This window comes from Spermophilus citellus (genome assembly GCF_964194105.1).
Source record: "Spermophilus citellus genome assembly, chromosome: 7".
Lineage (NCBI taxonomy): Eukaryota > Metazoa > Chordata > Mammalia > Rodentia > Sciuridae > Spermophilus > Spermophilus citellus.
The window spans coordinates 39,498,011-39,786,368 of record NC_138188.1 but is presented as its reverse complement, the minus strand read 5'-3'; the positions used below and the strand labels follow the sequence as shown (position 1 = coordinate 39,786,368).

The window sequence follows — 288,358 nt, the reverse complement described above, 5'->3', positions numbered from 1 at the left end:
TTTATGGATTGAGAGTCCATTTACATTAAGAAGTTTATGGAATATTCAAAAAGCAATGACAAGGGCTAGAGTTGTGGATCAGTGGTAGAGTACTTGCCTGGCATGTGTGAGGTCCTGAGTTTGATCCTCAGCACCACATAATAAATAAATTAATTAATTAAAGATCCATTGACAACTAGTTTATGAGGCCTTCTCCCTAATCTTCTGAGAATCTAAGAAAGAATTTTTGGGCTGGGATATGGCCCAGTGGTAGAGGACTTGCCTAGCATGTGTAAGGCCTTGGGTTCAATTCCAGCACTGCAACAAAAAAGAAAAAGGAAAGAATTTTCTGTGCCTCCAGTGCTAAGCAACAGTAACTAGGAATTTGGAATTTGGGCTTACCACCATGGTTTTCCTCTGTTGGTGTGGTAGAGTGTGCACCTTCACTTCCTGCCCCCACCGTCTTTGTGTTGTGACCTTGCACTTCTCTTTCCTCAGTGAGTCCTTTAGCATTGGGTTTAGCCATGTAACTTGCTTTGACCATCAGCACAAGAGAGGAGGACAGATGTGCCAGTTCTGGGCCCAGGCTACAGAAGTCTTGATGCTCAACCCCAAGTTGCTGGAAGACAATGATCTGTTGTCATGCACCCGAGATCTCGTGGATGCTTATTCATTAAAAAAAAAAAATTAACTGATACCACCATCTTATTTTAAAATTACTTGAATTAGTTCTTATGGGGATGAATTTATTTAACTTAAGAAATAACAATTGGAAGATCATCAAGATGTCAGAATGTTGACAGGCAGTCTACTGTTATCTCATTGTAGGATCATCAATTTTGACAGCTACCCATGAACAAGGGCACCACAAAGAGATATGTTAACACATGTTAGGATGGGGCTATACTTTGGATGTGGAATGACCCCAAGGCCCGTGGGCTAAAGGCTAAGTCCCCAGCTTGGCTCTAATGAGAGGTGGGGGAGACTTGAAGTGGCAGGTCCTGTGGGAGGTCTTTGGTCACTGGAGTGCCTTGAAGGCAATGGTGGGAAACAGAACGGAAGCTCCTCAAGAAATTAAAAATAGACTTATCATGTGATCTAGCTATCCCTCTTTTGGGTATAAATTCAAAGGCAGCAAAACCAGTATCTCAAAGGGATATCTATCCTCTGTTGTCCATCACGGAATTATTTGCATAGCCAATATATGGAAACAACCAAAGCATCCTCTCTCAGATGAAAGGATAAATGAAATTTGATAAATACACCACACACACACACACACACACACACACACAGAGAGAGAGAGAGAGAGAGAGAGAGAGAGAGGAATATTATTCAACCTGTAAAAAGAAGGAAATATTGCTATTTTTGACAACATGAATAAACGTGGAATATGTTATGCCAAGTGAAATAAACCAGACACAGAAAGACAAATCCTGCATAACCACACTTCCAAATAGAATTAAAAGAACAGAATTCATAGAAACAGAGTAGAAAAGTGGCTATTAAGGGTCAATGGGTGGGGAAAAGAGGGAGATGTTAATCAAATTTCTGATTAAAAGATGAATGAGCTGGGCACAGTGGTGCACACCCGTAATCTTGCAACTCCAGAGGCTGAGGCAGGAAGATTGATCATAAGTTTAAGGCCAGCCTCAGTAACTTAGTGAGGCCCTAAGCAACTTAGCAAGATTATGTCTCAAAATGAAAAATTAAAACCACCAGGGATGTGGCTTAGTGGTAAAACACCCCTGGGCTCAATCCCTGGTACAAAAAAACAAAAACAAAAGATTTATAGTGACCCAATGTTCAATATAGTTACAGTTAACAGTAATATATAATATACTTGAAATTTTCCAAGAGAGTAGGTACTAGTGTTCTCATCACACATAAGGGAATGAATATGTTAATTCTTTTGATTACTCTTCTTGATGCATACATATATCAAAGTATCACACCAAAAATATACATGATTTTGTCAATTATACTTCAATAAAGCTGGAGGCAAGTGAAGGCAAAATAAAGATATTCTCATAAATAAGTAAGTAAATAAATAAATGATATTGCTCACAAAAATCAAGACTCCAGATCCTGAGATTCTAGACTCTCCAGAGCCAGTTTTTAGGCTTGTGACTCATCTTTCTGCAATATAATTAAATAAAAAGTTATTACATGTTTTCTGTCCCAGAATCCCCAAAAAACAAAGCAACAGCAAAAACAAAAAATCATTGAGAACCCCAAAGAGCCTTTTTTTTGGTAGATTACATCTGTTGATATTCACAATATTAGAAATTAAAACAAATTGAAAAATATTCTTTTATCAATTCATTTAAACTAGTCATATACCTATTACAGTTAGTATAAACAACACATATTTTAAGAAAAATAACTACATTTTCTAGAACAAAATAATATGTAATAAGAAGGCAGCACTGTCATACATTTTTATAAATTTCCTTAATGTCTGGTCCAGTAAAACACAGATGAACTCATACATTTGCTTATAGCTTAAATTTTCTGCAATGTATTTTCTTAGTTGAAGCATATGAAAAACATCTGGAAAAGTAGGAAAATAGAAGAGTACTAAAGTGGGCTTTTTGAGTAATTGAAGAAATTCTCTGGTGATACAACGCCTAAATTTCACAAGTGATAGTTTCTTAAAAGATTAGTTGCAAGCCTATAATCCCAGGGGCTGGGAAGGCTGAGGATCACAAGTTCAAAGCCAGCCTCAGCAAAAGTGAGGCGCGAAGCCACTCAGTGAGACCCTGTCTCTAAATAAAATACAAAAAAGATGTGATTCAGTGGTCAAGTGTCCCTGAGTTCAATCCCTAGTACCAAAAAATAAAAATAAAAAAATAGTTGCAATACAGAAGCTAAAAACATACTGGTTGCCATTTGTAACTATTACATTAAAATCCATTTATCTGCACTGTGAACAGATCTTTTGTGTATGCATGATTATGACCCCATGAGCCCCCTGAAAGGATCTTGGGCACTCCCAGAGACCTCTAGAGCACACTTTTGAGAAATGCTGGTGTAAAGTATCAAATAAGCTTTGTCTATATTCTCCTGTATCAGGCAATTGTGTCTTTCACATCTGGGCCACTACCCATGAGGCACAAAGAACATTACCCACAGTGTCACTTATTACATCCACAAAAGCTGAACTGATTTTTTTCTAATCCTTAAGTAAAGAAAACCAAGGAACACAATGAGTTGTGTTTCTGTAGAAAACATGGCTGTTTCTTACATCACTCTTAACCAATGTGCTCTGGCACAAGATGGAAGTTTAGGACAAAGATACATAAGACAAACAAGGTCCTTGCTCATGGGGCATTTACAACCTTACAACAAGGGAGACCCACAAGAAATAAGCAAATGCACAAATACAGATGCTCATTTCAGGTAGTGAATAGCATTCTCAAGACTATAAGCACCCCCACAAAACCCAGCCCTGATGTTGCCTCAGAAGGAGGATAAAGTTCACAAATCTGCAGAACAATGCAAATCTAGGTCAAAACCACAAAAAAGACTCTCTGGGGAGAGAGAGGGGGTGGCTATGACCTCTGTGGGCAAATGATAGGCAAAGCAGAGGAAGTCACTGTTGGGTCATGGCAGGACAGAGTTGCAAGCTGTTTTCTGTCTCCGACCCCTGGGTCATTGGCAGATCATTGCCTGGTATCACCTTGAGGCAAAATATCTGCTAGAGAGAGATGGCAGGATACTGTGAAGGTAGTGCCTGGGCAGGGTGAGGAATGGCTAGCAACGGGGGTATTTGGATCCAAGCAATTCCATTTCCATCCCTTCCATCTGGAATGCTAGGGATTGCTGACTAGGTAAAAGGCAGGACTGGGTAGGGCTCCCTGAGGGACATGCAGGGGTGGGACAGGGGTAGGAATCCCAGGATGTGGCACTGTAAGCTCTTCTCATACTCACCAGGAGGTACTCACCTGCAAGTTGAAAGCCCGCCTCTGCCACTTACTAAAGACATTGGGCAAGTCATTAACCCACTCCGTGTCTCAGTTTCTCCACCTGTATGTAAAATTAGGACAATAATAGCACCTACCTTGTAGGTTATTTGAGAACACGGAACTCATATATGTAAAGCACTTAGACCATATATGTCTATAGATGTAGCCAATTACCATCCAAATCCATTCTCACAGGTCCATAAAGACACAACATGAAGGATACTCACTGCAGAGCTGGGGAATTTGGGCATTGAATGCATTCCAAGGGCAGGGAAAATGAATGCACACTACAGAATACCAGCGATCAATTAGAAGCAATGGACCAAATGTACATACACAGCAAATGTAGCAGATCTTTAAGGCTCACCGTGGAATGTAGCACCTAATAACGAGAATAAGGGCCACTTAGGAAAACCTAAAACATTCAACAAACAAAACACCACCTTACGTTGAAATTACATGTGTGTAAGGATTAATAGCTATACCTTATGGTGGATGGATATGCAAAGGGAAATACAAATGAAAACCAGGAATGAATGGGGAAAGTATCTGTGGGGGAAAAAAAGGTAATAATTGTATACCATGACCCGAGGCATGTGATTGGCTTATAGTACTTTTTATGTGAGGTATAAGAAAATAGAGGAAGAATGGAAGGGGAACGGGAAGGGATGGCCACTTACTAGATAGGTGGGTGAAGAACATTAAATGGGGTTTAAATGGGCAGCCCCTCTGAAGAGGTAACACACAGGCCGAAGTGCTAACAATATGTACCCAGCCACATGAGGTATAAGGAACAGCATGTGCTAAGACTCTAAACCAAAACATGGCATATTGAAGGAACAAGAAAAATAGAGGTGTGTTTGGAGCATTGTATGCATGGAGATGAACTTTAATTTAAAATAATAATAATAATAATCTGGGGAAGCCTTCCCTCATGTGCTAAGGCCACACATACAGTTTAGGCTCACTGGTTTCAGGGAGTTGACAGTTTCCAAGGAGAGGAGAAGTCCTCTCTGGTCTGATGGTGACCTGGCTGGTGACACAGAAGTGAGGTGTGAGCTCCAGGCAACCCGACAACGGCAGACCTAAACTTGGCTCCCACAGGGTTGAGGGAGCCAATTCCCAGTCCTGGGGAGGCAGCGACTTCAGCGTGTCCAGGCTGGGGACACTGGGTCCTCCCTGCAGGAGGCTGGACAGCAGTGGGAGACCACCGAGCAGAGCTTCAGATGCCCACGGTGCATGCTGTGGTCCTGCTGAGCGCTGGGGTCTTCGCTGGGACCCCTTTCCACCTGTACCCTCTGGCGTCTGGAACTGCTTTCCTTCTGCTTCCCCCTTCCCCAACAATCCAGAGACCCAGCCAGTTCTTGGTTTCCCTCAAAAGAGCACTTGGTACATTAAAGGTACAAACCCCAGGTTTTCACTCTGTCCTGAGGTGTTATCTTCTCTGTATTGCGAAGCAGAGAAGGGCTCCTTCTGAAACAGAAAACCATCGAAAAGCAACAACTGTTTTTCGTGAGCAGAAAATCCTTGAGGCGAGGGATCTAGTCTATCTTGATTTCCATCTTGTTCTCAGGCCCAGAAAAATGTCAGATCTAAGATGCCACATAGAATGGGTGGAATTAGGGTGTGCTTGCACACACACACACATGCATGCACATACACATCTGCACAATAACACGCCTAAACTAACAGAAAAAAAATGGAATTTTCTTTTTTATGGCAAAAGCTCCAACTAGAATGCATCTTTCCCAAAATAGCATGCATAAATGTAGCTTTTTTCAGCATCAATTTTTGCTCACAAAGAATTGATTTTCCTCACTGGGACTATTATATAATAATGTTTATCGAGCACCATGTGCCAGACACTGAATTATCTCATTTAAACTCCACAACAAGCCTATGACTTATGCATGATTTTATCCTCATCTAAAACAAGAGAAAACTGAAGCTAAAGAGGTTCAGAAACTTTTAAATGATGGGTTTTCACCTGACCCCAGAACGCTTGAACTTCTGAAAGTATCAAGTTTTACAAAATAAAGGGTATTAAAGTTTGACCTGAAACAACTACTGCTCTTCCGAATATTGTTTTCCTTTTTTCTTTTCCCAACTAATCCATATGCAGTCATGTAGCGCATATTGATTTATCAGTCAATGGAGGACCACATAGGCCACAATGATTCCGTAAGATTATACAGGGCTGGGGTTGCTTGTAGCTCAGGAGTAGAGCACTTGCCTAACATATGTGAGACACTGGGTTGGATCCTCTGCACTGCATATAAATAAATAAAATAAAGATTCATGGACAACTAAAAAATATATTTAAAAAAAAGATTACACAGGGCTGAAGCATTCTACCACGTGATGAACAAACATCATTTCCCATGTATTCATGGTGACACTGGTGTGACCAAACCTACTGTGCTGTCAGTCACATAAAAGCATAGTATACACAATTATGTACAGCACATAATACTTGATAATGGGAATAAATACTATATTATTTCTTTGTGCATTTCTATGCTACACTTTTCATTGTATTTATTTATTTATTTATTTATGAGGCTGGAGATCATGCTAGGGACTTGTGCATGATAGGCATGCTCTTCACTACTGAGTTATAGCCCCACCCCGTTATCATTATTTTAGTATTCTGCTAGGAGCCACAAGCAAATATACAATGTATGGCACCTTTGGTTGTAAAGTGACGCCAGCTAGCCACTGAGATGATTATGTTAAGATTTACATTCATATGGAAATTGGACTCCCGCTGTTCACCTTGGCCTGCTACCGGATTCATGTTACGGGACTCATGGAGAGTTCCCATTGGTTGGGGAAGGATAGTAGGAGGGAATTCCGGGGGAGGTCCGGGGGACCCCCGGTTCCGGGGACGCGGGGTTCCGGTGGAGGCCCGCGTGGGAGGACCGGGTTTGGCTTGCCAGCGCCTACAGAGTATTGGCGGCTTTTTCAAAATAAAGTCTTGTTCCTGCTTGAGTGGCTCATGATTCTGTGCCCAGCCAAGACTGCGGCAGTATTCTTCTTCTACTTACCAAAAAAAAAATAGTTCAAGGCCAGCAGCATCCTCACACATCACGCATCTCATGTTACCATGACTTGATTGCGTCAAGGGGCCACATTGAGTGACTGGCCTATACCACCAAGGTGTGCATCAGGACACTGTGATGTTCACACAATGAAATCTGCTAACAATGCATTTCCCAGACCATGTCCCCATCACTGAGCAATGCAGGGCTGCACTGAAACCTTTTTGTAAGGAGCTCAAAGCTTTTCACAGTATTGTAGCCATTTAAAATATGTTTACCAACCAATTTGCAAATGAGCAGTAAAAGTGAAGCCTTTGAGGTCATGGTCTGTCTTGGCACTGATTCTATGTTTGTTGTAATTCTAGTTTCCAGCTTTGCCCTTGTTTTTTTCCTCTAGTTTTTCTTTCTCTTTGCACTAATGGTCTAATTGCTTCTTGTGACTATAAAACAACATCTGAGCATTCTGAAAATTTTGCTGCAGTAAACATTCTTTATCTGAGTCTGGGTTCCCTGGAAATTATAGTCTGAGGCAGAACTTACAATCGAAAGCTCTCCTGGAAGAGTGCAAAATCAAGGCTGCAAGGGGGTAATGAGGACAATGAGGGTAACATAGGTGATATAGGCCAGGCACTCAAAGTGGCTCCTTGACACAATCAAGTCGTGGTAACATGAGGTGTGTGATGCATGAGGATGCTGCTGGCCTTGAACTTTTTTTTTTTTTTTTGTAAGTAGAAAAAGACTAAAATAATGATAAGGGGTGGGGCTATGACTCAGTACTGAAGAGCATGCTTATCATGTATAAGTCCCTAGCATGATCTCCAGCCTCATAAATAAATAAATAAATAAATAAATACAATGAAAAGTGTAGTATAGAAATGCAAAGAGAAGGTGCTTTAATACTGGCCTCTGCTTCACTAGAAAGCACCATTGGTTACTGGATCATGTAGAATTTCCAGAAAAGCTACATGAAACATTTCTCAGAAGAGTCCTTTGGGGGAAGGAAGAATTTATCCATGGGTTCTCTCTCACCTTCTGCCTCTCCATCAGTAAAGTCTGCTTCACTGGAGATTAGCTTCTGAAATTCTGGCTTTGTCGCTTGACCCCACTGGGCAGCCACCAGGGAAACGGCAGTTGCATCTGCCCATGGTGAACCTCAGAACACATGGTGAGTGTGCAGGCACAAGCCGGGGACATTCCCTTTCTGCTTGCAGCCTGCAACTCCTAGGCCCTAGCAAGCCAGGGTGCCCCCAGCAGTCTCACTGTGTCAAGTACCTGGTGACAGAGAAGGCCCAGGGAGGGATGGAAGAGGCTAGCAGTGTGAGGCATGAGGCAGTGTGACCTTGAGCTGTGCCAGGAGCAGCTGGCAATGGGCCCAGCTGCCTGAGCCTGGAGAACATTGCAACAGCAAGGGTTCTGTAGTGATGGCGTCCCAAGAGCTTCTCTACAGCAACGACCAAAACCACATGTCCTCTTCTTAGAAGAAGGTGATCTTCCTGCAGGGTCATCATAGCCTTGAATAGAGAGCCATGGCTGAGGACCAAAAGCTCAAACTGTCAGAACATACTCACGTGGGTCTCCTAGTGCACACACAGCCTTCTCACTGTGCGGACCCTAGAAGTGCATGCAATGGCAGGGTCGTAGGAAGGTCCCTCTTCAACTTTACCAAATATTGTCAGATTGCAGTCCTAAATAGCAGCTTTAAAGTCAGGTGTGGTGGCATGTGCCTGTAGACCCAGCTACTTGGGAGGCTTAGGCAGGAGGATCACCTGAGCCTAGCAGAGACCCTGCCTCAGAAAATAATAAATAAATAAACTTCCAAGAGTCACTTGTTAATTACTTGGTCTGATTCTTTCCTTTTCATATAAGATATGTCTAAAACTCATCTATGGATCCATAAATTTTCAGAGAAACAATTCACCAAATATCCCTATCATAATTCTCTTCTTATTAAATTGGAATAGACATCTCTTGCTAAACTCACAGGAAAACCAAAAGTAAGCATTAAAAACTACCTATGAGGTATTGGAATTTGAAAAGAGAAGCTATTTGAATCCACATTCATTTATTTTTTTAATAACTTTTAATTCTATTTATTTATTTATTTATTTATTTTTATTGGTTGTTCACAACATTACAAAGCTCTTGACATATCATATTTCATACATTAGATTGAAGTGGGTTATGAACTCCCAATTTTACCCCAAATGCAGATTGCAGAATCACGTCGGTTACACATCCACATTTTTACATACTGCCATATTAGTGACTGTTGTATTCTGCTACCTTTCCTATCCCCTACTATCCCTCCTCCCCTTCCCTCACATCTTCTCTCTCTACCCCATCTACTGTAATTCATTTCTCTCCTTGTTAATTTTCCCATTCCCCTCACAACCTCTTATATGTAATTTTGTATAGCAATGAGGGTCTCCCTTCATTTCCATGCAATTTCCCTTTTCTCTCTCTTTCCCTCCCATCTCATGTCTCTGTTTAAAGTTAATCTTTTCTTCCTGATCTTCCTCCCTACTCTGTTCATAGTTGCTCTCATTATATCAAAGAAGACATTTGGTATTTGTTTTTTAGGGATTGGCTAGCTTCACTAAGCATAATATGCTCTAGTGCCATCCATTTCCCTGCAAATTCTATGATTTTGTCATTTTTTATTGCTGCATAGTACTCCATTGTGTATAGATGCCACATTTTTTTTACCCATTCATCTATTGAAGGGCATCTGGGTTGGTTCCACAGTCTAGCTATTGTGAATTGTGCTGCTATGAACATTGATGTGGCAGTATCCCTGTAGCATGCTCTTTTAAGGTCTTCAGGGAATAGTCCGAGAAGGGCAATAGCAGGGTCAAATGGTGGTTCCATTCCCAGCTTTCCCAGGAATCTCCATACTGCTTTCCAAATTGGCCGCACCAATTTGCAGTCCCGCCAACAATGTACAAGTGTACCCTTTTCTCCACATCCTCGCCAGCACTTGTTGTTGTTTGACTTCATAGTGGCTGCCAATCTTACTGGAGTGAGATGGTATCTTAGGGTGGTTTTGATTTGCATTTCTCTGACTGCTAGAGATGGTGAGCATTTTTTCATGTACTTGTTGATTGATTGTATGTCCTCCTCTGAGAAGTGTCTGTTCAGGTCCTTGGCCCATTTGTTGATTGGGTTATTTGTTATCTTATTGTCTAATTTTTTGAGTTCTTTGTATACTCTGGATATTAGGACTCTATCTGAAGTATGAGGAGTAAAAATTTGTTCCCAGGATGTAGGCTCCCTATTTACCTCTCTTATTGTTTCTCTTGCTGAGAAAAAACTTTTCAGTTTAAGAAAGTCCCATTTGTTGATTCTTGTTATTAACTCTTGTGCTATGGGTGTCCTATTAAGGAATTTGGAGCCCGACGCCACAATATGTACATCGGAGCCAACTTTTTATTCTATCAGACGCAGAGTCTCTGATTTAATATCCAGCTCCTTGATCCATTTTGAGTTAATTTTTGTGCATGGCGAGAGAAAGGGATTCAGTTTCATTTTGTTGCATATGAATTTCCAGTTTTCTAAACACCATTTGTTGAAGATGCTATCCTTCCTCCATTGCATGCTTTTAGCCCCTTTATCAAATATAAGATAGTTGTAACTTTGTGGATTAGTCTCTGTGTCCTCTATTCTATACCATTGGTCCACCCGCCTGTTTTGGTACCAGTACCATGCTGTTTTTGTCACTATTGCTCTGTAATATAGTTTGAAATCTGGTATCGCTATACCACCTGATTCACACTTCCTGCTTAGAATTGCTTTTGCTATTCTGGGTCTTTTATTTTTCCATATGAATTTCATGATTGCTTTATCTATTTCTACAAGAAATACTGTTGGGATTTTGATTGGTATCCCATTAAACCTATAGAGAACTTTTGGTAATATCGCCATTTTGATAATGTTAGTTCTGCCTATCCATGAACGGGGTATATTTTTCCATCTTCTAAGATCTTCTTCTACTTCTCTTTTTAGGGTTCTGTAGTTTTCATTGTATAAGTCTTTCACCTCTTTTGTTAGGTTGATTCCCAAGTATTTTATTTTTTTTTTGAGGATATTGTGAATGGAGTGTTTTTCCTCATTTCCGTTTCAGAAGTTTTGTCGCTGATATACAGAAATGCCTTTGATTTATGCATGTTGATTTTATATCCTGCCACTTTGCTGAATTCATTTATTAGTTCTAGTAGTTTCTTTGTAGATCCTTTTGTGTCTTCTAGGTATAGGATCATGTCGTCCGCAAATAGTGATAATTTAAGTTCTTCTTTTCCTATTTTTATGCCTTTAATTTCTTTTGTCTGTCTAATTGCTCTGGCTAGTATTTCAAGGACTAAATTAAATAGAAGTGGTGAGAGAGGGCATCCCTGTCTTGTTCCAGATTTTAGAGGGAATGCCTTCAACTTTTGTCTGTTCAGAATGATGCTAGCCTGAGGCTTAGCATAGATAGCTTTTACAATGTCAAGGTAAGTTCCTGTTATCCCTAGTTTTTCTAATGTTTTGAACATAAAGGGATGCTGTACTTTGTCAAATGCTTTCTCTGCGTCTATCGAGATGATCATATGGTTCTTATCTTTAAGTCTATTGATGTGGTGAATAACATTTATTGATTTCCGTATATTCAACCATCCTTGCATCCCAGGGATGAATCCTACTTGATCATGGTGCACAATTTTTTTGATGTGTCTTTGTATCCGATTCGCCAGAATTTTATTGAGGATTTTTGCATCTAGGTTCATCAGAGATATTGGTCTGTAGTTTTCTTTCTTTGAGGTGTCTTTGTCTGGTTTCGGAATCAGGGTGATGTTGGCCTCATAGAATGAATTTGGCAGAGCTCCCTCTTTTTCTATTTCCTGAAATAACTTGAAAAGTATTGGTATTAATTCTTCTTTAAAGGTTTTGTAAAACTCCGCTGTATACCCATCCGGTCCTGGGCTTTTCTTGGTTGGTAGTCTTTTGATTGCTTCTTCAATTTCATCCATTGATATTGGTCTGTTCAAATTGTGTGTATCCTCCTGACTCAGTCTGGGCAAATCATATGACTTAAGAAATTTATAAATGACTTCACTATATTCTATTTTATTGGAATATAGGTTTTCAAAATAATTTCTAATTGTCTTCTGTATTTCTGTAGCATCTGTTGTGATATTGCCTTTTTCATCCCGTATGTTAGTAATTTGAATTGTCTCTCTTCTTCTCTTCGTTAGTATGGCTAGGGGTCTGTCGATCTTATTTATTTTTTCAAAGAACCAACTTTTAGTTTTGTTAATTTTTTCAATAGTTTCTTTTGTTTCAATTTCATTGATTTCCGCTCTGATTTTAATTATTTCTTGCCTTCTGCTACATTTGCTGTTGTTTTGCTCTTCCTTTTCTAGGGCTTTGAGATGAAGTGTGAGCTCATTTATTTGTTGGTTTTTTCTTTTTTTGAGGAATGACCACCAGGCGATGAATTTCCCTCTTAAAACTGCTTTCATTGTGTCCCATAGATTCCGACATGTTGTGTCTGTATTTTCATTTATCTCTAAGAATTTTTTGATTTCCTCCTTTATGTCTTCTATAACCCATTGATCATTCAGTAACATATTGTTCATTTTCCATGTGATGTAGGATTTTTCCTTCCTTCTTGTATCATTGATTTCCAGTTTCATTCCATTATGATCAGATAAAATGCATGGTATTATCTCCACCCCTTTATATTTACTGAGGGTTGCCCTATGGCATAATATATGGTCTATTTTTGAGAAGGATCCATGCCATGTGCTGCTGAGAAAAAAGTATATCCACTTGATGATGGTTGATATATTCTATATATGTCAGTTAAGTCTAGATTATTGATTGTGGTATTGAGTTCTATAGTTTCTTTATTCAACTTTTGTTTGGAGGATCTGTCCAATGGTGAGAGAGGTGTGTTGAAGTCACCCATGATTATTGTGTTGTGGTCTATTTGATTCTTGAACTTGAGGAGAATTTGTTTTATGAATGTTGCAGCACCATTATTTGGTGCATAAATATTGATAATTGTTATGTCTTGTTGGTGAATGGTTCCTTTTAACAGTATATAATGTCCTTCCTTATCCCTTTTCATTAACTGAGTCTTGAAGTCGATTTTATTTGATATGAGGATGGCCACCCCTGCTTGCTTACGAGGACTGTGTGTGTGGTATATTTTTTCCCATCCTTTCACCTTCAGCCTGTGTATGTCTTTTCCAATCAGATGTGTCTCCTGGAGGCAGCATATTGTTGGATTTGTTTTTTTAATCCATGATACCAGCCTATGTAGCTTTATTGGAGAGTTTAAGCCATTAACATTCAGAGTTACTATTGATATATGGTTTGTACTTCCAGCCATGTTTGATTATTTATCCTTTTTTAAAAAAATTTAGTTTGTTTTTCCATGATTATCTTTCCCCTCACCCTCTGTCTTTACCGAGGCACTTCCCACTGATGGTTTTGGTTATTGTTTTTCATTTCTTCCTCGTGTAGTGTTTTGCTCAAAATGCTTTGCAATGCTGGTTTTCTGGCTGCAAATTCTTTAACTTTTGTTTATCATGAAAGATTTTTATTTCGTTGTCATACCTGAAGCTTAATTTTGCTGGGTACAGAATTCTGGGTTGGCATCCATTGTCTTTCAGTGTTTGAAATACGTTGTTCCAGGATCTTCTCACTTTCAGCGTCTGTGATGAAAAATCCATTGTTAACCTTATTGGTTTACCCCTGAATGTAATCTGCCTCCTTTCTCTTGTAGCTTTTAATATTTTCTCTTTATTCTGTATATTGGATATCTTCATAACAATGTGTCTTGGCGTTGGTCTACTGTGATTTTGTGTGCTCGGTGTCCTGTATGCATCTTCAATTTGTATATCTGTTTCCTTTTTTATTTCTGGAAAGTTTTCTGTAATTATTTCATTCAGCAGGTTACTCATTCCCTTGGTTTGAATCTCTGTACCTTCTTCTATCCCGATGACTCGTAAGTTGGTTTTTTTATGTTATCCCATAACTCTTGGATGTTTTTCTTGTGATTTTTTACCAGCCTTTCTGAGTTGGGTAGACTCTTTTCAAGATGATATATTTTGTCTTCATTATCTGATGTTCTGGCTTCTACTTGCTCCACTCTGTTAGTGATACTCTCAATTGAGTTTTTAATTTGGTTTATAGTTTCCTTCTTTTCTAGAATTATTGTTTGATTATTTTTTATAATCTCTATCTCCTGATAAAGATGCTTAACTTCTTCTTTTATCTGTTTATGTAATTAATTCTCAATGTGTTCTTTTGCTGCTTGAATTCACTGTCTCGTATCCTCTTTAAGGTTCCATTCCATCTGTCTAAGGTGTTCCTTGAGTTCTTTATATGACCATTTTTCTGATGACTCTAGGTCCTCCTGAATATTTAGGCTGTCCTGCATTGTTTGTACTCCTTTTCTTCCTTGCTTTCTCAAGTTGCTCATGTTACTTCTTGTTCTGTTTGACTGCTGAGTTACTGTTTACTCCTATAAATTAATTTGATGCTTGGGAGGAAAGTTATTAGAAGGGAAGGGAAGAAGTCACTAAAGAGAATGAGAGTAAGCAGGTAGAATTCAAGGAAGGGGGAATAAGAAAATTGAAAATAAATGAAAAGACAAAAGAAGAAAAAATAATAGGAAATAAAAAAAGAAAAAAAATTTAAAAAAAAATTGAAAAAAAATAATAAAATTAACATTAATATTAGAAGAAAAAAATTTTTAAAAATTGTAAAAAAAAATTTTTCAAAATTGTAAAAAAAAATTTAAAAAACAACAAGAAAAATGAAAATGAAAGAAAAAACCCAAATCAAAAAAAAGAGAAAAAAAAACTAATAAATGCAGTCTTAGAGTTTGATTAACTTCTCTTCCAGTAGGTGGCGCTGTACCCACCAGGCCAAGTTTCTCCTGTCAATACGCGGGAACCAATCACTGTGCAGCAGCTCCTCCTCCCAGACTGGGCGAGTCTCCAATCCTGAGTGCCTAGGGCCTCCTCTTGTGTCTAGTCACTTCCCCACTTTTCCTCTAGCCAGGCCCCTCTCACAGGTGCCGCTCACCACAATACTGGCTACACACCAGGTCTGCTGCTCCCGGGAGCCCTGTTTTCATGGACGACTGGACACACTCTCCCTGTTTGCCATTCCCTCAGACCCTAAGTTTTTAGAGCTTGGGGCTGAGAATCCTCAGCGAATTTTACTTGCCCTCCGGTAGCCACGCCCCCAGTAACTGGTACAAGAGACCTCAGTTGTCAGCACTGGTGAGAGCAGTAGCCGGGAGTTCCGAGCCACGGTCTCGCACCACGTCTGATTCCCTCGGTCTGGCTATCGCGCTCACAGGAGAGCTGGGAGGGGCCCTTAAGGTTTCCCCGATGTGTGGAGAGGGAAGGCTAGGGAATTACACACCTGTAACCGCAGGTTTCAATGAAGTTATCTCCTCCACCACAGTCTGATGACGTCAGTTCTCTGCCATGGTGGTATCTCTTGCAAATGGCGACAGTTCGTTTCCCTTTGCCGGGTGACCAATGCAATGGGTGGGTCCTTACTGTCTCTCCCAAGCCCCGTTTCAAACCTGTGGCCACTACCTATGAAGGCTCGGTTGGCATTTACCTCCGTAGGAACAGAAGGGCCGAACAGTTGTTTCAGCCGGATGGATTAGTGCTGAGTCACAGCTGTTTGTCTGCGGGAAGCAGGCGAACAGGAGCTTGAATTCAGCCGATCCGGGCTCAGTGTGTGTTCTGAAAGGCCCAGACTGATCGCCCCAGATCCACGTCAGTTCAGCATTGCCTAGTGGTCCTGAGCAAACAGAATTTAGATTTTTTACGACTCCCTATGCCCGCACAGCTGAAGAGGTCAGAGACTTGATCTCTCTGCGCCCGCCGCCATGTTGCAATCTTGCCTTAAAGTTCCTATTTATTTATTTTTATGTGGTGTTGAAGATTGAACCCAGTGCCTCACACATAGTAGGCAAGCGCTCTACGGCTGAGCCCCAGCCCCAGCCCCACGTGATCTATTCTTAATGCTCTTTGCAGTTCTCCCCCACACTCACCCCAGGCACACACGGGCGCATGTGCATCACAGCGCTTATTTTGCATTCATCCACTAGACAAATGGCTTTTGCTGTTGTTTCAGAATCCATGCAAAGCAGCATTGGGCAGACTCTTTACCATGCTGCAAGACCCAGAGTGTCCCTTGGGGCTTCCTAAGGTTCCCATGCAAAGCTGTGACTACCAGGGCTAAACACACATGGCTTCAAGTTAGTTCCAATGTGATTTTCCCTCCTTTTCTGTGGTATCGGTATATACCAAGAGTAGTGATAAGCACGGTCCCAGGGCATAGGGAAACACGATGTCTGTAGAGATTTTTAAGACAACAATAAAACAGACTAAAAGTTTGTCTGATTTTGCTATATTTATACTATATGCAATTCTGTGTAATGCCAAATACTGTTCTCCTCCCAATTTTTTTTTTTTTGGCCTAAGCTCTAAAAAATGTCTGTGGTTACTATTTAATTTTGTAACAAATACAATTAACATATCATACTGCTTATCCTTTAATAAACATTATTCTCTACATGCAAGTTAATTCAGAGAAACCCTAACATAACCAGATTTAATTACATGCCTTATTTAAGAGCTAAGTTCCTAATGGTCCAAAATCACTCAAATTTGAGCTCGCTTTGGGTGTGCTTCACCTCTTCAACCCCGCAGAACCCTCTGCTTGTGCATTGAAGTACTACGTTTGACAGAAATAGTGGAGTACAGTGGTTGTGGCAGAACTTGAGCAAGTTCAATCCTTTCTCTTTCAATTTAATTTTCTCATAAAAGCACACTTGGATTTTTTATTATTAAAATTTAAAATAGTGAAAGTTCCTAATAGGCCCTGGGTTCAGTCCCTAGCACTGCATAATAATAATAATAAAGTACAAGGTGTAATATTTTTGTTAAATAAGTGCAAATTTTAATTCATGCAAGAAATATTTTGCTGCATTTAAATACTATCTTTAGGAACTGAACTGACTTCTTTTAATTACTTTTTCTCTCTTAAAAATAACATTAAACTGTAGTGTTATTATTCATTTCTGTAGCAGATTAATATGAAGGTATATGATTTTTCTTTCTTTTGAACAGCTGTAATGTAATTAAGAAGTACTGATCCATCACTTTCACCTCTTTTTGATAGTGTATTAATTTATTTTATGGGCATGATTGTATATACAAATTTCAGTTAAAAATCTCACCATGTTTCTTTTCAGTCCATTATTATGATCCCTTTCATTCCATGATTAATTAAAAATAATGTAAGGAGGTGGTGTTAAAATTGACTTGCTGGGTTGGGGTTGTAACTCAGTGGTAGAGCATTTGCCTTGCACATGTGAGGCTCTGGGTTTGATCCTCAACACAAGAATAAATAAATAAAATAAATGTTAAAAAAATCGATCTGCTCCATGTGCAGATACGCAGGGTACACCCTGCAGCCTAGACCCCTCAGGCTGCACTGCAGACTCACCCTGGAGAGCTCCTTGCCTGGAGACACTGCCCCCTGCTGCTGGATATGAATTTGCTCACAGGACTGATGGATTAACACTCTCCCTAAATCCTATTCTTTTATTCTGAGACACATATTTAACTAAAATGTCAGCTCCACAAGGATTAGAACTTTGTCCTGTTCACACAGATCCCCAGGAAGAGAGTGGGTAATTGACACGTTTTGTTGAATGGAAGAAGGAATGTGGGTGTTCAACCATACATTTTGGAGAATATGTGTTAATATTTCTGCATGTTTTGTGCATATGTTCACAGCACAAAATAAGAGTCTTACCAAGAGCAGATCATAGATCTTAAATTTTTTTTTTTCATTCTCCCCACCACTGATCTCCCCAATGTCAGAGACTACGGTTACAGATTGACAAACAAATTGATTTACAAGATCAGATCTCAAAACACTATTTTGAAGTATTAGAATGGCCAAGGAGTTAAAATTTTATAAAAAGCATTTAAAATTTTTTTCCTATCATCTTAGTTTTGTTTTTTTAAGAGGATAGTGGGACAGAGAGCGGTTACTTAAAATGCTTAGACGGGGGATGCAATTCAGTGGTAGAGCATTTGCCTAGCAAGTGTAAGGCCAAAATTTGATCCCTAGCACTAGAAAACAAAATCTTAACTTATTAAAAAGATACTAATTAAAAATATACTGATATCAACCTTCACCAAATTTTAATAATTTTCTTTCCATTCAATATAACTGATGCCTAGGAATGCATCTAATATGTTTCAGAATTTCCAAACACCAAAGTCACCATTACACTCGAGGTAAGAAAGGAGGGAAAATGTAACTGTTAGAGCTTTGGGGCTGCTCACATAAGATATTCTTTCAAAGATAGGTAGAATAGATTGTTAAAGATCCTAAAAATTACACAGTCCAGCCTCAATTTTTTTTATATTATTGATTTTATTTTTTTAAACACACGACAGTGGAATGCATTACACATATAGAGTACAATCTTTCATATTTTTGTATATTCAGTATGTTCATGCCAATTCATCTCAGTTTGTAAATAAAGAAGCCAGAACCCAGAAAGCATAAGACTTTTGTCCAAGGTCTCATAGTATAAGGGTACCACAAGGATCAGAAGCCTGCAATCCTGGTTTCCACCTCCACATTCGTCCTAAAGAACAGATTATTCAACCAAACTCTTGAAGCTGAGAGTTCTCTGGAATAAAAGGATTTATGGAGCCATAAATGCCAGCCAGAAAAAAAAAAACAGGTTGTGGGACAAGTTCCCACTTACGAGAACTTGGGGCAGCAAGGCTAGATGGTAGCTGGAAGCATGTCTGCCATATCCAAGGGCCAAAAGCATTTTTGTAGTTAAAATTTGGAGAAGGAAAACATAACTAGTTTACATTGCATGGATGTCGTGGTCCACACCTGTAATCCCAGAAACTTGGAAGTCTGAGGCAGGTGGATCGTAAGTTCAAGACCAGCCTGGGCAAGTTAACAAGACTCTATCTCAAAATAAAGTAAAACGGGCTAGGGCTGTAGCTCAGTGGTGGAGCGCTTGCCTGGCCTCTGCAAGGCCCTAGTTCCATCCCCACCACCACAACAGAAATAAACATTATTAGTTAACACTGAACTCTCATTGGCTATAAGACAAAAGGGGTTGAGATAATGCAAAGCAGTGAAATTTAAATTGAAGAACAATCTATAAGAAGTACTTGTTGCTTCTGGATTGGTTGGGCGTGAACAGTCCGGAAAGCATCTCTATAAACAGGATGCAGTGGCACCTGGTGGTCACTGTGACGGAATTTAAGTCAAAATTTCAACCTACAATCAGAATGTGAAACAGTCTTATTGGTTGGATTTTAGCTGTTAGATGATTAATCTATCCTCCCCTCTATCTTCTCTTGTAATTAAATTTAAGGCATCTCAGATAAGAATTTTGTTCTTATCACAATGTACAAGAAAATGACTCTATATGTGCTTATCATATCAAATTGCTGAAAGTATGTAAGAGCTTCAGAGCCACATCTGTTTATTAATGGCCATTGGCTAAACAATGGGAAAGAATATTATAAAGATATCATTACATAGGCAGATAACAATATACCAATTAATAACACCTTGAGGAAAACTTGAAGAATTACTTATTACAACATATCTATGCATAAGAAAATTAATAAGGGCTGGGGTTGTGGCTCAGCAGTAGAGTGCTCGCCTAGCACCTGTGAGGCCCAGGGTTCGATCCTCAGCACCACACAAAAAAATAAATAAATAAATAAACGTATTGTATCCAACTACAACTAAAAAATAAATCTTAAAAAAAAACTAATAATAAAGATGGCGGCGGGAAGTGAGTAAGCCGCTCCGTGCTCCGCGCTGCCGCACCCGCAGAGTATGTTGCCGCATCTTAAAAGATGAAGTAAAGATCATTAAAGGAGATCTGTCGACAAAGACTCAGCATCGTGTCAAGAAAGGGGCCTAGGTGGAGTGAGTCCATCACGACTTCAGCGCAAGCAATAAGGCTGTAGCCCGAGCTGCCCGGCTCCCTCGGCCCCTTCTCCTTCTCCTCTCCGCCTTTCCGCTTTGCTTCTCCCCCGCTGTCTCTCCTCCCACGCTCAGTCCCTAAATCTAGATCTCAATTTCTTTCCCCCACCCCGCCCACTCTCTCGCGTGTCCGGTACCCGGCCCGCATGGCCCCGAGACGCTGCCTCCCCTCCCCCAACCTGCACCCCCTCCCCGGGGGTCCCGAAGGCCACAGCTGGGCCGCCACCACGCCGCCGCCGCCGCCGCCGCCGCTGCTTCCCGCAGAGCACCATGGAGCAGACTCTTCACCGCGCGAGTGAGCTGCCGAGCAAAATGGAACAGCTGATAAGATGAGTGACAATTTAAAATCTAAGTGATCCAACATGGCGGTGGACGCGGAGAGATCAAGTCTCTAACCCCTTCAGCTGTGCGAGCATAGGGAGAAGTAAACTGTCAAAATACTGTTCGCTCAGGACCACTAGGCACTGTTGAGCTGAAGGGGACCCCGGGCGAACAGTCTGCCCCTCTCAGAACACACCGAGCCCGGATTGGGCTGCATTCTAGTTCTGGTTCGCCTGCTTCTCGTGACTCAGCACTAATGATCCCGCTGAAATAACTAGTCGGCCCACCTGAACTCACAGAGGTAAAAGCCAACTGAGCACGATAGTCAGACCCAGGGTATCCCTCTGCTGACAACAGAGGTCCCTTGCACCAGTTACCAGGGGAGTTGCTACCTGAGGGCAAACAAATTCGCTGGGGGTCTTCAGCCCCAAGCCCTACAAACTTAGGGTCTGAGGGAGGCAAACAGAAAGGGTGTGCCCAGGCATCCATGGAAACAGGGCTCCCAGGAGCAGCAGACCCGGCGTGTAGCCAGTATTGTGGCGAGCTTCACAGGTGAGCAGTGCCACAGTCTTGGCTGGGCACAGAATCACGAGCCACCACACAGCTTTGTAGATTCAAACAGCAATTCTTTATTCCCGAACTCACACCGGTCTCCACACACGCTTTGGGGCAATCCCGTTCTGCCGCCGCCCAATTCACCTACTCCACGAGGCTTTTATCCAAAATCCCATTTGAATCTCATGAGAACTCAACGGGAACAAGCAGCAGGAACACCCTAATCCCAGCAGCAATAATCTTCAACCTCCAACTTCCCTAAAACCCCTATTGTATTAAACCGGGAACGCCTTAAACCCAAGGACCCGGATACTTCCTCAAACCTGATCAGCTCTAAACCCGGATCCGCCTTGGTCCTTGAGCAAGGTCACCTTACATGCAATGTCAACAGTGAAATCCATTTAACATGGGGTACGCTGGCAAGGAAATTTCGATGCATCATTCCTACTTGGCAATGGCCCTCAGCAGAGCGGGGCCTGGCTTGAGGAACCACAAGAGAAGGCCCTAGGCACTCAGGATTGGAGACCCGCACAGTCTGGGAAGAAGAGCTGAGGAACAGTGATTGGTTCCCACCCATCAAGAAGAGAAGCCTGGCCCAGTTCCCACCTACAGGAAGAGAAGTTAATTGAGCTCTATGACTGCATTTATTATTATTATTATTATTATTATTATTATTATTATTATTATTATTTTTAATGATTATTATTGGTATTTTTTAAAATTTTATTTTCACGTTTTGTTGTTGATGTTGTTGTTGCTCTTCAACTTTCTTATTAATGGTTTCAATTTTTTAATTCTTTTTATTCTATTATTATTACTATTATTTTTTAAACTTTAATTTCCATTTGTTTATTATCATTATAATTTTTTTGGTTTTAAATATTTATTTTTTCATTTTTTCTTTCTTTCTTTCCACTTTTTTTCTTTTGTCTTTTCATTTCGTTTCAATTTTCTTATTCCCCCTTTCTTTAATTCTACCTGCCTACACTCACTCTCTTTAGTGACTTCTTCCCTTCCCTTCTAATACCTCTCCTCCCAAGCATCAAATAAATTTATAAGAGTAGACAGTAACTCAGCAGTCAAACAGAACAAGAAGTATCATGAGCATAAAAGAGCAAGGAAGAAAAGGAGTACAAACAATGAAGGACAGCCTAAATATTCAGGAGGACCTGGAGTCATCAGAAAAATGGCCATATAAAGAACTCAAGGAATACCTTAGACAGATGGAATGGAACCTTAAAGATCACATTGAAAATGAACTACATAAACAGATAAAAGAAGAAGTTAAGCATCTTTATCAGGAGATAGAGATTATAAAAAATAATCAAACAATAATTCTAGAAATGAAGGAAACGATAAACCAAATTAAAAACTCAATGAGAGTATCACTAACAGAGTGGAACAAGTAGAAGCCAGAACATCAGATAATGAAGACAAAATATATCATCTTGAAAAGAGTCTACCCAACTCAGATAGGCTGGTAAAAAATCACGAGAAAAACATCCAAGAGATTTGGGATAACATAAAAAAACCAAACTTACGAGTCATTGGGATAGAGGAAGGCACAGAGATTCATGCCAAGGGAATGAGTAACTTGCTGAATGAAATAATTACAGAAAACTTTCCAGAAATAAAAAAGGAAACAGATATACAAATTGAAGATGCATACAGGACACCGAGCACACAAAATCACAGTAGACCAACGCCAAGACACATTGTTATGAAGATATACAATATACAGAACAAAGAGAAAATATTAAAAGCTACAAGAGAAAGGAGACAGATTACATTCAGGGGTAAACCAATAAGGTTAACAACGGATTTTTCATCACAGAAACTGAAAGCAAGAAGATCCTGGAACAACGTATTTCAAACACTGAAAGACAATGGATGCCAACCAAGAATTCTGTATCCAGCAAAATTAAGCTTCAGATACGACAACGAAATAAAAATCTTTCATGATAAACAAAAGCTAAAAGAATTTGTAGCCAGAAAACCAGCGATGCAAAGCGTCTTGAGCAAAACTCTACACGAGGAAGAAATGAAAAACAATAACCAAAACCATCAGTGGGAAGTGCCTCGGTAAAGACAGAGGACGGGGGGAAAGATAATCATGGAGAAACAAACTAAATTAGAAAAAAAAAAGAGATAAATAATCAAACATGGCAGGAAGTACAAACCATATATCAATAGTAACTCTAAACGTTAATGGCTTAAACTCTCCAATAAAGCGACATAGGCTGGTAACATGGATTAAAAAAACAAATCCAACAATATTCTGCCTCCAGGAGACACATCTGATTGGAAAACACATACACAGGCTCAAGGTAAAAGGTTGGGAAAAAATATACCACGCACACGGTACTCGTAAGCAAGCAGGGGTGGCCATTCTCATATCGAATAAAATCGACTTCAAGACTAAGTTAATCAAAAGGTATAAGGAAGGACATTATATACTGTTAAAAGGAACCATTCACCAACAAGACATAACAATTATCAATATTTATGCACCAAATAATGGCGCTGCGATGTTCATAAAACAAACTCTCCTCAAGTTCAAGAATCAAATAGACCACAACACAATAATCATGGGTGACTTCAACACACCTCTCTCACCATTGGACAGATCCTCCAAACAAAAGTTGAATAAAGAAACTATTGACCTCAATATCACAATCAATAATCTAGACTTAACTGACATATATAGAATATATCAACCATCATCAAGTGGATATACTTTTTTCTCAGCAGCACATGGATCCTTCTCAAAAATAGACCATATATTATGCCATATGGCAACCCTCAGTAAATATAAAGGGGTGGAGATAATACCATGCATTTTATCTGATCATAATGGAATGAAACTGGAAATAAATGATAAAAGAAGGAAGGAAAAATCCTACATCACATGGAAAATGAACAATACGTTACTGAATGATCAATGGGTTATAGAAGACATAAAGGAGGAAATCAAAAAATTCTTAGAGATAAATTAAAATACAGACACAACATATCAGAATCTATGGGACACAATGAAAGCAGTTTTAAGAGGGAAATTCATCGCCTGGAGGTAATTCCTCAAAAAAAGGAAAAACCAAGAAATAAATGAGCTCACACTTCATCTCAAAGTCCTAGAAAAGGAAGAGCAAAACAACAGCAAATGTAGCAGAAGGCAAGAATTAATTAAAATCAGAGCAGAAATCAATGAAATTGAAACAAAAGAAACTATTGAAAAAATTAACAAAACAAAACGTTGGTTCTTTGAAAAAATAAATAAGATCGACAGACCCCTAGCCATACTAACGAAGAGAAGAAGAGAGAGAACTCAAATTACTAACATACAGGATGAAAAAGGCAATATTACAACAGACGCTTCAGAAATACCGAAGACAATTAGAAATTATTTTGAAAACCTATATTCCAATAAAATAGAAGATAGTGAAGACATCGATAAATTCCTTAAGTCATATGATTTGCCCAGACTGAGTCAGGAGGATACTCACAACTTAAACAGACCAATATCAATAGATGAAATTGAAGAAGCAATCAAAAGACTTCCAACCAAGAAAAGCCCAGGACCGGATGGGTATAAAGCGGAGTTTTACAAAACCTTTAAAGAAGAATTAATACCAATACTTTTCAAGTTATTTCAGGAAACAGAAAAAGAGGGAGCTCTGCCAAATTCATTCTATGAGGCCAACATCACCCTGATTCCGAAACCAGACAAAGACACCTCAAAGAAAGAAAACTACAGACCAATATCTCTGATGAACCTAGATGCAAAAATCCTCAATAAAATTCTGGTGAATCGAATACAAAAACACATCAAAAAAAATTGTGCACCATGATCAAGTAGGATTCATCCCTGGGATGCAAGGATGGTTCAATATACGGAAATCAATAAATGTTATTCACCACATCAATAGACTTAAAGATAAGAACCATATGATCATCTCGATAGACACAGAGAAAGCATTTGAGAAAGTACAGCATCCCTTTATGTTCAAAACATTAGAAAAACTAGGGATAACAGGAACTTACCTTGACATTGTAAAAGCTGTCTATGCTAAGCCTCAGGCTAGCATCATTCTGAATGGACAAAAATTGAAGGCATTCCCTCTAAAATCTGGAACAAGACAGGGATGCCCCCTATCACCACTTCTATTCAATATAGTTCTCGAAACACTGGCCAGAGCAATTAGACAGACGAAAGAAATTAAAGGCATAAAAATAGGAAAAGAAGAACTTAAATTATCACTATTTGTGGATGACATGATTCTATACCTAGAAGACACAAAAGGGTCTACAAAGAAACTACTAGAACTAATAAATGAATTCAGCAAAGTGGCAGGATATAAAATCAACACACATAAATCAAAGGCATTTCTGTATATCAGCGACAAAACTTCTGAAACGGAAATGAGGAAAAACACTCCATTCACAATATCCTCAAAAAAAAAATAAAATACTTGGGAATCAACCTAACAAAAGAGGTGAAAGACCTATACAATGAAAACTACAGAACCCTAAAGAGAGAAATAGAAGAGGATCTTAGAAGATGGAAAAATATACCTTGTTCATGGATAGGCAGAACTAACATCATCAAAATGGCGATATTACCAAAAGTTCTCTATAGGTTTAATGCAATGCCAATCAAAATCCCAATGGCATTTCTTGTAGAAATAGATAAAGCAATCATGAAATTCATATGGAAAAATAAAAGACCCAGAATAGCAAAAACAATTCTAAGCAGGAAGTGTGAATCAGGTGGTATAGCGATACCAGATTTCAAACTATATTACAGAGCAATAGTGACAAAAACAGCATGGTACTGGTACCGGAACAGGCGGGTGGACCAATGGTACAGAATAGAGGACACAGAGACTAATCCACAAAGCTACAACTATCTTATATTTGATAAAGGAGCTAAAAACATGCAATGGATAAAGGATAGCTTCTTCAACAAATGGTGTTGGGAAAACTGGAAATCCATATGCAACAAAATGAAACTGAATCCCCTCCACTCGCCATGCACAAAAGTCAACTCAAAGTGGATCAAGGAGCTAGATATCAAATTAGAGACTCTGTGTCTGATAGAAGAAAAAGTTGGCTCCGATCTACAGATTGTGGGGTCGGGCTCAAAATTCCTTAATAGGACACCCATAGCACAAGAGTTAATAACAAGAATCAACAAATGGGACTTTCTTAAACTGAAAAGTTTTTTCTCAGCAAGAGAAACAATAAGAGAGGTAAATAGGGAGTCTACATCCTGGGAACAAATTTTTACTCCTCACACTTCAGATAGAGCCCTAATATCCAGACTATACAAAGAACTCAAAAAATTAGACAATAAGACAACAAATAACCCAATCAACAAATGGGCCAAGGACATGAACAAACACTTCACAGAGGAGGATATACAATCAATCAACAAGTACATGAAAAAATGCTCACCATCTCTAGCAGTCAAGGAAATGCAAATCAAAACCACCCTAAGATACCACCTCACCCCAGTAAGATTGGCAGCCATGATGAAGTCAAACAACAATGAGTGCTGGCAAGGATGTGGGGAAAAGGGTACTCTTGTACACTGCTGGTGGGACTGCAAACGGGTGCGGCCAATTTGGAAAGCAGTATGGAGATTCCTGGGAAAGCTGGGAATGGAACCACCATTTGACCCAGCTATTGCCCTTCTCGGACTATTTCCTGAAGACCTACAGGGATACTGCCACATCGATGTTCATAGCAGCACAATTCACAATTGCTAGACTGTGGAATCAACCCAGATGCCCTTCAATAGATGAATGGATAAAAAAAATGTGGCATTTATACACCATGGAGTATTACGCAGCACTAAAAAATGACAAAATCACGGAATTTGCAGGGAAATGGATGGCACTGGAGCATATTATGCTTAGTGAAGCTAGCCAATCCCTAAAAAACAAATACAAAATGTCTTCTTTGATATAATGAGAGCAACCAAGAACAGAACAGGGAGGAAGAGCAGGAAGAAAAGATTAACATTAAACAGAGACATGAGGTGGGAGGGAAAGGGGGAAAAAAAGGGAAATCACATGGAAATGGAGGGAGACCCTCATTGTTATATAAAATTACATATAAGAGGTTATGAGGGGAATGGGATAACAAACATGGAGGGAAATGAATTACAGTAGATGGGGTAGAGAGAGAAGATGGGCGGGGAGGGGAGGGGGGATAGTAGAGGATAGGAAAGGTAGCAGAATACAACAGTCACTAATATGGCAGTATGTAAAAATGTGATGTGTAACCGATGTGATTCTGCAATCTGTATTTGGGGTAAAAATGGGAGTTCACAACCCACTTGATTCTAATGTATGAAATATGATATGTCAAGAGCTTTGTAATGTTGTGAACAACCAATAAAAAAAACTAATAAATATTTTCTAAGAATCTACCAGGCACATAGTTATTCCCCTCAGAAACCATTGAGTGAATTAATAATAGCACATACTTTCCATAATGCTCACCATACACCATACTCTGTTCTAAGTGCTTTATATTCATCAACACGTGTAACCTTCAAGACAACCCAATGAATGAATATCGCTCTTACCATCATCCCCATTTTACAGTTAAGGAAGTTGTGGACTTACCCCAGGCCAGGCAGGTAAGTAGAACTCTACCAACCTGCCCATCCATGTGGCTCTGTAGGCTGTGCCAACTGGAATCTACTTTTCATCTTAAGGAACATACATTAGAAAAGGTGCATAGCAGTGAAGATTTAAGTCACAACTAAGAAAAACCAGAATGTCCTCGAGGCAATGTACAAGCTCCAAGTGATTGGTAAATCAGTGCCAGAAACTAAATTTGAAATAGCTGAAGTTATTTTAATAAGCTATTTGCTGCCCCCTTACAGAAAATGTTATGGGTTGAATTGTGCCCCACTTCCCTGCTCTGATGAATTTATCTGTTGTTCTACTCCCCAACACCTCAGAATATGAGTATATTTGGAGACAGGGCATTTAAAGAAGTCATTAAGGTAAACAAGTCATCAGGGGGGCCCTGGTCCAATCTGACTGGTGTCTTGATTAGGAGGTGGGTTAGGACCCAGGCACAAACCAGGGAAGGCCTTGGTTGACAGAGAGACAGCCAGGGAGAGGCCTCAGAGTGGAACCAAAGCTACCCACTGGGACCTCACTCAGCCTCCCAGCCCCCAACACCATGAGGAAGTAGATGGCTATCTACACCACCCAGACTGAGAAGGCTAAGGCGGAAGGAGACTGGAGAGTTCACAGAGTTAACGGAAACGTTAGCCATTTGCAGAACCAGAGCCAGGAACTTGAAGGAGGACCTGGGCCTCAACACCCCCAGGACATACAACTGATCTCTCCCCTCTCCTCTCTCCTCTCTCCTCTTAGGGTTCACTTCATTGTTATTTGAGAGGGACTTTCTTTACAATGGAGGAGAAAGCATGGGATCTGTGAAAGGACAAAAGTACAGCAATTTAGCTTCACAATCTTAATTACTTTATTTTCAGTTCCAGAATCAGGCAACACTTCATTCTATAGGTGGAGTTAAATGGCAGCTTCACATCAGCAAGATGGCGACTCTGGGCAGGCCACCTAGTGAGGGAGGCCCTTCAGAGCTGATGAGGAGCAGGCCAGGAAACAGACCACGCTGGGAATTCCAGTATAGGGTCTTAAGATTTAACATCTGAGCAGCCATCTTAAACCTTAACAGGCTGGGGCTGGGGCTCAGTGGCAGAGCGCTTGCCTCATATGTGTGAGGCACTGGGTTCGATCCTCAGCACCACATTAAAAAAAAAAAAAGTACATCAACAATTAAATTTTAACTGCCATCTTATGAGATAAATTTCCCTTTCCTGAACTTCCTCTTACCCCAACACCTCCCACCCCCATTAGTGACCTACCCCATGGTAACCCTAAGCCAATACCAGAAGGACATGACCCCTTGACTCGGGAAAGCCCCATGGTACCATTAACCTAAGCCAAAACCATGCTATTCCCACCCGCCTAGCTCTGACACAAGCACCCCCAGTCTAGCCCAAAGCATCACAGCTACAACTCCAAACCCCTGCCTCGCTAAAGCTGAACACCCGAACATTTGGGGTCCTCTCTCCTCTCTATAGAGAGATGGCCTTTATTTGTCAGCTCTGACAAATAAACTCTCGTGTGTATCTCTGCCTGGCCTCTGTCTTTCATTTCTTACTTACCCGTCTCTCATTCCTTCCTTTCCCTTCATCCAGAGGCTGCAGGAGATTCTGCTGTGACAGTATTTACAATGAAATGCAGAAGGAAAAAATAAGGAAAGTAATTCTAAATTGCTTTTAGGAAAAGACTGGAAGCCCAAGTATATTTACAATGGAGATCAGAAAAAGGGAATGAGAAGGAAGAATGGAAAATAAAATACAGAGGGAAGGAGAAATGGAAAGGGGAGAATTTCATGATCGAGAGGCATTTGTGACATCTTATTTAGAAAGAGAGTTGCTGCACATCAGATGTAGCCAAGTGGAAAGAGCTCGGTGAATGTGAGAGGCATCTACTAAATCAAGCAGTTGGGGAAGAGGAAGTACTAACTGCAGCTTTTGCGAAGCTAGGTGTGGGATAAGGGGCAAGAAATCAAGAGATTAATCCAATGAAGTGAATTCAGAGAACAGAAATGCATCATCCAAACCGGTGGAAGGAGGAGGAAAACCCGATGTAGACAGTGACCATGATGTTATGAGCAGCGAGGATGATGAGACAGGAGAAAATAAAATGAAATGCAGAAGAGAGAAGGTCACAGAGACCTCTAAGAATTACCCCAGGCATCACAGGAATTAAGCTCATTCATGGTCATCTAGTGAAGAAAGAGGACATGGTACCAAAAACCACACCAAAAGTTCCAAGTCAAGAGGACATAGAAAAGGGCAAATCCATGCCGAGAGAAGCAATCTGTAGGCCAGGGAAATTATTATTATTGGTAGTAGTAGTAGCAGCAGTAATAATAATAGTAGTAGTAGTATTTTGGTACCAGGGATTGAACCCAGGGGCACTTACGCACTGAGCCACATCCCCAGCGTTTTTTTTTCTATTTTATTAGAAACAGGGTCTCCCTGAGTTGCTTAGGGCCTGGCTAAGTGGCTAAGGTTGGATTTGAACTCGCCTCAGGCTCCCCAACCACTAGAATTACAGGTCTGCTCACCTGTAGTAGGCCTAGCCAAGTACCTATTGCTCCTGGTTAACCAGGAGAATTATTCCATTAACTGTGACCACCAAATAGAAAAGGATTCTCTCTGGCCTAGAGAGGCCAGTCATAGAGATTCCCATGGGAAGAGGCATGAACAAGAAGATATATTGAAGAGAAGAGGGCAGAGAGAAAGAAGCAACAGAGAATGGAAAGGGGAGAAAGACTGGGAGGAATATTCCTCTGGAGAACAAGAAAGAGGTAGGCAATCTAATGGTACCTTGAGAAAGAAGAGAAAAGCAAAACAAAAAAGAATACATAAAAGTGAGGAAGATACAGAAATGATAAGTACAGAGATAAGGAAAAAGAAGAAATAAGCCCTCCATCTTCAGAAAGAAATCAAGACAGGAAGGAAGGCAGCCCAAATTCTAGGACAAGAAATGAGTTTCTTGACCAGGAAAGATCCAGCAAAACAAGAAACATGGAAGAGGATAAAAAAAGAAACCAGGAGAAATCCTCTAACCCTAAAACATCACTGGGGACATAATACAGACTCACAGAGGAAAAGCAAGGGCAAGGCCAAGAACAAGGGAGACCACCGAGGCAGTGAGCAAGTTTGCAAGCAGAACAGTGAGGAAACTGTGGTATCAGCTAGAGAGAGGTACTTGGCCAGGCCAATGGCTGGGTTCATGCAAAGACTTGTGTTAAGAAAGACGGTGATGAATGTCTGTCCCAATAGGCAGATCTATGGAAGCACAGAGCACTGGGACTTGCTTTTGTGAAAGCATAAAGAAATGTGTTCATAATGGCTGGAAGGGATTTCAAAATATATTTTCAACATTTATTTTTTGTTTAGGTTTAAATCAAAAGTCAGTCCTTTTATCTTGAATGTTTAGTGGGATTTATCTATAACATTTCTTTATCAATCCCACATTCTTGGTTGTCTGCAAAAACCATAAAAGTGTGCTAAATTCCTCCCTATAACTACTTAATGAGGAAAATTGACTTCACTAAAACCATTTAAAAAAAAAAGCTCTCCTAATAATGTTGCTTTTGTTGCAAGATCTGTTTTGTTTCATAGATATATTTCAAATAAAAATGTGAATTTGAAAAGCAAAATAGAGAACATGGTTATACTCTGTGTCCTAAAGTTTGTATTAAAGTGTAAAGTATTGCTTATGTATCTTGTCTAAACTTCTTTATAAGTTTTTTTCCACAGTTTTTATTGGTGCATTATAGTTGTATATAATGATGGGATTTGTTGCTACATATTCATACATGCACTTGTCTAAATAATTTTTTAACCAACAACATAGTTGGCCTAAATGAAAAGTAAAATAGTGATATGAAAAAGAAAAAAAAATATATAGTGTTCCAATGAGCCCTGCAGAAGATGTCTGTTTTGTTATCAGAGAGGCTGAAAAAAGCGGATTGGTCATTTCAATTTACTTTTCTTGTAAGATGAGGACAGAAGACAGAACAAAAAGAAAATAATTGATTAGCTAATAGTAGATTATTTCAGGTCACTTCTTTGGGGTAAGGATTAAGGAAGAGGGGATTTCATTATCCTGCCAACTGAAACTGATCTATTTCAGAAACTTAGTTATTATCTCTCTAATCCTCTCTCCTAAGGTCAGATAAACTTGGTGACAGGAACTTCAGCTTACATGACTCCATTTTGATTATTAGCTTGGTCCTTTGGTGCAGCACTTTAAGCCAATCAAAAAGTTAATTCTCCTCTTCCAGTGGGGTGTCCCCACCACCCTTGGCTGGCCTGTGTGCCTGAGTCTGCCTCTTGTGATTTCCTTTATCTAGAGACAACCTGGCTTCTACTGGGACCAGAGAGAGGTCTCTGAGAAATGAGGAAGGAATCCGGGTCCAACTACTTCTTCACAAGGCTTTCCATAAACCTCTCATTTCCAGCCCTGCCTCTCGCCTTCCCTTTCAGAATAATCTGGTGCCTCTCCAGGATGCTGTGCCATGAACCAGCTCCCTGGCTGCAGATGCTCGGGTGGGTGTCCACCTCCTCAGTTTTGCTGGGTTAGTCCCCACTCATCCAGCCCCTGTCTATTCTATCTTCCAAAAAATGAGATGAATGGACTCCTTACCCATCCATCCTCTTTGTCCTGTGGACTTAAGCCTTCTGGCTTCTGTGCTGTTATTTTAGTGTACTTTGAGAGAGACCAAAGGAAAATACATGTTTTTAAGCTGCAGGGTTTAACCAGAAGTCTATTTTGGGGATTTTCAAATAATCCTGTGAGACGCCACAGTGGTTGGCCTTGAAGCTTGGGAGTGTGGAGTGGTGCAGAAGACAGGGAGGAGAACGGCCAAGAGAAGGGTGGGCAGGCTCTGGCCCCACCCCTAAGTAAGGCAGGACATCTCTGCTTTTTTTTTCTGTTTTATATTTTAGGCATCTAAGATTTCACTGAAAGAAAGAGCCTTTATCTAAAAATAGGAAATCCTAAATCCACTGTGTGACACCAAGCTGCATCCTACAGATTTCTTGGAGTTGTAATCACGTCGTACATTTCCTACCCTGTTTTTAGTTCCCTTTTGTCATTATATTACGTTATAAACATGTTCCTATACTTCTGTAGCTTTTTCTTTCTTTTTTAATATTTTTTTCGTTGTTGATAGACTTTTATTTTATTTCTTTATATACAGTGCCGAGAATCAAACCCAGTGTCTCACACATGTCAGGCAAGTGCGCTACCACTGAGCCACAGGCCCAGCCCATAGCTTTTTTATAATTAGTTTATTAACCCAATCCATGGTGCTGGTAGGTCCTTGGTAAATAGAGATTGAGCTGATTGTTACATGATTTGACAGTTGTTCCTAATTTATTTATAACTACAGGTTATGTGAATAGTTAGCCTGTTTCGTTCATTCATTCACTCACCCAATACATCGTTGTTGAACACTTACCGTATGCTGAGAACTGGTGCATGTGAATGTAGCAATGAATAAGATAGACTGTTCTTCCACACAGAGCTAACCATCGAAAGGGGAAGTCACAAGTAAAGTGGCAGTCACAATATAGATGGATCAGAGCTATGGGAAACAAAAGGGATTATGGGAGCACAGCAAGGACATTATTGGATTCAATAACATCATCGATCAACCAGATACAATGGACATGTAGGGAGTACTTCATCTAACAACAGTGGAATACAATCTTCTCAAGCTCCCATGGAGCAAACTCCAAGATAGACCACATTCCTGGCCATTAAACACACCATAACAAATTTAAAAGAATAGGTATCATCCAGTGTAGGCTTTCAGATCACAATGGAATTAACCTAAGAATCAAGAACAGAAAAAGGTCTATAAAATCTCAAAATAGTTGCAAATTAAACAATATACTTCTAAATAACACATGGATCAAAGAAGACATACTATGAGCATTTAAAAATGTTTTGAACTAAATGAAAACATCACAATTCTCGGGATGTTGCAAATGTATTGCTTACAGGGAAATTCATAGCACCCAATGCATATTGTGTTAGCTTTATATCACTATGACAAAATACCTGAAAAAAAATCAACTTACGAGGAGGAAAGATTTGTTTTGGATCATGGTTTCAGAGGTTTCACTATATGATCACATGGCCCTATGGCCTTGGGCCTGTGGTAGCACCGTACATCACAGAATGAGCATGAGGAAGAGCAGAGCTGTTCACCTTATGGTGGCTGGGAAGCAGAGATAGAAAGGTAAGGGGCTAGGATCCCAATATCCCCTTCAAGGACACACCCCCAATGACCTAACTTCCTTGTATTAGGCTCCACCTCCCAAAGTTGCCACCTCATATTAAGAGCACCATCAGCTGGGGACAAAGTTCTCAACACATGAGACTTTGGGGGACATTAAAGATCCAAATCAGGAGAGACTCAAGATGGCGGATAAGAAGAAGGCTGGCTGCATTTCCATTCGCTCTTTGGCTTGGGATTTAAGCAGTAGGAGTACTGCTTCTCAGTCATAAGGAAAAAAATGAAATCATGTCATTTGCAGGAAAATGTATGGAATTAAAGAGCATTATATTAAGCAAAATAAGCCAATCTCAGAAAGTCAAGGGTCATGTTTTCTCATATATGCAAAAGCTAGAGAAGAAAAAGGGTGGGGGGGGGACGGGGCGGGAAGGTGTGTATGTGTAGAATCTCATGAAAATTGAAGAAAGAGGATCAGTAGAGTAGAGGAAAGGGACCAGATACAAGGAGGAGAAAAGGGAAAGGGGAAATACTGAAGAACTATGTATATGCATACAACTATATTGCTATGTTGTATGCATATATGTAAAAGTGAACCCCTCATTACGTACAACTATAATGCACTAAAAAAAATTGTGGAAAGAAATAACAGAAAAGATCCAAACCATAACATGTATGTTAGAAAATATGAAAGATTTAAAAATCAATCAACTAGGACTGGGGCTATAGCTCAGTGGTAAAAGTGCTTGTCTTGTATGTGTGAGGCACTGAGTTCAATCCTCAGCACCACATAAAAATAAATAAAGATACTGTGTGTTCATCTACAACTAAAAAATTTAAAAATCAATCAACTAAATTTCTATTTTAGAAACTAGAAAAAAGAATAGCAAATTAAATCCAAAGTAAGCAGAAGAAGAAAAAAAATCAAAGAAGAAATCAATGAAATTGAAAACAGGAAATCAGTAAGGAAAAAAATCAATAAAATCAAAAGCCCGTTCTCTGAAAAGATAAAAAAAAATTGATGAGCCTCTAGCCAGGCTAAGATAAAAAGAGAGAGAGCACAAATTACTAATATCAGAAATGAAAGGAGGAAAATGACTAGAGGTCCCACAGGCATTAAAAAGACAATAAAAAATACTATGAACCACTTTATACTCACAAATTTGATAACATTGATGAAACAGAACAATTCTCTTACAAATTCACTCTGTAAAAACTCAATAGGTACAGAAAAAGCACTTAACAAAACCCACAGGAAGAAATAAAGGATGCAAATAGGCTCATAGACATTAAGAAGTTGATTAAAAAATTGAATCAACAATTAACCTTTCAAAACAGAAAGCAGTAAGCCCAGATGAGTTCACCAACTCTGCAAACATTTAAAGAACAATTCATACCGATTCTCTGCAATCTCCTTCAGAATAGGTCAGCAGAGGAAATATTCCTAAACTCATTCCATGTAGCTAGCATTACCCTAATACCAAAACAGACAAAGATGGTATAGGAAAAGAAAAGCACAGACCAATATCTCTCATGAACATAGATGCAAAATCCTAAATATGAAGCTCAGTGGTAGAGCACTTGACTAGCATTTGTGAGGCACTGGGTTCAATCCTCAGGATGACATTGAAATAAAAAATAAAAGTATTGTGTCCATCTACAACTAAAAATATTTTAAAAAAACATTAGCAAATCAAATCCAACAAGGGATAAAAAGAATTTCATACCACAATCAAATGGGATTTATCTCAGGTATGCCAGGCTGATCCACATTTAAAAATCAATTACTGTTGGATAACAATTAATTGAATATTTCAAAATAATGTCGAGAGGATTTTGCATTTTCCCAACACAAAGAAATGATATATGTCTGAAGTGGACCTGCCAGTTACCCTGATAGGATCACTACACATTGTATGCATGCATTGAAATGTCAAATTGCATCCTATAATATGTAAAATTACTATATATCAAATAAAATATTTTTAAATAATGATTTTAAAAAGCAAATCAATGTGATTCATCATACTAATAAGCCAGAAAAGAAAAAAAAATTACTCAGTAATGTCAATAGGTACAGAAAAAGCACTTAACAAAACCCATCACCCATTCATGATAAAAACTCTGAGGAAACCAGGGTTATCGAAGGAACTTCCTCAACTTGATAAATAATATCTACAAAAATACACAGCAACCATACTTAATGGTCAGAAACTCAGTACTTCCCCACTACAATCAGGAAAAGGCAGGTATGTCCCTCTTTACCACTGCTTCTGACATTGCACCAGAAGTACTAACTAATGTCATAATAGGAAAAAAGATTCAAAAGAAATACAGATTGGGAAGGAGACATAAAACCATGTTTATTGGCAGAATACATGATAATCTTAAGTAGAAAAAAATTTTGAAAAATTAACAAAAGAACAAAACAATAACACAAACCTCTTAGGTTTCAGAATAATGGGGTTAATCTATGAAATCAATCATTTTCCTATATAACAGCAATGAATAAGTGGAATTTGAAAGTAGAAACAAAATACCACTTATATTAATGTTCCCAAATATAAAATACTTAGGTATAAATCTAACGATATATATAGAGAGTCTATTTTACGAATAGATAAATAGGTCGATGGAGCAGAATGGAGAGCAGAAATAGATCCCCATCAATACAGTCATCTGACTTCTGACAAAGAACAAAGGCAGTACAATGGAGGAAAGACAGCCTTTTTAGAAAAACAAATATTGCCGAAACAACTGCACATCCACATGGGAAAAATAAAATGGCTTTAGACCTTGACTTTATACCTTTCACAAAAAAAAAAAAAAAACATCTTAAAATGGATCTCAGACTTAAATGTAAAATGCAAAGCTATAAAAAGTCCTAGAAGATAAGAGAAAATCTAGATGTCTTTGGGTTTGGCAATGACTTTTTAAATATGCCACAAAGGCTATGAACCATGAAAGAAACAACAGATAAACTAAATTTAATTAAAATAAAAATTTTCTGCTTTGCAAAGCACACTGTCACGAGAATGAGAAGACAAGTGACACAATAGGAGCAGATATCTGCAAAGGACATATCTGATGAAGGTCTGTAACCCAAATTACATGAAGAGCTCTTAAAAACTCAACAAAAAGAAAACTTTAAACCCAACTTAAAAATGGGCCAAAGACACACACTTCACCAAAGAAGACATGCAGGTAAAAAATTAGCATATCCCCATTATGTCATCAGAGAGATGCAAATTAAAACAAGATACATCTATATACACTTTAGAGTGGCCAAAATTCAGAACACTAAGGATAGCAAATACTATCAGGGATGTGGAGCAATGGGAATTCTCATTCCTTGTTGGTGGGAATGCGAAATGGTACAGCCACATTGGAAGACCAGTTGGCAGCTTCTTACAAAACCAGACTGTTCAATCCAGAACTCACACTCCTTGGTATTTACTGAAAGGAGTTGAAAACTTATTGTCTCCCAAAAACTTGTATGCAAATATTTTTAGAAATGTTATGCATAATTGCTAAAACTTGGAAGCTATCAAGATTTCCTTCAGTGGGTGAATGGACCAAGAAATTAAATAAATGTCATCAGAGAGATACAAATGGGCCATTCAGAAAATGAAACATGGTTTAGCACCAAAAAGAAATAGCTATCAAGCCACAAAGAGATATGGGCAAACCTTAAATACATATTGCTAAGTGAAAGGAACCAATCTGAAAAGGCTATATATTGTGATATTGTGTGGTTCCAACTGTATGACATTCTAGAAAAAGCAAAGCTATGGAAACAGTAAAAAGATCAGAGGTTGCCAAGGGTATCAGGGGGATAGAGAAAGAAGGAATGAATATGCAGAGCACAGAGGAGTTTTAGGGCAGTGAAATTGCTCAGCATGATGCTCTAATGATAGATACCTGTCATCGTAAGTCTACATAAACCCACAGAACGTAGAGCACTAAGAGTGAGCCTAACATACACTTCAGCATCGGGGTGACAGTGAACTAGGTTCATCAGTTGTCAGTTATATAACAAGTACCACTCTTGTGTAGAGATGTTGTTAACTAGGGAGGCTATGCCTGTGTGTGGTCAGGGATACACGGGATGTCTCTATACCCTCTGCTCTAGTTTTCTGTGAACCTAACACTGCCCTAAAATGATTTTTAAGTCTAGTGAAAAATGAAAAATAAATACGACATGCTGAGTGCAGATGGGAAAACAAATAGTACATGTAGAGGAAGCAGGAGGTGCAAATGGACTGGGGACAGAGGAGGCAGTGTGCTTCCCAGGACCTGGAAGAGATTCAGGATGCCTGGAAGTCAAAGTGCACATGGGTGAGGAGTGAGCACCTTGGGTTGAGTTGGATGATGAAGAGTCTTGTGGGCCCTAGACTTGGCTCTGTCATGGAGACAGGGGAAGCCATGAAACAATCTTGGAAGTGTTAAGGGACACAAGGTGGAAGAGCATCCATGACATCCTGGGGAGAGATGAGAAGTGAGGAATGCCACCCGATCCCTGGGACATGCTGACAGGGATGGACAGAGGAGAGGAGCCTGCAAAGGAGATGAGAAGGAACAGCCCGAGATATTGGGTGAAAGAAGCCGAGAAGACAGTGTGATGGAGATTCCAAAGTGGTAATGAGAATGTCACTGGGATGCTTGATAAGGTGGTTCCAAGTAAGATGGCCAAACAGGAACCTGGCCGCAGTGAGTTAAGAAGTATCTGAATTCCAACATAACTCGGCAAGATGCTCAGGAGTCATGGCTGAAAGAGAGAAGAGAAAGATAGGGCCCAACTGAAAGGGTAAAAGAAAGCAAGAGATTGGAGCCCATTTGAATGCTACAGTGGCTCCCTAGTACCACCAATTTAAAAACAAAATACAGGGGCTGGGGATGTGGCTCAAGCGGTAGCGCGCTCGCCTGGCATGCGTGCGGCCCGGGTTCGATCCTCAGCACCACATACCAACAAAGATGTTGTGTCCGCCAAGAACTAAAAAATAAATATTAAAAAGAAATTCTCTCTCTCTCTCTCTCCCCCCTCTTTAAAAAAAATAAATTAAAAAAAATACAACCAAAAAAATTCTCCTGTCTATTACTATTTGGGCTCCTCCAAAGCTTGGCTCCAACCACCTTTATCTCTACTATGGTCTGAATGTTTGTGTCTCTGACATACGTATGTTGAAATCTTTACCACCAAGATGATGGTAGGAGGAGGTGGGGACTTTGGGAAGTCATTAGGTCAAGAGAGTGGAACCCTCATCAAGGGGATTAGTGCCCTTATGAAAGAAAACACAGAGAGACACCTTGCCTTTCCGCCGCAGTCTCGGCTGGGCACAGAATCACGAGCCACCACACAGCTTTGTAGATTCAAACAGCAATTCTTTATTCCCGAACTCACACCGGCCTCCACACACGTTCTCGGGCAATCCCAGTTCTGCTGCCACCCAATTCACCTACTCCACGAGGCTTTCTTTCCCAAAATGCTCTCTGAATCTCACGAGAGCTCAATGGGAGCTCAGGCAGCAGGAATGCCCTAATTCCAGCAGCAATAATCCTCAACATCGAACTTCCCTAAAATCCAAGGTCTTAAACTGGGAACGCCCTTAACCCAAGGAGCGGGATACTATACTTCCTCAAACTGCAGGACACACCCTAATCCTGGATCCACCCTGGTCGTTGAGCAGGGTCACCTTTCTCAAACACACATGCAAGGTCAACAGCGAAATTAACATGGGGTACGCTGGCAAGGCAATTTCGATGCGTCATTTCTACTTGGTAATGGCCCTCAGCATCTTTCCACTATGTGAGGACACAGCAAAAAGATAGCTGTGTCCCAATAAGTGAGCCCTCACCAGACACCAAGTCTGCCAATGTCTTGAACTTAGACATCCTCGCCTCTAGAACCATAGGGATAAAATTCTGATATTTATGATATTTTGTTACATCAGCAAAAAAGAACTAAGACAATTTCCCACTCTTCTCCACTGCCACACTGTGCTTCAAACAGGTGAGTCGTTGTCCTCCAAATAAGCTCCGTAGTTCACCAACCTTGTTTCCTAGTCTATGTGGTTTCCAGTAGCTGAAATGCCTTGCCACGTACCTCTGGTACAGCATTGGTATCACCTGCACTGGCCACCTTCAGCTTTTCGGAACCCCACAACCCTTCATACTGAGAATCTCCAGAGCTCATGGTATGTCCCCAATCTCTGACCCTGCTTATCTTGAGTATCTATAAATTATATAGATGTCACTTAGGATACCCCTACTTCACTGGAAATTCCTTGAGGGCATGGGTTGTAGCTTGCTTAACATTTTGTAAGCTCTTCTTCTGCGCTAAGATTTCAATTAAAATGCATGAAGAGATGAGTGAACAAAATATCTATGAAAAATTAATATGATAAAATTTATTTTTTAAAAGAAGTTGAACATACGGAAATAGAGAATAAAACAGCAATTACTAGAAGCTGGGGGTGAAGAAAGCAGGAAATGGGGAGTCGTAGGTCAAAAGATGTGAAGTAGCAGATACGTGGATAAGCAAATCTAGAGATCTTAATATACACCATGAGGAGAGTAGTAATGTTGTGTTGAGTTTGGGATTTTTGCTGAAAGAGTGGATTTTAGGTGATCTTGCCACACACAAAAAAATGGATAACTCTGTTAATCTGCTTGACTATAATAACAATTTCACTATGTACATGTATATTAAAACATCATGTTGGAATGAAATACAAAGCTTTGTTGTTTTTGGATCCACGGAGTTGGTCAGCTGATCTGCTGTTACTTTGTCAGGAGTCAAGGGCAAGGCTTTCACTGCAAGAACCCCAACCTGGGCTGAACTTGGGCCCCGGGACATTGTCTCTGACATCTCAAAGGAGCCATCTCAGTTCTAAAGCACAGGACCATGCCTGTTAGATTGCCTGCAGAAGATCCTGCAAGACCAACCAGTCTGTCAATCAACCACTTCTCCTTCAAGACTACCAGCCCCTGACACCCAAGACCGAGACCTAGGACTCATTGTCAAATCCTCCGACTCCTGAGACTCTGCCCCCACCTAAAACCTTCCCTGACTCCCTTTACAAGAATAAGACTCTTTGCCCCTAACCAGCAGGAAAAAGCTACAGAAGAAAGACCATCGTCCTCACCCCCAGTATCTATAAAAACAAAAAGGGAGGGATATTGGCATCAGACCTGCCATTTTATCTAGGAACTCCTAAGTTTTGATTCTGAGGCAAATGCTGCTCAGCTTCCCGTAAAACATGTAACTGCTAAAAGGTCAACCCCATCCCAGCCCATGTCTCGACTCCTAAGCATGCATGTGAAATTCCTCCAGCAGGCTATAAAGCCCTCTGTGAGTGCCACACGCTGCTGCTCTCCTCGGAGGGACAGCCTTGTCAGTTTGCTCCATGCTACTGACAACAAATCTCTTGTGTGAGATGCCAGCGTGTGGTGTGGTCTGTGGGTTTTGCTAATGTCCTTTCAACTAAATTCCCCACTTTGCCAAATTTTTAAGAATAAAATTCTTGGACTTTTGTTGCCGAAAGCTCAGTCCTTGTCCAGGGTGCCAATCCAATGATGAGGACACAGTTTTGAGAAAAAGGAAAAGATTACTTTGCTAGCAAAGGAGAAACCCTCTTGTCCCAGAGGCTGTGATTCTGCCAGGCATCAGGAATGGGGCTTTTAAAGAGGTCCAAAACAGAAGTACAAGCCATTGAGGCTGGGATGCTTGGATGCTGGCATTTCAACTGATTAACTGACAACACCAACTACTCTACAGTTAGGATAGGAAAGTGCCTCTATCTCACATGCCCTGTATCTGTATCTGCCCTGCCCCAGGAGTTAACAGCCGTGAGACTGTGCTATGGTAGCAGGACAATGCGGCAGCTGCTTCATGTACCCCTTTCACTTAATTTTCTCAACTGAGGTAGGTACTGTTCTCCCATTTTACAGATGGAAAAATGGGTTAGGTGGGAACTTGTCAAATGAGTGACTCTGAACAAAGCACCTCGCATTTGTAACTGTGGCTGTGTAACTAACAAGATCCCTTGAGATTTGATGTTCCACTAAAACAGTTAAAAAAACATTTAAAGAGATTGTGCCAGTTTTGTGGGGGAAAGGGCCACAAAAGAGCTGTTGAAAATATAAGCTCTGAATAGTATTCAATTGCATTAAACCTAGTTTCCAACAAAGGCAGCATATGTCATCATGTTAGGTGTTTCTGATGGTACATACCATGATGAAGTACAAAAGGGGATTTAAGCTGGGCATGGTGGTACACATTTGTAATCCTGGTGGCTCGGAGGCTGAGGCAGGAGGATCACAAGTTCAAAGCCAGCCTCAGCAAAATCGAGGCACTAAGCAACTCAGTGAGACCCTGTCTCTAAAGAAAATAGAAAATAGGGCTGGGGATGTAGATCAGTAGTAGAGTATCCCTGAGTTCAATCCCCAGTACCCCCCCCCAAAGGGGCGGGGATTTAAAGGACACAATGGTACTAAATCACTAGAATATATAAACATTAGATGGCAATGGGGAAAGTTTTCTTATGGGAGGAAATGTGATGGTCTGCAAAGATGCATGCTGCCCACTATATTACCAGAACAAGTTCATTCCTAGTAACCAGTTTACTTGTCTAGCAGTTGATTTTTTTTCTTTACGAGCCTGAATGCCAGTTTACAAATGAGCTGTTTTCCAGAAACTTTAAATAAAGGTATTTAATATTTAAAAAAAATACAAGCCTTTGTTAAAAGAGTACTAAAGAACATGGAAGTGTTTCATTAGAGTACACAGTTGATGCCCTGGCAAGAGGCAACCCTTACCTCCATCCTTTTCTGGGGCCCTACGTTCTCATTAAATAGCAACTCTCCCAGAACACACACACACACACACACACACACACACACACACACTGTGTTCCAAGTAAATAATCTGATTCACTCTTCCATCATGTGATATGGCAACTATCATCACTCCATTTTATAGATGAGTAAACTAAGGCAGAGAGGACAGGTAACCTTCCCAAGGTCACATAGCTAGTGAATGGCTAACCCAAGACTCCAAACAGAGGTCTATTGGCTCTTGCAGCCCATGATCTTACCTAGTACACCATACTGCTATTGCTGGCTTCTTTCTGCTTTTGTTATTGATTTTAAGAGTGGAGAAGAAAATATTTTAGAAAATACTCTAATAGTAGGGTCAGGAGGTAGAGCTCAGAACTAAAGTGCTTGCCTATCATATGCAAGGCCCTGGGTTCCATCCCCAGCAATGTAAAAATTAAAAATATTCTAACAGTAAGTACTCTCAGTAATATTGATGCAAGAGATTATGAAATGTACACTTTAGGAAGCTCTCAGATTGGTAGAAAGACCAGTGGATTCTGGTTTTTTCTTCTTTAAAATTCAGTAAAAAGTAAACAACATAAATAATAGGAAACTCGGGGAAATAGGCAGGAAGCATTCAGTCAATAAAAAAGAAACATGTTGGGATACTAGAAAGAAGAGAAGCATTTAGATAAGAGAAAGATTCACTTTTCCTGGTGTTTTAGTCAGCTGTGCATTGCTATGACCAATAGACCTGACAAGAACAACTTAAAGGAGAAAAAGTTTATTTTGAGTCATGGTTTCAGAAGTTCAGTCCATGGTCAGCCCACTCCAACGCTCTGGGCCAGAGGTGAGGTAGAACATCATGGTGGAAGGGTGTGGTGGAGGAAAGCAGTTCAGGACAAGGCAAACAGGAAGCAGAATGAGAACTGCATTCCCCAGGGACAAAATATAAACCCCAATGACATGCCCTGCCATGACCTACTCCCCCCAGCCACACCCTACACTTCCTACCTGCAGTTACCTCACAGTTAATCCATATCAGTGGATTAACCCACTGATTAGGTACAACTCTCATAATCTAATAATGTCATCTCTGAACATTCTGGCATTGACTCACATATGAGTTTTTGGGGGACATCTCATATCTAAACTATAACACTTGGCTTTTATTGGGCGACATCTGATATTTTTTAAAAAACCTGAGTGTTCAAGCACCTGGCATGATTCCAAGAATTGATTTCTTGTAAAATTTTTATTTGCCAGTGTTTTTTTTCCCCCTAGGAACATTCTTTCTTGATGACACAAAAATTAGGTAGCCTTAGTTCTTCAAATTTATAAAAATGACTTTTTTGCTTACATGATTTTGGTTTTCCTCCTAAAGAGAAACATCAAGAATAGCAACTTATAACACCCTGGAACGAGAACCCTGCCCTCATTCCTAGGTAATGATCTGGGAATTGGGCAGGATATTTTCTGTTTTCACAAACATGTTGTGGTAGGCCTTTCTCCATTCATCGGATGACATTACTCATTGTTTCTTGACAGTGATTATTTAGTAACTCACTTGTTTTTCTGTGAGATACCATTTCTAATTAGATATCCATGACAATAAAATCAAAATATAGCTCAATTTCTGCTAAAGGACGGTGGTATATTCTTCAAATCAGGAAAAAAAATTTTATCTCTATGGTATTATAAAGAAATTAAGTTCCAGGAAAATTCTGAACAAAGTCAGAAACATCCAGTTATAGTCCCTACTTTGGCTGGCTTCCCAGTAATATCATCGTGCCTCTTCCCCAAATAGTCTATTAGAATGGGGGCTTCTCATTTTGAAAAAGATGAACAGTCCATTCTTGTTGGATGGGGAAAAGTCTCTCTTGACCTGACTCCTTTTCTTCTCTTTGACCACCTGCCTTCCATCATAAAGCCCTCCATGAAACTTCTTAAAAATAAAAGTGACATGAAAATAGCTGTGTTCTGAGGTTTTTCCCCTCTCAGAATTTTGGGTCAGCCCTAGATAATTAGTTTCTGTGAAGATACTTTTATACCCCTTAGTGAATCTTTTTAGATTCATGAGAATCTGAGACTTTTATAACCGATTTATGACTTATTCTTTTTACTTTAAGAGAAAAATTCAGAAGTTGGCCTGAATGATTTTCTCAGAGGGAGGCTCTGAGAGAAGACCCTAAAATTCAGAGGCACTCAGAGTCACATTTTCAACTGGCCGCAGCTGGCCCTAGGGTGGTGGGTGAGACAGGGTGAGGCTGGGGCAGGCATGAAAGGGGAGAGGGCCCAGCAGTGGGAGCAACCTGGTTCATCTGAACTCCGTTACCCAGTATTAAAGACACCAGTTGTGACATCAGGCAGACCTGAATGCAAACCTCAAACACCCAGCTACCAGCTCTGTGACAATGCAGCGCTCCCGAACCAACATGAGTGTCTGTTTTCTCATTTATAAATTGGAAAAACAATGCTGTATCTATCAGGGTCCCATCAGGAGACAGACTGTACCAGTTATCTGATCAGTGAGAATTAAATATAAAAAAAAAAAACCCTGCTAACTAGGTATAGAGTGAACTAGGTAACTAGTGAGGTCAAAAGGGAATACTTTGGAATCACAGCAGTAGCAACTGCAGCCTGCATCTCTAGAAGTGAGGAAAGGGGAAGAAGTCAGAGGGAGAGTGAGGCCCTCCAAGGATGGGGCAGCAGAGGGCTGGCACTGTCTCTGAGGGGGTGCAGAGGAGGCTGGTCCTTCACTTGAAGGGAGAGCTGCAAATTGGAGTCCACTGTGGCCCCAGCGAGAGATGAATAAGTATGGTTGATGGGATGCTCATGGGAATAGGAAGAAGACCCAAGCCTGCAGGGGAAGCATAAGATTGCTTTCCTTCCTCCAGCCTGGCAGTCACCTTTGGATTTCCCCATGGCAAAGCCCAACAGGGAGCTGGTGAGGAGAAATGTGTTCTGCAGAGACCCAGCCCCAGGGTCACAGAGCAGAGTTCAGCATGGTGAGTTTGGAACTGAGAGACAGAAACCTAGTTCCTGACACAAATGGCCTTTACTGAGTACGCACTCCCTGCCAGGCACAATACCAAGAATTGTACATGCATTACTTTATTTAAAAATTAATGAAGTGTGCCTGTTTTTATAAATGACTAAGAAAGAAAGCAGGGTTTACCTGACTTCCCAACCCCTCTGCTGAAAATAACAAGATGCTGTCTCTGTGAGTAGATATTATGTCTTCCCCTACCAACATTCCTCCCCTGCTCCAACATGTTCAATCTGTAGTGCTCAGTGGTTTCTGGGGAAATGCAAAAGGAATGGGGAGTGAGGCATGTATATGGAGGAAGTGGACCACCTTGTGGCTCAGAAGTAAACACAATGTGGCCCTGATCACAGGCAGATGGGGAGAAAGAATAAGAGATCTGTAAGGGAATTCACCTTGCAGGAAGAAGACTAACTAATGGCTGAGGAGCCATTCAGAGAAGCAGCATAAGACTGAGCATAAACGGTGTAATCTAATTTTAGTTTCCGTCCACTTAATCCTCATTACAGATATGAGATGTAAGTAGGGGTGATGGCTTTATCGTCCCAATGAAGAGGTGATGAAATTTCACCCTTGTTTCATTGAAAGACTTACCCAAGGTTTTCCAGCTAACAGGTGACAGAGCTTGGAGTTGGCTACCTTCAGCAAGGCCAACCTATTGAACATGATGCTTAGCCAGGATTATTACCTGGGATTGTCTTGAGAATGATTTTAGAAAGTAATTTGGTGCTTCAAATGTTCTTTTTATATCTATTAATGGAATTTGATTCTGCTATTGATCATATTAACAACCCCATACAGCTTCTCATATCAATGGAGAGGAAAAATTCCTGTAAGAAAATTCAATTGGTCAATAAGAATTTTTGAAAATCCTGAGAACTGCTCCATCCTCTCCCACTTCATTTCCTCAGCTATGTGGCTCTGGTTCTCCAGAGCTGCCCTACGAGTACCCTACCTCAGAGAGTACAGTTTGGCAATAGTCGCTACAAAAATCAATGCTGAGTGCAGGTAGCATTTAAACTGCCCTGGGGCTGCTCCTGTGTCTGAGTCACTCTGTTGGTCTGGAAGTCTCAGTGTTGAATGATGCCCAAGGACATTTAGACAGACAGACGACTGACTGATAGATTAATTCCTTCCATTCCTTCCACATTCTCCATTGCCTCACTCTGTCTACCTGCTGAGATGCAAATATCTGTAGTTGGGGACAGACTCTGGCCTCATTCATTCATGCAACAAATGCTTATCATGAGCCTAGACTCATGTCAGACATTGGCCTAGACTCAAAGGATAAAAAAAAAACCCTCAAATACTCAGCTCCTGCCCTCGGCTGATTTATGAACTTCTAGAGAAAGACTCACACCCATAAGAACAGGGGCTGTAAAGCAGGGCGTGCTGTGATGAACCTGTGTATGGAGCACAGAGCAGGAGAACAAAGGAGAGGCCTGCTCTCCCTGAGGCGGGGGTCAGAGAAAGATCATAGATGACCAGTGCTTAGGGTGAACCTTAAAAGACACCATGCTTTGTTACATACATTACTGTGTTTATTGCAGGACTCCCCACTATAGCCAGGGTCTGGAATCAACCTAGAGATAAAGAGACAAAGAAAATCTGGTTCTGGGTCAGGGCTGTAGCTCAGTGATAGAGCACTTGCCTAGCATGTGTAAGGCACTGGGTTTGATTCTCGGCACCACATAAAAATAAATAAAATAAAGGTCCATTGATAACTACATATATATATTTTAAAAGGAAGAAAATATGGTGTCTATACATAAGTGAATACTGTTTGCCACTAAGAGCATGAAATGCTGTCATTTGAGAAATCGGATGGATATAGAAGATACTCTGTTAAGTGAAATAAGTGAAGAAAGACAAATGCTACATGATCTCACTCATAAGAGGGATTTTCTTCCTTCCTTCCTTCCTTCCTTCCTTCCTTCCTTCCTTCCTTCCTTCCTTCCTTTCTTTGAGATGGGTCTTCTGCACCCCAGGCAGACACTGATCTTCTGGGCTCCAGTGATCTGGCTGCGATCACAGGTATGAACCACCATGCCCACTTATAAGTGGAATGTAAAAATGATTTTATAGAAGTTGAGAGCAGAATAGTGGTGACCAGGCACTGGAAAAAAACAGGAGGGAGGGGCGAGGAGAGGGAGTCAGTCAATAGTACATTGTCATTGCTCAATAGGAGGAAGAGGTTCTGACGCCCTATACCACAGTCAGGCGAATGTCATTAACCAAGATGCACTGTACACCTCAAAATAGATAGAAGAGAGGAATTTGAATGTTTCACCATAAAGAAATAATACAAGTAAGAGGTGATAGATATGCTGATTAACCCGGATTGATCACTACCCAATGTACATGTGAGTGAAAAAACACATTTTATGTTATAAATATGTATAAATATTATATTTGAATCCATCAAAATTTTAAAATTTAAAATGAAAAAGATGGTAAGATTGGTCATATGTTAAAAGCTTAGTCCCAGAATAGCGCTGTTAGAGGTGGCAGAAGCTTTAAGCTGCAGAGTCTAGTGGCAGGTCTTCAGGTCACTGGGGGTGTGCACTTGAAGACGACTGTGGTACCCCAGCCTGTCAGTCTCCTCTGCTTCCTGGCACATGATATAAGCAGTTTGCTCTACCATATGTTCCCACCGTGATGAGCTGTCCTGGCCAGAGGCCGCAAAGCAATCAATACCACCTGATCTTGGACTAGAACCTCCAGATCTGTGAGCTACATAAGCCTTTTTTTTCTTTATAAGTTAATTGCCTCAGGTATTTTGTTGTAGTACTGTGATTTGGATTAAGAGAAAAAATTTGCTAGTGGGTGAAAGTATGGTTAGATAGGGGAACTGCAAGCGGAGGAAACCGCACAAGCTTGTCACTGTGGCTTGCATGTGACAGAAAACCTGATCCCAGCTGAATTAAGTAGAAAGCGAATTTGTTGCAGAACTAAGTGAGAAAAAAAAAATGTACAGGTATAAGCATATAACAATGTACATTGTTAGGCATGGATAGATTCAGAACCCAAGAGCTGTCTTCCGGGCAGATGAAACGGCTCTGATGGTAACAAGATAGTGACAACAGATCCAATCTTACTTCCTCTCAGCTTTGGACTCTGGAGGAAACAGCACTACCACATGACACTCTTCTCAGAAAACGCCAGTGGCCCCTAGTGGCTCTGGGTAGGCAGCAATCAGATGAAGAAGTCACCAGGGCTAGCAGGGTGAAGCTCTGATTGTGTCCCGGGACACTGCGGTGGAACTGTCCTCACAGGACAACCTGGGCTCAGGGTCTGGAAGGACAATCTGCACACTGTTCTTACCAAAAGGAGGGTTGACCACGAACCTCCGTTTCAGCACTGGAACTGCTGTGACCAGAAATCTGGAGTTCACACCACATAGCTGCAGTGAGGAGCAGCCCATCGGTTTCTCCAGAAGCACCAATTTCTGCCCCTCCTGCCTGGAACAGCCAGTTTCCCCAGAGCCCTCCCACAGGGGAGCACCAGACTCTGGAGGGAGCCTGGGGACACCTGTGGTCTAAGGGGCTCCATGGCCCCTGGGGAGCCCTGGCCTAACCATGTGTGGTCCCTCCCTTATCTCCTCTCCTCTTCTCCCTCCAGCTCCTCCTGCTCTGTCCCTGGGTCCACCAAGGCCAGCCCACAGGTACACCACTGCAGTTTCTAACTTTTGTAATACATTATTGGAATCTCATCGTGGAAGCAGCTACAGGCTGCATCTCCCAGGAGCCAAGCTTTGGCTTGTTCAGCGGGCCACTCCTGCACTCAGGGACCCTCTTTATACCTGAGGATGTCACCCTCAAAACCAAGACGTGTTCTGATACAGGTTCTTCTTTTTCAAGAACTCTCTGACTTATCCACTGTTACTATATCTTCGCAGCCTTTGCTGTACAGATAAGAGGCAGGGATATATATATATATATATATATATATATATATATATATATATATAAATACACAAATCATAAATATGTATATATGTTTTGTTTCAATGTGTTTATGAACTATTAGTATTTAAATAACAAATGTATATGTTTTTAAACGTTTCAATAAAAGCTACAAAGCCGTGTCACAATTTAAAAGTCACTCTCCTAAGGTAACCATTGACAGGAGGATTTATATTTCCTTCTTTACATTTTTCTATAGTTTGCAGAATTGATTAGCTAATTATATTTAAAAGTAATTAATTCCATTTAATTAATTTATTTTCTCTAATGAACAGGTCTTGTTTTATAATAGAAAATAAGGCCAATAAAGCACAATTTCAATGAAGAACCAAACTTTCCTTCATTTTCTGCTACTTATAATAGAAAAATCTAAATTCTTTGGCTGAGGCCCCAAACTGCAGATAATGAATATTTTAAATTGTCCCTATTGAGATATAAATTACATACAGTAAAATGTAAGTATTTTAGGTGCATAGTTCAAAGGGCTTTGGCCAAAGCGTAAACCCAGGTAGCCACCACTGCAGAGAAGATTCAGAACATTTCCATTGTTCCAAAGCCCCTGTGCCTCATACATGCTAGGCAAGCGCTCTGCCACTGAGCCTCAACCTTGGCCTCAATAATTAATACAAATTTAATTTAAATTAAATAGTCATCTGTCTAGTGGCTACTGTATTGGGCAGCACAGATCTAGACAAATAGCTAAATTACACCCAATGTTCTAATTTACTATTTTTCAGTCTAATATCAAAGTAATCATAGTTACACTTCAAAGGTAATGACATCATGGAGCTAATATTTTGAAGGGGCAGAGATCCAACCTCAGGAAAATTAGAGAAGCAGTGACAACTAAAGAGGCCTTGAGCACCTTCTTGGCTACTCACTGTGGCTCCTGTTCTCATGTGTTCTTTTCTGGAAGCCAAGTAGAAAGGTTCTCCTATTTCTCTAGTTGCCTTCATTTTGGGATCTGCTAAAGCTCTTTGACGAGCTGGCAACCCAGAGAAGGGTTCAATCAAATGCAGCTGGGTTTTATCATTATTTTGGAGATAATGACATGACTTTGTAGTTTTTTCTTTTCAAATGTGTTTTTAGTACTCCGTGTTTTGGTCTAAATAATTTATATCTACTCAAAATTCATATATGACAGGGCCTCAGGAGGCTAAGGCAGAAGCATTGCAAATTCTAAGTCAGCCTCAGCCATTTAGCAAGGCCCTAAGCAACTTAGCAAGATCCTGTCTCAAAATAAAAAATTGGGAGGTGGCTCAGTGGTTAAGTGCCCCTGGGTTCATTCCCAGGTGCCAAAAACGGCTGCCATGAGAGTGCATCATGTAGGTCTCCCTCCAGGAGAAAACTGGTAATAAAGTCAGTCATGGCAGCCTCCGTTGGCTGCACATTTGGGACCAAAATGCACAATTCAAACATGCCAACGCTGCACTCTATCCTGGTTGCTTTCAGCCAAACACAGACAAGGCAGGGGACCAGAGCCAGTCTGTCGCTACCCAACAGTCTCTTCTATCAGGCCTTCCTCTGGAGCTCCTCATTGCCTTCGCCAAGGTTTTGTTCAGGGCTGCGCTACAGTCTGAAGCTCTTCCAGCCCTCTCTCCTCTTTCCCTAACTCCTCTCCCAGGCATCGACCTGCTTCAGTAGCTCCCACCTACTCATGGTTGCTCTGCCCTTGACTCTCCTTGGCATTCCTCCTGATGTATCCCTTGCATGTCTAAGTCTGCATCAGTATCTGCCTCTCAGAGGACTCAAACCCACCTGACACAAAAATGAAGAGACTAATTATTTGAAGAAATAACTTTAAAGGACATTCTCTACACAGAGGACTGGAAACAGGTCTGTTCCACCCAGCACTGTACCTCCAGGGCCTAGTGCAGCACTTGGTATAGAGTAGGGTCTCCATAACCTGTGGAAGAAAGGAGGGTTGAAAGGAGAGGAGCAAGGGATTGGATTAGCTGGGATAGAAAATCTTATTAGCCTTAGTGAATTAAAAAAGAAAAAGAAAAAAGCTATAGAATTGGAATTTCAAAAAGGGAGCGCCAAAGTGTAAAAATTTGTTAACATGTCTTACGGTTTGGATATGAGGTGTCCCCCAAAAGCACCTGTGTTAATACAGGGATGTTCGGAGGTGAAATGATTGAATTATGAGAGCTGTAATCTAATCAGTTTATCCTACTGTGAATGGACCGACTGGGTAGTAACTGCAGGCAGTTGGGGCATGGCTGGAGCAGGTGGGTCCCTGGAGATGTGTCAGGAAGGGTGCATCTGCCCTGCAGTCTTTTTTGCTTCTTGCTCTACTTCCTGGCCAGCCATGCATGAAGCACCACTCCTCTGCTATACCCTTCCAACCATGATGTTCTGCCTCCTCTTGGGCCCAGATGAACTGGGCCTACCATGGACTGAGCCTCTGAAACTGTGAACCAAAATAAATTTCTTGTCTTCTAAGTGGAGAGACGAGAAGCTGCCTAACACAACATGTCTCCAGCATCTTCTTGCACGCATATTCCATACATGTGTCCATATCTACATATGCACAAATGATAAAAGGCAGGAAATCATGTGCATATTTTACACATATTTTTATGCCTAGCATTTTTCTCAGAATACCCAATATCTACAAACATAAATAAATATAATACAAAAATAAAAGGGAAATGAAACAACCAAAAAAATTCTCTAAATACTGCCAATGGAAATATTAGCAGTTGAGAAAACAGAGACAATTGGCAGCTCCAGGCCCATGACGGTGCTTCTGTTGCTAAGACTTCCCATTTGCACAATTAGTCCTACACAGCGGGCCAGAATGCTCCTGTCATTAGTGTCTGGCCAATATCCCCCAGTAAAAAAGCATCAGTTGCAGTGTCCCTAAGAAAAGGCTCTGGATTCAATCAAGAGCTGTAATCCTATTAAATTCAATCCAACAGCAGTAAGTCTCATGCTGATTTTTTAAATTAATAACCATTTAATACCCATAATAAATATATGTTGATGCTCAGGCATTTTGGCTTTATTTAGAATTTACAGAGAATGATGCTTTCCCACATGAAGATACTTTCGCAGTGATCTTGGCAGGAAAAAAAAAAAAGTATAGACAGAATTCCGCTTGTTCCTTAGGAAAAATAAAGTTTTTGTTGAGATTATTTCAAAAGCTTTTCTAGTACTGTAAAATGCTTTCCGTGTCTGAGAGCAAAAAATTCAGGCCACATGCTTTAAACTTGTTTTACTACTATTATGGAGTAATATTATGGATTTATGACTGCGTTCATAACCACAATTTCATATATGTATAAATATGTGTGTACATATATTTGTAAAATTTGTAGTTCTGTTTTAAACTCAGAATTCCATAGGATCTCTTAATGGCTGTGTCTCAAAGTTCTAATCCTTCTGTTTGCATGTAACACTTATTTGCATAATTCCTTTTAGGTAGTTCTTACTTTTTCGTAGACAAAAACCCTTTAAGCGATCAAATAACACATAACAAATCAGACTCAAATGGGAAATTAAATGCTTACTCCAGAAGTTTAATGAGCAATGAATATTAATCTTTTCCTTGAGTAACAAATACAGAGAGATGTGAATTGAGGCAGATTATTCACTGTGCCCTAGAAGACAGATAGGTAAACAGGAAGTTACTTGTGAATGGTATTAAAATAGAAAAAGATTCAGTATTCTTCCTCGTGTGTGTGTGTGTGTGTGTGTGTGTGTGTGTGTGTGATCATCATCTTAAGTCAGTATCTTATTACAGTGATGTGGACACTAAAATCATGGTCTTTGATCTTCTTTATTGGTAACTTTTCCAAAAGCAAAGAACCAGAAAGACTTGGAATGAAAACAAACTCTTCAAATCCCTAGATAAAATTTTCTCCTAGAAGAGACATTGGAAAGGAAGGGAGCTAACTAACGTGGGACCACTGTTGTCTTTAAGTGGTAAAGTTAAGGGTGATTTTCTTTTCTTTTTTAATATTTTCCAGACTTTATGTAATGAGCACCCATTTCCTTTATACTCTGGAACATTTCTGCTTTTAAAACAAATCAATCTGTAGTTACTGAAGATGGAAGCCCACACGTCTTAAAGGAGAGTCTCTGTTTTCAGCCCTTGGTGTGGATAGGGTTCAGGGGCTGACACCAAGCTCTTGCCCCATGTTTCTAGGATGGGTGAGTGAAGAGGGCACAGGGACCCCAAAGTCATCAGAGGGGAAAGGCATCTGGATGGATGGCCCTCAGGTAGCTGTTTCTTGCTCCAGACTCTCATAACCAGTCAGTCTTGGTGGCCCATCCTTGGGGTCTTGGCCCTTCTCTCAGGTGGCCATGTGGCACTGCTTTCTTGGCAGACAATCGCTAGCTTGGCATGTCTCATGATGATGAGTAACAGTGAATCCTGGTGAGACAGCCGCATGAGTTAGCTACAGAACACTCAGCTGGCTTAATATGTCAATCTACCGAATAAAGTCACTTAAAGGTGGTGAGTATCTCTATCAAATAAAAAGATATTTATTACTTACAAATGATGCTGATCACTTTTATAGGCAAAGGTGCGTCCCTCTAAGTCAACAGAATGGAACAATTCTGAGGCATTTTTGTTTGCTTTGGTGTTGTTAATTATACTTCTTACTTCATGATCTTCATTACCATCAGTGACCCACTTTCTGAGCTTTTGAGGTTTTTTTTTTTTAGAATCAAGATAGTTTTTTTGTTGACACTTGTCTTTATATCTTAAATCTAAGCCTTATTTCTATTGCATGGTAGAATTCTGAATTTTCAACAAAGTCTTTTGGAAATTCTTAGAGCTCCACCTCCATTTGGAAGGTGGGCAGCTATTGTTCTGGAACATTCACCTCAGGCTGTGTCCGCCTTTCCTGAGAAAATATCTGCTTACCTGTGTTAGCATATAATGACCAAACTGGGTGCAAGCTTCACGGATCAGCAGAGCCTTTATTCAGCAGTGGAGTGATTCGTCTGGTGGACCCACTTTCCTGTTGAAAAACGAGCCACTGGCCAAATGAGAAATCTGTGCTTACATATGTTACATTGAGAGGTGACTTAATTCTTGACAGAGCATGTCAGTTTGGACACTCAGGAAATAGGTTGTGAGAATTTGAAATTTTTTTTTTTTTTTTTTTTTTTTTTTTTTTTTTTTTTACTGGGCAATGTTTTCACATGGAGAAGAATGGAAGGTCTGGGTACAGTGCTTATCTCTGTCCCTTCAGGGTCCCATTGTACTGTCACTGGGAAAGGATGTATTGGGAAAGGATCAATGTTATCAAAGTGTCGCCTTTGTCCTCACTCCTTCTTCCCAGGCCACACTGTTTTGGGGTTTGTCCTTTTCAATATCTCACAACCTGGTGCTTCTAGAGAAAGAAAGAGGGGGGATCTCTTTCCTAAGGAAAATCTCTGGAGACTTCTGAGTCAGTTCTTGGTCACATCTTCCACCAGGAGGCTTGAGGAACAGTGAATGGAATCAGTGTCCACAGAAGCACAAAGCACAAAGGATGGTGGTTTCCCAAGGAGGGGATTCTGGATAGACAAGCAGCACATGCCAGTCCACGACACCGACCATCTCCATGTGCTTTGAGCATTTGTGTGTCCCAAGAGAGGATCTGATGGATTGGTATGCAGTATTGATTAAGAGTTGAGTTTCCCAGTCAGGGTAGATTCAAATCCCAGGTTTTTGTTTCCACGTGGAAGGTTCTGAATTAATGGATAACTTCTAGAAACGTCGGAATCTTCACCTGTAAAATGATAATAAGCATTCTTACCTCACAGGGTTCATAAGAGAATTAAATGAAATATTATTGAACAGCACTTAGCACTATGTTCCTGGGACATAGTAAGTGCTCAGAGTCAGAGATAATGTCAGCAGCGACCGCAATGATGACAGTGATGGTACATTCATGGAGAGGTGGTTTTATTGCAAAGCAGCAAGAAGCAGCCAACTCCTGCATGTTCGGACTGGCCAGCTTTCATGAGGTTGCTTTGACCCAGAGGAAACCCTGACTCAGTCCATTGGGTCCAGGAGAGTGGAACTGGTTTCACTAGACACATTATTACCTTCATGTACAAAGACCTCCTTTCCGGTTTTTCTTCAGCAAAGGGGTGCAAGGAGACAGGCGAACTGAAATGGGTAGATCCCTATTGTGAACATCAGTCATGTTTGTGCCTTCATATTATTTTTTGAGAAGGCTTTTAATACTTGGGGACATTTCTACATTATGTGATCCTCATCCCTCAGACTCCCTTGCGGCTGAGATGACATGTAGCATGCACAGTACTAATCAGATGCATCTGCATAAGACTTTGATCAAAAGAGATCAACGTGGACACAGGGGGATCTGTGATAAGCTTTCATTCTGTGAGGGCAGGAGGGGCGACTGGCCTTTGGGGCAGGAATGTTGCAAGGGTTAGGAATGCCCTGAGGTGCACATTGAAGTGTCTACTGCAGGAGTTTCCAGGATCTGCATTTAGTGCTCAGTCTTGGTGGCAGCAATGACAATAGATTTCTCACTGGGCCTCTTCTGAGGCAGGGTTTTGGCCATTGTTCCAGGGAAATTAGCTTTGAGACTGGTTCCCCAATTGTCTTAATGGTAACAGGACCTATTGCTGTTTTTAAATGCAACACTAAGTGGACTTGTTTGTTTGTTACTAAGAAGCCTAACCAATTCATTTCCTCTCTAGCATTGTCTTTTTTTGATGGGGGCAGTGGTGGGAGGGGATGAAGGGAAACTAGTTTTCTTCCTAATGTATGTTCACAAATATAAAAAATATTGAACTAATTTTTAATTCTAAAATTTAAAGGACACAAGTATGTCTACTAATTGGGTCTGTGCACAGAACTCAAAGATTACAGAGAGTTTCTAAATGTTGATAGTATTTAACATGCTGAATTCAGGGATTGAGGATGTAGCTTAGTGGGAGACTGCTTGTCCAGCAAGTACAAGGCCCTCAGCACCAAAATGGATTTAGGAAAGGCACTTACATCACTATAGTATTAATATTATAACTCTGCACTATCATAGTTTCCTAGATAAAAGAACATGAAAAAAAATCCCATTTGATAATTTTGAAAAACCACAGATATTATGGAAGCATCAGGAACATGTATCATCACTAACTTGGGCTGCACAAAAGAATTTCCACACGAATTGCTTTTCAGATACTTTTCATTTCTTCTATAGATTTGCAGCACTTACAAATCTAGAGCCCCACATGGTTTGGATGGAGCAATGTCACCTTCAAGGAAGCACAAGACACACTTGTGCTCCGGATGTGACTCAGGATAGTGGAAAGGGAGATCCAGCCACTCCCCATTTTCTCCCCTCCACCCTCTTCCCCTCAGAAAGAGGGTTCCTAGACTGGGTGCTCAGGCACCTTTCAAGATAATTGGGGATTCTCCATATCAGAGGGCAATTGTACATGAAAAGTCCACTTATTTTCATAAAATAGGTACCAAGCTTTTATGGTAGGTATTGAAAAGTTGCTTAGGATTTTATCTTTAAAATGAAACTGAAAATTAAAAAGTTAAATTTATTTTGTGTTCATCAAATTTCAGTTATATTTGAAACTATGTGCTAATTCTCTTCATGAACAAAGAATGAATCAAGGTGAACTTTGTAGACAGTTTTCCTGACAAAACTACAGAGCAAATACAAACATCTCCTCTTTTACCTCTGACTCTCACAGTGCAGTGTATAGGAGATCACTGCTACAGTTCTAATGTTCCCCCAAGGCCCATCTGTTAAAGGCTTCCACCTCAGCTGGTGGTGCAATTGGGAAATAGAAGAACATTTAAGAGGCGGGGCCTAGTGGGAGGTCTTCAGGTCATTGGGGGTGTGGCTTCAGAGGGGAGGTAGGGCCTCCAGCCTCTTCCTTTTTCTTTTTCTTTACCTGCCAGCAAGAAGTGAGTGGTTTCACTCTACTTTGCACTCCCTCACTGATGTGCCATCTACAGGCCCAAAGCTATGGTGCCAACCAGTTATTGACTGAAAGCTCTGAAACTGTGAGCCCCAACCAACCTTTTCTCTTTCTAATGTGATTAGCTCAGGTATATTTTATAGAAACAGAAAGCTAGCACAGTCACTTTTGGAAAAATATTGTGGGGGCTCCTGCATTTTTCTCACAGGTTTGTCTTTGATGCCTTGTTATTAAAAATCATTCATTTTGGGGCTGGGGTTATGGTTCAGTGTTAGAGTGCTCGCCTCTCCCTGGGTTCGATCCTGAGCACCACATAAAAATAAATAAATAAAATAAAGATATTGTGTCCATCTACAACTAAAAAATAAATATTAAAAAAATCATTCATTTGGGGGCTAGGGGTATAGCTCCATGATTGAGCACGGGCTTGGCATAAGTTGAGTTCCTGCACTCACACACACACACACATACACACACACACACACATACATACACACAAAGTCATTCTTTTTTGAAGGGGTTTTTTGGCTGGGAAACTTCTTCAGTTTCTTTCGTTCTGTTTTGTTACTGAAGCAACTCATCCAGGTCTTCATTTCTCCAAAAAAGCTCATTATTCTCCCCTTTATTTTAACATAGCTTGCATTCATTTTATGAAACTCTGGATCTTTTACAAAATCAATACTGCATTGTGATATAAATGTGCATTAGATTTACATTGCATTTTCAGATATTTATAGGGTTGGTGAACTAATCAGAGGCCAATCAGCTAGACATACTAGACACAGCTAAATGCTTATACTATGCAGCAAGGAAAGCTTGAGTGGGGTCTAATTTACAAGTGGTCAGTTCATTGGTGAATATTTCCATATTCCCATGACTTTGATTCTGCGCCTGCTAACTGCAGAGACTGGATAGTACACATTCGGGATAACAAGGATCACTTTACATTTTGAGAATCTACCCTATAGCTTTCGTCATCGTCACCTCTCCCCTTTCCCACTGCCTGGAGCTCTGTGGCTCCCTGGCCATTATACTACTTTTGCATTGCAGAAATCTAGAACCTGGTCTCAGAGAGATGAACCATATACACACATCTTCAGAGTCCCCTTGGGTCTGCCTCAAATTTAACACATTAAACTTCTTAGGACAAGTAAGGTTTATAATTTTGGTTAGAACTGTAGTTCCAAGTCAAATATGTGTTTTTAAAAGCAAATAATATGAGTCTTAATAAACTTTTAAAATCACATGGTGAGATCAATGTCTTTCTTATGAGTCTCAACACAACATAATGATCAGTGTTAGAAACCCAACTCTTCAGCAAGGATAGGAACTCATTCTCATGCTATAAATCAGGAAAAGAAAACACCACTGCATATTTTTGTTCAAATCGTTTTCTATCTATTTAGGCATGCTTAATATTTTGTGCTTTTTATTTTGAATTTCAAAAACTTAGTTTAGTCCTAAGAATGAAGTATTTTCTGGCTATGAGGACTCCAAACCATTACCCAAACTGAATTGCACAATATTTTCACTTTGTAATTTCAAACTATGAACTTTTTAATAAACTATCATCTAAAACACTTATGCTATTGGGTAGCTTATTCTTGAAATGTGTGCAAAATAAACAATCGCTTATTTTCCTCTTTGTCGTTCTAAAGACATTTTTTATTGAGTTGAGGGTGTAAGTTTCAGGATATAATGCAGCTTGCCAAATTCTGTAATCCCTTGTTTAAAAAAATGTAATACAGGGTGTGGTGCCTTTAGGGAACTCTTCAAAAGTTGTAGTTTATGTGTTATTTTTTTCCTTCACTTTTTAAAAATGCTAAGATAATCTGAAAGTTGCAGGGAAGTTCTGATTACTAGTATAGACTCTTGGGTTTTCCATTACTAAAAAGTCAGGTTACTTTCTGTAACCAGTTTTACCTATTTCTTTGTCCCAAGTGTTTATATTCTTAACATTACAAGCACATCACTAGAAATGAATTCTTGACAAGTTTTACTTTAATGCTTATATTTTTTCTTAAAAAGGTGAAAATATTTAGAGGGAACAGCAGAAATCAGGCATGAAATTAAGTTGTAGCTCCCATGGGTAGTATGGGTATTGAAAATCTCAATTCATCCATTCTATTTTTGTTATTTTTTTTATTAATCCCTGTTATTGGAAAGAATTTACCAAATATAAAGGTTTAAAATTATTTTCATGTAATCAAATAAAGGAAAGACTCGATTCCACAAGGCTAGAATTGTTCTTCTTGGAAAAACAACTTCTCTGTACAGCTTAACTCATCAATACTAAAGAAAGAAATTGGAAAGCTTCTTTCCCAGCTGTTGGATAAACTCTTCTAAAAACAGAGAAATGCCAGCAGAGAAACACCATTTCCAGAACATAACATGGGCTGGTGAGATTAGGTGATTCGGCTTCCGCCCTGATTATTTGACATTTAATGAGAATTCACTCAAAAATCGCTGGCTTGAGATGGTTGATTTGAATCCCCCCACAAAAAGTATCTCCCTCCTTATTTTCAAGAACAGGAAAAACAGAAGAATGTACTGAGATTGTGTATGTCTAAGGTAAAAGAATAAGACCCGGAGTTAAAATATGATAGAATGTCTTTGCTTTCCTCTTGGATCTGGATGTTCGAAGGTGACAAAACAGGGAACCCCAGGTTTTGCAGCAATCAGCTAAGTATAAAAATGATACTTTGTAAAGCAACTACGGGGGGGGGGCACTCTCCAAAGCAAACCAAGACGCTCACCATGGATGATCCATGGATGGCGGAGCCAAGCCCGCCTGGGTACCACTCGGTCCCCATCCTTCTCCCCGTAGTCCCCGCGGTGGGTCCCGGGGCGCACGGAGGAGACGCCCGCCCGCCCCAGGGGAGGAGGCGGCTCTGGTCTGGGAGCCGCCCCTCCTGCCGCCGGAGAACAAACGGGATATTCAGCAGTGGCCTGTGGCTGCCAGAGCAACTCCTCAGGGGAAATGGAGCGTCGTCAGACGGCACCGTGATCGCCTATAAAAGCGCCCCCGCCCCGCCGGCCGCTGCGCACTCGGGGTACCTGGCTGCCCGCGGCGGCGAGCGAGCGAGCGCGGAGAGTGAGGGCTCCCGGGCCGCAGCGAAGCCGGGGAGCGCGCCAGGGTCGATGCCAGCGGGGGTGTGAGCCCCGGCGGGTGCAAAGCGGGGTGCGCGCCGGCGGGGTGGAGCCCGCGCGTCCACACCGGCCATGAGGGGCGCCGGCGCCTGGGCCCCGCTCTGCCTGCTGCTGGCCGCCGCTCGGCCGTCCCGGCTGCAGCCCCCGGAGAGGTAACACGACCCCCGCCCTCCCGCTCCCCTGCAGCCTCGCGTGTCGCCCCTCTCCACGCGCTTCGGAGCGCCCGGACCGCCCTGCGCTCGCCCCTATGCCGAGTGGGCTCCGCGTGGACCCGCGCCCGGGCTCAGCAGCTGGCCCGGCCACCACGTGGCGGGGTTAACTGACCTGCCTCTCCTCTCCCGGAGTATTTAAGGGAGCAGAGGGAAGTACCAGGGCCCACATCTGTGGCCTCTGCTTTGATTGCTGTTTTTGCTCCAGAGGCTTTGCCCAGGGATGAAAACCCAGGGGAACCCAGAGAGCTGCTCCAAAAAGTTAACTCTTTGCCACCCTTTGGACGGCTCCAGGATCTGGGCTGAGAGAACCAACCCAGGGCCAGTCTTGGCACCTCCTCTTCCAGTACCTCCATCAACATCAGCCTTCCTTTTCAATGGGAGGCGCCACCAATGGCCAAGGATTTTCAGAAGAGGGGAGGAGACCTAGGCATGGCTCCAAATCTGGGAACTTCAAAACTTTAATATTAACTAATTGCTGGCTATCCTTAAAACCTTGAGCCTCACTCAGCCTGGCTCTCACCACTTCACCCCCTCTCTCCAGTTAAGCTGATCCACTAACCATTTTTTCCTACAAACTTGAATGTACCCTGGAGGACCAGGTTTTATAAATGTATATATATTCCTAGGTAAATGTATTCCTAGGCGATTATGATGGAGACAGATGACATCTGGTCTGAGCGCTTGATCAGGCTGTAATTTAAATATTCTGAGAGCTAGCAGCTTTCAGATCCATGATCTGGTGCAAGCAAGTATTAAACCGTATTAACTCTCATCCATTTCAGTACATCTTTCTGAGGGTGACATTAGATTGTTAAACCATGTTTCAAATTAAGTATTCTTTCCTCTTTTATTTTCACAGACCTGTTTTCACATGTGGTGGCATTCTTACTGGAGAGTCTGGATTTATTGGCAGTGAAGGTTTTCCTGGAGTGTACCCTCCAAATAGCAAATGTACTTGGAAAATCACAGTAAGCATTTTTTAAAAAGGTATCCTCTTGAAAGTGGGCATTGGAAGCAGAGTAAGGCAGTTGCTTTTTCTCTCTGGTGTGAGGATTTGGGTTAGAGGCAAATGCCTGAATAAATGAAATGTTGGATTTACTTCAACTATTTGGGAGATTTTTATTAAGAGATCTAGTGGTGTCCTGCATTAGCGATTAGAAAGGGCTCAAGATAATGCTTGAAGGAATAAATTCTTAAAGCAGATGTGTTTCTGAGAACCTAGCCTGACTCAGTTGAATTTTATGGATGCCTGATGAAGGCTATTTTCAGTCAAAGGTCTGTCTAATGACCTCTGGAAGTTAGTTATTCCTCATGGCTGCATAAATTCCCGGTGGGAAATAAAAGATCAAAGATATTGCTATGACAACTTCATACCCACTAGGAAAATAAAATAGAGAGAGGAGGCAAACACACACACACACACACACACACACACAACACTTTATGTCCCTGGATGGAAGCCACCACTAAAAGCAATCTAAGAATAGAGAATAATAATAATTGGGGCAGGGGACTGGATAACAATACTAGATTATGCTGAGTCAAGATCAGAAGCTGGATCTTGAAACAACTAGTGTTTTAAAAAAGGGTATTTAGAGTCAGCTGGATTGTGTTATCTTTGTAGTCAGCGATTGCTATCTTTATTTTTGTTGTTGTTGGGAAGTTGTTTGGTAATTGAAAACATTGGTTCCCTGAGAGCTTCCTTTAGTCAGGCAGCGCCACCCACAGATTGCCAGGTGTTTTGCAGGACAGTGTTGGTGTGGCCTGAAACATTGACTGGGGACTGGGGAGGGGGATGTCCAGGCAAGATTTTCCTTGACAAAGGAGGGATTTGCCTCTGGAGAGGCCTGTGGCCTCATTCTTCTGTGTGGAGACAAAGGAGGTGTATGTTGCTTCATTTGAATGCAATGCCGAGGTGAAAGCTATGAGCCTGTTCCTGGAGTCCCAGAGGTCTGACCCTGGGGATCCCAACAAACCAGATACAGCCACAAGCCACCTGGAGAGTTCAACTGGAGAGATAAGTGATGGTAAAGTAGGAAAGGAATGTAGTCAGTGTGGCCATAGGGGAGGAAAGGGGAAGGGAGGGAACATGCCTTGTAAAACAGATTGGTCAGACTGTGGCCTGGTGGATCCTTATCTCAGGTCTGGTTCTTTGAGGTTCTGTGGCACCAGGGAAATCTTTATTGCTTGAGGGAGCAATTTTGTTCCATCAGAGGTGGTCTGCCTATGAGGCTGGCTCTTATTGGAACCTGGGCTAAGCCAAGGAGAAAAGATTCAGAAAGAACAGGCCACAGAGCAAAGTGGAGTCGGTCAGGACTCTCCGAAGGGCCCAACTTTAAAGGAAGCTGTGTTACAACCTCAGCAGACCTCTCTGATTTCAAATTCTCCTCCCAACCCTCCCAGGATGGATCTTTAAATCTCAGGTTTATTGTAAAGACAAAATCATTTTTTTGGTGGGGGGGCGGGTACTGGGGATTGAACTCAGGGGCACTCAACCACTAAGCCACATCCCAGTCCTTATTTTTGTATTTTATTTAGAGACAGGGTCTCACTGAGTTGCTTAGCACCTCCCTTTTTGCTGAGGCTGGCTTTGAATCGGGATCCTCCTGCCTCAGCCTCCCAGGCCACTGGGATTACAGGCTGGGTATGTAAAGACAAAATGAGATAGTGCATCTAAATCCCTGAAACTCAGAACCTGAGGGGGAAGAAGTTTGATTTACCCCAGGAACATGTGGAGGAGGTGGTCAGTTGGAACAGAACAAAGAAGGGGAACAATGGGATGAGAAGAAGCAAAAAAAAAAAAAAAAAAAGGAAGTAGAGCCTTGGAGGCCAGAGTGAGGAGTTTGGATTTTGTTTTGGGTAAGAACCAAGGGAGGATTTTAAGCAGAGGAATGAGTCTGATTTTAAAAGATCATTCTGGCTGCTGTGTGGAGGTTGGATTACAAGGGGTTAAGAATAGAGAGAGATGGATTAGGAAGGTGACCAGGTATCCAGGAGGAGATGGTGGAGGAAATAGGAGGGCAACAGAGAAAATGAAGAAATGTGGAGACCTTTGCCTCAGTGTTTTCTCAGCAGATCGGAGTGCTGTCAGAGTGTCCAGGCACCCGCTGAGGGCAGATGCACTGGTCCTGGCCCCTAGTATGGCTGCTGTTCTGGACAGGGCTAGGCTCTGCTGGGGCCTTCTCCAATCCAGTCTCTAAAGTCTTCCTGAAGCTTGTTGGTCCAGTCCATTTTCCCAAACCTCAGTCAGTAAACCAAGAATAGGGTCCCCACTGTGTGATTCAATATCACTTTTGTCAAAACATCACAGCCACCTTTTTCTCTGACACATTTCTAAGATGTTTTTTTCCATCACAAAGATGGGAAAATCTCGAAGTGGCCTTTGAACTTTGTGGCATGCAGTGGTGCACACCTGTAATCCCAGCTACTGAGGAGGCTGGGGCAGAAGGATTGAGAGTTCAAGCCCAGCCTGGGCAATAGCAAGACTCTGTCTCAAAAAGTAGAAGGGCTGCAGATAGCTTGGTGGTAGAGTGCCCCTGGGTTCAATCCCTGGTACCGGAAAAAAACACACACACACACACACACACACACATAATCAAAACTTCATTTCCCTGAAGAGGGAAAGACATATGCTTTTTAAACTCATCTGCGTCCTATTTCATTCTTCTGAACTGGACATGTGTTCCAGCAAGGTGGCCTTCACCACCAAGTGGCTTTCGTTAAACTAAGCTATCAGTGGAGAATGTGGACAGTCTGGTTTTAGTGTCTATACTTTGAGAAAGGTGAATACTAGTTGTCACAGCCAGACTTTCTAGCCACTCGTGTAGGACTTTCTGGTATGGAAGTTTAGCCTGCAGATTAGAAATTTAGATTTGCTCTTATTTTTACTTTGCCCACTACTGGGGATTGAACCCAGGGCCTTACACCTGCAAAGCACATGCTGTCAGTGCGGTGCATTTCCAGCCCCTAGAATAGGACTTTGACATTTTTATAGCAATTTCTTGGACGGTTGCACTACCAACATTGGGTGTTTAATTACATAAAAGTTCATCTCCTCAATCAGACTCACCACACTTCAAGTGCTCAACAGCCACATGTGGATAGTGGCCGCCATACTGGACAGTATGTGAGTATTTCCATTATCACTAGAAGTCCCTTAGGACAGTTCAAGAGGATTTTGAGGTTAATTTTACTCACATAAACATGTTGAGCATGAAGTTGCTCCATGCCAGTCAGTTGCACTTCTGCTTTTCAAATGGGGAAGCTGATATTTGCCCTTTGTGCTTGTTGACGTTGTGATTGTAACTTAAACCTGTTGACTCAGCTATCTTTCTGGTAATAAACTCTCAATGGCCTCAGTTACCCTAAAGTTTTACTAATTAATTTTGCTGACTGTGTTCTTAAAAACGCACCACTTGACATTAAATCAGAAAATTTAAGAGTTAAGAAATAGCTAAGCATTTTGTAATCCATCATGAGAGTGACATTTTCTTAGTTTCCTGTAGGAGCTGTCTTTGGGGATTGTAATCCAAGGGGCATTTCATACATTTGTCCTTTATATATGAGGGAGTGGGCAGGAAAGGAGGGTGAATTGACAGCCAAGGTCCTGTGGAACTTGAGGATCCAGCCTTCTAAGAAAGCTTGGAAAAGTCACCCTAACTGACTTAAGGATAAGACCGGCCTGTGCCAAGTCCTGCAGCAAGACAGGGAACTCCAAACATGAACGACTACCACCGGGACCTCCTGCGGCAGTGTTCTCCTGCAGGCCAGGATTGTGTGCAGAGGGCAGTAAGAGATCTCTAGACCCTTAAAGGAATTGGGCCACCATCAGTCAGAACATGGCTGGTGCCTTTGGGCTCACTGCAACGTGGGCAAGAATGCTTTTCAGGAGTTGCCAGACACAGTGCCGGAGACACACAGGTGACTGTACAGGCAGTGTGAGATGGGGTGCTGCCTGCTAGAGGGGGAGCCAGACGGAGTGGGCAGTGAGACAAAATCCAGCAGGCACCTTGCATTCCCAGCTCCATAGCCCTGGGTGTGAAGACCACCAGTTCATATAGACTCATTATGGATTCACAGCACCCTTGGCAACTAACCACGCCTCTGTTTCTTGGTATTTTCGCCTATGACTTCTTCATTTTATAATCCCCATAGTAGAGTCAGAGATACATATTAATGATTTGATCCAAACCAAATATGTTCTTTTAGGGAAAAATAGACATTAACACTAAAATATCTTGCAAAAGCAACTCTATTCCGAGTCTGACTTGAGCTCTATTTGGTATGGATGTTTAAGTGGGATTGACCAAACTTTTATTTACAGCAACTGCAAATTCAGAGGAAATTTAAAGCCCAGAGCTTTCTAAGAACTCTCCTTAATCTGAATCTGGTGTATAGGAATTGTTCTTTAAAATTGGTTTCTGAACTTAAAACCAAATAGAACAGTAAATGTGCAAGGCAGTAGCTGTTATTATCTCACCAAAGCAGCAGTTGGCATATAGAGATTGGTGTAAATAATTTCGTTCTTAGATTTAAAACTGAGCATATTTTAAAAATCAGTTTTTAAAATGAGGTAAGCCATGTATATAGTCCTGTTGTCTTAAATCATTATTGAAATTACAAGGTTTATATTTGTTATTTATAATCCCTCCCATATTTCCAAAAATATCTTAAAAGTACTGAAGTTAGCCAGTTAATTAAGATTTTAATTATTATTTTTAGCATAAATCTGACTTGAGAAAAATCAGCAAATACTTGAGCAATTTCAAATTTAGTCTTCAGGCCCCACCTAGAAAACAACCTTTCATCCCTTTGACTCTGAAGTAAATAATGTGGGAGGATCAGAAAATCTTATTAGTCAGAGTTAAGAAGAAAATTTGGCAATACAGTCTGTCCTGTTTAGGCCAAAAGTATGTGAATTTCTCCTCATTTAGCTACTTCAGGCAGAAGATGAAAAGCATAAACTGGAATAGAAAGAACTTCAAATTTCCTACCTAATGCATATAGTATAATTTGATAACTACTTGTTTTTCTATCCTGCCAGAATTTAACATACTTGTTTATATAGATCAGAGTACTAAAATAATAATGTATGTTTTTGAGTTCAATTAATGTTGAATCATTTAATTTCATTTGCAGGCAATTATCTGAGGTTGTATGGAAGATAAGCATTAATGTGCCCATGTCACATTTAGGGAAACTGAGGCCTAATGATTTTGTATCTTGCATAATATCATCATGTTTGTAAATGGTATGAAAAGACTTAGCACAATATATTCTGACTCAGTAATACAATTACGCTCATACACTTATTTATCAAATAAATAAACATTCACCAAAATTTATTGAGTGCCAGCTATGGAATAGGCATTGTGATGGGCCCTGGGAGCAAAAAGACAGGGCGTAGTTTCTGCCCTCAGTGAGCCTGTAATCAGTGTTCTAGGGAGTAGACAAGAGAACCAGTAACAGTTGTGTGTGTGAGTTATGTTGGTGCTCACCGTAAGTAGTTTTATGTGTTGACAATTTGGAGTAGACCTTTGTAAAAGCTTTATTTGACTTCACACAGGTCTTGATATTTCTGAGTATACCTAATAAACAATTATATAAGCCAGGCGGGGTGGTTCACACCTGTGATACCAGCAGCTTGGTTAAGAGGATGACAAGTTCAGCACCAGCCTCAGCAATTTACCGAGGCCCTGAGCAGCTATCTCAGAATGAAAAGGGGTGGGATGTGGCTCATTGGTTAAGTGCCCCTGGGTTCAATCCCCAGTACCAAAACCAAAACACAACAAAAAACAACACCCCCCCCCAAAAAAAAGCAATTATATAAAAGTATTTCTGTACCCTTGCCCTGAGGGTAATTTTGTGACTTTGTTGTGTTAAAGTCATCATAGGAATCCATCCCCCAGAAGGCTGATTACATTTAAACTGGCTGATTAAACTTAAACAGCATTCACATTTAATGGAAAGAACTCATAAATTAAAAATATGAGTGGGATTTATGTCTTTGCAATAACTTGAATGGCTTCGTGAGAAGAAAGCTAGCAGGGGTGGGCATGGGTTTGTGTCAAAATTCAAACATAGAGCGATGCTCTGGTCAGTCAGTGCCAGGTATATAATTTGAGAAAACAAATAGTGAATTGAGGCAGGAACTCAACGTTTAAGTCACTTAATTATACCTGAGGGTGCAGCAAAGGGTTCTAAAATTACTGTAACTATGATTTGTCTGGTGTAACCACAGCAGGATAGATAGGGGAATGGAATTTTGGCCTTAAACACATATTTCCTGGCTTTAAACTATACATAGGATTTAGAATTATATAGAGATTGAAATTCCAATCTTAACTGTTTTTTTTAATGAACGTATATATCTGTTTTACTAAGCATAGTTATTTCAACTGCCTGAATAGTAATTTAAGATGCTGTGTTAATTCATTGACACTTAAGGAAAGTGACAATGAATATAATTAACAGAAAATGTTTGCATATCAAAGCTTGAGAACTGTATGAATGGGAGTAGAGCCTACAGCTGTTTTTTTGTTGTTGTTGTTGTTGTTGTTGTTGTTTGTTTGTTTTTATCAAAAGTGCTTATCTGGAAACTTATGACCCTTAGGACACATCAGTAACCCAGTTAGGCTTTGGTGGAGAAGACACTGGAAGCTGGAAGTGTCCCTGCCACCCTGACTCCTCTGGGAGGCAGGGCCAGATGCAGCCTCTATCAGTGATCCAGCAGGTGACATTTTCCCACTGGGGCCTCTGTCCCCCTTTTACTGATTGTTTACTCTTCTGCTTGCTTTTGAGGCCTCTGGTCCTTGTTTCCATTTTGTTCTCCTCTTGATTCTTCACATGGAAACCAAGTATGTTTTTATTGATTGAAAACCTGATGCTCTGTAAATATGTTTATTTGTACTGCTTATATTTTTAGTGCTGCATTCAGGCAGAGGAAACTAATAGAGAAGAAAACATAAAAATGGAGTCTTCCATTGGGTTTTTTCTTTCTACAAGAGATTCTCTTTGACAATTATTCAGAAGCAAAAACCCTCTCCTTCCTGAAACACCACTGTCAATTTAAAAATGTGTCAAGGAGACACATTTTTAAAAGGCAGTTTAAGTGGAGAAGGCAACCATAGAGGTAAAGCACTAGAACGAAATTTTTTGATATTTTATGAATATATATTTTACGAATGTATTTATGATATTTTATGAATATATAATATTTATGAATACCATTCCTTGCCTCCCTCCAGAGTTCAATTCACTGAGCAAATTTGAATTGTTCCATACATTTGCAAATTTCTTACAAATGTTCAGTTTAAAAAGATGGTGTCCTCACTTGTCGGTTGCTTTTTGTTGAAGACCAGAGAAGTATTTAGAGGGGTCCTAGTTCCAAGGCTAGGTTTTGTGGGGTTTTTTCCCCCCACATTGTCCTGCTTAGTTAGGAAGGTGCACTGTGGACAGCTGCTGTCCCGGGTTCCTTGCACAGAGAAGTGTTTTATGTGTGAGTTATTGTCCTTTGATCCCATGGAAAGGGGAATCATTACCCTCTCCTCACACAGTTGTAGCTTTATCAATAGTGGCCGTAGTGCTTTGGGGTCCCCTTGAATTTCTAACTCTAGGAACTTGGGAGAAAAGAAGGGTTTTCTTCAAATACATTATTTGTTAGCTCATGAGAGTCGGTGTGGCAGGTCCTGGAGAACCAGAATAAACATCCAAAAATAAATGGAACACCCGCAGAGAGGTGGGGAGCCGGAATGAAAACTGCTCAGAGCACTAGCCCTGCCTTGCTTTCACCGCCTCCCCGCAAGGCACTCCCGGGCACTGCACATAATCAAACAGTGTTTTCCAAAAACGTGAAGGGAGGGGAGATCAGTTAGGCAGAGATGGGACGGTGGAAGCCAGTGGCCGTTTTACTGCTGAGTGCTCCTAGCCATGGTTGATAGGGGTTTGATTGCTAGACACTGACCTAAAACCCCTGGGTTACTGTCAACTTCCTCTGAAGAAATCATAATTTATTAATTCACTAAAACTGGAAAGTACCTACCTAAGATCAGGTGCTGGATTGAACCCAGAAATAGCAGTGATTGGAAACATCACAGCCCCGAATGAATGGGGGCGGTGAGGAAGGAGGCACTCAGTAGTCAGAAATGACTAACAGTGGCCACACGGTGACAGGGATCTTGGTGGAGGGTCATATGCGTGGCATTCCTCAGTGCTTAGCAGAATGGGCTTTGGAGAGTCACAGTAACAGAGGTTTTAATCTCTGGCCGCTTACTTACTAAGTGATGAAGTTTCTGGAACTTTCTGAAGTTGGTATCCTGGATATCATGGTCCAACCTGCCCTGTGAGGTTGATGTGAGGATTGAAGTAAGTAGGAGACAAGGCCTCTGCACAGCGCTTGGTGGAGTCAGGCGCTCAATAAATGGTGGTGGTGGTGATTATTTTTTTAAACCTCTTTTCCAGAGCTGTAATGAGGAATGAAAGTGTGGCATTTGTGTAGGACTTGTCTACAGGCCAGATTTTTCAAGCCGGATGGTAATCCCTTTGGGGCATGGCGAATTCCCATTGAAAATACCTGCTGCTGATCACTGTGCCCTTTCTTCATTTAAACATGAGCTTTCATAAAACTGTGCCCGCAAAAGAGCTTCCAAACCCTCCCTGTTTTGCCCAGCCTCCTCTACCCCAGCACCTACAGCGGGTGCCTCTTGGCTTTTGGAACCAGGGAGTTTGGAAGCGGAGAAAAGATTGTCAGTTAAAAATTACAAATTAGGCTGGGGGTGTAGCTCAGAGCACTCAGGAGGACATGGGTTCAATCCTCAGCATAGAAAAAGTAAGAAAAGAAATAAACATTGCAAATAACCTTGTATCTTTAGAGATGGAGATTTTAATTCACCTTTGGAGTCCCAAATTACCAGAATGGTCCCCTCTAGAAACACAAACTAAAGACTTTATTCATTCATTCCTGGTAGAGACATGTGGCGTGGTGGTTAAGCGTGAGTTCAGTTTCTGGAATTGTCCTGCCTAGATCCAAATGCCAGCTCCACTGTGGTGGTGGTGAGTCTCCAAAGATGACACTTGAGGTGCCACACCTGCTGGTTTTCTAGCGTCCCCCATCGTTGAATCTGGGATGGCCTGTGAAACAGACAGAATAAAGCAAAAATGACAATGCTTGACTTCTGGGGCTAGGGCATAAGAAGGCTTTCAGCTTCTGTCTTTGTTTCTCTTTTCTCTCTCTCTCTCTCTCTCTCTCTCTCTCTCTCTCTTTTTTTTTTTTTTTTGCACTGCTGGGGATCAAATCCAGGTCCTTGTACTACACCTCCAGCCCCTGCCTTAGTTTCTTCAAATTACACTCGGGAGGAAGCCAGCTGCCTTAGAAGGACCACCATTCTGTGATGAAGCTCAAGCTTCATGGAGAGAGATACCCAGGCAGCCCCCATCAGTTTTAATCTTCTCAGCTGACTTGCAGCCCCATGAGGGAGGGAGTCATTGGAGTTCTCTTGTGGTTAGGCCTTCAGATGACAATATCCTAGCTGCTAACTTGAGAATTGTTGCATGAGAAGTCAAGAACTCTCCAGCTGAAGCCAGTGAACCCACAGAACCATAAAAAAATAAGAGCACATCATTGTTTGAAGCCTCTTGTATTGAGGTGTTATGTTATGCAACAGATTACCAAATCAGTTCCTGCCTAGCAGTATTACCTTGGACTTTTTACTTAACTTCTTGGTTCCTCAGTTTTCTCATCTATGAAATGTGGGTAAGTCTACTCCCTACCTTCTAGGATTGTGTTAGGTGTTATATTCGTTATCACATAAATGGTATTAAGATCAGTAAATACTCAAAAAATCATTATTATCTGGTCATGAAATATTCATGAAATACTTACTGAACATTTTTTATGCATCAGGCCCTGTTTTATATTCTGGGCATATAGTTGTCTAGGTCCCTCTAACAGTGACATGTGAAAGCAGAACTGCATTCAGATTTAGTATTGGTGTCTGGATGTTCACTTTCTAGTGTATAGAGGTGAACATTCCGGAACATCCTGAGGTGAAATGCTTATATGCTTTCCATGTTTACATCCTGTTACTCAGTTGAGCTATAACTGTATATTATACTCCTAGTCTGTGCAAGAGTACTGTGAAGCAGTATTAATGTTGACTTTGAAGCATGTTGGTTTTATGTATAAAACCATCTGGGGTTGAGCTTGCAAGCAGTTAAACAGTGAAGTAAATTAACAGTTAACATGAACCAAAAGAATATATTCTGTTTAGCTAGTTAACTTTAGGAAAAATGTGATTTTTCCTTTAGAGTTAACAAAGGCTAATGAAAATGCTGCTGAATGATAGATCATATCATAATTTTGACATTTGCAGAATTGTTGAGCTAGCATATATCACTCAGCCACCTTTAGTATTGCATTTGTTTTAGATATTTCATTCCATGTGGGTCATAAAACTTTTTGGGGAAAGTATTTTTATGAGGAGAATTTTTTACATCTTGTGAAGATGAATTAACAATAACATTCGTCATCCTGTTGATGATGATAGTGGGCTCTGATTTGTGATTTTTCCACATTTGCCCAAGATTTCAGTGATCATGGGGTGAAAGTGAAGGAGATGGATGTGGTTGTTTTGGGTTGTGGAGCCCTGCATCAAGAGGCAAGATTTTTTTTTCCTACTTTGGGGTTCTTTTGTAAGCTATGGGTAGGAAGAGGGTACCACATTTATTGTGGATGCACCGAAAGAACGTTGGCATGGAGACTGATAGAACTTGGAGATGATGCAGTATTTACCAAGCACAGCTCTTCTGGGCACATAGAATACATCAGGGATCCCGGCTGTCTCTTACCCTGGACGGGCTGCACGTACCTGGCTTGTACTCTGAACAACAAAGAGGAGCCAACAAGGGGAAGGTAGGAGAAGCGGAGGCCATTGAGGGAAGAGTCAGGCAGATCTTGTAGGGCCTTGTGGGCCATTTTGAGTGCAATAGGAAGTCTATCCGTCGGAGCCCCAGTAGGAAACAGCACACTCAAAATACAGTGATTCAAGGGGTTAATCTGCAGAGGAACTCTCTGACAGGGCAGGAGGCCACAAATGATTATGTGGTGACATGGGACTAATTGCAGCCAAGCTGTCAGCACTTCTGGCTCCCAAGGGAGATGAGGGAGCTGTTACTAGAACCCAGGAGTCAGCACAAGATGACCTCATAGGGAAAGAGCCTTGGCCTGACTCTCTGTTTTCAATGTCCTACTGGTGCTTTCAAGGCCAGAAGCAACCAGAAGACAGATGTTGATGTGTGTGTTTATTCCTGGAGGTCAATCCCGGGAAGGCAGTAGGATGGAGATGGGGAGAGAGGGGTCCAGAGGGACAAATGGAATGTAGAGGGCACAAGGAGGTTGTATCAGCGTTCTCCAGAGAAGTAGAATCAATAGTAGATACATACACATGTGTATATATCACACATTTATAAATACGCACACGCACGCATATTTAATATGCACACATATGTACATATATAAAGACCTTTATTTAAAGAAATTAGTTTATGTGATTGTGGTATTGTGGAGGCTGGGATCTGAAATGCATGGGGCAGGCAGGGGACACTCAGTGAGAAGTGATGCTGCTTTCTTCCTCAGGGAAACCTCAGGTTTGTTCCACTTGTCCCTCTGAATTCCCTTCCAACTGATTGGACGAGGCCCACCCACATTATTGAGGATGATCTCCTTTATTTAAGGTCAACTGATTGCTGGGTACAGTGGCACATGCCTGTGGTCGCAGGAACTTGGGAAGCTGAGACAGGAGGATCTTAGATTCAAGTCCAGCCTCAGCAACTTGGCATGACCCTGTCTCAAAATTAAGAATAAAAAGGACTGGGGATGTAGCTCAGTGGTAAAGCACCCCTGGGTTCAATCACTAGTTCCAAAAATAAAATAGAGTCAGCTGACTATAGATGTCAAACACCTCCACAATATACCTTCACAACAGAACTTAGATTAGTGATTGATTAACTAGGAACCACAGTCCAGCCACGTTCACACTTCAAACTAACCTTCGCAAAGCAGGGTTTTAAGCAGAGGGGTGACATAATGTGGCTTATGTTTTAAAAGGATCACCCTGGATGCTGTGTTGAGAATAGATCATGGGGTGTTAGGAGGCTGTTGCTGTCACTTAAGAGGTGGTAGCTGGACCATTGTGGGAGCCATGAAAGTGAGGGACGGCCAGTTGCTGGATATATATTTTAAATAGAGCCAATAAAAATTTTTGATGAGCAAAATGTGAAGTGGGAGAATCGAGGTGTCAGGGCAGAGCTTGGGCCTGAGCTGACTGGAAGGATGGTCCTGCCTGTCGTCGGCTGTGCCAGGGGAGGTCAGGGGTCTGGTTTTGATTGTTAACCTGAGCTGTGCATTGGCCCCTAAGTGGTGATGTCGCTGCAGAATGTCATGTAAATGCTTATATAGAGGAAAGAGGCCGCAGGTAATAGTTTGCTTCCTTTTCTTGAACCAGCGCTTTAGGAAATCATATGAAAATTAGAAAGGTGACCCATTGGCAGTTGGGGAGTCCCTGTCCCTAAAGTATGCAGTTCAAGATCTGAGTGGCTGTACTCCACTGTGCTAGGTCTGCTGGCTGCTAAACAGAAAGGTTCTCACAAGCTTTGAAGTGGAGAATGGTAGATTGTGGGAAAAAAATTGCTCCGTGCACAGGTTATGTTAATGAAGATGTTTCTTCTGCTTCAAATGCCTGTGGAGTGTGTCACAGCAGGAAATGCCATATCTTGCCCAGCCTGGTTCAGAGCCCAGATGTCACTACTTTACTTTGAAAACAAGGTCTTGGGTTTTTTGGAGGTGGGACTGTGGCAGAAAGGGCTTGGTGTGGGGAGTTTGGAGTGTTTCCAGCACTTGATGTTTTCCTTCACTCTCCAGAGAATTCAGTCGATAACATGATGGGGCATATCTTCACACCACACCCAGATGTTGCAGCAAAATGTGAAAAATGCTTCCTAGAGATAAATCGTATCGGAGACAGAATCAGGAATCCAAATGCTGTTCTTGCCCAAGTTGAAACTCACCTTTTAAGATCTCAAGCGTGATTCTGTCCACCAACCTGACATTTTACAGAAGGTTGAGTTCATGAGGAAAAAATGACCCATCACTTGCGGGTCCTTATTTGATTTGACTCTCCAGAACCGTCTAAGGAAGCTGGCAAACACTGCTTCCATTCTTTTTGATTTGTTTTGTTTTTAGTTTTCTTTTTGTAGTTGTAAATGAACAGCATGCCTTTATTCTATTTAGTTTTTAAAATAATTTTTAAAAAAATTTTGATAGATTTTTATTTTATTCATTTATATGCAGTGCTGAAATTGAACCCAGTGTCACATATGCTAGGCAAGTAGTGCCACTGAGCCCCAGCCCCAGCCCACTGCTGTCATTCTCGACTTCTTATTACTGTGGGTTAGAATTTTCTAGTTTGTAGAGGAAGAGAGTAAAAGATAAAACTGATTGCCTTTTTTTTTTTTTTTTTGGTACTGGGAATTGAACTCAGGGACACTCAACCACTGAGCCACATCCCCAGCCCTATTTTGTATTTTATTTAGAGACAGGGTCTCACTGAGTTGTTTGGTGCCTTGCTGTTGCTGAAGCTGGCTTTAAACTCGAGATCCTCCTGCCTTAGCCTCGCAAGCCCCTGGGATTATAGGCATGTGCCACTGTGCCCTGCTTGATCACCTTTGAGACTATTACCAAATGGATTAACCTATGTTAGAAGTACTCCTCTTGCTCATGTGACCGTAGTACTGTGTTAATTTTAAGACAGTGGTATGAATTTGATGAGGTTTTAAAAACGGAGCCTAACACTGATGGACTGTGTATATATCAATATCCACTAAGTGGTCCTTGGAGGCCGAAAGTTTCAGAAACACCATCTTAGATGATGGTGTTGTAAAGGGAAGAAGCCCTACTCAGCCTTTGTCCTTTCCTTAGAGCCCAGCATGTGACCTGACACATAGTGGATACAGTACTTAATAAATATTTTATTATCTTATGGAAAAAAACTGGATAGCCTTCATGGGAGAAATGAGAGACTACCATCTTCTCTTCTGTCCCCTGCCCTCCCCTCAAGGGACTCACATTCCTTTGAGAAGAGTTTACAGCCAGCTGTTTTATTACTCAATTTTATTATTTTTAAAATATTTATCTTTTAGTTGGACACAATACCTTTATTTTATTTATTTATTTTTATGTGGTGCCGAGGATTGAACCCAGGGCCTTGCACATGCTAGGCGCACACTCTACTGTTGAGCCACAACCCCAGCGCCCATTTCTCAATTTTAAATCCTTCAGTTTTCTCAGACATCTCAGGTACTTTTCTTTTTTTCTTTTTTGAGGTACTAGGACTGAACCCAGAGGCTCTACCACTGAGCTACATCTCCAGTCCTTCCTATTTTATGTTGAGACAGGCTCTTGCTAAGTTGCAGAGGCTTCTCTCAAACTTGCTATCCTCTTACCTCAGCCTCCCTAATAGCTGAAATTTGGGGTGTGCACCACCACATCGAGTACTTTTCTCAGATGAAAACAAGAACCACAAGTTGGGCTAGAGCTATAGTTCAATGATGCAGTCCATGTTTATCTACACAGGCCCAGAGTTCCCCAGCACTGCACACATAAAACGTCACAATCCTCTATGACAGTTCTGCTTTTGATCCTTTGTGAAACTGTTGGATTAACTATTGGTCAATTCTTCCTTCTTTCTTCCTTCCCTCCTTCCCACCTTCTTTTCTTTCTTCCTTCCCACCTACCTACCTTCTTTTCTTCCTTCCCACCTACCTACCTTCTTTCCTTCCTTCCTTCCTTCCCTCCCTCCTTCCTCCTTTCATTTGTTGATGGGGATCACACCCAGGGTCTTGTACATGCTAGGCAAGTCCTCTACACTGAGCTATATCCCCAGCCCAACCACATGAGTTATTTATACATGGAGTGGCTGTTGATTATGGATGCAGTTGGTAAAATTAATAAAACAGGATACATTAGATGTGGCATGTAATAAATAACTGGGTTCTTATGATAGATAACAGGATGAAAGGATATAACTAGAATTTTTTACAATTTGTTATGCAGATGCATATCATTTTCAAACTTCTGACAGGTTTCAAGTTTGCAGTCGTGAATGGCACTTAAGTGGTAGCTTTGCTGTGATAGATAATAATAATTTTAACCAACAGTCACTGAGCATTAATTAAGTGGCCAGCATTGCTCTGAACTCAGTGGATTGCTAGCTGTATGTTCGCACCTCCTGCCCGGCACTGTTGTTTCTCTGTTTTATTTTAGGCATATCTTACATACAGTGACATGCACAGACCTAAATTTGCAATTCCCTGAGACTGATGAATGCATGCACCTGTGTAACCCCAACCATGGCAAGCATTTCCAGAGCAGAAGAATTCTTTTTGTTCCTTCCCAGCCCATTCATCCCTTCCCGCGAGGGGCAGACAGCATAGATTAATTTTTCCTGTTCTAGAACTTCATAAAATTGAGGTACTCCAGAAAAGTATGTGCTTCTTTATTTCTTGATCATTTTTATGCACTAGAATGCTTTTTTTGGTTTATCTGTGTGGTTGCAGGTGCCAGTGATTTGCTTCTTCTGTTGCTGAGTATGATTCCATGGTATGGCTGTGCCACAGCTGGTTTGTGCTTTCTCCTATTGATAGGCATTTGTGTTTTCTCCAGATTTGGGCTGCTATGAACATTTTTTTTTTCAAAATGTATTTTTATTCATTCGTGCTTCTTTTTCTCTAGGAGTTTCTGAGTCATGGGATTAGTACGTTTTAACTTTTTGAGAAACTGCTCCTCCGGATTCCAAATGGGTTGCCCATTTTACACCCCCACCAGTAATGTGTGGAATTTCTATTTGCTCCACATTCTGGACATTTTTGTTTGTTCCCAGTGGTGGGGATGGAACCTAGGACCTTGTGCATACTAGGCAAGCCTTCTACCACTGCATAGCTCCCCTGACCTTAATCATCAGGCTTTTAAATTTTAGCTGTTCTAATGGGTGTTGGTAATATTGAATTGTGATCTTAGTTTGCATTTCCCTGATGTTAGAGATTTTCACTCTTTGTGAAGTGTTTGTTCTTTTGCCCTTGTTTTTATTGGATTATTTGTCCTTTATCATCAAATTGTAATTCATTTATTCTGAATACAAGTTCCTTGTCAGAAACATGTATAGCAAATATTTTCTTCCCATGAGTGGTTTAGCTATTCGTTTCTCCATCATGTCTTTTGATTAGCAAAAATTGAAAAAAAAAAGGGGGGGGGATTGAACCCTGGGTCACTTTACCACTGAGGTACATCCCCAGTTCTTTACATTTTTTTTATTTTTATTTTGAGACAAGGTCTCACTATATTGCCCAGGCTGATCTTGAACTTGCGATGCTCCTGCCTCAGCTTCTCAGTCTAGTCACTGTGATTACAGGTGTGCACCACCATTCCCAGTGAAATTTAAAAAATTTCAACATCAAATTTACCAGTTTTTACTTTTGCAATTAGTGCTTTCTTGCCATCCAGGATTGCAAAGATATTCTTCTATGATCCTTTTCTAAAATATTTATAATTTCAGCTTTTACATTATGTCTGTGACCCATCCCACATTGATTTTTGTATGGTATGAGGTAGAGCATCACAATTCATATTTTTCTATGGGGGTTTCCAGTTTTTTTTTAACACTTTTTGGAAGATTGTCCTTTCACCTATTGTCGTAATAGGAGATTTTATTTATTAATGGATTGATTGATCATGGGACCTGGCTCACACAATTGTGTAGGCTGAGAAGTCCCATCATTTGCTGTCTGCAAGCTGGAAAACCTTGTGGCATAAGTCGGTCTGAGCCTCAGGCCTGAGAACCAAGGGGCTGTTGGTATAAGGTCCGGAGTCCCAGTAGAGGGCCAGGGGCTCCAGTGTCTGAGTGCAGGAGAAAATGAATGTCTGTGCCCTTCTTGCTCCTTTCTGTTCTGTTTGTGTCCTTGCTGGGGTGGTGGATGCCAGCCTTCGTGGGTGAGGGTGGATCTTCTGAACTCCTTCTACTGACTCAAATGCTCATCTTTTCCAGAACTGCCCTAACAGTCACACCCCAAAATAATGTTTTTCCAGCCCATGTGGGAATCCCTCAGCACCATCAAGCTGACACATAAACTGAACCATCAGACTCATCGAAGTGCTTTGATACTTTAGCCAAAAATTAATTGACCATATCAGTGTGGGCCTGCGTTTGGACTATTATATTCCATTGATCTAATCGCTTATCCTGACTGTTTTTCTGTTGCTTGCAGGGAGTCTTTTGGACATCGTTATTATAATGATACCGATGAACAAATTAAGTGAATCATATTCTTTAAAAGGGAAAAATTAAGCTGTAGATTAAAAGGCCTGAGTGTATCTACATTTCCTTTCTTCCTACCCAGTCACATCAATTATTCAAAGCTCTCTGTACTTACTTTGATTTTGCTGGTATATTTATACAAGTTAACATATTGACTACATAATATCTGTTTTTGCAGTTATTTCTACAACTTCCCCATATATTTTTGTTGTTGGTGGTGGTTTGTTCAGTTTTGTTTTTTCACAGGGGAGATTGAACCCAGGGCCTCATGCATTCTAAATATATACTCGACCACTGGGCTACACCTCCATGTAGTTTAATTTTTTGCTTTTTCATGTTGTCCTCTGAAAAGCAGTGAGAAGCCCTCTCTCCTTATCAGGGTGTTGCTTTTTTTTAAAATCTCTGTAGAAATTATGATTGATCCGAAAATTGACAAATCAATTATGATTGTCCCTGGCTAGTGCAATCTCCAGGAGATGCTGTCAGGAGCATCTGTTGTTAGATGTAGGGCAGCGTCACTGCACTGTTTGGGGTGCCTGGCCTCTTGTTCTTGGGCATAATATGGCTGCCTAAAACCAGATTTGCAGTGCAGCTCAGATGCTCATCTTTATCACAAGCTAAGTTTTGATGCTTTTCGATTTGTATTGGAAAAGTTTTTACAGGATTAACCCCAACATAAAAATGTCTCAAGATTTGAATAGACATTTCACCAAAATGATAGGTGAGTGGGGAGTAAGTGCATAAAGAGATGTCTAGCATCGTTAGTCCTTAAGAGAAACACAAACAAAAACCACCGTTTGGTACCATTTCACACCCACTAGAATGACTATAATCAGAAGATAGATAATAGCAAGTGTTGGTTGTTAACTATGTGGAGAAATCGAAATTCTTGTACACTGCTCGTAGGAATGTAAAATGGTGCAGACACGTTGGAAAAGTTTCTTTTAAAGTTAAACATTTACCATAAGAACCAACAGTTGCCCGTGAGGTTAAGAACTGGAGTTATGTTTGAATGCCTTTGTAGGAACAGACACCCTCCCAGGGTCCCTCCTCTACCCCGGCCAGCAAGGAAGAGCCTCCCTCTCACTTCCCCTCTCTTCTCCCTCTGTCATAAAAGGTTATGCTTTTACTCTGGGAATCAGAGGGCTCTGGACTTGGCAACTGCCAAGTGTACCGGAAGAGGCCAGGCCAAGGTGCAGCACTAACGTCTGTGTACTGGAGGGTGAGAGACGTATTCCCCTTTCTCTCTGTCTCCCCTTGAAAGCTGAAGGAAGGTCTTTACCCTGCAGACAAAGCATCAAAAGATCTTAGAGAAGATGATCCACCCCAGAGAAAGGGCCTCCATCCAGGTACCGACATTTGGGAGGCCTTTTGTCTCCATCACACTGGGGACAAACCCTGCCCCAAGATTCCATTATCCTTCTCTCACTTCTGAATAGGAACAGGCAGTTGACAATTCCTAAACCTTCAAGGAAAGCCTGTTACATGAAAAGCAGAGACCTGAACAGACAGAAAAATTCCAAAGAGACACCGTACAGAGCAGAAGAAAATGTCAAACAACTGTCCTTCTTATCCTCAGGGATATTTTTAAAAGGTCCGATGCATATAAAGTAGAACCAGGATGCTGAAGAGAGAAGCAGCAACGTAGTACACACTCGTGGAAATTCATGACTTGACAGTAGCAACAAGAAGTCAATAGAAGGACTAGAAGGTAAACTTGGAAAGGATAGAAAGTAGAAAAAAGAAGAGGTAGAATACTGAAGAGAAAGGGTAAGAAAATTAGAGGATCTATCTAGGAAATCCCAACTAAATAATGAGAAAAAAATGCAAGAAATGTCACAGTTCAGCTCAACAGTGAATAATATTTATGTGGTTATAGTAAGGGAAGTTCTAAATATTGATTTAACTAGACCTTTAATGGAGGAAAAGGGGGAATAATAGGAAAGATAAAGATAAAAGTTAAAAAGGATAAATCAAGAAACAGCAGCGCAGCTTATTATTAAGAAACAAAAAAATTATTTAGAAAGAAAAAAACGCTGAAGAGTTAAATTGGTTGTCTTTGAGGAGTGGATATTGGGGGTGGAAAGAGGGCAAGGCCAGTTATTTCCTAGTAAGGCCTTGTGGTGCTATTTTAGATCATAAACTGTGGACATTAACTTTTTATATATAAATTGGATTTTGAAGCAGATTTAGTTCTCTCTTGTGGCAACCAGATGCTGCTGTGTAAGTCCTTCCTCTCTGTTCAAGAGGACCTCTGGGCTCCCATGTGCCTCTGTTCTGTTATATATGTGTTTATTACCTGACTGATTTCTCTCATCCCAGAAGGGACAGGCTTCTTGTTTCATTCTTAGTAAAATATCAGTATAGTTTTGTGCTCCCGATTCATTACAGATTTATCTTGATGAAATTCCAGATTACAGAAATCTTTTCTTAAGAATGCCAATTTTAGTTTTTTTTTTTTTTCTTTAAGCCATTGAACAGAAATCAGCTGTATCTTATTTAAAAAAAAGTTTTTGGAAAAAAAACTAGACACGTCATTAAGAAGACACAAGTGCTGCACGTGACAAAATGGCTCTCACTAGCACAGGGCTCCTCTGGCTGTTATATCTGTTGCCCTTAAGATCGCTGTCAGACAACAGGGACTAGTAGTTGAGGGTGGGGACACTTTTTCCTCTGGAAATCTCTACAAGTCATGTTTATCCTGTTTTGGATTAACTCATGTTGACAACTTTTGGAGAATTGAAAGAATGTCCTAAAGTGACTTAAGGACTTTGTTCCATTTTTTTTTTGGAAGATGTGGAGAAATTGACTAATTTTGATTTTTATGACCTATCTGCAGTCATGAAACGCAACTAAAAGAAATTAGTATCCTTACTTTAAAAAAATTATAATCCTGGGCTGGGGTTGTGGCTCAGTGGCAGAGCACTCACCTAGCACATGTAAGGCCCTGGGTTCGATCCTCAGTACAACATATAAATAAATAAAATAAAGGTATTGTGCCCACCTACAACTTAAAAAAATAAGTATGATCCTGTATACATGGATTGAGGGACTGGCATATGAGCAAGCATTTTTTTTTTTTTTTTTTTTTGGTACCAGGGATGCTTAACCACTGAGCCACATCCCCAGCCCTTTTTATTTTTTATTTTGAGACAGAGTCTCGCTAAGTTGCTTAGGTCAACTCAACCACTGAGCCACATCCCCAGCCCTATTTTGTATTTTATTTAGGGACAGGATCTCACTGAGTTGCTTAGCACCTCACTTTTGCTGAGGCTGGCTTTGAACTTGTGATCCTCCTGCCTTAGCCCCCTGAGCCGCTGAGATTATAGGTGTGTGCCACTGCGCCCAGGAGAAACATTACTCTTTAATACTTGATTTAGAATAATCCAGGATGCATTTGGTAGAGCTTCATCTTGTACTTCTGTCTTCTGTGGTGGTCTCGTGTAGACGTGTCAGGCACAGATGCGCAGTGCTGAGTGCTCTTTCCAACGTGGGGTTAAATGCAAAAGATAAGCAAGCATGGAGTCTCTCCCCACCCTTTCCTGACATCCTAGGCTTAGCTGCAAGGGGCAGCCAGTCTTGGGTAGCAGAGGGACTGTAATTAATGCTGCTGCTCCTGTCTGCCACTTGAGGTACCAGTGCCACGGTGGGAGTCATGGTTGGTGAAACACATGAAGCCACCAGGGTATGCTTGGCTGGTTTGGTGGGAATCTTGGGACAGCACAGCTTTGGTGTAGATGCAGTGCATGCTGGGAAAAGGAGGCTGTCCTGCCGGAGAACAGAGAACCTGAAAGCTCTCGCTGGAGCGTTTTTTTTTTTTTTTTTTAATTGATTGCTCGTTATAAATCTACAGCTCTTTGTTTGATTCTTTGGTCATGCTTTTATTTTGCAGGAAACCTTTGCAGGAGCAAACAGCTAAAAATAAAGATCACGTTTAACGGTTTAGACAGTGAATTTCCAGTTCTCAAGAAAGTGCATGATGAGTGCTCAACTTACTCAAAGCTATCACTTATATCCACCCTGGGGTCCTAGTGACAGTGACAAGAGAAGCCCCTGTGAAAAGGAATGCCCCTTATTTAATGCTCCAGAACCTAAGCTGTAGTCCCTTCCATGGTTGCCCATGTCCCCATCCTACCTGTCGGCACTTAGAGTTCCTGTTACTCTGGTTCTGCTTTGCTCCTCTATTTCTCTTGGCAAACTTGAGTTTAGTCGGCCTTGCAGCCCCATAAGGCAGGACCACTGCTATTATCTCCTCCAGGACATTTTTTTCCCTTCACCCTTGGAAAGCATTTGTAGCAGAGGCGTTATATGAAGCCTATCTCTGTTGATTTCACAGCCAAGTCAAGACCCATCTCTCTTCTCAGTTTAAGAAGCACTATGGCTACTGGGTACCTCTCGGCCAGCTCACCAGGCTCAGATAGCAGAGTCACGGGTGGTCATGGTGATGGCATAGGGATGAATGTCTTGGCAGGGACATTGAAAGTACACCATGTATGTTAGAGTTTGGATCTTGAATGTCTCCCAAAGGCCCATGTGCTGAAGGCTTGGACCCCAGCCCATGTCACCACTGGAGGTCTTGGAACCTCTAGGAAATGGGGCCTATTGAAGTTAGGTCATTGGGAATGTGCCCTTGAAGGGGATGTCGAGACCCTACCCCCTTCCTCTATCTTTTGTGTCCTGGTTGCCTTGAGGTGTCCAGCTTTGCTCTGCCGCGTGCTGTCCACCATGATGTAATGTGTCATCACAGGTCCCAAAGCAGTAGAGCCAACCAACAATGGACTGAAACCTCTGAAAACAAGAGCCCAAATAACCTTTCCTCCTTTATTAGTGAACTGTCTCAGGTACTTTGTCACAGTGATGGGAAAACTGACAAACACCATGTATCTTGATGATTCTGAAATTTTCTCACTTTTGTGATTGCTCCAAATTGTCCCGGTCCACTCCAAAGATAGGTGCCTTGAACTGAATTCATCTTGCCAAGTGTACTCCAAGCTGTCAACAGTCAGGCAAAGTTGTCACCTCCATGACTGATGTGATGGTATATCACACTGATTCATATAGAACTTGTAGCACCAAAAACAACAAAGACGACAGCTGTCTGTCTCAGAGACACTGTGTAAGAATAACGGGGGAATGTCACTGTCTGGGTAATTAACAGAGTGCAAAGCTTCTCGAACAGACAAGCCCCTAAATCTCAGGGGCCAGGACAGTGAATGCCTATTTCTTCACAGTCCTGTGCAATTTCGGGCTGTCCTTCAATCATAAACTCCTTCCCTGTGTGGAGTCTGCAGTTTCCTGGACCCTCCTGCTCCTCAACCAGCTCCTCTCCTTAGAGCAAGAAAGACCTCCAGAGGATGTTCAGGGTGTTCCTTGGGCTGTGCCTGGAGCTGGGACATCACTCCCTTCTACATTCCACTGGCCAGAACCCAGTCACCTGGCCTCAGCCTAACTGCAAAGGAGGCCAGGAAATGCTGGCTTCTGTGTGGCCAGGAGATGAAATGAGGTTTGGGAGCATTTCCTTGGGCTCAGCCAGAGCCAGGTCACAGAAAACACAGGCAGGTGCAAGTCCTGATCTCTGCCACTAACTCACTGGGTGGCTGTGGGCAAATCATTGTGGCTGCTCTGAGCCGTTTCTTCTTCCTAGAAGGGTGCTGATGATGCTTGTCCTGCCCATTTGATTTTACATTCTTATATAAATGTATGTGCTAGCAGCAGGTGGTGTGGCCTGTACCACTTTTTTTTTTAAGATTATAAGGATCCAGTCAATGAATATTTTTTGAGCATCTGTAACAGTCTAGCACTGGACCAGATGTGGAAAAACTCTGCTCTCTGCAGCTTACATTCCAGTGATGAGATGAATGATAAATAATCAGAAAGAAATGTCTCGGCTATGTGATGTGTGTGATAAGTGAGTGGCTCAGAATAGGCACCTTTGAAGAGGTAACCCTTGAGCTGAGATTTCAACAGTGAGGTGGAGTCAGACACTTGAATATGAGGGAGAAGGGAGTATCAAGCATAGGGACCAGACTGTATGAAGGGGAAAGATGAGAGATAGGGATCATGTCATGCAGGGTCTTTACCTCTCTGTACCTCAGTTTCTGGGCGGATAATAATATCACTTGCATAAGATTGCTGAAATGGGTTATATGAAGTATTATGTGTCCAATACTTAGAAAAATACCTGGCATCTGAGACACATCTTGCCAAGTGTAAGCATTATAATTAAGATGGGAATCTTGTTCCAAGTGTAGTGGGAGAGTCTTGGGTGGTTTTCAGCAGGGCAGTGACTGAATCTTCACGGTGGCATGTGGCCTGAACTTGATGTGGATGGGGTTCCCTTCCTCCTTCTTGACATCAAGCTAGTAAAAAAATTTTTGGGTGAAATTCCTGACAACCAAAGAAAATGCTTATAACATCATTTTTTTTTTTCATTTTTCTTTTTTGGTGCTGGGGATTGAACCCAGGGGCAGTTTACCACTGAGGTACCTTCCCAGATCTATCTATCTATCTATGAATGACAGGGTCTTGCTAAGTTGCTGAGGCTGGCCCGAACTTGAAATCCTCCTGTCTCAGCCTTCCAAGTTGCTGGGATTACAGGTGTGCACCCCCACACCTGGCTCATAATATCACGTGTTATTTCCACTAATTACATGTTTTGTTTTCTAAACATGTACAGACTTTCTCTTAAAAAGGGTAGTATTGAAATGCCCACATAAATAAGGCCTTGTAAGCTTCTGAGTTATCCTCCTCTTGGAAGAGAGCCAAATATTTATACATAATTTTCACATAAATTTTTCTGGCTTACCTTTGGGGCGATGTGTGCAAGGTGACCCTGAGCTTGGGTGCCTCTTGGGCTTTTTGCAAATAAACTAAAATGTTCTGCATTTTAGAACATCAGTTAGCAAAGGTCTGTTTGTAGAAAAGGTAGATCTTAGAAGATAAAAACAATGATTTTAAAAAAATGAGATATGCTGCAAAAACAGATCTTTTTGCTCAAAGTAGTAACTAACACATTGGGGAGAAGAAAAGCTACAGATACATGGAACCCTCTCATTTCTGCAGCAATGGACTCCTCCACAAAATGAAGCTAGACTCATACTTGCATTTAGCTCTTAGTGTCCTGGAAATGCAAACCATCAGCTTAAAATGCAGTTCCCGCATTTGCTGGCAGGAACCCCAGCATGGACAGACTTGGCACCTTCGCCTGTGACCGAAAGGACGTCCCAGGAGCTGCAGGTGAGCTGAGGTCATGGCTGCAGCCCTAGGCTTTAGCCTACATGAGCCAGCTGCTGATAGGAAAAAGCACAGGACAGAGGGTTGTTTTCCTACAGGCAGATAATGAATCCCCTGGTCAATACAAACTCCCTAAATAGTAGCTTCATCTAATTGCCATCAAAAAAGCGTGCTCACTGAGTTTTTGTGTTGAGTGTTAGCAGTTACAGAAGATTTGAAATATAAAGTTTCAAAAAAGATAGGTGTCTTGGTTTTGTGAAGACTGACTTAGAAAGGAGAGTGGTCTCCTGGCGCTGTGCCACAGGCAGGGCAGGAAATGTAAAGAGGGAGCAGGGAGTTGTTGGGGAGGGACCTGTCTATGATTTGTACAAAGAAGCTATGTTTCACTTAGTACCTGGTGGAGTCATTTGTTTAACAAGTGCTTCTGATGTTGAATCTTCTTGGGACCATGAGCTCTGCTAGGGCTGGGGCTGTCACATTGAGTGAGGCAGGAGAGGTCTTTGCCTCCTGGGGCTCCATCTTCACAGTGAGTAAGTGGGCTGAGCCTTCCCAGGCTCAGAGGCCTGGCGGATGGGCTGCCAACTGGGCAGAGCCCATCCTTGGGGGGCATGTGGGAATGTCTCCAGGAAGGCATGATCCTGGACCTGAGACCCTAAGCATGAGTGAGAGAAGGGCAGAAGTAGGCACATGTTCCTGGTCAAAGGAAGAGCTTGTGAAAGTCCTGTGTCTTTTAAGTTTGATTTTTATCTTTCCCCTTTTCTCTTCTTTCTCATCCAGAAAATTCAAAGATGCTCAGGTTGTAGAACACTGTGGACAGCTATTTTCATTAATTTTTAAAACATTGAAAAACACAACTGTATATTTTGCATCTACACATATCCATGTGTATCGGATGTTTTGAATGGCAGGGAAGGACACCCAGTGAGTTGGGGACAGTGGTTGCTCTGAGAAAGGAGGAAGAAATGAGGCCTGGGATGAGGACACGTCATTTTTATCCTAAATGTTTTATTTATTTTTATTAAAGGAGATGAAAAATGAGTTGACAAAAATTTAACAGAAGTCAATTCTGGATGGTTGGTATTTGGGTACTTGTGAACATTATTTAATGTATCTTCCTGTATTTTAAAAATATCCTTATCAAAAAAAAATCAAGAATATAGATTAACTTTGTCAAGTGGAAGGTTTGTCTTCAAGAACAAGCTTTCCAGAGTCCTTTCAAATGGCAATCAGGAACTCTCATCAAAGTTTGCCAACAGGATTTGAGATGCAGTTTGATGCTTCTATAAAAATGAACCTTCACTGCTCATATAGAAAATGAAGAGCAGACATTGTATTATATTGAAAAGGTTCACAGCAGCATGTCTTTCCATTTATAATAAAATTTCTCTTTGGCCTTCAATCCACGATGACATCTCTGGTTACTATAGACCCATAGTGGTGCGGATCACTGAGGCTGTTACAGAGGAACGTTTGTCAGGATTGTTGGGATCAACAGGTGCACAGAATTGCAGTGAGGTAACCCATTTTCTATTGCTGAACATATCTGTGCCTCATTTCTAGAGAAACCTCAACTCTTCATTGAAATGAGAGCACATAAAGAACTTTGGGAATGAGTAATTCATCCTGTTGGAAGAAAGGCCTGTTGTCCTTTTCAGCACCTGACCACAAGACAGAATGAGCAGTGTTCCCAGATGTTATGATTTAGATATGAGGTGTGCCCCAAAAGTTCATGAGTGGGTCAATGCAAGAACATTAAAAAGTGAAAGGATTATAAGAGCTATCACCTAATCGGTGGGTTAATCCACTAATATGGATTAATTGGATGGTAACTGTAGACAGTGTGTTGCTGGAGGAGGTGGGTCACTGGGGGTGTGCCTTTGGGGTTTGGTGAGTGGAGCTCTCTCCCTCTCTTCCGGGCTATCATCTTCTCTGCCGTGTCCTTCTGTCATGATGTTCTGCCCCACCTGAACCCAGAGCAACTAACCCAACTGACCATGGACTGAGTCTCTGAAACTGTGAGCCCCAAATAAACTTTTCCTCCAGTACATTGTTGGTCACAGCGAAGCAAAAGCTGACTAAAACACCTGAGCACCATGTAAAAATGGAGAACTTACCAGTGGAACAGACCCTTCGGTGCCCTTCTAAAGGCCCAGGGACAGTCCTCCTCATTCTTGCCAACGTCAGCTCCTGGTTTACAGTCACTGCCTTCCACACTCTTCCTTTTGTAGTTGGTTGTGATTTCAGTGTCTGTGGGTGATCCTCTTGGGTCCCCCTCCCTCCGTCTCTCCTCAGCCTCCCACTTACACTGCCATTTTATCCTCACCTCCCAACAGTCTAGGTTCTTTTCTGCGCCTAACAGATTCCACAGTCTGCTTTGATGGTCACTCCTTGGCTACATCCACTACCCTCCTGCCCCTCCCTTCTTTCCCTCTCCCCTCTCCCTTCCCTCCCCTCCCCCTCTCCCTTCTTTCTCCCCTTTCTCCTCCCCTTCCCCCTCCTCCTCCTCTTCCTTTTTTTTTTTTTTTTTATGTACCAGGGATTGAACTCAGGGGCACTTAACCACTGAGCCACATCCCAGCCCGTTTTTATTTTATTTTTGCTGCCTTTCTTTCCCATGCCTTCTCCTCTGGTCCCAAACTCCCGCAGGCTGTCTGCCATCTGTACTTGCTGCTGATGACCTTATTTTCCTTTTCACCAAGAAAACAAAAGCAGTCAGGAAAAAAAAATAAAAAACAAAAACCATATGCTCTCGCCCTGTCACCCACCACCCTGCCTGCCTGCTTCCCCGTCCAGGCCTGGGGGCCCAGCCGACCCTGCTTCTGCCCCTGCCACTCCTCCCGTCCTGAGCCTGCTCCAGAGTCTCCCAGCGTCCTCCCCTCTGGCTTCTGAGTTCCTCTCACTCCCATCATCGTGCCAATGAGCTTTCCTGAGCTCGTCCCACTGCAGGTCCCCGTGAACCTGTCCCACCTCTCCTTCCCCCTTCCCTCCTGTCTCTGTGTTCTTCGAGACAGCAAAACCCCTTGAAAGGTTGTCCATCTTCATCATCGCAGATCCCCCCACCCTGCCCTTCTCTCAGTCCTTCTCTTATCAGGCTTCATCCCTTCCATGACACCCAAGCAGCCTCTGAGAGTCAGCAGCCACCTCTGGTTGCTAACCCCCCGGGGCACTGAGCCCTCTGGTCTTCCTGGGTGTTCACCTTCCTCCCCACTCAGCCCAGCCTCAGGCCACCCTTTCTGCCTCCCGAGCTGGGCGGGCATTTCTGCAGCGCAGGTAGCACCCTCTGGGGCTCAGTCTCTGATGTGGCTCTGCCTCATCTCACAGAGCTGAGGACTCTACAGTGTCCCCAGGCTCTACCTATTCCTTGCCCTCTTCCCTTTCCTATGTCCATTCACTGGGGAGATTTCTCCATGCTCCCTAGCTGCCAGCTGCCCTCCCTACATCTACACCACTACTCTTATTCATGCAACAATGAAACAGATTGGAATTTTTTTTTCATGGCTGGGATTTTTTTTTTCAGTGATGCCTAGGGAACTTTCTGATATTTAAGCTTTTAGATGTGGCATCACCTTTTGATAGATTTCTGGTCACCGGGTAGAGGTTACACGCAAAACAACAGCAACAGCAAACTAGGACCTGCAGCAGGGAGCTCTGTATACAAATCAGGTGCTTTTCTGCTGTCAGCTTCTAGGTGGTAGCTTTGGAGCTTCTGATATTTGCATCATTAAGATAAGCTTTTAGCTATTAAAATAAATCATGGCAAAGCATTTTATTACTCAGATACAGTTTGCACCATGGTGTGTGTGTGTTTGTGTGTATGTGTATGTGTAAGTGTGTGTGAGAGAAAGAGAGAAAGCAAATAGTGCTGGAAACACTTCCTGTTATTTAGAAAAAAACAAATTCCTGGCACTGAACTCGGGGACATAAGGAAGCTGTGCTAATGTTAACAGTATCTCTTTACCCTTAAGTCTCAGTTACTTTAGATGAATATAAATCAATCAGTTTGGGTTTTGTGTGTGTGTGTGTGTGTGTTTAGCTGCTGCTCTTTGTTGTGTCATAAGGAAGTTTCTACAGAACCAAAATCTTAACACTATCCAGTGGAGACGTCATCTAATTGAAAGGGTCAAACAAATGTGATCAAGACTTTATAATTGAGCAAGGGGAAGGAAGACATTACAAAATGGTGTGATCTGGGAAGGGATGGGACTTCCATAACTTGAGAATCCTACCAAATGCTTCTGTAGCTATTTATTTTGGTATGTATTTATTTATTTATAGCTTTTTTTTTTAGAGAGAGAGAGAGAATTTTTTAATATTTATTTTTTAGTTTTGGGTGAACACAACATCTTTATTTTATTTTTAGGCGGTGCTGAGGATCGAACCCAGCGCCCCACGCATGCCAGGCCAGCGTGCTGCCGCTTGAGCCACATCCCCAGCCCCTATTTATAGTCTTTTTGTAGTCTTCTTTTTCTACTTAGAGAATGAAGAAGGATGTATCACAAGAATTTTGTGGGGGTCATTATAGTGAAGAAAAGCTGATGAGAAAGTGAGAGGTTATCTTTTTAGTCACTAGTGCATTGTATTTTAAGTCTGCCTTGTGTGTAAAATTTTCACCTGGAAAATAAATAAAATTTCATAAAACTCACTTGAAGAAGGGATGATTCTGTTATTACTCAGTTAATTCAATCTGTACAAATGTTGGTCCAGATTTTGAGATTATCCCTTTGTCATATTTGTAAGAAGTGCTGTTTCAGATGCTTCTTTGCCAAGCAGACTGTCTGGGTGCCATGGTATTCTAGAATATTTCAGTACCTACTGGGGTCCATTAGAAGGAATATTCTTTGTAAGCAATGACTTATCAATAAGACTGAGCCAGTAATTTGCAGCTTTGTGGAAACAAATTGTTAAAAGTATAAGATTGTACACCCTGGTAAATATTGAAATTGCCAAAAAATAAAGTACTCATGTTTTATTAAGAATGCTGTATGCTAGAAAATTTTCCCTGGCTTACTTCAGATTTGAGAGAAGAAAAAGCATCTTCTTGGGGACTTCAGTGGGCATGCAGGGCAGGTACCCTGCCACTGTGTGGCATCGCAGCCTGGAATTATGCTGCTATCTGTCCACTCTGGGCTTGGGTACTTGCCAAGGCCTCAGACTCTTTTTTCATGACAGTTTTCCATTTGGCCCTTCTTCTCCGCAGGTTCCAGAGGGAAAAGTCGTCGTCCTTAATTTCCGATTCATAGACCTCGAGAGTGACAACCTGTGCCGCTATGACTTCGTGGACGTGTACAATGGCCACGCCAACGGCCAGCGCATCGGGCGCTTCTGCGGCACCTTCCGACCTGGAGCCCTGGTGTCCAGCGGCAACAAGATGATGGTGCAGATGATCTCTGATGCCAACACCGCCGGCAATGGCTTCATGGCCATGTTCTCTGCTGCTGAACCAAATGAAAGAGGTACGGTTTCTACTCCGTGGCCATGACGACAGTAAGGGCAGCTCACCTTGACTGCATGCTGCGTGGGCCAGGCGCCGTTCTTGGCACTTCATAAATGTTTATTCTTTATCTAAAGCTTAAGAGCAGCTCAAACAAGAGAGCTAGGGAATGCCACTAAACCATCAAGATGGCATTTTTAAAAAATCTTCTTAAAAGTCTGAATACATTCTTGTAAAAATTCCAGTATAGAAATTCGTGGAGTAAAACATGAAGCTGACCTCTCTGTTCACATACAGAGGCACAAACACACTCCTTGACCCCCACGTAGCCCCTTCTAGAAGGAGCCCTGCCAGTGGTTTCTATCTCTTTCCATGTGTTTATGTTTGTGTCCTTTTACAACAGCCTTTAAGAATATAGGGAGATCATCTATTCGTATTATTTTACTTAATTTTGTGTCTTGGGATATTTTCATGTCAGTACGTGTGGAATTTCCAAGGGTAAAATCCTGAAGGTACCTGTGGCAGGTAAGCTTTAATAAATTTTCAGCCTTTCACTTGAGGGCACTCCTGGGTCTGCTCTAAGTTTGAACTGCAGTGCGACAGCATGGACTTGAGTGTCAGAGGGTCAGATCAAGGGCTCACAGCAGTCAGAACTCCGGGGAGGAGATCCTAAAAGGGTGCCGCAGGAGATACAAAATATATGTGTAAAATCCACCCAAATAATTGACAGCTCAGCTCTCCCATGTAGGAGAGAACCTGGTTGGCCTTGCACGGAAGTGGAAGACAAGAGCTGAACAGAGATCACTGCTGCCTTCTGCTGTCAGGAAGACAGACCTGAGTTTGTCTCCAGCCAAGTTAAATACTTGCTGCAGCAAAAACTGCTTTTCATAGAAACAGCACAGAATCTTGATTGTAATATATCATTGATAATGTCCAGCACCTAATCATGTAATGAATTAAGAAAAGTGTGTGCAGTTTCAGGGAAAAAAAGATCAGTCAATAAAAGGACCCAAGATGACTCAGATAAGCACTTGAAAGAGCTATTATAAATTTGTTTCAGGACTTAAAGGGAAACATATGTAGAATAAATAAACAGAAACAGAAATTATAAAAAAAAAAGAATAAAGTGATAACTCTAGAGCTAGAAGATACAGAATCTGTCATTCTAAATTTTACCTGATGGGCCAACAAGTAGGTTAGAAATGGCAGAAAAAGAGTCAGTGAGTTTAAATGAAGATATCTATGCTGAGGCACCAGGAGGAAAAAGATAGAAGAAAAAGTCTCAAAGACCATATCAAGTGTCCAAAATATCTGTTATTTTTGTCCCAGGAGAAGTGATCATACTGCAGAAAAAAGCTGAAGAAATAATGATTTCTTTCTAACTAAATTTAGCAAAGAACAACAATTTATAGAGCCAAGAAGGTCAACAAAGCCTAAATGGCATGGGATCAATGAAAATGAAGCCACACCTAGTCACATCATATTTAAATTGCAGAAATCTAAATATAAAATCTCAATCATAGAAAGCCAAAAGATATACAAAAACAACTGTGCAAATGGTGGCTCTCTTTCTTCTGAGGCCCAGCCTTGCTAAATTGCCCAGGGTGGCTTTGAACTTGTGGACCTCCTGCCTTAGCCTCCTAAATCTCTGGGATTACAGGTGTGTGCTGCTGCACCTAGGCTTTCTCCTAGTCAGAAACAAAGGAGTCCAGAAAGCAGTGTCACCACATTCCTGAAGGGCTGGAATAAAACTGTCAACCCAGATTCAATGGCTCGTCTTCAACAATGAAAGTGAAACAGAAGCGTTTGTAGATAAACACGATAAATATCTGAAAGACATTTCATACTCATGTCATGAGAAATAGTGAAGGGAGTTCTCCAGGTTAGAGAAATGACCCCACAGAGTAACCTGAAGGTAATGGAAGGCATGAAGGTCCTTGGAAATGATTCATTTAAAAGGCTGTGCATTCTTTTCTTTTCATTTCTTCATGTGTATGTGTTCAAAACAAAAAAAAATTAATACTGTATTATGGAATATATAACATATAATGTTATATGTTTGCAACTAAAGGATGGAGAGAAAAACAGAGCTATGCTTATATACTCACACACACAGTACATGAAGAAGTACAGTACTATTATTATTGTTGTAAATTAAATATGCATATCGTAATCTCTAGGATGCCCATTAAAGATGCAAGAGTTATAGCTAAAAGCCAAAAGATTAAAATAGAATACTAAAGTTATTATAACTTAAATAAATCTGAAGGAAGAACAGTTGGAATGAAAGAGGGTGAGACAAATAGGAAGTGGCACGCTTAATCCAAGCACAATGATCAGGACATTAAATATAAAGGATTAAATACTCTAGTTAGAAGACAGCCAGTTGTTAGAATGGTTTCAAAAGCAAGACCCAACTCTATGTTGTCTATGAGAAAGCACTTAAAATACAAAACCCAAATAGATTGAAAGTAAAGGGATGAAAAGATATTATGCAAGCTTCATTAAAATTAAAATTAGGCTGGTTGCAGTGGCACACGCCTGTAATCCCAGTGGCTTGGGAGGTGGAGGCAGGATGATCACTAGTTCAAAGCCAACCTCGAAATTTACCAAGGCACTAAGCAACTCAGTGAGACCCTGTCTATTATAAAATACAAAATAGTGCTAGGGATGGTCAAGGCCTCTGAATTCAATCCCTGGTACCCCCCCCCCCAAATTAAACATAATCTTCTATAGAAAGACAGTTACAAATGTGAATAGACATTCTACAGAATAATATAAAGAACTCATACAACTCAATAATAAAAAGGATAAAGATCTCAAATATAAAAGTGGGTAAAACACTTGGACATACATTTCACAAAAGGAAGTAGAAATGGCCCATAGGTACCTGAAAAATTGCTTTGTATCATTAGTCATCAGGAAAATGCAAATTAGAGAGATACCATCACCTACCTGTCCTGTGGGTGAAACAATCAGAGTGTTTCACCTGAAGAGGTGTAAAGTGATATAGACCCCTGGGGGAAGGGTTGGTAGTTTTTTATGAAGCTAAACATCTATATTTATTCCTGGCCCAGCAGCTGCATTGCTAGGTATTTATGCAAGACAAATGAAAATACATGTCCACAAAGATAATCTTAGTGGCCTCATTTATAGTAGCCTAACTGGAAGTAACCCAAATGAGCATCAACAGAAAAATGGGTGAACAAATTGTCGTGTTTCCATTACAATGGAGTACACTCAAGAATGTAAAGGAACAAACCACTAATGTAGCATCGAGCAGTGAATTATGATAAGCAGGAGAAGGCCGGCTGGAAGAGCGCACCCTACCTGACTCCATGAATATGGGGCTCTGATAAAATTAAGGTAAAAATTTTCAGTAAAGTGTTGTGAGGAATTGACAGGTTGGGAGGGGATACCAAACTTTTGTGAGAAATGAATTCTATATTATCGTAGGAGTGTGGCTTACAAAAATACATCTATTTTCCAAACATGTATAACTAAGATTCCTACATTTCAAAGTATGTGAATTTACCTCCCCAAACTTGTGAAGTGACAGTAATAGAGACAGGGAAGCAGGTGGTGGAGATTGGGTATCAATACAGATGGAACAGTGGAAGAATGACAGTTGTTGAATTTAGGTGACGGATGTGTGGGAGCTCATTACATTAACTATTCATTTTGTATATGCTTAAAATTTCCCAGTAATTAAAAGCCTTAGGAATCATTCCAAACTGAATTTTATAATATGTTTTCTTAAATTTAGATATTTGTTTTAAGAATGCGTATCTGTGTTGTGTCAGGTTGGAGACAGAGCTCGCTGGAAGAGCATGTGCCAAAACATGTGCAAGGACCTAGATTTAATCCTCAATCCCACCAAGGAAAAAAAAAAAGAATGATTATATGTGTCAAAAAAATTTTATTAAAGTATGTAAATTCTTTTAGATTCAATTCAGTTTTAATGTGCTAATTAAATTCAAGTGAAATTAAATTTAAATTTTGTATTGAAATAACTTTCTAAAATTGTTTCTGCCAACCTATCTGTACATGTACATTACATATATCAGATGTTTGAAATAATGATTGTGAGTAATAATTGTGGTTAGTTCAGGTGGTAGGATTTGGGGTAATTTTTTACTTTCTCTGCATTGCTGAGTGTTTATATTTTTTTATTTTACAAATAAAAACTATTCTTAAAGATTATTAAAGATATATATGTATACACACATATGGCACATATAGTTTTCTAGTAATGATAGTTGTGTATATCAACTAATTAAAATTTTGTCCATGGGCATTTAATAAATAACCCATACCTTGAAGGTTCTTAGAATTCAGGAGAGTTTTTGAGCTAGAAGCTTTCTTTATTTCTTTTTAATATTTTTAATTGTATATGGACACAATACCTTTATTTTATTTATTTTTTATGTGGTGCTGAGGATCAAATCCATTGCCTCCTGTGTGCTAGGCAAGTGCCTACCACTGAGCCCCAGCCCCAGACCAGAGCTAGAAGCTTTCTGAATGAGTACACATGCCCAAATGTTTTCTCTTCATTCATCCAAAAAAAAAAAAAAAAAAAACCAAATGCTTCCATCCCTTCCCCGTCTCGTGCTGATCTGTCAGGTCACAAATTATTCAGCTCGTGTGTCTGTGTGTGCAGCAGATCATCTCTGTAACCTTTTTCTTCAAGAGAAAGTTGTAGAGCTTCTGCCATTGCCTTGGTTACTGTATTGTCACCTGATACCCCACATTCCTCATCTCCTCTTGGCTGTATTGCTGTAATCTACCATAGAATATAAACTTGTGTTTTGCTTTTTTTTTTCCATGTTTAATAACTTCAGGAGACCAATACTGTGGAGGACGGCTTGAAAGACCTTCTGGCTCTTTTAAAACCCCTAACTGGCCAGACCGAGATTACCCTGCAGGAGTCACCTGTGTGTGGCACATCATAGCCCCAAAGAACCAGGTGAGGCTCTTTGAAGATGTGAAGAAAGTGTGCATTTTTGAGCTGCCCAGGTGATGTGAGGAGCCCACCCAAGAGCCTCTGATTTGGAGCTAAGGATAAGTACTGTTGGCCCGGTACTTCTTTCTGTGGAGAGGGAGGTTAAAATTCTTCTTTGCACTATTTCACTTGCAAAGTCATGGTTTTAATTTCTGTAGTTATGATTTCCAAAACAGTTTTTAAAATGCAAATGCCGGACCATCCCCACTTGAAGTTGTTTAAACCTGCAGCAGATGTTCTGAGCATGGTGGTGTGAGCAGCAGGGGTAGCAAGAAGGAGAAAACCCCAGAACATGTGCTCTCGGAGCTCTGGTCACTCACACGGCAAACCCTGCTGATGGCCCTCCTACTAAGCAAGCCAGACGGTCTGGTCCGTGAGCTTCACAGAAAGCCAGGCATCTCATCTCTTCACAGAACCATATGCCACCATGGAAGACTGGTCTGCTTTAAGCTGTTTTGGGTGTTATTTAAAATAAAATGTGTGCAAGTTCCGCACAAAAATGGTATTGCTTTAAAACAATCAATAGAGAAGGTGTGGTTTTCCAGTAGTTACTAGTTCATGGTAATGTGAATTTTTGTCCTTTTTGGGAACCACTTTCAGATATTAATTATAGGGCAGAACCTGGCACAGGAATAGATGAAAATTTGTAAAATTTTAAAACTAACTTGGTAAAGATTATTATTATTATAAACACTATCATAGGGCTGGGTGGTAGAGTTGGTATTATAGTAGCTCAGTGGTAGAGTGCTTGCCTAGCATGTGTGAGGCACTGGGTTCAATTCTCAGCACCACATATAAATAAATGAATAAAATAAAGGTCCATCAACAACTTAAAAAAAAAAAACAAGCATTATTATAGCCTCTAATCCAGGCACAATGATCTCAGCATTGTGATTTTTTTTTTAAAAAAATAACTTTTCTAAACTGATCTTTCATGTAACTTGTATACATATTATTTGCCATATATTTATTTTTAAAATGGACAACTATTCAGGCCAGTATACCATTGCAAGTCATTGATTTCAGCACACACACACAAATACACACATAAACATACACATACACATTTTAATCATAATCCCCAAACTCAGTTTTATTTTTTAGAAGAAAAACACAGTCATTTATTTGATAATGGAAGAGTCTCAAAGTCCATCTGAAATGTTTTACAGTTTAAAATAACATTTAAAATTACATTTCTGAAACATTTAAACCATTATGTAATTCTTGAAATTACATTGGTCACTCTTTTCTCTGTGACATTTGTAAATCTGACCAAATATTTCAACTTAATTAACTTGAAGATTACAATTCAGCATCTCTCTTCCATGATGATTTAACGTCTGAGTTTGAGTTTTGTTAATGTGACTTTTGGCTTCAGCTGGTGAGTTTTCCATCATCATTGTAGCATTTGAAACCACTGGCAGCTCTGTCCAAAAGACAAAAATATAGTGGGAAAATTAAATCCTAAAAAATTTCTATGCAAGTTTGTGGAATTTTTCTACTGCAAAAAAAATTCTGCCTCCACCTTTTCTCATAGCTTGTCTCCCTTATGTTCTTACTTATTTACTTATTTTAAATCTTCTGTCCATAAGTTTTTATATGACTAATTTCTAAGTAAAGAAACTGAGCTAATTTTTAAATGGAAAAGCATAGTTGCTGGTGAGAAATTACTTGACCCCTAGGAAATATCATAATACAATTAAAATAAACCATTATTCTCCCACCATGGATGAATACTTCTTTACAGGTAGGTAAATTTGTAGGTGCATGGCAATTATATTCCAAGCTAAAATTTACCTTTGTGTGCATTTGTGATATTATCATCTTCACTCGTCGTCTTTATCAAATAGGAATTATTGCCCATTAATAGGAATTAATTTCCACTATCTTCCCAGAGGTTGATGGACAGGGTTGCTATCCACCTGCTGCTCAGCAAAAGTGGACACTGCTGTCTGAGGTCCATGGTGTCAGTGAATTCCATGAGATTTCCTGGGATTCACACGTTGGAGGTGCTCTTAAAGAATCTGCTTGTCAGGGGAATGATTGATTACCTAATGGAAATTTCCCATCCACTTGAATAATTTAACACTATTCTTGGTGCTAGAGCAAAATAACCAAGAAACATTTTAGAATCCTAATGACTCTGTGCATCGATGCTTTTATGCAACCTCTTCAGACCATGCTCTGATGCAGGTGACATATACCAGATAATACTTCTGATTTTTGTTGGTTTTCTTTCAGAGAAGAATGAATTCAATTAGAATATAGTCTCCTTTCCCACTCTGACACACACCCAATTATCCAGTCTTTATTTTTCTCAGTTTTCTCTCCCCACCCCCAGATTTATTGAGGTATAGTTGATGAATAAAAGATGTGTATATTTACTGTATAAAGCATAATGTTTTGATAAATGTGTGCATTGTGAAATGGTTACCACATGAGGCTAATTAACATACCTATCATCTCACATAGTTATCCTTGCGGGCGTGCACATGTGTTTGTGGGTATGTGGTGAGAACATTTAAGATCCACTCTTGAAATTTTCAGATATACCACACATTGTTAACTGTAGTTATTGTGCTATAGAATACATCTCCAGAAGCAACTGTAGCTTTGTGTCGTTGGAGTTAATGTGGCAGACTTCTGTAGCTGTAGGTAAACAGAGCTCCTGAGACCAGGGTTGATCAGGGTTTGAGATTATCATTTATTATGATTAACAATGAAAGCAAAAAAAAAATGCCATAGTTTTGTTGACTCAATAACAAACATTGGGACAAGAATTATCAGTATTCAAAAAAAATTTATTAGTTGTCGATGGACCTTTATTTTATTTATTTATATGTGGTGCTGAGAATCAAACCCAGTGCCTCACACATGCTAAGCAAATGCTCTACCATTGAGCTAAAACCAACCCTATCCTGATACAAGAATTATTGAAACAGAATCAATGCTTTTTTTTTTTTTTTAAACAAAAATCATGGTATTCTACAGATCTGGGAAATGGGAAATTTTCACTTGAGATTATTCAACAGTGCTATTTTTGACACTCCTAATGTTGTGCTTTCTCTAAAGCTTATAGAATTAAAGTTTGAAAAGTTTGATGTGGAGCGAGATAACTACTGCCGATATGATTATGTGGCTGTGTTTAATGGTGGAGAAGTCAATGATGCCAAAAGGATTGGAAAGTATTGTGGCGACAGTCCCCCTGCGTAAGTGGCCCCCATTTGTGACATTACTGTTTCACTAACTCTGAGTTTGTTTTTGTTTTGTTTTTTGGTACTGGAGATTGAACCCAGGGTTGCTGAACCACCGAGGCACATTCCCAGCCCTTTTTTTTAATATTTTGTTAGAGACAGAGTCTTGCTGAGTTGCTAAAAGCCTCACTAAATTGCTGAGACTGGTTTTGAACTTGCAATCCTCCTGCCTCAGTCTCCTGAGCCACTGGGATTACAGGTATGCACCAGTGCACCTGGCCTGAAGTTGTTTTTTTTTTTTTTTAAATAAATTTCCTAATCACATTTATTTTCTGAAAGATTTTATCCTGATTTTTCTTGGGTTTCATAATTCTTGGAGTCCCATCTGGCACCACTAAGAGAAAATAGCCACCCAGGCCTGAGGCCACAGCAGGGAGAGCATGGTGAGGCCTAGATGGTCACGTTAGTGATGCACGAGGGTCAGATGCTGAGCCAGACACCTGGGGGTATCAGTGCCCTGCAAAGGTGAGCTCAGGCATCAGGGTGGAATGGGAAATCCTGAGAAGCAGACAATGGCTAAGTATTGGGGATCCAGGCAAGAAGACCTGGAAGTTGGTAACAAAAATGGGTGACTGTAGTTGATCAGGATCTGTCCTGGACAAGCTCCGCCCAGTGGACAAATGGAGAAGACTGCAACCAACAGTTAGAGAAAATATATTCTTTTCAAGCAAAAATGGATACTAGAGAAACAGAAACCATAACTACCAAATTATTAAAGATAGTTGATGAGCAGATAGGTTTTCCTACCCAAGCCGTAAAAACCGTGGCTTTTATCCATGAGTTCTAACACACATTTGAGAAACAGGAATTTTCAACACTACACAGATTCTTCTAGAGAAAAATAAGCATTGTTCCACAATTGATTTTATAAATTTAGTATAAACTTGACATCAAAGGGTAGGGATAATATAAGGAAAGAATATTAGAGACCAGTCTCATTTATGAATATGATGAAAAATGAATTCTAGAAGAAAAATATTAGCAAGATAAATACAGCAATGTATGAAAAAATACTCTATGACTAGGAATTCAAGGTTGGTTTGAATCTAGAAAATCTTTTAAATTTATTTATGCATTACCAAATTAAAGTGTGACTTGTGGATTTAATTTTTATTTGTTGAAAACATTTTATTGAAAATACCTTTTCTTAATAGCTCGAATAAAAAATTTTGTATTAAAGAAATACTTTAAAAGCAACAAAAAATATTAAGAACCCAAGAATAAACATTTAAAAAAAATACCTTGCAAAGGCCTTAATAGAGAAAATTACAAATCTTTACTAAGAGATATTTTCAAAGACTGAAATAAATGGAAGTATAGACAGTATTTCAATACCCAATGTTATGCAGAGTTATTAGACCTCTCATATATTTTAGATGGCAGCGTAGTGGTAAACACAAACAGAGAAAAGAAACAAAACAAACAAAAAATAAAAATAAAAAATAAAAAAGGAAGTATATTTATATTTATATATAAATAGAAAAACTCTATCATTTACAACATATGCCTGGCAGTCTGATTCTAAAACTGACTCAAGTGTCAAGGGTGATGCAGTACACAGCATCAAGGGTGTAGGTTGGACAAGATTAAGTTCTGAAGGAGAAAAGCCTGTGAAGAGGACTTGCCACAGGCATATCAGAAAGCTGTTGTAATTAAGACAGCGCAACTTAAGCGAGATGAGGCAAACTGGCTAAAGAAACAACAAAGGGAGGCCAGACACGTATCCACATGGATCTACAGATCGTGTGCATCACAGAGAACCACAGGCCAGCAGGAGAAGGGGGGCCCCCCCGCTGAAAAATAGGAGGAGCCAGGTGGGTAGTGCATGCCTGTAATCCCAGTGGCCTGGGAGGCTGAGGCAGGAGGATTGTGAGTTCAAAGCCAGCCTCAGCAACTTAATGAGGCCCCAAGCAACTCAAGGAGAGCCTGATCTAAATAAAATATGTATAAATAAAAGGGCTAGGGATGTGACTCAGTGGTTAAGCATCCCTGGGTTCAATCCCAGGGACCAAAAAAGGAAAAATAGGGTAGAAATAATTTATTCATGTGAAACATGAAATGAAATTATACTCACATTATCTATAAAACATAAAAATCAACAACAGGTGAATTGACAATGTAAAAAGAAACTTAAATGAGAATTTCAGTTCATCAAAATACACTATAAAGGGGGAGAGGAGAAAGCACAAATAGACTCTAATTCTCGTTTTTAGTTATTGATGGAACTTTTTATTTTATTTGTTTATATGTGGTGCTGAGAATCGAACCCAGTGCCTTACTCATGCTAGGCAAGTGCTCTACCACTGAGCCACAACACCAGCCCTGGACTCAAAGTTTTGGAACACGCATTTGACAGAGTCCTGGGTTCCAGAACATACCGAAAGAATTTTAAAATAAGGAAAACATAACTCAACAGAAAAAGTGGGCAAAAGATATTTGAAAAGGTATTCCCAAGAGAAGAAAGCTACACAGTGCATAAACCTTTGAACAGTGTAAATTGGTGTAATCTCTTTGAAAATCTGCTTGGCGTTATGTGATGAAGTTGAAGTTCATCAGATAACCATGTATCTGTGACCTAGCATATGACAGATACCTGCCCTCCTGGTGTACTAGTTACAGAGAATTTGCCCGTGTGCACCACGAGACATATACAAGGATGTTCTCAGCAATGTTGTTTATAATGTTCCTGGGTGGGGACCGACAGTCCAGTGTTATCAAGAGAAGGTTTAAACTGTGTTCTAGGACACAGCATCAAAAGCAGTGCAAAAACCTCACAGTTACAATGATGAGGTTGGAAAAAAGCCCAGAAAAATAAAACACCACACTCCTTCTTTTATATGAAGTGGTAAAACATGCAGATCTATACAATATACCGTTTAGTGATGCATATGTATGTGATGAACAGAGGGAAAGAAGGCAGTAATAAACACGAAAATTCAGGTGAGTGGCTCTTCTTTGAGGGTGCGTGGGGAGGCCAGGGAGGCCGTCACTGAGCCTCATTCATTCCTGAGGAATGTGACAGGCACAGCCTACCAACTAGCTCTCTGTTCAGAAGACTATTTTCCCGTAGTCAGAATACTTCTAGGTAGGGCAGAAAATGAGAAAACTTGTTTCTGGAGCTTTTCTCACGTTAAAAATATGACTAGGAGGAGCACTGGCTTAGGTGGGCGTCACCTTACCATACTTAGGTCTGGCTCAGTGCACTATGGGTGCCATTGAATTAATTCAAAGACATTTATATATATTATACCCTTGCTGTGTGCTGGGTGCCATGTTAGGTACCAGAATACAGAGATGAGGAGCAGGAAGGAACAAAAACCAAGCAGATAGGTAAATCGGCAAGGGAATGTCCTGGATGGAGTCTTTTGGCCCAGTCTGGGCATGTGACCAGAGGAAGCTCTTTGGAGGAGATAGTGCCTCTTGAAGGAAGAAGGCATTGCGCTCAATCAGAGCAGAGGGGAGGACAGCCTCACTCCAAGCAGAAGGAACTCCGTCAAGAAAGATATGCATGAGAGATAGACGCTATTTCTGGAAACTAAACCTTGAGTTGGGGCTTGAGGACGAGGCAGAGGGGTGCATTGTTCCTTGTCCCGCAGAGGTGGGAGTGCATTTAGACAGGGTTGACATGCCCAGGAGCTCTAGACTCCCATCCTAGACAAGGTGAGAGGAGAGGCTCCTTCGGAGGTTGTTGCTAGGGTCCAGGTGAAGCAGAGCAGGTAGAGATGAAGGGGAGGGATGAATCAAGAAATATTTAGGAGGTAAAGTTAGCAGGATGTGGTGGTTGGCTGGCTGTAGTGATTGAAGGAGGGAAAGACTGGAATGACAAGCTGGAGACAGCTGACACAGCTGGCCGCATGCCACATGAGACCAGGGAAGAGCTCTGCGAGATCTCGCCTTGCCTTCCTAGCCGTTTGCAACACAAATTAGCAGATGCAACACTTGGCCCTGGGTATATTATGGCACTGTGATTCTGTCACATTTAGACAAAGCTCAGTGGAAAAAAGCTGTCTTTGTTACTGAAAGACTCCTCCTTGAGAAAATTCAATTTCCAATACAATGCCTCCAAGAATATCACAGAAACGCAGCAGATGATGACTGTAATTAAAGCATCACGAGGAGAAGGCAGACCTGAGTGGGTCTCGAGACTTCTTTGCTGCTCATAATAAGTGCTTTTTGTAATCCTTTAAACACGATTAACCTGTTCTTAACTTGTAATTGTATGTAGGTGAGAATCGTGTTTAGTGCACTGTTTTTATTTACTTAATGGAATGCGATTTCCAAAAGCAGGTTAGCATATTTCTGTTGAAGGCTTGAATCCCAGAAGCATTATTTAAATTACTTTCGTGACTTTGGGGACTAGAAATATAAATGTAGGCCATGAAATTCAGTTTTATGTTTGTCCCATCCCTTGGCTCAGGTTATTATTCAAGATGGAAAATATTCTGCAGTTTTTCTAACTGGTTGGTTCAAGTTCAGATCTACCCACTCGGAGCAGCTGGGCGGGGAGGGTGGTGTGGGGAGAATTGCTTCATTACTTTTTGCCTAAGAAGTGACTTGACTGATGGCACCTCCAAAAAGAACTTGAGTCAGATCCCTGACTAATTCAATTCAATAACTTGTCCAATCTTTTTCTGCTTCTGGATTCGTTTTTACATAGAAGCAACCGAACAGCATTTTCATTCTTATTTAAAAGAACAATAGCAAACCTTAAATGAAAGCGCTGTATTGTATAATATAACGATCCCCTAAGATTTCAGACTTTTTCGACTTCAGTTATCATCTGTACCAGGTTTTTAGTACCTACTCGCCAGCAAGCTCCTCCAATTAGAGTTCTGAGTGGTGTGGTTGGTGACTGCCAAAAGAGAGTGATCACTTTCTCTTTTTCCTTAAGAGCATTTCCTAATGGGCATTATAAATAGCACTCTCTCCATTGTGGGCATGCATTAGAACTCCCATTAAAAATGAGATGGAAGTGCCTTTAAACCCTGCATGACTTTCTTTTTTTTATCCCAGGGTGAGCAGCCCACTGAGATAATCTCTCTGGCTGTATCTTTATAGAGAGTGGGAATTTGTATATCAGATTTGTCCATCGGATTCTCTGTGGCCAGCATCTGGTTCCCCAAGCTGGCTCGAACCCACAGTGTTCATTCAAAAAACTGCCCTCTTCCCGAGTAGGCAAACCCGGAGGTGGCTGTGAAAACCAAACACGGCATCTGCGTTCACCCTGGTCCCAATGTCTACCACGGTTGCTGTAGATCACATCCCGATTTCCACATAATTGCCACCGGACCTTGGGCCAGTCACTTGAACTCTCTGAACTTCAGCTGACTATTCCATAAGAAGGGGATAATAACGGTGGTTGCGGAGATAGGTTGGGAGGCACACGGTGTTGAGCTGAGCTAACACTGGGAGATGTTGAGCTACTGTGTTAACATTTAGCAAATTGAGACTTGACCTTTTTAATGTCTTAGCTTTTAGGTGTAAATAAATGGCTAATGTATTTTTAAAAATCAATAGACAGCTAGAAAATTTTACATTTTCAGAGAGGTACCACTTAAACCTTAACATATATATGTAAACATGTTTTCTTCTTTTAGACCAATTGTATCTGAGAAAAATGAACTTCTTATTCAGTTTTTATCAGACTTAAGTTTAACTGCAGATGGATTTATTGGTCACTACAAATTCAGGCCCAAAAAATTACCCACAACGACAGCAGTACCTGTTACCACCACGTTCCCTGTAACTGTAGGTAAGTTTTTCTGTTTGGAAGTTTTGTGCAAAAACCTTAGGAGTATGAAAATGATTTTTTTGAAGTAGAAAAAAATAAGAAAAAGATACCAGAAACTAAAATACTTAACTAAAGTGAAAACTTGTGTAAGAAAATAACACAACACTATTAATGAAAGAGGGATAGGGTAACAATGCTTACAAACTAATAGCTTTAAAACCTTATCTAAGAAAATGATGAACACTTAATAGTTACTAAGGAAGCCTATTGTATGCCCAACTTCCCTTTTTTGGCACTTACAAAAGTGTGGTTTTTCTTTCTTTTTTTATTCAAAACATTTTAACACATAATTATGCATATTCGTACAGTACAGTGTGATACTTGCTATGTGTATATAATGTGCAATGGTCAATTAGGGTGATCAGCACTTCTAGCTCCTTAAACAAATATCATTTCATTGTGTTGGAAAACTTTGAATGCCTCTCTTCTAGTTCCTTATAAAATACATAATAAATTGTTGTGAACTATAATCACCCTACTGTGCTGTAGGATGCTAGAACTTATTCCCATCTCACTGTAATTTGTATCCCTAGCTGACCTTCTTTTCTATCCCCCCTCTCTCCTATCCTTCTGTGTTGTTTATATATATATATATATATATAATTGTGGTATGTTAGGTTAAAGTTCTTTCTGTTCCTGCCAGTTTTCACATCTGCAAATTTTTAAAAATATTTTTATAGTAGATGGACACAGTACCTTTGTTTTAATTTTTTCTGGTGCTGAGGATCAAACCCAGTGCCTCACACGTGCTAGGTGAGTGCTCTACCAATTGAGCTATAGCCCCAGCCCAACATCTGCAAATTTTGATTGGGGATTTTTTGCTTCTAAGCAAAATGTCATATAAGATACATTACTTTTTTTTCAAATTGAAGTAAATCAAACAAAAATATTTAAAATATTTCAGAAGTTGGTTGGGAAAACTGGTCTGGGGCATGGTGTAAGGACTAGAGAGGCAGGAGTAGGTCTCTATATGCTATCTGCTCCATCCACCGGGATCTCAGGATCAGATTAAAAATAGTTAAGTCTAGGACAGAGGAAAAAGAGGGGAAGCCTTAGGATCTGAAATAGGCTGGAATAAGCCAGCTTTGTTGCCCGCCATATTGTGCACTCACCCCGGATAGGGCTGACCTGAGCACAGGCTGGCACTTCCAGGTCTGGTTTTTCTGGGCACTCTTTAAGTGAGCCACCTTGTGGCCTGAATGTGCATTGGCTCGCGTCTGTAGTCCTTTCTCTAGTTCATCTCAGCAGGCCTGGTGTTCTTACTCTGTCCATTGTTAACTGTCTGGTTACATCCCTGGTGCTGATGGTTCTCTGGCTTTTATCTCAATCCTAAACTTTCTCTGAAATTTCAAACATGGATTTATAATTATCTCCAAGACATTTTGAGACTGCTGGCCAAATAAATGAAAGCATATCAAATTCATTTTTATCACTGTTTTCTGCCTCAAAAATACTTCTTCACCCGTTTCCCCAAACATATGCACATCTCCAGTAGACACATTGTCTTCCTTTATCTTACTTTCTGACAGTAACCCTGCCCGTCCACAGGCCATGTCATTGTGCCATTAAATTTACTTTCCCCAGCTGTGCTATCCTATATGGCAGCCATGACTGAGCACTTGAAATGTGGCTAGTGATAGTAGAAACTAAAGTTTGCATTTGATTTTAATTAATTTAAACTTGAAAGCCTCTCAAGGCTAATGACAACCATACTGGGCAGCCCAGGAGCCCAAACATTTTTGGTGACGGATATAACCCTTTACTCTTTGCTCCTCTTTAGAGCTTCGTTTTCAGGCCCTGTCACCTCTCTGTATGCTCTGAGTGTTTTGGGTTTAATCCAAGCGTGGGGGAAAGCTGTGGGTAGGTTTAAGCCAAGTTCAAGATTAGATTTGCATGTTATGAAGATCACTCTGCCCACTGTGAGGTGAATGGATTGTAGGAATTAAAACACTGAGTAGGCCAGGCGCGCTGGCGCACTCCTGTAATCCCAGCAGTTCCAGAAGCTGAGGCAGGAGGATTGCGAGTTCAAAGCCAGCCTCAGCAAACAGCGAGGTGCTAAACAACTGAGTGAGACCCTGTCTCTAAATAAAATACAAATAAGGGCAGGTGATGTGGCTCAGTGGTCAAGTGCCCCCGAGTTCAATTCCCAGTACCCCCCCCCCACCAACGGGGGGGGGGGGGGAGGATGAGCAGGTTCTGGTTGTCCAGGTGAACTGTGCTATGACAAAAACAAATAGTCAAGAGATGAATGGGAGACGGTGACAGGTCATGGTGGCAGGAGGTGTCAAAATGCCACCCGAGCTTCTGGTTTGTACAGATGGGGCATAATGCTATTATTCACTGAGGCAGAGAATGGGGTTTGGAGGGGGATAGATCGACAAATTAAGCTATGCTCTGGTTGGGTTTGAAGTGTCCGTGAGACATTCAGGTGAAGATGACATGCACTCAGACTTATGGACCTGTAGATGAGGAGAACTTGAAGGGGAAGAGGCTGTACTGGATGGTAGGATACCTAAATTTGAGACATTGGCAATGAGTAATTTTAGCACAAAGACTTGTGCATCTGGGACTGAATGAGATAGAGATGGATCGGGGGAAGGTGCTTGTTGAGGATGAGGACAGGGGACTGAGGGATCATCTGTAGGGAGGGTGAACCTACCAGGAGGGTTGTAGGAAGGGACACATGGAGAGAAGGCTAAAAACCGGGGTCCTGTGAGAGGACGGTGGTAGATGACAGTAAGATGAGGTGGGGAGGGGTGACAGCCTGTGACTTAAAGGCCAGAGAAGCTGGGATCCACCAAAGGGTGACAAGGAGCAGTTCAGGAGACCCACCCAGCTCCCAGGTGTTCTGAGGCTAAGGAGCCTGTTTCCCATGGATGTTCTCTTTCACTGATAATGCTAATTATTAGTGGGAGTACAAATAGAGAGTGAATAAATAATAAACTCACAGAGGAGTCAGAAGAACATATTAGAAGGCCAACATTACATTTGTGGATGTTTACCCAACAAGCACAGTTCTGTTGTTTTTTGCAATTCTGTTTTCTTCATAGCATCTTGTCACACATAAAAACAATCATCAGCAGACATTTTAAAAACATTTTAAAGATGAAAATGGGGATTACATACTTGCATTTGGTCAACCCAGGGTTTCTCAATCTTGTCACTACTTACATTCTGGACCAGATAATTACTTGTGTGTGGGGTCCCATTCATTGGAGGGTGTTTAGCAGCATCCCTGACACCTACTCACTAGATGCCATTAGCACCCCCAAGTCATAACAACCAGAATGTCTCCAGATATTGACATATGATACCTACAGGGCAAAATTACCTCCAGAGGAGAGCCACTGTATTTATCTATTTAGTTTTATTTTTAAATTTGTCTACTTCTCAGTTTTTAAAATCTTAATAGTCAATGCCAGGCTCAAAATAAATATTTAATGAGTTGTCACATCTTATTACAGATGTAACACTTTACACATGAGCAGCATTTCCAAAACCCTGTACCACTCACATTTAGGCAATTGCATTTGAAGTGCACCAAGAAAGCTCCTTCCCTTCTCAGGGGAACACCATAGGATTCCTTTTGTGAAGTGAAGGATTAAGCTGTATTTTATGAGTTCAGATTTGTTTGCCAGGTTTTTCTAAGCAGGGCACACACAGAGTGTATCTATTTTGGGTTGTAGTGTTAGAATTATATCAAGGGAGAAGAGAACAGAGCTAAATTTGGATTATCTTTGATCTCAGGTTTAAAATTCAGTACAGGGTATAGAGTTGCCCTGAGGAAATTAGAGTAGCATGAAGAATTTCTTCTGCATGGTTTATAATTATTTCATTGCAATGGTAGATTGGTGGCTCAGGGAAAGTAGTGGTAGTCTTAAAAGGGGATTCAGATATAAAACTCCAATGATACTTGAGTTCATTTTCCTGAGTCTCATGTCTTTCTTCTTTGAATTAAGGTTTAAAACCCACTGTGGCCCTGTGTCAACAGAAGTGTAAACGGACAGGGACTCTGGAGAGCAATTATTGTTCAAGCAACTTTGGTAAGAAATTAAAAAAACAAAAACAACAACAAAAAAAAAACCCACCTTTTCCCTTTAATCAGAAACTGGAGACTCCCTGCTTACCCTTAAAGGAATTCCCACAAGGCCACGGACATTGTTCGTCTACCCAAGAAAATGATTTCCTGTATGCAAGCATGTGTTGACTTGTGTTACTCAAATTGTTAGATTTTACAGCTGAGAAAAATAAGCATTCAGAAAATGCGCTTTTTCTACAGAAGTGTGATAACTGGACTCTTGGTTCATTTCATTGCTGTTCTCTGTATTCTGGCTGAGTATTCCTGAAAAGACCAGTGTACTTTTCTTCCTTCACATACTTTGCATGATCCAGGTTTTTTTTTCACACATCTGGAATTCAAGTTAAGTGCATCAGAAACACAGCTAAGCTGACATTCATCAGCTGGCCTCTCTCAGAAGAAATTCAAGTATTTCCTCTGTAGTGCACTTCCAAAGTACTAAATTATGATGTGGAAATCTGAAGTCCATTTGGAAATTCTTATAGAACCTGAGGAGATAGTACTTAATGACTTGGAATTTCTTAAGAGTTTTTTTTTTTTCTAATTAAAAAATGGTACCATCTGTGAAAACTACTTAAAAGCAGTAGATACTAAATTTGGTTATTTTAAAAAGCAGCTTAAACGAAACATTTAGGAAGTTTTACCAAGAAAAGAAAGTTGCTACAGCCCCAATAGGTCACCCAAAATAAAGGGTCTCCCCAGACTTTACTTGCCTTTATTGGTGCCTTAAAGTGGTAACTGTCTGTAGCCCAAGTGATCTTTATGGTAAAGAAGGTATAAAGACATTGAAGAGGGACTCAGTCGTAGAGTGCTCGCTTTGCATGCATGAAACACTGGGTTTGACCCTCAGCACTGCATAAATGTAAAATAAAGATATTGTGTTCACCTGAACTAAAAATAAATATTTTAAAAAAGGACATTGAAGTGCCTGGGGCCCTAAATCTGATTGCAGTTTGCCTACTGAAATTCAAATAACTGACATTAAAATGAAAACAAGTAGCCGCAGGTGTCATTTCTATCACATCTAGGCTAGTCACCTGTAGGAGGTGGTTCAGGAAATTGTCCTCCCTGTGCCTTGGAAACCACCTGATCACACTTGGTTACAGATTGCCATTTTGCAGTGACCACTCATCACCAGGAATAAGGAAGGCATGATAAGAATCCCGGTTGTGGTGCTTGGTGCACTGCATAAGCAGCAAGGAGTGCTCACTTTGTCCCCAAGGGGTCAAGCTTGACTTATGCCATTGATTGTGATCATATGGCACCGTTACCAAATACTATGACCAGTGGCCCAGGTGTTCTCAGCCAGAGCTGGTAACATTCCCTGGGGCAGTTGTTAGTTGTCACAAGAGCTGGGGAGTGCTACTATTTTGTTTTGTTTTTTCTCTGGGCAGTGGACAGCTGGTAAAAACATCACTGGCTACAAGCCCTACACCTCAAGGAATTGTCCCCTTAACTCCTAAAATGCCAACTGCATCCCCTCAAGAAAGTCAGCATCTTTGTATGGCTCATAAGAGAGACTTTCCACTTGAATCACAATGGAAAAATGGAGTTCTACATAATGAAAAGCAACTGACTTTTGCTAGATTTTTGTTGTTGTTATTTTGACTTTATTTTTGTTTTGTTTTTCTAAAATATATTTATTTTTTAGTTGTAATTGAACACAATGCCTTTATTTTATTTATTTTTATGTGGTGCTGAGGATCGAACCCAGGGCCTCAAACTTGCTAGGCGAGCGCTCTACCACTGAGCCACAACCCCAGTCCCTTGTTTCATTTTTAAAGCAAGAAAAAAGTTATCCTTCAGTTCTATACTTTGACCATTAACTGAGATAAACAGGGTGAATAAGAAAGAAAATATGAAAGACCCAGATAAAAACAGATTTACTGATTAGTTTGAGGACAGAGGACAGTTGTGGGGAGGCATGGTAGATGTCACCCACAGACACATCCTACCCCAACCTCCTAGTATGGTGTCCTCTAAACAGTCAGGGTCTTGTTGAGCATTCACAGGCAGAAGCTGTGAGCCTGTCCTTTATTTGGAAATTGATCTACATGTTGGAAGGAATATTTTAAAGAGTCCCCATCTCATCAATAGACTGCTGTGTGGCAAGTGTTTGGGTTTCTCTCCTAGCTGCCAACATCTAACAACCAGGGTAGCATTACGTGACCCTTTTTTACCACCTAAACTTTGGTGGCAAATACACAGAATCCAGTTTGAGAGTTCAGCGAGGGCCCATTCTTTTAACATTAAAATGTCACATTTCTGAACCTTAGAAGAATGCAAAACTACTTTTAGTTCTGCTTGCTTTTGCCTTCAGTGTCGTGTTTCCTTCCGCAGTATTAGCCGGCACCGTCATCACCACCGTCACTCGAGGTGGGAGTTTGCATGCCACAGTCTCAATCATCAACATCTACAAAGAGGGAAGTCTGGCAATCCAGCAGGCCGGCAAGAACATGAGCGCCAAGGTCATCGTGGTCTGCAAGCAGTGCCCGCTGCTCAGAAGAGGTGAGAAGAGAGAGAAGCGCTAGGCTTCCATCCAGGGCGCTCAGAGGCAGAGAAGGAAAGGAGAGAGCCTCTCTGAGCAAGTCATGGATCTTTCCAGCCCTGGCTGGTGGAGGGAAGTAAAATCAGGGCTAATATATGCCCACATCTGGTAGAAAAGGAAGCCTGTGGAGTCAAGGCAGAATTGGACTATAATCCTAGTCCTTACAACTTGGGGGAGAAGAATAGGTGATGGAAATAAGGAGTGAGTCCCAGAAGCATCTGAATTTGATTGAACAAAGAACAGATATGAAGGCAGTAGTTCAGGAGAGAGAGATTAATTTAGACTTTTGCACTTCAGGTGCCAATACTACATTAAGAGGGAAAAGTCTAGCCAGCCATAGGAAATGCAGAATTGAACTTCAGAAGAGACAAGTATATTTGGGCTAGAATAAAGATCTGGGAATCATTTGCATAGATAGGACCATTAAATGCACGGAGAGGAATGAATTTGTTGAGAGAGATTATGGAAAAGGAAAAGTTACACCAGAGGCAGAGGCACATGACTTTAAAGACTTTAAACCAACTTAAATACTAGTTCTTTAATTTATAAATAATATGTTTCACAGTTTAGAATTTTAAAAAAATAAATAGGGGTATAAGATAAAAAGTGAGACCCCTCCCTTTTCCCCAGAGGTACTATAAAAATTTCCTCACAGAAAGCTTTATCCATATAAAGCATGGGCCCCCATGCTTAGATGAATGACATCCTATGTACATTTTCTACTGCAGCTTTTCCCCACAGAAAGTGAATGGCCTTAGTCTAGACCTGTATTAGCCAGCCACACCAATGTATAAAAAAAAAAATAGTATAACAAATAGTACTTCCTTAAGTACTTTTTAATATCTATTTTTTGCAAGCTAAGTCCTTTCTTCAGTCTTGTCACATACTTTTACCACAATTAAACCACCCCTCAGTGCTGTGCCCCCCCCCCCCACAATATTCACTTCAGGTAAGCCTCATTCTGTGTTCAGATTGTTCAGAAGAGGCAGGAGGCTGGCAGCCCCGTGTTGAGTTGACATCTGCAGAAAAAACAGCAAAGGCTCTGTAAAGAATATTTCTTGCCAGAACTGCCTAATGCACAAGTAATGTGCAGATAATGCACAATAGCTTCTTTATGGTCTCCTAATGCTGCTGGCAGTCTAGCCTTGAGGTGGCATCCACCTGCCCAGCCTACCAAGTTATATATTTCTCTTTTTTCTTTTTCTTTCTCTCTTTTTCTTTTTTCTTTTTTTCTTTTTTTTTTTTTGTACCAGGAATTGAACTCAGGGGCACTGGACCACTGAGCCACATCCCCAGCCCCATTTTGTATTTTATTTAAAGACAGAGTCTCACTGAGTTGCATAGCATCTCACTGAAGCTGGCTTTGAACTTGAAATCCTCCTGCCTCAGCCTTATATTTCTCTTTTGATATATAGGGGACAAGAGTGGAATAAAAGAAGGAGGGAATCGGCCCCTCCTGATGACACTTTTCCATAGCACTATAAATCGTTAAGAGTTCAGCTGAAGCACCTCAGCTGAGCCCCCAGTCTCCACTTAACTGAGCCAAACTCATCAATGTATTAAAGAATAGGATCACAAATAATAGCACTTTTTAGTACCTATTTTTTTGCCAGGCACTGTCTGAATGCAAGAAGCATGTGAATCATCTGTGCTCTCAAGAAGTTGACATGGCAGATTCATGTTTGACCCCAACAGAAGAGAGTGGGTCACTAGTTGCCAGTTGCCAGAGAAATCCAGACAGACACATTATGGGACTATGAGAGGCCACCTGAAGAAGACCCATCAAGAAACATGGGAAAATTAACAAGGAGAGAAATGAATTACAGTAGATGGGGTAGAGAGAGAAGATGGGAGGGGAGGGGAGGGGGGATAGTAGGGGATAGGAAAGGTAGCAGAATACAACAATTACTAATAGGGCATTATGTAAAAATGTGGATGTGTAACCGACGTGATTCTGCAATCTGCATTTGGGGTAAAATTGGGGGTTCATAACCCACTTCAATCTAATGTATGAAATATGATATGTCAAGAGCTTTGTAATGTTGTGAGCAACCAATAAAAAAAAAAAGAAACATTCGAGGCCCTTGAGAAAGAGGAAGCTTTCATGTTAATAGTATATCATTCATAGTGGGTATCAGGGAACTAACCAGGCCTGCAGCTCCACAGGGTGGAAGATGACTGGGTCTCACTGTTTCATACAGGGTCCTTGTGTTAGCAGAGCTGGAAGATATTACTATTGAATCTAGACTTTTGCTAATGAGAGTATTAAGCCAGATTTTATCCTAGAAGGTAATAAAGGTGTATCATGTACAGGAAAGAACTTTATCCAGAGGTAAGTTTTAGTCTAAATTTAGACTAAGAACACAGATAAGGAAAACTATTTATTTGTATATTTTTTTTCTTTAGGTCTAAATTACATTATTATGGGCCAAGTGGGTGAAGATGGGCGAGGCAAAATCATGCCAAACAGCTTTATCATGATGTTCAAGACCAAGAATCAGAAGCTTCTGAATGCCTTAAAAAACAAGCAATGTTAACAGTGAACTGCATCTACTTAAACTGCACTCTGTCGTTGCCTTTGAAAGATCTGTTTTCCCTAAGTAGCAAACACACACACACACAGCCATACATTTAATCGAGCATTCTGAAAGATTGGACTGACTGACTCTTCACATGACGTAGGTGTGAGGCCTCCGAAGCTGCTGCTGGGAGTTCAGAGCCTGCACTAGGAAGCAGAGATCTGAGAACCTGCCAACTTGGTGCGGTGACAGGAAGCTACGGGCATCAAGCATTGACAGCTTGGAGCAGTTTGTTTATGCATCTCTGTAAAAGGATATTTGAGAATTGAGTTGTGTGAGGATACAAAAAAGATTTTATAAGTGCAATATTTATAGTGATATTTGTTTTATCTTCAAGCATTTGCTGAAGTGTTACATTCTTCTCTTGCATTTTTAAATCAAAGCTTAATAAAACATGTAAAAATGATTACACAGCAGCCATTAAAGTTGTTCTTAAAAAAGTGGGACACCATTAAAAGTATACCCTCTTCTAGCAGTAAGAATATTCTTTACATATAAGGTTGTCTTTGTGTCATTTTGTTAAAATATTTAAGCATTCCAAAAATTTCAGGGACTCGATGGACAAATAATGTCGGTAGACTCTAATTTCTCTCTGCAGAAGCAGAAAATATTAGATAGAGCTAGAATGGTGTCCCTCAGAGCTAGTCCAAACTCTTTCATCCTGTAATTGAAACAGAAGCTCAGGTGAAGCTCGTGACTTGCCCAGAGGGTACATCTCCTGAGAGACACCGCAATCATCTTGGAGTCTGAATTTCAGACCCAGTGCCCTCACTGTCACTGGAAGAGGCTCTCCCTACACAGCAGAAAGCCCCTTTGCCCTGATTTGAAGAATTAGGTAAAAAATTCTAGTACTTAGGCTAGTATTTGCTAGCATAAATAATTGGCCTTTTACAGAGCTTGAACTTAGAAATAAACCTGATGCTCCTTACCTGTTCATCCCAGTTAGCTGGATCAGGCTGTACCAGCTAAGATACATTCTGCCATCACTTTTTAAAAAATTTTTCTTAGTTGTTGATGGATGTTTATTTTATTTATTTATATGTGGTGCTGAGAATTGAACCCAGTGCCTCTCACATACTAGCCAAGCGCTCTACCACTGAGCCACAACCCCAGCCTCTGCTATTGCTTTTTAATAAAAATCTATTTTCACTCAGCAGGGGAGAACTGGGAAGGGCCTCCCATAAATCACACAGATGCTTAAAGTGTAGCCTTACCTGTAGTGGGTGTGACAACCAGCCTTCCAGGAAGGGTGCTGGTCAGGGTATGGAGGTGGGGACAGTCATGTCTTATCCAAGAGAGTAGAAAGAGCATTGGGCATGAACAAAGACTTGGGTCACAAAGTCTCCCATGGTAGAAACAAAGTTTTAGAAATAAGGAAAAATATTATTTTGGGTGAAAAACAATTCCCAGCCCTGGGGTAAAGGACATTTAAATGATAGCAAAATATAAGTTAAAAAGAAGAATCCCTGTTTTAGCAGAGGAGTGAGCAGAAGTAAGTAATAACTATGAACTGGCTGGCAGGGTTGGAAATCATTCCTAAGCTCTCACACTGAGGTGCCCATCTATTCCTGACTCACCAGCCAAGGAAATGGATGAACTAGAGGACCCAGCGGTTGCGAGGGCCACCTTCTAGAAAGGCACCTCATCCAGCCAGGATGTAACATGAACTCCAATGGATTCCAGCCTTCCTTTTGAGAATACCTGTTAGTTCCTTTCAGAATACTTGCTAGAGGACTTCGGAGTAATTACTTAAGATTCTGTATTCTCTTCCATCTTCACAGGATCTTTGCACTGATGCATCACAGGATCTGCTTCCTACATCACCAGTGAGACTGCCTTAGGTTTCTGATTGGGACTGGAGGTGTAGTAGGGTAAAAACTTAGAAAAGTCATCCAAACTTTATTCCCTTGACATCTTTGACACAGACTTAGAACTGCTTAGGGAGTCGTGACAAATAGTATGGCCCTGGTATTATTGTGTTAGCTTTTTATCTCTGTGACCAAAATACCTGACAAGAACAACTTAGAGGAGGAAAGTTTATTTTGGCTCCCAGTTTCAGAGGTTTAGTCCATGGTCTGCTGAGTCCATTGCTCTGGGCCTGATGTGAGGTAGAACATCATGGCAGGAGGGCATGGTGGAGGAAACCTGCTCAGCTCATGGCAGACAGAAGACAGGGTGAGCAAGGAGCCAGGGACAAAATATGAATTCCCAAGAGCATGCCTCCAGTGACAGACCTTCTCCAGCCACACCTGTCCATGGTTAGCATCCAGTATAGTAGTCCTTTTGTTAATCCATCAGACGAATTAACCTGATTATGTTATAGTTCTCATATCCAATCATTTCACCTCTGAACAATGTCTCTCACCCTTATAGACAAACCTTGACACTTGTCTTTTGATGCAATTACTCAAAACAGAGATCATCAAGCTGAATAGTCAAGTTGTTTTCTGATCCAACATCCATTCTATAACTTTTGTTATGAAATCATTTATTTTGTCTGCACTTCAATTTCCTTAGTTTTAAATTGAGGAAATGAAACTGGTATGAATGTGAAATGATAAATTCTGGTATTTTCTTTAAGGAATTCATTTTAATTTTTTATTTGTGTGTTATAATTACACATAATAGTGCGATCCATTGTGATATATCTGTATATGCACATACCATAATTGGTCAATACAATTCCTCAAGCATCTCCTCTTTCCCTCTCATCTTTCTCCCCAGTCTTCTTCCTCTTCTGGTCTCCCTTATTTTTTTAATATTTATTTTTTAGTTGTAGTTGGAAACAATATATTTTATTTATTTTTATGTGGTGCTGAGGATCGAACCCAGGGCCTTGCATATGCTAGGCAAGTGTTCTACTGCTAAGCCACAATCCCAGCCCCTCCCTTCTATTTTTATGAGATCCTTTTTCTCTCTAGTTTCCACATATGGGAGAAAACATATGACTTTTGACTTTCTAAATCTGACTTATTTCACTTAACATTTATGTACTCCAATTCCAAAAACATGGGTCATTTCACAAATTTGCATATCAACCTTGCACAGGAGCCATGCTAATCTTCTCTGTATTGTTCCAATTTTAGTATATTTATATAAATACCTACATATAAAGAATGAATAGGTGACCATACTGATTTTATCACAAAACATTTCAGATTTATAAATAATACTAATGTGTTTTAAAAGGGTCTTGATAGCTCCATTTTCATCCTTTTGCATCAATTTGATTCCTAATATAAGGATCCAGCAAATTCCCCAAGTCTTTCAACATTAGTTGAAAAGTTTACCTTTTCCCCCCTTCATGTAGGGCAGTGCTACCAATATCCAGTGAGACTTTCTGGACTACTGAAATGATGTAAACTAATGATAAAAATCTTTTTTAAAGAAACGTGTAAGTAAAAGTTATTAATCAGAAAGCTCTCATGTGACTTAAGTAACATTAATTAGAAACTACTTTTGCTTGAATTCATGGGTTTATTTATGCAAGTGCAAAAAAATCTGTGATAAAGTAAATCAGATTAGCAAACATTAAAATTTATTTTGCCTAAGTGTTCTAAATCCCTTATATAGAGAGAGAGAAGGAGAAAAATATTAATTTAGAACTTTGATAACTTAAATATTTACATTAACATATTTAGGATAATCAGAAAAGATTATAGAGTATTGAATTTTAAAACTAGTAGAAGGAAAAAAAAGAAAACCTTAATGAAAGTGAAATAAGGAAAACTGCAAGAAAACATGATGGTAGCAATACAAATGTATCAGTAATTTTAATAAAAATAGTTAAACACAAAAGTAAAAAGTCAAAGGCAGACTAGATTAGGGAGGGAAAAGTCCAACAATAACCTATTTGAAGGAGACTTCTAAAACAAAAACTGAGAGGAAAAGGATAGAAAAAAACTTTATGAGGAAAACATTAATACTAGAAAACAATAGATTTAAAGGCATTATTAAAGACGGTTATAAAGAGACACAACAATTCTAAACCCGAATGTAGCTAATAACATCCTTTAAAACATCTGATATTATATAAATGGAAAATATCAAGTTCATCAACATAGTGGAGGATTTTAACATTTCTCTCAGTAATTGACAGGTTTAAGAGAAAAACAGTAAGGATATAGAAGTTTGGTTTGGAGCCAGAGTTATGCATAAAATGACAGATTTACTTAGCAAACATAAAGAATAATACCAAAAGCACATTACACTTCAGAACATATGGAACAATTTCAAAACTTGCCCATCTGCTGTATCATGAAACAAATCCCAACAAATTTCAAAGGTCTAGTATCATGAAGATAACTTTCAACAACACTGAAGAATTAGAATCAACCCAAAGTAAACAATAATAACAGAAAACCCAAGAAAAACTCTTTACTAGACATTCATAAATGTGCTTTTATTTTTTAAAATATTTTTATTAGTTATTGATGGACCTTTATTTATTTAATTGCTTATATGTGGCGCTGAGAATTGAACTCAGTGCCTCATGCATGCTAGGCAAGTGCTCTACCAATGAGCCACAACTCCAGCCCATAAATGTGTTTTTACATAACCCATGTGAAAAAGAAAACAAAATGTAAAATAAATTACTAAAGACTGAACAGTAACAGAAATACTGCATTTTAAAAATATGTGGAATGCAGCTTAAAGAGCCCTTTAAATTTATCAGGAAGTTAGTAAATGAACAACAGAATAAAATTATTTTTCTATTGTAGTGTTGGGGATTGAACCCAGGCAGGCTAAACCCAGCCTACAATGAACCTATAAACAGTAGAGAGAAATAAACATAGATCATAGACTAGTATTATTATTCAGTGGAGTGTCTGGAAACCTTCTGTTTGCTCCTCTGTAAAATAAGAAAGATGAATTGGATCTTTCTGAGATCCCTTAGGGTCTCAACATACATCCATGTCCTTTGTATCCCAGATTATACAGGTTAAAAAGTAGTGTAGAAATAAAACTAACTAGTGGGCTGGGGATATAGCTCAGTTGGTAAAGTGCTTGCCTAGCATGCCCAAGACCCTGGGTTCAATCTCTAGCACCAAATAAAATAAAATAAAATTAACCATTCTCTCTATTTTGAGCACTTTGGTCCCTCCTTAGACTGGCTCATTATTTTCTGAAGCTAACTCCTCCTTTCCTGTTTATTTACTATCTCACTGTTCATCTTCTCTCGCTCACCCATCTTGGTGGTCTGTTTGTTTTTTGTAGATGGACACAATACCTTTGTTACTTATTTATTTAGTGGCTTAGTTAGTTATTTATTTTAATTGGTGCTGAGGGTGAAATCCAGTGCCTCACACTCGATAGGTAAGCACTCTATCACTGAACCCCAGCCCCAGCCCCATCTTGGTGGTTTCTTGATCCTTGTCATAAAATTAAGTCTTTAATAAACTAGTGTTTTAGAAAAGCAGGGTCTAGACAACTTGTAAGTTTAATTTTCCAACCCAGATGAACTTAAAAATTAATTCAAAATAGCAACGCTTTCAGATACATTTTACCCAACCAAGTAAAATGAGTTCAGGATCTCAAGTCAGTCATTATATAACCTTGAACAAATTATTTAAAATGCCAATTTACCCATCTATTAAATTAGTAGAAGTAGATGATCTAAATTTTCTTCCAGTCTAATTTGAGGACCATTAGTGCACACAATTTTAAGTATATTACCCCTAGAATATTTACACATATAAATAATACATACATAAATAATGCCTCAATTTTCTTTCAACCACTCTGTGCCTTCCAACATTAACATGCTACAGAAGCTGAGCATACTGGAGAGAATAAGAGAATGTTCTTTCCATGCTTAGTTTACCTTTACAGCTTTAAGAAGAAAAAAGAAAAATCTGCAATAAAACAAATATTATAGAAAATATGGTGATTTTTTGCAATTTCCACTGAAATATTTAATGGGGAAAATGAGTTTTAAAATATGGAGCTGAATTACCTCGCAGAATTTGTTCAATTTCTGAATGAGTTACCGAGGCAACCTGTGCATATTTCTCAAAATTCTTTTGAAATAGCTTTTGAAAGTTTTAATATTTTCCAATGAGAATAATTTTGCCCAAAATTAAAGGATGGATTAAATAAAAAATTTTAATGGAAAAACGGGGAGAGAGAGATATCCAGATTCTTGGTAACCAGATGAAGAAAATGGAGCTTACCTGTAATTTATTTGATTGGCTGGGATGGTTCTTTTTTAAATTTACATTTACCTCCCCCACAAACCTGCTGTTTTACCTCTTGTGTTACTGTAATTTAATTGGCATTAGAAATATCTCTTTCTTAAAGATGGTTATTTTTAAAACATGTAACTTAGCACATAAAATATTTCCTAATTTTTGTGTGGTATATCTGAAATGTTTATTTCAAAATGCAGGTAGGAGGAGCAGGAGGGGAAAAGACAATATCAAGCTATCAAATGAAAGAGAAATACTTTACGGGAAATTCTTCTAAGTATATCTTCCAGAAATAGTATGTTTATGAAAGGGGCAGTAATGCCTGAAAGCTAACAAATTAACTCACAAAGGAAAAATTCAGAGCAGCCATTATTCCTGACGATATTAATATTTCCTTAGTGTGATTCTGAATAATTAGACCCAGTTGGTTTACTCCCCAGGGCCTAGCACCTCAGTCTATTTGGTAGTTCACAAATATATTTTTTTGAGAAAAATAATTTAAAACAGTCTAAGGAATCAAAAAAAGCTTCCTTTATCACTAAGATATTTTATTTATTAGTAATGAGATAAAGGACATTTCCAGTTTTATCATTTTTCTAGAAAGACCAACAATGATCAGTAGTTGGTTATGTGTGTCCCTCAACCAATTAATAATAACCTCTAGTTGCTTCTAGGAATAATGTTAATATGAATGAAATGAAATCTGAAAACATTACTATCTGATCAAACATACTGGTCTTCATTGGGGGTAGCATAGGAGGTAGAATCTCAATCTGTTCTTTCAGTTATTAACATATAATAAGATTGCTGAGAGAAACTATAAAATCTATAAAACACTGCTGAGAGAAACTAAGGAAGGCCTAAATAAAGAGAGATGTATCATGTTCATGAACTAGAGAACAACATTGTTAAAATGTCAATTCTTCCCAAAGTGAGTAGATTCAATACAATCCAGTCAGAATACTGACAGGAATATACATACACATATATATGTATATATGTGTAGCGATTGAGAAATTCCTTTTTTTTGTTCTTAAAAATCAGAGACCCTAGATACAAAAATAATTTTTAAAATGTACTGCATGTGACCATTTATTATTGTAGTTTGTCCCTTGGTGTTGCTAGTGATGGGTACTGACTTATATATTCAGTTTTCTTTTGGAGTAGTGATGAATTATAAGATTCCACAGTATTTTCTTATCTCTTGAATATGTTGTAGCGCTATATTTTATATTTTCTCATCAGATTTATTGCATACAATCTTCTTTCCACCAGACCTTGGTAGCCAAGGTTTTATCTTTTATAGTATGTACTGTTGCAGAATTACACAGTATGTAACCTTTGTAACTGGTTTCCTTCACTTACTTTTAAAATTCATGCATGTTATTACATGTCAGTAGTTTGTCCCTGTGGTGGCACTATAATGTATTAACCTACCTAGGCCTAATTATGTTTCCCAGAATTCACTTCCTTATATGCTTCTAGTTAGGGTGGGCCACAAGAGACATCTTAGTGTGACATCTGCACAGCAGAGGTAAAGCAGTACCTATTCTGTTCTTTATGTGGACACTTCTATAACTCAGACATGTGGTACCCTCCCTGCTAGCTTACCTCACTGATGTGGGCAGCAGCCAGGCTTACCAATGTTCCATTTTTCCTTGGATCCTACTTCATCTCTACTTCCTGAACCAATTGTGTTTTAGCAACACACTTCCAAAGGCAGGGAGCAAAGGGCAACAGTTCTCTTATGGGATACCACTTCATAAGGCTAGAGACAAGAGTACTGCCATGGCGTGTCAATCCACCTTCATGGGTACCAGCTTGTCATCACTCCCTCATTTATATCTGTCTATCCTTCCTACCTGCCAACCCCATGAACTTCCAGCTCCAGCATTAGATGCAAAACACAGCCTCACCAAGACTGCTTATCAACTCCAAATAAACAGACCACTACACAAACATGCCTGCAAGTATCCTAGAAGTTCTGCTTCTCTGACTGAGACGATTCCTTTTCACTGTTGAGTAAATTTCCATTGTGTGTACATACAATTTTTAAAATTCATTCATGGTTGATGAACATCTAGTTGTTTTCCATTTGGGCAATAGAAGCTTTGAATAAAGCTTCTATGAACATTCACATACAGGTCCTTCTGTGGACATATGGTATTCATCAATATAAGAGGAAACAGCTAACAGAATCAAATGTGATTACCACTAGAGACGGGAAGGGGTACAAGGAACATCTAAGGTTGATATTTTTGCATTTGAGTACTTTGTTACAATGACTTTTAAAAACCAACATTACTGAATTGTACATTCTAAAAAGATAAATCTTATGGTATGGGAATTATATATCAATTTTAAAAAGTATATAATAGAATAGACAGACTCTGTCAATTTGTGATTTAATGTCAAGTTTTATTCACCATTTTTCTTATAATATACTCATTCAAAATATACCTCATAAGTAACTCATGCATGCAGTAGGCACTCTATAAATATTTTAATTTAATAATTAGATGTTTTTTAGAATGACTAAAAATCCTGATGTAAAATCCCAATTGGGAAGTGCATAATCCCATCATAGACAAAATATAACTTTACAATAAACATTTTTATAAGAATTTGCCCCAAAGAGGGAACACTTAAAATTTGGAAAAAAATAAAAATTAAAAAGTAAAGGAAACATAACACTGACATATTTAGACAATGATCCCTGGATCGGTGGTGCTTATAGACCAAGAGCTACCTGCACCCTGTGGCCTTAAGACCATCTGACATTCAGTTAAGCAGAGAATTATATACCTTATACCTTCTTAACTGGAAATGCTGCAAGAATATATAAGCTATAGCCTATGAAAAAATTCTACCTACGTCCCTCATGTGAACACAGAAAATATAATATACATTTTATAATGTATATTATAAAATTAAATATACATTTTATTCTTAAATTAAAAAAAAACAAGGCTTTTCATCTTAAGCAGCAAGAATGATCCACAAATAAGCATGAAGTCACTTTAATAGAAGCTGTGTTAAATTCTGTGGAAAATACTTTGGGAGATAAGCTCAAGAATCTTAATTCAAATATAAAACAAATCCTTTCATTAAAGGGTCATCCACTGTTTTACAAAACCAAAAGGCTATGACTACACATGATAAAGATGTATCTTTATTTTATGATTATTTACTCTGGCTTGGAAAAAATTATAGCACTATCATGGTAAAGAAAAATTAAAAGCACCCAAATGACCAGGGAAGTAACTATGCAAACTTATAAATACCCTATGGCTAAAAAATAAAAATGTCTATTTTTCAAAAATGACATAATTCTATAAAAATCTGAATAGACTACACAATACATGGAAATATATATGTATATGATACTATTAAGTGAAAAAAATAAAATTAAAAATATAAAATGATTATAACCATGTAAAAGTAAATATATTACAATAACAAAAACTGAAGTGAATTTAAATTGACAGACATAAATAGATTTAAATATTCATTATGGTTTTTTCTTCGTTGCTTAAGATTATAATAAAATAAAAAAAATAGACTATTATTTTAGATAAAATTCTATTGCTAAACAATAAATACCGGACTATATTTGTGAACTAAAACAGAGGTTTTAAAAACCATAATGTTTATATTTCAAGTGTATCTTATGGTAGGAGATAAATAAGCTCACATTTGCTGACCTTTACTTTTTACAAAACCTTCTGAGCAATGTGTATATTTATACTCCTCTTACTCATAAAAAGAATGACATTTTAAAGCACTGTCCAATTAAGAAAACCAAATAGCATGCTAATTAAAATCTATCTACTCAATGTGTTTTGCTCCTGCAAAAAGCCACTGACAGGTTTTAAAAAACTAATTCTATATACATATATTACATAACACATATTTATGCTATAAATATTTTAAAGGATGGCTTTTACATAATTATTTCAATATATATCTTATTAATTTAATTGCAAGTTATGTAAATACAGTCTTTCAAATTCGTTATTGAAAATTATTCTCTACAAGATTTAGAAAATGGTTAATTTCTTGGATAAAACATAGCATATTTAGAAGTCCGAAAGCCAAGCAAATCTCTTATTTCATTTCGGAATTTTGACAGATCTTGGCGCAGTTCATTTAGATTTTCCACAGTTGCCTGATCTGTACTTTGCATCTTCTGTCTCATGGAAGTCAAGTAACGATGTACTAAGCAGCACATCACTTTTTGATAGTTTTCATCTCTCTTTTGTTTCAAATTTCTCCATTCCTTCAAAACATAAAATAATACGATAACCAATGATATGCAGGAAAAATATATATATAACTATTTACAGTGATGGGGATGGAACACAGAGCTTTGTACATGTTAGGCAAGCACTCTACAACTGAAGTGTACCCCCAGTTCCAGAAACAATGTTTAAATGAGATAAATTTTTAAAAAATGGTACACAGAGCTTTTAATGTTTAAAAGATGACAGTTTTGCCATAAAGTGGTACAAAATAATGTTCAACACTTGTTTAAAACAAATATAGACTGCATTTCTGTTTTATTTACTCATCACTATGCAAACTTGGTTTAAAAAATGGCATTAGGAATATTAAATTTAGAGCAGAATTTAGTGAACTATGACCCAAAGTCCAAAATGTGGCCTCATTCCTGTTTTTTATAGTATGTGACCTAAGAATGGTTTGTACAAATGAACATTTGCAATTAATTTTATGATAGGCAGCTCTCTAATCTTGAACTTTAAGTAGAATTTTATCCTTACCAAAAGGAATCACATTCTTAGTACTCATGTATTACAAAGATTATTACTCAATTATTGTCATATTTTGTATTTCACCAATAAAGATTGATGGGAATTTTTTTCTCTCTTGTCATATTACTACTTACATAATATCTTTAATTTTGTTTTGGCTTGCAAATGTGAAATATTTACTCTCTAGCTTTTTACTGGAAAATTCGGCAACATCCTGGTTTATAAGAAACATGTACTATATTATTGATGTATTGAATAACTTTCAAGAAGAATCAAATAGCAACATAGAAGTTTGAGCAATTGTCAATCTCAGATGTTTCTTTTTTAAAAATATTTATTTTTTAGGTGTAGACGGACAGAACATAATGTCTTTATTTTTATGTGGTGCTGAGGATCAAACCCGGGTCCCACCTGTGCTAGGTGAGTGCTCTGCTGCTGAGCCACAATCCCAGTCCTGTTTCTTTTTTAAAAAAATATTTTTTTAGTTTTTGACAGACCATTATTTTATTTATATGCAGTGCTGAGAATCGAACCCAGTGCCTCATACATGCCAGGCAAGTGCACTACCACTGAGCCACAGTGTCAGCCCTATCAGATGTTTCTTAAAGAATGAATATGCAAGTCAATACATGAGCTGCCTCTATTAGTCATTTTTTATCTACGGTGAAAGAATAAGTATTCTGAATTATTTTCCATATTTTCAAACTGTAAGATGAGATTTCACATGCTGGGAAAATTTGAAAACTAAAGAAATCTTGCTTCTATCTCTCACTCTCAAATATTTACTAAATCCTTCCTTCATGTTAGATACTATATTGTGCATTAGGGATACAATAGTGGATAAAACAAACTAGTCATAGGCCCTCAGGAACTCACATATTTAGGTTTTAATGCATGGATGGTGGAAGGAGACCCTCATTGTTATATGAAATACATATATGAAGATGTGAGAAAAAAAAAGAATAGCGCTACCTTAGATTAGGTAGAGAGAAGTGATGGGAGGGGAAGGGAGGGGTTGGGGAGATAGGAAGGATAATAGAATGAAACAGACATTATTATTACTGTGTGTATATATGTGACTGCATGACCAATGTGATTCTGCAACCTGTATACTCAGAAAAATGAGATATTGTATCCCATGTGATTCAAATGTATGATATGTCAAGGTCATTATACTGTCATGAGTAACTAATTAAAACAAATTTAAAAAATACTCAAAAAAAAGAAACATCCAATATTAGGGATTGCTACAACTTCTTTGCTGCAAATCAAACTTCTAATTTCTTACCTTTAAACTGTTTTGCCGTTTGACCTTGCCTTTTGATGTATGAGAGCAAATCCACTTACTGAGGCTACTAATCAGATAACAAATAGTCTTTGGAGAAGGAATGATGTTGAAAGGTGGTGGTAATGTACACTTGTCATCAAAGTAGCTAAGCCACAACTTTGCTCGAGCAAATTTCCATTCTTTGTCTTCATGATTCTATAGGAAGAAAATGAAAAGCAATATAGAGTGTGTGCATGCGTGCGCGCGCACACACACTCACACACACACACACACAGAGGCAGGCAGGAGAGGGTGAGGGACACATTCTTTAAAACTGTCTAAATGTTTCCACATCATGTAGACAAAAAATTGGTCTAAGGTTTGCAACTGTTATAAATTACATTTTAAATTTCTATATTTAATTTTTTAATGATACTATTTCTTAATTCTTATAATTTTTGTTTACTTTATTGCACACATTTAGTATGATCTGAAGAGAATATAAAGTTTTAAAAGAAAGAACACTTACTGCTATCAATTGAAAGCTTTTATGAAGCATTGCTACCAGCAGTTTCGTAAGCACAATCACAACTACAACATTGTATGTACCAACAATAACGGCTCCAACAAAGGACTGCAACTCTTCTCCATAGCTAAATCTTGTGACAAAGATTGCCACATGTGCTAAGGAAAAAATATACCAGAACAAAGCAAAGCAAGTGCCAATGAACCTGTAAAGACAATTACATTTCTGTTTAAAAGGAAATTAAACAAATTGGCAAAAATGAATAACAAAAGTATACAAAACATACATTAATAATCCTTGCATAACACTTTATAGTTATAAAGTTATAACACTAAATGAGGTTGATTTCCATAGTACAGGTATGTCTTATTTTTTAAATTTATTTTTAGTTGTAGATAATAGCTTTATTTTATTTATTTATTTTTATGTGGTTCTGAGGATCGAACCCAGTACCTCACACGAGTGAGGCAAGCATTCCACCACTGAGCTACACCCCCAGTCCCAGGTATGTCTTATTTTAAACAAGGACATGGACTTAAAGGAAGATAAATGATTCCTCCTTGTTTAATCATTTGCAGCCTGTCTAGTCTCCACACAGCAGCCTATTTGATACTTAGTCAGATTTTGCTAGCATTCTGCTAAAACCTTCAACTGTTGTTCACTCTCAATACTCGAATCCTAACAAGGGCCAACAAGGTCCCTCCCACCTTGTCCCTATTACTTTGAGATCTCATTACCAGCAACTCTCCCACGGAGGCACCACATTCCATCCACACTGACCATGCCAGCCCTGCTTCAATTGCTAGGCATTTCCTTTGCTGTTCCCTCTGTCTGCGAATGCTCTTCTGCCAGACTACTCCATGGCATCTTTACCAACTTTATTTCTGTACTTGATTATCATCTCTTCTGGGGTACTTTGTAGCCCCTATCAAATCTCTCTTACGTGCGTATATACGTATATACTAGCATATAGTATGTACTCAATGAACACATATTCATTAATCATGTTCTTTAAATAAGAGGACACCCAATGTAACAAATTGTTGTTATGTAACAGGAATACACAAATGTGGAATACTATACCTTTTCTTTATTATTTTATTTAAGAAATAAGGTAAGAGCTGGGCATGGTAGTTGCACGCCTATACTTGCCAACGGCTTGGGAGGCTGAGGCAGAAGGATGGAGAGTTCAAAGCCAGCCTCAGCAACTTAGCAAGGCCCTAGGCAACTTGGTGAGACCCTATCTCTAAAATATAAAAAAAGGGCTGGGAATGTGGCTCAGTTGTTAAGCAACCCTCAGTTCAATCCCAGTACCAAAAATAAAAAATAAAAAAAAGAGGGGGGCAAGGTATTCTGTCTACCTCATGGCTGGTTGTTTCACTCCTTATGATTCATTAGAGTTGAAGAAAACCTTGTTCATAAGTTCCAATGATTCACAATTCTAACGACCTCTTAAGAAGTGTTGAAAAAGTGAGAGAGTATATATGGTTGTAACAATGATTGGGGATTGCAATTGACATTGAATCCTTGGAGAATAGAGATGCTGACCACCTTGCACATATGGCTGACAAAGAACTGCCCCCAAATGCTAAGAATGTACAAAATGCCAAGAGCTGCTGTGTTAGGTAGGGTGCAGTACAGAAGATAGGTGTAGCAACTTGGATCTACTAATTAGATTCTCTATGTAAAATGACTACAAATGATTCATGAAAAATGAGAATGTGTTAAAGTTTATAAAAAGGAATTTCGTAAAGAAAAATTTAAGCCTTATTTTTATAGCCTCTAATTCACATTGAACACAACAGAGAGAAATATATTTACTAAAAATTCCAAAATACACTCACGAATGGAAGGTATCATTGCTTTGCTGTTCACAGAAGATGCCCACACAGTCTTTCTGCTCTTTTGGAGTATAGCCTTTATCATAGAGCTGTGTCAGTCCAATTGTGAAAGAAAACAAAACAAGAAGGAACATTCCGAGAAATTTTCCAAAATCTTGTAACATCTGTCCCATTGAAATCTGTGGAATGTATTACATAGATGTTTATTAAAATTACCAGAGAAACTAGATATTAAATATTGAATTACCCAGCAATAATAACAAGAAGACAAACACATGATCCTCAAGCCATCTCTTTTATTTCATCTGGTTGAGATATTCCAGCAATTTGAAAACATAAAAAATCCAGCTGTCTAACAAAAAGCCATTCTAATCATGACAACACCGCAAGTGTTGGATGATACAGTCCCTGAATCTGGAACAGGTCTGCAGAGGGCGCTGTTTCTATGGAGGTAGGGGTACAGGCAAGGAAAGTTTTTAAAGGCCTAATTTGAAGGGATATAAGGAATGTGCCCTAATGAAATCCAAAAGGAAATAAGCACTTCTATTTATAGGGCTTCTTAAAGTTTGCAAATATAAAATCATTAGGACACAAAGTATTTCATCTGATTTTTGCAACCAATTCTAATCCAATTCCTAAAGAATCTTCCTCCCTCAGGTCTGCAGTGATCTCTTTTTGCTGAAGGGATCAACTTACTTTACTTTGGTTCCGTTTTAAGAAAGCATGTGTGTAAGCCAAATGGGAGTGTCCACCATTAATAATGAATATTAAATAAATATCTTTTGTAATTAACACACATATAGGGCATCTGGAAGGTTTTTTTTTCCTTTTAATTGTAGTTGTAGATGGACAGCATACCTTTATTATATTTGTTTTATTTTTAAGTGGTACTAAGGATCGAACCTAGTGCCTCACACATGCTAGGCAGGCCCTCTGCCACTGAGCTACAGCCCCAGCCCCATCTGGAAGTTTTAATCAAGCCTAATTTCATTGTCCTTCAACGTATGGGGATAAGGTACTTTCAATAAATCTTAGTGTCTAAATTGAAATTACAAATTTCAGAAAGCAATTTTAGTTTTTTCTTTTTTTGGTACTGGGAATTGAATCCAGGGGCACTCAACTACTAAGCCACTCCCCAGCCCTATTTTGTATTTTATTTAGAGACAGGGTTTCACTGAGTTGCTTGGGGCCTCTTTGTTGCTGAGGCTGGCTTTGAATTTGTGGTCCTCCCGCCTCAGCCTCCAAAGCTGATGGGATTACAGGCATGCGCCACTGTACCCAGCTGATGGTAATTTTTTGACCCAGCAATTCTACCCCTAGGAAAGTAGCCAATAGGAAGTAAAAAAGATGCATGTACACACAATGACTTTCAATGCAGTATTGTTAGAGGTAGCATTAGAATTAGAACATTCCAAATATTGCTTTTAAGAGAAGGAAGAACAACATGTGCTGGCATAAAAAGTTACCTATAAAACACTAATTCAAAAAATATAGTTTATTAACATTTTGTAGATACATAAACAAAAGTCCCACTACTATCTTTTTAAAGGACATATAAGGCTATGGTTTAATATGCACAGGAAATTTCTGGAAGTTTACCCAACACATTGTTAACAATGTCCATGAAAGGTAGGACTACAGGTATAGAAAAAAGGCAGACTCTCACTTTATATTCCTTTGAGTTTTCTTTACTATATGCTTTTGTTACCTTTAAGACAAAAACACTAGTGTTTAAGTATAACCTTTCATAAAATTTAAGTAAATGTATTTAATAAACCAGATCTAGCTTCAAATAAAATTTCTAATCAACCCAAACCTGTCAACATAGCACATGCCCCCTTGCCAATGATACAAAATGGCTGCCACAGACAAGTGGCCAAGCTCTTCCAGTCTACTAAAATGAGCAAACTAAGCAGAATTTTTAGGCTCACCACAAGCTAGTAATCCAGATTCCGCAACAGTGACTACGTCATGTGTTGCTTTTCAAAGCACGCTTCCTTCACTTGGCTCCCTTGCAAAATTCTGACAGAAGTAGGGATTGTTTAGAATTGTAATATCAGCTCAAAAGTTTTGAGAAAGAGAAGAAATATATTTTCCTCTTAAATGTACTAATTAATGACAGCTTTATTGAGTCACCTTGAAAAAGAAAAACATTCATCCAGATTGTGAGTGCTCAGAATAAATCCATACCATACTGATAGAGACCTTAGTAACTTTTAAAACTATATACATACATTTAAAATATTTTTAAAAAAATATCTTTATTTTTATGTGGTGCTGAGAATCAAACCCAGTGCCTCACGCTTGCCAAGCAAGTGCGCTACCACTTGAGCCACATCCCAGCCCCGAGACTTTAGTAACTTATGCCAGTAAGAATACAGTAACTGCTTTTGATAACTATAGAAAAGAGTACCCTTGAAGAAACTTTAGACACTGTAAGCTTATAGGTAAATAGGGTTTTCCAAGAGCAATCATATATGATGATATAATTTTAATTTTTAAAACAGGGAAAAGAAGTTTCAATTTAACATAACAAAGTTTTAAAGAATAAGTGTAATCAATTTCATTATAAAGGTGAACAATACTGAATGAGAATTCCATAGATTTCATGACTTTTAAAAAGCATATTAGTTCTTGTATACCAAAGTAGTACAGTGGATATCACCTAGGTGAATATTGGCTTGAAGACACTAAACAACCATGTGAGAGGCAAACATAAAAAACAGGAAATGTATTTTAGACTGAGAAAGATTACAAGGGTTATGCATTTGTAAATGTGATAATCATGCTTTTACAATATTTCCTTATTTAAAAACTACTTGACACTTTTGAGGAATATAAAATTTTTAAAACAAAAAAGGAAAGATAATTACAACTTCAATACTAAAATAAAAGGAGTTAATACTAGTATATATAGGAGACTGAGGAAGGAGGATCACTTGAGTTCAGGAGTTCAAGGGCAGCCTGAGACCCCATCTCAAAACAAATAAAAACAAAAAGAATTTTATGAAAATTAGAGCAAACTACTGAGTTAATGTAACTTTAGATAGCATCAAATGCTACTCAAGTGATGAAACCCTGTATTTTTATATTGATTGTGCACCATAAGACAAACACCACATGTGAAAAAAGAAAGAAATACTGAAGTATTATAAGGATCACATCTTTTGATCTTTTAACACTATTTCTGGAGACTTATCCATAGGAAATAATTTAATGGAGGCAAAAAACTTCATATATACAGCATTATGTAGAACTACAAAAATGAGCTAAATTCCTTGAATTATAAAGGTTGATATCATTAGGGTTCACATAAAAAATATATCATTAGTTCATTAAATTATAAAAGTAGCTGACAAAGGGAAGCAATAATAATGACAACTTCTAGTCATTCTCCTTCCAGTTTTTCCAGAATAAAGCCATAATTATCTGTCTAAAATTTCTATCTACTCAATCTACCCATGTTCAAAATTCTTTGTGTAAGTAATAATATTTAAAATTCCTGACACAGAGATCCTCAGAATCCAGCCCAGTCTCTCTTTTTCAGCTTCAGCTCCATAACTCCACAGGTCTACGCATGATGGACATTCTGTACATGTACACCACACCTGATGCCTCCACACTTCTGCACAGTACTCTCCTCTTCTTTGCCAGGGAAGCTTTCTATCCCTTCAAGGCTAATATTGAAGGCCACATCCTCTCCAGAGCCTTTCTGATTCCCTTCAGATCCTTTCTCAGTCATGCTCCCAAAGGAACTCTGTTATTTCTAACACAGTGTTTTTTACTTTATACTAACATTTGTGTGTGTGTCTCCTTCACCAGTGTTTAGGGGCAAGCACCAAATAAGCTCCAGAGCCTGGCATATTAATTAAAATGTTGAACACATAACTATCTTTCATATGCCTTTTATTTAACTCTTTATAGTTTTTCAAGAGCTATCACGTATTTCTCAAGGTGAGAAACACAGAATTATCTCTACTGTTCCAAATGACAAAACTAAAGCTCAGAGAGATTGACTCAATTGCTCAGGGAAATACAACTAACAGATGGCAGAATGGGTTCTTGCTTCTAACTCCTTGCAAGCACTTTTCTAAAACATTACTTTGTGGATTTATCTTAGCTCTCCCATTACAAGTTTGGGGTTAGGTACAATTGGGAAGGATTTAGTTCTCACATAATAGTTCCCGCACACCAAGAATTGTTGAATTAATATGTGAATGAATATCCAACAAAGATGTAATTGTTAGTTAATTTGGTTAATTAACACCAAGTTCTTCTAACACTGTATACTTGCCTTAGTTCCTGATCTAGAAATAGGATACAAGGGGTCGCCAAAGGTTGCATCAGACTCACCTATTTAATCAGTATCTCTAAGGGCAAGGCCTGAGAACCCAGGTTCAACACACTCCCCAGGTGGTTCTGCAACCTGCCAGTTTAAGAGCCTCTGGACTGACTACATGAGCTCCATCTCTGACATTTTATGCTTCTTAAAAGAATATTCACCTCCAAGTATAACCTCAAAAGCAAAGCACCTGAAATAGCTCTTAATTCATTAGAAACAGCAATTTATATTATATAAACTATTAAATTAAATCTGATAATTATCCAGTAAGTCCAAATAACTCACTAGGAATAAATATGCATACACAATATTAACCTTCCAAAATTCTTGGATTATTTCTCAAGCCTTCCATAGTCATCTACTATAAAAGGAATAGAAGAATGGATCAGTCATTTATGGAAAGCCAACAATGTGTCAGGTACTCTGCTGTACATGCTATATACACCAACCCATTTAATCCTCACAATAAAACACATATAGGAACTGAGGCTCACCGAGATTAGGCAACAGTGGATCATGGAGCAAGACTGTGAATTAAACCGTCAGAATCCAAGGGGTATTCACCTACTTTAATATTAGTAACCCCAATAATTAGACCAAACAGAAAAGCAAAACTTTAGGTGAAAGCACTTTGTTGAAGCCCAAGGAAGCACGCACAAACCTTTAAGGGCCTCTCTCCTTCAGTTTCATTTGCGAATCACTACCACCTTAGAACTGCTCCTTGCCTGAATCCACTGCATTGGGGACCCTCCTCAGAGCATGCTAATCAACAAATGAGGGCATTTAGTTGAACTGTCTGTGACTGCATGATATGGGAGACATTCCTAGGAAAGAAATATTTCTATTTTGGGGAAAGAAATGGTCCTCTTTATCCTTGAAGAAGTTGAAAAGGAAGTTTGAGAAGGAAAGGGATTAATACTTGAGAAAGTTTATAAATAACCCCCCCCCTTAGTTTTTCTAGATGTGAGGCCTGCAGGAGTGAGATCAAGGCAGCCTGGAAAAGAAGCTGGAGGGGAAGATGTGTTGCTTTTGTAAGGGTTGGTTGTCACAGCACTGAGGACAAGGAGATGACATTTTAATGGGAAGGGGAGAAAAGGAAGAGGAAGGGAAAGAAGACCAGCTGACCTTATGACTGTCAATTAACTACCCAATCTTATCAAGTTGGATGATAAAGGATCAAAGTAGCAGGTTTCTCTTTGGATAGATCATGAACTCTATCAAGAGCTCCTTGAACAGCAGGAATAAAACTCATAAGGGACTGCTTTCTCTGAAAGTCTTGCTTCTCTCTCTTATCCTTCTGGACCACATTCCACCCTACCTCCTGCCAAATTCTGTTAGAACCTTCTCACTACTTGGCACCTGCAGCTGTCTTCAAAATAATTATATAGAAAATGATTGCAGCAGAGAGATTTATGAATCTAAGTACACTCATTTCAGGATTTTTATCTTTCTGGGACTACATGTAATATTAAAATACATCCACTTTCAGTGAATTTATTTGCAAAGAAAATTTTAGTTTGCTATAGGATTAAATTTCTATTTTAAAGACTACTACAGCAGCTGCTAAACTCACTGTAGCTACTATTTCTTGAGCATTTGGTGTAGGCCAAGTACTGTTTGCACAGATGGTGTTTCCTCCCCCCTCCATCTATTTAAAATAATGAAAAGAGAAAGAAAGGGAGAATGAAAAATAAGAACGGAACCAATGCCACCATAATGTTGACATTTTGGGAGGGGGTACCAGGGATTAAACCACTGAGCCACATTCCCAGCCCTTTTTGTATTTTATTTAGAGACAGGTTCTTACTAAACATACAAAACAAAGATGTTGTGTCCACCGAGAACTAAAAAATAAATATTAAAAAAAAGCGATTCATTTGAAACATGTAGATAAACTAGGAAAGACTTTTGAAAAAAATATATAATAATGCATGGTTACAGATGTTACTACACAATAAAATTTAAGGACTATTATTCTGTAGTACTGAAAACACTGTGAGGCAATTTAGCAAGTGGTTAAGAACATTGGCTTCAGGGCTGGGGATCCAGCTCTGTTTAGCATGTGTAAGGCCTTGGGTTCAGTTTCCTGGGTTAAAAACAAAAAATCATTGGTTCTGAAGTCAAATCAGCTGGGCTGGAATTCCAGTTCTGTTCCTTACCAGCTCTGTGTGACCTTCTACAAGTATTTAATGTCTCTATGCCTCAGTTTCTTCCTTTGTAAAATGAAAATAAAAGAGTCTGCCTGAGAATTGTTGTGAGAATGAAATGAAGTAATAAATGTAAATAAGGATCTTAGATCTGTTTCTGGCACACAAGGGCTCAATAAATATTTGCTGCTATTATTACTATTATCATAATTATTTACAGATTCTACCTTCATGTTTTTTTTTCTTAAAAACGTAAATATTACTGAGTTATGTCCAAATGTGGTTCTTATATCTGCTAAAATGTAGTAGTAGTATCCTTCATAAAAACAGTAGAGTCAACTCCAGGTTGGCCTCTGGTCAGAGAGATCCAGTTCAAGTCTTTTGACTCTACCGCTTACTAATTGTGTAAACAATCTGGAAGATGAAGAGTGAACCTAGAGAATGGGAGAAAATCTCTGATAGCTACTCTTCTAACAGAAGATTAATATCTAAAATGTATAAAGAACTCAAAAACACTTAACACCAAAAAAATAAATAACTTAATTCCTCTAGACCTTAGGTTCTCCAAATGTTAAATGTAAATACAATAACAAGAATAACATGGATTGTGATGAGCCTTAATTAGGTGAAAAACACTTTGCACAGTGCCTGGCCCACAAAACATAAATGGGCAAAGGAACTGAACAGGCACTTCACAGAAGAAATAGGAATGGCCATCATATATATTAAAAATGTTCAACATCAATAGCAATAAGGGAAATGAAAATCAAAACTACACTGAGCTGGGTGCCGAGGCACATGCCTGTAATCTCAGCAACTCTGGAGGCTGAGGTAGGAGTATCCAAGTTCAAAGCCAGCCTGAGCAAAGTAAGGCACTAAGCAACCCAATGAGATCCTGTCTCTAAAATACAAAAAAGGGGTGGGGATGTGGCTTAGTGGTTGAGTGCCTCTGAGTCAATCCCTGGTACCAAAAACAAACACACACACAAAAACAACACTGAGATTTCATCTCACACCAGGCAGAACAGCAGTCATTAAGAATATAAACAACAAGGGGCCAGGGATGTGGCTCAGTGGTAGAGTGCTTCCCTGGCATGTATAAGGCCTTAGGTTTATTTCCAGCACTGCAAAACAACTGCGCCTGGCTGGCCCTTCCTCGGCGCCTCTACGCAGGGGGTATGACCAGTCAGGCAGTCCCCTCTCCTAAACTTTTGGGGTTTGTAGAAGACTGAAGAAGCCCAGATTTAAAGACCCCCTCAGCCCTCTCTGAGCCCAGGGTAATGCTCCAGGCAGCGGGTAAGTCCATAACCTTCCTTGTGGACACGGAGGCTACCTTTTCTGTCTTGCCTGCTCATTCTAGGCCTCTGTTTCCTTCCCAGGTGTCAGTTATGGGGATTGATAACAAACCCTTCTCCCCAAACAGAACTGTAAAGCTGGCCTGTGCCCTGGAGGGACACCCATTCACTCACTATTCTGGTCATTCCATCCTGTCAGTTCCTCTCCTAGGCAGAGATGTTCTCCAATTATTAGGAGCCACCCTCCAATTACACCCCAAGAATACTACCACCCATTTTCTTTGGCCTTTAACTCTTACCCTCTCTAATGACCTGACAGTACCTACTGTGCCATTGCCCCCTGATCCCTAGGTCTGAGACATATTCATGCTGGTTATTGCCTCCCACCACAAGCCAGTCCATACCCAGCTGAAACACCAAACTAAATTTCCTTGTGTTCCCAATTTCCTATCTCCAAAACCCATAGGGAGGGATTTAAGCCCATTATACACCGGTTGCTGGCCCAGGGACTCCCAATCCTTACTGACTCCCCCTGTAATACTCCTATATTTCTGGTACGCAAACTCTCAGGGGCCTATCACTTAGTCCAGGAACTCCGCCTAACTAATGAGGCAGTTATTCCCATCCACTCGGTTTCCAGCCCTCATGATTTTCTTTCTCATATCCCCCTTTGACCATTCACTTTACTGTCCTGGATCTTAAAGCTGGCTTCTTTACAGTGCCTCTGCAACATAACTCTTATTACCTCTTTGCCTTCACATGGGAAGACCTTACATTCTTTAGGTTTCAACAGCTGACATGGACAGGCCTACCCCAAGGCTTCAGGGACAGGCCCTACCACTTTGGTCAGGCCTTGACACAGGATTTAACTGTTTGTAATTTGGGGATAGCACTCTCTTACAGTTGGATAGAAGCCTTCCCTACCTCCAGGAAAACTGCTGACACCATCGGAAACTGCTGACACTGTCGCCTCCATCCTCATTGAGCAGATCATTCCTAGGTTCGAACTTCCTGCCTCCATCCAGTCAGACAACAGTCCAGCCTTCACTTCTCAGATTGTTTAACTAGTTTCCAAAGGCCTTAACAGCACCTGGAGGCCCCACATCCCCCACTGACCCTAATCCTCGGGTAAGGTTGAGAGGCCTAATGGCATTCTCAAGGATCATCTCACTAAACTTGCTATTGAATGCAGACTCTCCTGGCCCAATCTTTTGCCATTGGCCCTAACCCAAATTCGGGCAACCCCTAGAGCCCCCTCAGGCCTTAGCCCCTTTGAGCTGTTCTATGGATGCCTTTCTTAATCAACTAAAACTTTCCTGTCACTCCTCCTCCCCTTGTGTCCTACCTGCCCTATCTCATGCTTCTATACAAACTCCTAAGAGAACACGCAGACCGGTGTCTTCCTGCACTATCTGTTACTTCTGTTCCAGCACAATCGGGAATTAAATTGGACCCTCTTCTACCGGGTGATGCAGTCTTACTTCGAGAGCTACATCCTCAGTCGTTGAAACCTCACCGGACAGGACCCCATACAGTCATATTTCCACCATGCTGGGGCCCACCAAACTCAAAGTTTCTTGCCAACCCTCTCCTATTACTAATCATTAATCTCTCTCTAGCTTCTATCCCAACCCACAGATGGCGCTTCTACATCCAAGCAACACGGCAACAGGATGGCACCATCTGCTCTCAGTCTATGGGCCAAGGTGATTGGCCTTTCACTGACTGTAATAGGGCCCTTAATGTTACTGGATTCAACTGGGCCACCTCATCCCACTTATGTTCAGCAATGCTATGCTTCATAGCAGATCAAACTGAGGAATCCTGTTGAAGCATATGACCAGGAGGCCGCCCCACCTGCTGATGACAAGACTACCCCAGAGGAACTTCAAGAGTCACCTCCTAGACCTCCCCTTTACTCCTGCTCTCCACATCCTAACTATCCTCTAAAGCTTCGCCTGTCTCGTGTAACCGCCCATACTCCACCATGATACTTGGAGATTCAAAGTCAGAGAGACATATGTCCTCGTTACACTCGCCTAGTTTCTTCAGTCGATTGCACCCCTACGGGATGTAATGCATCTATCTTCCTTCCCCTCTCCTCCCAGAATTCTGAACTTTTAAAAATAGCCACTAGGCCTTACCTTTGCTTCTTATATGATCAGACAGAGGATTACTGCAAATGGTGGCCCGAAGCCTATGGGGGATGCCCCTACTGGTCATGTAACGTTCATAACCCACATGCATGCATCGGGGATTCCTGCGTTGTAAATTTCAGATTGATCTCGGCGGGGGCTATCAATTGGCTATCACTGACCCTAACCATCCACGCTGGACTTCTAGGGTAAATGCTTCCTTCTACTGTGACATATCCTCTCCCACCCCCTGTGGCTCCATCTCCATCTCCCGAGAGCTTCAACCCTCCCAGCCCTCAGTAGCTATAATCTCTACTGACATAAAGCATTCCCAACAGCAGTTGTTAGACTCCATAAGGATCCATATGAGCCTAATGTCGGGAATCCACCACAGTATTCATGGCTATGACTACTTACTGAAACTGTAACCTTCTTAAATCTAACCCTCCCTGCCATCACACCAACTGATTGCTACTTATGCGCCTCTCTGATTCGACCTTTGCTTGCAGCAGTTCCCTTGAACTTCTACGCTTCTGACCTCTCAAATATCTCCACTCCATCTGCCCGCCGTTCTTTCCAAACCCTTTCACCCGATGCTCCATTATGGGAGCCCAAGGAGTCTAAACATAGTGTGATTCCCCGGCGCTGCCTCCTGGGCTTGGGTGTCTCCCAGTCAAAGTTTTGACACTCTAACATCACCTTTAACTTCACCCTCTATGCACCACCTGGCTCATTCTTCTGGTGTAATGGTTCTCTCATCACTATCTTATTCACCAACACCTCTACCCCATGTATACTGGTGACGCTTGTCCCACAGTTGACTCTCTATACCCCAGCTGAAGTGCAGGCCCTCTTGTCTCCCGCAGTGCAGAATAAGCAGGCTGCTTTCCTTCCAATACTGGTGGGTCTCTCACTGGCTGTATCTGCAGTGGGAGCTGGAATTTCTGGTGGAGCTCTAGGACACTCCTTATGGGCTGTACAGGACTTAAGTTCTAAACTTGAACAAGTGCTCACTTCTACGGCAGAATCTCTAGCATTTTTACAAAGGCAGGTCACATCCTTGGCTCAAGGTACTCTTCAAAATCGACGAGCTATAGACTTACTCACAGCCGAAAAAAGTGAAACCTGTCTTTTCTTGAGGGAAGAATGCTGTTACTACATCAACAAATCAGGCCTTGTGGAAACTAATGTAGTCAAGCTCACCGACTTGGCTGCCTCTTTGAAAAATCCACCAAACCAAAACCGATTTGCCACCTTCTTTTTAGCCCACTTCCAATCATGGCTGTTGCCTCTTTTAGGGCCCATATGTCTTCTTTTCCTGATGTGTCTGTTCCTGCCCTGTCTGCTTCGCTTCCTACAGGGCCAATTACAGAAGATCTCTAACCAAACTTTCAACCAGCTTCTGCGTAGGTACTACCAGACTCTGACCAATGAACCCCCAACATCTTCAAGAGAACAGCTCACTCATTGCTGAAGCTCACTACCAGGCACGATGCAATGCAATGGACATCGGACAGTGGGAGACAACGAGCCCGGAGAACCTCTTAATCTGCCATCCTGGATTCTTGAGCCTTTATGTCCTTTTAAGCCTCCTCATGGCCCTTGGCCTCTTCTCTGTCAGTCCCCTGTTATGGAACTTCTGCCAAAAACTGACATTTGCTTTAATTTTTATCTTCATCCTGTTTTTGATTGCTCTGATCTTCTTCAGGTGCTGGTGATGCCATGTCAAGGCAACGCTTCCAATATTTCCTAGAGTCTCTGTTACAGGACCAGTCGCTGATACCAACTATTTCCTCCATCCAGGACTGGATCAACGCCATCGATGACTTGTGGTTTCAGGGAACTTTCATAGACTGCACCCCTATGGAAATAGCTGTCTATAGCCACTGGGTTTTATTTCTGGTTGCCATGATATCCCCAGACCTGCCCCCCTGAACATTCCTCCACTTCCCCTTCTAGGCCCTACGCCACCCCTGCACAGCCAGAAGCAGCCAGATCTGACTAATGCTGCCCCAATTCCTAAGAAAACAAAAAGGGAGGAATGTTGGGAAAACATGTAATGGCAGCAGCACCCCAGAGAAAAACCCCAGCATGGCATCTAACGACCCTCTTCTCCTCTTTGTTTCTTTCACTGGCGCGAAACGTTCCAGCCGGCGCCAATGTTCAAACCCTGCTGGTGGGAAGCCTTAGCCCCAATAAGAATTAACTTCTTGGGTTCCGGAACTGACATATGGAAGAGCTTGCCAATAAACGGGCGACCTGTTATCTACCTCAGCCCTGCGACCTCTCCTTAGACCTATATAAACACACAGCCTTTGGTAATAAAGCAGAAACCTCTTTGGTGATCTGTGTTGTGTGGTGCGCGTCTTCCAGTCTTACAGGTAAATACTAGAGTGTCTTACTGCAATAAAACTTCTTTTAAAAAAAGAATAGTGCCTAGAGGAGAAGATGGTGACGGGAAGGGAGTGAGCCGCCCCGTGCCCCGCGCCGCCACGCCCGCAGCGTGTGTTGCCGCTTGTTAAAAGAAAAAAGTAGAGATCATTAAAGGAGATCTGTCGACAAAGACTAAGCACCGTGTCAAGAAAGGGGCCTAGATGGAGATCACTAGGCAATGCTGAGCTGACGTGGATCTGGGGCGAACAGTCTGGGCCTCTCGGAACACACCGAGCCCGGATCGGCTGCATTCAGGCTCCGGTTCGCCTGCTTCTCGTGACTCAGTACTAACGATCCCGCTGAAATAACTGGTCGGCCCTCCTGAACTTACAGAGGTAAAAGCCAACCGAGCCTTCATAGGCAGTGGCCACAGGATTGAAACGGACCTTGGGAGAGACAGTCAAGACCCACCCGTTGCATTGGTCACCCAGCAAAGAGAACGAACAGTCACCATTTGCATGGGATACCACCATGGCAGAGAACTGATGTCACGGGCAGAGGAGATAACTTCATTGAAACCAGCGGCTACAGGTGTGCAATCCCCTAGCCATCCCTCTCCACACAGTGGGGAAACCTTAAGGGCCCCTCCCAGCTCTCCCGTGAGCGCGATAGCCAGACCGAGGGAATCAGGAGTGGCGCGGGACTAGCAGCGCGGAACTCCCGGCTACCGCTCCCACCAGTGCTGACAACTGAGGTCCCTTGCACCAGCTACCAGAGGGCAAGCAAATTCGCTGGGGATTCTCAGCCCCAAGCTCTACAAACTTAGGGTCTCAGGGAGGCAAACAGGGAGAGTATGCCCAGACGTTCATGAAAACAGGGCTCCCAGGAGCACCAAACCTGGCGTGTAGCCAGTATTGTGGTGAGTGTCACAGGTGAGCGGGGCCTGGCTTGAGGAAACACAAGAGAAGGCCCTAGGCACTCAGGATTGGAGACCCGCATAGTCTGGGAGGAAGAGCTGCTGCACAGTGACTGGTTCCCACCTATTGAGAAGAGAAGCTTGGCCCAGTGGGCACAGCTCCACCTACTGGAAGAGAAGTTAATCGAGCTTTATGACTGCATTTATTATTATTTTTTTTTCTTTCATTTTCATTTTTTTGTTGTTTTTGTTCTTTAACTTTTTAAAAATGTTTTCAATTTTTTTTAAATTTTTTAAAATTTTATTATTATTATTATTTTTTTAAAAAAACTTTAATTTCCATTTTTTATTATAATTATTTTTTTGTTTTAAACTTTTTTTTCTTTTTTCTTCTTTATTTCTTTCTTTATTTTCTATTTTTTTCTTATTTTGTCTTTTCATTTCTTTTCAATTTTCTTATTCCCCCTCCTTGAACTCTACCTGCTTACTCTCATTCTTTTTAGTGACTTCTTCCCTTCCCTTCTAATATCTTTCCTCCCAAGCATCAAATAAATTTATAGGAGTAAACAGTAACTCAGCAGTCAAACAGAACAAGAAGTAACATGAGCAGCTTGAAAAATCAAGGAAGAAAAGGAGTACAAACAATGCAGGACAGCCTAAATATTCAGGAGGACCTAGACCCATCAGAAAAATGGTCATATAAAGAACTCAAGGAACACCTTAGACAGATGGAATGGAACCTTAAAGAGGATACGAGACAGCAAATTCAAGCAGCGAAAGAACACATTGAGAATGAATTACATAAACAGATAAAAGAAGAAGTTAAGCATCTTTATCAGGAGATAGAGATTATAAAAAAAATCAAACAATAATTCTAGAAATGAAGGAAACGATAAACCAAAGTAAAAACTCAATTGAGAGTATCACTAACAGAGTGGAGCAAGTAGAAGCCAGAACGTCAGATAATGAAGACAAAATATATCATCTTGAAAAGAGTCTAGCCAACTCAGAAAGGCTGGTAAAAGATCACGAGAAAAACATCCAAGAGATATGGGATAACATAAAAAAACCAAACTTACGAGTCATCGGGATAGAGGAAGGCATAGAGATTCAAACCAAGGGAATGAGTAACCTGCTGAATGAAATAATTACAGAAAACTTCCCAGAAATAAAAAAGGAAACAGATATACAAATTGTAGATGCATACAGGACACCGAGCACACAAAATCACAGTAGACCAATGCCAAGACACATTGTTATGAAGATATCCGATATACAGAAAAAGAGAAAATATTAAAAGCTACAAGAGAAAGGAGACAGATTACATTCAGGGGTAAACCAATAAGGTTAACAACGGATTTTTCATCACAGATGCTGAAAGTGAGAAGATCCTGGAACAACGTATTTCAAACACTGAAAGACAATGGATGCCAACCAAGAATTCTGTATCCAGCAAAATTAAGCTTCAGGTATGACAACGAAATAAAAATCTTTCATGATAAACAAAAGTTAAAAGAATTTGCAGCCAGAAAACCAGCATTGCAAAGCGTCTTGAGCAGAACACTACACGAGGAAGTAATGAAAAACAACAACCAAAACCATCAGTGGGAAGTGCCTCGGTAATGACAGAGGGCAGGGGGAAAGCTAATCATGGAGAAACAAACAAAATTTTTAAAAAAACGATAAATAATCAAACATGGCTGGCAGTACAAACCATATATCAATAGTAACTCTAAACGTTAATGGCTTAAACTCTCCAATAAAGTGACATAGGCTGGTAACATGGATTAAAAAAACAAATCCAACAATATGTTGCCTCCAGAAGACACATCTGATTGGAAAAGACATACACAGGCTGAAGGTGAAAGGATGGGAAAAAATATACCACGCACACGGTCCTCGTAAGGAAGCAGGGGTGGCCATGCTCATATCGAATAAAATCGACTTCAAGACTAAATTAATCAAAAGGGATAAAGAAGGACATTATATACTGTTAAAAGGAACCATTCACCAACAAGACATAACAATTATCAATATTTATGCACCAAATAATGGTGCTGCGACATTCATAAAACAAATTCTCCTCAAGTTCAAGAATCAAATAGACCACAACACAATAATTATGGGTGACTTCAACACACCTCTCTCACCATTAGACAGATCCTCCAAACAAAAGTTGAATAAAGAAACTATAGAACTCAATACCACAATCAATAACCTAGACTTAACTGACATATATAGAATATATCAACCATCATCAAGTGGATATACTTTTTTCTCAGCAGCACATGGGTCCTTCTCAAAAATAGACCATATATTATGCCATAGGGCAACCCTCAGTAACTATAAAGGGGTGGAGATAATACCATGCATTTTATCCGATCATAATGGAATGAAACTGGAAATCAATGATAAAAGAAGGAAGGAAAAATCCTACATCACATGGAAAATGAACAATATGTTACTGAATGATCAATGGGTTACAGAAGACATAAAGGAGGAAATCAAAAAATTCTTAGAGATAAATGAAAATACAGACACAACATATCGGAATCTATGGGACACAATGAAAGCAGTTTTAAGAGGGAAATTCATCGCCTGGAGGTCATTCCTCAAAAAAAGGAAAAACCAACAAATAAATGAGCTCACACTTCATCTCAAAACCCTAGAAAAGGAAGAGCAAAACAACAGCAAATGTAGCAGAAGGCAAGAAATAATTAAAATCAGAGAGGAAATCAATGAAATTGAAACAAAAGAAACTATTGAAAAAAATCAACAAAACTAAAAGTTGGTTCTTCGAAAAAATAAATAAGATCGACAGACCCTTAGCCATGCTAATGAAGAGAAGGAGAGAGAGAACTCAAATTACTAACATACAGGATGAAAAAGGCAATATCACAACAGATGCTACAGAAATACAGAAGACAATTAGAAATTATTTTGAAAACCTATATTCCAATAAAATAGAAGATAGTGAAGACATCGATAAATTTCTTAGGTCATATGATTTGCCCAGACTGAGTCAGGAGGATACACACAATTTAAACAGACCAATATCAATGGATGAAATAGAAGAAGCAATCAAAAGACTACCAACCAAGAAAAGCCCAGGACCGGATGGGTATACAGCGGAGTTTTACAAAACCTTTAAAGAAGAATTAATACGAATACTTTTCAAGTTATTTCAGGAAATAGAAAAAGACGGAGCTCTTCCAAATTCATTCTATGATGCCAACATCACCCTGATTCCGAAACCAGACAAAGACACCTCAAAGAAAGAAAACTACAGACCAATATCTCTGATGAACCTAGATGCAAAAATCCTCAATAAAATTCTGGCGAATCGAATACAAAAACACATAAAAAAAATTGTGCACCATGATCAAGTAGGATTCATCCCTGGGATGCAAGGATGGTTCAATATACGGAAATCAATAAATGTTATTCACCACATCAATAGACTTAAAGATAAGAACCATATGATCATCTCGATAGACGCAGAGAAAGCATTTGACAAAGTACAGCATCCCTTTATGTTCAAAACATTAGAAAAACTAGGGATAACAGGAACTAACCTCGACATTGTAAAAGCTATCTATGCTAAGCCTCAGGCTAGCATCATTCTGAATGGAGAAAAATTGAAGGCATTCCCTCTAAAATCTGGAACAAAACAGGGATGCCCTCTATCACCACTTCTATTCAATATAGTTCTCGAAACACTGGCCAGAGCAATTAGACAGACGAAAGAAATTAAAGGCATAAAAATAGGAAAAGAAGAACTTAAATTATCACTATTTGCAGATGACATGATTCTATACCTAGAAGACCCAAAAGGGTCTACAAAAAAACTATTAGAACTAATAAATGAATTCAGCAAAGTGGCAGGATATAAAATCAACACGCATAAATCAAAGGCATTTCTGTATATCAGCGACAAAACTTCTGAAACGGAAATGAGGAAAAACACTCCATTCACAATATCCTCAAAAAAAATAAAATACTTGGGAAACAACCTAACAAAAGACGTGAAAGACTTATACAATGAAAACTACAGAACCCTAAAGAGAGAAATAGAAGAAGATCTTAGAAGATGGAAAAATATACCCTGTTCATGGATAGGCAGAACTAACATCATCAAAATGGCGATATTACCAAAAGTTCTCTATAGGTTTAATGCAATGCCAATCAAAATCCCAATGGCATTTCTTGTAGAAATAGATAAAGCAATCATGAAATTCATATGGAAAAATAAAAGACCCAGAATAGCAAAAGCAATTCTAAGCAGGAAGTGTGAATCAGGCGGTACAGCGATACCAGATTTCAAACTATATTACAGAGCAATAGTAACAAAAACAGCGTGGTACTGGTACCAAAACAGGTGGGTGGACCAATGGTACAGAATAGAGGACACAGAGACTAATCCACAAAGCTACAACTATCTTATATTTGATAAAGGAGCTAAAAGCATGCAATGGAGGAAGGATAGCATCTTCAACAAATGGTGTTGGGAAAACTGGAAATCCATATGCAACAAAATGAAACTGAATCCCCTTCTCTCGCCATGCACAAAAGTTAACTAAAAGTGGATCAAGGAGCTAGATATCAAATCAGAGACTCTGTGTCTGATAGAAGAAAAAGTTGGCTCCGATCTACAGATTGTGGGGTCGGGCTCAAAATTCCTTAATAGGACACCCATAGCACAAGAGTTAATAACAAGAATCAACAAATGGGACTTACTTAAACTGAAAAGTTTTTTCTCAACAAGAGAAACAATAAGAGAGGTAAATAGGGAGCCTACATCATGGGAATAAATTTTTACTTCTCACACTTCAGATAGAGCCCTAATATCCAGAGTATACAAAGAACTCAAAAAATTAGACAATAAGATAACAAATAACCCAATCAACAAATGGGCCAAGGACCTGAACAGACACTTCTCAGAGGAGGACATACAATCAATCAACAAGTACATGAAAAAATGCTCACCATCTCTAGCAGTTAGAGAAAGGCAAGGATGTGGGGAAAAGGGTACTCTTGTACATTGCTGGTGGGACTGCAAACTGGTGCAGCCAATTTGGAAAGCAGTATGGAGATTCCTGGGAAAGCTGGGAATAGAACCACCATTTGACCCTGCTATTGCCCTTCTTGGACTATTCCCTGAAGACCTTAAAAGAGCGTACTACAGGGATGCTGCCACATCAATGTTCATAGCAGCACAATTCACAATTGCTAGACTGTGGAACCAACCCAGATGCCCTTCAATAGATGAATGGATAAAAAAATGTGGCATTTATATACCATGGAGTATTACACAGCACTAAAAAATGACAAAATCATGGAATTTGCAGGGAAATGGATGGCACTAGAGCAGATTATGCTTAGTGAAGCTAGCCAATCCCTAAAAAACAAATACCAAATGTCTTCTTTGATATAATGAGAGCAACTAAGAACAGAGCAGGGAGAAAGAACAGGAAGATTAACATTAAATAGAGACATGAGGTGGGAGGGGAAGGGAGAGAAAAGGGAAATTGCATGGAAATGGAGGGAGACCCTCAGTGTTATACAAAATTACATATAAGAGGTTGTGAGGGGAATGGGATAATAAACAAGGAGGGAAATGAATTACAGTAGATGGGGCAGAGAGAGAGGATGAGAGGGGAGGGGAGGGGGGATAGTAGAGGATAGGAAAGGTAGCAGAATACAACAGTTACTAATAGGGCATTATGTAAAAATGTGGATGTGTAACCGATGTAGTTCTGCAATCTGTATTTGGGGTAAAAATGGGAGTTCATAACCCACTTGAATCTAATGTATGAAATATGATATGTCAAGAGCTTTGTAATGTTTTGAACAACCAATTTAAAAAAAGGAAATAAAAAAAGAATAGTTCTTGGGCCAGGGATGTGGCTCAAGTGGTAGCACGCTCACCTGGCATGCGCGGGGTGCTGGTTTCGATCCTCAGCACCACATAAAAATAAAATAAAAGATGTTGTATCCACCAAAAACTAAAAAAAATAAACATTAAAAAAGATTTGTTCTTTAGTAAAAGGCCAAAACATATGACTCTTACCAATATCTATTTTTCCTTTTTCTGACTAATTCAAATCTTGAATTTTTGAAGGCAATAAGCTCAACTAAAAGTACTCAACATTCTCAGACTTTCTTCTAGCTTCAAATAGCCATGTTCCCCAATTCTGGTTAATGCAATATAAGTAGAAGTATTTGACATAGCTCCAGGGAAAGCAATTGATTACTGATAAGAAGGGAAAGAGAGATGGCTCCAAGTTCTCTGCCTGTTTGTTTTTGTTGTTGTTGTTGTTGTTGTTGTTGTTGTTCTTTTTAGATACACATGACAGTAGGGTGTATTTTCACATATTATACACACATGGAGTATAGTTTATACTAATTAGGATCCCATTCTTGTGGTTGTACACAATGTGGAGTTTCTCTGGTGGTACATTCATATATAAAGACAGGAAAATTATGTCAGATTATTTCCACTGTCTTTCCTATTCCTATCCCCTTTCCCTTCCCTTCATTCCCCTTTGTCTAATACACTGAACTTCTATTCTTCCCTCCCTCCTTGTTGTATGTTAGTTTCTGCATATCAAATAGAACATTCAACCTTTGGTTTTTTGGGATTGACATTTCACTTAGTATGACAGTCTCCAGATCCATCCATTTACCAACAGATGCCATAATTTTATTGTTCTTTATGGCTGAGTAATATCCCATTGTGTATGTATACCAGTTTCTTTATCCATTCATCTCATCTGTTGAAGGGCATCGAGGTTGATTCCATAGCTCAACTATTGTGAATTGAGCTGCTATAAAACATTCATGTGGCTATGTCACTGTAGTATGCTGATTTTAAGTCCTTTGCGTATATACCATGGAATGGGATAATGGGTCAAATGGTGATTCCATTGCAAGTTTTCTAAGGAATTTTCTTACTGCTCTCCAGAGGGGTTGCACCAATTTGAAGTCCCACCAGTGATATATGAGTATACATTTCCCCCCTACATCCTTGCCAACATTTATTGTTACTGCTATTCTTGATAATTGCCATTCTGACTGGAGTGAGATGGAATCTCATTGTAGTTTTAATTTTCATTTCTCTAATTGCTGGAAATTCTGAACATTTTTTCATATATTTGTTGATCATTTGTTATTTCTTCCTCTGTGAAGGGCCTATTCAGTTCTTTTGCCCATTTACTGATTGGATTATCTGGTCTTTTGGCATTCGGTTTTTTGAGTTTCTTTATATATCCTGGAGATTAATGCTCTGGGATGCAGGTGGAAAAGGTCTTCTCCCATTCTATAGGCTCTCTCTTCATGCTCTTGATTGTTTCCTTTGCTATAAAGAAGCTTTTTAGTTTGATACCATCCCATTTATTGATCCTTGATTTTACTTCTTGCACTTTAGGAGTCTTGTTGAGGAAGTTAGTACCTAAGGCAACATGATGTAAGTTGGGCCTTATTTTCTTCTAGTAAGCACAGGGTCTCTGGTCCAATGCCTAAGTCCTTTGATCTACTTTGAGTTGAGTTTTGTGCAGGGTGAGAGGCAGGGGTTAAATTTCATTCTGCTACGCCGCAGTCTGGCTGGGCACAAATCACAAGCCACTCAAGCAGGTACAAACTTTATTTCCGAACTCCACCAACACACTCCACACACGCTCCCTGGGAACACTCTCACCCTCCATGGGTTCCAGGTGCACTCTCTCGGAACCCGCAAGAACTCAAGGGGAACTCCAAAGTAGCAGCAAAAGCCTCCCTATTGCCAGACAGTAAAGGTCTATATACAACTGAATACACAGCTTAACATAACCATCATCATCTCAATGGCTCGCTGGCATCACCTTTCAACCATTCCCTCTGGCAAAATGCCAGGCATCATTCTGACTGGCTGTGGCCCTCAACACTGCTACATATGGATTTCCAGTTTTTCCAGCACTATTTGTTGAAGAGGATACCTTTTCTCCAATGTATGTTTACGGTGCCTTTGTTTAGTATGAGATAACTGTATTTATGTGGGTTTGTCTCTGTGTCTTCTGTTCTGTTACATTGGTTTTCATGTTGTTACCAATACCATGTTGTTTTTGTTACTATAGCTCTGTAGTATCTTTTAAGATCTCATATTGTGATGCTTCCTGCTTTACTTTCCTCACTAAGGTTTGCTTTGACTATTCTGGGTCTCTTATTTTTCCAAATAAATTGCATGATTGCCTTTTCTATTTTTATGAAAAACATCATTGGAAATTGAATAGGAAATCCATTAAATCTGTATAGCGCTTTTGGTTCTCTGCCTGTTTTAAGCAGATTTTCTGCTGCTCTAACCAAAAGCCCTAACATATGAAAATTCGTGGAAGAAATTATTTTGAGGTCACGGTTTCAGAGTTATCTGTCCATTCATGGCCAAATCCACTGCTCTGACCATTAGGGGAGGTAGAACATCATAGCTAAAGAATGTGGTGAAAGTGGTTCAGGACATGAAACCAGGAAGCAGAGACAGCTTACCTTACCACAGACAAAATATAGACCCCAAAGGCATGCCTGCAGCAAACCATTTCCTCCAATCATACCCTAGCAGCCTACAGCTGCCACTCAGTTAATCCCTATCAGGGGATTAATGCACTGATTAAGTTAAAACTCTCATAACCCCATCATTTTACCTCTAAACTTTCTAGCATTGTTTCATATATGAGCTTTTGAGGGACATTTCTTTCTTTCTTTTTTAAAAAATATTTTTTAGTTGTAGATGGACACAATACCTTTATTTATTTATCTTTTTGTTGTGCTGAGGATCGAACTCAGTGCCTTACACATGCTAGGCAAGTGCACTACTACTGAGCCACAATCCCAGCCCTGGGACATTTCTTATCTAAACCATAACACTGCCTTTGACTTTGTAGTTTTTCCTTCTTCATGCTAGATGCTTTGAATTGGTCATTTGCTTTATAAATACTGCTGACTGGCTTAATTTTATGATATACATTGCATTTGTTTGTGCTTATTTGTAAAGAAATTGACATAAATATAATAATAAAAACAATCTACAAAAAACTCAAAAATTGACTCGCTTTCTTCTTTAGCCCCCAAAATAAACAAAAAACAATCAGCTTCAGGAAGCAGACTTGACATACCATAAATCACACATATTTAAAGTGTAAAATTTGATAAGTTTTGACCTATGGATATAATAAATTGTCACCATAATCACTAGAATAGGCATATTCATCAATGAGTTTCCTCATACCCTCTTTATATTTATGCATTTCTTAATAATTTAACATATGTGTTATTCCAGCCCTATCTTTGGCATATACATCAGTGATGAAGTTTTTGAGCATTGTCTCACCAAACTCATTTTTCCATAATCCTTGTGGCTTTTATTGGACCATTTGCTTAGTATGGTAATATTTAGGAACACATGAATTGCATTACAGCAGAATTTTTTTAAAATTTTATTTATTTATTTTAGTTATTGATGGACCTTTAGTTTTTATTTATATGTGGTGCTGAGAATTGAACCCAGTGCCTCACATATTTGAGGCAAGTGCTCTAGCAATGAGTCACAACTCCAGTGCACAGAAGAATTTTTTATAATCTGGTTACATCACATTAGTATTATATTAATCCTTATCAGATACATACTTTGTAAAATTTGCCTCCCAGCTTATGGCTTGTTCTTTTATTCCCTTAGTTTAATTTTATTCCTTTATTGCCTTAATAGTGTTGTTGTTGTTGTTGTTGTTTTAAAGTGTCTTACAATGTTGCCTACTTTGGCCACAAACTCCTGAGCTCAAGTGATCATTGATTTTCTCTACCAGCCTCCCAAGTACCTGAGACTACAAGGATGTACTGTGCCCAATTTTTAGTAGTGTCTTTTGAAGAGAAGCTTCTGGTTTTTCTATTTTGTTATGGTGGTACTGGGGACTGAACCTTTGGCCTTGCACATGCTAGTCAAGTGCTCTACCACTGAATTATATTCTCAGTTTCACTAGGTTTCCCAGGCTAGAATCAAACTTGTGATCCTCCTACCGAAGTCTCCTCCCAAGTAGCTGGGATTAAAAGCAAGGACCACCAGGAACTTCTAATTTTGACAAAGTGAAATGTGTCAATTTTTCTTTAATTAATCATGCTTTTGGTATTGTATTTATAAAATATTTGCCTCATCCAATTTTACCCATGGTTTCTTCTAGCAGTTTTATGGGTATGGGCTTGACTAAAAATAGAGTTAATTTTTAAATATGGTAAGAGGGTCAATGTCCCCTGCCTCTCTGCTTAACACTGGGTATCCAATTTTTTTCAGTATTATTTGTTGAAAGACTATAATTTTTTCCATTTAATTGCCTGGACCTTTGTCAAAAATCTGTTCTCCATAGTATGGAGGTTCCAAAAAAAAAAAAAATCAAAAGCAGAACTATCATATGATCCAACAATCCCACTGGTGGGTATCTAGACAAAGGAAATGAAATTAGTATATTGAAGAGATGATCTGTACTCCTACATTTATTGCAGGACTACTCATAATAGCCAAGAAAGGGAAACAACCCAAGTGTCTATTAATTGATGAGTGAATAAAGAAAAAATGTGGCATATATACCTAACACAATATTACTCCACCACAAAAAGTATGAAATCCTATTACTTTCTACAAGATCATTGGAGATCATTATATTAAGAGACATATTCTCTTAGGTTTTGTTTGAGAATGTCTTATCTCTCCTCCATTTCTAAAAGACAGCTTTGCTGAGTATAGCATTCTTGGTTGGCAGTTTTTTCCCTTCACAACTGTGAAAATTTCATACTACTCTCTCCTGGCCTGTGAGATTTCTGCTGAGGAGTGTTATTCTTTTTTTTTTTTTTTTTTTAACAGTTATTTAGGTCTAAGGTTTATTTTCCTGTGATTTTTTTGGTCATATTTTGTTATCAAGTTAATGCTAGGCATATAGCAGAACACAATTAAAAGTTTTCTCTCCTCTAGGAGAGTTTGTGTAGAGTTTTTCTTTTTTCTTCTTCTTCTTCTTCTTCTTCTTTTTTTTTTTTTTTTTGTGCCAGGAATTGAATCCAGGGATGCTTAACCACTGAGCCACAGCCTCATTCTTCCCTGCCACTTTTCTTTCTTTTTTTGAGACAGGGGCCCGCTAAGTTGCTTAGGGCCTCACTAAATTGCTGAAGCTGGCTTTAAGCTTGTGATTCTCCTGCCTCAGCTTCCCAAGCCTCTGGGGTTATAGGCTTATGCCAGTGTGCTCAGCTAGAGTTTTGCTTTTTTTTTTTTTTATCAAAATCCTTTGCATTTTCATATGAGTTTTAGGATCTATTTGTTAACTTCTATAAGAGTCAGCTGAAATTTTGACAGAAACTGTGTTACAACTATAGACTAATTTGAACAGAAATAACTTCATTTAGAGTCTTCCAATCCATGAACAAGGTATACCTCCATTTATTTACATCTTCTTTAAGTTCTCTTAGCAGCATTTTTAAATTTCAAGCATACATGTCTTGTATCTTTTTGTCAGATTTATTTCAATGCATATGATCTTTTTGATGCTAATGTAAATGGCACACTTATTTTTATTTCAATTTGATTGTTCATTTAGTATAAGAAATACCAATAATTTCTGTGTAATGATCTATATCCCAAACATTATAAAGTCACTTAGTTTCAGTAACCATTTCATAGACTTCACCAGATATTCTATACAAGTGACCTTGTTGTCTACAAAATAAATATAATTTAGTTTCTTCCTTTCCAATCTGAACACTTTTTATTTCTTGCCTTATAATATTGGCTAGAACCTCCAGTACAATGTTGAATAGAAATATAAACATCCTCATCTTGTTTCTGTCTTGGGGTAAAGGCTTTCATTAATAACGATGATGCTAAGTGTAGGGGTTTTTTGTAGATGCCCCTTACCAAGGAGTAGCAGTTATTTTATATTCCTAGATGTCTAACTGAGAGACATCTTTTTTGGTTTTCTTTCCTTTTGTGATTCTGGGAATGGAACCCACACCTTTGTACATGCCAGTTAAGCACTCTATCACCTAGCTACACTTTAAGCCACTGTTGAGAGCATTTAATTAGGTTGAACACTATATTTTTTAATCCTTTAATCCTCTTTTCTATCTAGTGACATGACCATATAGCATTTAAATCAACTCAGTGAATGACAATAATTGGTTTTCTAATGTTAAGTCAGTTTTGCATGCCTGATCATCATGTATCATCCCATTTATTCTTTTATTTTTAGGTACTATTGGGTTTCATTTGTTGGCATTTTGTTCTGAATTTCTGCAACTATGTGTATTATGAGGGATATTTGGTCTGTAATTTCCTTGTTGTTTGATCTAGTTTTGCTATCAAAACACACTAGAACACACTAGAAGTTTTTTCTACACTTAATTCTCTGGAAGAGCTTGTGTAGAATTTATTTTGTGTCTTCCATAAACACATGGCAGAATTACCCAGTAAAATCATGTGGGTCTGAACTTTTAAGAGACATAAAGCTATTCAGGTTATCTCTTTCTTCCTAAGGGAGCTTGGTAGCTTGTGTCCCTGTTGCCAAATATACTGTCATGAAATAATTTATAATATTTCAATTCTACTTTTGCCATATCTGTAGAATTTTCAGAAATATCACCTCCACCATTCTAGATATTGTACCTTTTCTTTTTCTCTTGATTGGACAGAAGTTTAACAATTGCATTGATTTTCTCTACCAATCAGTTTTTGCCTTTATTGGCTTTTTAGTATTTTTTTCTAGTTCATTCACCTAATGCCAAACTTTATTATTTCCTTTCCTCAGCTTACTTTGATTATAATTTCTTCTTGTTTTTCTAGTTTTATACGGTGGAATCTGCGGTAACTGATTTTTAGAGCTTTCTCTTTATAGTAGTTATTCAGGGCTATATATTTCCCCCTAAATACTACCTTACTGGCATCCCATGATTTTGAAATCCTGGGTTGTCATTACATTTTAATTCAATTAAGGATATTTTCTTATTTTCCCTCTAAGTATATTCTTTGGCTCACAGGCTATTTAGAAGGATGTCACTTAATTTCTATGTACTTGGGATTTTTCAGAAAAAAAATATTTTTTAAATATCTTTTTTAGTTGTAGATGGACACAATATCTTTATTTATTTATTTTTATGTAGTGCCGAGGATCAAACCCAGTGCGTCACATGTGTGAGGCTGGTGCTCTACCATTGAGAGACAGTCCCAGACCCAGAAATTTTTGTTATTCATTTCTAATTTAATAACCATTTTGGTGTGTTTTATAGCCCCAATTTTGGTCAGTCTTAAACAATGTTCTGTGTGCACTTAAAAAATGTGCTTCTATTGTTGTTGAATGAAATGATCTATCAATTGGGCTAGATTGGGAAAGTGTTATTCAGGTATTCTGTATAGTATTGTTTTGTTGTTGATTGCTTTTATTATAGAGAGAGGAGTATTAAATTTCTGACAATAATTGTGGATTTATATATTTCTCCTTACAGGTCTACCAACTTTTACTTTGTGTATTTTGAAATTGTTATTGGGTATGTAAGTACTTAGAATTATGTTCTCTTAATTAATTGAAATTTTATCATGAAATGACCTGTTTTCTGGCTTTTGCTCTGATATCTACTGGGTCTACTATTAAAAGAGTAGCCTAATTTTTCCTCTTGATTAATGTAATCACAGTACATTTCTTGTCCTTTTCTTTTTAATGCCTTTGTGTTTCTCTTGTAAGCAGCATATTATTGGGTCTGCTTTTGTTTATCCAATGTATCAATCTCTGCCTTTTGATTGGGTGGCTAGACCATTTATACTTAATGTGATAAACTGATTCAAGTTCATGATGTTATGTTTTATCCTCTTTATCCCATCTATTCTTTGTCTCTTTTTCCTGTTTTTCTATCTTTTTAAAAAATACCTTTATTTATTTTTATGTGGTACTGAGGATCGAACCCAGTGCCTCACGATTGTGAGGCAGGCGCTCTACCACTGAGCCCCAGCCCCAGCCCCTCTTTCTTGGTTTTAATGATTCATTTTATGTCCTTAGTTGGTTTATTAACTATAACTCTGTTTTACTGCACAGGTCTAATCAAATCAGGGTTTCCTACATATTTTATTTTTCACATGCCTGTTTAGAGAAAGTAATTATGCCTTGTTATACCTTCTCTAAAAATATAAAAAGCAATCTAAATTATTAGCTTTTTTTTTTCCAGTGCTGGAGATTGAACCCAGGACCTTGTGCATGCTAGGAAAGCATTCTACCAACTGTGCTGTATCCCCAGCCCACTATTAGCAAATTTTAACTATGGAAAATGAACATCATTCAGATTTTCAGAATTATAAGTTAGCAGATTTGGACGACAATAATCAATTACTACACTCTGTGGGGTAAATTAAACCAATTGTGAGTCCTTTCTTTGATGTAAAGAGACAGAATTTAGCCTTGGATTCTCACACATAACAATCATTTGGTTAGACAAATCACATACCATATCAAAACCTCAATTTCTTCAACAATCCAATACTATCAAGTACAAAGATGGACTACATAATCAATGAATTTTTAAGCTCTAAATATAATATTTTTTAGCTTATTACATTTACTATTTATGAAACAAAAGTTTTAAAATATTTTAAAAGAGAGCTGACATATTTTCAAAATCATTATTATGGTTATTTGTTTTCACTGGACCTCTCTTAATAAACTAAAACACTTCCTACTTTAAATGTGAGATTCATTTTGATAAAAAGCAGTTTTTATGTTACTCTACTGTTGTCTGAAATAGAACTATATTTTAAACACATCTGTATCTATGGAGTGAAGGGAGGCAGCTGATGAACCATAGCTTAATAAGGTCTGAATTCCTGAAAGTAAAGGATTATTTTTGTGCCAGAAGCAAAGTAGATAAACATGCTGTATTCTTCTAATTACTAATTATTTTCAAAAGCGAAGTTTAGTTTTAACATTATGAGACAACAATGCTCCAGTGGATACACAGAAAGATATAATAATAAAATCTAACAAGTGTTCTTCAAGAAATTTAATTTACCTGTAATGGACCCAAGATAGAGCTGGTTGTATACATAAAAAAGAGCCGTAGATAACTCAGAACATTTGCAAATGCAAAAAGCCCTTCTGCCACAAGCGTAGGATGGAATGCATCCCAGTCCTTCCGATCAGCAAAATCATGAAACTAGCGTTAGGAAAAAAAGTCAAAGGTGAATAGCACTCTCAATTTAGGAAAGTAAAAACAAATATTCAGAAATTTCTGAAAGAAAACTATTTAAAATATGTCTCCTTGTGGGGAATCTCCATTTATGCTTTATACTTTTTCTTTTTTAATAGAAATAATGTTTTAATAAAAGATTTCCATGTATGTAAGGGAATATCAGTTATGTCATTTAAAGAGATATTCCCAGAAATTTTTAGGTTTTAAAAAATTAAACAATTTGTCATTAAACTTTTTTATGCAATGAAACATTTAGTTTTCTTAAAGTTTACAACATAAAGTTTTAAACATAAATGCCGTCAATTAATTAGTTATATTGAATTAACCTTGTCCTTTCACTTAAGATTCTAGAATAAAACATAGAAGTCCCCTGCTGTTTTTAATTTAAAAAGAAGAAAGTGCATTACTATACCTAGATAATGTCCACATGTCCCAGCTGCATGGAACACTCTGAGATTTTATGTCTGACTTCCTGGCATAATTATTAATAGAGCATCTTATCATTTTTAAAATGTTCTTTTTGAACAATAAATTATAGGACTAAAGAGATAAGTATGAAAAAGTAATGCCATTCAATCTCTTTATCTTATCTTACACAGATAAATCAAACCATTTATCTGTGTAAGACCAATTTTTATTTTCTTAGTAACTTTACACTGCGGTCACTGAATATACCTCATCAATGTGTTGCACACTGTTGGTTATTTAAAGGAATGGAATATTTTAATAAAGTAAATTGATATAAGAAAGTCACTTTACTTTTTCTATAATCAATAAATTGGTCAAAAGGCAGAGAATACTATTATTTTAGTTGCTTAAATATGCTATCCCAGAAAGAATTCTAAACTCAAGGTTTAAATAAAGATAGTTAACATATAATCTATTACCTTTTCTGGCCTTGGGAGAGTGTAAATCTTGATGGAAAGTAAAATTTTAAGATGTCTACAAACTTAGATTTTTGTCTAATTCTGAATGAAAATATATTGTCATCAGAAAAATTATTACATTTATACCATTTTTAAGCTGCAAAAGATGACAGGCATGATTTGGAATGTGTAAAATACTATATGATAAATTCCACTAAGATACTTTCACATTGATATAAAGATATAAAATACTTGTCATTTAAAATTACTTTGTGGTCTCATTTTAAGTATATACATGTTAATGAGCTAAAAGAACCTAGTTCAGACATATATATGAAAAAAAATCCTGTCATTTGTAAGAAAGAAAATCCCTATATGGACCTGGATTTAAATCCAATCATAGTTTCTTTTTGTGTGGACTTAGATATGCTATTTAATATCTCTGAGCTTCATTTTTCTTATTTGTAAAATGGGGCTAAGGACTTCTGTCTCATAGAATCCCTATGAGATAAAATAAGACAAAGTATATCAAATATCACAATATATCAAACTGTGGTACCTACCATATAGAAGGTAACATCCTTTAAACTACTAAAAAAAAGGAAATTATATATAAATAGTTTTAAAATGAAAACATACTAAAGATATATCCTTATGAAACTCTGAGTTACATGGCTATATATCTTAGGTGTTTTTGAATTAAATTTCAATTGAAATAGTAAATGGTCACCTTATTGTGAGCAACCACTTTGAGAGCAAAGGTTGCCAAATAAAGAGAATTCATGACAAAACTGAGTTGATTACGAGATTCTTCTAAAAAGTCTTCCAACCCTTCATACCAAAGTCTTTTAATGTCGGACCAAATCATCCCTAAAAAAAGAAGAAAAAAATCAGATAACATTTTCTTAATTTAATAGTAAGCTAAATAATACTTTGAGTCAAAATATTAAATAAATGACCCTTGGCTACCTATATCCTTATTCAGAAGAAAAAAAGAAAAGAAAAAAAAAAGAAATTTTAGTGAAAAGTTCCTCAAATTGGAAAGAAAATTAACTTAGGTTTCATATGATTTGAAAAAAATAACCTAAGTTATTAAGTCTTTACCAGGGAGGGATGCTAAGTGATGTGAAGCAAACTAAGAATAAATTGATATTAAGCACATACACACGTGTGCTTGCCCCACCCCCACACCAGTACATGGGTTCAGTCCCTGATCTTTTTCACTTTTGACAAACTCAATTTATGATATCATCCACTCTACTGGCTTTAAATACCATCTATATGGCAAAGACTCTAAATTTTTTATATTTACACTGAACTAATATTTATATAATAATTTATATCTCTCATAACTTATATAGGCACTTGGCTACTCTACATCTCCAATGGTAGATGTGTCTAAACTTAACTCCTACTCTCTCTCCTAAAATTCGCTGCACTTGCAGATTTTTCCATCTCAGTTAATGGTAACTCCATCCTAGTTGCTCAATCCAAATGTCCTTGAACCATCCCTGATTCCTGTATTTCTTTCCTTCTTTTTTCTTTCTCTCTTTCTTTCTCACTTTTTCTTTTTTCTTTTTTCTTTTTTTGTAGTTATAGATGGCCTTTATTTATTTACTTTTTATGTGGTGCTAAGGATCAAACCATTGCTAGGCAAGTGCTCTGCCACTGAGCCTCAGCCCTCCTGTATTCCTTTTAAGCTCCATATTCAATGCAAAAGCAAATCCTGTTTACTTTCAAAATATATTACTTTCAAAATATATTTGGATCTAACTCTTCTCACAACCACTTCAACTTCAAGCCACCATCCTCTATTCTATTCTCACTACAGCAACCAGAATGATTATTTTAAAATGCAGGTATTGCTTTGTTTCTCAAAACTTTTTCAGAAGCTCCCAGAAGAGAAAGGATCAATAGAATATCCAAACTCTTTCTCCATGGGAACATAACCTCAGGTTACCTTCCAATAAAGTGATTCCCTTGGAAATACACTATATTGAGAAAAATATGGAAGGTCAGCTTTGTTCAACACCATTACAAAAACTAGCATTGATTAGGCAATTGCATTTGGACTGGGAGAACCAGGGTGGACTCATAGACCCTGAAGATATACATGGCCAGGACTCTATGATATCTCTCAACTCAGAGTGTGCCTATATTGGAAGCTATACTCTTGGACTTTATAAGGTACAGTTTCTATTGAATTTAAAGTTTTCCTAGTTGGATAACCCACACCCCCAACGTGGCCTTATCCCATACAACAACAGCCTGAGTCTATTATAAACACTTCCACACCAGAGGCTAGTAATATGGCCCAGGATAATTTTATGGTATATTTCTTCATCAAGACATCCTAAAGGAGACTATAAAGTAACAGAAAAATAGAGTAGTATAGAAACATACATGGGTGGAGATCAAATTAAGGCAATTAAAATCATCCTCTGGCTAAACAGCAGGCAGAATAATTTCCTTGAGAAATGCATGAAACATCCTTAAAAACATCTGTTCATAACATCTTAATTAGTAGTACTGATTTTATGTAGAAACATTTAACATAGTTACCAATCTGATAGAAAAAAACCTTTAAAATTCCACTACTCAAAATGAGTAGGTAAAAACTAACAATGTTAAAAGAAGTAGTCTGACAGGTGACTTTTTATTAATTCAAACATTGTTTTCTTTTATCTGGGGAAGGAGTAGGAGATGAAAGTTTCTGGAGAATCAATCATGTTCAACATTTACCCAGGACTAGGAGTTATGAAGCAAAAAAAAAAAAAATTAAATAAAAAACTCTCTATGTCTATACTTTCTTAAAGAGCTCAAATTATTGTCTAATCCTAGCTCCTGACATACAATAGTATATAAAACTTTATTTATTTATAAGTCATTTTCATACAAAATACTTATATTTAAACTTTAGACATATTTTTCTTAATGTTAAAACACTAAGCCAAGAAAGATGCTTACAGAAATACTTATTTCTACAAAATGCAGTATTATACCTAAATGAAACTCTTGACAATAAGGTACAACATGATTTGGAGAAGACATTTGATCAGAAAAGACAAGTATATGAAAGACTAATGAGGAGCCCATCAGGTAGCTCTCCTGTGCAACACTCCCCACCATAATAAAGCTGATATACTTGATACATTCCATTTTTCTAAGTTGGACTGAAAAGAGCCAAATAACTATAAACTATTATAAGCAATGCAATCACTGCACAATCAATGCTCTATATGTTGGAGGCCCATTTTGCTTTTATATTTTAGAATTAGTAAATAGTATTAATAAGCAGCAATCCCAGTCGTCTTGGGATTTCTCATGGCTTGATCTTAGGTCCTCTCATATTTTCTTTCTATGCTTTTTCCTGAAGTGTCTATTCATGCTCACAATTTCATACAATTCCTATATGCAGATATTCACACATTTATAACTCAAGCTTGAACTTCCTCTTGAGCTCCATACTATGATATCGTATTGTCTGCCTTGAAATCTCTCTTGGTTATATCAAAGGCTTTTCAAATACAACATATCCAAAACTATGCTGAATATCTACCCTTTCACAAATCATCAAACCTAGTCTTCTTCTAAAATACCTTGATCTCCTTTCCTTTATACCTCTTACATACTAATGTAATCAATTAGTTGTACACACCACTGCATTCGGACCAGCCATATCTCTTATACACTATGTGTTCCCATGTTCTATTGGCTTTACTTTGTACATATCTCTCACTCTGTTGTCTTCTCTCTTTTTTCTATCACAATCATCCTAATTCCTGGGAACTATCAGCTCCCATCTGGATTACTCCAACAACTTCCTTATTAGTATCCATTCATCTACTCTTGCTATAGCCTATCTTCCTAACCCACATCATTCTTCACATTATAGTCAGAATGGTCTTTTCAAAAATCAAAACTGATCGTGTTGGGCTGGGGTTGTGGCTCAGGGGTACAGCATGTGTGAGGCACTGGGTTTGATCCTCAGCATTACATTAAAAAAAATAAAAATAAAGGTATTGTATCCATTTATAACAAAAATATATATTTTTTAAAAACTGATCATGTCACTTGCCTACTTAAAACCTTTCATGGTCTTTCATCATTTTTAAGTTGAAATTACTTAACCTGCCCTACAATGCTATGCATGGTCTTGTATAACATGTTTTTCCATCTTCATCTTGAATCATGCTTCCCTTATTCAGTGTTCTAGGAATGTTATCTTTTAGTCAGTCCCTTCTTTGTATCATACTCTCTTGCCACTGTACTTCTGAATATGCTTTCATCTTAGACTAGAATACTTTTCTCCTCCAATTCTCCTACATGACTCATCTTTTTTTTTACTTAGATCTTAGCTCCTTTCTTAACTTCCTTAAAATAGCTTTTACAACCTCCCTGACTAGGTGAAATGCCCCTGTAATATGCTTGCTCTCCTAGCATCATGACTTTTTCTTAATAACAAGAAACTCATTTGTGATTTTTCATTTTTCTGCATGATTCTCAACTTAATGTTATTGTTGTGGCCAAAGGTGCTACTCTTCGCCTTGTGAGTAAGCTTGATGAGTACAGGAGCCACACCTACTTCTGCCTATGCTTGAACAAATGAGTACAAAAAAAATTTTAAATACATTTTTATAATAGCTATTCTGTTATGTTTAAAAGTAAAAAATTAAGGAAAAGAATATTATCAGCATTCTGTGATACATTAATAAATTGTTTCTTTTTTCTCTATCTTGCTTTTTATAATTTAACCCTACCTTTTTTTTTAAGACCTAAGGAATAGAAACAGGAAACAAATACATAAAAATTGATCATCATGAGTAAGAAGTTACAATACTTGTTATTTGAAATAATAAAACAAACCAAAGAGTGACTTTAGATAATTAGGCAAACTATTCCTACACATTCACTTAGCACAGGTTTGGAACTATATATTTAAGGAAGCCCAAAGTGATCAAATAATATAACAAAATGACATCCCTTACAAGTTTTACTGAGATCTAATTGTTTCAAAGAAGAAGCTTTTTGCTGAAAAAAGTAAAACATTTTCAGGAGTTTTACTGGTTTAATATAAAGTTCTCCTTTAGTGAGGCAGAACTGGTTAGAAAATGAATCACATGTGTGTGGAGGGGAATGCATATGTGTACACATAAAATGTTATTGAAAACAGGACTTAAAAGGAAATAGCTATAATGTTACCATCATTATGAAAATAAGCAGCTGCAGTAATATTATGCTATCTGAAGAGCAGTATAAGTCTGAGTTCAGTTAGTTTTTATTCAATGTAAAGATAAACTGATTTGATTCTTATACAGACTTGATTAAACTGAATCTTAACTTATAAAACCCCAAATTTCTTTCTTACTACTACTTAAGCAAAAGTTGATAGGTGGATGATATAAAATTTCATTTCTTTAAGGCTAAGGAATATATAATAATTTTTTAGAATTAACTTAACAGAAGGAAAGAGTTTCTTAGATGCCTTGTGACCTATTTTTTTTACTTTAATATATAAACAAAATTTACATTGAAAAGATATACACAATTCAATATAGAATCATACATATGGTAAAGAATAAATTATTTCCTAAATTAAAACATTATTTTTTAAGAAAATGCCAAAAATATAGGAAATAGGAAAATGCTAATGAAAAGGAATTATTTAATTCTCTTTAACCTAAAGTTTAGATTTGCACCATTTTTACTTTACCTACTCAATTTTAAATTTTAACACATCACAGCCTGAATACCACTAAAAGTAAAATTGCCTGAAATCAAGTTACTTGAAATTCACTGATTTTCAAATTAAAACCTTAATACATTAAAATCATTTTTAGAGCTGAAGGAGAACTAAAAGTGGATATTGTTAAATAGTTTCTCAAATTATTTAATTCATACTAACTAAAAAGGCATATTCAATAATTGAAACTTGAATCAAGAATGCAGTAATCAAAAAATAAATGTAATCAGTACTTTCAGCTATAGAAAAAACTCAATTTTAATATCCTTTTACTCTATAGCAAATAGTAGGTCAGGTGGGAAATTCTGGAATTAAAAACTAGATTAAACATACTAAAGAAATAAAGAAAATGTCTTTAAAAGACCACTATCTGTTTAAGTAATGTGGTTCTACCTCAACTCCCCACCCTTCCACAAAAACAAAGAAAGAAAGAAAGGGCAAGGGGAGTAAATGACCTGCACAAGATCATTTAAGATACTTACTATGTAATACTTATAAATATTTTTCAGAAAGTAAAAATGTCTTATTATTTTAAACCTGTAATTTCTAAACAGATCTGATTTTCATTACAAAGAACTGATTTCTTGAATGAGTCAGACCCCTTTGAATCTAAATTTAAATAATATTTATATAATAGAGATAAAATAAAATGTAAGTACAATAGTGCACAAGTTTTTTTAAATAACTTTATTTTATTGATTTATTTTTATGTGGTGCTAAGGATTGAATGAACCCTGTGCCTCACATGTGCCAGGCAAGTGTTCTGCCACTGAGCTATAATCCCAGCTCAAAAGTGCACAAGTTTTTAATGACAAAACTAATGATATTTAGTTTAGAAACAGAAAATTTATAAAAAGTGTAAAATATAAAATATGTTGTTTTAAAATACCCAAGGAAAATACATACTGTAATACAAAATAACATTCATTAATTTAAAAAAGGTTTTCTATATTAACAATTAGGAACAATGTCACAGTCTGAGAATAATGAATTTTTAACTTCCACATATTAAATAATATTAAATTATATCATCAAGTTCATTAACATTTATCTTAAAAGAGGTATTAGTTAAATCTTCAATGATTATGGAAATGTTCAAATTCTTGCTGCATGAACTGTGTAAAATTATAAACTGAATTCAATGTTCATAGTGCCATCAAACAAGGAAGAATTAATGTGCTAAACAAGGCAAAGTCTTTTGAACTAACTTGATACTCACCAATAATCCACAGTATAAGAAGATAGTCTATTCTTTCAAGGGCTGGCCCCATTGTGTTTTTCTTATCCTCATTGTAGACGAGAGAGTACAGATTCAATAACAGCAAGAATGTGAAATATGATGCTCCATGAATAATAAATTTCATAAAAGGTGTATGAATGATTCTGCCAAATTGAGATTTGGGAGCTATCAAATAACACAGTGACAAAACTGGCCAAAATATGCCAACTGTCAAAACAGTCATTATCTTCTTACAGGTGGGTTTACGTCGATAACCTGACATCTGTCCAAACCAAACAGTGTTCAGGAACTGTTGGCAGTTAGACTGGGAGACAAACTGAAAAGGACATACACAGACATAAAAAAAAAAAAAATGCAAAACAAAACCTTTAAATACTAACTGATTAATTGATATTCAAAATTCAAAGTCTTAATACTAGTTTAAAAATCAACACTATACAATAAACATAGGATTTTTTTTCTTTTCTTCTTACAACTAATCAAAGAGTGCACAGGTTAAGAGCATAGACTCTGGAGCCAGATTACTTAGACTCATATCCAGGCTCTGCCACTTACTAAGTGCCCTTGAGCAAGTTTTTAAACCTCTCTAAGCCTCAAATTTCTCATCTCTAATGTTCAGATAATAATAGCTACTCATAAATTTGTGAAGATTCAATATAAAGCTCTTATGAATAGTGCTTTGTTCTTAGCATGCAGTATTGCATTATTATTAGCCTACCGAGCTATTCTGTCACACCTAAAGACTCTTTTAAGAGTATTAGCTTTTATAAATCTTTATAAAGACTCATAATTTATAAAATGTCAAAGTTAACATGCACAATCCATAGAAAGAGATACTACTAACTAATCTTTGAATGTCTTCATTCTAGAAAACCTGCTAATTTTAGTTGCAAGAAATCAATATGTTGGGGCTGGGGCTGTGGCTCAGGAGTAGAGCGCTCACCTAGCATGCATGGGGCCCTGGATTCGAGCCTCAGCACCACATAAAAATAAAAATGAATGGAATAAAGGTACTGTGTCCAACCAAAAATAAAAAATAAAAATAAAAAAGTAAAGAAATCAATGTCAAGATAACAAAAGAATCTACATACTAGATCTACTCACGTTCCATGAAAACACAGAGAATGTGTTAAAATGTATTAAAGATACCCTAACACTGCTTAAAACTGAATTGCATGTGAGAAGAAAAGGGAAAATATTCCCAAATAAGGAAATTTTAGTTCAAGTACAGAAATTTACCAAACTTTATAAACTTTTCTAGTCTACAAATTTCATTCACTGTATTTTTCCAATATAATGCTCATGTTGTAAAGTATAACTTAAGTGTCCTAATAACTCTGGATCTAAATTTGATCAGGTTTGAGATTATCAAAAAAAATTTTGTAAAGCACAAATAGATGATCATATTATTATTTGGGTAATGTAAAATAATATTTGATTAATCTTCTGTCTTAAAAAGATTTATCCTGAGATAGAATATAACTTGTAGAATATAACACTGTAATGAAAAAAATGAATTGGACAGTTATGTGATTGTTTATTGTGCTTATGAAAAATTTTTCTAATACACTATTCTTATTTTTAGCAATTCGGACTTACTTTGTTCTGCTCACATTCTAGTGTTCCTAGAAATCTTAATTTGTTCCTCAGGGTGAAATACATGGGAAACAAGATTTTCTTCCCATTAACTACCTTGTGTCATAACACCCCAATGGTTTTGCCTCTCCCCCAAATGTCAAAGCAAACTCAGGACTGATTACTATTCTTACCATTCCTTTATATAATTAGCAGTGATGTTAAATAATATCTGGAAGAACAACATTTCAATTACAAATGTTCTAAGGCTACGGTGGTTTTGAAACAGATTCTCCGAAACTCTTGTCATTAAGAGGTGTTGGGCAGAGAAAAGAATCACTGTTCCCTATCCTTCAATTTGATAAGCTCGTTGATTGCTCTAACACCAGATTCTAGTAGAAGTGATGCTATGTGACAAACGTGTTTAAAGGCCATGTTTCTTTCAGATTGTATGCTAGAAAACTTGCTCTTGGAGTCATAAACTGCTCTGTAAAAAGTCCTATTGCAGGGCTGGGGTTGTGGCTCAGCGATAGAGTGCTTGCCTAGCATGTGCAAGGCGCTGGGTTCAATCCTCAGCACCACATAAAATAAATAAATAAAATAAAGATATTGTGTTCAACTACAACTAAAAAATAAATATTAAAAAAAGTCCTATTTTGCACTGAATTCACCACCCTGTGAAGTCCAAGCTACATACTGCAGGAAGGCATTCCAATTAGCAGTCAGATGTTTTTTGGACCACCTAATCACAACCTGCCCTCTGTATGGCAATGCTACTTCAAAGTTCCAGTTTAAATTCTCAGGTGCTCTATGCTCTGTAGACTCAACCACCTGAGTATCCAGCCTACTTAGACCTTGATATTCTAAGTCTTTGACTGCTGATTGGAACAGACATGTGAGTGAAGAAGCCTACAGCACCCATTTGTACTAGGAACTCAATAGCACTGACTTTCCTTTTCAAGCAGCATGAGTGCACTGTTGATGGGTAAAATTAAATCTATACTGACTTAGATATTTATACTTACTTTTTTTTCCCATTAAATGTTCCCACCTTGAGCAAGAAACTTGGGAGTAGTATGAAAAGTACAGGATTTTAAGTCAAAGTTCTAGAGAAGCAATACATTATCTAGGTAATCTTGAAGTAAACATTGTTAAATTCTCATATCTATTTCCTAAGTCCACAAGCTATTGTTTTAAACTGCACATCAGGTACAACTGCACGAATGGGGTCGTAATTAGAATAAGTTATACTCTGTGTACATATAATATGTCAAAATATACTCTACTGTCATATACACCTAAAACAAACAAATACTAAAAAATTTAAAAATAAAACTATTGTTTTTATCTTTTTAACTTCTTTTTTTTTTTTTCTTATAGGTGGTACTGGGGATTGAACCCAGGGCCTCCCAACTCCAGGTCTTTCTTTTTTTTTTTTTTTTTTGTACCAAGAATTGAACCAGGGGCATTTTACCATTGAGCCACACCCCTAGCTCTTTTTATTTTTTTAATTTTGAGATAGGGTCTTACTAAGTTGCTTAGGGCCTCTCACTAAGTTGCTGAGGCTTTGAACTTGTGATCCTACTGCTTCATCCTCCCAAGAGGCTGGCATTACAGGCATGAACCACTGCACCTAGCTGTCGAAAAGCTATTGTGAGAATCAAATTTCAACCACAACAATAAAAAATTCTGATCTTAGTACCAAAGGTCCTAACTTTTGCCTTTAGCCATCATCTAATTTAGGATCCAGTTTTGTAATAATATAAATTTCATAAGCAAGTTTTATTCCAAATCTCTATGTTGACAATGAAAATGAGTCTTAGAAGTGACACCTTAAAAAAGTATCATTTATCAACATCCCGTACTATCAACTAGATATCACTATCTACATATAAATACCATTGTTTAGTGAATACCTCAAAAAATAAAATTTAAAATGCATACCTCCATTCTTCAAGTTCCTGAATCATGTGTATGTGTGTGTATGGGGAGTAGAAATGGGTATTTCCCTTAATAGGAAGGGATGATGCCAGAAGAGTCAGATTCAACTTAGTTATATCATGCGCCTCTCCACCTTTAGGTTTCACAATGAATTACAAATAAAAAGAATCAGGAAACATAATATCTGATACTTTATTTTTAAATAGAAATTACTATTTACTATAGAAAGGGCTACTTATAACCAGTTCAATAAGACAAACCTGTAACAGACAAAAACACAGGTAGAAACTTCACTGTAAAAGTTTACCTGTGTAGCTACTAGTTAGCAAAACATTAAAATCAGCAACCATATTATTTTAACTAATATAAATTATTAAAAGTAATAGTAACTACCATTTATTACTTGCTAAATACTAGTACTTGCCATGCTAAAACCTTTAAATACATATTTTTAATTAATTATTAAAACTAAAGCTCAGACAGATTCAATAACTTTCCCAAGGACACACAATTACATGAAGCAGAAGTAGGATCTTAACCCAGATATGTTGCTCCAAAGCCTCTGCTCTGAGCCACTACACAATGGTGGAGAAAATAATTTAAATATATCACAGAAATCCTCATACCTCCTTTTGGTTATATTTGATTGCAAGTTTTAGACGACTTAAATTCATTCTTTCTTCCAGTAGTCCCCGTTTGTCAAGAGGTTCATCACTAGAAGTATGGTTTAGGATAACTTCCAACTCACGTGAATTCCGGGCTTGTGCAAGCAAATCTTTAGCAAACATTTTGCACTGACGGGCTAGTTCCTCATAATCATTCCTGGGGGGGAGGGGAAAGCATTAGTCTATTAGAAATGTCACTTCCATTTTCTAATTACACTATATTCACTAGAAAAAATCTGAAGTCTTTCTTTTTCTGCTGACAGTTGAATGACCTTACTGTTACACAAATTCTCCAGGGCTTTGGGGAAAACTGTAACACAATGATGTTCCCTGTGTTCATACTGATAATCTCAGATGAGCACTATGTTTCCTTATATAGATTGATATTCCTGGAAATTCTAATAATATTCATCCATCAGTGTCCATTTAACTCATTTGTTTTATTCTCTGTAAGTTTGGCTACGATTTCCTATTTTATTAATAATATAAATACAAATAGCATTTTAATGTCATCTGATTAGTATTATTAAATAATTTTAACCAGAGGACTTTTCAATAGCCTACATTTATGTTAATTCTAACATTAAAAATTATTTTGATTTGTATTTAAAGTGCTTACTTGAATGAAATTCAAGAGATACTAAAATTTACTTACTAAAGAACTTACTTTCAGAATAACTATTGCTTAAACCTTACTTCTTTTTGAATTGCTTATTAAAGGCAGATCTAACCTACTTTGTAAGAAACAAAGTTTTAGTACATAATTCATTTAAAAAATATCAGTTACGGGCTGGGGTTGTGGCTCAGTGGCAGAGCACTTGCCTAGGATGTGTGAGGCACTGGGTTCAATTCTCAGCACCACGTATCAATAAATAAAATAAAGGTCCATTGACAATTAAAATTTTTTTTAAATCAGTTATATTAAACTTATATTTAAGTTTAATAACAATTTAAGATTTGAGAATGAGGTTAGAAATAAATAATTATGAGCCAGTAACATGAGGGTGAACTTCATTAAGTAATATTTATTCAGTTTTTTCTCCCAGGAGAAAGGAAGGGAAAATAAGACTTTCTATTTTTTTAGTCTTCCTTTACAATGGAATTTTCCATGAACTGGCTGCATGAAATTATAACTCAAAGAATAAAAACTTCTTTTTCTTAGAAGCTAACAGTTCTCTCACTCTTTGTATTTACTATATAACCTGAGAACAGGCAATTGGATTTCTTTAATACATGAGTTATTACCTGCTTCTTGGTTTAAGAACCTAATTGCAAATGGGAACATTCATCAGAAATGTATATTATCACAAAGCTATCTGATCATTACATAAACATTTTGATAGAACACTAGATTTAAAGGTGAATTAATACATTTTGTTAATCTAATTTGCTTAATCTCTAGATTATTAAAAGAAAAGTAAGTGGCTATACAGTTTAGATGGACATATGGTAAACTAGCAGCAAGAAGTCCTATGTTCTAGTTATAACTTTGCTTCTACTTTTAAATGTTAATATTAATAAACCATCTAGTCTGTATACATCTCTTTGTCTGTAAAAACACTGGATAGGGGTGGGGTTGTAGCTCAATGAGAGAGAGCATTTGCCTAGCATATGTGAGGCCCTGAGTTTGATCCCCAGCACCACATAAAAACTAAATAAACAAAATAAAGTGTTGTGTCTACCTACAACTAAAAATATTTTAAAAATAAAACACTGGATAATGTAAATAAGTTCTATGACCACTTCCAAATCTAACTTTATTATTCTGATCATAGCATAATCACAGTAGTTGTTTCAAATACTTCTTGGAATGAACTGAATAAATTCTATTTCATATGGTGACTCAGAACTCAAAATATGAGACTGCAACAGAAAATTTTTCATATTTAAGCAAAATTATTTATTAGTAGTGTTGTATACTGATACTTTAAAAGTAGCAAAAATTTAATTTTAACCATGACTTGAGTTAATCAAAGTACTACTCTGTCCTATCAAATTTAAATAAAATTTAATGTATCCAAATTAAGTAAAAAGTTTAAACTTATAAACAGGTATTTTTATTCAGTATGTGAAAGTTTGAACTTTCCCACTTGGGTCAGATTGCTGGAGGAGGGACTCCAATAGGAGCTGGACATAAAAGAAAAGATGGGTTTAAGCATAAATCCCTGCAAAACCCTTGCAATACGAGCTGGTTCAATTTCTCCTTTTTCAGAGGGTACTAAGGATACTCTGACATAAAGGAAAATCTCAAAGCTTTCCCTGGGGGAATAAGGGTGGTTAAAGAGTATAAGAGGGAAGATGGGGAAGGAATAACTTAAATAAAACAGCACCAGGATCTGTTCCTTTGAGGGAAAAGGAAAATTCCCAAGTAAGAGGTATCAAGGTTTGGTCATCTAGAATCAAATGTAAATAAATTGTAAGTAAATATAAATTATAATTTGTTCTATCAAGAACTTCAAGCTGAATATTCTGCCACAAAAGGTATTATGCAATTTAAAATTTCCATTCATTCCCACCTAAATTCCACCTCCACAAGGCTTAGTTCTTTTAAATCAGCACTAAGTTCAAATGCTCTTAGGATTGGATCCTCTTCTGTTAACATTATTAGAGCTGGACTGGCTAAGCATCGATATATATCAAGACGAAACCTGTGAAAACATACAATTCCATAATGTAAAAAAATTTATTACACACATATGATTAGATAGTCTATAGTTGCTTTAAATTTATGAAATACCATAAAATTAATAGAAAATAACTATAAATATATTTATTACAAGATAACATCCATAAAAGAAAAAAGACTTGGTGCTGGGGTTGGGGCTCAGTGGTAGAGTGCTCGCCTAGCATGCATGAGGTACTAGGTTCGATCCTCAGCACCACACAAAAACAAAATAATGTGTATCCACCTAAAACTAAAAAAACACATAAATAAATAAATATTAAAAAAAGAAAAAAGACTTTAAAATAAAATATTTTGATATGCAAATACTGAAAAACCTTCTATTGCTTTTATAGAAATTGTTTTACTATCTGTTTCCACAGACTCAAAGCTTTTTATTGTTCAAACCAATTTAATTAAAGTAACTTTCTAGCCAGGTGTTATGGTGCACACATGCAGTCCCAGCAGCTTAGGAGGCTGAGGTAGGAGGATAACAAAGCCATTCTCAACAACTTTGGAAGAGCCTATACAACTTACTGAGACCCTGTCTCCAAATAAAAAATAAAAAAGGCTGGGGATGTGGTTCTGTGGTTAAGCATCCCTTTGTTCAATCCCCAGTTCCAACAACAACAACAACAAAATTTTTATTCTTGAACCCAACATAATTTTACATGAAATATACTAATAATGAATATTTGCTATGATGTGGATTTTATGACTATTAAATCAGTAAAAAAAAACAACTTTTTCAATGTGCTAGATATACGTAACCTTCTCTTTAAGCCAGATTATGATTTTGAAATATGTTTCAAATCTTAAAATTAAAATTATTTTTTTGTACATAATTTCCAGCTGATAGAAAGCATTATCTTAACCTCTGTAAATTAATAAATCTTCAATTTAAATCCTTAAATAGAAAATAAACTAGAAAAAATTCACTGTAATTCATGTATAAGTACATGTTCCTAATTAATAAATTTGGAAGATGTTATGTAATGCATATTTTCCTTTTAAATAAAAAATACAAATTTAATACATAACTGTGGTTTTAAAAAGTAAGCAATTTAGAAATGACACTCCCCAATCTTCCTCCTTCCACTAACTATATTTCAAAGATACTTTACAGAGAAGTATATTATCCTTCCCAATATACTCTATTTATACACAAATATAATGATACATAATATATAAAGAAACAACCAACCTGCCTTTTAAAAAGATATCATCTCTTTTTACAACTGGGTGATTTTCCATTTGATGGAAGGCCACTGAATTTTGTTATAGTTTGGACCTGGAATATCCCAGAGGCTCATGTGTTGAAGGCTTGGTTCCCAGGTGGTGATGCTATTTTAGGAGGTAGGGTCTAGCTGGAAGTAGTGACTCCCTGGGGAGGTGCCTTTGAAGGGTATATTTTGTCCCTGGTCCTTTTCTTTCTCATAGCTTTCCAGCCACTATAAGGTGAGCAGCTTTACTCTATAACATGATGTTCTGCTTTACCAAGGAACACAAACAACAGAACCAAGTGAAATGAATTGAAACCTCTGAAACATAGTGAGCCAAAACAAGTCCTTCCTCTATTAAACTGATTTTCTCAGGTATTTTGTTCCAGCAATAGAAAACTAAAACAGGTTTCCATTAATGAACATTTATGTTGCTTTTAACTTTTTTCTACTATAAAAATTCAGCAATTAATAATATTTACATTAGTTCCTACACACTTTAAATTGCTGGGCAAAATGGCATGTGTATTTTAAATTCCAATAGATGCTTCCAAAGTAATAATGATGAGAGCTCACTTACCCCCACATTTTCATTAATACTAGATATTATCGATATTTTAAATCTTTGCCAACTTAATAGAAAATAGAATTTTATACTTGGTTTAAACTGAATTTCTTTAGAAGAGTTTTCTTTTATGTTTAACATCAGTTTATGTTCCTTCTTCTGAAAACTACCTGTTCATATTCTTTGGCCTTTTTCTCTGATGATTGTTCATCTTTTTAAAAAAAATTATTTATCTTTTTTTTCTAAAATAGACTTTTGTATAAACTTAATTCAAAATGTCACGATAAGGATTAATGAGAAAATGCACTTCCAATGGTGGAATAAAGGTACTGGCAACCAATTAGAGTTATAATGAAGCACTACTGAGTGGAAATCATTTTGATGTGATCTCACAAATAGTGAAGCTGCTTTACTCTATAAACGCTATCAAAAGTTTATAAAATCTACCATCTACTTTATAAAATCTATCATTTTTCATTTGGTATTCAAAACACCACCCAAAGTAATATAGTATAAAGAGGTCAGTGATTTCCCTACTCACACAGAGGTACAAAATGAAAAAATTGTCCCTCAAAAACCAACCATTTCAGATCAGGAATGGTGGTAGGTAGGAGACTATCACAGAGTTGCTATAATATATTATCTAAAATGTCCCGTGTCCAACAAAATATTACGAGATGTATAAAGAAAAAAGAAATTATAGTTCACAGTGTGGGGTGGGGGTGGGGGGAAGCAGGCAAAAGAAACTGAGTGTGAGAGTGAACTGATGCTGGATTTAACAGAAAAAGACTTCACAGTAGCCACTGTAAGTACGTTCACAGTACTAAAGGAAAGCTTAATTACAGAACTAAAGGAAGATAAAAGATAGTGTGGCATCAAACTGATATCAATAAGGAAATTATGAAAAATAACAAAATGGAAATTATGTAATTGAAAAGTATAATAATTGAAATAGAAATTCAATAGAGGGGCTTGTTATGGGTTGAATTATATTACTCCAAAATTCATATGTTGATGCCCTATCCACCAGTACTTTAAAATGTGCCTTTATTTGAAGATAGAATTTTAAAAGAGAAAATCAAGGTAAAATGGAGACATTATGATATGCCTACATCCAATCTGACTAGTGTCTGAAACACAGAATACATTATGTGAACAGTAAGATAGCCATCTACGGGCAAAGAAGAAAGATCCAGAACATATTCTTCCTCCATACCCTTCATAAGGAACCAGCCTTGACAATAACTTCATTTCTGGCTTCTAAGTAAGCCAAAGGGTTGTGAAACAATAAATTTCAGTTGTACCTTGTTATGACAGTCCTAAAAAATTAAAACAGAGCTCAACAACAGTTGTATACTGGCAGAAAAATTTTCAAACTTGAAGATACACAGGTACAGATTATGTAGGCTAAAATATGGGACGAAGACTTGGTAAAAATGAACACTGTCTTAGAGAGATGTAGAACAACACTAAGCCCACCAATACAGTCATAGTGGAAGTAGAGAAAGAAGAAAAGAAAAAGGAGAAGGAAAAATATTTGACTCAATAGAAGATAAAAACATTCTAAAGTTTCTTAAAAAATATTAACCAATATATCTATGAATCTCAACAAACTGCAAGTAGAATAAATGCAGAGACATTCAACAGAAGCATCATAGTAGAAATGCTGAAAGTCCAAGACAAGGAGAAAATCTTGAAAATAATAAGAGAAAACAGTACATCACTTAGAAAATGTATCCAAATAATATTAACAGCTGGCATCTCAATAGAAACTATGGAGTCCAAAAGTCAATGAGAAAACATTTTCTAACAGGTGCTCAAAGAAAAATAACTGTCAGCCAGAAATCCTATAGCCAGAAAAGCTAATGTTCAATAATAAAAGATAAATTAAAACTTTACCAGCTAAACAGAATGTGTTGCTAGCAGATCTACCTTTCAAGAAATCTAAAAAGTTGTTCTTCAAAAGGAAAGCAAATAGTTCTAGACAGTAATTGAAATCCACATGAACACTATAAATTCATATTTTCTTCTTTTGTCCCTTAACTGATTCTAAAAGGAATTATATAAAATAATATAAATGTAACCAAGTATAATGTTTGGCTCATAACATACAGAAATATAATCTAGGTATAATATCTTTGCCAATAACAACACAAAGTAGGAGTGGTGCTGAAGCTGTAATGACTAAAAGTGATAAGATAAAAATTATTGCAATGCATTATTGAGTGTTTAACATAAGTAGAAATAAAATATATAACTATCACTATAAGAGAAGAAATAAAATAGAAATATATAGGGATAATAGTTCTATATATTACTAGAATCAAGCTAGTATAAATCTGAAACTGATTTTGACAAATTAAGATATATATAATAAGTCTTAAAAAAAATCGGTTAAAAAAAGAGGAGACTGGGAATAGAACTCAGTGGTAAGGGACATGTTTAGCATATGTGACCCTTAGTTGCATTCCCAGCACAAAACAAACACCAACCTAACCAAAAAAAAAAAAAAAAAAAAAAAAGAAGAAGAAGAAGAAGAAGAAGAAAAGAAAAGAAAAAAATACTCAAAAATAATTTAAAAAATTGATCATTAATAAAAGTGAAGTGTTACATTGAAAATATACTTGAGGAACTTCTGAAGAAAAATAACATGAGACATAAAGACCAAAAAGGAGATAAAAAAAAACATTGGAAATGAAAAAGGTACACTAAATTTTTTTGAACACAAACACAGGAGAGGAACCAAAAGGACTGAGAAATACAGAAAATAAATGGAAAATTGAAAACATAAGTTAATCATATAAAAAATTACATTATATGTGAGTGAACTAAACATTTCAAAAGCAAAGACTTCAGAGAGGACAAAAAAAAGACTCAACACTGTCCAAAAACCATGCACTTTAAATAAAAGGACACAAACAAGTTGAAAGCAAAGGGCTGGAAGGATGTATCATGCAGTCAGTAACCACAGCGAATGAGAATGGATAACAATATTAAACAGGAAATATAGCAACAACAAATGTATATGCTCCCATCAGCAAAGCCTCCAAGTATACAAAACAAAAACAGAATTGAAAGCAGAAAGATAATTCAGCAATTACAGTTGGAGATTTTAATACTTTTTTCCCAGAAACTCATAGAACAACTAGAGAGAAGACACATAGGAATAAGGAATATTGGATCAGTATTGAAACAATGTGATTGAATTGGAATTTTTTGGGGAGAGGTACCAGGGATTAAACCCAGGGACACTTAACCACTGAGCCACATCCCGAACCCATGTTTTATTTTGAGACAGGGCCTTGTTAAGTTGCTAAGGATGGTTTAAATTTACAATCCTCCTGCCTCAGCCTTCTGAGCCACTGGGATTACAGGCATCCATCACTGCACTGGGCTTCAATTGGAATTTATAGAACACTTACCCCAAAAAGCAAAATACATATTAGCTCAAGAGTACATAGGACATTTTCTATGTTAAATCACATACTGGACCAAAAAACTAGTCTTACTATATTAAAAAGGAATGAAAGCATAATTCTCTAAATTAAGCAATGATTTCATATCTATGCCATCAAAAGCACAAGTAACCACAAAAGGTGTGTGTGGGTGGGGAGGGGAAGAACAACTGAACTCCATCCAAATTTAAAACTTTTCTTAAAAACTCATCGGAAAAGTGAAAATGACATACACAGAATGTTAGAAAATATTTGCAAATTATATATCTTATGAGGCAATACTTATATCTGAAGTATATAAAGAATCCTTGCAACTCAGCAAGATAAAGGCAGATAAACAACTAAAAATTGGGAAAAGTAACTGTTTCCAGTGAAGAAGTACATATAATCAATAAGCCATTGAAAGATGCTATTTAGATAAAATATCCAGAACAGACACATTCATAAGGTTAAAGAGTAAATTTTATGACTTCCAAGGGCTGAGAGAGTCATCACTAATAGATATGGAGTTTCATTTTGAAATGATAAAATATACTGGAATTAATATAATTTTAGGATACTTATAAGTATTCCCCAAATAGAACTGTACACTTTAAAAGGGTGAACTTTATGGTTTATGAATTATATCTCTGTGTGTGCCATTGAGAATTAAACCAAGGGGCCTCATGCACTGAGCTAAATCCCCAACCCTTTCTTATATTTTATTTTGAGACAGGGTCTCATTAAGTTTTGCAAGCTGGTCTAGAACTTGTGATATTCCTGTCTCAACCTCCTGAGTAATTGGAATTATATGCCTCCATCACAATGCTCAGCCTCAACAAAGATGTTATTTTAAAAAATAAACTGTACTCTTCAACCACAACAGAATTAAAGAAGTTACCAGGAGAAAGAAATCTGGGAAACATTCAACTTTATAAAAGTAAAAAGTAATTTTTTTTCTTGTGGCACTGGGGATTTAACCCAATGGCACTCTACCACTGAACTACATATCCAAAAATTGTATTTATTTTTATTTTTTTATGTTAGGGTACCAATAAATTGCCAAGGCTGGCCTTAGCAGCTGGAATAACAAGCAGGCTGCTACCCCCAGTAAACAGGATATTTTAAAATAACCCACTGATCAAAAGAATGAGAAGACAAGTTGCAGACTCAGAGAAAAAACAGAATTCCCACTTTATCCACAGACTATAAGTTCCAACATCCATGTAGACACCTGAAAACACCCAGAGTACTAAAACCTAAACAGATGGTCCTCAACTTACAATAGTTTAATTTATAATTTTTTGAATTGACAATGGTGAGACACTGTTATGCCTTCAGAATAAAACATTTTCAATTGTTAATTTTTATTTTTCTCAGGCTAGCAATATTAGTGTGAGACTGTCCCACTTTACTGGGCAGCAGTTGGAAGCTGCAGCTCCCAGTCAGCCATATGATCATATGGTTTTCTATACAAAATAGGCTTTGTGTTAGATTATCTTACCCTTCTAAGCTAATGTAAGTATTGGGCTAGGCTAAAGTATGATGTTTGGTAAGTTAGGTATATTAAAAGCTACTTGTAATATACAATATTTTCAATTTACAATGGGTTCACTGGGACCTAACCCCATCATAAATGGAGGAATATGTATATGTACTGTTTTTTCCTACATATAAACACCAATAATAAAGTTTAATTTTAAGTTAGGCATAGTAAAGAGATTAGTAATAATAATTAAATAGAAGTTATAACAATACAGTATAATAAAAGTTATTTAAAACTTATGAATTATTTCTTTCTGCAGTTTTCCATTTAATATTTTCAGATCATGGTTGACTGCAGGTAACTGAAACCATGGAAAGCAAAAATACAGATAGGGGAGACCACTGTACTTTCAAACAACATATCTCATAAAGGATTCTTATCTAAAGTACATATAGAACTTTAAAAACTCAACAAGAAAATTAAAAACTCAATTTAAAAACAGAAAAAAGATCTAAACAGACACCTCACTAAAAATATAATTATACAGATGGCCAAAAAACACATGAAAAATGCACAACATCACACATTGCAAGAAAACTGCAAATTAAACTAACAATAAGCTACTACTATACAACCTGTTAAAATGGTTAGAATTTATAACATTGAGATACTGAATGCGGGTGCAGATGTGTAGCAATATGAACCCTCATTCATCACTGGTTGGAATGGTAAATAATAATGCAGCCACTATGGAAAAAGTTTGACAGTTTGGCAGTTTCTTACAAAACTGAACAGCAATTAACCATGTAATCCAATAATCATGCTTCTAGATATCTACCTAAATGAGTTAGAAACTTACATTGACATGAAAACCTGTACATGAATACATGTGGTTTTGATCAAAATTGTCAAATTTTAAAACCCATCAGGATATCCCTTAATAGGTGAGTGGATAAATGGTGGTATACCCAAACAATAGAACATCATTTAGCACTAGTAAGAAATGTGTTAAGCCATGAAAAGATGTTAAGAAAATTTAAATGTATATTACTAAGTGAAAGATGTAAATGATGGATACTGCTTGATGTCAATTATATGACATTTTGGAAAAAGTTAAGATGGGAGACAGTAAAAGGATCAGTAGTGGTAGCTGGGTGCAGTGGTACACACCTGTAATCCCAGCTTCAGGAGGCTGAGGGGCGGATTGCGAGTTCAAAGCCATCCTCAGCAAAAGCGAGGCACTAAGCAACTCAGTGAGACCCTGTCTGTAAATAAAATACAAAATAGGGCTGGGGATGTGGTTCAGTGGTCCAGTGCCCCTGAGTTCAATTCTTGGTACCCCCCAAAAAAGTGTAGTGGTTGCTTGCAGGGGGCTTGGGAGAAGGGAGGAGTGAACAGGTTTAACAGGGAATTTTTAGGGTAGTGAAACTATTCTCTATGATACCATTAGGGGTATATGTCCTTAGACATTTGCCAAAACTCAAAGAATGTATAATACTAAGAGTAAACCCTAATGTAAACTACAGATTTTGGCTAATGTATCAATGTTCATTCATCTATTTTAACAAATATAATAGATGGGGATGTAGTTCCATGGTAGACAGCTTGCCTGGCATATGTGAAGCCCTGATTTGAATCCTGGAAGGAAGGGAGGGAGGGAGGGAGGAAGGGAGAGAGGGAACACTGTAACAAATTTATGACATCAGTGAAGGATGCTGGTGGTATGTAATACCTGGGGAGAGGGGTCTTATATAGGAATTCTACCTTCTGATGAATATTGCTATGAAGTTTATTAAAACTTCCTTAAACAAATAAAGCCTATTAATTAAAGAAAAATAAAAACACTCAAGAGTCAAAGAAGAAATCATATGGGAAACAGAAAATATCTTGAACATATTTACATCAGAAAGTAAACAAGATCTAAAAATAAATAAGCTAAGGTTCTAACTAAAGAAGCTAGAGAAGTAAGAGCAAATTAAATTCAATGTTAATAGAAAGAAAAAATAAAGTTACCAGCAGAAGCAACAAAATGGAAACCGAAAAACAATAGAAAACATGAATAAAATTAATGTTGTCACTTAGAAAAATCAATAAAATTGATAATATCAGAGATAAACTGCAAAAGACCAGAGAATAAATACTTTAGGCTTTGAGGTCTATATTGTATATATGGCAATTACTCAACTTTCATGTTATACCACAATAACAGCAATAAACAGTGCATAAACAAACAGGCATAGGCATATTCCAATAAAACTTTATTTATAAAAACAGTTGGTAGGGGCTGGGGATGTGGCTCAAGCGGTAGTGTGCTCGCCTGGCATGCACGTGGCGCTGGGTTCGATCCTCAGCATCACATAAAAATAAAATAAAGATGTTGTGTCCACCGAAAACTAAAAAATAAATATTAAAAATTCTCTTTCTCTCTCTCTCTCTCTCTCTCTCTTAAAAAAAAAAGAAAAAAACAGTTGGTAGGCTGGATTTGGCTCCAGTACTACAGCCGACTAACTCTAAGCTAGACAAAGAAGAAAGAGAGAAAGAGAGGCAGAGAGAGAAGGGAAAGGGTGGAGAAGAGATAGAAAGAATGAACATAGATATCTGGAATAAAAAGGACATCACTAGAGAGTCTACAGAAATAAAAAAGTTTATAAAGAATTATAATCATCTATATGCCAAATTAGACAACATAAAGGAAATGGATAGGGATGGGGAGCATGGGAAGATTAGATGAATTCTAGATAGGGAACAGGGATGGGAGGGAAAAGGAGGGGGCAGGAGATTAGCAAGGGCGGTTGAATGTGATGGACATCATTATCCAAAGTACATGTATAAAGGCATGAATTGGCGTGAACATACTCTATATACAAAGGTATGAAAAATTATACTCTATATGTGTAATAAGAATTGTAATGTATTCCGCTTTTGTATATTTAAAAAAACAAAATCAATAAAAGAGTTAAAAAAAGGAAATGAACAATTTCTTAGAACATCACAAATGACTGAAATGGATTTGAGGATAAGCAGAAAATGTGAATAGAGCTATTTTAAGAAAATTAACTTAATAAAAATTATCCTGCAAAAATAGAGTATAGATCCAGATAACTTCACTTACTATTTTCAACAAATATTTAAGAAAGAATGCTAATCATAAATATAATCTTTCAAAAAATAGAGGAAGTGAGAACACTTTAAAGCTCATTTTCTGAAACCACTGTTACCCTGATATCAAAGTCGGATAAAGACATCCCCAAAAAACAAAGCTATCGAAAATATCCTTCATGAACATAAAACAAAAAATATTTAATATATTAGCAAACTGAATTCAGTAACACATACAAAAGATTATTATCACAACCTAGTAGGGTTTATCCCAGGAAAACAAGGTCAGTTTAACATCTGAACATCAATTACTGTAATATAACATATTAATAGAATAAAGATCTAAAAATATATATCCATTTTAACAGACACAAGAAAAGCCTTTGACCAAAATCCAAAGATAATGATGAAAAACTCTCAACAAACTAAAAATAGTAAGAAATGTCCTCATTCTTGTTTTATATGTATTTATTTAGTTGCAGGTGGACACAATAACTTTATTTTTTTATGTGGTACTGAGGATTGAACCCAGTGCCTCCCATGTGCCAGGTAAATGCTCTACTACTGAGCCACACAGCCCTAGTCCTGTCCTCATTCTTATAAAAGATATCCATGAAAACTTTATGGTTAACATCATACTTTTTTATTAGTACATATTAATTATATAGAATAGTGAGTTTCATTTTGGTATATTCATACATGTACATAACATAACTTGATCAATTTCACTCCAATACCTCTCCTTCTCCTGATCCCCTTCCTTTACCCTAATGGTCTCCTGTATACTTTCATAATGTTTCTTTCTTTCTTCTTTTTTTTTTTTATTAACATCTAGCTTTCAAATATGAGAGAAAACAAAAAAATGCCTGTCTTTCTGAATCTGGCTTATTTTACAAAATGATTCTCTACAGTTCCATTCATTTTCCTGCAAATGACATAATTTTGTTCTTGTTTATGGATGAGTAAAACTCCATTGTGTATATATACCACATTTTCTTTAATCATTCATCTATTTATAGACACCAAGTCTGACTCAATAAGTTGACCATTGTGAACTGTGTTGCAATAAATATGGGTATGCATATATCTCCATAGTATGCTAACTTCAGCTCTTGTAGATACATACCAAGGAGTGGTAAAGTTAGTTCTATTTTAGTATTTTGAAGAATCTCCATACTGATTTCCATAGTAAGTATACCAATGTACATTCTCACTAGCAGTTAATAATGACTCCTCTGGTCCTCTATCTTCACCAGCATTTATTGTTATTTGTATTCTTGATGATTATTATTCTGACTGAGATGAGATGGAACCTCAATATAGTTTGGATTTACACTTCTCTGATGACTAAAAGTGTTGAACATTTTTTCCATATAATTTTTGGCCCCTTTTGAGAAGTATGTTGAGTTATCTGTGTGGTTTGGGTTCTTTTTTTTTTTTTTTTTTTTTGGTGGTTGTTATTGTTGTTTTGGGTTTTTTTGGTAATGAGTTTTTTGATTTCTTTATATATTCTGAAGATGTTTTATGTACTCTACTGTCTTCCCACTTAGTTGTCTACCCAAAATTACTTCCTCTCTATTTTCCTGCTACTAACCCTCCTTTTTAGATTTCTCTCTCATACTTCCTAAGACATAGTAACTTTATATCCTCCTACACCACATCCCTGATGAAATATAGAATATTTCATTCTTCAATGAGCAAATACACTTTCTTCTCTACAACACAAAAAAGTAGAGATACTACCCTGCATTTTATCAGATCATAATCTAATGAAACTAGAAATCAATGATAAAATAAAAAATAAAAACTACTTCAAAAACTCTAAACCCTTTTACAAACCTACTGAATAGTACAAACCTACTGAGTATATAGTAGATAATAATTGAATTCACCATTTCTGTACATTGTGACCAAACTGAAAATGTCTTAATAGCAACTATTTGTTTTTAGGTTGTACATTATTTATAGAGGGATCTGTTAACATTGTCCTTCTCCTCAAAGAAGAGGTATTGGAACCCTACAGGGGCACTATAAGCCTGTAGGGTAAAAAAGGTAATGACTCAGATCCATAGTGCTAGAAGGGAAGACACACAACCAACATGAAAAGACAAGGGAAGAAAACGCCCCACACAAATCAAGATACCACATTATTAGAATCCATGGCCAGCACTTCAGAAGAAATGCCAGAGAAGGAATTCAGGATATACATAATTAAAATGTTCTGTGAATTAAAGGATAATATAAGAGAGCAAATACAGGCAGCAAAAGATCATTTTGACAAAGAGCTACATAAACAAATACAGGAAGCACAAGATTACTTCAATAGGCAGACACAGTTTCTAAAAAAAAAAAAAACAACAAAAAAAAACAAAAAAAAGAAAGCCTTGAAATTAAAGAAAAAATAAACCAAATTAAAAGTTCAATTGAAAGCATCACCAACAGATTAGACCACTTGGAATACAGAACCTCATACAAAGAAGACAAAATATATAATCTTGAAAAAAAATGTAGACCACACAGTGAAAAATGGTAAGAAATCATGAGCAGAACATTCAAGAAATATGGGATAGCATAAAGAGACCAAATTTAAGAGTTGTTGGAATAGATGAAGGCATAGAGTTCCAAACCAAAGGAATGAATAATCTATTCAATGAAATAATATCAGAAAATTTTCCAAACATGAAGAATGAATTGGAAAACCAAATTCAAGAGGCTTATAGGATGCCAAATGTACAAAATCACAAAAGATCCACACCAAGGCACATTATAATGAAAATGCCTAAAATACAGAAAAAGGAGAGAATATTAAAAGCCATGAGAGAAAGGAAACAGATTACATATGGGGGAAACCAACTGGGTTATGTGCAGATTTTTCAACCCAGACCCTGAAAGATAGAAGATCCTGGAACAACATATGTCAAGCTTTGAAAGAAAATGAAATCTTATATCCAGCAAAATTAAGCTTTAGATTTGATGATGAAATAAAAACCTTCCACAATAAACAAAAGTCAAAAGAATGTACAGCTAGAAAATCTGCACCACAGAACATACCTGGCAAAATATTCCATGAAGAGAAAATGAAAAACAACAATGAATTCAGCAGAGGGAGGTATTACACTAAAGGAAAAACTTATCAAAGGAGAAACTAAGTCAAGTTAAATAACAAAAATGGCTCGGAATACAAATCATGTCACAAAAATAACCCTGATTGTTAATATTAATGTTAATGTCACCTATCAAAAGACATAGGCTAGCATATTGGATTAATAATAATAATAATATTTTTTAAAAAAACAACAATGTGCTGCCTCCAGGAGACTCATCCCATAGGAAAAGACATACACAGACTGAAGGTCAAAGATTGGGAAAAATCATACCATTCACATGGACTGCAGAAGCAAGCAGGAGTTTCCATCCTCATATCAAATAAAGCAGAATTCAAACTAAAGTCAAACAAAAAGGATAAAGAAGGACAGGGAACCATACACCAACAAGACTTAACAATTATAAATATATATTCCCCAAATGATGGAGCATCTATGTTCATCAAACAAATTCTTCTCAAGTGCAAGAGTCAAATTGACCACAACACAATAATTTTGGGTGACTTTAATACACCCCTTTCACCACTGGATAGATCTTCCAAACAAAAGCTGAACAAAAAAACTACAGAACTCAATAATACAATCAATAACTAGACTTAACTGACATATATAGAATATTTCATCCTTCAACAATCGAATACACTTTCTTCTCAGCAGCACATGGTACCTTCTCTAAAATAGACCATATATTATGCCACAAAGCAATTCTTAGCAAATACAAAAAAATAGAGATATTACCCTGCATTTTATCAGATCATAATGGAATGAAATTAAAAATCAATGATAAAATAAAAACTACTCCAACACCCGGAGACTAAATAATATGCTACTGAATGAACAATGGGTTGCAAAAGACATTAAGGAGGAGATTAAAATATTCTTAGAGGTAAATGAGAACACTGATAGAACACATCAAAATTTCTGGGACACTATGAAGGCAGTACTAAGAGGAAAGTTCATTCCTTAAAAGAACAAAAAGTCAACAAATAAATGACCTAATATTACATCTCAAAGTCCTAGAAAAAGAACAAATCAACACCAAAACCAGAAGACAGGAAATAATTAAAATCAGTGCTGAAATCAATGAAATTGAAACAAAAAAAAACCATGAAAAAATTTACAGAACAAAAAGTTGGTTCTTCGAATAAATAAATAAAATTGACAAACCGTTAGCCATGCTAACAAAGAGAAGGTGAGAGAAAACTCAAATTACTAACATCCATAATGAAAAAGGAAATATCACAACAGACACTACAGAAATATAGAAGATAATTATAAATTATTTTGAAGACTTTTACTTCAATGAAATAGAAAATATTGAAGGCATGACAAATTTCTAGAGTTACATGATTTGCCCACATTGAATCAGGATGATATACACAATTTAAACAGATCAATTTCAAGCAATGAAATAGAAGACATTATCAGAAGCCTACCAACAAAGAAAAGCCCAGGACCGGATGGATACACAGTTGAGTTCTACAAGACCTATGACGAAGAACTAATACCTATTAGTTCTTCAAATTATTTCATGAAATAGAAAAAGAGGGAGCACTTCCAAACTCATTGTACAATATCACCCTGATTCCAAAACCAGAAAAGACACATCAAAGAAAAAAACCTTCAGACCAATATCTCTAATGAACACAGATGCAAAAATTCAAAATAAAATTCTGGCAAAAACATATCAAAAAGATAGTGTCCCACAATCAAGTGGGGTTCATCCCAGGGATGCAAGGTTGGTTCAATATACAGAAATCAATAAATGTATTTAATCACATCAATAGACTTAAAGATAAGAACCATATGATGATTGATCTCAATAGATGCAGAAAAGGCATTCTACAAAATACAACACCCCTTCATGTTCAAAACACTAGAAAATAATAGAACACACCTTAACATTATAAAAGGTATCTATGCTAACCCCAAGGCCAACATCATTCTATATGCAGAAAAATTGAAAGCATTCCCTTTAAAAACTGGAATAAGACAGGGATGCCCTCTTTCACCACTTCTACTTAACATAGTTCTTGAAACACTGGCCAGAGCAATTAGACAGGTGAAAGAAATTAAAGGAATACAGGGAGGAAAAGAAGAAATCAAATTAGCACTATTTGCCAATGATATGATTCTATATTTAGAAGACCCAAAAATTCCAACAGAAAACTGCTAGAACCGGTAAACGAATTCAGCAAAGTAGTAGGATACACAATCAACATGCATTAATCAAAGGCATTTCTGTATATCAGTGAAAAATCCTCTGACAGGGAAACAAGGAAAACTGCCCCGTTTACAATAGCCTCAAGAAAAATAAAATACTTGGGAATCAACCTAATAAAAGAGGTAAAAGACCTCTATAACGAAAACTACAGAAAGCAAAATAAAGAAATTAAAGAAGACCTTAAAAGTTAGAAAGATTTCTCTTGTTCTTGGTTAGGCAGAATTAATATTGTCAAAATGACCATACTACCAAAAGCAATATACAGATTTAATGTAATTCCAATCAAAATCCCAATGACATTCCTCATAGAAACAGAAAAAGCAGTCATGAACTTCATCTGGAAAAACAGGAGACCCAGAATAGCTAAAGCAATCCTTAGCAAGAAGAGTGAAATAAAAAATAAATAAATAAATAAATAAATAAAAAGAAGAGTGAAATAGGAGGCACCACTATACCAGACCTTAAACTATTCTACAAAACAACAGTAACAAAAACAGCATGGTACTGACACCAAAATAGACTGGTAAACTAATGGAACAGATACTAACCCACAGAATTACAATTTTCTTATATTAGACAAAGGCACGAGAAACGTACATTGGAGAAAAGATAGACTCTTCAACAAATGGTTCTAGGAAAACTGGAAATCCATATGCAACAAAATGAAATTAAACCCCTATCTCCCACCACACACAAAACTCAACTCAAAGTGGATCAAGGATTTAGGAATTAAACCAGAGACCCTGTATCTAACAGAATAAAAAGTAGGCCCAAATCTCCAACATATCAGATTAGCCTCCTACTTCCTTAATAAGTCTCCTATAATGCAAGAATTAAAATAAAAAACAAATGAGATGAATTCAAACTGAAAAGCTCTTCTCAGCAAAAGAAACAATCAGTGAGGTAAATAGAGAGCCTACAGCTTGGGAGCAAAGTTTAACCACTTGCACATCAGATAGAGCACTAATCTCTAGTGTATATAAAGCACTCAAAAAACGAAACACCAAATAAAGAAATAACCCAATCAATAAATAGGCCAAGGAACTGAACAGACACTTCTCAGAAGATGATATACAATCAATCAACAAATATATGAAAAAATGTTCAACATCCCTAGCAATTAGAGAAATGCAAATCAAAACTACTCTAAGATTTCATCTCACTCCAGTCAGAATGGCAGCTATTAAGAATACAAACAACAATAAGTGTTGGCGAGGATTTTGGGAAAAAGGCACACTCATACACTGCTGGTGGGACTGCAAAACCGTGCAGCCAATATGGAAAGCAGTATGGAGATTCCTTGGAAAATGGGAATGGAACTACCATTTGACCCAGCTATCCCACTCCTCAGTCTATACCCAAAGGACTAAAAAACAGCATACTACAGGGACACAGCCACATCAATGTTTATACCAGTACAATTCACAATAGCTAAATTGTGGAACCACCTAGATACCCTTCAGTAGATAATGGATAAAGAAACTGTGGGGCTAGGGCTGTGGCTCAAGTGGTAGCATGCTCGCCTGGCATGCGCGGGGTGCTGGGTTCGATCCTCAGCACCACATAAAAATAAAATAAAGATGCTGTATCCACAGAAAACTAAAAAATGAATATTAAAAAATTTTAAAAAAAGAAACTGTGGTACATTTACACAATGGAATACTACTCAGCAATAGAGAATAAAATCATGGCTTTTTTTTTTTTTTTTTTTTTTTGCAGGTAAATGGATGGAGTTAGAGTTTCATCCTAAGTGAAGTTAGCTAATCCCCCAAAACCAAATGCCATATGTTTTTTCTATTATAAGGAAGTTGACTTATAGTGGGGTTGGGAGGGGGAGCATGGGAGGATTGGATGAACTCTATATAGGGCAAAGGGGTGGGAGGGAAAAAGAGGCAGTACGGGGGTAGAAAAGATGGTGAAATGAGATGGACATCATGACCCTAAGTACATGTATGAAGACACAAAAGGTGTGAATATAATTTGTATACAACCAGAGATATGGAAAATCATGCTCTATATGTGTAATATGAATTGTAATGCATTCTGCTGTCATATATAACAAATTCAAATAAAAAATAAAGAAATAAAAAGTATGAAAAAAATAAAATTTACAGTAAGGATGCCATAACTACCAGAGTGATATTCGTTTAAACACAGATGTATAGATCAATGAATCAGAACAGAGTCTAGAAATAAAACCACATATATCTACTCAAATGATTTCCCAAGATGTGAAGATAATTCAAAATAAGAAAAATAACCTTTTCAATAAATAGTGCTGTAGTAAATGGTGGGATATTTAAAAAATCCTTATTTCATATATACTCAAAAATTTACTCAAAAAATCATACAGTTAACTATAAATCCTAAAACTATAAAGACTTAGAAGAAAACCAGAGAAAATCTTGGTGACCTTGAGTTAGGCAAATATTGCATAACTATGACACTGAAAACGTAAAAGAAAAATAAACTTCATCAAAATGAACAATTATGCATCTCAAAGGATACCATAAAGAAAATGAAAAGACAAGCCATGAACTGGGAGAAATAATTTGTAAAACATGTATCTGTTTAAGAACCTAGGTCCACAGTACAGAAAGAACTCTTAGAACTCAATAACAACAAGAAGACAAACAACTGAGAAATGAGCTAAAGATTCGAATAGAGGAGGATTCCAACATGGCGGCGGGCGCGGAGAGATCAAGTCTCTGACCTCTTCAGCTGTGCGGGAATACGGAGTCGTAAACAATCTAAATTCTGTTTGCTCAGGATCACTAGGCAATGCTGATCTGACGTGGATCTGGGGCAAAGAGTCTGGGCCTCTCAGAACACACACTGAGCCCGGATCGGCTGAATTCAAGCTCCCGTTCACCTGCTTCCCGCAGACAAACAGCTGTGACTCAGCACTAATCCATCCGGCTGAAACAACTGGTCGGCCCTTCTCATCCTACGGAGGTAAATGCCAACCGAGCCTTCATAGGTAGTGGCCACTGGTTTGACACGGGGCTTGGGAGAGACAGTAAGGACCCACCTGTTGCATTGGTCACCCGGCAAAGGAAAACAAACTGTCGCCATTTACAAGAGATGCCACCATGGCAGAGAACTGACGTCATCAGACTGCGGCAGAGGAGATAACTTCATTGAAACCTGCGGTAACAGGTGTGTAATTCCCTAGCCTTCCCTCTCCACACATCGGGGAAACCTTAAGGGCTCCTCCCAGCTCTCCCGTGAGCGCAATAGCCAGACCTAGGGAATCAGAAGTGGCGCGGGACCCGCGGCGCAGAACTCCCGGCTACCGCTCCCACCAGTGCTGACAACTGAGGTCTCTTGCACCACCTACCGCGAGCGTGGCTACCGGAGGGCAAGTGAAATTCGCTGAGGATTCTCAGCCCCAAGCTCTACAAACTTAGGGTCTGAGGGAATGGCAAACAGGGAGAGTGTACCCAGTCGTCCATGAAAACAGGGCTCCCGGGAGCAGCAGACCTGGCGTGCAGCCAGTATTGTGGTGAGCGGCACCCATGAGAGGGGCCTGGCTAGAGGAAAAGTGGGGAAGTGACTAGACACAAGAGGAGGCCCTAGGCACTCAGGATTGGAGACTCGCCCAGTCTGGGAGGAGCTGCTGCACAGTGATTGGTTCCCGCATATTGACAGGAGAAACTTGGCCTGGTGGGCACAGCGCCACCTACTGGAAGAGAAGTTAATCAAACTCTAAGACTGCATTTATTAGGTTTTTTTTCCTCTCTTTTTTGATTTGGGTTTTTTGTTTCATTTTCATTTTTCTTTCTTGTTGTTTTTTAAATTTTTTTTCAATTTTTTAAAATTTTTTTTCTTCTAATTTTAATTTTTATTTTTATTATTATTATTCTTTTAAAAATTTTTTTTCTTTTTTTATTTCCTATTTTTTTTCTTATTTTGTCTTTTCATTTCTTTTCAATTTTCTTATTCCCCCTTCCTTGAATTCTACCTACTTACTCTCATTCTCTTTAGTGACTTCTTCCCTTCCCTTCTAATACCTTTCCTCCCAAGAATCAAATAAATTTATAGGAGTAAACAGTAACTCAGCAGTCAAACAGAACAAGAAGTAACATGAGCAGCTTCAAAAAGCAAGGAAGAAAAGGAGTACAAACAATGCAGGACAGCCTAAATATTCAGGAGGACTTAGAGTCATCAGAAAAATGGTCATATAAAGAACTCAAGGAACACCTTAGACAGATGGAAAGGAACCTTAAAGATCACATTGAAAATGAATTACATAAACAGATAAAAGAAGAAGTTAAGCATCTTTATCAGGAGATAGACATTATAAAAAAAATCAAACAATAATTCTAGAAATGAAGGAAACGATAAACCAAAGTTAAAAACTCAATTGAGAGTATCACTAACAGAGTGGAGCAAGTAGAAGCCAGAACGTCAGATAATGAAGAGAAAATATATCATCTTGAAAAGAGTCTAGCCAACTCAGATAGGCTGGTAAAAAATCACGAGAAAAACATCCAAGAGATATGGGATAACATAAAAAAACCAAACTTACGAGTCATCGGGATAGAGGAAGGCACAGAGATTCATGCCAAGGGAATGAGTAACTTGCTGAATGAAATAATTACAGAAAACTTTCCAGAAATAAAAAAGGAAACAGATATACAAATTGTAGATGCATACAGGACACCGAGCACACAAAATCACAGTAGACCAACGCCAAGACACATTGTTATGAAGATATCCAATATACAGAACAAAGAGAAAATATTAAAAGCTACAAGAGAAAGGAGACAGATTACATTCAGGGGTAAACCAATAAGGTTAACAACGGATTTTTCATCACAGATGCTGAAAGTGAGAAGATCCTGGAACAACGTATTTCAAACACTGAAAGACAATGGATGCCAACCAAGAATTCTGTATCCAGCAAAATTAAGCTTCAGATACGACAACGAAATAAAAATCTTTCATGATAAACAAAAGCTAAAAGAATTTGTAGCCAGAAAACCAGCATTGCAAAGCATCTTGAGCAAAACTCTACACGAGGAAGAAATGAAAAACAATAACCAAAACCATCAGTGGGAAGTGCCTCGGTAAAGACAGAGGATGGGGGGAAAGATAATCATGGAGAAACAAACTAAATTTTTTTAAAAAAGGATAAATAATCAAACATGGCTGAAAATACAAACCATATATCAATAGTAACTCTGAATGTTAATGGCTTAAACTCTCCAATAAAGCGACATAGGCTGGTATCATGGATTAAAAAAACAAACCCAACAATATGCTGCCTTCAGGAGACACATCTGATTGGAAAAGACATACATAGGCTGAAGGTGAAAGGATGGGAAAAAATATACCACGCACACGGTCCTCGTAAGCAAGCAGGGGTGGCCATCCTCATATCGAATAAAATCGACTTCAAGACTAAGTTAATCAAAAGGGATAAGGAAGGACATTATATACTGATAAAAGGAACCATTCACCAACAAGACATAACAATTATCAATATTTATGCACCAAATAATAGTGCTGCAACGTTCATAAAACAAATTCTCCTCAAGTTCAAGAATCAAATAGACCACAACACAATAATTATGGGTGACTTCAACACACCTCTCTCACCATTGGACAGATCCTCCAAATAAAAGTTGAATAAAGAAACTATAGAACTCAATACCATAATCAATAACCTAGACTTAACTGACATATATAGAACATATCAACAATCATCAAATGGATATACTTTTTTCTCAGCAGCACATGGGTCCTTCTCAAAAATAGACCATATATTATGCCATAGGGCAACCCTCAGTAACTATAAAGGGGTGGAGATAATACCATGCATTTTATCTGATCATAATGGAATGAAACTGGAAATCAATGATAAAAGAAGGAAGGAAAAATCCTACATCACATGGAAAATGAACAATATGTTACTGAATGATCAATGGGTTACAGAAGACATCAAGGAGGAAATCAAAAAAATTCTTAGAGATAAATGAAAATACAGACACAACATATCGGAATCTATGGGACACAATGAAAGCAGTTTTAAGAGGGAAATTCATCGCCTGGAGGTCATTCCTCAAAAAAAGGAAAAACCAACAAATAAATGAGCTCACACTTCATCTCAAAACCCTAGAAAAGGAAGAGCAAAACAACAGCAAATGTAGCAGAAGGCAAGAAATAATTAAAATCAGAGCGGAAATCAATGAAATTGAAACAAAAGAAACTATTGAAAAAATTAACAAAACTAAAAGTTGGTTCTTCGAAAAAATAAATAAGATCGACAGACCCTTAGCCATGCTAACGAAGAGAAGAAGAGAGAGAACTCAAATTACTAACATACGGGATGAAAAAGGCAATATCACAACAGATGCTACAGAAATACAGAAGACAATTAGAAATTATTTTGAAAACCTATATTCCAATAAAATGGAAGATAGTGAAGACATCGATAAATTTCTTAAGTCATATGATTTGCCCAGACTGAGTCAGGAGGATACACACAATTTGAACAGACCAATATCAATGGATGAAATAGAAGAAGCCATCAAAAGACTACCAACCAAGAAAAGCCCAGGACCGGATGGCTATACAGCAGAGTTTTACAAAACCTTTAAAGAAGAATTAATACGAATACTTTTCAAGTTATTTCAAGAAATAGAAAAAGACGGAGCTCTTCCAAATTCATTCTATGAGGCCAACATCACCCTGATTCCGAAACCAGACAAAGACACCTCAAAGAAAGAAAACTACAGACCAATATCTCTGATGAACCTAGATGCAAAAATCCTCAATAAAATTCTGGCGAATCGAATACAAAAACACATTAAAAAAATTGTGCACCATGATCAAGTAGGATTCATCCCTGGGATGCAAGGATGGTTCAATATACGGAAATCAATAAATGTTATTCACCACATCAATAGACTTAAAGATAAGAACCATATGATCATCTCGATAGACGCAGAGAAAGCATTTGACAAAGTACAGCATCCCTTTATGTTCAAGACATTAGAAAAACTAGGGATAACAGGAACTTACCTTGACATTGTAAAAGGTATCTATGCTAAGCCTCAGGCTAGCATCATTCTGAATGGAGAAAAGTTGAAGGCATTCCCTCTAAAATCTGGAACAAGACAGGGATGCCCTCTCTCACCACTTCTATTTAATTTAGTCCTTGAAATACTAGCCAGAGCAATTAGACAGACAAAAGAAATTAAAGGCATAAAAATAGGAAAAGAAGAACTTAAATTATCACTATTTGCAGATGACATGATTCTATACCTAGAAGACCCAAAACGGTCTACAAAGAAACTACTAGAACTAATAAATGAATTCAGCAAAGTGGCAGGATATAAAATCAACACGCATAAATCAAAGGCATTTCTGTATATCAGTGACAAAACTTCTGAAATGGAAATGAGGAAAAACACTCCATTCACAATATCCTCAAAAAAAATAAAATACTTGGGAATCAACCTAACAAAAGAGGTGAAAGATTTATACAATGAAAACTACAGAACCCTAAAGAGAGAAGTAGAAGAAGATCTTAGAAGATGGAAAAATATACCCTGTTCATGGATAGGCAGAACTAACATTAACAAAATGGCGATATTACCAAAAGTTCTCTATAGGTTTAATGCGATACCAATCAAAATCCCAACAGCATTTCTTGTAGAAATAGATAAAGCAATCATAAAATTCATATGGAAAAATAAAAGACCCAGAATAGCAAAAGCAATTCTAAGCAGGAAGTGTGAATCAGGCGGTATAGCGATACCAGATTTCAAACTATATTACAGAGCAATAGTGACAAAAACAGCATGGTACTGGTACCAAAATAGGCGTGTGGACCAATGGTATAGAATAGAGGACACAGAGACTAGTCCACAAAGTTACAACTATCTTATATTTGATAAAGGGGCTAAAAGCATGCAATGGAGGACGGATAGCATCTTCAACAAATGGTGCTGGGAAAACTGGAAATTCATATGCAACAAAATGAAACTGAATCCCTTTCTCTAGCCATGCACAAAAGTTAACTCAAAATGGATCAAGGAGCTTGATATCAAATCAGAGACACTGCGTCTGATAGAAGAAAAAGTTGGCTCCGATCTACATATTGTGGGGTCGGGCTCCAAATTCCTTAATAGGACACCCATAGCACAAGAGTTAATAACAAGAATCAACAAATGGGACTTACTCAAACTAAAAAGTTTTTTCTCAGCAAAAGAAACAATAAGAGAGGTAAATAGGGAGCCTACATCCTGGGAACAAATCTTTACTCCTCACACTTCAGATAGAGCCCTAATATCCAGAGTATACAAAGAACTCAAAAAATTTGACAATAAGATAACAAATAACCCAATCAACAAATGGGCCAAGGACCTGAACAGACACTTCTCAGAGGAGGACATACAATCAATCAACAAGTACATGAAAAAATGCTCACCATCTCTAGCAGTCAGAGAAATGCAAATCAAAACCACCCTAAGATACCATCTCACTCCAGTAAGATTGGCAGCCACTATGAAGTCAAACAACAACAAGTGCTGGCGAGGATGTGGAGAAAAGGGTACACTTGTACATTGTTGGCGGGACTGCAAATTGGTGCGGCCAATTTGGAAAGCAGTATGGAGATTCCTGGGAAAGCTGGGAATGGAACCACCATTTGACCCTGCTATTGCCCTTCTCGGACTATTCCCTGAAGACCTTAAAAGAGCATGCTACAGGGATACTGCCACATCGATGTTCATAGCAGCACAATTCACAATAGCTAGACTGTGGAACCAACCCAGATGCCCTTCAATAGATGAATGGATAAAAAAAATGTGGCATTTATACACCATGGAATATTACGCAGCACTAAAAAATGACAAAATCATGGAATTTGCAGGGAAATGCATGGCACTAGAGCAGATTATGCTTAGTGAAGCTAGCCAATCCCTAAAAAACAAATACCAAATGTCTTCTTTGATATAATGAGAGCAAATATGAACAGAGCAGGGAGGAAGAGCAGGAAGAAAAGATTAACTTTAAACAGAGACATGAGATGGGAGGGAAAGGGAGAGAAAAGGGAAATTGCATGGAAATGAAGGGAGACCCTCATTGCTATACAAAATTACATATAAGAGGTTGTGAGGGGAATGGGAAAATAAACAAAGAAAGAAATGAATTACAGTAGATGGGGTAGAGAGAGAAGATGTGAGAGAAGGGGAGGGGGAATAGTAGGGGGTAGGAAAGGTAGCAGAATACAACACTTACTAATAGGGCATTATGTAAAATTGTGGATGTGTAACCGACGTGATTCTGCAATCTGCATTTGGGGTAAAATTGGGAGTTCATAACCCACTTCAATCTAATGTATGAAATATGATATGTCAAGAGCTTTGTAATGTTGTGAACAACCAATAAAAAAAAAGAAAAAAAAAGATTCGAATAGAGGATAAGCTAACTAAAAATAAGCACATAATATGTTTGACATCATAAGACAGAGATATGCAAATTAAATTCATAAGGCGAAAGTACGTGTAGATACTAAATGGCTATGATCAAAAAGACTAACAGTATCAAGTGTTGGTGAGTGTTTAGCAGTATTAGAATCATCATACATATTTGCTAATGAGAATGTAAAAGGATATAAACATTTTAAAAAACAATTTGACAATTCCTTAAAAAGTTAAACTTATAATTACTATACAATCCAAAAATTTTACTCCAAGATATCTACACAATAAAAATAAAAATATGTCCACATAAAAACCTGTATGTCAATGTTCACTGCTAAAAATTGGAAACAACTCAAATGTTGATAAACGAATGAACAAGAACAACGTTATCTATATAATGGAGTAATAATCAACACTAAAAAATGAATATCGATATAGGCAATGGTACGGATAAACCTCAAAAATATGTTAAGTAAAAGAATACAGAGATGTAAGTCAACTTTTTGCATGATTCTATTTATATGTAATTTCTAGAATAAGAAAAACTATACAAAAAGAAAGTCTCTTGGAGATGGGGATGGGAGAAAGGACTGACCATAAATGGGCCGAGAAAACTTCTTTCAGTGATGAAAATGTTACAATACTGGGTTGTGGTGATATTTACTAAAAAGTATACACTACTACAGATCATCAGTCTCCACATCTTAAAGAAGACTTTTTTAAGGCCCTATTAAGCTAGGTGATTATGTTCTATGTAACTTTTTGGAGTGCTGGTTTCATTCACACCAATATACAAATATGGAAAGATGTAATTCTGTTAAGTCCAAAGTACTTTTAAAACAGTAATTTCATATGGTTCAATCTAAATATTTTGGCAACCATGACAAGAATTGGAGTAGATGAGGCAAGATTAATAACATGTAGGCAACTGAATGACAATGGAGGGCAAACTTGAATGTAATTTGTATAAGCAGAAATTTGGAGAGGGAATTGCTGACATGTAATTGATCATCATTGACAGCCTGTGCTAAGCACTCTACCACTACAGAGACAGAACCCCAACCCCTAAAAGTATATTTTGAAAAGCAGAAAGTAAAAGGCGAAAAACTTATACCATAGACCCTGCATCTAATAGAAGAAAAAGTAAGCCCTAATCTCCATCGTGTGGGATTAGGCCCCAACTTCCTTAATAAGACTCCTTGGCACAAGAATTAAAATTAAGAATCAATAAAAGGTTCTCCTCAGCAAAAGAAACAATCTGTGAGGTGAATAGAGAGCTAAGCAAAAAAAAAAAAAAGTAAAAAAAATAACCCAATCTGGGCTGGGGATGTGGCTCAAGCGGTAGCGTGCTCGCCTGGCGCGTGTGGCTCGGGGTTCAGTCCTCAGCACCACATAACAAACAAAGAGGTTCTGTCCACTGAAAACTAAAAAATAAATATTAAAAATTCTCTCTCTCTCTCTTAAAAAAATTAAATTATAAAAAAAAAATCTTCTTTTAAAATAAATAAATAACCCAATCAATAAATGGGCCAAGGAACTGAACAGACACTTCTCAGAAGATGATATACAATCAATCAACAAATATATGAAAAAATGTTCAACATCTCTAGCAATTAGAGAAATGCAAATCAAAATTACTCTTTCATCTCACTCCAGTCAGAATGGCAGCTATTATGAAGACAAACAACAATAAGTATTGGTAAGGATTTTGGGAAAAAGGCACACTCATACACTGCTGGTGGGACTGCAAAACTGTGCAGCCAATATGGAAAGCAGTATGGAGATTTCCTGAAAAGTTGGGAATGGAATCACCATTTGACCCAGCTATCCCTCTCCTCGGTCTATACCCAAAGGACTTAAAAACAGCATACTACAGGGATACAGCCACATCAATGTTTACAGCAGCATAATTCACAATAGCTAAACTTTGGAACCAAACTTGATGCCCCTCAGTAGATAAATGGATTAAAAATGTGGCATATATACACAATGGAATATTACTGAGCAATAAAAGAAAATAAAACGATAGCATTTGCAGGTAAATGGATGGCGCTGGAGAAAATAATGCTAAGTGAAGTTAGCCAATCCCCAAAAAACAAATGCCGAATGTTTTCCCTGATGTAAGGTGACAGACCCATAATGGGATAGGGAGGGGGAGCAGGGGAGGAATAGACAAACTCTAGATAGGGCAGAGGGGGCAGGGGATTAGCAATGATGGTGGAATGTGATGGACATCATTAAAAGTACATGTATAAAGACATGAATTGGTGTGAACATACTTTATATACAGAGATATCAAAAATTGTGCTCTATATGTGTAATAAGAATTGTAATGCATTCCACTGTCATGTATTTAAAAAATAAAATCAATTAAATATAAAAAATAAAATTAAAAAAAGAACCCTCAAAAAAAAAGTAGAAAGTAAAGTGGTATAGCCATAGCTATCAACCAAGTCTTATCAAAGAGAAACGTAAATGTTTTTTTAAAACAGAAAACATTTCTAGTTATACCTCTGAAAATAAATTTAAATTGATTCCAGGTGACTTTTTCAATTTATTGATTTGTGACTATCAATCCAATAGAAACCTATTTTTAAGGTGAGGAAGAAGTGAGGGAAGAGGGTTTGCAGGTTAAAGTTTATTTTGTATACGACAATCCTTGACTTAAAAAAGTTTGCTGGGCTAGGGATGTGGCTCAAGTGGTAGTGCGCTTGCCTGGCATGCATGCAGCCCGGGTTCAATCCTCAGTACCACATACAAACAAAGATGTTGTGTCCGCTGAAAACTAAAAAATAAATATTAGAAAAAATTCTCTCTCTCTCTCTCTTTAAAAAAAAAAAAAAGAAAGAGTTTGTCAATAGGCTGCCTAGGACTTTCAGACCTATTTTGCAAAGTAGATGTTAAACTTGACACTATATTTAGTTATTATTTGCATGTATACGTAAGGGGTATAATAAATTACAATAATTAATTATATTAAGTCCGAAGTACTTTTAAAACAGTAATTTCATATGGTTCAATCTAAATATTTTGGCAACCATGAAACAGAACTAATTATGTTTAATTACACATAAAAAATAATATCACTTTCCATTGCTATATCAGAATATCTGAGACTGGATAATTTACAAAGAAAAGGGGTTTATTTTGGTTCACGAATCTGAAATTCCAAGAGCGCATCTGCTGAGCTCTGGTAAAGGTTTCATGGTGGAAAGAAGCAGGTATATGCAGAAGAAAGGACAGATGTGAGAAAGGCTGAAAGGTGGTTCCAGGTATGTTCTGGTAAGAACTAATCCATTACCACGAGAACTTATCCAGTCTCAAGAGAACTAATCCAGTCTATTGAAAAAGACATTAATATATTCATGAGGACACTGACCTAATCACTTCTCAAAGGCACCTCTGAATACCACTACTCGGGAATCAAATTCCAATGTGTTTTGGTAGGGAAAAACTATACCTAAACTATCGCAAAGGCTTATGCTGAAAATTAGTTCCAAAATCTAGTCCAGAACCAGATGTCTTAGACAACATATCCATGTGTGTGATCTTACTCAACCTGTTCAAGACAGGTAAGGTAGGTACTTTTTTAAGTCAACCCCTCCTCCATTGTTCTTAATATTTCAATTGGAGAAATGGGAAGAGATGACGAATAGTGAAAAAATAAAGACTTGAATATTTTCTGAGAGGCATAACAGGTCAAATATTTAGATAGGAAATAGTTGTGTTTTTTAAAAATAAATAAGATAGAAAGTGATAACTATTTACAACTTGGAAATTCTCTTGAACTAATAAACTATAATTCTAAAAAGCAAATAGTACCCCTTCCCTCGAGAGCATGAGATAAACCTTATTCTTAATTTGAAGAATTTTTTAAATTATTTAGCATTTTGTGGGAGGCTGATATAGCATATGACCAGCATTTGCTTTCCCTCCTGGTCAGCTGAGGCACTGTTGGCCAGCCTGTGATTTGGTTGCTCTAAGTAACGGAAGACTGTAGCCCAGATCTTGAGGGTAGAGAAAATGCAAATGTGTCTTCATGCTTAGGCGTGCCTTCCTACATCCCCAGGGATGGAGCTATGCTCACCTGTTCCTTTGTGTTCCTTTGTGATATTACCTGTTCCTTTGTGATATTACCTGTTCCTTTGTGATATTACCCCTTGCCCTGTTTGGGACAGAATGTTCCATGGAAATGCCCTTTGTGTGTCCCCTTCTCTTACTCTGCCCATGGGTGTGGCCTTCCTAGCTGTAAATCAACCTGCTGACAGCAGACATCTTAGACTCAGTCCCCTGAAACCTGACCCCTTGCCTCATTTGAATGGCTTCTCATCAATAAAAAGGGTCAGCACATGCTCGCACTCTCTCTCTCTCTCTGCAGACCCTTAAGGTCAGAGGAGCCATCACAGCACCCCCAAAGAAAAAGGTATTTCTGTCTCTTGTGTGGTTATTTCACGCTCCCCAGTTCCACCTTTATGACAAATCTTGTCACACTGATAGCAATGAAGCTAACTTGAAAAGACCCCTGAGTGTTTTAGTCATGTCCAACGTGGTGTCCCTGGGTGGGCAGGTTTGAGTGTTTAAGTCCCCGGGAACGTGACAGCATTTGGTAAAAAGTTCTGAAAAATTCAGAACTCAGTGAGCAACAGAGCTAGAAGTATGGCTTCCAGTAGTCATAGAGCATCACATTTCTTAAAAGCTGCATAAAAAGAATACTAAAATAAAAAAAAACCAAACAATAAACAAAACCCCCAACATCATTGATACATATCTTACTACATCACACATTTATTTGCCAAAATCTTAATTTTCTAACCTGGAATGTCGGAGGCTGTCCTTTTTGTTTTTTGCAGAACACAGTGTACATTCACAGCCAACTGCATGGGGCTTGGGTAGAGAAACATCCTGTTTTAGCAGCATTGTAAGAATCTCGTAGTTGTTACGATGAGCAGCTAAAATGACAGGTGCGACATCCATAGTAGTTGAGTACTCAGGATTCTGGATTCGTTCCATTAGTTTCTGAAAAATATTTATATAAATGTCCAAAAGTTATTATTTGTGACTTCAAAAAATATTTATCTGAAGAATGAAATGAAAAAAATAGGAAGACACAAAAGAACTTGGTAATTATTTTAAAGAATATGATAAGCATTATACTTGGACTACATTTTTTGAAACCTCAAAATTTAATTCAGTTAATAAATGGAGTATAATCATAACAGACAAAGTCTTCAGTAGGAAACATTCATATAACTAGAGTTCTATTTTCTAAGAAAAAAGAAGAACATGCATGAGAAGGATAAAGAGTAAGAATTTTAGAAAAAGAATATAATAAAAAAACAGAAATGTTAAAAACAGAGTACAAATGCATGAGAAAAACTAAAAATTCCATCTTTATGACAAATCTTGTCACACTAATAGCAATGAAGCTACGTGAAAAGAATAGGAAGCATTCTTCATTCTGTGTAGTTCTTTACCTATACTACTTCCTATTGCAAATGCACAAAAACACTATTGATCACAGTTACTATTTAATGAGTCCTAGAACTATTAGCACTTTACATTTATCATCTCATTTAATCCTCACAGTAGCCTTTAAAACTGAGCATAATTAATCCCCATGAAGAAACTGAGGCTCAGAGAAGTTAATGTGCCCAAGCCACACAATGGAGTGTCAGGGTGCTGATCAGAATCCAGGTCTGTACTACCAGGAGCCTGAGCTCCTTCTAATTCGTGGGCACAGGGGCCTGAGGATGACATGAAATGAGGAAAAAAATATTAGTAATCAAAGAATCAAGGTTAAATAAAAAGGTTGACTATTTTATGACTATTGTATATTCTTTCCAATACTTCTCACTTTTTCGCAGAGGTTTCCCTGAGAGCTGTTTGATCCAGGGTAAGCTGATCAAGTTCACATTTTGGTAATTTTTATTAACATTGTAAAAGTAGTGTACACTCAATATAAAATATCTGAAAAATATAGAAAAGCAGAAAGAAGAATAAAAATACCTATATTCCTTCTATCCAAATAACATTTTACAGTACAATATTTCCTTCAAGTCCTTTCTCTATCACACCCCTTTTTAAAAAACATCTTTTGAATAAATAATAGGTATGCTAAACACCAGTAGTTAAAAACACAATTCTTACTTTTTCAAAGGTCAAGGACAATTTTTAATAATCTTATAAAGCTATAGCCCAGGATCTTCAAGGAAAAAAATTAATGTGCAGAATTTTACATGCAATTTAAGGAAGTTCATAAACTATGTTCAAGATATTTTGCTAATTTAAATAACACTATAACAAACATCTTTATGAAAACAGGTTTTTGCAAATTTAGGATTATCTCATTAACACAGACACTCCAACACAAAATGGAATTATAGATCTAAAGACCATGAACAGTTTTGACACTCCTAATGATTAATATCACAGTTCTTTTAGTAGCTTATATTACCAATAATATTTAAAAAGTATTCACTTTACCCTAAAGTTTACTCACCAGTGCTAGGTAAGTTAGATAAATTATAATTTATGAATGAAAAACATCATTATGAAATTTTAATTTGCTTTACTTTGATTACTAGTAAATTTTAATGTTTTACAATATACTTTTTAAATTTTGTTTTTCCCCTTTTATGAATCGTTTGTATAGACACTTCCCAATTACTTATTGAAGACTTCAAATTAATGAATTTAACAATTACAGAGAAACCTAAAATTAGCCATTTTCCCTCTTACTGCATTATTGGCCATGAAGAAAATTATATTTAGTCCTAACAGAAAAATCCTAAGAGAAAAGTGGTCCTCATGCTTCTTATGAAACACTTTTAACTATATGAAAAACACTATTAAGACATGTATAAGATTAATATTCATAAGTTCATTGTTTGTAACATAGTCTATGTATTATCAAATAACCTGTATTTGAAAGCCAATTGGGAAAATAAAATTTTGACAAGTCAAGAATAGAGAATGAATTTATTCAAGTGGTAAAATAAAATATATAAAAAATTTAATATTGCCTGTCTGGCAGAATAGGGCTATTAAATATGATCTTGCTGACACTGGAAGTATTTAGATAAAGACTGAATAACCTTCATTTGTTGGGGTAGACAGTGTTTTTACACTGACTAGGTGAGGACTGCCAAAGCCATGCAACTCTAAGATTTTTAAACTGGCAGTGGTAACAGTGATAAGATAATACTAGTCAGGGGTTTCGATATTTAGTGCACTCCACTCCACACTGCCACTCAAGAAAGGAAATGGGTTGAAAGGCCAGGAAGAACAGGTAGACCAAAATATGATAGTAACTTTAGGATAAATGGCAGAAAATTCAATAAGATTCCAGATATTTCTGGTCCTTTGGATAGGGACTATATATAGTCTTAGTTCTTTTTTCTTTATTCCTGTTAGTTTCTTACCACTACTTAAACTAGATGGTAATATCCTCTGCAGCAAGTCATACATTTTTGTTTTTATTATAGTGTTTTATTTTTTGTGGTTCTGGGGATTGAACCCAGGGCCTTGTACATGCTAGGCAAGCCTCTACCACTGAGCTACACCACCAGCCCAGAAAGTCACATTCTTGTAAGTCTAAATGAAAGTAAAAAATTTCAATTATGATAAAAGATGAAATTTGGCAGAGCTTCTTACAGTTCTCAGATCATGGCACATAGTCTGCTACAAATTTATAATTATTTTTTAAAACATTATTTTTCTTCTGTGTATAACCTATCTATACTCCCAGCAGTTATTTAAACTGTTTCATTTTACCCTCATCAATAGTAAATGATAGAATTTTAAAACATATATCTTATTTTTAAATTAGTATTTATTTGATTATTAATGCTATCCTAATTAAACGGCAATAAAGAAAATATTTTAAAGAAAAAAATATACTTTTCAAGCAACAAGAAATGAAAATTTTGCTACATTTAGATAGTCTTTTATTCAGTATTTTTAACATTGGATCAAATAACATGTATAATTCATTATCCCCATTTTTTCCCACTTAATATATCATAAATTTACATATTTCAAAAAGTTTGTGTTTTTTTAAAATATTTATTTATTTTTCTAGTTTTCAGCGGACACAACATCTTTGTTTGTATGTGGTGCTGAGGATTGAACCCGGGCCGCACGAATGCCAGGCAAGCGTGCTACCACTTGAGCCACATCCCAGCCCCAAAAAAGTTTGTTTTAAAAATATTTATTTTTTAGTTGTAGTCGGACACAATACCTTTATTTTATTTATTTTTGTGTGGTGCTAAGGATCGAACCCAGGGCCTCGCATGTGCATGTGCTAGGTACGTGCTCTACCACTTATCCACAACCCTAGCCCCTCAAAAAGTTCTTTTTAAAATAGTATTTTAATGACTGCATATTTCACTGTGTGTACACATAATTATTTACATTTCCTATCTTCTTTTAAAATGTTTATTTTCTTCACCCTGGTGCTGGGAATCAAACCTGGGGTCTCCCACATCCATAGCAAGCCCTTACCACTGAGCTATTTTTAGAATGTTTAGACTTGTGTCACATTGCATTGTTTTTCACTGCTATAAATAAAACTGTAATCAACATTTTTATCCATTTTTTAACAATCTCCTTCACAGATTTCTAGAGGAGAAAACACTAAGAATATGACAGCTTTCTTGTTTCTGACACATCTTGCCAAAATGTTTTCCAAAATACCTCCACCAGCACATAAACCTCTACTTCTCCTTGCCATCAATGATTATCATTAAAAATATTTGCTAAGTACATGCTTGTAGCCCCAGCTACTCAGTAGGCAGGCTTGCAGAGAAGAATTGCTTCAGCCCACAAATTCAAGACCAACATAGGCGACATTGTGAAATCCTATCTCAAAAAAAAGGGGGGGGATTTTTTTGTAATTTAATAAGCAAAAATTAGTATCTTGCATTTGATTATCAGTAAGATTTAACATTTTATTTTTCTTTTTATGAATTTTTTGTCATTTTGTAATATGATTTGATGTCTTCCATTAATTTATCTAATATTAAAACATATATTACTAATTTGAGATATTTGCTGCAAGTATGTTTTGCCAGTTTTCCATCATTTTCTAAATTTTGCCTAATGTTTGGATTCCATTAATTTAATGTATATAACAGCCAAAGACTATCTCACTGTAATTTTTGTCCATTATTTTTATGCTTTAAAAAAAATCCTTTTACTCATAATCAGTTAAATATTCATCTACATTGTCTTCCAGTTTTATAGTTTCACTGAATAATTTTATGGTGTACATTTAATTCTTAAGTCTATCTAGAAATTAGCCTATATTTTCAACATTACCTGCAGAATATTCTAGACTAAAAGTGTCCATTATAATAAAATTATGGGAATATCAATTAATTTTAAAAAGTTTTCCTGAAAGCAATACTAATTATTATTGCAAATGCCTACTTACTTTAAGGTAATACTTTACAAGTGAAAAAAATCTACTTTTTAAAAAAACGAAACAAATTTGGGGGAAGAAAAAAATGGCAATGGAGCAGGAGATCTACTTTGGTTTAAAAATCCAAATTAATAAATATTTAAGAGTACTAACTACTATAGTTGGTCTTGATGCCCGTTTTGGTCGATGATTAAGTAGTATATCAACAGCTCCCACTACTTCAGAGTCGATTGCCACCAAAAGTGCATCTGCGGACTTCAAAAAAAAAAAAGTTAAAAAAGAAAATGGAAGATAAAAAGGTAAACTATTTATTTTTTTACTAATTCATAAATAAAATTATTTTTTAAAATTTAAACTGTATTATATACAGTAATATTGAATTTGCAAAAATTAAAACTGTACAAATAGTACATGTGCTTTCCTTAGCAGTACTTCTGTGTACTACAATACACACTGTCTGTTCTGGTTTTAAGAGTTGGTAAAATAAGGAATGCTTAATCAAAGGGATTACTATCGGAGCAGTGCTGATCCATGCAGTATTTAAAGTTGGATAAATTTTTTTCAAGACCTTTACTCTTGAACTGCGGACCAAAAAAAAAAAATATCTTAATGTTCCAAATCTATAGATTATTGATAGGAACCATTATTACAGGCAAAGAATTATGTTCAGTCTAACAAAAATGATCATTATCAATGCAATCATGAGAACAGGGCAAAGTAAAAATGTTTTAAAAGGGAGATCATTCTTTTCTTATCTTCGAAACATAATGGCTGAATAAAGTTGTACAAATTTGGCATTAATAGTAACTATCATCAAGTATAAACCCAAAGAATTTTAAGTTGCCAAAGTATATAAAGGGCAGGAAAAAGAAGTGATTTTATAGTTCTACTTTCAACCTAGAGCTCATTGTGAAGACCCACTTCTGACAGGAGGAAAAGTCAACAGATTCACAGGAAATAAGAACTTTTTGATTCTCTGTAACAGTCTGTAGTCCTGTTGGCAACCATGACAACAGAATTTGGTTTCTTTGGGTTTTTTGTTTAAGGAAAACCATAAAGACAGAAGGAAAACATGGAAATAAATAATGATTTAATTTTTTAAAATGCCCTGGTTATTTTCAATCTGTTCATTTTTAACTGTAATAATCTTTACTATTTAAATAAATCAACATTATTGCTCTGGGGAATGAAACTATATCAGACCTTTAATAGTTCTCATAGCTGAAAAGAATAAAGCTTTTATCCACTTTATCCAAATGTCAAAAATAGAGCTAAAAATGGCAGACTTTACCTGGACATTGAAAAATACTACTATACACAGGAAGAAAGGGCTGAAGTCCCCATTCAACATTAGCAATCACCCAAGTTCTCTCTTAGAAAAAACTTCTTACCCAAATGTGAAATTTAATCCATCATTTTTTTCCTTTAAAAATTTTAGGGTTGGGGCTAGGGTTGGGGCTCAGTGGTAGAGCACTCGCCTAGCATGTATGAGGCACTGGGTTCAATCTCAGCACCATGTAAAAAATAAATAAATAAATAATTTAGGGTTCATTGGGCTATATAGCCCTTGACTTCAAGTCTTAGCATTATTCTTCTGGTTTGTAAACATTTTTCTTCAGTTTTAGCATATTAAGTTAAACAAACAAACAAACAAACAAAAAAGAACCCTGTACCCATTACTAATAAATATTTCATTCGTGGTTTTAAATTTCAACCATAAAATAACTATTATAGTTGCTCTCAAAATCAAATGCCAGGCAATCTCAACCATTTGAAACATAGCCATTGATCCAGCCACAACTTAACACACACACACACACACACACACACACACAAACTTTTACTGAGTTGTCACAAATAACTTCGTGGGCATTACTGCCCAGAAGAAACAGGTATAGGTATAAGCATGCAGTTCTAGAGTTGTCTAAATAATGGATATCTGGCTTTCCCAAGTATCCTTCAGATCTTTACTGCGTAAGGGAACAGCTAGGTTAAAATCAACAAAGGGGAGGGGGGTTGGCTAGTGAATAAATAAAATAGCAGTGTAGCAAAATCACTTTCAATACACAGCAGTCTGAAGACATATGACATAGTGACAAACATGTTAATAGTTTCAGACATTATGAAACAAAGTAAAATGATTACATTCTCAATTATTCCAATTTATGGTATTATAGTTAAATTATATTCAGATATACTACTTAGTAAAGGATATTTATATTATGTATCTCAATGCTTAAAAGGATAAGCTTCAGCTATAAAATATTTATTTGTATAAAAATGTCATGTAAATAAGGAGTTACCATTGATTTGTTCTGTACAAACAATGTTATTTGATAAATAGTGGCTGTTATGAAGGAAAGTATTTTAAATTCTTTTCAAAATATATACAAGAATACAAAATATCCTTGCTAGTTGTTTCCCAATTTCTCAGACATCTGACAATTCCTTATTAAAATAGCTTCAATACAAATGTCATTATGTATTTATGAGGTCCCTATCTTCCTTCTCACTTTAGAGTTTGTCTTTCAACAATTCCCATACTCTTTCCTCTAAACTTGGAGTAAGAAGCTAGTTATTTCCTTTCCAAACCTAATTTTCCAACTTAGTATCCTATTTAATGTTCTCCAATCTTCTATAAGACCATGGTCCTCCATTGGTAAAAATACTGGTTCCAGGCTGGGCGTGGTAGTGTTTGCCTGTAATCCCAGTGGCTTGGGAGGCTGAGGTAGGAGGATTGAGAGTTCAAAGCCAGCCTCAGCAAAAGCAAGGCACTAAGCAACTGAGTGAGATCCTGTCTCTAAATAAAATACAAAATAGGGCTGATGATGTGGCTCAGTGGCCAAGTGCCTCTGGTTCAATCCCTGGAATGTGCAACCTGCCCACCCCTCAAAAAAAATACTGGTTCCAGCTCCCACCTCTCACAACTTTAAATTGTTCCTTATTCTTTGCTAACTTAACTTGATCTTATCTCTTATCAAGAAGATAAGATAAAAATCTTCACCTGTGACTGCTGGGAACTGCTTGATAGTCCTCAAAAGATAAGGCTAAAACCATAAAAGCAGGAGTCATTTTCCTTTGCACCAAGCCTGATTTATCAACTTGCTAGTTTTCTTTCATCCTTCTTTCAGTCATCCAGGTTTAAGATTTTCAAGTAATCTTCAACTCCTCCTTTCTCCCCTCCAGATTTAAACACTCAAGAAATCTTTCAATTCTTCTTTCATATATCTCTAATATTTGTCTTGTCTTACTTCTTCTTGTAATAACTATTCTTCTTAGAGCCACTTTTCTAGTTTAGTTTTAACATCTTCACATCTGAATTACTACATAACTACTCACGCAGGCTATACCCTTCTCCACTTTTCTAATCTATACTAAATTCAATCACTAGATTTAACTTTCTAAAATACTACTGGACACATAGCATACCCTTCTTTAAAATCACTTAATAATACCCCACTATCTATTACATAAAACCCAGATTCCTCAGTCTAGGATAAAATGCCTTTTTCATCAGTTTTTCTTTTAGTTACTTTTCCTGGTAATTCCCTTTACTTTGCAACCCAAATATTTTGTTCCAAAAGGCTGTCTCAAGAATATACATTGCACATATCTTTATTTATGTCCTTCTATACATCTTTTGTTCCTTATCCACCTAGAAATATTTGAGAGTAGATTAGGGTATTAGGTAAGAGCACAGACTATGGAGCCAGAACTTAAGCTCAAATACCAGGTCTATCATATACAATAACTTTGGGCAAGTTAATCTTTCTGAGCCTCAGTTTCCTCCTCTATAAGTCGGGGATGATGGTAGTATCTACGTCCTGGGGCTGTTGAGAGGATTAAGTAAGTGAATATATATAAGGTTACTCATGGTATAGTGCTACATAAGTGTTAGAACACTAATATTTCAAGGCTAAGCTCTTCCAATGAAATAATACTTAATGATAGCTTCCATACATAGTGATCATTGTCTTTCCTATTTCTAAAATATTTATATTGAGCCTCAAGAGTTTAAGTATAAAATAGATTTTCTCAAGAATGGCACTATTGATATTTGGGGGTCAGGATTTTTTTTTCTTGTGGTAGCTGTCCTCTGTGGTGGAGTATGTTCAGCAACATCCTAAACTTTGCCCACTAAATACCACTAGTAATCTGCCCCCCCAACTGTGAAACTAAAAATATCTCCAGACATTGCCAAGTGTTCCTTGGCAAAATCATTTGGTTGAAAACCATTGATATAACACAAGATAAGCACAAGAAAGCATTTTGTAACTGTAAAACAACATATAAAAATAAAGCATTATTACCACTCAACACTTATCAAATACATCTTTGTATTATTTAGTTGATTTATAATTCATATGCACTTTGTCTAATTCATTTGAAGATACTTTAGTGCAGAATCCATAGTTTGCTTATTCATTTTCACAATCACACACAAGCAAAGGCCTTGAACTTTTGTTGACTGACAGAATGAGAATGAGGTAACCTCGAGAGGAGATAGTGAACTGGAAAGAGCATGGGATTTGTAGTCAGAAGAGTAAATTCAAATCTTAGTTTTGCATTTAGTAATTTTAGAACTTTGGGCATTTCATTAAAGTCTATGAGCCTCAGTTTTCTGATCTATAAAAGATTCCATTTATATAAGTTAACTGTGATGTTTGAATATGATCAAGAATGTGAAAGAAACATGTATGAAGTACAGAATCATTATATACATATAACCATATATGTAAAAACACAAAATTATTAAACCATAATACCTCTTTATCCAGAATTATCAGGGACTGAATTTCTTTACATCTTTATTTTCTAGATAACTGAAGCTTATGCCTTTAAGTGTTCAACTAAAATTGAAACCATTTTGATGGAAATCTTCTGCTTTTATAAGTACTACATAAATATATTCTTCTTTCTTCTAAAACAATAGGTACTGAATATAATTTAACTTTTTCTTGCTGAGTCTATGCCATTGTTATAAACTTTAATTATCATTCTAATACATAGTTCCTCTCAGAGATGATCAGAAATGTAATGCTATTGACCTCTTTATAAAATATCCCAGAAGAACCATGTCCCATTTTGTTCCACTGTAGTTCTAGTGCCCCCTTTCTATTGCCCCTTGAATTCTCTCTGGATTGGAAAACTAAGAATTAAGTCTGTTGACATGGAATCTAAAATGAGAAAAAAAAAAAGATTTTGAACGGGGGCTCCAGAAGTATTCATACAATTAAACTTAATTTAGAAACTTCATCACACCTACTCTGGCTAGTCAGAGATATTTATTTATTCTTTCTTATTCCTAGTTGTATTCTGGATAGCTGAAGTTCCTGGGTAAGCAATTTCTGTACTCTACAAATATAAATGTAGACACAGTACCATGTTAGAATAGATAAAATAGAGATTATACAGAATATGTATGTGCCTTTAGAAAACATGCTGTGAGTGCTTTCTGATGTGACTTAAAAAGTATATCTATGTATGCTCGTTAAGGGAAAAAAAGAGCCAAAATCCATGTGCTAAGTCCCATCAGAAGCAAACCAAAAAAGGAAAGGAAAATATATTATTATTAAATTTCCTTTCAGCATCTCTAAACTGAATTCTTCAAAATTTACATACATGCCTACTTTTGTACCTGAACTGATATGAGACAAACAGAAAGGTGTCTTTTTTCAGTTAAAAAAAAATCTTCATTTTCATACATAAGTAAACATTACATTTCAAACAAAGAGAAAGTGAGTAAACCAGTCTATTTCATTCACATGATTGTAAATAACATGGGGCACATAAAAACTTACCCTCCTAGCACTTCAAAACATTTGTCCTATATATAGGTAAATAATAAAATAGGATTGATACAGGTAATAAAAACAAAATCATCTTTAATGATTCATGTTAATATAGCTCTATGGGATGTAGGGGAAAATGAGAGTTAAGATGAAAAAGACAAACCAATTCAAAAAATTATTCTTCATAAAATGTCATTTTTTGATTTCTTTAAACTATTTAGTGGCTTACAAACAGTGAAAAAGAAAGGTAGAAAATAAAAAGAAGAAAGCAAACTAGAAGGAAAGGTAAAAACATGGTATAGCTAACATTTTTTAGAAGCTACTGGATAAAATTATCTAGCCTTGTACCTGACAACCGTAGTCCAAAAGAAGCTGCAGTATATCCAAGTTTTCGTTTTCAATAGTTATGGTAACAGCATTTCTCCCAAGCACATCTACGCAATTTATGTTCAAGTCACCTGAACTGTTTTCCTCCAAAATCTTTTTAACCATATAATAGTCACCTAAATAACAATATACAAACATAATTTAATATCCAAGAAATATAAGAATGACTGTAAAGAATAATTTAGCTTGTAGAATTAAAAGATTTAAAATATCTAAACTCATTTTAGTATAAGAAAGTGTGCACAGAAAATGTGAACATTTCCTAGGTAAAAATTTATATCTTGATAAAATAACAATCACACCAATAGCAAATGTAAAATATAAGTAAAAAAATTTTTTTATTGTGCAGTATGAAATAATAATTATTAGTTTAAAATTCTGACCTGGATGGTTATAAGGAAAGAAGCTTATAGAAGATATGTAAAACAATTTAGCAAAGAACGCCCCAAAATAGAGATTGGCAGCTAGAAAAATAAGTTTAAAAGAATAAGTTTTATAGCTCAAATTTATATACACATTTACTCATACATCACAATGGTTAAAAATGAGATTCAGTAATAATTAGAAATATAACAAAGAGTTTTTATAGGGAAAGCATACTTTTGAAAAAGCAGTATGAATATATAAGTATGGTATATGTATAGTAAGAGGTAAAACTGCCTGAAAATCCTCTCCTCCCATCTCACTCACACACACACACTCTCTCTCACACACACACAGCCTTCAATGATGAAACTTTTAAATGACCAGGCAACATTGAGATCACAAAACTTAAAGCAGGACTAGAACTACTGCTTGATCTGTCAGAAGCAGGTAGACTGCCTTCTAACCGATGGTAGCCTACAACAAAACAGATAACCCATGTGGAAAAATGAGAATAATTATTTTCACCAAGGGCCTATTTTATGTATACATAAAAGGAATTAGGAAACTTAAAATACACAGTAGGATTGGGGCAAGAAATCAAAAGAGGAATGCTAATTAGAGAAAGAAAGCAAGAGGGTTGCTTATTGTTTCATTTTACTTTTTAAAAAATAGTCCTTTAGTTGTCAATGGACCTTTATTTTATTTATTTATATGTGGTGCTGAGAATTGAACCCAGTACCTCATCTGTGCTAGGTAAGCGCTCTGCCACTGAGCCACAATTACAGTGCCTCATTTTACTTTATTTATGAATAAACTATTTAGGTGACTTATAAATATAGTCTGTTTCTTAAAAAATCTATGAATAAGAAACAGAGAAGCATTACAATTAGAGTAGAAATCAGAAGAAAAAAGAAATGTGATTTTATGATACAGAAAGAGAAAAGACTTAGGGACTGGGTGAATAAGAAAGGTAACAGATTTTGTTTTAATTTCAAATAAAATTTGCTGTTACTTTTAATCTATGATCTTACAGTTGCCACATATTCCAAAACAAGATAAAGAGTAGTTTTCTTGAAAATATATTTCCTTAATTCACTCCAGAATAAAACTAATCACAAAAGAGTATTTTCCCCATATTACTACAAATTAATATTTAGGCACTAAAGCTCCATTACAGAAACAGTAGACACAAAGTTATGCTCTTAGTCACAAGTTGAATCAACAGTGATCAAACAAACAGACCAGTAAATATATTTCACCATTACTGGAAAATAACATTTTAAAACCTTATCGCAGATGAATTTATGTCAATGTCTTAATAACAGGAAAATGTAACTAAGAAATAAAAGTTCAGCTGTATTTCCTTGTTATCACTCTGTGTCTAGGTGAGGATTATTACTTCTACTTGGGACTCACTAAGCTTTCTAAAGAGAAGAATTTCTGTCCTTCATTAAATCTTCAATGTTTTCAGCCATTATCTTTTTAAATATTGCTTCATTTCCAAAGTTTATGTTTGCAAGTCATTTAAGATGGACTGCATGTTAAAGGAGAATAGTTTTAACTTTAGGATGAGTGTACACATAAAAGAAGTTGGGAAACTTAAAATACACAGCAAGAAGATAGTTAACACAGCATGGGATACAATTCAACATGACTGTGTTTATAAGAAAATATATTTTGCATTTTATTTTAAACAGAAATTGCTTTCAAGAGTGGCATTCATCTTTTGTTTTTTAAAAATTTATAGAAGGAAATGCAATATAGTTTGTTTAGTGTTTTGACTTGATGGTTGTCAAAGAATTCAGTGAAGGAAAAGGCTTTCTTCAATCCATTCCATAGGGAGTATGCCAATTCAACAGCAAGTCATCTTGGTCCCCTCTCCAAAGTATCACACATACTCATCTACATATCCCCATCCATTATCTTTCTTGTACATGTCACTCATCCATTATCTTTCTTCTGGACAAGGAAATGGCCTCTTAACTGATACATCTGCTGAAAAAGATTCTCTCCTTGACCAAAGTCAAGCTTCTCTGGGATCTCTTCTCCACCAAGTCTCAACCTTGGCCTATAAAGCCTTGAAGGAAACAGTAACAAAGTTACTGTGATCCTTAGTGCCTGCCTAAGGAAACTCATGGGTGCCAAAAGAATTTAGTATTTGTTCCAGCCAACAGTTACCTGAACAGGACCCCTGTTCCCAGCTGTGGTGAGAAGTAGAAGCCTAACTTCCATTTAGTACCGGTTAGTAAACCCAGATTGGTTTCACATAGACCAACCATTCACTTCCTGCTTTTCATAATGTTTTACTTTCCTCACTCTACTGAGCCCCCATACATGCACTTGTCTATTCCTTGAGTCTCTCTTTACAACACCTAATCACTTTTGAACAACTGAACTTGAGTTAAATGCACACTGGAATCTCATCCTAGAGAAGTTTTATATTATTTTAATAATACTTTACATTCCATTATGGGGATCCACAAACTTGTCCTGAAAAAGGGCCAGATAGTATATATAGTAGGCTCTGGGGCCAGGACATCCTAATCACAATGACTCAAGCAGGCACCTTTAGCACAAAAGCAGCCATAGATCACATGTAAACATATTAATGTGGATATGTTCCCATAAAACTTTGTTTATAAACACTGAAATTTGGATTTCACAGAATTTTCATGTGATATAAAATAATTCTTTAAATTAAAAAAAATTAACTATATGAAATGTAAAAGCCAATCCTTGTTCACAGGCCTTACAAAACAGGTGGCTCTGTCCTGTGGGCCACAGTTTGCCATATCTTGCTTTGCCCCTGTTCTAGCTGTACTTTTTCAATCCATTCCTTTTAAAACCTCAAAGCATATCAAGCTCTCAGTCCTCCTGATTTTCTATCATGTTATTGCCTACAAAGCCCTAAAAGACCAGTGCCACTCTCCTGCTCACCCACTATGATCATTCTGGACCATTGTTTTACAAACTACAGTTTGCAAACCATTAGTAGTCATGAAATCAGTGTAGTGAATCCCAACTGGCAATTTAAAAAAAATAAAATAGTGGGGCTGGGGATGTGGCTCAAGCGGTAGTGCGCTCGCCTGGCATGCGTGCAGCCCAGGTTCGATCCTCAGCACCACATACAAACAAAAAAGATGTTGTGTCTGCCAAAAACTAAAAAATAAATATTAAAATTCTCTCTCTCTCTCTCTCTCTCTCTCTCTCTCTCTCTCTCTTTAAAATAAATAAATAAATAAAATAGTACATAAAATACTAGAGAAATCTCATGGATCCTTTGTACAAATTCACTTTGCCCAACTGTGATAAACCCTTGAGCAATACAATGAAGAAATGTTACAATACTGATTAAGAACAGGTGATTACAACTTTCTTCACTGGCATCTCATTTGATTTTCTGGTATTAAGATGTTAAATTTCTAGTTGAAAGATCACCCCAATTGGAGGAGGAGCATAGCTGCCGCCCGCACCTGCAAGGGAGAATTTGCAACTATACAAGAGCAATATAAATAAATAGGGGGAAAATTCGATAACACAACAGTTTCACCAAGGAGAAAGAAACTCGAGCAGTATGAAAAGACAAGGAAAGAAAGGACCACAAGCAATGCAGGTCAACTCAACTTTAGAAGAGGTAATAGCTGCAGCACATGGAATGTCAGATAAAGAATTCAGGATTTACATGCTTCAGATGATCTGGAGTCTCAAGGAAGACATTAGACAGCAAAATCAGACAATGAAAGATCTCTTCAACAATGAATTACATAAACAAATCAAAGAAGCAAAAGATCAACTCTACAGAGAGATAGAGGTTATAAAAACCAAACAAACAGAAATCCTAGGAATGCAGGAAGCAATAAACCAACTTAAAAACTCAAATGAGAATACTACCAGCAGAGAAGAACACTTAGAAAATAGAACATCAGACAATGAAGACAAAGTATTTCAACTTAAAAAGAACATAGACAGCTCAGCGAGACTCTTAAGAAACCATGAGCAGAACATCCAAGAAATATGGGATAACATAAAGAGACCAAACTTAAGAGTCATTGGGATACAGGAAGGTTTAGAGGTCCAAACCAAAGGAATAAACAATCTGTTCAATGAAATAATACGAGAAAACTTCCCAGACTTGAAGAATGAGACACAATCCCAAATCCTAGAAGCCTACAGGACGCCGAATGTGCAAAATCATAAGAGATCCACACCTAGACACATTATAATGAAGATGCCCAGCATACAGAATAAGGAGAGAATTTTAAAAGCTACAAGAGAAAGGAAGAAGATTACATTTAGGGGTAAACCAATCAGGATAACAGCTGATCTTTCAACGCAGACTCTGAAAGCTAGAGGATCCTGGAAGAACATATTTCAAACGCTGAAAGAAAATGGGTTCCAACCAAGAATTGTGTATCCAGCAAAATTGAGCTTTAAGATGGAAGATGAAATTAAAACCTTCCACGATAAACAAAAGTTAAAAGAATTTGCAGCTAGAAAACCATCTCTCAAAAAAATCCTCAGCAAAACATTACAGGAAGAGGAAATGGAAAATAACAGTGAAAACCAACAGTGGGAGGTAGGACAGTAAAGGGGGGAAAATAATCAAAGAGGAAAACAAACCATATTCAGTAACATAAACAAACAAATATGGCTGGAAGGATAGCCCATATCTCAATAATAACCCTAAATGTTAATGGCTTAAACTCACCAATTAAGAGACACAGGCTAGTTGAATGGATCACAAAACATGACCCAACAATATGCTGCCTACAGGAGACGCATTTGATAGGAAAAGACATACATAGACTGAAGGTGAAAGGTTGGGAAAAATCATATCACTCATATGGACTTCGGAAACAAGCAGGAGTGTCCATACTCATATCAAATAAAATAGATTTCAAGCCAAAGTTAATCAAAAGGGATAAAGAGGGACACTACATACTGCTCAGGGGAACCATACACCAACAAGACATAACAATCATAAATATATATGCCCCAAACAATGGTGCAGCTATGTTCGTCAAGCAAACTCTTCTCAAGTTCAAGAGTCTAATAGACCACCATACAATAATCATGGGAGACTTCAACACACCTCTCTCACCAATGGACAGATCTTCCAAACAAAAGTTGAATAAAGAAACTATAGAACTCAATAATACAATTAATAACCTAGACTTAATTGACATATATAGAATATACCACCCAACATCAAGCAGTTACACTTTTTTCTCAGCAGCACATGGATCCTTCTCAAAAATAGATCATATATTATGTCACAGGGCAACTCTTAGACATTATAAAGGAGTAGAGATAATACCATGCATCTTATCTGATCATAATGCAATGAAACTGGAAATCAACGATAAAAGAAGGAAGGAAAAATCATGCATCACTTGGAGAATGAGCAATAGGTTACTGAATGATCAATGGGTTACAGAAGACATCAAGGAGGAAATTAAAAAATTCTTAGAGATAAATGAAAACACAGACACAACATATCAGAATCTATGGGACACAATGAAAGCAGTTCTAAGAGGAAAATTCATTGCTTGGAGTTCATTCCTTAAAAAAAGAAAAAACCAACAAATAAATGATCTCACACTTCATCTCAAAATCCTAGAAAAAGAAGAGCAAAACAACAGCAAAAGAAGTAGAACCCAAGAAATAATTAAAATCAGAGCTGAAATTAATTAAATTGAAACAAAAGAAACAATTGAAAAAAATTAACAAAACTAAAAGTTGGTTCTTTGAAAAAATAAATAAGATTGACAGACCCGTAGCCATGCTAACGAAGAGAAGAAGAGAGAGAACTCGAATTACTAGCATACGGGATGAAAAAGGCAATATCACAACAGACACTTCAGAAATACAGAAGATAATCAGAAATTATTTTGAATCCTTATACTCCAATAAAATAGAAGATAGTGAAGGCATCGATAAATTTCTTAAGTCATATGATCTGTCCAGATTGAGTCAGGAGGATATAGACAACCTAAACAGACCAATATCAATTGAGGAAATAGAAGAAACCATCGAAAGACTACCAACTAAGAAAAGCCCAGGACCGGATGGGTATACAGTGGAGTTTTACAAAACCTTTAAAGAAGAACTAATACCAATACTTTTCAAGCTATTTCAGGAAATAGAAAAATTCCAAATTCATTCTACGAGGCCAACATCATCCTGATTCCTAAACCAGACAAAGACACTTCAAAGAAAGAAAACTACAGACCAATGTCTCTGATGAACCTAGATGCAAAAATCCTCAATAAAATTCTGGCGAATTGGATACAAAAACATATCAAAAAAATTGTGCACCATGATCAAGTAGGATTCATCCCTGGGATGCAAGGCTGGTTCAATATACGGAAATCAATAAATGTTATTCACCACATCAATAGACTTAAAGATAAGAACCATATGATCATCTCGATAGATGCAGAGAAAGCATTCGACAATGTACAGCATCCCTTTATGTTCAAAACTCTAGAAAAACTAGGGATAACAGGAACATACCTCAATATTGTAAAAGCTATCTATGCTAAGCCTCAGGCTAGCATCATTCTGAACAGAGAAAAATTGAAGGCATCCCCTCTAAAATCTGGAACAAGACAGGGATGCCCTCTCTCACCACTTCTATTCAATATAGTTCTTGAAACACTAGCCAGAGCAATTAGACAGACGAAAGAAATTAAAGGCATAAAAATAGGAAAAGAAGAACTTAAATTATCACTATTTGCAGATGACATGATTCTATACCTAGCAGACCCAAAAGGGTCTACAAAGAAACTATTAGAGCTAATAAATGAATTCAGCAAAGTGGCAGGATATAAAATCAACACGCATAAATCAAAGGCATTCCTGTATATCAGTGAGCGACAAATCTTCTGAAATAGAAATGAGGACAACCACTCCATTCACAATATCCTCAAAAAAAAAAATACTTGGGAATCAGCCTAACAAAAGAGGTGAAAGGCTTATACAATGAAAACTACAGAATCCTAAAGAGAGAAATAGAAGAAGATCTTAGAAGATGGAAAAATTTACCCCGTTCATGGATAGGCAGAACTAACATCATCAAAATGGCAATATTACCAAAAGTTCTCTATAGGTTTAATGCAATGCCAACCAAAATCCCATCGGCATTTATTGTAGAAATAGATAAAGCAATCATGAATTCATATGGAAAAATAAAAGACCCAGAATAGCAAAAACAACTCTAAGCAGGAAGTGTGAATCAGGCGGTATAGCGATACCAGACTTCAAACTATACTACAGAGCAATAGTAACAAAAACAGCATGGTACTGGTACCAAAACAGGCGGGTGCACCAATGGTACAGAATAGAGGACACAGAGACCAATCCACAAAGTTACAACTATCTTATATTTGATAAAGGGGCTAAAAGCATGCAATGGAGGAAGGATAGTATCTTCAACAAATGGTGCTGAGAAAACTGGAAATCCATATGCAACAAAATGAAACTGAATCCCTTTCTCTCACCATGCACAAAAGTTAACTCAAAATGGATCAAGGATCTTGATATCAAATCAGAGACACTGCATCTGATAGAAGAAAAAGTTGGCTACGATCTACATACTGTGGGGTCGGGCTCCAAATTCCTCAATAGGACACCCATAGCACAAGAGTTAATAACTAGAATCAACAAATGGGACTTACTCAAACTAAAAAGTTTTTTCACAGCAAGAAATGCAATAAGAGAGGTAAATAGGGAGCCTACATCCTGGGAACAAATCTTTACTCCTCACACTTCAGATAGAGCCCTAATATCCAGAATATACAAAGAACTCAAAAAATTAAACAATAAGAAAATAAATAACCCAATCAACAAATGGGCCAAGGACCTGAACAGACACTTCTCAGAGGAGGACATACAATCAATCAACAAGTACATGAAAAAATGCTCACCATCTCTAGCAGTCAGAGAAATGCAAATCAAAACCACCCTAAGATACCATCTCACTCCAGTAAGATTGGCAGCCATTATGAAGTCAAACAACAAGTGCTGGTGAGGATATGGGGAAAAGGGTACACTTGTACATTGCTGGTGGGACTGCAAATTGGTGCGGCCAATTTGGAAAGCAGTATGGAGATTCCTGGGAAAGCTGGGAATGGAACCACCATTTGACCCAGCTATTCCCCTTCTGGGTCCATTCCGTAAAGACCTAAAAAGTGCATACTACAAGGACACTGCTACGTCGATGTTCATAGCAGCACAATTCACGATAGCAAGATTGTGGAACCAACCTAGATGCCCTTCAATAGATGAATGGATAAAAAAATGTGGCATTTATACACAATGGAGTATTACTCTGCATTAAAAAATGACAAAATCATGGAATTTGCAGGGAAATGGATGGCATTAGAGCAGATTATGCTAAGTGAAGCTAGCCAGTCCCTAAAAAACAAATGCCAAATGTCTTCTTTGATATAAGGAGAGTAACTAAGAACAGAGTAGGGAGGAAGAGCATGAGAAGAAGATTAACATTAAACAGGGACGAGAGGTGGGAGGGAAAGGGAGAGAGAAGGGAAACTGCATGGAAATAGAAGGAGACCCTCATGGTTATACAGAATTACATACAAGAGGAAGTGAGGGGAAAGGGAAAAAAACAAGGGGGAGAAATTAATTAAAGTAGATGGGGTAGACAGAGAAGATGGGAGGGGAGGGGAGGGGAGGGGGGATAGTAGAGGATAGGAAAGGCAGCAGAATACAACAGACACTAGTATGGCAATATGTAAATCAGTGGATGTGTAACCGATGTGATTCTGCAATCTGTTTACGGGGTAAAAATGGGAGTTCATAACCCACTTGAATCAAAGTGTAAAATATGATATGTCAAGAACTATGTAATGTTTTGAAAAACCAAGAATAAAAATTAAAAAAAATATAAGTAAATAAAACTAAAAAAATAAATCCAAAAAAAAAAAATGCTGGGGATGTAGCTCAGTGGTAGAGTACTCTAAATTCAATACAATCTCTGGAGAAGGAGGAGGAGGAGAAGGAGGAGGGGGGGAGAAAGAAAAGCAAGAAATTTAAAATAATTTTGTTTACATTTTCATGATTGTATGGTGATTTTTTTAAATTGTTGGTTTGTTTCAATCAAAATGTAAACAAAAGGGCTGGGGATGTAGCTCAAGCAGTAGCCAGCTCGCCTGGCATGCGTGCGGCCCGGGTTCGATCCTCAGCACCACGTACAAAGATGTTGTATGTTGTGTCTGCCAATAACTGAAAAATAAACGTTAAAGTTCCCTCTCAAAAAAAAAAAAAGATGTTAAATTTCACTTTTACTGAAATGGGACCATTAATGTTGATCAGTTTTAATTTTATATAAACCAAATTTAAGTTAGCAGTAAAGTGTGGGATAATTTTATCTGTCAAAAAATTTGTAAAGGGGCTAAGGTTGTGGCTCAGCTGTAGAGTGTTTGCCTAGAACATGCAAGGCACCGGGTTCCATCCTCAGCACCACATAAAAATAAATAAATAAAATAAAGGTATTGTGTCCAACCACAACTAAAAAGAAAACATTTAAATCTTTTCAAACCAAGTTTCTACAACAAACTGAGTATGGCAATTACATGCTAATTGAAATATTTCTAATTGTGCTTAAAACAGACTTCATTAAGAGGAACACGTTTTGGCATTAAAAGAAATTCTACTGGATCTCTAAGTATTATTGGTGGTGCTGGAATTCTTCTAGTCTTGATCATTCATTTGGGCTCCTAAAAATAACTCCTATCACTTCTTTATTACTTTTAAAGTTCTTATTACCTATTAAATTACTAACCCTAGATCTTAAACTTCTCAGTATCACTAAATTTGATAGAATCAGCTGTAAAGAAGATATTTCTTTTTAGGCTACAACACTTATTCAATTAATTGCCTCTTTTAACACCCTTTGACATTGAAATATAGAAATTATAAGGGTTTGGCTTGCTTATCTATTTATCTATCTATCTATCTATTCATCAATCAATCCTATTTATCTATTAATACCCAAGAGATTGCTCTACACTAGAAATATCCTACCTTCCAAATCGCATATAAGCCATTTAAGTTAAATTAAGCACTTGCTACTTCCCTTCAGTCAGATCTATTATACACAACATATTTTTTTTCTTTGTACTGCTCCTCCCTTAGCACAAGAGATCATCTTCCTAACGGAAAAAAAATCTTAAAACGTAGGGATGTGGTCAGTAATTTATTGATAACACTTTTCCAATGCCTTAACACAATTAGGAATATGCTAAGAGGATTTTGATGACATAGAAAAGAGAAGCAAAGTAAAAATAATATTAAGAAATATACTTGTAGGATCACTGCAAAGAAATGTCAGTATATACAACTGTGAGGCAGCTAATTGCTCAATGAATCTGTTATAGATGAATTATCCATCAAGACACTGGTGAAGAGAGTCATTTTTTTGTTAAAATAACATTATTTTATTAAGATAACCATACCTGATGGCAACATTTCCTAAGTAGTACATCTAAAACTTTGGTGATTTGAAAAGCTTTCCCATACAAAATTCCAAAGTGCTACACTTGAGGACAATTTGAGAAATATTTGTAGAATGATGCCTAAGGTACCCTCTTACCTCTCCTTTCTGCAAAGTATTCTTCCCTCACAGCACATACCTCTTTACACTAGGTGCTGCCTGCCAACATAAAACTTCTCACCAATACCCAGTCCTCTGCAGTTTTCTCTCCCACCACCCTCCTACCTCACATTTAAAATCTCTTCTCAAATAGCCAAAATAAAAAAGTCCCATTAAATATATAAGGTGTTAATTAAACTCAGCTTTTATCATTTCACCAGAAATATTGCACATTTTAAAAGTATCCACAGTCCAGTGGTACACACAATTTATGTAGGAAGGCCATCATTGAAGTATTCTTCCTCATAACCCAGAAAACATATTACAAATGTGACAGAATACAAACTAGGATAAGCCCGGGAATAAAAGTGAAATTCTGCCCTTTCCACCCTTTCTCTGACCCCATGCTAAAATGTCAAGAAGAAATTCTGACTCAAATAAAAATTAAATTTCCCAAAAATAGTATCACTGGAGAGTTGGCTGAGATGGAATCCTTTCATACCTCTTTCTTCCATGGAAAAACTGATTACTGATCTTAGCAAATTAAAGAGTTTATGTGGGTTCTTGTTCACAAATATGTACCAAAATCAATTACTTTAAATGAGAAAAATTCACATGAATCATAAATTAAATTTTTTTTTTCCAGTTGGTAGGCCTATGGACTACCTTAAACTCCCCTGATTTAAAGAGGCTCATTACCATAGTAACTCTCAATGAGGGAGGAAAAAGACATAGGCAGAGAGAACCACTACTATTTAATAAAACAACATATTTATAGTCAGCTCTTGTTTCAGTTAGCTTTTACCTCTGAATTGTATAATTCTGTCTAAAAAGAATATGAATGTACTTTCTGAGAATTTCATTGGGTGGGGGCAGACATATTGCTGGATCAGGAACTTTTAATTAATGTTTTCTTCTAAGTTTTTTACAAAAACAAAAGAGCCAGTGTTACCTCTGACATATACCTAACCCACTCTGAAGATCAGTAATAGTCATAGTGGCTACTACCCAGATGGGCAGTGGCCTAGAACTATTGAACTCATTTACTTAAAAGCCAGCTGTTATAAAGTCTTTTCCTTTCCTTTTTTTTTTCTTATTCCTACTTCTTTGTTTACTCCTTAATCTGTACCCACCTTTCAAAGGACCACCCATTTACTAACATTACATAACTACCTCATCTACACAATTTTAGAAATTTAGGAATTCCTAGATTCTCCCCAATTGGATTATTTTAAACATTTTACACATGTAGAATAAGATTGTGAAATGACATTAGTTGATTTGCTCTGGTGCTACAAAAGTGGCATACTTGCTTTCTACCTTTATTGGATTAATAATATACATAAATAAAGGTTTATAAAATATCCATACAAAGCAAGTTTAATTACCAACTATTAAGTTCAAATGTGCATATCTCTTCTGACATAAATGATTTTCATTTGTTCAACTATAACCAGATAAATTATGGTGGTGATTGCCATATAGCTACACACACACACACACACACACACACACACACACACACAAATCTGATTCATGGAATTATGAGGATTAAATTAAATCGTCTATGAAAAACATGAGCATTCTACCCCAATACATTTTTGTAAATGTATGCTACTTGGTCTACTGAAATTCTAACATAATTGTAAGAGTTATAGCTACCTCAGAAAATTTTTCACTTTTAAATGGGGTTTGGGTAACAAAAAAACTTTTAATTATTAAATATTGACACTCAAACCTAAAAATACACTATTCTTTTTTGTAAACAAAAAATTACCATAACTTGAACTTATTTTTAAATATAAATGTATACCATAATTACGGGTAAGAAATATACCATTTTTCTAAATCTAACCCAAGAACTTGTTTCAATATACCTGAAACAAAAGATACCTGCTTAATCTCTCATTTAATATTTAAAAAATTTATATAGGGAGATAAGGTATGCATATTTGATTTCCAACTCATCCTCAAAAGCCAAATCTCTCCAAGAATCTTAATGTTATAAAACGGAAGCTGACAAGACAACAGCTACTGTGGATAGGCTATTAAACAGTTATCAATTAAAATTCTTGTTAAGTACATGTCATGCAATAATCCTAAAATACACACTACAAATAGTTACTCTCATCATATTTCATTATGACATCTCTCTGTCCCCAGTTTTCCAGAAATATCAAATTCTGTTTCCTGACATACTTTCTTTGCTTTAAAATAACCACAACATAATAGGTTAGGGTAGCTGAAGTGGCCACTTAATTTGTTCTAGTATAATACAATCTTTTCCCTTTCTCTATCACAAAATTTTTGAGGGAAGAGAACTCAGGCAAGCCACTCTAGCAACACCAAAAATTTTACATAACCAATAGACCATAATTTTTGTGACATATAGATATATACTCTATTTCTTTGCAATCCCAAGACTACTTATAGTTGCATCTATGGTGTACCTTAACAAATGCTTCCATAATACTAATACTACTACCTGAGAACACCTTGACGACAGATATAGGTGGACTGTTGATATGTCAATGTGTTTTCAAAAAGTTGTGCAAATAAATTCTTAAAAAGCAATAAGAGAGGTTAGGAAGGCTGTCATGCATGCTAGCAAACTAAAAAAACTTCTGTAGTCTTTCCACAGTGTAAGTTGCCCTTTGGGTTTGTTTTGGAAGTCTGCAAAGTTCTAACAGTTAAGGAAGTTAGCATGGCCATTGTTCAGCAAGCTGCACAAATTTAGAAACAAAATTTTCAATACTCCTCATGTAGGAAATAAAATGTGTAAGGGCAATCAATTTCCTATTCCTTTTATTATATGCATCACTCGAAAACATGCTTATGTGAAAAGACTTCTTCATATGGCCATAAAAATGACCTATTTATAAGTTTTTTAAGAACAAAAGTAAACTAAATATATTCCATGTATTTTCGCCCTGTAATTATTTTTCACTATTACTATCTCCCAAAGGCGCCTCTGAAGCCATAAACCTTTTTATCCAAAAGCACGAACTCAGGGTCAATGTTCCCTAAGTTTCGAGAAACTTTGAGGAACTAAGGCAGAATTTCTCCAGACCTGTCTTTATTTCAAGTGTCTCTACCTAGATACTGAGAAACTTAATTCCATTCGACCATCATTGGCCAAGTCACTGGACGGCAGACGGCAGACGGCAGAAGAAGGGATCTTCAAACACGCATACACACACACTCACACACACACACACACCAGGTGAAAGCCCATGAATGGGAGGAATCTCAGGGGAAGGACAGGGGATTTTCGGACTGGAAGCTCTGACACTAGCCCAGATCATTCACAAAGTCAGGAGCAGCGGTGGGGCTAAAGCCACCTCCAGCAGGGACCCCGCGCAGCGCGCGCCCCAACCCCACCCGCCCGCCGGCTGCACGCTCGCGGGGCAGGTGGCGCGGGACAGCGGCCGCTGCGGGAACAGGGAGGGCGCGCCCGAGGAAGCTGCAGCTGGGGAGAGGTCTAGAGGAGCGAGCGCAGGGGCGTCCCGAGGTGGAGAAAGGGGCCTGGCTCTCACCCTTGTCGCACGCCAGCAAGAAAAGCTTCTCATTCAAGGTGTTCTCCTCCTTCACCTCCCGCACATCCTTCAGCGCCATCACTTCGTTCGGCGACGAAGAGGAAGATGGGGAGGAAGGCAGGGAGGAGGAGGAGACGCCAGAGAGGTCCGTGCTCGGGTACAGGGCCGCCATCATCGCGGCCCACGAAGGGGGCAGGCCAGGGGACGGGGGCGGGGCCCCCATCGGCCCCGAACCCGACCCCAGCGCCGCCCCAGGGCTAGAAAAGGGATGAGTCGTTCCCACGGCCGCTTCGGCGTGCGGCCCGTTGGCCCCGGAGGACGTCGCCTCCCCTCGGAACCAGCACTCGCCCTCCACTGACAGCCCCAGGTTGGTGGCAGCGCCTGCGCGCCCCCGGGGCCAGCGCCCCCTCCCCAGCCGCCGGCGCCCGGGCCGTGCAGGTCCGCGCCCGTCCGGGGACGACAGAGTGGAGCGCGCCAGGGCGGCAGTCGAGCGCGGGGCCGTGCCAGGAGCCGCAGGGGCCGCGCAGGGGCGGCCCGGCCCAGGGGGAGGAAGAGAGGTCGGTGGGAGAGGAGCTCCGAGAGGCGCTTCTGAGCACGCAGGGCTCCAGGGCTGTAGGAACCGCCGGCCCAGCTGAGCCCGGAGACGTTCGCCACTCTCCTCACGTCATCCTCTACACCGCGGTAGCGACGACACCGGGGCGGGGCCTGCGGCCAGCTGGGCGGAGCCTGCGGCGACGGAGGTCTCTGGTGGGCGTGACCTGTGGGGATGGGCGTGACCTGCGACTGGGCGGACTCAATGACGCACCGCCCCTGGCTCCTCGCCGGGAGCGGTAGCTGGAAGGCGCCAAGCAGGTTGGGGTGTGGGGAGCCTCCTGGCCTCCGCTGTTCACACCAGGTTGAGGATTTGGGGTAATTTCTCCGCGCCCGCTGCTGCACATTAGTAAACACGCAGCACATATCTGTTTGAGCCTCTGACGACAATGTGTAGGCGAAACCCCTGGTGGAATTGTCCGCGTCCTTGGCGTTCTGGTGAGCTCTGCCCGAGAACAGGGGCGAAGTCCCGCCGCCACACTGGTGGGTTCGTCCGCCCTGACGTTGGGCTAGATGTCGTTTTTAAGGGATATATATTACATACACACACACACAAATATTTTGAACGATTAGTTTGCGATCTGAAATTGACCTAATATTCTTGTCACACATTTATTCGCATATGATTAAAAGACGCCGTCGCATTTGAATAAGTGCATCACCATCCTTCCAAGGGCCACATTTATTAAATGCATATTTAATTTAAAAGATGGATCTACTATTTGGGCAACAGCGGAGCGTTCAGTAAGTGCCACTTTCTTGAATGACTTATTTTTAATCAAAATTTTATTTAAAGCAGATTAATCATTATCCAGTGTTGCTATTGTCTTCCACCTTTGAAAGGTAAGGAGGGAAAACTGAAAATTACATCTTTTTTTTGGGGGGGGGTACCAGCCATTGAAAACTCAGGGGCACTGGACCATTGAGCCACACCCCCATCCCTATTTTGTATTTTATTTAGAGACAGGTCTCACTGAGTTGCTTAGCGCCTCGCTTTTGCTGAGGCTGGCTTTGAACTAGAGATCCTCCTGCCTCAGCCTCCCCAGATGCTGGGATTACAGGCAGTGCGCCACCTGGCAGGGCTGGAATTTACGTCTTTAATTCTTATTACTTCCCACAATAAACTACAGGAAAAAAATCTAAATCATACCTTTTAGGCTGTAGGTTTTAAGGCAATGCATAAATTTACTTCAGAGCAGCTTGAAATTGAGGGGAATACTTCCTATCCCAGTCAAGTTATTTGTTCCTCTCCTATCCCTGCCAATACTTTTTTCTCACAATTCTAAATGGAACTTTCCCCTGAAAGTCCTCTTTAGATCAGGTCTAAAAGGCCTTAGCAGATGCCAAGATTGCCTACCTTTCCAAACTTTTTCTGTGTGTTTACTTCAAAATATTAACAACCAATTGAATTTGTCTCTCGACATATCTCCCCTTTTGTCTTGTTCAGTACAGTTCCAAGTTTGCTGGTGAAATGTCAAAATTTCTCATTTTAAATTCAAGGCAAGTGAACAGTTACATATTTATGTGTACATGCTTATACACTTAGTCCAGCAAAATGTTTAGTCATTAGCAGAACAACCCTAACACAGGTATAAGTATTGTTTCACTTTAATCTTAAGTTTTTTCAACTTTCTGGACTTAAATGATTCTTTAGGACTCCCAAGGGCACTGGAGTAATTTCTAAGATACCCTACTTTAAGGTATCCTAGCAGATATTCCAAAGTATTTGGGGGCTATACCTACTTCAGAGTAAGCCAGTGTTCTAACTGCACTCTATTTTTCAAACCTTTGGATCATCTCAGATGCAGAATATCTTCTCTAGTCTCTCTAGTAAACTCTATCTAGCATAAATTCGGATATTTTAACATATCTACATGTGTCAATTCTGCATGTTACATGGAAACCAATGGTAGTATTATGAACAATCATATGCAAGATTCAGAAGCAGCACATTAACTCAAAGCAACTCACCCAAATCACAGGTACAAAAGAACAGTTGTAACTCCAGCCAGAGAAGTAAAAAATCCAGATTTACATCTAGTCCTAGAAATAGGATTGACCATATCTACACCTTCAGTGACTGTCCCTCTCCTTTATTACTCTGAAGCCACATTTGCCTGTTTTCTATAATGCTTACAAGTCTCTTCCAGACTGGAGAGTCTTTGTTCTTGTTCTCTGAACTGACCACTCATAGTCTAAATAAAATATCATTAGTGAGACCTTCCCTAATATCCAAATTTATCTACACTTCAATTCCCAAGTCAGTCTCTATCACATGGTCCTGCTTTATTTCTTCAACTGCACTATTTAAAATTCCTATTAATGGTCCGTTTCTCTCCAATAGGATATAAGGTCAGGAGACTGTGTATTTTTCTCAGCTGAATCCCTAATGTATAACATAATACATCCATCACAGAAGACAATACATTTACGTTAATGAATTGATGAATTCACTCAAATTATTCAACACAAACTAGATTTGTAGTAATCATACAGTCTTTAATAAAATTCTTCATAGGAAAGAACTACCCTCACCTTCAAAGCAAGGATCTAGTTTTACTAATTTAGGAATTGTTCTCTTTTCTGGAAAATAAGTTTGACCTAGACTAAGTTTCAAGGCTGTACCTTTAAATGAAATAAATACTGACACATTTCTACATACACAGCAGTTTTATTAAATATACTTTGTGAGGAAAAAGAACTCTCTGAAGTGCCAAATTTCATTTAAATCAGATAGCTTAGTAAATATGAAAAAAATCAAAGAGGGAAGCATGATTTAAATAATGTCATAAAAGAGAACATATTTTCATATAACATACCATAATTTTCATATAAGAAAACAATCATCAAAATATAAAAGGGAAAGAAATCTCTTGTAGAAGAATATATTTCAAAATTACACCTACTGATCATTTCACTTAAAAAATTCTATTCTAAACACAAAGTCACTCTCACTCTTACCATGATTGTTTTAATCAGTAGGAGGAGGAGGATTTAAACTATTCATTCACACTGAGATAAAGTGACAGCATTTTTGTTGCATAGCAGTATTGCTTACTGGCACTGAAAGTGGGGGATGGAGAAAGTAGATTTTTGGATTCAATTGTAAGCAGTAGAATGGCCTACTGTTAAAAATTCAGTGAAAAAAAATGGGTCTCAAGCTTTAGGTACCCCTAAGTAACACAAACATTAAACAAACATTGCCAATTTAAAGGAGACTGTGAAAGAAACGTAAAAATACTCTTGTTGAATATTAGCTTTATGTTACTTTTACTAATAGAATATGCCTATTGAATATCTTCTAAATTATATAGGTTTAATTATACACCTAAACTACTATTGGTATATGAAGCTAACAGGATAGTATCCACCTGTTTTAGCCAATGTGTCGCTACAAGTATTTGGAAGGAATCAGGTGAGAAATAACTATATGCACATTCATAATGAGTATCTGTAAAAGAAATATTCACATATCAGACATCCACAAAAGGGAGTGTTACATATATTGTGGGGACAAAATAAATACTTGTTGGCTGACTGACTGATTATATATACCATTTAAGCAAAACTGAGTAATTCAAGTACAAAATATGTACACATGCACATATTTCTCTAATAATATGTCCTACAAACATATAGTATATGCTACATGCCATAGATAAAGCTGCATTACTGAACTAGGAGTTTAAAGTAGCAATACAGTTAAAATTAAGCTTTAAAGAAAAAGCTCCTGCTCCTTAAACAAGAGAATGAAATTTGTGATTTATCTAAGATTAGTTCTCATTTGTAAAAAAGTTTTAATATTAATGAACAATACTTGCCACTTTAAAATTTTAAACAGTATAGAAATTTATAGAAAGTTAAATTTTTAGACCACTTTACATAGTTGGAGAAAAAAATAAAAGGATTAGACTGGATTATGACTTTGAATACATTAGATCACAATTAAATAACACACCAAAGAAGTCAAAACACATTCACAGCAGAACCTGCAAAACAATAGAAAACTTTTTTTTACTGATTTTTTTTAACTATAGAAAAAGAATGAATTAATCTTGCCTTTTAAGACTTTTAGGAAACAAAAGTAATTTAATCATGAAATATCAGTTTAATAACAAACATTCTACTGTCAGTATGTTATTGGTAAGTAAATTGTGTTATCCAAAAAGATGATAACTCTAACTAATATGAATAGGATGTCAAACTCATTAATGAATACATCTATTTTAAACATACAAATACTCTGATTTGATACCCACTACATTTCATAATTCTGTAAACTGTGAGGCATTCAATGTGTTTAATGTGGCAGACAACCATATTAGTTTTATTATTTTATTCTGTTCAGTCCTTTTCCCATTAAGCATGCAAACACCGTCATAACCATCTTTGGTTTTACTTCTACGAGGTCATCAGGTAATGCATAAATCCGAGCACCAATCTTTCGAGCAACTGAAATGGCATATCTTGAAAAGACAAGAAAAATATTTTGTTATTTGTATATCTACAGTGTTTTCACAGTAAAATAAAAATATTTATTTTAACAATTCAATATTTTGATAGGTTAAAGTTGTGATTCTTAGATCATATTCCCCTTGCAAGTTGTACTTAAAAATATACTGGACAATTGAGTAACACAAAAAAGTCAAAATACATTTTGACTGAAATTGAATATCTTGACAAGACAATCCTTTCCCTGGAAGGATTTGAGAGAATTAAAAGGCCACTATGTTCTAAAGACTTACTTAGCATTGTTCAGTTTATCCTCATCAGAAAGGTTTTCTCTCTTGATCATTTCTTGACGAACTGCATTTGGTGCAATGGCATCTATTAAATCTAGAACAGGTAAACTTGTGCTAATAGATTTATCCTAGGAAATAAAGCATAGATGAATGTTCTTAAACATCTTACCATTAATTTTCACAGATGTCAGTCTCTTCTGGTCATAGCATTTAACTAAATATAATCTATAAATTTTCTTTATACTTAATTTTAAGCATTTTCGTAACCAGCACACAAAATCCTTTAAAATACTCTTTTTTCTTCAGTATTTCTACAAATTATAGTGAAAAGAGTTATCACATACCTGAATAAAGTTTTGGGATATAAGTATTCCTAAGTGTGCTAACTATAGTATCCTGTGAAAAACAACTTTTGAAAGGGAATAGGAGATAGATTTTAAATTAATAATTTTATAAATTCTGGGAATATTTCTTAGACCATGAATTACCGAGTCTTTACTTAATATTTTTTAGAAAGAAAAACTAAATAGTGAAAGGGAAATAACATTTACAAAGGATTGCTCCTGTTGCTTTACATATTTTAGCTTATTTAATCCTCTTTTGAAAATCCTAACATCCTAGTAAAAAAGGAATTATAAAGCCTCTTTTAAAGATAAAGAACATGATTAAGTTGTGTTTAACACAACCAGTAAATACAAAACAAGTATTAGAACCCATGACAATCTGACTCTAATGTCTAAGATACTTTGCATTTTGAAGTTACCTCAAATGTGAATTAAAAATGGATAACTAGATTCTAGTGGATAGAGTGCTGTAGCTGAAGAAAAAAAAATCTGATCTGAGTTGATTTTGCCACTTACCAGTACTTGAACAAATTATTTGTTCTTTTTCTCAGCTTGAATAATGGCCACTATTACTTGCCTGCCCAGCATCCACTCACTCCTTACTTCTCTATCCATTCTAACAGAACTCATATTTTTGCTCTGTACCCATTCCTCCCCCAAATGTACGGTGCTTCAAGGAAAGCTGATCCCATCCAGAGCTTCAAGGAGTGAATTTGAAGTCTAGGACATTCTCTCTTAATTGAAGGCAGGGCAATAAACTAATTCTTTATATGTATAAAGCATACAGTGTGCATAAACAGATATTCAGTGTATATTTACATTAAAATTTCACAGGAGAAGGGCGATTAGGGAACAAGTGTCTAAAAATACTGCTGAGGGGGACAATAATGGGAAAAAAAGTTACAAAAAACACTCTAGCTTGCTACCACAGTGATTTTAATTTGGGTTTAATTTAATTAGACTATAGAAAGCCAGCAACCCCTCCTCCTGAATATGAATGAGAGGATGAAACCTCTGTCACAACCAGAACCTATCCTATAATCAAGAGGAGAACCAGCTTTGGGGTGAAGTTGGCATGTTAGATGGCAAAGCAGAGATGGGAAAAAACCCTGAGTCCTGAATGACATTCTTCAGTTAACTAGCTCAGTCCTTACGTCTACCCTACCTCTCCATTTGTTATTGTATTAACTACCTTTCCTTTTGTCCTAAGCCACATTAAATTGGATTTCTGTTTCTTGAAGCCAAACTATACCTTTTCCTAATTTCTAAAATAGGAATGTCACAGGATTCTTGGGAATATTATGATAATACAGGTGAAAGCATCTAGTACAGTTCATAGCCAAATGTGGTTTTTGTTTCGTTTTGTGGTTCCAGGGATTGAATTCAGGGGTGCTCGTACCTAGTTCTTTTTATTTTTTTATTTTGAAATAGGGTCTTGTTATGTTGCTGATGCCACATTGAATTTGTGATCCTCCTGCCTTAGTCTCCCAAGTAGCTGGGATTACAAGCATAAGGCATGTGCCACTGCACCTAGCCAAATGTGGGTTCCTTTTTCACATTTGTAATTGGTGCATTATAATTATTCTCCAGAACCTTCCCTTTTCCTCCCTGCCTCCTTCCCCCTGATCTGCCTGCTCTGCTCTACTGATTCCCTTCTCTAGTTATTATTAATTAGTGCACTATCATTATATATATAAGCAAGATTCACTGTAGTATATTTGTACTTGGGCATAGAATAATTTAGTAGTTTGTTCCCTAGTACTTCCCATGCCTTCCCCTGCTCCCCACCCCCTTTTTTTTTTTTTTTTTTTTTTTGGTACCAGGAATTGAACCCAGAAGCGCTTAACCACTGAGCCACATCCCTAGTTCTTTTTATTTTTTTTTTCCAGACAGGCCTAAGTTGCTTAGGGTATCACTTCCTTCCTTTTGTTAATAATTTTTTTTTAGTTGTAGATGGACACAATATCTTTATTTTATTTATTTTTATGTGGTGCAGTGGATTGAACCCAGGGTCTCACATGTGCTAGGAAAGTGCTCACCACTGAGCCACAAGCCCTGCCCATCCTCCTTCCTTCTTGATTCCCTTCTTCTACTCTATTGGTCTCCTTTCTATTTTCATGAGATTCCCATCCCCCATTTAATCCATCCATTTCTCTCTCTCTCTCTTTCTCTCTTTCTCTCTCTCTCTCTCTTCCTCAAACAGAGAAAGCATTCTACCCTTGCCTTGAAAAGACTGACTTATCATTTCACTTAGCATGATATTCTCTAGTTCCCTCCATTTACCAGCAAATGACATAATTTCATTCTTCATTATGGCTGAGCAAAACTACACTGCATATTATTACCACATTTTCTTTATCAGTTCATCTGATGACAAACACCTTGGCTGGTTCCATAACGTGGCATTGTGAATTGTGCTGCTATAAACATTGGTATGTGTGTATCACCATAGTATGGTGCTTTTAGATCTTTAGGACAAATATGAAGGAGTGGTATAGTAAATATCTGACAAAACAAGTTGAAGCCATGTGAAGAAAAGTAACAGCTCATGACCTGTGAGCCACCTAAGAATAAAATTTTTCTAAAATTCATAAATTATCAGAAATGCTTATTTTATAAATCATATTTGGAACAGGTAGAAATGGAAGATAAAATTAATTAGGGCTCTTCAGTCTACCTTATGCTGGCAATCTGGATCTGATTTTTTAGTATGTCTCTATTTTTTAAAAAACAGAAATTAATAACTTGTCCAAGGTCAAACAACTACTAATGCTGAGGCAGACATAAGTTCTGTTTTATTCATCAATAGATGTAGCCCAGCTAAGGTTTTTGTAAAACAGACCCTTTAACTGATTCATATGGTATTACTGATATCAATAATGTGATTCTTATTTTCTTATTTGTCTATTTGACAAAATAAGAGGTCTTTGGGGGCACTATGTAATCACAGTAAATAGCAAGGCACCTGACACAGGGTAAGCTTTGAATATTTATGGAATGAATGAGCAGTATGTCGCACAGCAAATAAATGGCTGAGCCAAGAACCAAACTCAAAGCCATACAACTCCAAAGCTTGGCTTTCAGTCTGCAGGTAGATAGCCCTGGATGTAAAATCCAGCTATTCTGCTTAAAGGTTGCATGACAGTGGACAAGTTATTTAATCTAACTGTTCTAGTGCTCCCTTTTTTGCTCACTGAAAGAAGTAAAAGAAAGTGTATAAAGTACTCAGCATGGTTACACATGGGACTTCACACATGGTCGTTATGATTATTATTATTTGGTGATATTCCACCTCCCTATTTTCTTGGTGAGTGAAAATTACTCTGTAACTAAAGAGAGTAAATTTCTCTTTTCTGAAATGTCTAGTTATAGCATCACCTTGATAACTATTAATAAATTCTTACTAGCACCATTTATTGTAACCTTCAGACATAATGCCTTCTATAGCTGGAAAAAACTTCCCCCATCCCAACTATTTTCTAGCAGTCACTGCCACATTTCTTAGTCATCTGCTTGTCTTTAAAGAGTATTTTATCAAGGACCTATGAAATGCCAAGCACTTTTGCAATGCTTCTTTCTGCCTCTGCGCTCTCTCCGGCTGCGGTTCTGTGTGAGCATTATCCCTGGTAGGGTTTTTGTACTACCATTTTCAACTATCTCTTCTATCCAACTGGTCACCACGTCTGTCTTCCCAGTCTTCCCAGTGTCTCCTTTCATCCACCTCCACGTTTATTCTGCCTCAAACTCAGTAAGCTAAAAACTGAATTCATCACCTTTTCTAGAAACCAGCTGCACTTCATGATACTCCATTCTCTGTACTTTCCATTTTACGGATTACCCAGGCCCCAAACAAGAATTCTGACTCTGCTCTCTAACCCCCACTTCTCTAAATCAAGAAGCCAAGTTCTAGCTGTTTTTTCACAACAGCTCATAGATATCCATTCTAAAATTTCCCATACAGACCCTTATTTCACACTGCCTTAGAGTCTTATGCTTTGTTCTTCTTACACCATTCTCCCTACAACTCATGTTGATCACCACATTTAGAGTAGTCTTTCTAAATCAATCACCTTTCTTACATTACTCCCCTTACTCAATCTCCTTAAAGATCTTTATCAAGGGCTGGCATTGTGGCTCAGTGGAAGAGCACTTGCCTAGAAATGTGAGGCACTGGGTTTGATCCACAGCACCACCTAAAACTAAATACATAAAATAAAGGTATTGTGTCCACCTACAACTAAAAAAATTATTTTCAAAAAATCATCTTTATCAAGATCCTCCACAATCTTGATCTAGTCCATATCTAGTACAACATCCCATAGAAGCCATCCTCCCTAGCCAATCTCCTTCTCCCTACCTTCTCAGACTTGCCCTTACCCTTCTAGCTTATTCTTTTTCCCCCCCACCAATTCAAATCACTTCTCCATCAATTAATTTTTTCCACTCTTTAATGACTATTGAGTTGGAAATTATCAATTAGACTTAACCCAAGATAATATAAATTATATTAATTGGAGCTTATAATTTAGTTTGTAGTTATTGTTACCTTCTCAGTTATACAAGTTTCTCTTTCAAATAAATGGTGAACACTGAGGGCCAAATTAATTTCTTACTCTTTATTCAGAAAAGTTACTTAATAGTAAATACTTAATAAGTATTGTTTTTTCCTAAATGCTATTAATATATTTAATTATCTGTGCTTATTATTTTAAATTAGTATGTAAATGCATATAATTTCAGTGTAACAATATTAAAGTGTAACTGCCAGTTTGAGAAGTTTATAATACACCCTCAATCCTGTTTCACATTTTTAAATTGTATTTTCTATATAAAATATATAGACAAATTATAAACTGAAAATTACTTTAAAAAAATAAGCAACAATAAAAACATTATTGGTTCTTTTCAAGATAAAAGAGGGATAAAAAGCACTTGGACTAGGAACTTGGGCAACATCTCTGCCAACATCCAACTTCCTATTACAATTGTTTGAGTCCTCAGTTTTGGGTATAGATGAAAAAATCAAATTTATCAGTTTCTAATATTTCTTCCACTCTACAATGTTGTTAAACAAATAGAGCAAAGGCAAAGAAAAGAATAAAGATGGGTAGATATTTCCTAGGATAGCTTAGTGTTTCATCTGTTTGCACTTCTTTATTTCACTAAAAACTGCAAATTGCTGGCTTTTCACACATAATAAAATCACAAACACTGAATGAAGGTGTACAAGCAGACATGCTCTTTTGTAGTTAACACCAGCTTGCATGCAAAAGCAAAACACAATGAAATGCATGAAAATTAGTGATATGTACGGGCAGATTACATCTTGGAGTGCTTTATGGATCATCCACAAATGCTTGGAAGTGTTAAGTGCATTATGAAGCCAGATGACAAATTTTTTTTTTTCCTACCAGTTTTCTCAATTCCCACTTGAATCGGTTTGGCTGGCTCTGTTATGCCTTGGAAATGATGTCAATACAATTCTGAGACTGCTGCTAGGGAGCACAAAACATTACAGGTCCTATATAAACAATGGCTTTTATCTTTCTTTTTCATTTGACAATTGGATTTTTTTTTTTGGCTTGATTCTACTTCTTCTTAAGATTAAATTACCATCATCTATTACCTTGCATTTATATTCAATAGAATAACCAATCACAAATATAGAAATTCAAACTGAATATTTCTAGTTTACACATGCCAAATAATTACTATGCCTAAACTCCTAAGTTGTGTGTTTCTAAGATATTACATTAATGTAATTCTGAACCTAAACAATATAATTCTCCATAAAAAGTTCCTTCCTAAACTTACAGAAAAAAATCGTTAAGTACTCTTGATTACCTTGAAGCTGGAAATAGAAGTATTTTTGTTTGCACTTTTAAGAGTCTGGTTGACCCATTTAATAATAATTTCATCATTTACTTTTTCACCCTCTCCAAGATCTGATAACACATTCAATGTATACCTGCAATAGAAAAGACACATATTTGAGACTAAAATGGGTAAATTTTGCTTTCATATCATTTATGTCAATATTTAGATAAATATTTAAGAAATAGTTCAGTTCTAATAAATATTTCTAATGTTAGCCTGGCATTTGTACTTGGTTACATTCCAGAGTTCTAAAGCTCACTATGTAAAAACAAAAACTACCATATGGTATTTAAAAAATTTAAAACAACTTACAGAGCCATTTTAAGAGACATTAATAAAAAGTGTTTCTAGAGATTGACCCATTTTCTTTTCTATCTTATTTTTATTACTTCTTTTTAGTTATAAATAACATTAGAATTCATTTTGACATAATTATAAAAGTATGGAAAATAATTTGCCTTAATTCCCCAGTACTTCCTCTTTTTCTCTTCTCCTTTCTCCCTATTTCCTTCCCTCTACTGATTTTTCTGCTATTTACTTAGTTTTTTTTTTTTAATTAGTGTTTTGTGAGTACACATGATAGTGAGATTCACTGTGGTATATTCCTAATATTCATAATGATAAGTGTTGGCAAGTGTGGGGGAAACAGGTATACCATACATTGTTGGTGGGAATGCAAATTAGTGCAACCACATAAAAAAGTTAGGTCAGATTTTGATGAAATTCTGTCCCCCTCTTCTGCTTTTTTCTTTTCTCTATTTTTTTCCTCCTTGTTTTGGCCTAGCTTCCACACATCAGAAAAAATATTCAGCCTTTGGTTTTTTGGGATTGGCTTGTTTCACTTAGCATGACAATCTCCAGTTCCAAGCATTTACCAGCAAATGCCATAATTTCATTCTTCTTTATGACTGACTAATACTCCATTGTGAATATATACCACATCTTCTTTATCCATTCATCTGTTGAAGGGCACTGGGTTAGTTCCATAGCTTAGAAATTGTGAATTGTGCTACTATAAACATTGATGTGGTTGTATTTCTATAGTATGCTGATTTTAGATCTTTTGGACGTATACCAAGAAGTGGGATAGCTGGGTCCTACAGTGATTCAAATCCTAGTTTTCTGAGGAATCTCCATCCTGCTTTCCAGAGTGGTTGCACTAATTTGCAGTCCCATCAGCAATGTATGGTGTACCTGTTTCCCCAACACTTGCCAACACTTATCATTAGTTGTATATCTTGATAATTGCCATTCTGAATGAAGTGAGATGAAGAAACAAACCCATTTTAAAATGAAATTCACTAGTATATATAATCAATAGTAAATCCTTTACAAAATTAATATATTTTACATTGTATATTTATTGTGTTTATTATTCTTCAAAAATAGCTAAAAGTTTAGCTCAGTAACTTGTTGAAGGGAACTGACAGTGTTGCTGTAAACACATCAGCCTTTACCTTCTCATCAGCTGCCATACCAATGCCAGAGTAAGTGTTGAATTCCCTTCATTTAGGTCCTGCCCAGCAATACCAACCAAGGAGAATTTGGCTTTATTCTTCCCAAGCTCCACTGCATAGTTACAGTTTTCAATCTATAAGCAAGCAAAAGTTTGGGTATAAAAACATATTTCCTGAATATGTCAACCTAATTCAGTCATCTGAAAAAATAATTCTAATAACACTTTATATGACTGAATTTCATTTCATAATAACCCAGTGAAAGCAAGGAATAACTATTTCTATTTTATAGCTAAAGATATCCAAGCACTAAGGGGTTGATCTAGATAGAGGAACAACTGGCTAAAAAGTGTTAAGAGCCTGTCTTACCCTGTAAGTCTTGACTCTCTAAGATTACACATCTTACTAATGGCAAATATGTAACTAAAACCCTTGGTTTCCTGCATTCCACTAATAAACCTAATAAATAATGTTTATTCTAGATTTTAAATTAAGGAATAGAAAAGTCATCGTTTCATTAAGAATCTCTCATATTCATCTCTCATATTCTTTATCTGATCTTACTCATCCTTAATTTCAGCTTTTGGCCCATTTTATTTAACAAAGGCTTAACCTTAACTACACCAGTTAATAATGATTGTTAACTTGTTGAATTCCTAATAATGCTTATATTGCAATGCTTATGCACCATCTTTTACTTATTTTAGCTTTTATGTAATTTCTTTTGCTACTCATTGTATGGCTCCTTTTAAAAAACAAAAATGTTTACGTGTATAAATCTATATCATAGTTTCCCTTCTTCCAGCCCAGTGCCTTGCCAACAGTCAAAATCTGATCTATAAATACCAATAAATTATTTGTCCACCTATCTATTTATTTCTAGTGATATTAAGTCTGGTTAAATTTTTCTGTACTTTTTTTTTTTTTGGTCTATCTTGGCCTCTAGAGAATATTCTTATTTCCCATCATCTAGTGTTGTACTTCTTTTATCAGAATAGAAATATATCACACACACACACACATACACACATACATTCTTATGTAGATGAGTTGTCCTTAAGTAAAATTGTATGCTCTCATAATTGTATAATCTCACCAGTAGAAGAAAAGTGTTTACTAAGTACTTTTTGGAAAAACAGTTAAGAAAAAAACAGTATAATTAGTTTCTCTCAATTTTCTTTTCAAGGTAGTGAAGGCTCCATTTCAAAACAATTCAACCAGGGATAAGCAGATACATTTTTTTCTAAAAATAAGGAAATATTTCTATGAAAGGCAAAGAAGAGGTCATACAATTAGCAGATTTTAAAAACAAATTTGTTAAAGAGAATTCAAATTCCTGAAGTTCAGTTGGTTTAAAAAAAAATACAAGAAGATCCTTTGAACTTTCTGTAACATCTGCCTGGTTCACTTCATAAATCAAATAAAACATCTGATTTGGATTCATATTTTTTACATGCAAGGAGATAATATTTCAAAATTAGTTTTCCTAGTAGTCATATTTAATTATGCCTGTTTAATTGCAACAAATGCTATAGAAATTTATAGAACTAAAAAAAATAGATTCCTAAATTATGGAAAGTAATCAGCACTCCTGATTACGTAACTGTGAATAAAAAGAGAGAAAAACCATGGATACTCATTTGAATGGGAAACTTCACTGGCAAATTGCAGTCATCACTTTTGTGTAGACTGTGTTTCAGTAAAGGGCCATCTGTTAGTTAGACCAAAATGCCTGAGAGAGAAGATGGTGAGAAAGAATCTCACTAGTGTAGAGCCTAAGGGGATGCTAGTGTAGAGCCTAAGGGGATGCTGGTATGACTAAGAAGAAAGGGAAACTGGAAGTGGGTGTTAATATAAGGGGAATGGTGTTCTATTTAGGGCAGCATTTGGTTGCAAATTTGGCAGAACATTTCTAAGATCTGGAGAGGTACTAAACTGGAGAAAAAATGAGAAATTAGGTTCCTGGAGGTAAGTCATGTTTATGATAGTATCTAAAATCTTAAAAATAGATCTGCTTTCTGAGGCTGTACATACAGAAGTTAAGAGATTTAGGCAAGAATGAGTCTTGGAAATACTTGAGTTGTCAGGCTAAAATATGAGGAACCCATGAAAGTTAAGAATGAGCACAAAGCCAAGCATGATGGTGCATAACTATAATTCCAGCTACTCCAGAGGCCGAGTTAGGAGGATTACAAGTTCAAAGCCAGCCTGAGTAACTTAGTGAGACCTTGCCTCAAAACAAAAAAAATAAAAAGGGCTGGGGCCGTAGCTCAGTGGTACAGGGCCCCTAAGTTCAGTCCCCAGGAGGGAAAGGGTGGTGAAATGAACACAAAGAAAGCAAGGAAAAGTTAGAGAGCACAGTCTCAGAGTGAATGAAAGAATGATTCCAAGCACTTCAAATGCTTTTGAGGCTCATTTGGACAATGAGAAGGGTTATGTAATAGGATACTAGGTTCCAAGTGACAACAAATACTGAAAAAGTAATGACGAAATATATTTAATGATACAGTTTTATGAACTTTATAAGTGAAGTGATGTGCATTGATGATTGCCCAAAGTCCATAAAATAATTCCCTACGATAATGTGTCATGAAAAGGACTGCTTTTTTGTTTTTTAAGCATCTCAATTTTATCTCAGGCTTTATGTTTAATTCTACTAAATTGCTAGTATTTGTTGAAATGAAGCATTCTACATATGATTCATTTGTAATATTTTGCAATTAACATAAAAATGCCTAGCATAATGAATGGTTCAATTTGTGTTTTCCTGTTACATTTTACATAAGAAATTTTGAAGGAAAAAAAAAAAAACAAACTTAAGACTGGGGTTGTGGCTTAGTGGTGGAGCATTTGCCTGGCATCTGTGAGGCACTGGGTTTGATTCTCAGCACCACATATAAATAAATAAAAGGTCCATTGACAAAAAAAAAATTAAATGAAATTATTCAACAAGATTTTCTGAATTCTTAAAGATTTTCTGAATTGTACTTCTGTGACAAAAACTGTGAGCAAATCAATTGAAAGTTTAAAATGTACTCAGTCCAACCATCAGAAATACTGATAAATATGAATATAAATTTATCATTATACTATTATACTACCAATTTTAAAACTTCTAATATTATGATGTATTTACTTTTAAAAGTCTTTTATTTTTTAAATTACAAAGTCTATAAATATATGTTCATTCTGGGGATGTAGAGGAAGATTAGAAGTCCTTTTTGAATTATATGTTTAAAACAGATTTATATCATGTACATACACAGTTTTATATATTGCTTTCCCATGCCACTATTACTAAAACACTTTTTTAAAATTTCTTTTTTGGTACCCAGGGATTAAACCCAAAGGCACTTAACCACTAAGACATATCCCCAGCCTTTTTTATTTTTTATTCTGAGACAGGTTCTTGCTCAGTTGCTTAGGGCCTTGCTAAGTTGCTCAGACTGGCTTTGAACTTGCAATTCTTCTGCCTCAGCTAAAATACTTTTTTTTTTTTTTTTTTTTGTCCTGGGGTTTGAACTCAGGGACACTAGAACACTGAGCCACATCCCCAGCCCTATCTTGTATTTTATTTAGAGACAGGGTCTCACTGAATTGCGTACTGCCTAGTTTTTGCTGAAGCTGGCTTTGAACTCTCTATCCTCCTGCCTCAGCCCCCCAAGCCACTGGGATTACAGGCGTTCATTACCACGCCAGGCTAAAACACTATTTTTAATGGCAAATTTTACTTCATCTTATAAGTGAGTCACTACTAATGCTTTATTGAACAATTGTTTTTAGTTTTTGTTCTATAAACATTATGGTGATAAACATTCTGGCGGACAATTGCTTGTCTGACTTCCTGATTTTTCATCAGAATAGATGATAAGAATTGAAATTATTAGATCAAAGGATTTTTAAACATATATTTTAGTTGTCAGTGAACCTTTATTTCATTTATTTATTCATATGTGGTGCTCAGAATTGAACCCAGTGTCTCACATATCCCAGGCTCTACCACTGAGCCATAACTCCAATCCCAAAAGATTTGTAGTTTTTTTTTTAAAGATTATTGATAATATATTACCAAACTGATTCTAGAAAGGTTCTAAAAAGGAACATATCCTCTTAACACTGGATGCAATTTCTTGTATTAAACTGCATTTCTTTATGGTGGGTAAAAGTTTTTCTGTGTATTACCCATCATTTTTTTCTGTGAATTTTGAACTCATGTTGTTTTCCCATTGTGCTGGTAACAGCAACTGGATTTCAGTAGTTGATTTGTATGAACTACTTATATTTACATTATTAACCACTTGTCATACTTTTTGTAAACATGGATTCTTCACGTTTGCTTTTAACTTTTCTTTATCGATTTATTTTTGTACATAAAGTTTGAAGTTTATATGAAATGTATTCATATCTACTTTTTCCTTTGTAATTTATTATTTATTCCAGGAATAGAGAATCATTCACTTACACTTTAAGAGTTTTATTATATTTTAATACTCCTTACTTTAAATCCGCCTGGCATTTACTTTGGTGGATTATATATGGTAAAGACTGTGGGGTTTTTTTTCTAACTAAATAGTTAACTAGGTTTTTCTGGCATCATTTTTTGGATGATCTTTCCTTTCCCTCTTGAATTCAGCAAGCACCTTGCCATATATTAAGTTCTTAGGTTTAGGATTTCTTGGATATCCTATTCCATTCCATTTTTACATTCATACTAAATATTTCATTTACTATACCTTCACTATAAATTTTAATATATAGCCATGTACTGCTTAATAAGAAATGTGTCACTATGGTCATGACGTCAACAGGTGATATAATCTTAGGGACTCACCATTGTATATGTGGTTCATCATTAACCCATGACTATTTTTTCTAACATCTCTAAAATATCCCTCAACATCCTTGGAAAATGTTCCTGACTATTCAGGGCTTTTCCTTCTTCCAGTGAAGCTTTAGAATCACTTTATAAGTCCCACCTACCCCCTAATACACACACATATATAAATTGTTTCACCTATCCCCTGCTACACACACACAGTCTTAGATTCTAAATGGAATTATGTTCTACCGGTAAGTTGACTAGAAAAAAATTTGATCTCTTTATGTTATTTAGTCTTTCTGTCCAGGAATACGATTATATTTCTTCTTATTCAACTACCAACAGTTTTAACATTATGAAAATGCTGGTCAATTTCATATTAATCAAACAAGTAAGTTCCAGAAAATTTAGTCCACTAATTTGTTTAGTATATTTAAAGTATTCTTATTTTAAACAAAAGGATGAGGTTAAATGAAAGTATTAAAATTTGAAAGTCCTGCATACTTTTACTTTAGAAAGCAAATGACACTAAAAAAAAAGGTAAAAAGGAAATGCAAAAAACCCAAAAAGGTTTCCACAGAACAAACATGAACACCAAGGAAACTACTGATCCTATATGAAAAATACTGGAAGGTAAGAACTTCTTTTTACATTCATCTACCAGATTTTCTTCCACCAGATGTAATGAAATCACTGCCTTCAAAAACATTTATTGACTTTCCACTGCTTATAGCTTAAAACCTATGTTCTTTAATCTGGCATTCAAGGTTCTTAATATCTTGCTCCAATCCCAATTTTTAATTAACTGCTTACCTATCAAAATCTTCTGCTGTAGCAAAACCATTTTCCTTAATTCCCAGAAACACACTTTCCCACTATTATTGTTTACCTTAACCCTCAGCCCCTTCTCCATCCACCTTGTGACAAAATTCAATAATACATTCCTCAAGGTCTACCTCAAAAATCAGCCTTCTGCATGAAGCCTTTCATAAGGGCGACCTGTGGCCTTTTCTTCTTTAAAACCCATACTATCACTTTGCTTATACTGTCCTATATTGTAGTGGTTTATCTTATCTCCCTGCCTACTTTAGGGCTCCATAACTTGTTTTTTTTTATATTATGCATTGCACTGTAATATATAGTAGGTAATCAAATATCTGCTGAGTAAATGAATGAATAACCAGTAAAGATTCAGCAAGTTGTGGCAAATATAAAATAAGAGCGCACTTAACAATACATCTCAAAGAACATTAATACTACAACTTGCTAAAGAAGAAAGCATTTATAAAAGTGTCTGACTGGAAAGACTGCCTCCAACTTCCAAATATTTATTAAAGCAAACTTGTAAAAAGGCTATCAGGTTTAACATATTGGTTTGAAACAGAACAGTGAGGACAGGCCATCGTTTACCAAGCTTCATGAAAATCTAAATTTTCTGTTTTATATCAGAACAATGACAATATAGCCACAATCATTATTTCATTCACCTTCTTCATGTTTCCTCCAAGAGCAGGATAAGGAGGTTTGTTGACATGGCTCCAGTCAACTGGCACTCGAATCATTTCATAGAGCTGAAAGATCACTAGAGCATCTGCAAGGTCACTAAAACAAGAAGGAAAAGGAGATGAGAGAAGAGTCAATGTTGGTATTATTTAATTTTATGAAGTACACTGACGGTGGACATATTTCTTGAAAAACACAAAGGCTGGACATGGTGGTACAAATCTGTGACCCCAGCTACTCAGGAGGCTCAAGCAGAAGAAAGCAATTTTGAGGCCAGCCTAGGAAACTTACTGAGACCCTGTCTCAAAATAAAACTAAAAAAAGGACTACAAACGTAGCTCTGTAGGAAAGCACTCAGCTAGCATGTGCAAGGCTCTGGGCTCAATCTCTAGTACGGCAAAGAAAAAAAATCCACAATAGGGTCATTTAATGCTTATAGAATAACAGGATATATAATTTGACCCAGAACTTCCAATCTAAGAATGTGCCCAAAAATTTGTTGTAAATATTTACAAAAACATTTGTATGCATTTATATATGTACATATAATCATATCCATGCATATATATACACACATACATATATATGTAGGTAAGTAAATACATATGTACACACACAGAGAAAGACATTTGTTGCCACAGTATCGATAATTTTTTTTTTGAGACCAGATCTCTATTGCCCAGACTAGTTTCTAATTTCTGGGCTACAACAATCCTCCTGCCTCAGCCTCCTGAGTAGCTAAGACTGTAGGCACATGTCACTGCACCCCGCTCATAGTATTTATAAATTTGGAAACAGCTTAAATGCCTGGCCATTAAGAGCTATTGAATAAACTATCCACACTATGAACTCCTGGGCCACCATTAGAAATAGTTATGTAGATCTCTATATACCAACATGACACTCTTTACAAGGGAATATTAAGTTTAAAAGAGTAAATGGCAGAACACTTCACATGGTTGGATCTCATTTATTTTTTTAAAAATTAGAGTCAAATGTATTTATATACCTATGTATGCTAAGGACTATTAATATGGATTACCTCTGGGCAGGAAAAAGGAAGTATGAGAGGGTAAGAAGGCAAGTGTATATTTTATTTTATCTGTATACTTACATATTTCTTGAAACTTGTACAGTAGAATAAATTCATATCTTAGTGATATACTAGTATTTTTAGAAACTTTAATTATAGAAAAGCCACAGCTATTAAGTAGGCAGTGGTTCATGTTCAATGATGAAGGTTAAGAGGAGGGAATTTATAAGCAAGCAGGAGTTCTTAAAGTGAGAACTACTACCTTGTATTGAGAAAAGTTAAGTTCTCCTGAGAAAATATGTCTGTGTTGAGTCTATTCTCAATTCTGTATGCTAAGGACATAAAGCAGTAGCAATTGATTTTTTAAATTGCTAGGCCTGTGATGTAGTATGTGGCTTTTCTCCTTTAACAGCTTATTCACTGAGTTATGTCTTACTAAGGTTGATATTAAGGTTAGTTTGCATTCTCTAAGCATACACCATATGGCAGTGAAGGAGGCTGGGCTCTGTGCTGACTGATGGGGAAAGTCTAATCTGAAAGTAATTAAAATCTGCAAGGTTGGGACTGAGGCTGTAGCTCAGTGGTAAAGTGCTTGCCTCGTACGTGTGAGGCACTGGGTTCAATCCTCAGTACCACATAAAAATAAGTAAATAAAGATACTGTATGTTCATCTATAACTAAATAAACATTAAAAAAATCTAGATACTAGTATCAACATATTTTTTTAAAAAATCTGACAAGGTTATCTGTAAGCAGATGAGCATTTTCTATAAAAAAGGTATACTAGCCAGGCAGAGTGATGCAAACCTGTAATCCCAATGGCTCAGGAGGCTGAGGCAGGAAGATCTCAAAGCCAGCCTTAGCAATTTAGCGAGGCCCTAATCAAGTTAGTCAGATCCTGTCTCAAAATAAAAATTAAAAAGGACTGGGGATGTGGCTCAGTAGTCAAGTGCCCCTGGGTTCAATCCCCAGTTCCAAAAAAAAAAAACAAAAACAAAAAAGATATTACTAAGGTATTTGTGTAGGTTCTAGAATCCATCTATTTCATGATTTTTTTTTCTTAAGTGAACCCACTCTCATTCCTGTGTAATATGGTATTATTATTGATGTTCTACAAATGGGAAAACTGAGACCCAGAGAGATGAAATTACTTCCATAAATTTCAGGATGAATTCCGCAAACTGATCCTAGAAACACACTAGAGCTATTTGTTCTTTCAAATTAGTTCATAAAGATCTATTCCTCTCTCATGTCCAATATTTGAGTTTTACCTGCCCTAATATAATGTAGCTCTTCTAAAATTGATGTACATCTCTTCTTGTTTAGCTGGAATTAAAATGAGCCTATCACACTGAGCCAATTAACAGAATAAGGCAATATTTGGTTTTAGATCTTAAAGAACAGTTTTAATACATACCAAGAAGCAGAAATTACTATATTACTACTACTAATCCTCAGCAAGTTAGGTTGTCTGCTATGACATTAATCTTCATATTTAAATAATAACTTGGTCAATCTTTAGATAGAGTTAAACTCTTTAAAAAAGAGTTTCCTTCATGTGTAAATTAATGATAGGTTTAGTTAGGCTTTTTTCCTTAAAAAATAAAAAGTTAGCTGAAGTTGAGTTCCTTTATATGTTTTTCAAGGCAAGATGTTATAATAATGAGAAGAAAGATTTCTTCTCACCCACATTTAGGAAGACACATTGTTATCACTAACAGCATTGGAAATGATTTAGTATAATATCTTCTTAGTTCAATCAATGTTAATTATATGCTGTCACACGGGGATTGAATCCAGGGATTCTCTACCACATCCTCTGTCTCCCCATCTTTCTTCAGACAGTCCCCAAACTTGTGATTCTCCTGCCTCAGTCTTGCTAGTCACTGGCATCACAGGTCTGTACCCCTGTACCCAGCTATATATTGTCATTTTTAAACAAAGATAAAAATTTAATAATTACCAGGGAAAACAAGTTATTTCTATAAATTAAATAAAAGCATACACAAACATTTTAGAGTAATTGAGATTGTGATGAAAATAAATTAAAAATATGAATTGTAATGATGAATACCGATATAAAGGTTAAGAATCATTTATCATATATTACTGTTATTCTAATATGCTAAAGCCGAAGTAATTTCTTATTTTCAAGATTACCACGAAAGAATAATGTGTATCTTTACTGATGTATTTCAATCATCAAAAATTATAATTATTATATTTTTTTAAAATTTTACTATATTGCCAATTCCCAGCATTCTGAAACTCTAAATGTTAGCTAACTCCTTGTGATAAGAGAAAATGCTATTATGTAAACATACCTACAGTTTGAAACTTTTTAAATTCGACCTCTGGGGCTGGGGGTGTAGCTTAGTGGTAGAGTATTTGCCTAGCATGTGTGAGGACTTGGGTTCCTTCCAGAATGGGGGTGAGGGGAATTTGATCCTGACAGTAAGGTTCAAACACAGTAAAATAATTACCTGTACAAATGATTAATATATGGGTTGACACCCAAGGAATTCATCCAGTTCCGAAAAGTCCGCTCTTCCTTGCTCTCTCCTAGATTACACATAAATTCACACTGATGATTCAGGACAGAAAGAGTCAGGAACTATATTTTAAACTATTCAGACAGGTACAAATTGGCCATACATACTTGGTCAGGGTTCTTTAGATACCATAATTTCTTTGGAGGAAAAAAGAAAAACAATCTTATCCCCCACCATCTAGGAAGCCTTCGCGTACACACCACTCTCTCCCCCTCACTCTGGCTTCCCATTCTCTTTTTCTTCATCTAGATTCCCTTAGTTGATGTCTGTGAATTACTACTGTCCATAAATACCACAGATAAACTTGTGTAGTCTGAAGTTATGATTAGATGCAAAAAGGACTAGATAAACATTGTAAAACGAAATCTTTTAGCTTTCGGGATAACATCAGCATATTAAACAGAAATAGAAAAGCTTTGCTTTTCCCAATACAGTGTATTGGGAAACTAATTTTATACAGATTATGGTTTCATACAGGAAAGTTTCTGGGTGTACAAACCTATACTTTATACCAAACAATGAAGGAGAGAGGGAATCTCTAATAATATTTAAGAACAGATCACTGGGGGCGGGCATGTGAAATAACTATTTTACAGGCTTCCTGGGTTTATTTAGATTATCACTACTGAAAATACTTGATGAATATGGACCCCACCTAGCACTCTAATGTGTGCTAAGCTAAAGTTATACTTCATCATATTAAGTTCCTGAACCTCAAAGGTCACCTCAAGAAGACAACTCCTGCAGGCACTATTATTTAACCTGGGTTAATGGTCCAGGCCATTCCCTTCACAGCAGTAAAAACACTACCTATAAGGAAAATGTAGGGAAGGGGTACCACAAAGCAAGTAGAGATGTGGGTCCCCTGCTGCATTTGCCTTGCAGTTACATGCTGATTGCAAATGGTCCTAAATGACCAACCAAAATAATTTGTCCTTCAGCAAAGTTGGGGGACAGTGGAATAGCCTAGATTGTATCTAATCACCAGACTTCTGAAAGCTGAAACATTTCACTTTTCATCACTTCTAATTCCTATTCAAGTTCAGGACACTCTCTAAACTTGGGCCCATGTGAGACTCTCTGGACAATTCAATATAGAAATCAATAACCATCTGAGCTTCAGGGTCCATTCCTCTAGAATCATCTGTACAGTAATCTTCAGGCTAAGTGCCACAGATAGTATGAACAAAAATAGGTACCAAAACCTTTTATGATCTAAAGGACACTGTTATTTTCATCAACCTTTCAGGAAATAAACTGCCCAATATATCTTCATGTGGTTTTCAATGTCATTACCTAACAGATTTCCCAGAATCTACTTTAATTCTTATTCTATGAAATTGTATAGCCATATAATTTCTTGCTTCAATTTTGTTCCCACTGGTCTTCATAAGAGGCAACTGATCAGTGTGCTGTGCTATAACCACCTTATAATTAAATTAACAATCTATATGACAACCTTTTTTAAAAAAATATTCCCAGAATCCAGGCCTACCTTACTTACAGTAGTTATTAAAAAAGATTCAAAATTATTCCCTGAACTATCCACAACATGACAAAGATAAACATACTGTGAATAATAGCTTGATGCATGTGGCTTGGATTTACCTTTTGGTCATTTCTCTATTACCATCTGTTATAATGCTATATATACTTATATAAAATTTTTTCCAGATATTAGAAACTTTTCACATTATTCCCACTTGGGAAAATCCAAAAGATGTGTTAAAATTACAAAGTTTGAATGTCCCAGTAAAATAATTAAAATATTCAAATTCTACTGACTGATGATATAATGAATATTTTAAAAGATACTAAGCTTGCATTTTGATTGAGTTCTGAAACTGTTATAAGCTTCAGAGATTCATGCTTCTTCCTTTTATTCTCAACTAATTATAATTTTAACTTTTAATCTCTGCAAAGAAAAGTAGATTTCAGAAATGAGCATTTATTTGTCAAGCGCCATTTCAAGTTATCTTGGTAAATAAATGCTCAAAGCTAGAAGCACTATGCATTTATGCAAGAGCCATGGTAAAGCATTACAAAAACATATGTATTCCAGATTAGACAATGTTTTCTGGATTGTAGACAACTGAAGTGGTTTTCAAACTGAAATCTTAATTGCTGATATTTAAGATAGAAAGAATTATATTCTTTTCATTTGTAGATCAAATTGACATCTGCATCAATACAGATTTCAATAAAAATAACAAAAGTAGACTACTAAGATGAAAGAAAAGGAACTAATATAGATCCAACATCCACTATGCTGTAATGTATTAAGTGCTTTCCACCTCCCACTCTGACTACAACTTTTCTACTTGTGGTCACATTTAACTTGCTTTCTAACTTTTATTAAATAAATATTATTAGTCCTGTTTTATATATGAGAAAACAAAGACAGAGGTTACTCAGATAAGAAGTAGTAGAAACATGATTTGAATAAAGTCTTTCTAATTCTGTGGCCTAGGTACTTTCTATCACCATGAATAAATTCTGAGATGGTCTCTCTATATGTAGCCAACTTGTTTGGATCAATTAGATGTAAAGGTTTAATATTTAATTGTACTTTTAGTTCCTCACAGATAAAATTCTTTGCCAATGAGGACATACTAATATATGAATTTGGGATGTGATACGGTCAAGCTTCATAATTCACAGGGATCTATACAAACTTAAATTTACAGAGGAAATATGCTGATGACAGTCAAAGTCAAATACATTTCGGCAGATGTATCAGGACATACATATGTTCTACATAAAGAGGATTGATAAATACTTCCATAGTATCTTAACAAATATAGTCAATCCTAATGGAAATATGTAGCAATCCTGTGCACACTGAAAAATTTCAAAAGCATGCTGAACACTAGCAAAAGAATTCAAACATGACAAATAGAGCGAGCAAGTTGGAAAAGATATCTAGCAAGAATTCAGTGACTATAAAAAGCAGATCATTTTTAATATGCCACTCTAAACAATGCCTTCTACTATAAGACACAGAGGGATTTTGAAATTTTCCAGACCGATAAAAACCTAGCAGTCTTCTTTTTTACTTAATTATTTTTAATGTTTATTTTTTAGTTGTAGTCGGACACAATACTTTTATTTTATTCATTTATTTTTATGTAATGCTGAGGATTGAACCCAGGGCCTTGCACATGCTAGGCGAATGCTCTACCACTGAGCCACAACCCCAGCCCCTTTGCCAAATTTTTAAGTTCTAATCTTTTACTCTAAATTTCTCTTTACAAATATATATATATATATATATATATATATATATATATATATATATATATATAGTTTTTTTTCTATTTTTCCTCTTGGTTACAGATCTATGTAGAAAATGTAGTCTTTATATCTTATTTAAGTTACCCTCAGAAGAGTGAATTGAATTAATCCTATTTCTCAAAAAATATATTTATGAAATTTGAAATTTCTTTCATTCATCATGACACTATAATTACAAGGTGACAAGGAAATCAGAACTCTAGTTGTGGCACTTAAAGAAAAAGATCATGAACTGAATTTTCACTCAGTCTCACTGGGGAAGGAAAGAAACAGGGGTAGTTTTGTGAGAGAATGAATACTGCAACATCAAATTCTCCCCACCAGGCAGAATCCCTGCCTTCTCCAAATAAGGGCAACTGAGAAAAAAATCTTAGACTGGCCCCTCTCCAACAACCACCAGCACTGCTCATTCTGATACTAGTGGGGTATAGGTATGCATGTGAATGAGGCTGTGAGAATGGAAGAAAAAAGCAAGAGGCTGGGAAACAAGGAGAAAAAACTAGACTTGAGAATGTTTTGGTCATTATGATGATTCATATATTATAAGCTTCACTGACATTTAGTAAATGTAACATAGCTAAATAATGCCAAATAATCTGTTGTAGAACCTAAATGAATCCTTTCAAAGATGGCTTGTGATAAAAAATAAGATTTATCACAGGAGAGAAAGATAAAGACTTTACACCAAATCATTATGTCCAATTATCAAAACTAGTTCCTACTGTGTTTGCAACTACAGTATCCCATCACTATAGAAGGCACTTTAGGTCGAGAGTATATATGATCAAAGCCTTGCTCTGATATTTTTTTTTTGTTCTGCTATTTAATTAAACTTTGTTTCTGTTTCTTGCTTGTCATTATTCATTCTATAGGCATATTAAGACAACACAGCATGAACAATGCAAAAAATAAATATCAACCCAAATGGAAAGAATAAATGGCACTAATAAAAAGAACATTCAGAAAGAATACATTTTTAGAGTATAGAAAAGTACTAAATACAGTACCTACATTAGGAGGGGTCAAATCTGCATTTCATGAAGCAAAATAGGAAAGTATTATATATTATGAGACAGATAACAGTAGCCCACACACAAGACAAGTAATGAATACTGTAATATTTTTCATGTACACCAAAACTATTAAAAAGAGAATAATACTGGAGTCAAACTGCTTTTCAAAGGAGAAAAAAAGCTACCAATAATTGTTTTTTTTCCTCCAAGAGATAATTCACTATCCATATTGGTGGTACTCATAGGATCATATTTTAAATGTCTTGATAGTTTCCACTAAATTCTTATGGAGAAATGACAAATAAGATAATTTACCCCAGCATTCTCTTTTAACCAAAACCAACAATCACTTTCTGTAATTTGAACTTTTTAATAGATGCACATGCCTACACACAATAAAGTGCATCTTCTACAATAAATTCCCTAGCTCTGACAACGAAGTAAGACAGTACCACAAGAAGAGAAATACAATGTTTCAATTAAAGGCAGAAACAACATACCTTCCAATAAATTTATATCGATGTCATTATTATCAGGTTTGTGTAGGCATGGATATGTGTTAAAAAGATTAGCTACAAAGGCTAAATTAAGTTTAGGATTGCCTGAAACCACATCAGCAGGAGTAACAAACTGTCTGCAGCCTAGTTTATCTGCTTCTTGAAGCATGAATTCAGCACGCTTCAGGTCATTTCTCTCCTAAACAAGGAAATAAAAATGGTTAAGATTAAACCTTTTTTTGATTGGCATAATTTTTATAGTTATAGATATTTCAACTCCCCCTCCCCTTTTTCTAATCAAAAAGGAAAAAGTCACTCAGTTTTCTTGCTGGGACCACTGAGTCATATTTAACACTCATTGCTGAAATACTCAACAAGCCCCTCAAATATTATATCAGTAAGCTCCTGTTGGTTAAAGTGTAGGCAACACCGTCACTTGGTAGAGTGCCAGGTTTAGTTGCCTCACCCATTCTACATTGAGTGGTATTTCCCATACTCTTTTTTCAATGAAAAACAGCTTGGAATCATATAAAACTATTAAAATCAGAAGGAACAGCACCTTGCAAACCCTGGAAACAAACAAATCAAGCCAAATGCTCATGAATGTGAGAGTAGATGAATGAACTGGTATATTCATACAATGATACACCATGATATAATGATATATCATGACATAATGATGGTGTATCATTGTATGAATATACCAGTTCATTCATTAACTCCAAAATGAGTGACTCAGAGACATTAAGTTCAAAATAGCACTAGAAATTTAAGTATAATGATAAACTTCACATGAAGTTGCCCAGGAAAATAAAAGATTTAATAAGGAATGCATTTGATGAAAGGAAACTACATAAAAAGAGAAGCAAAATAAAAATGAACACAAAGATTAAAGATGGTGGCTACCAAACTGAGGTGAGGCAGAGAGATGAAGAACTGTATGGCTAAATGAAAATTATCATCAAGGTCTTAGTTTTCAAGTTGGATTGAGGGTTTATGAGGCTTGTAACAATTTCAAAACAATCACAACTAAAAATGAAAGGAGGTCCATGTATGGGCCCATCAAGAGAGTTACCATAACCAAGGATCATAACCTATCTGATTCTGTGTACCAGAGTTTTAAAGTAGTAAAAATTTACATGATATGAGAAAGTGATAGATTCAATGCCATTAAACAATAAAAGTTACAAAGGTAGATATCAATAGATCGCAATATGTGGATCTTATTTGGATTGTAATTCAAATGAACCACAAAAGGAAAATTTGACATTTTCAAATTAATTACAGATGTCAACAATAACTAGGTGATGTTATAGATTATTATTAATTTTTAGGGATAAAGTGTTGTGGTCATACTAAAAAAGTATCTTCTACAAATACATATTGAAATGTTTATGAAATTATACAATATCTAGAATTTGATTCAAAATAATATAGGAAAGGAGGTAAATTGGGAATAAATTAAATAAATTAAATAAATTTATCATGAGCTGATAAATGTTTACCTAGTAGATGAGCATATGGTCATTTAATATACTAAGTCTATTTTTTTATAATAAATTTTAAATATTCCCTAAGTTTTTTAAGATTCTGATTTTTGACTCAAAGTAATTTACAAACTTCGCACAGTTTTACAATACTAACTTTCTGCTATATTTAAAACTAAATATTAAGGATAACTACACTTTAAATATTCAATACGTTTTCATACACACCATAGTCTGACCATATTTTCATGTTTATATAGAACCACCCCAAGTATTTATAATTTATGCTTAAAGAATAAACTTCCTAGGAAGTATGTTTGGTGGTTCAGGATCTATATCAGTCCTATATCATAAATACAAGGAATTGCCATGTTTTATTCTGTGTATTTCCAAAAGTAAACTGTGGAACTGATAATCAGTAGCTTAGCAATCTAATAACAGCTTCTTACTTCCTTTCCTGACACACATTGACAGTCACAGAATCAACACATTCAGTTGTACTGCACCAGGGAAACTTCGATATAAGGTTGATTTGACACATACTCAAGGTTAGAATTTTGCAATTCCTTTTCTTCAGTAGCATAGGCAGATGGCTCAGCACTGTAGACTGGAGCTTAGGATGTGGAAAAATACTTCTGAAGAGCAAAGGGTCAAACTTCAAAGAAGGGCAGAGAAAGCCACCAAGGAATGCTGCCTGTAGAGTACTCTAAATTTGAATATAATTACTCATCGAATTGACAGTCAGAAAGCAGAACAGAACTCTTACCAGGAATTGAGGGAGGGGGAAATGAAGAGTTATTGTTGAATGGGTACAGAACTTTACTATGGAATGATGAAAAAATTCTAGAGAGAGAGTGGTAATAGTTGCACAACAGTGTGAATATACTGAATTTCACTTGAACTGCATACTCAAAAATGGTAAAATTGGTAAATTTTATGTTACATATAATTTTACTACAATATAAGAAAGAAAGAAAGAAGAAAGAAAGAAGAAAGAAAGAAAGAAAGAAAGAAAGAAAGAAAGAAAGAAAGAAAGAAAGAAAGGAAAATTTAAACTGCTCACATTAAATCCTGAAAGGTCAATGGCAATGGCAGTTCCATTTTCTCGGTCACCTTTAGGGGCAATCTGATTAAGCAGATGAAAATATGCTCTTGAATCCTTCAAGGAAAGAAAAAAAATAGTATTTTTTAAATGAATAAAATCATCATTCATTTAGAGAAAAAAGTGCTCAAACTGAGAAAACTGTTCCCATTGCAAAGAGTAAAATAACAAACAACTCAGTGACTATAATAACAGAATTACAAAAAAAAAAAATAACAGAATTACTTATGAGTTCCTACATGCATCATGATAGTTTATGCTTCCAAGCTTCCAGCAATGTGGTTCTGGGTACCTGAAAGCCCCTCACCCCACCATTTACATTTGTTTACAACCCCAAGCATCAGGATCAATTAAGATTCAGGTCAAATATATTCTGGAAGGCTTCCCTGATGTCTCTATAAATGAATTAAGTACCCTTCCCTATATTACATAGCACCCATTGGCCATCTCTTTAAATAAACTGTGGCCACGTTGTATTAAATCATCCCATGAAGTCTCCAAAGACAGTTACCATAATTCCACATGCATGTAGCTCTGCCCATCAAAAAGCAAAGGCTATTTCTCTTTCCCTTTAATTTGAACTGGCCTTCTGACTCACTCTGACCAAAAGAATGCTGTGAAAGTGATATTCTGGACCTTCCAAACCCAAATTTTAAAAGAGCCTCTGCTTCCTCCCTTTAGAAGTTAACTTCTACATAAGAAGTCCACCTATTTGAGGCTATCATGCTATGCAGTGGAAACCCAAGATAGCCACATGGAGAGGCTTGGTGGAGGAGCACTGAGGCACTAGACATGTAACCTTTCTTGTACACCTTCCAGATGCACCCAAATGATAGCTGAATATACCCAGAGATCCCAGGAAAAAAGTATGTGAAGGAGAAGAACCACCCAGCCAAGATGCATCAACCGATAAAATTATGAGAAATAATAAATCACTATTTTAAGCCAGCAAATTTTATATGGTTTGCTGTATACGAAAAGATAAATGAAACATCCTTACTAGACATTTGCCTCCCTGTGAAATTGTAAGCTTCTTTCAGACTGAGTCTTTGCATTGCTTACTCCTGGCATAATGCCCAGCAGGAGGGGCTTGCTGTCTGAATGACCTGAGCGGAACTGAATTTTAAAGGGATCCAGAATAAGAGAAACCCCCCAAATAAACTGAATGAACACATAAGAGTTCAAAGTAAAAAATGTCACTTGAAAGATTGTCATCTAGACCATTACAGCAAAAACATAAGGTGTTAATGCACCTAAAGAGGGCATATAAATTAAATACAGCACTACTCTAATTTTTTTTTCCAGATTCCTCTGGCAATACCTATCCTAGCAGTGACCATGGTATGTTAGGCAGAAATGAGTGTGAATTTTCCCTGATAAGGCTCTCCCAGGATAGAGGGAAGTGTTTTAAGCTTCTCTGGTCCAGAGACATACCTTAAGATTTCCTTTGCCTCCTGATTCCCTGAGCCCTCATACAATTTAGTTTCCTGTTAGATGATTACAGGCAAAATGGAAGAGTGTTGAACTAGTGAGACCCACAGGCCTCCAGTTGAGCCAACAGATGTCATTCTCAGTCCAAATTAATGGGCTCACTTAATTTAAAAAAATATATATATATTTTTAGTGGTAGATGGACATAATACCTTTATTTGGTTATTTAGGTTTTTTGTTTGTTTGTTTGTTTTAATGTGGCGCTGGGGATTGGGGATCAAACCCATTGCCTCACACATGCTGGGCAAGCATTCTACCACTGAGCCACAACCCAGCCCCCTCATTATAATTTAGCAGAAATGTGACAAATAAAATAGTAAAGACTGTTTTAATCTGTTGAGGCTAGCTCCTCCTTCCTCTCACCATCAATTATAATACTTATGAAAAATCAATACATCACTTAATTTTAAAAAAGTCTATGTATATAATTGGGATTTTTGTGAATATAATTTAAAAAACTATTTTTAAATACTTTACATTCCACATCCTTGGTTCATGTGACTAATATGAACATTAAAATGAAAACCTTAATGTCTTGGCTGAAGTTGCTGATAGTGCGCCATCCTGCATTGGTGAGGTGGTAGTTCACCCACCGCAGAAGTAACTCCTCTGGAGAAAGCTTCATCAGCTCCTCCAGTTCTTCACCTTCATTCAGCAATGCAATCAAAGCTGGGATGAAAACGAAAAAATGTAAATTCTTCTGAACGTGGTTTGTGTCAAAGAAAAGTGAACATTTTCGAAGATCTCACCTTCATTCCTGGAAATCTCAATATCAGCAAAAAGACCAACTTTGATGATCTGCCAGAGAAGTCCCAAAACCAAGTGAGGTTTTCCTTCTTTGAGGTCCTGTGCACCAATGTTGACCACTGTACAACCAATGGCTGAAGCAGAATTCAGGGCTAGGTTTAGATTTTCCTGAATCATCAAAAAAAAAAAAAAATTACAAATGAGGAAGTACTTTCTAAGTTCCTGTCTACAGGTTATTTGCAAGAAATAGTGGATTCTCACTCCAGTCAGAATGGCAATTATCAAGAATACAAGTAACAATAAATGTTGGCGAGGATGTTGCAGAAAGGTGCACTCGTACATACCAGTGGGACAGCAAACTGGTGCAACCACTATGGAAAGCAGTATGGAGATTCCTTAGAAAACTTGGAATGGAACCACCATTCGACCCAGTTATCTCACTAACCAGTTTATACCCAAAGGACTTAAAATCAGCATACTAAAGTAACATAGCCACATCAATGTTTATAGCAATTCAATTCACAATATCCAAGCTTTGGAACCAACCTAGGTGCCCTACAACAGCTGAATGGATAAAGAAAATGTGGTATATTTACACAATGGAGTATTACTCAGCCATAAAGAAGAATGAAATTATTGTATTAGCTGGTAAATAGATGGAACTAGAGAATAACATGCTAAGTGAAATAATCCAGTCCCCAAAATACCAAAGGCTGGATATTCTGATATGTGGATGCTAACCCGCAACAAGGAAGGGTGGGGAGGGGAAGAACAGAAGTTCATTGGCTTAGACAAAGAAGAATGAAGGCAAGGGAGGGGAGTGAGAATAGGAAAGACAGTAGAACGAATCAGACATAGCTTTCCTATATTCATATATGAATATATGACCAGTGTAACTCCACATCATGTACAACCACAAGAATGGGATTCTAATTAGTCTAAGTTATACTATATATATGTATAATGTCAAACTACACTCTACTGTCATGTATGTCTAAAAAACAAACAAAAAAGGGGTCAGTCCCACAAGACTGCACCTCCCCCAATCAAAAAATAATGGATCGCATGAATTTCAGATTTTTAAACATAAAGTAATATTTATACAACTAAATTACTACTATTAAAAATCTCATGGTTTTAACGATCATCTTTATGTACCAATTAGTTCAAATATGAATCCTTAGGCTATAACTCCTCTAAGATCCCACTCTAAGTTCTACCCTGTAAACACACTTATACCTACCTGGCTGTTCTTCAAGGACCTTAAATCCAGTAAGTCCAAAATAAGCAAATTTTCTCACCATGCTTTGCTGATCTTCCTTTCATCCCTGTTAAAACCTGTTTTTCCTTCTTTATTTTCTGTCTTGGATCACTGGACCAATTTTCATTCTTTCCTCTCTTCCCCTAAGTCAGAAATCTAAGAGAATCCTTGTGCTTCCTCGCCTCCCATGACCAATTACCTGTTTCTGTCAATTCCACTTTCCAAATACCTCTGAAAACTGTCAGTGCCTTTCTTTAACAATTTCCTAACTTCTAAAGACCATCCACAGACTTATTCTCTCCAACCCATCCTCCACAATGTCCTGCTTTCAGTGATCCTAGTAAAATATAAAGCTGATAGTGTCCCCAGCTTTGAAATCCTTCATATGTCCCCTGTTACTACCACTGTCTCCTCTTACTTTGTTCTGGTTATACAGATCCTCTGAACTTGCTGTGCCTTTGCTTGGAACATGCTTCCCCCAAACATACAAAGTTGCATTAAAACTCTGCTCAAATGCATATAACCTGTGAGGTTTCTGATCATCACAGATCTAATCAACAGCATCATCACTGCCCCTGCTGGTACTAGTTACCCCTATTTTACTCCTTTTCTGACATATATTTGTTTCTTGCTATCTCTCTCCCAACTAAGAGTATGGACTCTATAACAACAGGCACTTTGATCTGTTTGATGTGTTTTCTAGTACTGAGGCACATTTTATCTGCTCAGCAAACATTTACTGAATACATGAATGAATGGGTAAGAGTGAAAGAAGGTATGGAGGGAAAGAAAAGATTCATGTTTGAATCCTTAATGGGGGAAATCAAAAACTTTCAGGACTTCACTCTGGCCTCATCTCCCTGTATTTCAAACAGTCTATGGTTTGGCCAAGACACAAAGTCCTTTGACCTGTGATGTTTCATTTCCTCAAGTCGCATGCTCATTCCTCACCTCAAGCATTTTCTTTCCCTACAACCTCTTCCACACGAAATTAGTCACTCCTTTCCCTATATCATAGTTAAGTTGTAAATATGTGAAAAGAAGGAAGCTATTAACATACTCATATAAAATTTCACTGTTTAAATATAGTTAATGGCATATTGCTTTAGAAATTTTATTATTCTCAGTTTATAAAAGTAAAAATCATTACCCAACACTAATAAAGTCTCCATTTGAAAGCACTTCTTTTAGAAATGATGTGCAATTAGTTTTCATTTCCAGAAAAATTTTAAAGTAACTCTGAAGATGGATTTTACAGGTGAGTAAACCGAGGCACAGTGGTGGAGCCTGGGTATGACCCAGGTGGTCTCCAGAGCCCTTCCTCTTAATCACTGTGCTGTACTGGCACTCTCATGTGGTGATAGCAATAGCAACTATTTAATGTGCTGGTAACAAAAGCAACTATGCATAGAGTCTTCAAAGCACAGTAAATATTTCAGTGGCTTTCTCATGACATATACTAAAGCAATTTATCTTGCTAGGCTCTGAGTAAATGGCATTATCTCTTGGGGATCAGTGAGGAGTAATTAAAGGAAGCATTCGTAATTATTTTTGTGGCAATGTTCTTTTAAATATAGTTCATCAGAAAGCAGCAGAACCAGAGAATCCCTCAACAACTTTATAATTTCATAAGTAAATAAATATGATAAATATGAAAACACTGAGTAAAGTTAAAATATTCTATGGAAGTCTTAGAAGATTTTTAATAGCTTCAGATGTTTTTAAGTTACCTTAGATCAAATCAATACAACTTTCATGTCATAGCTTCTACAAATTTAGGCTTGACCTCTTTTCTCTCCAGAGAACAAAGGATGTTTGCTCCACTTGTGATTCCTCAGAATGCATCAACAGGGGGGAAGAAATTGACTATTACTGGAATCATTTCAGTCTATCTTAGAATAACTAAATTCATATGCCTTAACAATATGAAACGGATTCAAAAAAAGTATGTAACTTCACCAAGCTGATTGTAAAAAACCAAAACTTTTGACCACTATTCTCAACTTGGACACCGACAACCAAAACCACACTATTATCTACATTAATATGGCTCTGTAAGCTATTTCCATTGTCTTCACTGACTTTACTGTTCCTCTGTCTTCATGAGCATAATATTATTCTTCCAGGAATCTTGAACCAAGACAAAAGATTTGATTGCTCATTGCAGGCTTTACCTAAAAGACCCATTAGCCTTCCATTGAAAAACATTAGTGGACAACATATACCCTAATATTCTTTCATTCCTCACCTTGAAAACTTCCCCGTGTCACTCTACTTACCAGTCTTGGATTGTTGTATAGAGTTGCTGACACAACCTGAATCCAGCTCCTCTTGCCACTTCCCTCACATAGGAAAAACTCACCTTAAATCACAATTCCAATTCCCAAATACTTCCCTCACCTTCCCGGCTCCAAGACATAGCTAAAGTTTTGCAGGTGGTGTTTTTCTCTTACTGTAGTGTGTTGGGGATATAAGAGGGAATCATTTTTTGGTAGTGTTTTTTTAAACATTGGCTCTGCACACAAGTATATAAGGTGTCTTACAAGTAATACAAATTTTAAAAGTTGCAATGTGTATCTTTCAAATAAACAGTAGTTTCTATCTGGTAAATAAAAATTTACTGCCCTACTGTTAGTAGGGAATAGGAGAGCTACTATTGTCTAAAGCCACTTCTAAACATCTAAAAAAACAAGAACAGGAGAACTTCATGAAGAGGTTGCTCTCTAAACCTTACCATGGACAACTGCCCTGAGTACCCAGACTTTTTTCTGGGTAAGGACAGTGGGAAACCACAAACAAATGGGATACGAGAGAGGTGTTCCTCCCTGTGTTTGTGTCCTAACATGTAACAGGAATACTAACAAAAGAAACAAGGAAACATGGCAGTTTATCTGGATTACCCATCCATTTTCTCCCATCTTTTCTGTGCAATAGTAAACTAACAAAGAAACTGCCTACTTTACCAGGTAGAAAAATTCACACTGTTCTTTTAGGTGACTTCTTATATGCCCCTTCTATTTTTTTATACCCCTTCTATTTTTTTAGACAAAATTTTTAGTTGTTCATAGAACTTTATTTTTACTTATTTATATGTGATGCTAAGAATCGAACCTAGTGCCTCACACATGCTAGGCAAGCACTCCACCACTGAGTTACAACCTTGGCCCATATCCCTTCTATTTTGATTACTTTAACTATCCAAGTCTTCACTAACAGTCTCAAAAATGTACTATAAGTTTTTTTAACTTCATACCACTTTGCAAATTTCCTTTTCCATAAAGTTTCAATTTCAAATGTATATACTTTTTTTCTTGTTGTATACAAAGTATATTTACACCATTCATGTTTTCATACACGTACTTAGGGTAATGATGTCCATCACATTCCACCATCTTTTTTACCCTCATGCTCCCTTCTTTCTCCTCCCACCCCTTTGCCTTATCTAGAGTTCATCTAATCTTCACTTGCTCCCCCTCCCAACCCCACTATGAATCAGCCTCCTTATATTAGAGAAAACATTCAGCCTTTGGTTTGGGGGGATTGGCTTACTTCACTTAACATGATATTTTCCAATTCCATCCATTTACCTGCTAATGCCATGATTTTATTCTCTTTTATTGCTGAGTAATACTCCATTGTGTATATATACCAAATTTTCTTTATACATTCATCTATTGAAGGGCATCTAGATTGGTTCCACAGATCAGCTGTTGTGAATTGTGCCTCAATAAACATTGATGTGGCTGTGTCCCTGTAGTATGCCGTTTTAAGTCCTTTGGGTATAGACCGTGGAGGGGGATAACTGGGTCAAAAGTTGGTTTCATTCCCAATTTTCCAAGGAATCTCCAAAATGTATACACTTTTGTTAATGATTTTTTAAAAAAAGTTTTAGTTGTATATGGACACAATGCTTTTATTTATTTTTATGTTGTACTAAGATCAAACCCAGTGCCTCACATGTGCTAGGCAAGCACTCTACCACTGAGTCACAACTCCAGCCTCTATTTAGAAGGCTGTGCTATATACTTATTCAGTTAATAAGAAAGAAGGCATGACTTGTTATTTAGACTTCATCCTTATTTTTATATCACATAACTTCTACTCCATTAGGAATATCCAAATGAGAATTATAATGTTTTTTTCCTGTTTAAACTGTAATGCATGCAAGATAAAATTAAGGTCATATATATGTGTACATTTGTATACAATGTACAAACATATGTACTTGGTATGTATGTGAGTATATTCATTGCATTGAACTTTTCTTCTTTCTTTCTTTCTTTTTCATTTGGTAACGAACAGATTCAACTTCCTATAGCTAGTCTTGTGTTGGTTTCCTGATTTTCTGGATTCTGAAATCACTATCTTTTGTTTCGGAGAGTCTTATACACATAATTAATTGTTCCCAGTAATGATACACAAGCACAAGAATGCAGTTCAGTAGTACTCTGGGTAGAGAAAAAAGGTGAGAAAGTCTCCAAGATTACAAGTCCTCTTCTTTACCTGATCTGCCCTTTTCCCTGCTTTCATAACTACTATGCATTACTTCACCCTTTCCTTATCTTTTTCTTCTTTCATGTATCACATGAATATATATATATATATATATACACCACATAAATCTACCATCAAAAAGTGAAAAACATTAACACAATCTTACAATCTTCAACAAATGAATTAGGCTTCTTTGGGATAAAATTCCATGTGAAACTAGTAATTTTATAGCAAATCTATTATTCCCTGAGTTCTGAAATCCTGAACAAACAAGACAGAGTTAATATCCATGGTAACACTTTCCCCTTCTCAAAATCTCAGTCTTTTTTCATTCTATATTAGTACTCTCTTTCAAGCATTGTAAAAGCTTAGGCTACCAAAAGAATTCTATCTCTAAAAATAAAGGAACAATACTTAACCCCTCAGATCCATTCTGTAGCTACTGCAAAATATTTACAGAATATTTTTCTTTGTTTTTTCAATGCACTGCATACATGTATTAAAATTAAAACCAAATTAAGTTTATAAAAAAGTAAGAAATGTTGTACTTCATATTCATATTGTATTTCATATTGTACTTGTTGTACTTCATATTCAGTGCCATAAAAATTTATGTGACACATGTATTCTAAAAATAAGAGGGATATGAATATTTTCAATAATCACAGCTATTAGCTGAAGAGAAGATTCTAGCACAAGAGGACCTGGCAACTGCAATTAGAAATGGGCTTCTTTAAAAATGGTAGTTTTTACTAGGGATATGCAACATTATTGGCCTACTGGCAAGTGAGAAATCAATAAAGCCATGTAGTCAACATCTAGTTTTATACTTCTCAAGAATAACAGGAAGAGGGAACCCCTTGAATAGTCTTAAGACTAACTATGTACCACTGATCTGAGGTCCTAGCTTCCAAAAGAAGAAATCTAACAATTTGAGCAAAATCAAGTTTTGTACTTGCCAAGTGAAGAAACCGATTAGCAGTAATTCAATTTTAATAATTTTGTTGTGACCACACATTAAATAGTTGCTATTGCTACCACCACATAAGAGTGGCAGTACAGCATGATGATTAAGAGGAAGAGCTCTGGAGACCACTAGGATCATACCTTGGCTCTGCCACAGTGTGCCTGTCAGTGACCATTATCTCATCAACAAATTCATGTACATGTCTACTATAAGGTTACAGGAAGGAGTAAATGGGATAATTCACATGGTGTGTTTAGAATAACAACTGGTACCTAGTAAGTACTCAGTAAATTTTAATATCCACCCATTTATGTAGACATTTTGAGGGAAAAATTATAATTATAAATTTCTGGATTTCAACAAGATCTGTATAGAAAAGCTGAGTACAGAAGAATCTAGCACAAAAAGAATAAAAATTGTGTGATATACTAAAACTTTGCAGTGCTGTTTTTACAACCAGCCAACAAGATCTCTGGCATCAGGGCTTGGGGTGTACCTCAGTGGCAAAGGGCTTGCCTAGCACGCACGAGGCCATGGGTTCAAGCTCCAGAACCACAGGGGGAAAAAAAAAGAAAAAAATAGTATCAAGTAATCATTAACAATTTCATTATTACAATAACATAAGTTGAATACTATTAACTTAAAGTAACTTAAAGACAGTTACCTGAAATACTTAGAATCTTTTTTTTTTAGTTGTAGATAGACATAATACCTTTATTTTTTATTTATTTATCTTCATGTAGTGTTGAGGATCAAACCCAGGGCCTCACAAGTGCCACTCTACCACTGAGCTACAACCCTGGCCCTGAAGTACTTAGAATCTTAATTCTACTTATTACCAAATGCAGCTGAGTTTTTATTTAATAAAAACCAAGTTTTTATAAGAAAACAATTATATTAAATCAAAAGTTTTACCAGGGCCCAATTATCCATTAATAAAAACCTTATAGTTTATACGTAGTTTATACGATAGTAACATATTACTAGCAAAGGACAAATACTTACAGAAACAGTAAAAGGAGTGAGCTTTTTCTTATTAATGGCTCTTTCATCAATTGTATCTGGTTCAGATAAGTTGATCATTTTGCTAAAGAAAAGAGAATAATTTAGTTTAAAATTCCAGAAATTTTTTTAATTTTGCAAGTAACCATAATAAATTTTGAAGATAATAGTTAATTTCTTTAAACTGTTTATAATCATATCAGTTTTTAAAATCTAAGAAATATTTCCTATCTTAAAATATATAATTGCAGTAATCTTAGCATTTACTCTCAATTATTTTAACCATCTTGCATTTTCTTTTTGTGACTCTTTATTTTACTTAATGATCAATATTTCATGTAAACAAATTCTCAAGAAGCCAAGTGCTCCATGAAATAGTATCAAGACTGTTAAAATTACTGTTATTGCAGAAAGATAAGGAGCCAGGAACTTTGTCTTTCTAGGACTTCAACAATTCAGACATCTTTAAAGAAATAATATGAGTGTTGTCTGTTTCTTTTAGAATATATTTAATTTACACTAGGAAATTCTCCAAAGGCCAGAGGAAGAGATCAGAATTGCAGGCAGTGGTTGAGGTATATATTTCACATAATGACCTAAACATTAATAACTCATACTTATGGATAGGAGTTGGTTTTTTTTAAGTAAATATACAGAAAAAAACTAAAGAAATTGTTAATAATTGTTAACAATGGGTGGTAAGAATATTTCTGATGGCTATTTGCTTCTTTGGAAGTTCTTGGTATTTTCATAGAGTTAAAAAAAACTTTGTATAAAGAAGTATGCTGGGAATACAAAACACACTTAGAAAGTCTATGGTATATGAACAGAATAGACTAAAGATCCAAGATCAATTTAAAACATTATTTTCATTTATATACAACTAAAATGTACCTTCCTTTTACATCTGATCATCTTCCTGTCCCAGTGAATAGTCAATACTCCCTTATCAGGAAAAAAAAAATTGTGACAATGTAAACGTTTTAAAATGCATCTACGTATCAACTCAAAACTTTCCTGGATTACTATGATAACAGGAAAATAAGGGACTGCATGGGAAATGTCAGAAAACATATAGTACTTAATTTTCTATGCAGTACAAATCCTACAAGACCTGCAAGTACCCACTAATTCCAAAAGAACACAGATTTGCTGAATTGTAGTTGTCAAGGAATTGCTCATCAAGAGGGACAGTTAAGAACAATTTCCTGTAACTAGACGTTCGACTCACCAGAGAAGGATGCCGTCTGCAAGAGATGTGAAAAGGCTGTCATCGTTGGGATTCATAGGTATAAGATGCTTACAGTCAGGGTCATTCTCTAGGGCTTTGTTTATCCAGTTAACAAAAGCCACTTTTTCTTCCTCTGGAAACAAAAAATGTTGATAGGCAAAGCACATTTTACAAAGTTTATCAAACACTACAAAAACATACTTTTTAATTTATGTTTAAAGATATCAGATGACTATTAATAAAATTCTACTAAAACACTAAATGTTGAAGAAAGGGATAAAGGGAAATTCATTCTACTCTTTCATCTAAAATATTAGCACCGAAGGTAGGAAGGTACATATTTTAAAAGAGCACGACATTTGATTTGATTCTAAAATCTTTCCAAATATGTATTGCTTCTGAGACCTAATGAATCAGCAGCGAAACATCAGAGGTCAAATACAGATACAGACACAGATAGATACCCACAAAGATCCATTATAATAAATTCCACCCCTAAAAAGATTTTTGGCTTACAAAATAAATACTGAATTCAATCAAGATTTGTTTAGTGCTGGAGATGTAGTTCAGTTGTAGAGCTCTTGTTTAGCATGAGTAAGGCCCTGGGTTGGATCCCCAACACCACAAAATGGAAGGAGAGGACAGGAGATTATTCAAATGAATAAAACAACTCCATTTCTGTGAAATCTTTACCATAAGAAAATTGTCACAAATCTAGATACCAGCACTCTCTTAGTCATCTTCATCATTGACTTCTCAATACATGGCTTATAGTATGGGTACATTAATCTTCAGAAAGTGTTGTTGTGCTATTTAATAAGGAAAATAGGAAGGAACTTGAAGTAAAAATGTTCTACAGCTTTATTATTATTATTCTGTAAATATAAAATTATTTAACAATATAAATCCTCAAAGTGATTAATCTCTCTTTCCATCACAGTTAGCAGAATTAGATAATTTTCCTAAGGGTATATCTGGCAGGTACCCTCAAAATTTAATCCACCATCTATACAGTCAGTAAAAACATAAAAAATCATCAGTATTTCTCCTTTGTACATATCCTCATGTGCCTTCTTATCTACTTGTCCCACCATGAGTATCTCCTTAGAAGGACTCAAGAGTCTAGGGATTTAAAGATCACTAAGATACTATACCTACCATCAAGAGATTATAGTGTAATGATAAAACAAATATCCAAAGAAATGACACATAAGGGAAATATATACACCACATATACATGCAATGTTTTAAAAGTTTGAAGAAGGAAATAATCACTTGTGTTTGTATTGATCAATAAAGATTTACAGAGCTGCGTGCAAGGCACTTGCCTGTAGTCTCTGCTCTCCAGGAAACTGAGGTTAAGAGACCAACCTGGGCAGTGAGATCATCTCAAAACAAATAGCAACAAAACAAAGGCACTATTTGAAAGGAAGGCTATCAGCAGGTAAAAATGGGCAGAAAAAGGGAAAATGTTCCAGGTAGAGGAATAAGAAATGACACACTGCAATGGCTTTTGTTTTATTTTTGCCATAGAGGGGACAGTTTATAACTGAGCAACATCCTCAGCTCTTTTTCATTGTTTACTTTCAGATAGGAGTCTTGCTAAGTTGCCAAGGCTGGCCTCAAACTTGTTATCCTGACTCAGCCACCTGAAGTGCTAAAATTATAGGCCTTCACCACTGGGCCCTGCTGAGATAGCTGTAATTGTTTTAAATGGACAATAACAAGTGTTGATACAGATGTGAAAAACTAGAAACCTCATATGTGGCTGGAGGAAATGGAAAACAGTACAGCAACTTTGAAAAACAGTTTGCCAATTCTTTAAATTAAAAATATTAAACAGAGATATCAAAAGATCCACAATTCCACTCCTAGGCAGATACTTAGGAGAACTGAAAGCACATATCCACACACACAAAAAAAAAAAACACATACATGAGTGTTCACACAACATTATTCATAATGGTCAAAAACTGAGAACGACCCAAATGTCTATAAACTCATGAGAGGATGAACAAAATGTGATATTATCCTCAGAATGGAATGTTCAGCAGTAAAAAGGAATGAAGTATGATATATGCTATAACATAGATGAACCTTGAAAAATGGTAGTGAAGAAATGCCTATCAATGGAAAGGCCACTGCAATGATTCTATTTATATGAAACTTCCAGAATAGGCAAATCTATAGGAACACAAAGTGGGGTGATGGTTGCAGAGGCTTCAGAGAGGGGGAAATGAGGAACAACTGCTGAGGATCTTGGGGTTTATCCCTCTGTAATGAAAATATTTTTAAATGAAGTATGATGATAATTGTACAACTCTGAATATACTGAAAACTCTGAATTATATAATTTAAAAGGGTGCTATTCTCAATATCACCATTATATCTCATTAAAGCTGTTTTTTTAAAAGCCATTATATGTTCTATATCTTTTTCTACATAATAGGTGGAGGTATTCATCTGTTAAAAGTCATCAAGTTGGGCTGGGGTTGCAGTTCAGTGGTAGAGCACTTGCCTTGCACATGTGAGGCACTGAGTTCAATCCTCAGCACCACATAAAAATAAATAAACAAAATAAAGGTATTATGTCTGTGTACAACTAAAAAAAATTTTTTTAAATCATCAAGTTAAGAAAAGTCTACTTTATGCACTTTACTATTTATATCTCAATAAACAGGTAAAAATCTGTGGTGACAGATATCAGAGAAGTATTTATCTCTGGGGAGAAATAGCTACTATTAGGGGCATGAGAAAGCCACACAGGATGATGGAAATATTCCATATAATGATCTGGCAGGAAGCCACATGGATATATGCACATGTAAAACATTTTTGAGCTATGTATTTACAATTATAGCACTTGGCTGAATGCATATTTTACCTCAATGTTTTTTGTTTTCTTTTTAAAATATAGTCATTTCAGTAGAATGGACAAGCCAAAGTTGAGGTAAAAGGTTAATATCTTTCTGGCATGGTAGTGCACAATAATCCCACTATTCAGGAGGCTGAGGCAGGAGGATCACAAGTTCAAGGCCAGCCCGGGCAATTTAATAAGATCCTATCTCAAAACAAAATGAAAAGGACAGTGGGTACAGCTAAGTACTAGAAGGCATGTGCTAGGCCCTGAGTTCAATCCCCTGTGCCACAAAACAAAGAAACAACAAAAGTGGAGGTATCAGTTACAGACTAATTCCTTTACCACTAATTCCCTAGTGGGAAATGGCTAAGAAAAAATACAATGGATAGGCGAAATCTGAAAGAGGAAAATCCAATTAGAAAGGAAGAGGATCAAGAGGACAATTAACAAATTCCTTTATTCAAAGGAAAAATGTTACAAGGAATTTTATCAAAAGCATAGTTCTAATTATGTTCATATGAATAAAAAGGAACTTGGCCAAGGGTTCTTAGACATCTTAACCCTGAGAAGTAAGCTTAACATGGGCCAAGACTCCTCACCGTAAGAGTTAAAATGACTCTGGATTTCCCACTGGGCAACAATCCAGTGGTTCTATCAGATCAAGCAAATCAAGTACCGTGCTCTCTAATCGCTTGGTTGCTTGATTTAAAAAAAAAAAAAAAAAGTCAAAAAGCTCAGCTTTTGGAAAATAGAAGGGGAAAAAAATCCTTAAAATAAGCCTTTCCACCATTCCTCAACAGTTCTAAAAGTAAAGCCACCTTTCTAGTCAGGATGAAAAATCCATTCAAAAGTCATGATAAAACATAGCCAGTGCTCAAACATAAACAACTTTCATTCTGTTGTTTTCGATGTCTGTTGTCTCTCTGATGTCCACTGAACCTGACAACATGGTTGGAATTCGTTGATATCAGTGATTCTAGGATATTTTCATTTTGACATTGAGATATATTTTAAATTTGAAATCACAGCATAATTTAGTCTGGAGGACGGTTTTTCCCCTCAATGATAGACAAAATAATGGTATGAATTACAACAAATGGCATCTTAGTTTTGTTGAAGTGTGGCACTTACTGAATCAATGCCTAAAAGATCAGATTTGGGGTGGTTGTTACCTGAGTAAGAATGCTGTGTGCCCTCGCTGGAAATGGATGAAGTTCCCCCAATAGCAGTAATCCCTTCCCTCTTGTTAATTATTTTTCGGAATGTTTTGCTGATATCTTTGCTTTTTAACTCTTGCATTAGCTAGAATGGAATACAAGCAAAATTGAGAATAGATAATCATAAAAATCTGGTGAAATAAAAGATGTTTATTTGAAATGACACAAAAATAAATATGAATCAAGTGTTTGCATATTGAATGCTTGTGAACAAAGAGAACTTTCATGTCATTTTATCAAAATCAAAAAATGAATAAATGTCTGCCCCCCTGCCAACCACTGGAACAAGTCAAAACTAAGCTTAAATTGAACACACCGAAATTATTCTTCTGGATTTGCCATGATTTTTTGTACTGAAAATCTAAGGATTCCTAACTAACCACATGATAAATATTTTTAAATTCCTTAATGAAGGCATTTTCCTACCTAAATATTCCAAATGAATACATGTTAAAGTAAACATGTCAGCTATTGCAGGGAATAACAGGCTTATAGAAACACCCTCTCTTCATCTCTCTTATTGGACAATTCAGAGATTGAAGAGGCTGACATTTCTCCATGTAGCAGCCAGTGATTTGCTGTTGTTAATGCAAATCTAATCATGTCACCTCATACTCTTCCTTCCCTTAACTTCCTGTTGTTAGGATTAAAAACCAATATCCTACAAGGACGTTTTGTTTCCTTAAATAGATCCTGAAGTTCATAGTCACTAACATACCCACTGTTATCAATATCTGCCAGGATATAGTAAGAGCTGTCATGACCTGATCTGAGTTTTCCAGCTATGATCCTTATCCATACTACCTCAGCTGCAGCATACTATCCCTTTTTTCAATTGCTTAAGAGTAACCACAGGGCCTCTGCACATGTGGTCACCTCTACCTCCCAACAGCCTTTTTCTATTTAACATCTTTCTTCAGATCTCAGCTGGGTCTTCACAGGGATACCTTTCCTGAGACGCTGAGTTTTCCAGCCTCCCCTCAAAGTTCAATTCCTTCTACTTACAAACTCTCATGGAACATGCACCACACTGTTCATAGCAATTATCATAGTTGATATTATTTATCTAGTTATGTGATATTCTGCATTCCCAACCACATGTAAACTCCATGAAAGCAAGGACCATGTCTCTTTTTGCTCATCCCATTATTCACAGTGCCAAGAGCTCAAATGAGGAATGCAAAAACAGATCATTTATATTTCATAAGTATTTATTCAATTATATTCATGGATAATAAAAAATAATTCAATATAGTTATTGTAGGACATGAACTACTACTAAACCTGACTTCCATTCAATGATATTTTCCTTTTTTTTTTTTTTAGTTGTTGACAGACCTTCATTTTATTTATGCACCGTGCTGAGAATTGAACCCAGTGCCTCACACATGGTAAGCAAGTGCTCTACTACCGAGCTATAGCCCCAGCCCCTTTTCCTTTGTTTTTTGAATTTTTTATGAAAATTATTTTTACAATAATAATTAGTAGTAGTGTTACCATCATTTAAAAATGTTAGATTTTCTGGCCTCTCCAGCTAGATCTAACTAAAGCTAGCAATGACATTATTAAAATTCTGCTTGAAGTAAAATGAATAGTAACTAGAAGAGAATTAGATTACTTACCGACACAAACTCTTCAAAACTGATTTTGCCATCTTTGTTGTTGTCAGTAACTGCTAGAATTTTCTCCACAATCTCGCGTACCTTGTAGCCAGGAAGAGGAAGGCTTGCTTCCTTAAATAGGTCCTGAAGTTCATAGTCACTAACATACCCACTGTTATCAATATCTGCAAAGATATATTTAGAGATGTCAAATATCATTTGTGCTGCTGAAGACGAATATTCAGAAAGCCACTTGGAGGATTCACAGGCATACATACATACCCGTATAGTTGCACCTGAACTGTACAGGGTATCAAAACACTCACATTTAAATGAGGTTCATCTGTATAGAACCAGGTTCCCTACATGTATTTTAAGTGTATGGGGGCTGGGGATGTGGCTCAAGCGGTAGCGCGCTCGCCTGGCACGCGTGCAGCCCGGGTTCGATCCTCAGCACCACATACAAACAAAGATGTTGTGTCCGCCAAAAACTAAGAAATAAATATTAAAAAAATAAAAATAAGTGTATGGTATAGACAGTGCCTAGATGGGAAACTCAGTTTAAAACATGACTAAATTTCAAAGAAATAAGCTGGGAAGTCTCAGATATCTAATATATATACATATATATCTAATATATATACATACCTAATATATATACATATATATCTAATATATATATATATATATCAGCGTGACCAAGAGGGAACACCCATCCAGACTTTAACTTAATGGAATTTACAAAATGAATCTGCTGGCCCCACAACGCACATAAAATAGGTACATTATATAAAATACACCTCAAGTATTTTTGTTTTACATTTCACTTGGTGGCAGTTCATTTCATTTGTCAATAATTCACTGGGTCTTCATTATGTATTTATGATACCATTATGTATGCTGAATCATGTCTGATGTCATTATGAGACCGGGTTGTCAAGATATTTCACACCTATATTTGGACTTTGGAAGCAGGTTTCCAGGTGTTTTCACATTATCACTGAGATCTCTTTCCTGTGTTTTCCTAAGTACTGGAGAGTACTTCTTGATTCAGAACAAAGGCAACACAAAACACTTATATCCAGAGTTGGCAACAGAGCTATGGACTGTTTTGCTTGTTGCCTGGGTCCACCTTGTACAGGCCCTCTTTGTTCATCGGGCAATAGCTACTTTGTTACCCATATTTTTTTTCTTCCCAGTAAAAGAGCTCTCATCACTGTAACTGAATTAATGATATGGCCAAGTACTTATCTTTAAAACTCAAATATGAGAGTTTTAGAATACTCCTCAGAATGATGAACTAAACTAGAACCACCAGTAACCAATATAGTGCTATAATCCCAAAGCAGCTAGGAAGCTGAATTGCTTGGTATTGTAATAATGCTGCTTTCTTTGAATTTAGAGGCAAAACTTCATTATTAGTACAGCAGGAGTTCAGAACTGCTTCCCATAATTCTGAAGTTTATAAATAGACCACATTGACTTATTGCTATCCCAGCAGTATAGAGGGAAATATTGGAAAATAAAAAAAGATTGAGGAAATTATTTACCTGCCAACAATCATGCTGAACTAAAATGAAAAGTAAGGACACACAGCTTTGAAGATGGACAAGTCTGGGTACTCAAATGCCAGCTCCATCCCTACAGCTTCTGCAGTTTTGGTGTGATATTACAAGAACTAATAGATACCATTTAGTAAGCACATAGTCTGTGCCAAATTATTTACTAAGAACATGACTTACCTTATTTTATGGTTATTTAACTATAAGATCATGACTTTAAAAGAAACAAGACTTTCTTCCAAGTAACAACAATAGCAAACAACCTGATTCAAAAATAAGCAAATATAGCCAGGCACAGTGGTGCACACCTGTAATCCCAACAGCTCAGGAGGCTGAGGCAGGGGGATCACAAGTTCAAAGCCAACCTCAGCAAAGCGACTAATTGAGACCAAAATAGGGCTGGGGATGTGGCTTAGTGGCCAAGTGCCCCTGAGTTCAATCCAAGGTACCCCCCCCAAAAAAAACAAACAAACAAATGGCCAATAAAATGAAAATATGTTCAACATTGCTAATTCTTAGGGAAATATGAGCACAAACCACAATGAAATTCCACTTCACATCCCTCAGAGTAGCTGTTATAAGATAAAATATAATACCACTGCCACCAATAAGAACAACAATAAAAAACAAGTGTAGGTGAGGATATGAAGAAATTAGAACACTTGGACACTGCTGGTGGGAAGATAAAATGGTGAAACCACTATGGAAAATAATATGATATTTCCCAAAAAAATTAAATATAGAATTTCCATATGGTCCAACTGTTCTACTTCTGGGTATAACTCCCTGCCTTGGAAGCAGGGATTCACACAGATATCTGAATAACTGTGTTCACAGCAGCACTATTCACCATTGCCAAAACATAGACCCAAACCAAATGGCCATCAATGAATGGATAAGAAAAAGTTATATATAGATATACATGATGAAATACTTTTTAGCCATAAAAAGGTAGGAAATTCTGATACACACTATATCGATGAACCTGGAAGACATCAGGGTAAGTGAAATAAGCCAGTGACAAAAAGACAAATATTATATGATTCCACTTAGAGGAAGTACCCAGGGCAGTAAAATTCATCCAGCCAGAAAGAATATTATTTACCAGGGACTAAGGGAGAATAAAATGGGGAATTATTATTTACTAGTTCTAGAGTTTTAGCATGGGAAGATGAAAAGAGTTTCAGAAAAGGATGGTGATGTCATATACAAAACAATGTGAATATACTTAATGCCACTAAACTATACACTACAAATAGAGTGGTAACTTTGATTACATTTATTTTACCATGAATGTAAAAAGAAAACAAAAGAAACAAGACTTAGAAATATTTTGACTCCCCACTTTCTCCAGTGGTCCCCAAATCCTCCATCTAATAAGGTTGGATGGGTGTGTCCCTCTGTATCTGAAAGAACTCGTAATGTACAAGTTAGCAAGGGCTTGCTGAGTACATGAGTCACAGTTTACCTTGTAAATAAAGTCAGCAAATACATATTCTTCTAGTGTTGGCAGCTCCCTCACACAGAACAAAACACTCTGCTGTCAGAGTTATTCCATTAGTGAACTGCTTATTCAAAATATTATTAAATAAATATTGCAAGATTATATGTCCATGAGTCATAAAGGTTAAGTTGGTGTGTTAAAGAAAGAACATAGATTACTAATTCATTCATTTCACTAAGACCTAGGTAGCTCTTTTATTTATACCTATGAAATAACTGGAATACCAAACTAGGAGATGCATGTTTATTATCTTTTCTGTTTCAGTACCTGCAATAAACAGAACTTTTCAATAACTGCCCACTTTGTGTCTTGAAATGATTCTAGGCATTTATACAATACTGCATAAAACTTATTATTAATAATTTTCTAGGAATCATAACCTATTTATGCAGTGTGCTAATGACAAATATGCCATCCCCAGGAAGAAGGAGAAGAGCCCAGAGAATTATAGAATTTGCTTTATTTCACAGTAATGATTTGTAAATCATGAGGCTTTACTTTTTATTTTTAAAAAACTTTGCTTATTAAAATAAAATCTCTTTTCTTTGTATTGCTTTCTAAAATTCATCCTGCATTGCATTTCACCTACATTAATTTTAGTCATTACTCACTACATTGATGAGAAATCTAGGAGCAAGACTAACTGGGATCATTATATCCTCCCTGGTGTACCCTCTGACTCGGGATTTTCCTGGAGTGCTTCATTGCCTAAGGGAAAATGTCTGTTGGGGAGGGGGCAGAGATGGCATCTCTATCCCAAAGTCTATTCATGGTGCTCAACTTTCTTTTGCATGTATTTGTAGACTAAGGCAAAAAAAATGGTATTTATGTTGTCCTCTTTGTTTACTAAAAGTTATCTAAGAAGAAAATGCAGAAGTATTGAGATCCAACCAAGTATGAAGAAAAATTGGGGAAGAAAAATACAAAGCTGTTGGGCTGGGGTTGTAGCTCAGTGGTAGAGCAATTCCCTAGCCCATGTGAGGAGCTGGGTTCAATCCTCAGCACCACATAAAAATAAATAAATAAAATAAAGGCACTCTGTCATCTACAAATAAAATTGTATTTTTTAAAAAAATAAAAATAAAAAGCTGTCAAGATGTTCATGTCATAAAGACAAAACAGTGGCTTTTTAAAAAGCAAAAGAAGAAAAACAAGACATACAGCCTTTAAAAACAATACTAAAATTTTTTTAAATTATGCGTGAGAAGGAAAATAAGGCACATGACCTTTAAAAACAACACTAGATTTTCCAAACATGCTGCATGCAGTCAAGAAGTGTCACTACTGCTAGTGACAAAGACGTGAAGGACAGAGTTCAGCTTATACACAAGGAAGTGTTTCTATGTTTTTTTCACTGTAATGAGGATACCAGTTAAGCATATTCAGTTACACTGTCATTCATTAACCTAGATTATGCTATGCAAAGAAGTGATCTAAGAATTCAAAGTCCATTTCATCTAGAAATTCAAGCCAGTCTTTATTTTATCTCTCAGAATGAAAGAATCCAGTGAAACCTAGATAGAGAGGGGGTGGGGGGAAAGGAATAAACCTGAGGATCACTAGTGAAAATAAATAAAACGTACTGTTCTGCTACTGAAATCTGACATCAGGCAGAACAGTCACAGCACATTTCCTCTTCCTCAAGCATACCTATTTTATTAAATGCTTCTTGCAGTTCTTCAAGCTCCTCCCGAGAGATGGTAGTGGTACTATTTTCCATCTTTGGACAGGAAAGACTACTTCAGGACTTTTTATCTAGAAAAAGCAAATAATGAAAAGAATATTAGCCCTTTGGAAGCATTTAAGCAATATAAGGTACAGAGGGAGGACACAAGAAGGGAGGGTATAAGAAATCATCCATAAGGTCTGGCTGACAAGGAACCAAGGGAGCAGGTAGGTCTCCCAGCAACCCCTTCCCAGACAGGCCTGCAAACAGTAACCTAGACACAAATAGGGACGCACATTCTTCACACCCTCTGCTTTCACAGGGTACAAACGTTTCTCGATAGCCTCTATAATTTTCATTTACATTTTATCCTACTAATTCAGCAAAATCAGCATTTCGAGTTTGAGAAAAGTATAACATTTATAAATGTAAAGGAAGAGATCAGAAAGGAAGCTGTGAAGAAATGAATAATGTCCACAAAAAGGGTAAAGGAAGTTCAAGTCTGTTCCCCTAGGGCTGGCGTTTGTGGTTTGAAATGTTTAGCTTTAAAATAATCCAGACTCTGCCACATCCTTTTGCCTTCCCTGTGTTAGGCCTTTCCCAGGGCAGCAGGGCGCTTCTTACTGAGCAGGGAAGACAAACTCAGAGAGGAAAAAAAAATCTGTAATGTGAGGCTGTAAGAAAGTAAGAAGGTGGTGTTCCTCATAGAGAGTAATTGCTAACAAATGCCCCAAATTGAACATTTAAAGCCTCATAATTCTACTATCCAGAAATATAACCTAATATCTTTCTGCTATCTTTCTTTCTGGTTTACTTTCTAAGCCATGTGTACCTTTGCTAAGGGGTGAAAAATGTGAGCACACTATCTTAAAACCTTTTTTATAGGTGTGGACAGACACATTATCAGTTTGTTTTCATATTATCAATATGATATTTAATGGTCACATATACTATATTGTAATTAATTTGATAAATCTCTTTGTTTCAGGGTATATGCATTGCTTCCCATTTTTGTTATAATACTTCAATGAACACCCTTGTAGAAAAATCTTTGCTCAATTCCATGTTTTCTTTATAATAATTATCTAAAAGTAGAATTACATTCTTAAGACTTCTGCTAAGTAGCAGTGCAACTCACTTTTTAAATTATTTAGTGGCTTGTATATTCAGAGTAAAGCTAAAGATGAGTACAAATTACATGGCATTCCTCTGTGTATACCAGTTATATCAGATTGATAGGTACTTCAGAAAATAAATGAAAATTTGTGCTTTGTAAGACAGCAGGGCTCAAAGCTGTAGGAAATCTTACATACTTTTAACTATATTTATATAAAAGGCTTGATATCCCTAAAATTTTAAGGGAAGCACATCAATTTTTTAAATAATCTATTCACTGAAATTTATCACTGATTATTTTTAAATCATATTAAATTACTCTCAGACCTCTCAAACAATAGAATTCACTTGTCATTTAGGATCTGTACACCAACTTGTTTAAAATTTAGGTGTTTTTTCAAAATAATAGATTTCTATCTTTTAAAAGGGGGGTGCTGGTTCTAATTTAATGTACAATTAAATTTTTAAAAAAATATTCCATTGCCCACTACTTAATTTTACACTATTTTTAAAAAATTAGAAGACTTCAAATGAGTGAAGAGGGAAAAAGGGATTTTACTCCCTTACATCTTAGCATTACTCATTTTATTGAATTCTCACTCTTAGGTTTTCTGTAGTTAAAACTATTTATAGACATAGTTATTTTGTATTGAACGTAATTAAATAGCCTTAGTAGGCTTTCTGAGCATAATTCCCCAGGACTGAAAAATGTGATTCCTGTTGTGGCTGACTCTGAATCTTTGTGGTCTTGGTCATCGTATATGTCCTTTCCACTATTCAAAATTGTTTCTATCTCTTGCTTCACATTTTAAAAATAGTGGTCCAATTTTAGTATCTATCCTGAACCGAAGGCTGCAAATTAACAGTCCTTGTGTTGACTCTGCATTTGAAATGATCAAAAATAAGGTGAGGTTCTATTATTTAGCCATGCCTATTGATATTTACATCATCTGATAATTATATAAAATATTTTTGTTCTCCCATAATAAGGCAAAAATAGCATATAAACTTAATCATAAAGCAATTTGCTAGGCTGGGATTATGGCTCAGTGGTAGAGTACTTGCCTCACATGTGTGAGGCACTGGGTTCAAACCTCAGCACCACATAAAAATATTGTGTGTATCTACAACTAAATTTTTTTTAAAAAAGCAATTTGCCCATACAGTGTTATGCTTTTTATTTTTAGCATATAAATGACACAAATGAGAAAATACAAAATGATCTTCAAGAGATTATCTTTTATTTATTTATTTATTTATCATTTTGTAGTTGTAGATAGACAGAATGCCTGTATTTGTTTATTTTTATGTGTTGCTAAGAATCAAGCCCAGTGCCTCACACATACTGGGCAAGTGCTCTACTGCTGAGCTACAGTTCCAACCCTTCAAGATATACTCTTGAAGTCAGATGTGATGGTGCACACCTGTGATCCTAGCAATTCGGGAGGCTAAGGCAGGAGGATGGCAGATTTCAGGCCAGCCTGAGAAACTTAGCAAGACCCTATCTCAAAATTTTAAAAAATCTTTCAAGGGTGGGGATATAGCTTGATGAAACCCTCTGAGTTCAATTCCAATAAAGAAAAGTAAGTATGGAGAGGAGTGGGAGGGAAGTGGTATCTATTGCATGTTTATAAAATATTTCTGATGGGGCTGGGGTTGTGGCTCAGTGGTAGAGCTCTCGCTTCACACGTGCAAGACCCTGGGTTTGATCTTCAGCACCACATAAAAATAAATAAGTGAAATAAAGGTATTAAAAATATTTCTGAAAGGATTCAAGAAAATGCTGTCAGACACTGATTCTCTAGAGGAAATGGAGAATTGGAGTCAGACTGGAAAAAGAACTTTCTTTTCATTATGTATTTTTTTTTTTTAGACCATAAGCCTACAAAGACCAAAAGATAGCTAAAAAACAATAAAGGCAATTGTAAAACACTAAATAAAACAAATGTTAATGATCTGAAGGTACACATTATTAAATACTGATAATGATAAATTCTACATAAAATACCTATTATCTGCGTTAGTTTTCAATAAACACACCCATATCTCCTTACAATGTACAATACCAAATACTAAAATAATTCATACTATCCTAAATACTAAAATAATTCATATCTACAAAGGCATGAAGACTTGGTAGTAAAGTGGTTAATACTATATTGCCTTTTTTCACAATAATAGAATCATGTATTAATATGCTGTATCAATATTTTTCTATTTCTTTTTTTTTTTTTTTTTTTTTACAAAATTGTGATGATGTTAGGATTCTTTAAAAAGCTTCGGCATATGGTATAACTTAGTGAGCATTTTTTTTTTAAGAGGGGAGAGAGAGAGAGAGAGAGAGAGAGAGAGAGAGAGAGAGAGAATTTTTAATATTTATTTTTTAGTTATCGGCAGACACAACATCTTTGTTTGTATGTGGTGCTGAGGATCGAACCCGGGCCGCACGCATACCAGGCGAGCGCGCTACCGCTTGAGCCACATCCCCAGCCCTAGTGAGCATTTTTTACATAGCACAATAAACTTATTGAATATCATACTGGCTAAGAAAATACAGGAGTTTTTTGGTGCACAAAAGGCTATTCTAGTTACATGATCCCCAGGCTTGCTATGGTGTTTTTCATTTAAAAAAAAAAAAAGTTTTTGCTATAATAAAATAGCACACTTTTTAAAAAAATATGTATGAAAAAAAATCCCATCAAATATATTTTTAAACTGGTATGCAAAATTTTAGAAGAAAAGCCCAATGACACAATAACTAGTAACCCATATTTTTCTTATTAGTCCTGCACCTGGATAGTTCATGAGCCACATACTGTCGAGAGAGAGAGAGAGAGAGAGAGAGAGAGAATTTTTTTAATATTTATTTTTTAGTTATTGGCGGACACAACATCTTTGTTTGTATGTGGTACTGAGGATCGAACCCGGGCCGCACGCATGCCAGGCGAGCGCACTACCGCTTGAGCCACATCCCCAGCCCCACCATATACTGTCTTAATTGCTTAGTGTATATTCTCACTTAATCCTCACCACTCTATGAGCTAGGTCCTGTCCCCATTCTGACAATTAAGAAAGACACAATCATGGGAGGCATAATTTTCTCGAGGTCTCCAAGTAAGTAACAGAGGAAGGAAGGAAATGAGTCTCCCAGCTGAGCTGAGCTGAGAACCCAACTATCACTCTTGCCCCTAGACCAGGATGGAGGCCTCCCAAATGGAATCTGATATCAAGTCAGAGAAATGCATATTTATTTATTTCAATAATCATACAATAATTTACATTATATATTTAAACTTGGGGAAATAAGACCTTGCATTTTAAAAGAAAATGGCTTCTGTAAAGGGTGGGGGTAAATTTTAGTTAGATCAACTCATTTATCAAGCAAGTATAACTTATGGACTGTGAAACACTCTAGAACAGTTGCTGGTATTTGCTTTGCAATTTTAGATATGAAGAACTTGTCACTTAGTATCCAAACACCTAGCTTGAGGCATATATATACATAGATGCGCCAGACAGCTCAGAAGAGCTTAGCTACAAAAGTCTGCTCTGAAAGATGCAGTCCAGAAGTCACTAGGATCCCTGACAAGATACCCACGGATGGGGAGGGTAAGCTGAATTCTTTATATAGAGACATTTCCCATGGATTTTGACATATTCCCTGTATTTCTTCAATAATTCCAGAACTGCTTTCCTCTCCCACTTTTTTAAGCAAAAGCATTTTAAATTGAACATTCTTTCACCAATTAAAGCCTTTTTTTTTCTTTCCTAATCCTCAAGTATGCCTTGACACAACCAAATATCTACTGAAATGTAAAGAAAGCACATGCCAAAAAAGAAAATTTCAATTTAGATGAAACTGACTCTGGTCTTTTATCCTCCCTCAAATTTCTAACTTTCTTGAGCCACTTAAAGCTTTACCAAAGTTAGTGGAAGCAGTCCTTAATGACTAGCAGGGCCTATAGCCCTCCCTACAGTAATTTCAGGGAAAAGAGGTTCAGGAACAGCCCTAAATGGCCACAGGACCAATGGGATTTTTTTTTTTATCTTTGATCAATGCTCCCAATGGTGAAAAACCAAAGCTGTCTCCACAGGCACCCACCAGTATCTCTTGGGCTTCCTAACTCTTCTATTTTCCCTCCTTCCACAGTGGCCCTAACCCAGGTCACTTCAAATTCTCTAGAGTTCTCAAGCAACCCTCTGACTCAGCTCAGCTAGCTTTTCCCCTCATCCACCCTACAAAATTCCCTTCATCCCTTATTAGGGTCAGAACGCAGGCCCCCCAAATATAATTTGATATCATCATATAATTATGTCTTTATTTACATAATCATACAATAATTTACATTACATATTTATACTCTGGGAAATAAGAGCTTGCTTATTAATATAAAAATAATGGCAAATATTTACTGAGGGTCTTCAGCGGGCCTAGAATTGTGCTGACTCCTCACATACACAGCTTTATTTTTTTAAAGGCTATCTTTTCTTCCATGTATTTTTTTTTTCAGACGTTGATGGGCCTTTATTTTATTCATTCATTTACATGTGGTGCTGATAATCAAACCCAAGACCTTGCACATGCCAGGCAAGTGGTCTACCACTGAGCTGCAATTCCTGCCTCTCTCTGTTTTTAATCTGTTCTACTGACAGGAGCAGCAGCAGCCTTCAAAATCCAAATATGAGGCCTACAAATATAAGGCAACTTGCCCAAGGAAGGTAGACAAAACAAGAGATTCCAAATCAATCTGGCACGCTAGGGATGCAGCTCAGAGGAAGAGGACTTACCTAGGACATACAAGATCCTGGATTCTACCTCTAGCACCAACAATACCACCCCCCAAAAATCAAATGTTTCCAGTATCCAAATTCTTAATTTCTACATGTAGTTTATTTAACACCCTGCTCTTTCACTGTAAGCATCACAGGGAGTTTTAATGGAAGGACTGTCAACTACTTCATACTAAAGTACAAATGACCAATAAAACCTTGGAGTTAACTCTTCCAATCAAATTTACATTACTATTTGATCAATAGAATATTTAGACATCAGTAAAATAAATAACATCTGTCTCTTAAAAATATGCTAAGTGGAAAAAGAAAACTTCTAAAGGATACTTACATCATGTCATTTATTATAAATTATAAAAACACAAAATATTATAAATGTTGCTTATGATGCTGTTTATATATATTAAGTCTTAAAATCTGAGAATGACACAAATTCAGAACAGTGCTTGTCTCTAGAGGGAAGCAAGGAGCAGGGCTTGGAGTGAGGTGGGGATGGATTTATTACTTTTTTTAAAAAGATAAATATAAAGAAACTATGGCAAAATTTTAATATTTATTCAATCTGGGAAGTTAGTGCATGGATATTGGTTACATTGTTTCTGTTTTCTTCAGGGCTTTAAAAAAATTCATAATGTTAAAAGAATATCCTTAGGGGCTGGGGTTGTAGGTCAGTGATAGAGCACTTCCCTCGTACATATGAGGCACTGGGTTCAAGCCTCAGCACCACATACAAATAAATAAATAAAATAAAGGTATTGTGTCCATCTACAACTAAATATTTTTTAAAATATTCTTAGAAAAGAAAAAGGATGCTTCTTAAATCAAAGGCACAAACCACACAGGGTCTGGGGACATAGTTCAGTGGTAGGACCTGCACTTAACATTCATGAGACCCTGGGTTTAATCTCCAGCACCACAAAAAGAAAGAAAAGATAAGAAACTGAGTAAAAATAACACACACCAAAAAAGATGACCAATACGTAAATCATTAATATTGTTATGGTACAATAATTTGCTGAAATATTGTATTTATTCTTTTTCCTTCTAATTTAAAGCAGCAACAATCTCTTGTCTTGGGATTCCTGCAGTACAGGAAAGAAAGTCAGGCTGGAATCTGTGGCTTCCTCTGTCTTTGGGAAGAAGACTAAACAAGCTACTGCATCTACTTCGGTTGGGTGTGCTGGAAATGGGTTGGGGTGGGCAGGAAAAGGGCACCTCTAGATGAAGAAAGAAGAATAAAGGAAAGAGGGAAGCCTGGACACAAGCTAGGAAGGCCACTGCCCCAGGGGCAGGTGCCACAGAGTCTCCACTTGACAGGACCTGCCAGTTAGGCCAGGGGTGCTTTCCAGGCAGCCACTGAGGATGAGGGACTGAGGGTGGGAGAGCTTTCTTCAAGCCGCCTTCTGTTCCACCTGAGGCTGAGAGGCAGATTCTACGTGCCTGATAAAGACTTGGAAGCATTCAGGCAGGATGAGGTCAAAATAAAGTCTCTTTGAAGAATGTAAAGAAAGCTGGGCATGGTGGTGCATGCTTATAATCCCCTGAGGCTGAGGCAGAAGGATCACAAGTTCAAAGCCAGCCTCAGCAAAAAATGAGGCACTAAGCAACTCAGTGAGACCCTGTCTCTAAAAAAAAACACAAAATAGGGCTGGGATGTGGCTCAGTGGTCAAGTACTCCTGAGTTCAATCCCCATAATCCCCCCCTCCAAAAAAAAAAAAAAAAAAGAATGTAAAGAAAGGTGGTATTTATTTCATCCCTGGTGTTTATGGGGAAAGTCTTGATAACATTTCTGGTGAGTAGCATTTCACCCGGGCCCTGGATCCTCCTCCCCTTCTTTGCAAATTATTCTCTCTACTATCTCCCACTACAGCCCTTCCCTTTTCCTGAAATATTTCCTATTTTCAGCTCTCCATTCCAAGGTTGAAGGCTGCAAGGCCTCTGGAGTAAATCACTCTGTGACAAAAGGAAGCACCCAAGAAACATAATTTAAGAGTTTCTTTCTAGTTTAAAGGAAACCCTGGAAAATATTTTCATCTATCTATAGTATTTCCAGCAAGCTCCTTCCTTTGTCAACCACATTTCACAACAGGGAGCTGCATCATTCAATGTACAATGAACCAACATTCATATTCCTTATCAACCAGTTATTTTTATTTTTTATTATTTTTTTTACTTAACCAATATACTTTATTTATTTTTTTTATAAAGAACTCAAAATAGGGTACATTCTTTTTTTTATTGGTTGTTCACAACATTACAAAGCTCTTGACATATTTCATACATTAGATTGAAGTGGGTCCAGTTATTTTTAAATCAGACTTTCTTTAGTAAATTTAGCTGAGTATAAATACGAATGGGAGATTACTTTGTTGAATATTAACTTCCTATTCTACATGCCAATCTTTCCTTTGGACAGAGGGTACAATGTATTAAATAGATAAAATAGAATTCAAATTTTCCTAAGCATCCTTCAGCCCTACTAGAACTGGGCTTCACTTTTTTATTCACTCTAAAGAGACATTATATAAACCTTTCCTTAAAAAGTCACTAATTTGCTTGCCAACAGCCTGAATGTGTCAGATACCAAAATATTTTTAAAAGGTAATTGCTGTAAATACTAAACCTATTCTCAAACAAAATAATTTAAGTGCCTGGACAATTCTAGAGACCTTGAGCGCATCAATTAGGCACCCTTATGAAGAACTGTGCCAGGTACAACACAACAGGGTGAAGTGACACTTGTTTCCAAACCATCTCTTTTGTGATCCTCCTAAATGGAGGCCTGGTCATCTCCTGCCTTTAAAATAAAAAAAATAATGATGATGTTGGGGCTCTTCTCTCCTTCAGTCTTACCAAGTATTTGCCACTGTATTACTCCCCACACTGCTGAGTAATAATGAGCTCTCTGCCTCCTGCTCTCAGTTTGACAAATGGGACTCTGGCCTTTACAAGG

The 288,358-nt window shown here is 37.3% G+C and overlaps 3 protein-coding genes and 1 pseudogene across 6 annotated transcripts; 2 read left to right on the top strand and 2 right to left on the bottom strand.

Moving 5' to 3' along the window:
- Nucleotides 1-29,776: 29,776 nt before the first annotated feature.
- Nucleotides 29,777-30,824, top strand: LOC308652774 (nuclear speckle splicing regulatory protein 1-like; annotated as a pseudogene). Its single transcript has 2 exons — nucleotides 29,777-29,855; nucleotides 30,110-30,824. The product of its transcript is annotated as a nuclear speckle splicing regulatory protein 1-like (transcript).
- A 29,629-nt stretch (nucleotides 30,825-60,453) lies between these two features.
- On the top strand, nucleotides 60,454-115,575 carry PCOLCE2 (procollagen C-endopeptidase enhancer 2). Its single transcript, XM_081300721.1, has 9 exons — nucleotides 60,454-60,831; nucleotides 61,751-61,859; nucleotides 91,684-91,939; nucleotides 96,759-96,883; nucleotides 99,992-100,128; nucleotides 105,771-105,925; nucleotides 109,924-110,007; nucleotides 112,383-112,550; nucleotides 114,997-115,575. The coding sequence occupies exons 1-9, from the start codon at nucleotides 60,752-60,754 to the stop codon at nucleotides 115,125-115,127; spliced, it is 1,245 nt and encodes a 414-aa protein (XP_081156847.1). The 5' UTR covers nucleotides 60,454-60,751; the 3' UTR covers nucleotides 115,128-115,575.
- Nucleotides 115,576-123,773: 8,198 nt separating this feature from the next.
- TRPC1 (transient receptor potential cation channel subfamily C member 1) lies at nucleotides 123,774-228,238 on the bottom strand. 3 transcript variants are annotated; one of them, XM_081302419.1, is made up of 13 exons: nucleotides 227,584-228,238; nucleotides 213,028-213,182; nucleotides 207,041-207,142; nucleotides 202,280-202,482; nucleotides 172,752-172,883; nucleotides 170,197-170,392; nucleotides 166,034-166,370; nucleotides 159,802-159,941; nucleotides 158,026-158,169; nucleotides 129,767-129,942; nucleotides 127,926-128,127; nucleotides 127,418-127,612; nucleotides 123,774-125,636 (listed from the first exon to the last, which is right to left on the bottom strand). In XM_081302419.1, the coding sequence occupies exons 1-13, from the start codon at nucleotides 227,804-227,806 to the stop codon at nucleotides 125,409-125,411; spliced, it is 2,433 nt and encodes an 810-aa protein (XP_081158545.1). In that variant the 5' UTR covers nucleotides 227,807-228,238; the 3' UTR covers nucleotides 123,774-125,408. The 3 variants fall into 3 exon arrangements, with proteins under 3 accessions (XP_081158545.1, XP_081158543.1, XP_081158544.1); XM_081302417.1 differs by lacking the exon at nucleotides 207,041-207,142; XM_081302418.1 differs by lacking the exons at nucleotides 207,041-207,142; nucleotides 213,028-213,182 and having other exon boundaries at nucleotides 227,584-227,746.
- Nucleotides 228,239-231,309: 3,071 nt separating this feature from the next.
- On the bottom strand, nucleotides 231,310-279,564 carry PLS1 (plastin 1). The gene is made up of 15 exons (XM_081301817.1): nucleotides 279,482-279,564; nucleotides 274,787-274,950; nucleotides 273,120-273,249; nucleotides 269,088-269,220; nucleotides 267,860-267,941; nucleotides 260,135-260,300; nucleotides 259,912-260,054; nucleotides 257,856-257,951; nucleotides 255,309-255,504; nucleotides 250,433-250,511; nucleotides 246,901-247,015; nucleotides 240,595-240,728; nucleotides 239,105-239,228; nucleotides 232,920-233,044; nucleotides 231,310-232,640 (listed from the first exon to the last, which is right to left on the bottom strand). The coding sequence occupies exons 1-15, from the start codon at nucleotides 279,549-279,551 to the stop codon at nucleotides 232,505-232,507; spliced, it is 1,893 nt and encodes a 630-aa protein (XP_081157943.1). The 5' UTR covers nucleotides 279,552-279,564; the 3' UTR covers nucleotides 231,310-232,504.
- Nucleotides 279,565-288,358: the final 8,794 nt, after the last annotated feature.

Excerpts from the sequence above, each read along its gene's own strand:
- PCOLCE2 (XM_081300721.1), top strand. The coding sequence starts at position 60,752 with ATGAGGGGCGCCGGCGCCTGGGCCCCGCTCTGCCTGCTGCTGGCCGCC. Across the intron at positions 96,884-99,991 it reads TCATAGCCCCAAAGAACCAG|CTTATAGAATTAAAGTTTGA; the intron begins GTGAGGCTCTTT and ends CTTTCTCTAAAG. Across the intron at positions 105,926-109,923 it reads CACGTTCCCTGTAACTGTAG|GTTTAAAACCCACTGTGGCC; the intron begins GTAAGTTTTTCT and ends CTTTGAATTAAG.
- TRPC1 (XM_081302419.1), bottom strand. The coding sequence starts at position 227,806 with ATGGGGGCCCCGCCCCCGTCCCCTGGCCTGCCCCCTTCGTGGGCCGCG. Across the intron at positions 170,393-172,751 it reads CTTGTGGAGGTGGAATTTAG|GAATGATTATGAGGAACTAG; the intron begins GTGGGAATGAAT and ends CCTCCCCCCCAG. Across the intron at positions 159,942-166,033 it reads TCTTATACTGTGGATTATTG|GGATGATTTGGTCCGACATT; the intron begins GTGAGTATCAAG and ends TTCTTTTTTTAG.
- PLS1 (XM_081301817.1), bottom strand. The coding sequence starts at position 279,551 with ATGGAAAATAGTACCACTACCATCTCTCGGGAGGAGCTTGAAGAACTG. Across the intron at positions 273,250-274,786 it reads GTTTTGAAGAGTTTGTGTCG|CTAATGCAAGAGTTAAAAAG; the intron begins GTAAGTAATCTA and ends ATTCCATTCTAG. Across the intron at positions 269,221-273,119 it reads CACACAGCATTCTTACTCAG|AGGAAGAAAAAGTGGCTTTT; the intron begins GTAACAACCACC and ends TTTTGTTTCCAG.